Source organism: Budorcas taxicolor, chromosome 25, assembly GCF_023091745.1.
Source record: "Budorcas taxicolor isolate Tak-1 chromosome 25, Takin1.1, whole genome shotgun sequence".
Taxonomy (NCBI): domain Eukaryota; kingdom Metazoa; phylum Chordata; class Mammalia; order Artiodactyla; family Bovidae; genus Budorcas; species Budorcas taxicolor.
Genome location: NC_068934.1, coordinates 45,472,596 through 45,727,877, shown reverse-complemented (window position 1 = coordinate 45,727,877; position 255,282 = coordinate 45,472,596). Strand labels below are relative to the sequence as shown.

The 255,282-nt window shown below is 47.7% G+C and overlaps 5 protein-coding genes across 11 annotated transcripts; 1 reads left to right on the top strand and 4 right to left on the bottom strand.

Annotated features, from left to right (window-relative positions):
* Positions 1–33,766: 33,766 nt before the first annotated feature.
* On the bottom strand, positions 33,767–34,693 carry C25H11orf86 (chromosome 25 C11orf86 homolog). The gene is made up of 2 exons (XM_052662535.1): positions 34,424–34,693; positions 33,767–33,865 (listed from the first exon to the last, which is right to left on the bottom strand). The coding sequence occupies exons 1-2, from the start codon at positions 34,691–34,693 to the stop codon at positions 33,767–33,769; spliced, it is 369 nt and encodes a 122-aa protein (XP_052518495.1).
* A 16,095-nt stretch (positions 34,694–50,788) lies between these two features.
* PC (pyruvate carboxylase) lies at positions 50,789–150,472 on the top strand. 6 transcript variants are annotated; one of them, XM_052661586.1, is made up of 23 exons: positions 50,791–50,836; positions 55,446–55,483; positions 117,959–118,143; positions 129,219–129,354; positions 129,459–129,643; positions 130,032–130,197; positions 130,284–130,429; positions 130,543–130,660; positions 130,937–131,088; positions 132,541–132,659; positions 134,765–134,927; positions 136,851–137,033; positions 145,739–145,883; positions 146,246–146,335; positions 146,423–146,644; positions 147,096–147,252; positions 147,763–148,003; positions 148,128–148,377; positions 148,544–148,788; positions 148,870–149,049; positions 149,136–149,384; positions 149,657–149,797; positions 149,875–150,472. In XM_052661586.1, the coding sequence occupies exons 4-23, from the start codon at positions 129,219–129,221 to the stop codon at positions 150,121–150,123; spliced, it is 3,537 nt and encodes a 1,178-aa protein (XP_052517546.1). In that variant the 5' UTR covers positions 50,791–50,836; positions 55,446–55,483; positions 117,959–118,143; the 3' UTR covers positions 150,124–150,472. The 6 variants fall into 6 exon arrangements, with proteins under 6 accessions (XP_052517545.1, XP_052517546.1, XP_052517549.1 ...); XM_052661585.1 differs by lacking the exon at positions 117,959–118,143 and having other exon boundaries at positions 50,789–50,836; XM_052661584.1 differs by lacking the exons at positions 50,791–50,836; positions 117,959–118,143 and adding an exon at positions 51,230–51,367.
* On the bottom strand, positions 139,180–142,000 carry LRFN4 (leucine rich repeat and fibronectin type III domain containing 4). Its single transcript, XM_052661590.1, is given in 3 exon segments — positions 139,180–139,741; positions 140,317–141,752; positions 141,755–142,000. Coding segments are annotated over 3 exon segments (2,244 nt in total).
* Positions 150,473–152,121: 1,649 nt separating the features above from the next.
* On the bottom strand, positions 152,122–155,468 carry RCE1 (Ras converting CAAX endopeptidase 1). Of its 2 annotated transcripts, XM_052662054.1 has the most exons (8): positions 155,284–155,468; positions 155,046–155,148; positions 154,870–154,953; positions 154,535–154,613; positions 153,880–154,047; positions 153,680–153,751; positions 153,359–153,421; positions 152,122–153,062 (listed from the first exon to the last, which is right to left on the bottom strand). In XM_052662054.1, exons 1-8 carry the CDS (start codon positions 155,466–155,468, stop codon positions 152,827–152,829), a joined length of 990 nt encoding a protein of 329 aa, XP_052518014.1. In that variant the 3' UTR covers positions 152,122–152,826. The 2 variants fall into 2 exon arrangements, with proteins under 2 accessions (XP_052518014.1, XP_052518015.1); XM_052662055.1 differs by lacking the exon at positions 153,359–153,421.
* A 192-nt stretch (positions 155,469–155,660) lies between these two features.
* On the bottom strand, positions 155,661–244,201 carry C25H11orf80 (chromosome 25 C11orf80 homolog). Its single transcript, XM_052662331.1, has 16 exons — positions 244,114–244,201; positions 241,497–241,638; positions 233,014–233,067; positions 203,785–203,894; positions 191,430–191,513; positions 187,054–187,109; positions 186,103–186,174; positions 184,395–184,590; positions 181,527–181,677; positions 176,795–176,941; positions 171,934–172,055; positions 170,165–170,275; positions 168,294–168,392; positions 159,578–159,653; positions 155,850–156,031; positions 155,661–155,764 (listed from the first exon to the last, which is right to left on the bottom strand). The coding sequence occupies exons 1-16, from the start codon at positions 244,141–244,143 to the stop codon at positions 155,699–155,701; spliced, it is 1,698 nt and encodes a 565-aa protein (XP_052518291.1). The 5' UTR covers positions 244,144–244,201; the 3' UTR covers positions 155,661–155,698.
* Positions 244,202–255,282: the final 11,081 nt, after the last annotated feature.

Here is a 255,282-nt window from a genome sequence, read left to right as displayed (position 1 = left end):
CCTCTTCTCCATTTCAGGGCTGCCAGACGCAAAAATGCAAGATGCCCAGGGACACGTGAATTTCTGATTCATTGTTGGTAAAAGTATGTCTAAATATTGCATGGGACATGTTTATACTAAAAAACATATTCACTGTTTATCTGAAACTCAAAAGTCACCGGCATCCCATATTTGTATTTGCTAAATCTGGCAACCCTATTTCATTTCCATCCTACCAACAATAGGCTGACCATCAGCGACTTGGTTACTCATTAGCGGCTCCCTCAGGTGTTCCCCAGGACTGAGTTCAAATGCTTTTGTTTAAATTGAACCGGAAATGCTACATTTCTGCAATATTCTGTTCTCAGTCCTTTCTATGCTTGGGACAGTTTCCTCCTTATCCTCCACTCCCAAGTTTTATGAACCACTGAAGGTTTGACTAAGTTGTTCTAGAAAGGTCTAGAAGCTTATACAACCCATTACCTGAAGCCAGGCGACTGCTCGTGATTTTATTACTGTGTTTACTAACAAGTAAGCTCGCTCGCAGACAGGTTCTAAATGGGGTGGGGGTTTGGTAGAGGAAGGCTGGGGTGAGCTGTGAGGATCTCAACTCAAGGGACCCCGAGGATAGGATAGTTTCCACCCTCTGTGTTCCTTTGGGGTTCCGAGAGGTGGTTACAAGCAGGTGAGCTGGGGTGCCCACAGGTCGGGGGGTGCAGATGAGGTGGGTGGTCAGACCCTCAGAGTGTCTGTCTACCCAAGGGCAGCTGCTTTTCTGTTCCCGCAGGAATGCCAGTCTAGCCTGCTGGTATTTGTTTAACGTGCGGTTTCTTGATTTTTAAATGTTGCAAACAATACACAAAAAATCTAAACACCATTCTGTAGAAAGTAAAAGCCCCTGGGTGGTAACCCATTTACAACTCCTCAAAGGATGCTATGGGCTCCCTTTAGGACTGGGGTCCACTCAGGGAGTAAGCATTTTCTAGAATCCTAGGATTCTCCCCAATTTGTAGCTTTGAAGTCAAGAAGCGGCGTGCCTTGATCCAGACAGGGTATTCCAGCACATGTGGAAGGGCCATGGGTCCCAGGGCAGGAGGCCTCGAGAAGTCGGGGAGGATAGGGCCCTGGGGCGAAGCCTGCCCAGGTCCACAGACAGCTCCTTGCTCCCTCCCAATTCCCTGACGATGCCCCTACTCCCACGGTGAGATGTGAGTTGTCATGGTGATGGGAGGGCCGAACTAACCAGGAAGGGCTTCACCCATGCCAGTTCGAGTAGAAGCTCATTTCTGGAACCTGGGCTGGAGATGGTGATAAGGACCTTGCCAAGTACTTCTTATACTCAAGCTGTAAGCACTTTGCATATACATTACCTCATTTAATCCTCTAACAACCCTTGAGGTAAGTACTATTATTATCTCTGGTTTGCAGAAGAGAGCCCTGAGGCAGGGCAGTGACGTCATTTGCCTAGGCAACACAGCTAGGAAACTGTTCAGTGCAGGCCATTCTGTTCCACACTTGCTCCCTAACCCCTGTGCCTTACTGCAGGAGGGCATATGGTTTCAAAAGGTGTCTGAGAACCTGCCGGCCAAATCAGGCACTGTGTACATGCCCAGGGTGGCCCTAATTCCTGGCAGAAGGGGTTCTAGATATGTTGAAACGCACATGTTAATATGAACACTCATGTCCCGGCCTGCCTCTGACTTGCTGGGAATCTGATCATACTATCAGCTTTATTTCCTGCTTACCTGGCCCAAGCTGACTTCCTGCACTGGGGCAGCCCATGCCAGCAGCATATTAGAGTGGGCTGAGGACATCCTAGTAGCAAGTTCCTATAGTTGGGGACAGAACCCTGTTTCTGCCATATTGGGCGTCTGGCTGTCAAGAAGCCCCCGTCTTTCCAAGTCTCCCACATGGCCCACCCTTCCCCCTCCCCTCATCACAACACCCCGGGAGCTGTGCGTTCACTGAAGGCACCAATGACTCTAGGCTCAGCCAGGCCAGAAGGTCCCACAGAGAACCCCTGTGAAGGGGGCGGAGGCCAAAGCACCTCTGCCTGAGAGGAGGGAGGAGAGGAAACAAAGAGGCTGAGGTTCTTGGGAGGAGGGCAGCCTGAGCAAGCTTTGAACCCCAGATTTTCCCCCTCACTAGCTCTGAGCCTCAGTTGCCCCATCTGTAAAATGGGGTTTATGACTGCCTTTTCAGGGTGTCAAGAGGGGGGAAGGAGAAGGAAGTGAGGTGGGGTTTGGCAAATCTTAGCTGCTGTAACTATTTGCCTGTAAATGGTCCAGTGAAAGTGAAAGTGTTAGTTGCTCAGTTGCGTCCGACTCTTTGAGACCCCATGGACTGTAGCCCACCAGGCTCCTCTGTCCACGGCATTCTCCAGGTAAGAATACTAGACTGGGTAGCCTTTCCCTTCTCCAGGGGATCTTCCCAACCAGGGATCGAACCCGTGTCTCCTGCACTGCAGACAGATTCTTTACCGTCTGAGCCACCAGGGTCCAAAAGGCCCCCAGGCCCCCTACTTTGAGCAGCAGAATTGTGTGGACAGCACTGCCAGCCTGCAGATGGGGTATGTTTGTCCCAAAGTGAGTTGCCAGCATTCAAAAACTGGAGAGATTTCCCATGGGAAAATGGGTTTGTTTACAAGAATATAGATTTTCAGCTTCCCTTTAAGTTAGATTTAGGAATAATGGGTCTCAGCCTCCCCCACCCCAGAGCCAGAGATGGAGCTGAGTAGGCTGCACCCTTCAGATGGGGCATCTGCCCTTTGGACCTGGCATCTTCTACCCTTGCATTCTCTTTCAGAACCTGCTGGCCCCTGGAAGTATCTCGGTTCATGAGCGTGGTAAGCAGGCTTTTGAATGAGTTAGGGAAGGTTCAGAAAGGTTAAGTGACTTGCCCAAAGCTGCACAGCCAGGAGGGTGGAGCTGTGCCTGCCACGCCATCCCCACCTTGTCTATTAGTAGCCACAGCCCCATGTGGACTTCAAAGATGCCCTCCCCATCGCCTTGCTCAAGACCCCTAGGGAGCAGAGCCTGTCCTCATTCCCGCTCCACAGAGGATGAAAGTGAGGCTCAGAGAAGGTCAGTGACTGTCCAAGGTCACCGGCCAGTAAGCAGAGAGCTGAGACTGAGTCAAAGCTCGCTCTGCAGCCAGCGCCCTCCTTAATGGCTTTACTTACCACTCCCGAGACCCCTGACCCCATCCCACCCACAACGACAGCCTCCACAGACTCCTGCTGGCAGCCTGGAGGTTTGCTGGGCAGAGGGGCTGCGGCTCCAGCTTGGAACAAGATGCTGACACGGCACACCCAAGGCCAGGGCAGCCCATGGCCAGAATTGCCCTGAGTTCTGACACGCAGGAAATGGGGCTCAGCGGGGGTGGGCCAGAGCCGTCCCAAATCCTCATCTGAACCTCGTCCTGACACCCTTCCTCACTCCATCCATTCATTCTGGCCCCAACCCTCCAAAACCTAAACTGCAGGGAGCTTGTTCATTGAAAACCCCTCCAGGTTCAAATGCAGTCTTAATCATACCTACCCAGCAACACCTACCTTTTGCCATAAGAATCAGACATAGTCCATGCTAACTGCCTCCCGTGGTGCCTGGCTCGTCGTACGCATGTGATGTAACCCTGACCACTGAATGGGTAAACGGATCTCCCTTTGACAGATGAGGAAGCCAGGGCTGGAGTCACTCAGCCTATGAGTAGCAACACTGGGACTGACTCCAAGGTGCGATGGATCTGGGCCTGGGCTCCTGGCCACCACGCCACCTCCTGAGCAGGCCTTTCGGGGGTGGAGATGGGTGGGAAGACCTACCACGAGACTATCACGGGTCGAGGACCCCTCCTGGGCTTACCAAGACGTGGCTTTCCAGGAATTTGGTGACTCTGGCAGGGCAGGGGCTCCCCCTCACCCCATGTCCTAGCTCAGTGCCCCTAGCTAGCAAGCTTTTGGCTCCCTTCACCCAGAAGCCAGCAGGCAATGGGAAGGATCAGGGGCTGGGGACAAGGGAGCCCTCAATCTCGAAGACTGGGAGCCTCTCTAGGAGCTTCAGGTTTGAGATTCTTTTCAAGGGCTCCCTCCCGCTTTCTGGAATAACCATATCCTGCCACCGTCCCCTCCCTAAAGCCCACAAAACCACAGTACAAACCAGAGAGGGTGGTGGGACCTGGCATTTCCTGGGCACATATTGTGTGCTGAGCTCTATACCAAGGGCTCACCAGGCGTTATTTCAGCACACCCTCCCTGCTGCCCTCTGAGAGGGCTGCTCCTCTGCCCACAGCACTGTTAAAGGCACTACTTGCCCGTAGTCACCAGCACTGACGAGAAGCAGGGTCCAAGCTGGAACCCCAGGCTGGGAGACCCCACTCTCCCAAGTTGCTTGGGGAAGGCTTCAGATTTCAGGACAGGGAGGCTGGGGGCTTGGGTCTTGACCCTTCTCCAGACTGGCTGTGTCCCTTGTGGTGAGTCTCATGCCCTCTCCGAGCCTCAGTTTCCCTATTTCTTAGTAGGAGGCATAGCTGCTGCTGCGGCTGTCCAACCTGTCACCCACTCCCTAGCTTCGGGAAGAGGTGGACATTCCAGGGTGCAGACTTGCCAGGTGCTTTGTGGGGAGGGTGGCCTCATTGGCTGGTGGGGGGGGGGGCATTGAGTCTGTCTGCAGCCCATGGAAGAGGGGTCACTAGGATGGCTGGCTCAGGGATCCTCCACCCACAGGCCTGGCTCCAGGTCCCCCTGTTCGGCTCCAGCTCCCCCCAACTTCAGCCCAAATCTACAGCCCTAGGACCTCGAGACTGGCAGGCTTCCTCTCCCAAAATGCAATGGCATCAAAGGTTGGCAGAGAGACCTTGGACAGCTCCCCACCCAGGCTGGTGGTAGCAGAGGCCGATGATCCTCTTGGTTCCCCGGGGGCCCCCTGGCAATGGGGTGCGACATGGGGCATTTCCTGAAAACCCAGCACCTATGCTGCGGGGACCCCCAGGATATTTGGGGACCGAAGTGTTGGGGGGGAGGCTGACCCTGGAGCTGGGGAAGGAGGTGCGAGGCGGGGCCGGGGTAGCGGAGGCAGGCAGGGCGCTTTGAGCGTGATAGGTGTGCGTGCAGCGCGGGCGCCGGGAAGGCGTGTAAATGGCCGAGAGAGCCGCGTGTGTGCACACGCGGGGCGGGCGTGCGGGGCGCGAGGCGATGCGCAGTGCGCGGAGTGGCCGGGCAGGGGAAGGGCGCCTGGCGTGCGCTGTGCCGGCCGTTTGTGTGTGCAAGCGCGGCGCGGGTGTGTGATCCGCGCGGGTGTGCAGATGAGCGGGGCGCGCGGAGCCCGGGGGTCCCCGGCGCTGAGAGGGGGCACTGCGTTCATCCGCGCTCGGGGCGCGTACTCACCCGGGCTCCACGGAGGGGCCGCCGCTCCGGTTCGGGTTCAGGCTCGGGCTCCGGGCTCCCGGCTCCCGGCTCCCGGCTCCCGGCTCCCGCCGGCCTCCCGCAGCGCGCACGCACAGGCGCCAAGCCCGGCAGGCGCCGGAGGAGCCACCCCTGCAGTGTCGCCCCGCGCCCGCCTGGGAGGAGCGCGGCGCGGGCCGGGGGCTCGGCCCGGCCGGGGCGGCAGTCGGGAGCTGCGCCGCAGTCCGGGCACGCTCCCAGGAGCCCGTCGCGCGCTCCCTGGCGCTCGCCCGCCCGCTCTCTCTTTAATTTAAAGTGACAACCCCGAGCGCTCTCTCCGCTCCGGGAGCTGCGCGGCGCTTCCGGGGTCTGAGCAGAAGATCCCCAAGCGCGCCCCGGATCCCAGGGGTCGTCCGAGGCCGAGACCAGCCCTGCGCTCCCAGGCCCAGGATGAGTCGGAGTGGGGGCTGGGGATGTGCTGACCGTGAGCTCCGGGAGCACTGGGCTCCGAGTCCGCAGGCCCCGGTTCTAGCCCGAGCGGCCGCACCCCCAGTTATCCTGTTCCCTTTCTAGGGCCTCAGTTTCTTTTTCTGTAAATCAGACTTGATTCTGTGCACCTCCAAAGTACCGGTCAGAAAACAGGAAGCGACAGGCGGCCCCTTCTCTGAATGGTGAAACGTCATCTCACTCCTCACAATGACCTAATGGGGTCGTGGTCATTCCTCTCTCTCTCTCTCTCTTTCTCCGCGCTTTTTTAGCAGAAAGAAACAGCCTCAGAGAGGTGAGATGACCTTCCCAAGGTCACAGAGCCAAGTGTCAGCTAAGACTTGAACCTAGGTGGATGTGACTTCAAAGTCCATACTCTTAACCACTTAGGGGTCTGTGCTTTCTTTCCAAAGGAATGAATGAATCATTCAGGAGATATTTAGGACGCCCCCGCTGGATGCTAGGCACAGTGCCAGGTGTGGGCGGTCTTCCATCTTCTGGGAACAGGGGGACAGGTCCCTCCCTGGCGGCGCAGTCTGGCAGGGGGGCGCACACGCATTAGGAAGGGCTGGAATGTGCGCTGGAAGGTGCCACGTGCTGTAACCCTGAGAGCAGGCTGGGTGCGTCCCTGGTGGGGCTTCTCAGGGGATCTGTAGGAACTGGGGTGGGATGGGGTGGGGAGGGGCAAGGTTCTCAGGTATCGAGCCAGAATGCTAAGGCAGGAGTGGTTTCTGGATCATCTACCCTCTGGGACTTAGAGACTGAGAGGAACCTGTGGGGTCTAGGAGCTGGGTCTGTGCTGGTCTTGGGGCAGGGAGGGGGCACCCTTGATCTAGAAGGCAGGAGGACCCCAGGAAGCCAGGGAGGCTGTTTCACTCTCACTCTCAGGAGCACCCCTTTTTCAGTTCATTTTATGGATTCTGAAGAAAAAGGAGACAAAGGGCATTAATTATGCTCCTTGGAAGGAGGAAGGGCCATGGGCTCTCACTGACATTTCTCATTTAACTTAATCTTCATAGCCAGCCACTTGCAGTTCGGGATGACTGACCCATTTTCCACATGAAGACACTGAGCCACTAAAAACAACAAAATCCTACTGTATAGCACTGGGAACTATATCTAATCTCCTGCGATAAACCATAGCAGCAAAGAATGTTAAAAAAAGAATATATTCATGTGTATATCTGAGTCACTTTGCTGTATAGCAGAAATTAGCACAACATTGTAAATCAACTATACTTCAATAAAAATAATCTTTTTAAAAAAGATGAAGGGGCTTCCCTGGTGGTTGAGTGGTTAAGAATTCACCTTGCAATGCCTGGGACACCAGCTCAATCCCTGGTGCAGGAAGATCCCACATGCTTCCAGGCAACTGAACTCACGCATCACAACTACTGAAGTCCGAGTGCCCTAGAGCCCGTGCTCCAAAACAAGGGAAGCCACCGCAACGAGAAGCCCGCACACCACACCTAGAGAGTAGCCTCCACTCACCAAAAGTATGCACGCAGTAGTGAAGACCCAGCACAGCCAAAGATTTAAAAAATAACAAAAGGTGAGGTTGAAGCTGGTCTGCTTCTGGAGTCAGTGTGGCGGGCTGATGTGGGAATTGGAGTCTGGAGTGAAGTTGAAAGGAGATCTTGTCAATTTCATGTTAAAAAACCCTTCAGTGACCAGAAAAAAAACAGAAGTACAGACACAAAAGTCAGGGGTTACAGGTGCCTGCCCACAGGCGAGCATCTAAGTGTGCGGTGGGACAGCCACGGTGATGCACTGCCCAGCAAAGAGAGCTACCACCATTTGCAATGGGTGGGTGAATGTTACTTGCAATGTTGAGCGAAAGAAACCAGTCACAGATCACATGGTGTGTGGTTCCACTCACAGAGAGCTCAAAAAGCGGGGAGAACTACCCTCTGCTGTTGAAAATCAGCGTGGAGGTTACCCCGGGGGTGATGGTGCCTGGAAGGGGGATTCCAGGGTGCTGCTTGTGTTCTTCTTTTGATCTCAGATCTGGTTCCACACCCCGATCCCCCACTTCTGCTCTGTCGTGTGTGTGTGTGTGTATGTGTGTGTGAAAATCTGTGGCACTGCATACTTCTGATTAATATGCATTTCTTTCTTTTTAAAAATATTTATCTGGCTTTGCCAGGTCTTAGTTGTGGCCTGCAGGATCTTCTCTGGGGCATGAGGTGTCTTTAGTTGCAGCATGTGGGACCTAGTTCCTTGACCAGGGATCGAACCCAAATCCCCTGGATTGGGAGCACGGAGTCTTTGACACTGGACCACCAGGGAAGGCCCTGATCCATGTACTTTTCTGCACGTGTGATACACTCCAGTACGACTTACAGAAACACCCGAAAACCTGGTGTGGCTGCCGACTGCACTGGGATAAAAGCCAAACTCCTTTCTGTGGTTTACAAGGACCTGCCGCGCTCTCCTCACCCCCCAATCGCCTGCCTCTCCACCTTCTGCTGCTCCCAACACCTGCCAAGCTGTTGCCACCGCAGGGATTCTCACTTGCTGGTCTCTCTGCCTGGAAAGCACTTGCCTTGCTCTTGCCAAGACTGTTTCCTCCTCCGTTGGCACCCCAAAGAAATCACCTCTTCAGAGAGACCCTCTTGACCACCCCACCTACCCCTCCACCCACAGCACACCGTTTATTCCCTGCAGAATACCAGCCATAATTGCCAATTATTTTCTTTGTTTACAGTTTACTTTATGCATCTACCATGAGACTAATAACCACAAACACTCGGCACACTTACATTGAGCCAAGTGCTCTTCGAACGTTGTATTAAGGCATCAAATCTTCACCCCAACTCCATGGGGAGATACTATTCTTAGCCCTATTTTACAGTTGAAGCAATTGGAGTTTGTAATACTTGTTCATGGTCACACAGCTGGAAAGTAGCAGAGCCAGGGCTTGAACCCCCTGGCTCCAGAGTCCTTTCTTTTAACTTTACACTTTGACAGATCTGTTTTTTACCCCTGTAGTATATCTGATACAGTACGTGGCACACAGTAGGTACTTAATAAATGTGTGGAGTGGTCCAGTGGTCAATGATCCGCCTTCCAATGCAGGGGACATGGGTTCGATCCCTGGTAGGGGAAGATTCTACATGCCTTGGAGCAACAAGCCTGTGCTTGTTGGAGCGCACATATGCTGAAACAGGAGAAGCCTACGTGCCACAATGAACACCCGGTGCAGCCAAAAAAAGATGTTCTGTGAGTGAATGAGTGAATGGAGTGCTAGGGAGAGGCGGTGGCGGAGGGACGGGTGGATCCCAGCGTGGGTGTTGAGGGGAGGGGTCGTGTCACAGAATCCGGAGTCCCAGTATCAAGATAACCGAGGAACTGACAGCAAGTGGAGGTTCCCAGACAGCTGGAATTAACTGCAAGCTGCAGTCAGGGCCCACGTCTTACCTGGGTCTGGACACATATCCTGCTCAAGGGCAGCCCACCTTCAGCCCCCGCTATAAACCTTATGAGACACATAGTCATTCATGGAGTGGGGTCTGCCTTGAGGGCATACACCCTATCTGGGGCCCCTTGCAAGATGTAAGCCCCACAGTGGGTGATGACCAGGTGTCCGGGCTGCGGTGGCCCTGGGGAGAGGGACACGGCTCACATAAATCACCTGCCTCTGGCCGGAAACTGTCTGGACCTTAGAACCTCCCCAGGAACGAGAAGGTCCTGTGTAACTCGGAGTCTAAGGTATGGCTACGGGGCCAGTTGGTGAAGGCCACATCCTGCTTTATCCTCCCTTTGCACATCTCCCTTTGCACACCTCCCTTGAGCCTGTCATGAAGTCCCTGCACCCTAGTAACTGGAGCCAGCTGCATCACTGTTCCCCACCACCTTCTCCACCACCCGGTCCTGAAGGAACTGTCATGGCTGTGGGCTTGCTCACCCTGTCTCCCAGCAGGGACCCTCCACATTCTTCATCAGCCCCTGGAACAACTGTGACCAGTTCCAGAAGATCCAAGGGCACCTTAGTTGAGGAATCACCCTGAGGTTGGTCTGGCCCAAAGGATGCTCCACCTCTGGGATGTTGTGTGTGGAGTCAGCCCGTCTACAGATCAAAGAGCTAAGACCCAGAGAAAGGGAGGACTGGCCCAGGCTGCTCGGTGGGGGAGCTTCAGAGACAAGTTGGGCCCAGAGAAACCTGGGCCCCGAGGCCAGTGCTCCAGCGGCAACTCTACATTCTCCAGGCCCTGGCCAGGAGCTTGTCTGCTCTGCGTCTTGAGGCTTGTTCCACCTGCAGGCCCAACTCTTCTGTGTTTGGAGAGGCTCAGCCTAAGTCTCGTAGGCATGAGCTCTGAGGTCAGGCAGAATTGAACCTGAATTTCCATCCCTGACAAGTGGTTTCACATCTCTGAGCAAAATGTCCTGGTCAGTGAAATGGGAATGAAGCTGCTCTCAGCTCACAAGCCTTGTTGTTGTTCAGTTGTTCAGTCATATCTGACACTTTGTGACTCCATGGACTGCAGCACACCAGGCTTCCCTGTCCTTCACCATCTCCTGGAGCTCACTCAAACTCAGGTCCATTTAGGCGATGATACCATCCAACCATCTCATCCTCTGTCGCCCCCTTCTCTTCCTGCCTTCAATCTTTCCCAGCATCAGGGAAAGATTTTTTTTTTTCAGTGAGTCAGCTCTTTGCATCAGGTGGCCAAAGTACTGGAGCTCCAGCTTCAGCACCAGTCCTTCCAGTGAACATTCAGGGTTGACTTCCTTTAGGATGGACTGGTTTGTTCTCCTTGCTCTCCAAGGGACTCTCAAGAGTCTTCTCCAACACCACTATTTGAAAGCATCAATTCTTCAGCGCTCAGCCTTCTTTATAGTCCAACTCTCACATCCATATATGACAACTCACAAGCTTGGAGGAGTATTAAAGGAGCTGGTGGCCGGTGCACAGCAAGTCAGCAAACGGGAGCTGCCGCTACGACCCGCTCTTTCTCGAGCTCTCTGTTCGGGCTTTCCCTCTTCTGCCTTCACACTTGTTCTCCAGCCATGAGCTCTCTGGCCTCCCTCTGGTCTCTCCCCACCCAGCTCCCTTCTCCTCCCACCCTCTAGAGGTCCAGAGCCCTTCTTGCCAGCAAAGGAGGCCGGGACCACTGGACATTTCTGTGTTCACAGTTGTTTTTTTTTTTTTTCTGGTGACGTACAGGAAGGGACTTTTTAAAGATCAGAACATTAGACACAAAGGGATTCTAGCAGCAAAGCTGCACAGCTGAGATCTGTCAGGCGTGTTCCAAAACCTCTTTATATTCATTATCCCCTTTGATCCTGCCAGGCTGCTGCTGCTATTCTTTTGCTGGTGAGGAATTCAAGTCCAGGAGAGCTGAAATCATGGGCCATGTCAAGCCCACGAGTCCTGGCCCCAAATCCCGAGCTCTTTCTCTCTCTCCAAGGAGCTCTTTAACTTCTCTTCGCTCCCAGTTGGGACTCCCATCACCCCATCACCTGAGGGCACCCACCTTGCCTGATCCTACCTGCCTCCCTGATCTATGACAGCTAAGGAAGTGGCCCCTTGAGCAATTGCTACCAAAACAGTTCCTTGGAGAGTTGCCAACTGAGATGCAGAGAGCAAGAGGCAAGAGGCTGGGACTCAGGCAAGAGGCTGGGCAAGTGTTGACGAGGGCAGTCTTGCGGGGTGCCTCGTTGTTGTTCAGCCACTAAGTCATGTTCAAGTCTTTGTGACCCCATGGACTGTAGCATGTCAGGCTCTCCTGTCCTTCACCATCTCCCAGAGTTTGCTCAGATTCATGTCCATTGATCAGTGATGCTATCTAACCATCTCATCCTCTGTCGTCCCCTTCTCCTCCTGCCTTCAATCTTTCCCAGCATCAGAGTCTTTTCCAAGGAGTCAGTTCTTCGAATCCGATGGCAGAAGTATTGGAGCTTCAGCTTCAGCATCAGTCCTTCCAGTGAATATTCAAGGTTGATTCCCTTTAGGATTGACTGGTTTGATCTCCTTGCTGTCCAGGGGACTCGTAAGAGTTTTCTCTAGCACCACAATTTGAAAGCATCAATTCCTCGGGGCTCATCCTTCTCTATGGTCCAGTTGGGCTGCCTCCTTCACCTGCAACTAAGAGCTCCTTGCTTGGGGAGGAAGCTGCCACTGGCATTAGGGCAGAGGAAACCTCAGAAGGAGCTGCAGCTCTGGATGGAGGGGCCCCCACCCAGCACGTGCTCAGGGCGACCTGTCTGCCAGCCCCTTCTCTGCTTCTGGGTCTCAACCTGTCCACCTGCCCCTGAGGCTCAGAGGCCCAGGGGTGCTGGGACTGTCCCCACCTCACTCCCAGGCCCATCAGCTCTCTGGGTCCACATTCAAGGGCTGAGACGGTCCCTCCATTGCTCCCATCACTGCTTTTGGCAGTCCCAGCCTCCAGGGAATGCCGGGAGGCCACGAGGGTCCCAGCTGCCCGTGCGGGCCGGGAGAGGACACTACGCCCATGCGTGTTCTTAGAATCACAGGTCAAAAGCCTTGTTGCTGCCGCACCCCCCCCCCCCCCCCCATCCTCTCTCCTCTCCCGCCCCTTGCTGTACTCGCTCAGCCCTTTATTCTCCAGCCTGGGTGTTGCCCACAAGGCTCCTCATTCTTACCAGGTCCCAGTTGCTGGCAACCAGGCTGTGCTCACAGCCCAGACTCAGTGCCTAGACAGAGGGCAGCCAGGCCTTTCCTCAGTCTTCTACAGAGAAGCTGATGCTGCGGGAGGCAGGGATGCTGGCCTGCAGTATCTCTGGTCCCCCTTTTCATCCACTCCATCCCCTGAGCCCCCCAGGCATCTGTTCTGGGCATGTTGTTTGGATCCCCAGTCACTGAGTCCTGCAACCAACACCTTTTCTGTTCCAATGAGTATTTTCTCTGGAGATGTGTAGGTGAGCTTGACACCATCGCTGACCCTTGATGGGATGATGTGGTGAGATGAATTGTGCCCCCTCCAAAGAATACCCGAAATATATCCAAGTCCTTATTCTGGTACCTGTGATGGTAACCTTATTTGGAAAAATAAGGAAATATATTTTCGGAGGTAATTAAGGACCTCAAGATGAGACCACATTGGATATAGTTACTGTTGTTCAGTGGCTCAGTCCTGTCCAACTCTTTGCGACCCGATGGACTGCAACACACCAGGCTTCCCTGTCCTTCACCGTCTCCCAGAGTTTGCTCAAACTCATATCCACTGAATCAGTGATGCCATCCAACTCTCTCATCCTCTACCACCTGCTTCTCCTCCTGCCCTCAATCTTTCCCAGCATCAGGGTCTTTTCCAATGAGTCGGCTCTTCTCATCAGGTGGCCAAAATATTGGAGCTTCAGCGTCAGTCCTTCCAATGACTATTCAGGGTTGATTTCCTTGAGGAAATCACAGTCTGGTAGAGGAGGCCAACTTATGACCAACCTACAAGATGATGTGGTGAAGGGGGTAGAGAGCACTGTAGGAGCTGAAAAGAAGAGTGGCTCATCCAGTCTGAGTGGGGAGGGCTTCCTGGAGGAGGTGACCTTTTAAGCCAACACCTGAAAGATGATCAGGTAGAGGCTAGGCAAAGGGGGCTAGAGAAGGCATCCCAAGTGGGAGAAGCCAAAGATACCAAGGAACTGCAGCTTGGTAGGTGGTAAACTCTGGAAGAGCAGGGAGGGCGTCTGACCTGACCAATCTTGCATGTCCAGCACCTGGGAGGTGCCCATAAATACTTGTTGAAGGAATGAAATTCACTTGGGGAGGGAAAGGAGCCAGATGGGTTTGCGGAGGAGGGGAAGGGCCAAGCAGGATCTTGTGGGTCCCAGAGTTCGGACTTTATCTCGAGGGCTTAAATGCAAGTCAGAAGTGTCCCTTCTGCTGGGGTGAGACGGTGGAAGCAGAGGGGTGTGGGAAGGAGATCTGGGGGCTTTGCCACCCGCATGGGTCCCTGGGCCCCAGGTCCAAGTCCCTAGCCTGCTGACCTGTCCAGCCCGAGGTCCTCCTTGCCAGGGCCCAGGCTTCCCCTCAGCCGATCCTGTACCTGAAACTCTGCGCCCTTCCAGGTGCTGTGCCCATCTCTCAGCAAGACCCCAGACCCTGAGCCTTTGGCCCTACTGTCAGTCTTGCTGCTGAGGCAGTGCGGGCTCCCTCTGTCTTTTGCAATAGGTTTCTTTCTTCTTATTATTCTTAATATTTTTTGTTTGTTTGTTTTTGCTGTTGTCACCCTCTGAAAATCCATGAAAGTGTTTATAAACAATTAGTTATTTATGTATCTTTGTGCTGGGTCTTCGTTGCTTCACACGGGCTTTCACTAGTTGTGACGAGTGGGGGCTACTCTTCACTGCGGTGCACCGGCTTTTCATCGTGGTGGCTTCTCTTGTAGTGAAACACAGGCTCCAGGCGTGTGGACTCTGGTGGTTGTAACTCTCGGGTTCTAGAACTCCAGCAGCGGTTGCAGCCCACGGGCTTTATTTACTCAGAGGCATGTGGGATCTTCCCGGACCAGGGATTGAACCCGTGTCCTCTGCATTGGCAGGCAGATTCTTATCCACTGTACCACCAGGAAAGTCCTGTAATAAATTTCTTGTCACTAGGGATCTGACCTAAGAACCTCAGTGCTCCCATCTGTACAATGGGTGTTCCTCGTCCTGTCTCTCTCATAGGCTTGCCACGAGGAGCAGTGAGATGGCGCATCTGAAATGGAATGAAAGCACACTAATTACACACGGTTTTCATTCCCCCCACCACCACCATTAGAGCAGTCAGACATGTTCATGAGAGAGAAATTGTAAAATGCTAGTAAACATGAAAAGAAAACCAAACATGATTCCCTGAAGTCCTGTTACCCAAGGGGAACATCTTGGTTTCTGCCTCGAGTGTGTGTTGTGACCATTCTGAAGGAGGATCCAGCCCCAGGGAAGCATGGGGCAGGTCAGGCCAGCCCTCCCAGCTCAGGGTCAGGTATTCCCCATCTCTAGACCTTCTTCCAGGAGGAAAGGGTACAGGGAAACCAGGCAAAGTACATTTATTAAGCACCCACTGTGTGCTGGATTAGACTGGGAGATAAGTCCCTCATTTTTAGTGAGAATGTTGATTTCCCAAGTTGGTCACTAAGGGTGGGATTGTGCCAGGGGACACTGGGAAGCTCAGAGGGGGAGGCTCCAGAAGGCTGAGGGGTTGGGAGCTTCTTTGAAAGGCTCTTCAAAAACAGCCTGGGTTGGTGCTTCCCTGGAGGTGCAGTGGTTAAGACTCTGTGCTTCCACTGCAGGAGGCACAAGTTCAATCCCTGGTCAGGGGACTAAGATCTGGCATGCTGCACAGAGAAACCAAAAAGATAGGGGAAAAAAAACCCCAAACCTATTGCCTCCAACCTAGTTTGGAAAGGGCCTTACAACATCTGACACCTGGGAAAATTACTCCCTTCAAAATAAGGAAAGAAAATCGAAGCTAATATTTGATCTCACAGAAATATTTTGTCAACTAGTAAACTGCAGGTCAATATAACATGATAAAGAATTCTGTTTACTGTCAAGAGTGGACCCATTTTGTATGATGTGTTGGTATGTGGCCTTCAGGAGAACCAGGTCCTGGGGCCTAGGAGAGTCTTAAATGGGCCTGGTCCTCAAACTCCTTCCCACTTTCCCAGGCCTGGAATTGTCTTGGCTCAGCCTCTTCTGAGGCTTCCCTCATAGCTTCCCTCATAGCTCAGTTGGTAAAGAATCCGCCTGCAATGCAGGAGACCTGGGTTCAATCCCTGGGTTAGGAAGACCCCCTGGAGAAGGGAAAGGCTACCCACTCTAGTATTCTGGCCTGGAGAATTCCATGCAGTCCATGGGGTCGCAAAGAGTCAGACACGACTGAGCGACTTTCACTTTTGCTTTCACAGCCTCTTTTGGGGATTGAGACCAGAAAAGTATGGGCCCATCGCCAAGAGGCCCCTGCTAATGCAGGGCAAAAGAGGGAATTCTCTGGCGGTCCAATGGTTAGGGCTCTGCACTTTCAGTGCAGGGGGCATGGGTTTGATCCCAAGTCCTGGAATGCAGATCCCACAAGCATAGCCAAAAAAGAAAAGAAAAGAAAAAATAGGGCAGAAGAACCACAGGAATGCATCTCTTGATCACTGCTCCTCCCCACCCCCAGGACCCTGCGGTGCGGCCAAGGCTGCCTTCCCCGAGGAACACCCAGCGAGGGGCATCGGGGCCTTATGAGAGTGAGCAGGGTGTGAGGCAGCTGCGGAAAGCCTTTGGAGGTGGTGGCAAGTGTCACCAGGGGGATACCGGGCAGAAGCTAACAGAGAACTGGAACCGCCCTGGTGAGACAAAAGGGGATGAGCTCAGGGCTGGGCACGGAGCCCAGGAAGGCGTCAGGTGGGGCTGGACACTCACTGTCTACCTCCAGCTCCATCACGAAACCTCCTGTCTGGACACTGGCTCCCACTCCCCACCTTGCTATAACCTGTCCTGCCCACCCCTCAGAGACCAGCACATCAGAGCTCCAAAACTATGCCATGCCCTCCCCCTCAAGGCAGCCTGGCAGAGAGCTGGCATGGATGCTTCCATGGGGGAGGAATGAATGACTGAAGATTCTTCTTCAGGGTAATTCTTAAGATTTTTCTTTTTTTAGCCTGGGAGGTGGCAGAGTATTTTCTCTAAGTGTCTCAGTAAGGCAGAAATCAGGTCAGATATTTTCATTGTATTTTCTCACCCATCTCTTCAGCCTCTTGTCTAGTCCTCATTGTCCCCTCAGGCCACACACTTTAAGCTTCATCCATGATGTCCTACTATTTCCCAAACACACCAAGCCCTTTCTTGAGTCCAAGCTTTTGCTCAATCCAATTCCTTTTCCCTGAAATGCCCTCTATTTGCTTTGCTCCATGTGAACTCCTCTTCATCCTTCAAAACCCTGTCCTGTGAAGCCTTCTATGATTGTGCCAGCAGGTCAGTCAGTCTCCTTGCCCATAGTGCCTGGACCCTCCCTCTAGAACATCACATAGACTGTCTTTCCTGGAAGTATTTCTTTCCATGCCTGTCCCTACTGGATGAAGGCCACTATAAGAGTAGAAGCCAAAAAAAAAAAAAAGAATAGAAGCCATTTCTTAGTCATTTCTCAATCCTTCAGGCCCAGCCTATAACCCTAACCCTAAATCTTGCCAATATTTAAAAATCAAGAACTCATATATTTTCTAAAACATGTCTTGATGTGGACCATTTTAAAAGTCTTTATTGATTTTGTTACAATATTGCTTTTTATTTATTTATTTATTTATTTATTTATTTATTTTTTTGCTGCAAGGCATGTGGAATCTTAGCTCCCCCAACAGGGATCTAACTCACACTCCTTGCATTAGAAGGTGAAGCCTTATGACCCAGCAATCCCACTGCTGGGCATACACACCGAGGTAACCAGAATTGAAAGAGACACATGTACCCCAATGTTCATCGCAGCACTGTTTATAATAGCCAGGACATGGAAACAACCTAGATGTCCATCAGCAGACGAATGGATAAGAAAGCTGTGGTACATATACACAATGGAGTATTACTCAGCCGTTAAAAAGAATACATTTGAATCAGTTCTGATGAGATGGATGAAACTGGAGCCAATTATACAGAGTGAAGTAAGCCAGAAAGAAAAACACCAATACAGTATACTAACACATATATATGGAATTTAGAAAGATGGCAATGACGACCCTGTATGGAAGACAGCAAAAAAGACACAGATGTGTATAACGGATTTTTGGACTCAGAGGGAGAGGGAGAGGGTGGGATGATTTGGGAGAATGGCATTGTAACATGTATACTATAATGTAAGAATCGAATCACCAGTCTATGTCTGACGCAGGATACAGCATGCTTGGGGCTGGTGCACGGTGATGACCCAGAGAGATGTTATGGGGAGGGAGGTGGGAGGGGGGTTCATGTTTGGGAACGCATGTACACCCGTGGTGGATTCATGTCAATGTATGGCAAAACCAATTTTAAAAATAAATAAATAAATAAATAAGGTCTTCAGCGCCAGGCACCAGGCACAGATTTTGGAGCATTACATGTGTCTACTCATTTAAGCTTCCAGCACCTCTACAGGGAGCTTCCCGGGTGGTGTTAGTGGTAAAGAATCCACGTGCCAATACAGGAGGTGCAAGAGACATGGGTTCTATCCTTGGGCCTAGAAGATGCCTTGGGAGTAGGCATACGGAGTGGGAGCAACCACTCTAGTATTTCTGCCTGGAAAATTCCATGGACAGAACATCCTGGTGGGCTACAGTCCATGGGATCACAAAGAGGTGGACACAACTGAGTGACTGAGCACAGAACTCCCCTACAGTGAGGACTACTTTAGCAGTCCCAACTCAGTGTATTCAGAAACATAGGCATAGAGAGGTTAAGAAATGTGGCCAGCAAGATACGGAAATAAGCTAAGCGTTTGCCAAGGAATAAATGAATAGAAATGTGATACCTATACACAATGGAATGTTATTCAACCATGAAAAGGAAGGAAATCCTGCCATTTGTGACAACACGTATGAAACCCAAGGGCATTATGCTAAGTGAAATGAGTCAGACAGAGAAAGACAACTACTTTATGGTATCACCATGTGTGGAATTAAAATAGTCAAACTCATAGAAGCAGAGAATACAGTGCTGATTACCAGGGCCTGGGGGAAGGTGGGGATGAGCAGGAGATGTTGGTCAAAGGGTACACACTTTTGGTTACAGATGAGTAAGTTCTGGGGAGTCTAACGCACAACATGGTGAATATAGGTAATACTACTGTATTCTATACTTGAAAGCTGCTATGAAAATAAATCTTCAACATTCTCACCACAAAAAGAAATGGTAATTACCTGATGCAAAGGAGTTGTCAGCCAGCTTTGTGGATCACTGGCAATACATGAGTGTATTAAATCAACACCTTAAATTTACACAATGTTATATGTCAATTATACTTCAGTAAAGCTGGGGAAAAGCTATTTTTAAAGAAACAGAATGGTTTCTGACGAGACCTGATGAAGGCATTCATGTAACTGATGCTCCTGTAATTAGATTCTACTTTTATCTGGTGGGGGGGCTAATACAATAATTTTCCTACCAAAAGAAAGAAAGGAAGGAAGGAAGGAAGAAAGAAGAAATGTGACCAAGAACAAACACTAGCAAGAGGCAGAGGTGGGATTCCAAAGAATAACAAGTTGCAATAATATTACAATAAGTCATGAGTTGATGAATGAACACACCGAGTGAAACGACCGAAAGGAGGAAAAAATCAAATAAGAGGATGTCCTCAGGATCCGGGCGAAGTAGTCCCCTTCAGACATGCAGAGAAACCTTTTGATCCAAATCTTTTAATAAAGAAATATATTCTTCCTTCTCTGACTCCCTCCTATTATTGCCTCCCACTCCGGAACTGAGAACTCTCGTGTAAAAATAGCAAACCTGAAGGAGTGTGAAGGAACTGCTCAGCAGAACACCCCACCAGGAACTCCACTCTCCTATCATGTCATCCACTCCCTACTTCTTGCTCAACCTTCAGGGCTGAGCTGAATACTTCCCCCTCCTCTGTGAAGCCTTTCCCAGCAAGCAACAGAAACTCAAGAAAATTACTGGAAGCAAGAGAGGGGAATTTAAGAAAAAGATCCAGTGTTTCAAGGCATCTCAGGGCATCAATGGTGCCAGAAGTCCATAAAGAACAAGAATCAGAGACTGAAACACTTCTCACGAGTCCTAATGGCTCGCCCCTGTGGCTCAGCATCTGTCTTCCTCTTCTTCCTTTTCTCAGCCCATTTATGGGGAAGAAGACCCACCCACACCTACCCGGTTAACTGAATCTTTAGAATTTCTATCTGGGCCACAGTCTCAGGGAAGAGCTCTGATTGGCTGCTGTGGATCAGGTGATCAGCCCTACTCCAATCCCTTTGGCCAGGAGTGCCGTCACATGGTACAAATATGGCGGCTGGAGGCCTGCCCCCAGAGAATGAGGGGAGGAGCCAAGGGTGTTGGGCAAGCAGCAGAGGTGTCTCTGCTGCGTGCTCACTCATCACTCTCACGCTTCCTGAGGAATTAATCTCTCTCTGACTGTGCTTCCTGCACTTCCTCTGTAATTCCATTTAAGCTCCGATCACGTTTTTCTGCTTGCTGAGTTGGTACGTGTGTAGCTGTCTCTGTGTAAAAACCCACAGGAAGGCGCCAGCATGCAGTGTAGGCTGACCCTCCACCCCTGTGTTACTTTAAGGCCTCCATGCTGGTCCTCTCTTCAGGCCCAACTTCATGGGTGTATAACTTGTGCCTGGTAGAATGCCCAGCTTTTGCCCTCTTGAAATGCTCAATAACTTTTTTTTTTTTTTTTTTCACGATAGTGTTTGAATTGAGTCCAGGGTTTTCGTGTTGCATAAGGCCTTGCAAATTAAGTTGCTGGGACTGTGTCTCTCCTTGCCCCACCTTGAGCTCTTCCTCCCAACCCATCTACGTCTTCTTGGGCTGCAATAATAAAATGCAACAGACTGCGTGACTTAAACAACGGAAACTGACTTTGTCATATGTCTGGAGATGTTAAGTTCAAACAGAAGAGTTGGCAGGGTTGGTTTCTGGTGAAACTCCTCTTTCTGGCATGTTTAGAGCTGCCTTCTAGCTATGTCCTTAGTGGCCTTGTGCCTATGGAGAGACCGTATGTGCTAGTGTCTTATAAAGGTGCCAGAGACTTTCCTGGCAGTCAAGTGGCTAAGGCTTCACACTCCCAATTCAAGGGTCCACGGTTGACCCCACATCAGGGAACTAGATTCCACATGCTACAAGTAAAGATCCTGTATGCTGCCAATAAGACCTAGCACAGCCAAATAAATAAATAGATGTTAAATATTAGCTACTATAGTGTAGGTTTCCAGCCTCTTGGATTAGGGTCCACCCTAGTGACCTCATTTAACCTTAGTTACCTCTGAATACAGTCACACTGGGCGGTTAGAGCTTCCACATATGACTTGTTGGGAGACCCAGTTTTCTAACAGAGCCTTCTGACACGTCTAACACTGAGCTTCTTGCGTCCTGGCCCCTTGGCCTGAGCACAGCCTCATGCCTGTTCCTTGGACCTGCTTGGTGACACTGTCCCTTGGAGTTGGCTCTGGCTTTCCTCTTTAGTGATGGCCCACCTTCTCTTGGATTCCTCACCCTGGGACAGCACTGGGCTCTACCCAGTCTACTCCTTTTTTGGCCCTACCAAGTGGGCTCTTAGTTCCCCAACCAGGGATGGCACCCATGCCCCCTGCATTAGAAGTGTGGAGTCTTACTCACTGGATCTCCAGGAAAGTCCCTTTATTTTCAGCCTACTCCTGATCTTGTCTGTTACCACCCTTTAGGGCCAGGGGACTCCCCAGGCCTGGAGGAAGGTGGAGTCAGTCTCCTCTACCAGGTGGGGGGCACACACACCCTTCAGGGACTTAGTCAACTGCCTGGACGGTGCTCTCCTACTTGCCTAACTCATGCTCAACCTTCAGAATGTGCCGAGAGCCCTCCTCTCCTTGCATGCTATTTCTGCCCACCTCCCTTGGTCCCCATGGCTGGCATCTGATTGGAGTTCAGACCCCATTGTAGTTCCTACCATCTCGCGTCACAGTGGTCAATACTTTCAGTCCCTATCAGGTACCTATCAGTCCCTATCAGGTGTCTTTGCAATGACAGGGAGTCTTGTCATCATCTTCACCCTGGTGCCTTGCACAGGTTGTCACAGAGCAGGTGCAATAAATGATAAGCTCCACTGAATGCAAGGCTTAGGCCTGTCACCTTGGATGGTTTTCCCCCAGATCCTTTCTGACTGTACCCAGGAGGTATGTAAGAAGGATCACGTGCTGGAACGGAGAGGGAGTTGGCCACTTCTAGGTCAGATGAGAGACTGATCTTTTGCCTTCTCAATCATGTGTCTTTTAAAAAACTCAATCAGTCAAAACCCCAGATAATCTATAGACTTTGGTCCTTTTTTCTTTTTATTTCCAGTCATGATAGCCTTTAAGAAATAGATGCATTATTTTTTTTTTTACTTAAGGAAGACATAAAATCAAATCCTCCCTGTACAAAAATCAAACAAATGGCTGTAGTTTAAGATTTGAAGGGACTTCAGTGGCTAGGACTTCACAATGCAGATCCCAATGCAGGGGCCCCAGGTTTGATCCCTGGTCAGGGAACTAGATCCTGCATGCTGCAACTAAGAGTTTGCCAGCTGCAATTGAAAATCCTACATGCTGCAATGAAGCTTGAAGATCTCACCTGCCTCAACTAAGACCCCTGGTAGGGTTAAATAAATAAATATATATTTTAAAAAATATTTGAAAATTGGAATTTGGAAAATTCGTACCAGTTGAAAATTGGTACCAAAAACCCTGCAATAACTGAACTCAGACAATAGCAGCAAAATCCCCAATAGTGTCAAGTTTACCACTGGGCACTTTCCATGTATACTTAGATTTTGTCATCTTTGAGAAAGTTTCTCTACTATCTTTGACCTTGGTCAACAGTAGGAAACTCATTGCACTTTGGAACCCAGTGCAACGTTGGATCAATAATCAAGAGCAAAAGTTTCATAAGATAAAACCTGATTTGATACTCTCTGATACTTTCTATCCTGTTTCTATTTTCTATTCTATTCTGTGTTGTTTTATTTGTTTCTAGTCTTGTGTGACTCACTGAATTTTAAGAACCACTGACGGGTAATAAGCCAGTTTCTCCCCCTGCCTTTTTCCTCTTCTTCTAGTGTTTCCTGAAAACCGAGTTTGCCTCTTGGCGGGGATTGAGTAAAAAGACACAGTCAAGTCAAAGATCAGGAGAAGGAAGGATTTATCACTTGCACCAAATGAGGGGAACGCGAGAAATCTTTTCCAAAGCAGTATCTCCCTGAACAGCAAAATTAGGGAAGTTGTAAACTAAGCATATATGCATATTCATGAAGAGGGCTTGAAAGGCATATGCATATTCATGAATGCATTTGAATAGAGGAGAATTCAATACAGAATTAAGGCAAAGGTTGACAGAGTCCAAGCCTTAGGTGACTGTTGGAAGGTCAATGTCATCATTCTTTAGGTTCCCACCAGTCTGGTGTCTGGGGTATTAGCGTGTAGTTCACAACTCGAAGATGTGTATCAGAGAGTTGCTTTTCTTTCTTTTTTGTTTTGATTAAAGTATGATTGATCTACAATATTGTGTTAATTTCTGCTGTACAGCAAAGTGATTCAGTTTTACAAAATAAACATATAGTCTTTTATATACTCCTTTCCAGTGTGGTTTATCACAGGATATTGTATATAGTTCCCTGTGCCATACAGTAGTATATATTGAGGAAGGAGACAGATGCCCCCCCATCCCCCATGTAAAGGGATTGGAGGTTCATTCCCTGTGGATTGAAACTCCAAGATGAGAATAGCAGAATTAAGACAGGAGGCTATCCCCTGCCCAGACCACATATTTTTCATTCCTGAAGTCAGGAGAACTCCCCGACCACACATGCACGGAAAGGCTCCTTGGGGGTCAAAGGGCAGTGATGTTAACTAATGCCAGGCTACCCACAGGCCTCTTCGGTAGAATCCATCTTGGCTAAGAGATGCCTGTGCACCATGGGAGGATCCTGAGTTATACCAAGTATGGACTGTGAACCAGGCAAATCAAAATTATTGGCCAAAGGAAACCGGGAAGAAATATCGCATAAAAGAAGTTCAAACTGCCATGAAGGTGCGACTCAGCAACTCTCTCTCCCTGAGTCTGCGTGTGTCTATACACACGTACTGTACTTTTTTCCTTATAACAAATACTTCACTTGTTTCACTACTTTCCATCTTTGAGGGGATTCTTTTCTGCAAAGCCGCAGAGCCAGGATCTTTGTCACTGACCACTGGCCTAGAGGCTAGGATCTGGCGTTCACACCGCCACCACCTAGCCCCAGTCTCTGGCTGGAAACCCAAGTCCCTCTCCAAGCCGCTGCAGGCCCAGGGCGCCTGAGGTCAGCGTCAGATTGTTCTGTGTAGCCCTTAGGAAGGAACTGGGACCCTTTTATTGCTGAGCTGTTGTTTCTTGACTGCTTTCTGCATTCCTTGGTTCCCGCAAGAGCAGTAATTACTGAGAGCTGCTCAAGGGCAAGCACTGTGGCCAGGTTTACATTGCAAAATGGCTTAGGCCAAAATTGACTTCTCTTATGTCGAGAAAGCCATGACTGGTTCTCTTTCCCTGGGGACCCTCTACCCTATCTGCTTACTCCAGGGCAGAGCGAAGCTCTGGGTTTGGGTACGGCTCCAGAGCCAGGGAAAGTAGGCCAGGTCCCCTCTTGCACTCTTCTCTCTCCACTTGAGGGAGGCTTGCCCCTCAGCTGCTGGACCTCGGCCTCTATCTCGGCCTGCCTCTGACCAGGGCCTGACCAGGCCCCTGTCAAGGGGTCCAGGGGCTCAGGCCAACCTCCTTGCTGGTCTTATGCCTGTGTGCATGCTAAATGGCTTCAGTCATGTCTGATTCTTTGAGACCCTATGGACCACAGCCCACCAGACTCCTCTGTCCATGGAATTCTCCAGGCAAGAATACTAGAGTGGGTTGCCAGGCCCTCCCTCAGGGGATCTTCCTGACCCAAGGGTCCAACCTGAGTTTCTTACGTCTTCTGCATTGGCAGGTGTGTTCTTTACCACTTGCACCACCTGGGAAGCCCCCTGGTTTCACCTGAGGCCTCACAGCTCTCCTGGGGGGCGGGGATGGGGGGCAGGTGCTGGGGAGGTGGGCAGCGATGGAGGTGTGTGTGGGGTTGGGGCCTGTCTCAGGCCCCTAGGTCTGCTCTTCCTACCTTCTGGGCACGTGGAACACCCCCATGCCCCTCTTTCCCACTGCAGAAAACTTTACTGTGAGTCCTCCAAGGCCTGAAGCCCTTCTTTTCTCAACAAACCTCTTCTCCCACAGAAAGCTCCACAATAGAAAGCCCCTTTGGGGAGATGCTTGTATTATTTCTGTTGTGAGTTTTGAAAAGTCTAATTTGAAACCCAAAGCTGATCAAGGATTTCTTTGTTCCTCTGCACCAGCCTCCCTCCCCCAACCCCCCCAGGAATTGGTGCCAAGGAGCCAATTCCAGAGGTCAGTGCGGAGGTGGTGGGGGAGGGGGGAGGGAAGAGCTTTATGAAAAGGGAAACAAAAACAACTGCAGGATCAAAATACACTCTACTACACAGATGGAGTGGATCCCTCCCTCGCCCCATCCCCCGTGCTGCTGTCTGAAGGTAAGCCTCTCCATCAAGTGTTTGTTTATGCGTTTGCATATACATATATGCACAGGCTTCCCACGTGGCTCTAGTGCCTGCCAGTGCAGAAGACATAAGAGGCGCGGCTTCCATCCCTGGAGGAGGGTGTGGCAGCCCACTCCAGGATTCTTGCCTGGAGAATCCCGCAGACAGAGGAGCCTGGCAGGCTACAGTCCACGGGGTTGCAAAGAGTCAGACATGACTGAAATGAGTTAGCATGCACACATGCTCTTATGCCCAAAGATTTGTGACTGTACATATATATTTTGCTGTTATATTTGTCATTTAGAGCCAGCTTGCTTGGATGCAAATCCTCATTCTGCTATTTCCTCAAGTGTTACCTTGAGGAAGTTACTTAATCTCTCTGTGACTCAATTTTCTCATCTGTAGAATGGGAATAACATAGTAATTAACCCAGAGTTGTGAAGATGACATATAAGAGAGTCAAATATGCGATGAACTATACAGTGTTGGTATAGTGACTGTTTACACTCAATGTGCAATTGGTCTACTTCATGCTTTTTCTTAAAACAAACAAACATTTATTTATTTGTCTGGCTGCGCTGGGTTCTTAGTTGCGGCATGTGGGATCTTAGTTCTCTGACCAGGGATCCAACCCAAGCCCCCTGCACTAGAAGTGAAGAGTCTTAACCATTGGACCACCAGGGAAATTCCCACACTTTTTCTTTATTGCAGAATATTCCATTGTATGGGTGCACCATAGTCTCCTATTAAAGGGTCAAATTTATTCTTAAGTTTCGTTATTACAAATAATGTTACAGTGAACCCACTGGACACTGGCATTTTTATTTTAAAAGTTACAGCCCGAGGGACTTCCCTGGTGGTCCAGCGGTTGAGACTGTGCTTCCAGTGAAGGGGGCCCAGGTTCAATCCCTGGTCAGAAATCTAAGATCCCACATGTCTCAAGTAAATGTATGTGCTGCAAGTAGAGAGCATGTGTACTGCAGAGAAGAGTCCTCACTCTGCAGTGAAGATCCAGTGCAGCCAAATAAATAAATAAAAAGTTACAGCCCAATTGCCTGCTCCAAAGCTTGTACCAATTTATACTCCTGCCAGCACCACGTGTACCCCTACACTCTCATCAACACTGGGCACCATCTGTGCGACAGGTGAGAGGGTGACGAGGCACTGGGCAGGCTTCTCCACTGTCGAGTTACTTTTTATTTCCACATCTCTTGTGGCATCTCTTGTAGCCCTAGAGGTAAAGAATCCACCTGCCAATGCAGGAGATGTAAGATCCCTGGGCTGGGAGGATCCCCTGGAGTAGAAAATGGCAACCCACTCCTGCATTCTCACCTGGAGAGTCCCATGGACAGAGGACCCTGGTGGGTTACAGTCCATGAAGTCTCAGCCAGACACGACTGAGAGACTGAACACACTCTTGTTTGTGAACTGTGTTTATGGTGCCTATAGTTATGTAGCAAGCATTCCTGGAGCACTGAGCCCATCCTAAGAGCTTCTGCAGGTCACCTCCCCAATTTCTGAGGACAAACTGTCATGCTGGCCCCCTTATTGTCTCCATCTCATGGATGAGAAAACAGAATCATCCCTGCAATGAGCCCCACTGGATTGCCATGCCCTCCTCCAAGGGATCTTCCCAACCCAGGGATCGAACCCTTGTCTTAGGTGACTCATGCCTTGGTGAGTGGGTTCTTTGCCACTAGTGCCACCTGGGAAGATCACACCAGAGCGAGCAAGCGGCAAAACCAGGATTCCTACCTGGTCTGTCTGACCCTGAACAGAACTGCTTAGATGTAGAAGCTGAGGTCCCGAGGAGGGACGTTTATCTGAGTCCACACAGCAAGTCGGTGGCGCTGCCTAGGCCTTCCCACACTGCCTGAGCCATTTCCGACCCCACTGAGTCTGCGACTGTTTCTCACCCACCACGACCTGCCCTGGCCTCAGTCCCCCCGACGCTGCCAACTCCAGACCCACCTCCAGTTTGTATTCTTTGGCTCCTGTGGCTTCTAGCACCCCCAGCGGAAGGGACCGAGACTTCCCAGCAAATAAACACCACCCACAGATTTCCAAAAATACAGAGATAAGTGGTCCCTCCTGCCTTGGCCAGGACAGTCTCGAGCTCCACACATCCAGCCCTTCTCTACTGCTCCTCCTGGTGTCAGGGTCAGGGTCTCAGTCCTAGTGGAAAGTAGCATGTGTCTTCCACCATGTGGGGGAGGGGAAGCCTGTACCCAGCCTGTACCGTGGGCATCACCATCATCATCAACAATAGCAGAGTAGCTAACGGTCACATCCTGCTTTGGACACATTTTTCAACGTTTGCATTTGATGAAACACTTGGGAACAGAGTCTCCCCAAACATCTTGGACAACAGCGTCTTTGTCACCAGCATAGCCCTTTTGAGAGTCATCTACCAGGTTGTCACTAGCACCGTGCCCCCAGCCTCACATCCAGGTGGGTGAATTGGGGTCCAGAGCTGTTCAGGTACGTTAACCATCTCCATGTGGTCACCACTTACACAGAGGACTGCTTTTCAAAAACTTGACTATGAAGACTCTTGAAATATACAGAATTAAGCAGAACGCCCACCCTCACCCAGTCCCTATCACCCCGATTCACAATTAGCAGCTGAGGGCTGATCTTGCTTCATCTTCATCTTCTTCATTCCTGTTCACTTCCCTCACCTTTAAAGTAAGTAATGTATCACTTTATCCACAAAAGGTAAGAGTAATCTTAAAGATGGAAAGTGTTTTATCAGTATAACTATAGTATCATTTTCACTGCCAAAAAAGGAATTGTTCTCTAATGTCGTTAAACATTTGGTCAATATTCAAAGTTCCAGATGCTTCATAAATCTTTTCTTTCTGTATAGTTTGAATTAGTATCCAAATAAAGTGAATATGGGACTTCCCACATGGCTCAGTGGTAAAGAATCTGGTTGAAAAGGGCTTATGAAAAATAACAATAGATGCTCCTAACACCTCTATCACTCAGGAAATTCCTAGGGTTTTAGGAGCTCTGTGCCAGGAAATAGGGACAGAGACCAAATATATATTTCTAATGCCACACAATTAAATTCAGGGAATGTTACAAAGATGGCATTCTATTATCTAGTATCTTGACCATACTCCAAATTTGCCAATTGTCGTGTGTTACTTTTTAAAGTGATTTTAGGGAATTCCCTGGCAGTCCAGTAGTTAGGACTCTGAGCTTTCACTGCTGAGGGCTCAGGTTCAATCTGTGGTCAAAAGAAAAATCTACATTAAATGTATTTTTTCATTTATTTCATTTTTTTTTATTATTGAAGCAATAAATGTACTTAGTTCAAAAAATAGAAGTCTATATTTATGAAGAGAGTTGGACCATAAAGAAGGCTGAGCGCTGAAGAATTGATGCTTTTGAACTGTGGTGCTGGAGAAGACTCTTGAGAGTCCCTCGGAGAGCAAGGAGTTCAAACCACTTAATCCTAAAGGAAATCAACCCTGAATATTCATTGGAAGGACTGATGCTGAAGTTGAAGCTCCAATCCTTTGGTCATCTGATGCAGAGTCAACTCATTGGAAAAGACCCTGATGCTGGGAAAGATTGAGGAGAAGAGGGCAGCAGAGGATGAGATGGTTAGATAGCATCACTGACTCAATGGACATGAGTTTGAGCAAACTCTGGGAGATGGTGAAGCACAGGGAAGCCTGACATTCCGCAGTCCTTGGGGTCACAGAGAGTTGGACACGACTGAGTGACCGAACAACACGCCTATGAGGACACGAGCATTCCTTTGCTTTCTCCCACTCCACCCTCCACCCCTCCACATACACACACACAGCTTCAGCTCGAGTAGGTGTTTCCTCTGGGATTGCTTTCCAGGCAGTTTCTTGGTTTTTCAAGTATAGACATCATCCATGGGCTTTCTACAGTGGAGGAGGAGCCCTTCTTGATCCCTTCTCAACCACCCTCCCAATAGAGTTAGAGCGGGAACTGTGGTTAGATATGCGTTGATTGCACTGTTTTTATTTTGTAACATTTCTTTCTTTATTTGGCTGTGCTGCGGGGTCTTTGGTTGCAGCACGTGGAACCTTGATCTTCGTTGCAGCCTGCAGAATCTTTAGTTTCGGCAGGCAAACTCTTAGTTATGGCTTGTAGGATCTAATTCCCTAAAACCCAGGCCCCCTGCGTTGGGAGCGCAGAGCCGTTGCCACTGGACTCCCGGGTAAGTCCTGGTTACAGTGTGTTGACTATGTCAATACTGTCCACATCTGGGCCACCTCCCTCCCTCCCGTACCCCTGAGATTCTAAGCTGTAATGTGGGAATATTTGGTCTGTTCCCTTCCCCATCCTCCCAGGACTGCAGGGGAATGTCTCTATGTTATCTCCTCTCCTCTCCTGAGGAGCCTGTCACGACTCCCTGGGGCTCCTCAGGTGAAGTGCCATCCCAGGTCCTTTGAGCCCTCCCCCTTGTCTGTCTCTTCTCACCTCCCCGACTCCCCTTTTTCTCCCCAGCAAAACTGAGTCATGCCTTGATCTCCAAAGGCTCCATCTGGCCCAGGTCTCCATGCCTCACACGCGCTGTTCCCTCTTCCTGGCACGCCCTGTCCAACCCTCCACGGGGGTGAACCACACTCAGCTCTTCTGTCCCCTACTCAGGAAGCCGACTCTGATGCCCACTTTCCAACAGCTAACCTCGCCCTTCTCTGGGCACTTCTGCTCCCTAGCTGGCTCTGGAGTGCTGGATCACTGCCGGACTGTTACCCTGGGGGGCGTGGAGGGCGATGCATGTCATCCTCTCTGAAGTCCTTGTGGGAGCAGGGCTCCGAGTGAGCCTTGCTGAGTGTTGGTTGAATGGATTGCTTATCCCTGGTGCTCAGAGCTGGAAGCCACAGCCTGGCGGTGGGTGGGGGCAGGAAGGGTTCAGCAACAGCCACAGTAGTGGGTGTGGTGCAGTGTGTAAGGAGACAGGGCCTCCTCCCACGCCCATCTCAGCCCTGGCGCTAAAGGAGAGCCCACCTCCTGGGAGGCCCCAGGGCGGCCGTCTGGTCTGCGGTCGGGCCCACGTTCCTGGATCCTGACGCCGGCAGGCCTGCCCAGGTCCATCTCAGCCAAGGTGAGCTGAGGACATGCCAGGCTTTGTGGACTCTCCTGGAGAGGGTGCTTCCATGCCTGGCCCTGGGCTCAGGGTGTGTGTGCTCTGACCCATCTCATCCCCAAGACACCTTGAGCCAGGTGCTATTATTAGCATCCTCATTTCCCAGAGACTGCTGAGGCTCAGAAAAGGGACCTGCCAAGGGTCACACTGGAAGAATGTCCTGGAACTTGCTACTAAGAACCGAGGGCTACCTGCCCCAAGTGCTTTACCTGCAGTAACTTGGGTGAGGCGGGACCGTTATTATTTCTGTGGAACAGACGAAGAAACCAAAGCACAGAGAGGTTAAGCCACTTGCCCAAGGTCACACTGCTAGCAAGTGGCAGAACTCGGGTATTTAGCCACAGAGCGTTTACATGCTTTGCTCTCAGCCTGACGATGAGGGTGCTGAGGAGGAGGGTGACGCTGGCATTCCCTCTCAGGACACTACACACTCCAGTTTGCAAAGATTTTGCACACTTGCCACCTCGCCTGCCATTCAGACCAAGGAAATGCACAGAAATCATCATCCCCATTTTGCAGAGGAGAAAATCAAGGCCAGAGGAATACTGGAGTAAGGTCACAGAGGAAGTTAGTTGCTGGATAGGGGCTTGGGTCCCAGGTTTGACACCAAGGCCTGGGCCTTCCCTGGCCCCCTGACTGGCTGGACACACTGAGTTTGGAGACCCTGATGAAGGGGGTTTGGAGCACAAAGGGCAGGTGGGTGCAGAATTCCTGCCTGGGAGTTCTAGAGGGGAGCCTAAGTCTGGCCTCCAGCTTGCTGTGAGGGGCCCTCAGTTTCCTCATCTGTAAAGTAAACAGCCTGATGTCTGTGCACCCGAGGGCCTTTCCAGCCTGAATTCGCTGCCCTCGCTCTGAGAGGTGCCTGGGGATACAGTGTCCCCTGCTTTCCCCGTTAGTGCAGCGGCCGCCCCATTTTCACTGAAAGATGATTTTTCCCGCCTGCTTGCAGCCTCCTCCCATCTGGTGTGGCTGCAGGCCTCAGGAAGCGGAGGGAGAGACGTCCGGCCAAGCCCAGAGTGCTTCACACTGGTTCAGGAATCAGGGCCTCCTGCTCAATCTGCCTCACCACCCAGCCCAGGGAGCACTTACTCAGCCGGTCGTCTGTCTGTTTCCCTCTGCCGCAGGACTGTGAGCCCCTTGAGGGCAGAGGTCACGTGGAGAGAGCAGAGCTTGACAAGCAGTGAGACTTCCAGTTCTGGGAGCAGGCACAGAGAGGCTGAGTGTGGCAGGGATGTCGAACAGGAAAGGGAATGGGGCTGGGCATAGAGGTGAAGGAAATCAGACCCCTCCCGTTCCGGGCTCAGGCTCTGAGACCCCTGTGAGCATGGGAGAGGCCTGGAGGCTCTGCCCTCTGGGGGCAGTGGGAACAGAACAAAGAAGCATGAAATTGACTCAACAAGGATGTCTTTTATTTTTTTCCCATGTAAAATTTCCATATTGTATATTTTTTTTAATTTTTATTTAAAAAAAAAATTATTTGACTGCCTCCAGTCTTCGTTGCATTGTGCAAGATCTTTTGTTAGGGCGTGTGGGCTTAGCTGCTCCAAGGCTTGTGGGATCTTAGTTCCCAGACAAGGGACTGGACCCACATCAGCTTGCAATGCACTGGGCCACCAGGAAAGTCCCTCGGTGAGGACGACTTTCTGTGATCTTTGGGCAGATGCTGGCCTGAGGGTGGATAGACTCGGAGCCCCTGGGGCTTCTGCCCTTCTGGAGTCCCCTCTCTGCTTGGGCCACATTGACTGCCCATGTCGGGAGGGCTCCGTGAGGAGCCACATCACGCCATGAATAACCATGATGTGGGCAACATCCTCTGGGGTCTGCTTGCCAATGGCCTGCCCAGCCCATGATAGTGAAGCCTTCTGTGCTGATGAAACCAGGATGGGCAAGGCCTGGTACATCAGGGGAAGCAGGGAGATGGGGAGATGGGAGTGGGTGGCTCAATCGTGGCTGACCCCATGGACCACAGCCTGCCAGGCTCTTCTGTCTGGGGAATTTTCCTGGCAAGAATACTGGAATGGGTTGCCATGGAGGGGGACCACGTGCTGTAAACACGTGTAGAGCCAAAGCCAGGGGCACCTGCTGTGCCCTGGCCTGTTCCCATGGTTGGCACCTCCAGATGCCCTGCGTTCCCGCTGACCGTGAGGCCTTCGCCCAGCCCCCTTCCTCCACGGAAACACTCATGCCCTCTCTTGGCCGGGCTAACTCCTACCCATCCTCCAGGTCTCCGTTTCATAATCCGACAACTGCTTCATGAGACCTGCAGTACGGTGTAGCCGTTGGCGGTGAGTGAATAGTCCTGCCTCCTCCGAGTTTCCAGGGGATGCTAATAGGCATGACTGTAGCAAGTGGCCAAATCAGTGGCTTAACCCAATGAAGGTTTATTTTGCTTTCATATCATGGTCCAAATGAGTGGTAAGGGGGGCTCTACTTCAGTGCCACCTGCCACCCTGAGCCTTGGCTGGGGTCCCATTGGATGCTCTGCATCAGGCCCGCCTGTGAGGAAGGACGGAGAGCTTGGAGGCTTGGTCTGGAAGGGCGGGACTCTCTGGGACAAAATTTTGCCAGGAGCGGTCTTGTTCCTGAATGGCCCTGCAGGGTTCCAGGCTCTCGGGAACAACGAAGCCTCCCCCCTGTCTCTTGGGCCCTCAGGACCCCCCTCCACCCCGGAACACACCCAGGCTGCTTACAGCTGCTCCCTCACCTTGGATCTGCTTGACCTGGGAGAGCCCCAGGGACCCCACAGGAAGTGCCAGTGTCTCTCAAGGAGCTCAGGCCCTTTGGGGTCAGACCCTCCCCTCGGTGTGGCCTGGAGTGGGCCCCTTGCCCTCTCTGATCCTCAAGGTGAGCCCTGCCTCGGGGGTGAGCAGGAAGACAGCGAGCTGGCTAGATCTAGGCCCTCCGAAGCTGGCCTGAGGTCAGCACAGGGGGAATCAGGTTAAGACAAGCGGCAGGTAAAGCCCAGCCTCCTGGAGACCCACCCCTCCCCGCCTCCCCCCCCCCCCCCCACCCCCAGGGCTTCTGCTCCATTAGCTGGGAAGCTCTGGACACCACCTGGCCCCAGGGGGTTGGGAGAGCACTGGGGGCCAGTTCGTCAGCAGGAAAATCATTTACTTCAGCTCAGCAACCTTTATTCCTGTGTTCAACGCAGTGTTGGGCATTGGGTGTGGGTGCGGCCAGAGATGCCAACGGCAGCAATCCCTTCCCCCTCTGGGCCTTAGTTCTCCCCTCTGTCGAGCAGGGAGGGACTTCCTTCATTGGGAGACTGTGAGGAGAGCGACAACACGCGACAAGACACAGGCCAGACGTGGTCCTTGCCCTGGGGATGGGCTCACCGTCCGCTGGCAGCCGCTGAGAAGGGTGGGTTGGGCGTGGCCGAGTGGCCAGGCGATGTGCCAGAGCCGCTCAGCCGTGGGTCTGGCTTCACTGAGCTCTGTCCTGGTGGCGGAGACCTGGGCGCGCCACTAGGGAAGGCGGGAACAGTCCACAGAGAGGCGGTCACCCCATTCACAGTCCAGAGGGCCACGGAGAGGCGCAGCAGGCGTGCCGTCTCATCCGGGTGCAGCGAGGTCCCCACCGCTCATGGCCTCCTTAGCTGGTGGTGCCCAGCGGGGGCTGTGGGGAGGCTGACCGGCTCAGGGTCACGTTGGGGAAGCTGGTGACAAAGCTCTCCCACCTTCTCCTGATCTTCTGGAAGAAAGAGGAGGGGTTGCGGTCAGAGCCCAGGTCCCTCCGCTGAGGGGGTGGGCTTCAGGTGCTGTTCCACCTACAGCCAGGAGGGGGTGGTAGACCCCAGAGACAGAAGCCCCTTCGCTAGGCACCCTTTCTCCCGGAAGGCAGGAGCCCAGCGGGCAGCACCCACCCAGGGGGGCCTGATCCTCTCTTTTCTTGGGGGAGAAGGGACCATGAGATGTAACCCTGGGGAAGCTGTACTGACTTATCTCTTGCCTCCAGCAAAATCCACCGTCCAACACACTGACAGACTGGTCATCTCAGAACAGCTTTGACTATATCACCCATCAGCTCCAAAACCTTCCCTGACTCCCCAGTGCCCGCAGGATAAATCCCAAATACCTTCAGGCCCCTCTGGAATACCTCTCTCTGCAGCCCCTGCCCCAACAGCTCTCTGTCTTCTTGGTCTATAGCCCCATCCATTTCTGCGTCTGAGCCTTTGCTCCCCTGGGTCCCTCTGCTTGGGATCTTGACCCTCCCTGTCGCACCCCTCCACCCACCAGCCCTCAGCCAAACCTGCTGATACTGCCGCAGCCACCTCTGGCTGCCTTCTTGCTCCGCTTGGATCAGCTGCTCCGTGTCCCCCAGGCTCCCGGGCAGCCGCTCCTGACCAGGGGTATCCAGCCGTTCTGGGCCTCCATCTGAGGACCGGGATTTCTCACGGCCCTGCTTGAGGCTCAGCGCCCGGCGCAGTCGGCCTTCCGTGGGCCTCCCCCAGGACTCCTGGAGCTTGCCGTAAGAGGGCCGTGGTCCTCGCAAGGACTGACTGCGTAGCCCTGTCCCCATGGTTCTGGAGGCTGCAGGAGCGGGACTGCTTCACCCTTCAGCGAGCCACTGGCCTTCTGAGATGGCCTGGTGCCCCCACCCACCTGACAGGAGCTCCCTTGGGGACAAAGGTTGGTGCTGCTGAGGTGGCTGTCGTAAACCAAAGGGCAGGCCACCAGGGTCAAGCATCCCTGAGTCACCCACGCAGCACACCACTGCCTCTCCACCGCCCACGGAAGTGGGTACAGGCTTCCTCTCCTCCTCCTCCCTCTTCCTCCTCCAGGCAGCCTTCCCTGACTAACCCATCCCAAAGATCTTATCCTCCCCTGAACTCTTGTAGCTCTGGCTGTCCAAACATTTTGTTGACAGTGAGAACAGGTGGCCCAACAGCAAAACAGAGACAGGCTTTTAAGAAACAGGACAGCTCAAACCTAGAATGGTCAAATTCACAGGGACAGAAAGTAGCACGGTGGTTGCCAGGGCCTGGTGGGGTGGGGAGGTGGGAGAATTGAGGGGATAGGGGGCAGTGGTAAGTTGTTTAATGGCTACAAGGCTTCAGTTTTACAAGGTGAGAAACTTCTGGAGTTTGGTTGTACAACAATGTGAATGTATATAACACTCCCGAATTGTACATATAAAAATCGCTAAGATGGTACATTTTTTGTTTCTGTATATTTTTACTACAATCAGAAATTTTAAAAAAGAAAGAAAGAAAAAAAAAGAGGCTAGTTCTGGGGCTGAAAGTTCGGAGTGTGAGGTGTTTTCCAGGTCTAACTCTGCCCATAATTTTCTACGATCGGATAGGGTTACGAGCTCAGGCTCTGAGGACCAGCTGCTCCTAGGTACACTGCGGTTCCATCACCCATAGCTGTGCAACGCCGGGTGCCTTCTCCCCCTGGTTTCCTTGTCTGTAACAGGGACGGATAACTCATGTGTTGTCAGGAGGACTAAATGCGATGACGCTGTGCCAAGCCCAGGGCTTGGCCTGCAGCAAGAGCTCAATAAAAGTGAGCCGGTGTTAATCAGTACTTGAGGCAAATCCTTCCCCCTCTTTGTCAGTCTTCTCATCTATAAAGTGGGTTGTTGTGAACAGTAAATGAAATCATGAATGCAGGTCCCTCCAAGGGCAAGACTACCAGGAGCAGCTCTTTCTCCTAAGACTGCGGGGAGGAGAAAGGGACTTGGGCTGGGCCAGCCAATCCTTCGAATCCTAGAATTTCAAGATTATAAGGGACCTCACACATCTGGTCCGTGCTCCTTTTTGCTTTTACCACTATTTTTTGAGCATTTTTACTGGTTCTGGAGCTAATTCCTCCCTATATTTCCTTTAAACCTTATGATAGTCCTACAAAATGGGAATTATTATCTTCATTTGATAGCTCCCCATTTTGTAGATTGGCAAACTGAGGCTCAGATTAAGCACACCCTGTACTCAGCAGAGCTGGGACTCCTGCTCTGGCCAGCCTGGCTTTAGAGCCTGTGCTCCAACCGCTCTGCCCTCCTGTCCTGGTGTTGGTAGCAGAGGCAGAAGTCCTGCGTCCTCTGTGTCTGGGGTGATGCACGGGGTGCCCTGTCTGGGGTCAGGGAAGTGCTGGCTGCAAGACCTCTTGTTGGCTCATCCCATACCCCTGATCTTGCTCCTTCTTTCTCCTTTCTCAGAATTTCTAGGCCTTCCTTGCATTCAGGATCTCTTGCTATCTGCCAGGTTCACTCCCCCTTTTCCCCCCACTGCCCGCCAGAGGAGCCAAGGGAGGGCCAATGTGAAGAAGGGAATTCATAAAACGGACCCTGACCCGCTGCCCCAGCCTGTCTTAGAGGTGGACTGTGACCATCCCTCCAACTCTAACCACACCTCTAGCACCTGAGCCACAGACCAACCCTGACCCTGGTTAAAAAGCAACAGAACCATTACACAATCATCAACGCCTTCCCTGCAGTGCAGTTAGGTCAGATCCTCCCGCTCATCCCAGTCTGGGCTGGGAAGAGCTTGCTGATGACTCACAGGCTTCTGAGACGTGTCAGGGTGAATCACTTGCTCTTGCGTCACGCCTCTAGCTGCCAAATACCTTCTTGCCAAGTGTGTAATCTTACAACAATTTCCCAAATCCACAAATCCGTGGAGGACCAGGAGAAAATATGTTCTTTTCCTTCCCTCCCCACTGCCTCCCTGCCTTTGTCACCAGGTGGGTAAGCTCTCACCTTTCCAGAACCTGCTGAGCTGCAGCTTCCTGGAAGTGGGCCTGACCCTTCAGCTGGGTTAGGGAGGCAGCCCCCTTTCTGGCCCTCCCAATACACATGGTAGCAGCAGTCACACCAGAATATTACACCCTGGTACACTTGATATCCCTTGACAGCTAGAACAACATCTCTTTTACCTGTGTCCCCAAGACATGATAGAGTCAATGCTTGGCCTTCAGTATTGGACATTATTATGCGTCTATTGCTCTGTAACTATTTACCCCCAAAATTGGTGGCTTAAAGCAGCACTCAGGTATGACCTCACTTCCTATAGGTCTGGGATCCAGGCACGGCTTAGCAGGGGCCTCTGACCCAGGGTCCTTCACAGGCTTCAGTCAGGAGGCTACAGTCACGTCCAGGTTTGACTGAGGGTGGATCTACTTCTTTGTGAGTTGTTGTACTGAGGGTCTTAGTTTCTTGCTGATTGTTTTCAGTTACCGAGGACAACTCATATCATGGCAGCTGGCTTCAGTGGGAGCCAGCAAGTGAGAGGGCTAGAGATGGCAGGTGGGCAGAGGTCAGATTCTTTGCAGAATTTAAATCTTGGAAATAACCTCCCATCACTTTTGCCGTATTCTGCTCCTTCAAGGCAAGTCACCAAGTCCAGTCGGTACTCAAGGGAGGGGACCCACAAGGGCATAAACACAAGGAGGCTGGGTCATTGGGGGTCATCACAGTGGCTGTGACAGCTATGTGCTTTTTTAAAAAACCGTTTATTTATTTGGCTGCGTTGGGTCTTAGTTGCGATACATAGACTCTTCCTTGAGGCACAGGGGTTTCGCCGCCCTTGTCATGTTGGATCTGACTTCCCCGACTAGGAGTCAAACTCATGTCCCTTGCATTGGAAGGCAGATTCTCAACCACTGGACGACCAGGAAAGTCCTGCTAGGTGCTTTGAGTGAGCAGCTTAACCTCATGCCCCTAGACTTACTCAGCTATTAAAAGGAATGCTATTTTATCTCATCAAATCTAAGAAGGTGTTGATGGAAAGGTAGCATTATTTTATACATCAGTAAGAAAGGATATCCACTGCCCATTCATTGAAGATATAGCCCCGTTTCAGAGGTTGAAGTGTGTGTGTGCTGGGGTGGTGGTGCAGAATGTATGCCTTAACATGAATGAAACACAGTCTTCCCTAAGGTGGTCCGAGACTTAAACGTCTGGTGTCATTTAAGGTTGCTTAGGCGGAAGGCTGCCAACTGGGGCAGGCTGCCCAGTTCTTTCTTACTCCTGATCCAGTGAAATTGCTCCAAACCTACACACTGTGAGCAAGATCTTGTTTTGATGATATCTAGGCCGAGGGGAGCAGGGTAGAACCTCCACCCGCAGAAAAGGAGGAATTCTTCTGTACATCAAAGAAGGTACCTTAAAACAGACACCCAGTGCTGAGGGAGCACAGAAGAGAATGGGAGACCCTATCTGGTTTGGGAGAATCCCGGCAGGCTCCCTGGAGGAGGTGGCATTGGAGCCCAGCCTCAAGGGCGTGGAGGACTGTTGCAGTAGAGATGGGGGCAGGCTCCTGTGGGTGACCAAAGCCTGGGAACAGAAGAAAGAGTTACACTTTGAGTGGGAAAAGACTGGAAAGGCAGACTGGCTGTCGCTCTTCCTTCCAGGGCCAGGAAGAAGAATCTGACTGATCCTGAAGACAACGGGGATGGAGTGGGCCCTCCTCTGGGAGCCTTACCTCTGTGATCACGTTTTCAGATGAAATAACAAGGCTCAGAGAGGTGAAGAAACTTACCCAGTGAGACACAGTCAGTAGTGGGCCTTGAGTGCAGTCCCGCAGAGTCAGGTCAGCAAACAGAGTCCTCAGCAAATGTGCGTTCCACCCCCATCCGCCCCCATTTTTCACCCCAGTCTTCAGGCACCCTTCAGGGTGATCAGACAGAACCGTGAGCCTAGTGGTTAGTGCCACTAGAATTTTCCTTGAAAAGATGATGCCCACAAGAAACAGGGCAGGGGTTGTGGAGATATACACTTGTTGTTTGCTTGTTGTTTTAGTCACTAAGCCATATCCGACTCTTTTGCGACCCCATGGATTACAGCCTGCCAGGCTCCTCTGTCCCTGGGATTTCCCAGACAAGAAGAATTAGAAGGAATACATTCCTTCTCCAAGGGCATCTTCTTGACCCAGGGACCGAACTGTGACGCCTGCACTGGCAGGCAAATTCTTTACCACTGAGCCACCTGGGAAGCCCACAGATATACATATTTAATTTTAAGTGTTTGCATGTATTTCAACTGATAATATAAATTATTTCTTTGCCCAAGCAGGTCTTGTAATACAGTACATTTGAGGGGGAACTAGTTCTTTTACTTCAGAACAATGGTCTATTGTTTTGGTCTTTATTTCTCCAGAGGAAGCTGAAATGCCAGGGTGTCAGTTTCAACAAGAGATTCTGGTCAACTTAGCACTTGGAGAAATCAGAGAAAGGGAAGGATAAATGTTAGGTTGGCCAAAAAGTTCATTTGGGATTCTCCGTACCATTTTACCTAACAGTAAAAACGCTTACAAAAGCTCCCACGCTCTGAGCCAGGCATCGCCCTTAGGGCTTCGTGTATGTGGTCCTGGCAGCACTCTGAGGAATCAGGGGAGGATTAATCTCAGTTTACAGTTTTATTTATTTATTTTGTCTGTGCTGGGTCTTCATTGCTGGGTAAGCTTTTCCCTAGTTGCGGCGAGCAGGGGCTACTCTCTAGCTGCAGGGCATTTGCTCACTGCGGTGGCTTCTCTTGGTGCAGGCTCTGGAATACGTGGGCTCAGTAGCTGCGGATCCCGGGCGCTGAGCGCAGGCTGAGTGGTGGCGCACAGCCTTAGTTGCTCTGCAGTGAGGGGTCTTCCCGGATCAGGGATGGTACCTGTGTCTCCTGAATTGCCAGGTGGATTCTTTACCACTGAGCCACCAGGGAAGCTCAGTTTAGACAAAGCATCTATCAATAATTTTGCAGGGTCCCAGCGCTGGTCACACGGGTGCTCTTGCATTTTTTTTCTCCAAATAGGTAGGACATGATGACTGTCAGTGGTGGATCTGCCCCTTTTCCTGTCTGAGCCTGTCTCCTGGTCTGTAAAATGGAGCTGGGAGGGTCTAGCTAGGGTACCCCAAACTTCCTTTGTTAAAAAAACACCAGTTGCTGAGCCCCATCACAAGCCCCTGGCATAGACAGGTCTGGGCGGTGGCCTGAAAAGCTGTCTGTACAATCACGTTCCAGGAGATCTGTTTCTCCTGGGAAGTCTTGGAAACATTATTGCTCAAGGCCCTCCCACCTCTGAGGACTGTGATCTTAGGAGTCAAATTTCAAACCAAAGTTCTTCCTCTGAAATCTGAAGTCTAAACATTCCTGTCTTCTGTTTTATACCGAGGTGGCCAGTGGAGCAGAAAGAGCACAATCTTGGGGTCAGTGAACTGGAGGTTCAGTCCCAGCTCTGCCCCTGAATAACTCTGTGATCCAGAGAGGCATCAGTTTGTTTCTCTGAGCCTCAGTATCCACACCTGAAAAATGGGTACAGTGTACCTGTTCAGGGATGGTGGGAGGTCCAGGGGAGCTATGGCTCAGAGCTAGGAGGAGGACCTTACCCTTCTCTGTCTCAACCTATGGGCAGAGCCCTTGATATGGACCTGGAGAGTTGCTAGACCTGGATCTACCTTGGCAGGTGGAAGGTCTGCCCAACTTGTAGAGACCCTATGATGGGATGGACTTCTGTCTGGGGGATTCATCACAAAAGCGTGGGTGGAGTGGCCTGGACCCCTCGAGGATGTGGGGGTGGGGAGGGGAGGGAAACTTACAAAGAAGAACAGAAGAGCTACTCCTGAACCGTCCCCAGCCCATTGAGGGTTCCCTGATGCTTAGAAAGAAGACACGATCCAGCCTGCAGAGAAGGGTGTTCTTCAGGCAGTGAGGGGGCATGTTCACCACAGCCTAGCGCCTTACCCTGTCTTTCCATCAGTAAGAGTTTATCCTGAGATCTCACCAGCTGTGAGGCTGGGTTTCAGCTCAAACTGCTAGAATTTTATTAATTTAAAAAAAAAAGTGATTTTCTTGTGTCATCTCAGGACAGGAGATCTGGGACATCTAGGTTGTCCTTGTGAGCTCTCAGGGCAACTCTGGCTTTCTGAATAGAGAACACAGAGGGGTGGGCTGTCTCTGGGTTTACAGTGACTGCTACAAGGGTTCATGGCTTTATCTGGGAGCCCCCACTGACCTGGATGCTTCTGCTTACCCAAGCCTTCTCAGTCCTTCTCTTGGCCTTCCCCACAGCCCCTCTCAGGTTGCACTTGCTGGCGAGCTGTCCTCGCTGACGCTCTCCATGCCTTGACCGCAACATGCTGTCCCTCACCTTTGCTTGGGCCATGTGTGGGGTCCTTTTTATCAATATCTTCATCTGATAAATGCTTGGTTTATGTGTGTATGTATCTGTCTAGCTATCAACTTTGCCTCCCCCGGGAAGTCCTCCAAGCCCCCTCTCATGGAGTAAGGAGTTCTTTGGACGGGCACTCTGACCATTATCTCTAGCATAGCACCACTCTGTTCTGAAATGGAGTGCTTTGAGTTTTGTGTATCTTCACTGGTCTGGGAGCAGCCAGGGAATGGGAAAATACCTTGTTCTCACTGTATGTCTCTTGGTGCAGCTAAAATGACTGTGGAGTGAAGGAATCGCGCTGTCCCCATCACCTCATTTTCCTTCCTGGCCCTGCTGACACCTCCGTCCTCCCTGTCAGCCCGTGCCTCCCTCTCTTTAACTTTCCTCTTCCCCTTAAAGTGTGGTGCTGTCTGGACTCCCCTCTCTACCGGACCCTACTCAGCCTCTGGAGATGGTCCCATTCACTCTGTAGTTTCAAACACTACGTGTGGGCTGATGATTTCCATTCCTTCATTTGCAAGCTATATATTAAGCATCTACAGTGCGCCAAACTCATCTTTTGTAGAAGTGATGTTCAAGTGTGAGGAGGGGATGGGAGTACAGAAGATAAAAACCAAGAACTTTCCCCAAAGTAACAGTTACTTAGCAACACTAAAGCAAGCAATTTCCTGGTGGTTTGCTGGTTAAGAATCTGCCTGCCAATGCCAGGGACATGGGTTCGATCCTTGATCCAGGAAGATCCCACATGAAGGGAGCAACTAAGCCTGTGCCCTTAGAGTCCATGCAACAAGAGAAAGCACTGCAATGAGAAACCCATGCACTGCAACTAGAGAAAGCCCCTGCGGCAATGAAGACCCAGCGCAGCCATAAATTAATAAAAAGATAAATTTTAAATTAAAAACAAACAAACGCCGAAGCAGACATACTCCCAGACTAATAGAAGCCTTGAGCTGCTCTGCAGTTGCCCCGGGACCACTCCCTCCAGAGGCCTGTGCACCTCCTGGCCAGCACTCCACAGGCTGGTCTCAGCCTGTCTCTCCCACATCATCTTCCCCTGCATTTCCCAGGAACTCAGCCAAGTTCCCCAAGCTTCCTGGGCCTCAAGAATCAATTTCACAGGTTGAGGTTTGTTTAAAAAAATAGATTTTGGGTCCCACCCTGTGACTCAGAATCCAGAGAGGCCTGGGGTCCAGGAATCCCTTTTATTTTTAAAGAGCCCCAGGGGATTCTTATCACCAGGGGAGTCTGGGTAATAACTTCTCTAGGTCTCTCTGCGAGTCTCAACACTGACCCACATTAGAGCCATTTGGAGAGCTTCTAATACTAGCAATGCAATATAGAGGATTCCATTCCCTAGAGAGGGACTTAAGTGGTGTCAACTACAGACTGGTGCTTGCCAAGGGCATTTGCCATCTGCCTCGGAGGAGACTGAATCCCATGTGGCTGCAGCTGTTGACCATCGACATGCCCTGAAAGGAGTTCAGTGTGGAGAATAAGGCACTTTGTGCTCCAGGGAAACTGGTGTAACAGGTCTTTCAGTTCAGTTCAGTTCAGTTCAGTCGCTCAGTTGTGTCTGACAATTTGTGACCCTATGGACTGCAGCATGCCAGGCTTCCCAGTCCATCACCAATTCCCGGAGCTTACTCAAACTCATGTCCATTGAGTCGGTGATGCCATCCAGCCATCTCATCCTCTGTCGTCCCCCTCTCCTCCTGCCTTCAATCTTTCCCAGCATCAGTTCAGTTCAGTTCAGTTCAATTCAGTTGCTCAGTCATGTCCGACTCATTGCAACCCCATGAATCGCAGCACGCCAGGCCTCCCTGTCCATCACCAACTCCTGGAGTTCACTCAGAGTCACGTCCATTGAGTCAGTGATGCCATCCAGCCGTCTCATCTTCTGTCGTCCCCTTCTCCTCCTGCCCCTAATCCCTTCCAGCATCAGAATCTTTTCCAATGAGTCAACTCTTTGCATGAGGTGGCCAAAGTACTGGAGTTTCAGCTTTAGCATCATTCCTTCCAAAGAAATCCCAGGGCTGATCTCCTTCAGAATGGACTGGTTGGATCTCCTTGCAGTCCAAGGAACTCTCAAGAGTCTTCTCCAACACCACATTTCAAAAGCATCAATTCTTTGGCGCTCAGCCTTCTTCACAGTCCAACTCTCACATCCATACATGACCACAGGAAAAACCATAGCCTTGACTAGACAGACCTTAGTCAGCAAAGTAATGTCTCTGCTTTTGAATATGCTATCTAGGTTGGTCATAACTTTTCTCCCAAGGAGTAAGCGTCTTTTAATTTCATGGCTGCAATCACCATCTGCAGTGATTTTGGAGCCCAGAAAAATAAAGTTTGACACTGTTTCCACTGTTTCCCCATCTATTTCCCATGAAGTGATGGGACCAGATGCCATGATCTTCGTTTCTGAATGTTGAGCTTTAAGCCAACTTTTTCACTCTCCACTTTCACTTTCATCAAGAGGCTTTTTAGTTCCTCTTCACTTTCTGCCATAAGGGTGGTGTCATCTGCATATCTGAGGTTATTGATATTTCTCCTGGCAATTTTGATTCCAGCTTGTGTTTCTTCCATTCCAGTGTTTCTCATGATGTACTCTGCATATAGGTTAAATAAGCAGGGTGACAATCTACAGCCTTGATGTACTCCTTTTTCGATTTGGAACCAGTCTGTTGTTCCATGTCCAGTTCTAACTGTTGCTTCCTGACCTGCATACAGATTTCTCAAGAGGCAGGTCAGGTGGTCTGGTATTCCCATCTCTCTCAGAATTTTCCACAGTTTATTGTGATCCACACAGTCAAAGGCTTTGGCATAGACAATAAAGCAGAAGTAGATGTTTTTCTGGAACTCTCTTGCTTTTTCCATGATCCAGTGGATGTTGGCAATTTGATCTCTGGTTCCTCTGCCTTTTCTAAAACCAGCTTGAACATCAGGAAGTTCACGGTTCATGTATTGCTGAAGTCCGGCTTGGAGAATTTTGAGCATTACTTTACTAGCATGTGAGATGAGTGCAATTGTGCGGAAGTTTGAGCATTCTTTGGCATTCAGAGTTTTTTTCAAATGAGTCAGTTCTTCGAATCAGGTGGCCAAAGTACTGGAGTTTCAGCTTCAGCATCAGTACTTCCAATGAATATTCAGAATTGAGTTCCTTTATGATGGACTGGTTTGATCTTCTTGTTGTCCAAGGGACTATCAAGAGTTTTCTTCAACACTGCACTTCAAAAGCATCAATTCTTCGGCACTCAACTTTCTTTATAGTCCAACTCTCACATCCATACATGACTACTGGCAAAATCATACCTTTGACTAGATGGACCTTTGTTGGCAAAGTAATGTCTCTGCTTTTTAATATGCTGTCTAGGTTGGTCATAACTTTTCTTCCAAGGAGCAAGCATCTTAATTTCATGGCTGCAGTCACCATCTGCAGTGATTTTGGAGCCCCCCAAAATATAGTCTGTCACTGTTTCCATTGTTTCCCCATCTATTTGCCATGAAGTGATGGGACCAGATGTCATGATCTTCGTTTTCTGAATGTTAAGTTTTATGCCAACTTTTTCACTCTCCTCTTTCACTTTCATCAAGATACTCTTTAGTTCTTCTTCGGTTTCTGCCATAAGAGTGGTGTCATCTGCATATCTGAGGTTATTGATTTCTCCCGGCAGTCTTGATTCCAGTTTGTGCTTCATCCAGTCCAGTATTTCTCATGATGTACTCTGCATATAAGTTAAATAAGCATAAAGTAAAGTCACTCAGTCGTGTCCAACTCTTTGTGGGTCCCATGGACTGTAGCCTATCAGGCTCCTCCATCCATGGGATTTTCCAGGCAAGAGTGCTGGAGTGGATTGCCATTTCCTTCTCCAGGATCTTCCCAACCCAGGAATTGAACCCGGGTCTCCTGCATTGCGGGCAGACTCTTTACCATCTGAGCCACCAGGGAAGCCCAAATAAGCAGGGTGACAATATACAGCCTTGACGTACTCCTCTCTGATTTGGAATCAGTCTGTTGTTCCATGTCAAGTTCTCTAACTGTTGCTTCTTGACCTCCATACAGATTTCTCAGGAGGCATGTCAGGTGGTCTGGTATTCCCATCTCTTGAAGAATTTTCCACAGTTTATTGTGATCCACACAGTCAAAGGCTTTGGCATAGACAATAAAGCAGAAGTAGATGTATTTCTGGTATTCTCTTGCTTTTTCGATGGTCAAGTGGATGTTGGCAATTTGATCTCTGGTTCCTCTGCCTTTTCTAAAACCAGCTTGAACATCAGGAAGTTCACGGTTCATGTATTGCTGAAGTCCGGCTTGGAGAATTTTGAGCATTACTTTACTAGCATGTGAGATGAGTGCAATTGTGCGGAAGTTTGAGCATTCTTTGGCATTCAGAGTTTTTTTCAAATGAGTCAGTTCTTCGAATCAGGTGGCCAAAGTACTGGAGTTTCAGCTTCAGCATCAGTACTTCCAATGAATATTCAGAATTGAGTTCCTTTATGATGGACTGGTTTGATCTTCTTGTTGTCCAAGGGACTATCAAGAGTTTTCTTCAACACTGCACTTCAAAAGCATCAATTCTTCGGCACTCAACTTTCTTTATAGTCCAACTCTCACATCCATACATGACTACTGGCAAAATCATACCTTTGACTAGATGGACCTTTGTTGGCAAAGTAATGTCTCTGCTTTTTAATATGCTGTCTAGGTTGGTCATAACTTTTCTTCCAAGGAGCAAGCATCTTAATTTCATGGCTGCAGTCACCATCTGCAGTGATTTTGGAGCCCCCCAAAATATAGTCTGTCACTGTTTCCATTGTTTCCCCATCTATTTGCCATGAAGTGATGGGACCAGATGTCATGATCTTCGTTTTCTGAATGTTAAGTTTTATGCCAACTTTTTCACTCTCCTCTTTCACTTTCATCAAGATACTCTTTAGTTCTTCTTCGGTTTCTGCCATAAGAGTGGTGTCATCTGCATATCTGAGGTTATTGATTTCTCCCGGCAGTCTTGATTCCAGTTTGTGCTTCATCCAGTCCAGTATTTCTCATGATGTACTCTGCATATAAGTTAAATAAGCATAAAGTAAAGTCACTCAGTCGTGTCCAACTCTTTGTGGGTCCCATGGACTGTAGCCTATCAGGCTCCTCCATCCATGGGATTTTCCAGGCAAGAGTGCTGGAGTGGATTGCCATTTCCTTCTCCAGGATCTTCCCAACCCAGGAATTGAACCCGGGTCTCCTGCATTGCGGGCAGACTCTTTACCATCTGAGCCACCAGGGAAGCCCAAATAAGCAGGGTGACAATATACAGCCTTGACGTACTCCTCTCTGATTTGGAATCAGTTTGTTGTTCCATGTCAAGTTCTCTAACTGTTGCTTCTTGACCTCCATACAGATTTCTCAGGAGGCATGTCAGGTGGTCTGGTATTCCCATCTCTTGAAGAATTTTCCACAGTTTATTGTGATCCACACAGTCAAAGGCTTTGGCATAGACAATAAAGCAGAAGTAGATGTATTTCTGGTATTCTCTTGCTTTTTCGATGGTCAAGTGGATGTTGGCAATTTGATCTCTGGTTCCTCTGCCTTTTCTAAATCTAGCTTGAACATCTCGAAGTTCACGGTTCATGTACTGTTGCAACCTGGCTTGGAGAATTTTGAGCATTACTTTACTAGCATGTGAGATGAGTGCAATTGTGTGGTAGTTTGAGCATTCTTTGGCATTGCCTTTCTTAGCGATTGGAATGAAAACTGACTTTTTCCAGTCCTTTAGCCACTGCTGAGTTTTTCAAATTTGCTGGCATATTGAGTGCAGCACCTTCACAGCATCATCTTTTAAGATTTGAAATAGCTCAACTGGAATTCCAGCACCTCCAACTAGTTTTTTTTGTAGTGATGCTTCCTAAGGCCCACTTGACTTCACATTCCAGGATGTCTGGCTCTAGGTGACTGATCACACCATCGTGATTATCTGGGTTGTGAAGATCTTTTTTTGTATAGTTCTTCTGCGTATTCTTGCCACCTCTTCTTAGTATCTTCTTTCTGTTAGGTCCATGCCATTTCTGTCCTTTATTGAGCCCATCTTTGCATGAAATGTTCCCTTGGTATCTCTGATTTTCTTGAAGAGATCTCTAGTCTTTCCCATTCTATTATTTTCCTCTATTACTTTGCATTGATCACTGAGGAAGGCTTTCTTATCTCTCCTTGCTATTCTTTGGAACTCTGCATTCAAATGGGTATATCTTTCCTTTTCTCCTTTGCCTTTTGCTTCTCTTCTTTTCACAGTTATTTGTAAGGCCTCCTCAGACGACCATTTTGCTTTTTTGCATTTCTTTTTCTTGGGGATGGTCTTGATCCCTGCCTCCTTGTACAATGTCACAAACCTCTGTCCATAGTTCATCAGGCACTCTATCAGATCTAATAAATAGGTCTTTAGATAGATACTTTCAGGAAGTGATTTCATGATCCCAATCCTTGCATCTCCTCATATCTGTGTGTGTTGGTCACTCAGCTGTGTCTGACTTTTTGCAACCCCATGGACTATCGCCCACCAGAATCTTCTGTCCATGGAATTCTCCAGGCAAGAATACGGGATGGGTAGTCATTCCCCTCTCCAGGGGATCTTCCCAACCCAGGGATCAAACCAAGGTCTCCTGCATTGCAGGCAGATTCTTTACTGTCTGAGCCTGCAGGGGAGCTTATCATATCTAGAAAAGCACTAAATCCCTTCATGATGACATCAGCTCTTCATGACAAGCAGAAAACTTTTTGTAAGTGCTTGATTGCATTGAACTCCCCATTCACCAAAATCTTAAGTTGACTAAAAAAAAAGATGTATAACTTGAGAGTTGTGAGTTAAGTTTTATTTGGGGCAAAATGAGGACTGGAGCCCAGGAGGCAGTGTCTCAGATAGCTCTGAGAGACTGCTCCAAAGCGGCAGTGGGGGAAAGTCAACATATAAGGTTTTGGTGAAGACACCATGAAGCACTCAATTTACAAAAGGTTTTTTGTTAGTCCTGAGGATCTGATGTCCTCATGAAGGGATTTAGTGCTTCTCTAGATATGAAGAGATGCAAGGATTGAGGTCATAAAATCTGTTTCTAAAAACATCCAACTATCTAAAGACCTGTCCACCAGATTCCCTGGAGCACAGAGTGCCTCACTCCACCCTGAACTCCCTCAGGGGTTATTGAAGGTCAACAGCTAGAGCAGAGTGGGGTTCAATCTCCGTAGAGGCAGATGGCAAAGGCCTTTGTTGTTCGGTCCTTGGCAGTGCTCTTGGTAAGTGCCAGTTTGTAGTTGATACTTATATATTGACCTTCCCCTACTAATTCTTTGGAGCAGTTTCTCAGAGCTGTGTGGGGTGCTGTCTTCTGGGCTGCAGTCCTCATTTTGCTCCAAATAAAACTTCACACGCAACTCTCAGTCTGTGCATCTTTTTTCGGTTGACAGTAATATTGTGCTGGTGGTTCTAAGACCTCTGAGTTGGTGGTTAATACACGTAAGAACAGTCTGGGGTGGGAGGGGAGGTGGGGGTTCAGCAATCTGTGTTCCCACCAGAACCTTGTCCCAGTTAGACTCTGTCTCTAGTATTACAGACGCCTGCACAGAGGAATGCGTTTTCTAGCCACTTTGGACTTCCCACCCAGGCTTTTGGCTGGGCAGTATTCTCTATCTAGGGTAGAATATCCCTTCGGCCTCCAGGGGAACTCAGCCTGGAGGTAGGAGAGAGCCTGGATGGAGGAATGTCTTGCTTCCTAATCAGACTTCAACTAATTTATATGTCTGAGTTAACTGTCCAAAATCCATACTACTTTTGTTCACAGCAGTCCATTTTCTGAAAATAGTGCTTTCCTGGGGGCTCAGATGGTAAAGAATCTAGCCTACAAGGCAGGAACCTGGGTTCAATCCCTGGGTCGGGAAGATCCCCCTGGAGAAGGGAATGGCAACCCACTCCAGTATTCTTGCTTGGAGAATTCCAGAGGAGCCTGGCAGGTCCATGGGGTTGCAAAGAGTCAGACACGACTGAGCAATTAACACTTTCACTTTGTTCACAGCGGTCCATATCTAGTTCTCAATTAGTTTCTTTGTTCAGACCTCCACCTGGTGGTATTGACATGAGATTCACCTGAACCTGAGTGAAGCCACCAGACTCAATTTCACAGGGACTAGCCAGCACTGAGCCCATGTTCCTGAAAACGGGGTCCATCTCTTGGTTCAGCCAAAAAATCAGGAGAAGGAAGAATTTATTCCTTGCAGCAAGTAACGAGAACACTGGGGATTTTTCTCAGAGTGGTGTATCCCTGAACAGCAAAATTGGGGAAGCTTTAAGCCAAGGGTACATACATATTCATGAACTGGCTTGGGTCGTATATGCATGTTCATGAAGGGGCTTGAATGGAGGGGAATTCAGCATAGAATTGGGGCAGAGGTTGACAGCTTTCAGTTGATCTATTGGTTGAGCACCTGGGGTGGGGTGGGGGGAGGCGGTGAGGTGTTAAATCCTGCAAAATAGCTCAGGAAAGTGCTTTATGCTAATCTTTATCACTGAAACAAAAGTGGAAGTTTACAACTGATTTATTATCTTTGCTGTTTTTAATTCTCTTACCTGATAACAGTGTTTGCACCCTTAAGAGCATCATTGCTGAGACCTGTTCAGGGCCGCATTGTTTTTTTTTGTTTTAATCATCTATCTTCTTTCACTGGGAGGCAGTAATTTTGGTTTGTTTTGGTCACTTCTGCACTCTCTGGTTGGCACAGAGCCCCATTTTGGAAACTTTCCGTTCAACCAAGCCTTCTAAACTCTCTAGGTCCTGAGTGGCCTCGATTTGCAGACTAGGAAACTGAGGCTCAGAGAAGGGAAGTCTCTTGTCCAAGGTCACACCAAGATTCCTCCCCATCACCATCACTCCCCACCCCGCCCACCGCAGCTGCTAAAAGACACAATCACATCAAGTCGTGCGGCACAAGCGCCATTTCCTTCCTCCTGCCCTTAGCAAACCCTTTTTCTCCGACTTCTCCACCCACTAGCGCATATCTGAGTGTACCCGAACCCAGAGCCAGGTTGCTATCTGTTATGCTTGCGGCTTTGGGAGACACGTGCTACTCGAGTGAATGAATCGCATGGCCCCACCCCCGCCGACAGCCAATCACAGCCTGTCAAAGCACGGCCACTTCCGCCTATTGCGGGACAAGGCGGGGGCCTTGCGGCCCACGTGGGGCTCTGGAGACAAGGGAGTAGGCGGTGGTGTACCAGGGGCGGACTTCCCCAGCCTTGTCACCAATCAAGTGGCCCGCCGGGGACGAGGGGGGCGGGGCTATCGTGGGGCGCCAAGGCTTAAACGTGACGGGCGGGCGGGCGTAGGGAGGAGTCCTGGGCAGGGAGCGGTGAGTGACGGAGGGAGCTGCCCAATAACAGGAGGGGTTGGGCTGCCTGAGCCAATAGGAAGTCCGTAAGGCGGGACTGGGACTGCAGCAAGTTCGGTTGCGCGGAGACCGCAGCTGTTCCCTGTCAGTGGAGACAGCGGCCGTAGAGGCGGTGGCGACGACTTGCGGCGGCAGCGAGGAGGTGAGTGCCGCCGGCGCTGTGCATCTCCCGCTTCTCGCAGCGGGTCGGAGAGGGTGGGCGTGCGCCGGCGCTGCCGCGGGGGACGCTTATGTAAGGGTCGCGCGCGCCAAGGCGGCGCGGGCTCCGCGAGTGACGGCTGTAGGAGACGGCGGCGGGCGGCGCGCGACGCGGCGCGACGTGCGCCGCCCCTCCCCTCCCCCTCTGGCGGGGGACTGCCTGCGCCAGCCCTCCGCCCCGCCCTGCGACCCCTCCTCGCGGATCCCTCGCCCCACTCCTCCCGGCCCGCCCGCCGGCGAGCATCCTCCCCGCGCGGGCACCGCCCGGCCTCATCCGCCCCGCGCCCAGGGGGGCTGCTGGCGGCCTTATTCCTGCTCTCGGGCCCATTTTGCAGATGGAGAAGCTGAGGGCACGGAGCCCTCAGATGCCTCGCGCGAGGTCCCTGAGGGTTCGAACCCAGGTCTGTCAGAGTCCGGAGCCCAAGTGTCCCCCATCATACTGGAAGTTGCTCAGCTCCGAAGAAAGCCGCGGCGTGTAAGGAGAGGGTTTTCCGTGTTCCGAGTGCCTGCACTCTGCTTCCCGTAGGATCCTCCTAGTAACCCCTGGGGGGCATTCTTATAATTCCACTTAGTTGCAGAGGTGAAAGCCTGGGGCGCCCAGGAGCAGTGATTAGGAGGAGGTGGATCTGGGCTCAGTCCGTTATTTCTACAGCTTTGAGCAGTTTACGAAGTGCAGTGAGTAGCAGCTGGGCCTGGGGAAATGTCCTCCTGGGCATGCAGGCTTAAGCCCAGTCCGGGAGGACCTGCCACACAGGTTTCTCCCAGCTTGTCTTCAATTGTGTACTCTGAGTGAGTTCTTTTCACTTCTGGGGATTCCTTTCCTCATTTCACAAGTGCTGGGGCCAGGTCAGGTCCCTCGGCCCCTGGCACCTTTGAAATTCTTAAAAATCTGATTTTTAAGAGAGAAAGAGTAGGCCAGGGATCCCCATTCTTTAGCTGAGAAAACTGAGGCTCACAGAGGTGCCAATATTTGCCAGATCATAACCAGAGCCTCCCCAGTCTTTACCAAGAGGTCAGCCTTCCCCTTGCTCCCTTACCCCCTGCACCTGCAGCCTTGGCTTCCCCTCACTCTTCCCCTGCCTGTGTTGCAAACACTTGCGCTGGGATGGATGTGCTCAGCATTTCTATCTGCTCGCAGCTACGGCTTTTCTGCTTTCCCGCTCTTCATCTAAACTCGTGAACCCTTGCTCGCATTCTCTGAACACTTGTCATGTTCAGAGCCCTAGACTGGGTGCTGCATGAACCAAGACCTGGGAGATGAGGTGCCCCAGACTGCCAACAAACTGGTTGGGGGAGAGGAAAAGAAACAGAACGTAAGCAGCCAGTCAGCATGCCGTAGATGTTTGTGTAGAGCGGGTGTGGGCGAGGTATGGCCCAAGGAGGACGTGGAGGAGGAAGTTTTGTAGAGGCTGGCACATCAGGGTGAGAGATAGCAAGGCCAGGGAGAGGAGAACTGGACTGGCTGGGGGCTGGATGGGCATGGATTGGGGAAAGCTCCATGGAAGAGATGAATTGCGAGCCTTTTGATTTCGCTGGGGCCAGCAGTGAAGAAGCAGTGATGGATTCGAGTGGCCAGGGTTTTACGATGAAGTAGAGGTGAGTTTTAAGTAACTAGAGCCTACCGGAGGAAGGCTGAGGAAGGTGGAAGGAGAATGTGGAGGAAACAGGTAGGGGTTCCAAGTAGAGTGAGACGTTCGGTTGGTCCCCAAGCAGAGACCTCTGCAGGAGACGGAACAAGGCGAGGGCGCTCGCTAAGTCAGAAGTGAGGTTGGGTCCAGAGGCGCCAGGGGGCTTGGCTGGGCTCTGAGGGCCCAGAAGCAGCGGGCCTGAGCTACAGTTGGCTGTGTTTGTATCCTAATAAGCAACCTGTGAGCAGGTGTCCTTGTGAGAAGTTTCTTAGTGGCTGCTCTGCCTGTCCTGAAGGAAAGGGCTTTGTTCACTGTAGTTGCTCAATATCTGTTGTTTAAATTAGGCGGCCATTCATACTTCCCCAGTTTACCCCAAGTCCCCTCTGTGCCTTATCTCTCTCTCACTCTACTGAAGCCTGCTCCACCGCCGGCATCGCCCCTCAGAGGGGTCTGCCATGGGGCTGTGAGCCCGGTGGCTCCCTCCTGCCTTTGATGCGCCTGTACAGGCGGCTTGCCTTTTCCCTTCTTTGTGGTCCGCTGCCTTGTTTTCTTCTGTCTCACTTCCAGAGCCCTGGGTGCTGTGCTAGGTGTCTGTCCTGACACTGCTCCCCGGGGCGTGGGGACTAGGGCTCTGCGGGACTGCAGACCGAGGTCTCTTTCCAAGTTGCAGCCCGATCCGGTGCTGCAAGGATGATTGTCGCAAATCAGAGGATCTGGGCGGAGAGCCCGGGCAGCCCCGGGCCATCCACATCCCTCTCCAGCACTCTTCTGTGTGAGCGGGACACCTCATGCACCTCGGCATTGCCCTTGAGGACTAGTATGGGCCGTCTCTCTGGCTGCCTCTCAGGAGCATCTTACTCTTCTGAGTGAGGCCTCTTCCCCCCATCTGGAAAGTGTGCCTGTTCGAGGGCTAGTTTCTCTTCCGGAGACGTCCTTCACGGAAGTGGGGCGTTTTGCCTGCTCTCTTTGAAGCTTCACCTGGGCCCGCTTGACCCTGTCTTCCCTTCTGTCCTAACTGCCTCTAGTCTCAGCGCTGGAAACTTTGCCAAACTGTCAAAGGAGTGGGGCCTGATAGTGGAGGATGGGAAGATGACGAAAAGAGAAAACCATGTCCTCTTACTGAAGGGAAAGGTGGGACCCCACCTCCTGGGCTTTTTCTTCCACTTGGCCCCGCAGGTACCCTCTTCTGCCTCAGCTTCATCTGAGACGACTCGCTGTTGCCCCCTCCTTTGCTCTTATTCCTCGTGACCTTGTTCTCGGCAGGCCTTTTCCTCTTATCTTGTCCTGGCGAAGTTACTCTTCAGACTTTTCTGCATTAAGCCTTGCTGAATCTATTGAGTTGGACCTGGGTTCTCTCTTTTAATCATAGTGATTATAAATAATGATTCCTTGTTATAATAAAAGCCAGCCTTTGTTGAGCTCTTACTGTGAGGCTGGGAGAGATTGGGGGCAGGAGGAGAAGGGGACGACCCAGGATGAGATGGCTGGATGGCATCACAGACTCGATGAATGTGAGTCTGAGTGAACTCCGAGAGATGGTGATGGACAGGGAGGCCTGGCGTGCTGCGATTCATGGGGTCGCAAAGAGTCGGACACGACTGAGCGACTGAACTGAACTGAACTACTATGAGGTGACAGGGACCTTGCTAAGCCCCTTTTATGTATTATTTATCACAACAACCCTACAACAAAAGTACTGTTAGCTCCTTGTTTACAGATGAGGAACTGTGGGTGCATAACTCCCCCAGAGTCACACAGCTGGCAGAGGGCGCAGCTGGGGTCTGCCGCACACTGTCAGGCTCAGGGTACCTGCTTGGGTCCCTCTCGTGTGTTATCCTGTTGTTAACCTCTCTTAGCTTGCCCCCAACAACCTGCTTTTTGGCACTTGGGGAGCAGAGCCTGTGCCTTCTGGCATGGTGCCTATGCAGGGTATGTGCTCAAGAAGTATTTTAATGAATTGAATGCCCCAAACATTCATTTTCAGTCTTGACCTAATCTACCAAGCAATTGCTTTTCTCAGAATACGGACTTAGTTCATCTGATGGTGCGTTGTCCTGTGTGGGCATATTGCTCTTTCCTGACCAGTGGTTAAAGCTGACGGGCAGGTGTGGTCATTCAAAATCAAGCGGTCAGTCTGTAAACTCCAGAAAGTGGTCAGGAGCCACTGTCTGGGCTCCCATGGGCTCAAACACAGGGTATGCTCTTCGTGTGTGGAGTGGGCGGGGGAGGGGTGCTGCTGTCTGCAGGAAAGGATCTGAGGACGTAGTCAGTGAAATAGGAGACGGGATAGCTTCTTCGTTTGTGGGTCAGGTTTCAGAGAGAGACAGGAACCAGGCTCAGAGAACCGGACAGGAGGCAGCACCTAAGGATTAGAGAAGGCTCTGCAGAGAAGATAGGCCTGGGGCTAGATGGAGTGGGCAGGAGGACCAGGCACTTCAGATCAAAGAAGAGAAGTTTCCAGAACTTCTTGTTCTTGTGTAGGGGGTGCTAGAAAAGAGCTTTACTTAAATGCTTCTTACTGGGCCCATCGGCTAAGGTCTGAGCATGTCCTCTGTACCAGGCGGGGTGCCAGCTCTTGGAGCATGTATGGCCTCCTCAGCAACCCTCCGACCTGGTGGAGGTGTCACTCCCATTTCACGGAGGAGGAGACAAGCCTTGAGTGGTCCTGGGAGTGGGTGGACAAGCAGTGGAGCCCAGGCAGTTGGACGGCAGAGTGCGGGTGCTCTCAGCCCTGTGTGGCCTGGTGTTCCCCCCAACCCCACCCGCCCCGAGGTACCTCTCCCTGAGATCAGGGGGCGGGCCTGGGGAGGTGCGGAGCCACAGCAGGTCTGCTCTGGGTTCTAAGTGTGTGCTCCTGTCTCTCCTGGGTTCTCTGGGGAGCAGTTGGAGAGAAATGGGGTAACACTGTCTTCTTCTTTTATTTAGATAGTGCCTACCTCCCGAGAGCCGACAAAACACTGAGGGTAAGTCCTGTGCCTGGATCCAGGTCAGTGGGATATGCGTGGGTCGTCTCCAGGAGCAGCCGCTGTAGATTTTAGCAGCCCTGGCGTGTCAGTGATCAAGCTCAATCAATAAAAAAGGCCAAGCAGTCCGATTTTTGGAAACTATAAGCAGTCTTTGTCTGTTCCCAGCGCTCTTGGTTTTCTTAGTTTTCACAAGACCGTGGTGTCGCTCCCTGCTGGCCCCAGTTGGCAGCTAGCCCGCCTCAGCAGGAGGCCCAACTGTGGAAGGGTGTGGCTTGGGAGGCCTGTCAGGGGGAAAGGGGTGTGGCTCCTCAGGACCTCAGGAAGGCCCCCTATAGGGCCAGGCAGCCTCTGAGGAGACCCCTTGAGTCCATGTGGAGGGCAGGCAGCTGAGCGGAGGGACCTGGGGAGGCTGCAACCTAGTGCAGGGCGTGGCTGTCGGTTGGCTGAAACAGCACCGGATGCGTGTCCCCAAAACGATGCAGGCAGGGGCGGTGGACTTGCCCCTCTTCCCCCGGTGGCCCTCCATGTGGCAGCATGGCCCTGGACAGCCTCCTGCTCTTGAGGTTGCCCCTCCCGCAGGAAACGCCACTGATTGCACCGACCCTGGCTCCTCTCCTCAGCCTGAATTCCGCGGGGGCGCCCCTGATGGTCTGAGAGGGCGCCCTGGCCGGGCATGGTCCTGGCTCCATGCAGCCGCCCACCTGCATTCAGACGCTGATATGCCTCCCCGCTCCACCCAGAGGCTGGCCAGCCGCTGCCCCTGTTTCACAGCCAGGTTCCTGGCTCAGGGACCGCATTGCCCAGAGCTCAGGCCAGCGCTCAGCACGGGGATTCCTTAGCCCGGGGATTCCTTAGCCCGGGGATTTTTCTCAGATGACCCTTCAAGACCCATGAGCTGTTCTCCATCCTGAGATTTTCCCATGTCCTCACATGTCCTAGGTCTTGGGCCAGCACCGTGGCTGTTTTTCACCCTGAGATGGCATTTGCTTGGGAAAGCGGGCCGAGCGTACAGGCAGACGGTATGAGTAGAAATGCCCCTGGGCCTTTGACAGACTCCACCCTCCACAAACTTCCACTGGCCTGTCCTCTCTGCTCTCAGCCTCCCGTCTTGGCTGACAGAGTTGAATGTTGTCACTCTTACTGGCATCCCTGTGAGGAGAAGAGGGGCAGTTGGGTGACGGTCCCAAACCACCTCCCTTCTGAAACTGAGAAACTGGGGCCCCGAGGAAGCTAATGAGCAAAATCCAAGATTCTGACCCCTTTCCTCCCCTTCCCAACCCCTACCAGAGTGTCATGTTTTATCGTGTGTCTTCCCCAAATCCATCCGTTGCAGAGGAAAGTTAGTCGCCAGGAAGGGCCTTCTTCTCCCTGATCATCTGATTTGTTCAAGCTTGCTTGGCTTCTCAGTTCCTGCATCCTTCCTGAGTCCCCAGAGCTTTGCTTAGTTACCGTAACTAAGACTCTGCCACTGAAGCTTCCTGCCCTCCCCTGTCCTCCTCTCCATCTCCTTGGTGATCCTGGAGGAAGGTGGATGTAGCTTTTTTTTTTTTTTAATGCCAGAAGGCATAATTCCTGGTCATCTCAACTTGCCACATTGCTGCCATTCCTCACCCACTCATCCTGATTTGCCGGCAGGCCAGGGGGAGGATGGGGCTGCTTCAAGTACATTTCCACCAGCTGTGTGTTGCAGTGGGGCCAGATGCCACATGCTGCAGCTCCTCTCCTTATTGACATCCTGGCTGAAAATTCCTGACAGCCTGGGGAAAATTCCACGGTCTGGCTGTGCTGAGTCATGCTTTGTCTCTGAGGATGTGTACGTCACCTTTGCAACGCCTGTCACTGGTCAGCCCAGGGTCTGGCTGCAGTTACTATAGACTGCGATCTGTGTTGCTAATCTTTTCGATTTGCCCATCACTGTATGCTTCTCTGAGTGCTTTTTCTAACGTGCTGTTTTACCAATACAAAATTTATTCATCTCAAATCATTCATAATAAGTAGATTCTTTATCCTGGAAAACATTCCTCTCATGAATGAGGAAACTGAGGTTTGGAGAGACTAAGTGACTTGATGAGTTTTGGGGTGAGATTTTTTTATCCCCTTACCCTGGATTTCTGTGTAATGCAAAGACTTTTCAGAAGTAACTTTGGTTGAAAAAGTGAGTTTCAGTTTGTTTAAGTCACAGACTCAAAAATCTCATTCTTCCTTTAAGGGCCAGTCTTTTACATCTAACTTTTAAGTGTAGCCTACAAATCTTTCTGTTCTATTTGTGATTCTAGAAAATGTTCACGATCATTTTAAGGGGCCTTTGGATTAACACTTAATCCATTTGCAATCTTAACTCATGAAGATTTTAAATTGAGTTTATGAATTATATTCAGCTTCCTTCATTTACTGCAGTTTTCTGATTAACAAAATCTTCCATAGTCCTGTAAATCTAATAAACCGACTCTTAAATTTTCTTATACATTCCTATACTGTTTTATCTTCTCTTTTTTACACAGCTTGATTGAGGTATTTTTAACATAAAACTTGCACGTATTTGAAGTGTACGATTTATATTTAGACATATGCATACTCTTGTGAAATCATGAGCACAGTTAAGATAGTGATTGTCCCAAAGTGTCCCTTGGTTATCCCTCCCACTCACTCCTCTCTGCTTCCCCCATCTCCAAGTAATCACTAACTGCTTTCTGTTATTATAAGTTAGTTGGCACTTTCTGGAATATTATGTAAGTGAACTCGTATTGTATGTATTCCTTTTTTGTCTGGCTTCATTCACTCAGCAGAATTATTTTGAGGTTTGCCTGTGTTGCATGTATCAACAGTTCTTTCAATGGCTGAGTAATATTCCGTTAGTGGATAGCCCATGATTTGTCTGTCCACCTGTTGTTGGTCATTTTAGTTGTTTCCAGTTTTTGGCAATTTTAAATAAAGCTGCTCTGACCCTCTGTGTACAAGTCTTTGTATGGTCATATACTTCCTTTCTCTTGGGCACAGGCATAGGAGTGAAGTGGCTGTATGGTAAGTGTGTGTTTAACTTAAACTGCTGAGCCATTTTCCAAAGTGCTTGTGTCATTTTACATTCCTACCTGCAGCAAGTGAGCTGGTCCCTCCATCCTCACCAACTCTGGAGATGGTCAGTGTTTTTCATTTTAGCCATTTTGAAAGGTATGTAGTAGTATCTCATGGTGGTTTCAATTTGAATTTCTCTGGTGACTAATGATGTTGAGCATCTTTTCATATGCTTACTTGTCATCTGCTAATACTGATTTTAAACAGTAAAATTCCAACTTAAGAGAGGAAAATGTGCTACGCTACAGGGCAGGGCATTAAGTGGCAGAGGATAGTTGAATCCTAAGCCTTAAAAACAGACATTTGACATGGCAGTTTCAGCTCTAAAAATGTCGGCTAAGGTATAATGGGACACGTACACAAACATACTTGGCTGTTCGGACCAGCATTTTTATGGCAAAAAGAAATGTGAAACCGGTACTTCCCTGGTGGTCCAGTGGTTAAGATACTACACTTCCAATGCAGGGGTTGGAGGTTCAAACCCTGGTTGGGGAATGAAGATCCAACCTGCCATGCAGCCAAAAAAAAAAAAAAAAAATTCTTTAAGGGCTTCCCTGGTGGCTCAGAGATCAAGAATCTGCCTGCAGGTGACAAGGGACACCAGTTCAATCCCTGGTCTGGGAAGACTCCACATGCTATGGAGCAGTTAAGCCTGTGTGCCACAGCCACGGAGCCCGCCCCAGTGAGAAGCCCACCCACTGCAACTAGGGAGCAGCCCTTGCCCCGCACAACTAGAGAAAGCCCGGGCACAGCAGTGGAGACCCAGCGCAGCCCATGGATGAAGGAAATAAGTAACTCTTTAAAAAAAAGTGAAGCCACTAAAATGTACATGAGAAAAGGATTGCAACATATGTAATCTTTTATTGCCTCATACAGTGCAGCTTTAAAAATAGCCCACATACCTTATCAAACTGTGGCTCTGATCTGTTCCCACAGAGCCATGACGCTTTTACTCGAGAAAGGTAAAACAAGGTGTAAAGCACCTTCATTTTGGTTATCTGGGAATGCTAACACCTCATTTGTTCTTTGGAAATGTTATTCCAGTTTTTTTTTTCTGGATGCTGGGATTATAAAATTGTGTGTTTAAAAAAATTTGCTGTGTCTTTTAAATCAGAGTTTTGAAAAATTTAGAGCAGTGTGGCATTTATAACACTATTTGGAGGTTAAGGTCAAGTACAGAGTATTTAAGTATCAGCATTCTTTTACCCATATATATTTCACAAAATTGTTTAGGGGGATGAAAACCTCTTTTTAAATGCCATGTGAGATTTAGATTCCTGCAGAATGGTGTAATAAGGACTTCTGAAGGATACTCCTCTGTATAAGAAAAGAAAACTGGCAAAAACAACTTGTTCAGAAGTCTGTAAATTAACCAAAGGCTTGCAGCAACCCTAGGTGCATTTATTCAAGAAAAATGGCTGAATCTTGTTTTCAACAAAAAATTATGAGGCATGTAAAAACAAGAAAGAATGGCATGTACAACAGGAAAACATGCAGTCGGTAGAAACCATCGCCTGAGGAAACTCAGACGTTGGACTTTAAGCAGAAGATTTTGAATCATCTGCTGAAAAATATGTTTAAAGAACTAAAAAAAGTATGAGAACAGTGCCTCACCAAACATGATCAGTAAGTGATAGAAATTATAAAAAAAATTCTGAAGTTGAAAATTATGATAACTAATGTGAAAAAAATCACTAGAGAAGCTCAACAGCAGAGTTGGGCAAGTAGAAGAAATGGCAAACTTTGTTTTGCCCCGCCCCTCCCCCCAACTTTTTTTTTCTTTTTTAAAGGCCTTGCCATGAGGCTTGTGGGACCTTGGTTCCCTGACCAGGGACTGAACCCACACCCTTAGCAGTGAAATTTTCAGCGTGGAGTCCTAACCACTGGACCGCCAGGGAACTCTTAGGATCAGCAAACTTGAGGATAGGTGTATTGAGATTAAACACTGGGGAACAAAAGGAAAAGAGTGAAGGAAAACAGAGCCTCGGACATCTACAACATACACGTGATGGGAGTCCTAGAAAGAGGGTAGAGAAAAAGGAGCAGAACGAAGTTTGAAGAAATAACAGCCCCAAACTTCTCAAATTTGATGAAAAATAATAATTTAGATACCCAAGAAGTTCAGTGAACTCCAAGTAGGATAAAATTAAAGAGATTCACACATAGACATGCCATGATCAAAGAATCTTGAAAGCAGAAAGAGATAAGCAGTTCATCAGAAGGGCTTTTTTTTTTAATGATACAACCACTTTAATTAAAAACCATTTTGTCGTCATTCCACAGCATGTGGGACCTTAGTTTCCTGACCATGGGGCATGTCTGTATAGTCCCTGGTGTGAAGGTGTGAAGTTGCTCTGTCTGACTCTTTGTGACCCCATGGACTGTAGCCTACCAGGCTCCTCCCTCCATGGGATTCTCCAGGCAAGAGTACTGGAGTGGGTTGCCATTTCCTTCTCCAGGGGATCTTCCCGACCCAGGGATCGAACCCTGGTCTCCCGCATTCCAGGCAGTTGCTTTAACCTCTGAGCCACTAAATGACAATTATTCAAGCTACTTTCATACTTAACCTGTAGGAATTCTTTTACCAAGATCCCTCTGCAAGTACTTTTAGAAATACCTAAGGAGTGCTTGTTGTGTATTCCACCAAACCTGGGACATAGTTGGGGCTCAAAAAATATTTGTTGAATGAAATCTACCTGGATTGCTTATTTTCGTGGCCAGCTGTCTATTTACTCTTCATGTAACCTAGTTTACTTCATGTAACCGAGTTCTGCGTGTCTCAGAGCTGTGGCCTCTTTCCTCATACTGTTGATATTTTGCCTTCAGGTCTACGCAAACAGATCTATCGCATAACTTCTCAAAGTACATCTTTTGAAAATACTGTCAGATATTTCACAAAGTTTTACTGAATGCTTGGGAATAGCAGAATAGAATTACAACACAGGAAAGAAAACGAAAGTTTGTTGTTTTTTTTTGTCCCATAAAGGTGAATTCAACCTTCACCTCTAGAAAAATGGAACAGCTACTATCATCTGCTAATAGCAGCCTCACTCCTACCTGTTGGCCATCAGGTTTCAACAAATACTGGGGTCTGATCTCAACTAGCATACCCCAGGATGCTATGGAACCAACTACTGATGTTCCATTGCTTTTGTTAATAATATTCCTTATAGTTTTATTCTTTATTGGACATTTCTCCCCGGGACGGGTTAAGGTCATGATTTCATTGTCAGGGATGATGGATCAGAGGTTTGGGCGAGTGGGGGGTCCAGAGACTTCTGTAAGAGGCAGAGCCATGTTTGGGAAGCAGCAATTCTGATTCCTGGCCTTGAGTTCTTCCTGCTGTCCCAACAGAATATCAGAGCGTGATGTCTCAGTGTCCCTGTGCACAGGTCTGAAAAGACCAACCTGAAACCCTCTGACTTCCTATTTGATCTCCTGATCGCTGTTGGCTGCTTTGGCCCCAACGCCGTTTGTTGTCACTTGGGCTTGTGGGAGTCTTCACTCAGGGCAGGGCTCTCCCCGCTGCCATGTTGCCTAAGACTTTAGGCTTTCCTCAGCCCTTCTGGATTTTGACTATTTTATTCTAGTCAGTTGCTAAACAGCTGTTTTTGTTTTTGCTGATCCGAACCATTTTTCCATCCCTTTTACTTCCGGTATTCTTAAATGGCAATTTCAGTACTTGGCAGAATAAATCTCCCGTGATCTAATCCTGACTTTTTCCAACTGACTGAATGGTTTAAGAAAGGCGAAAGTTGCTACTGTGCATTCTTCCAAGGAGCTGCTTGTTCCCTCCTCAAGCCTTTGCTGAGCATCTGTGGCAGGCACAGCTGCTGGATGCTGTAAGGCCACAGAGCATCTGGCGACGTGGCCCTGGCCGAGGTGGCTTGTCCTGTGGTTGAGGAAACAAGGATGTGTGTGCCGGAACAGAACTCACGCTCACTCTCGTGGTGACTGGTTGAGGAGAACAGTCGCGGTTGCTGTTTACTGCGCACGGCTTCTGTGGCCAGTGAGATGCTAAGTGCAAAAATGAGTGTAGAAAATTACCAGGGAAGTGGTATAGCCATGGCTGAGTCAGGGAGCTTGGGCTTAGCCTTTTACCACTTAGCCTGTCACTCCTGGCAAGTTCCTTAGGCTCTGTGAGCCTTGGTTTTCTCATCTAGAAAATAGGGGCAGTAAGACCTTCCTTGTGGGCTGTTGGTGGGAATGTGAATTGGTACAACCACTATGGAAAACAGTATGGAGATTCCTTAGAAAACTAAAAATAGAGCTACGATATGACCTTGCAGTCCCACTCCTGGGCATATATATCTGGAGAAAATCATGATCCAAAAGGATACATGCACCCCACTGTTCACTGCAGCACGGTTTACAATAGCCAAGAAATGGAAGCAACCTAAAATGTCACTGACAGAGGAATGGATAAAGAGGATGTGACGCATAAACGTACAATAGAACATTAGCCCTTAAAAATGATGAAATAATGCCATTTGCAGCAACTCGGATGGACCTAGAGAGTGTCATACTGAGTCCAGGAAGTGAGAAAGAGAAGGAGAAACATATGACATCCCTTATATGTGGAATCTAAAAAAAAGATGCAAATAAACTTACGAAACAGAAAGAAACTCACAGACTTAGAAAACGAACTTATGGTTGCCAAGAGAAGGGATAGTTAGGAGGTTTGGGAAGGTCATATACACACTGTATTCAAAATGGATAACCAACAAGGACCTAGCGTATAGCACAGAAAACTCTGCTCAATGTTATGTACCAGCCTGGATGGGAGGGGGATTTCGGGGAGAATGGATACGTGTGTATGTATGGATGAGTCCCTTCGCTGTTCACCTGAAAGTACCACAGCATTGTTAATCAGCTATTTCCCAAAACAAAATGAAAAGTTTAAAACTTGAGAAAAAAAAAAAAAGACCTTCCTCAGGGGGCTTAATGGAGGGATATAGTGAAATAACGTGAACTGGCACTTAGTGGACACGTCCTAGTGGTAACTGTGGATGGGGCCCGTGGAGGACAGTTCCGGGAGGATTCACCGTGGAGAGCAGAACAGGTGAGGCCAGGGGCCTGCAGGTTGGGGGGACTGGGTGGGAGGAGGACTGGTCAGGAAGGATGTCTTGGGAGAACTGGTGCAGAGTCACATCTGGGTTGGTAGAGAGGAGGACACGGCACTCAGGCAGTGGCACATGGAGCAAAGTCATGTGCTGAGAAAAGCCAGGCTTTGAAGGGATGATGCCCCCAGCCTCACTGGCAGGAGGCAGGTGATGGATGATCTGTGAGGATGGAGATTTGTGTCTGCTTTGTTTTTCGCTCAACCCGCAGGACCCTGGCACTTAGTTGACAGAACGGATGCTGTTGGGGAGTAGTGAGCATCAGGGCTGGGGGATCTGTGTGTGTCTAGCTGCCTGTTGGCCTTTTAGGTGAGAAGCCTTGGAGATGCTTGAGCTGGCGACCCCTGCCCGCCTCCACTCCACCCCCACCCCCCGCCAAAGGTGAATGGGGTTTTGAGAAAACTCTGGCGGCAGTGGGCCGGTTGACTTGGCATGGGAGAGGCAAGAGGTCGGGGGGGAACCAGCTCTGAGAGGCCATTGCTGCAATTCAGACCTGCTGTTGCTACGTGCGTGGACCAGGGAAGGGGTGGCGATGGGAAGGAGGAAGCGAACACAGAAGAATGGTTGTCGTGGGGCAGAGTGGAGAGAGGACTTGGAGAGCTCTAATTTGCAACTCTGCCTCCATCCTGAAATGCTGAGCAGGAAAAGCAACCCATTCATACAGTCAAAGGACTGACGTCAGGGGAAGTGGTTGGTTCAGTCACTCAGTCATGTTCAGTTCTTTGCGACCCCATGGATTGCAGCACACCAGGCTTCCCTCCTTTACTGTCTCCCAGAGTTTGCTCAAACTCATGTCCACGGAGTTGGTGATGCCCTCCCAACATCTCATCCTCTGCAAGGGAAGTGGAAAGGTGTAGAAATAGGGAGGTGGAATGGGGTGCCATCTTTGGAGATGGGCTGTTAAGCCCAACTCAGAATTCCCTGAGCAGACTGAGTTTTCTTGAGACCAGAGTGGTTAATCTTGAGAAAACTTACCTGGAGAAAACACTAGAATAGATCAGGGTGGGGAGTGGTGTGCCTGCTGATGAGAGGGAAGTACGTGGAGCCTGAAGTCACAAGTTAGGGGATGGTCTGCTCTACCCTCTAGAAAATGCCTGGGTCTAGTCCTGTGGTTGGCCTGTCTCTGAAGTTTTTACAACCCCAGTCAGTTTTCTTTCCCTTCATGGCTCGCTTCTCCAGCTGGAGAGCGCACACAGCTTAAAGAGGCTTTCTCTCCGGTGGGCGGATGAAGGACGTTTCTGGGGCAGAGGGTTTTGGATTTGGAATGTAGCCGTTCCTAGCAGCCCCATGGCCCCAGAGGGACGATTCAGTCACTTCCTTTTTGAGATTTTTGTCCCAGATCAGCCAGCCCCACAGAGTAAACCCAAGTGGCTGATGGGATCGCAGTCAGGGGTCTTTGATGGTGTTTTTAACCTACAACATTTCAGACACCAAATGTGTGCTGTTTTTTCCAATGCCAACAAACTCTCTGACATCAACTGGGTGATCTACACTTGAGTTTGGTTCTGATACTAACCACCTGGAGTTAGTGCAGGTACCAGAGGTTAAGGGTTCAGTCCCGCAAGGCTGTCCCTACTTCAGCCGCCTGTATAGTTACTACTACCTGTACTTCTGACCAACCGGTTATAAATAGGGGATTCCCACCTAGGTTTGATAATTTGCTATAATGGCTCATCAGTTCAGTTCAGTCACTCAGTCGTGTCCGACTCTTTGCAACCGCATGGACTGCAGCATGCCAGGCTTCCTGTCCATCACCAACTCCCCGAGCTTGCTCGGAGTTCCGGGGAACAAACTTGCTCAGAAGGACAATGCAGACAGTGGAGTGCAGTTTATTACACCGGCGGGCGCAAGACAGAGTCTCCTCTTAGCCAAGGATCCCGACCAGTTTTTGTGAAAACTTTATATATCCTAAGTGTACTTGCTCAAACCCACCTCCCCAAATTGAAACTAGTCTGGACAAGGTAAAAGAGAGATACGATCAAAGTTAACCCATGATTCATGTGTCACAAGACTAGATAAACAGTGGATATTTATCAATAGGCCTGTGCTCATATCCTGATAAACATAATGGAATTTATGACTTTGTTCTGTTACAGAGATAATTAGCATATCCTTTTAGGCAACGGAGAGTTCAAGTACAAGTCCTGAAGGCTCTTTTATCTGGGGTTCTGGTTTTCTATTGGTGTGCCATTTCTATAGACACTGGGCACAAAGTTCAGAGTCCACTGGGAGGGTGACCATGCGTGTAGCCTGATGCTCGCAGCCTGGCCTACGATGGGCTCCAGCTCTGCCTGTTTCCTCCTTCAGTGCCATTCAACCGTCTCATCCTCTGTTGTCCCCTTCTCCTCTGTAATGGCTCATAGAACTCAGAAAAGCACCTTACTTATATTTACTGATTTAATTTAAATTTTAAATTTTATTTACAAATAAACTGCCAGATAAAGGGGTACTTTAGGTGAGGTCTGGAAGGATCCAGGCATAGGGTTTTCTGTCCCCACGGAGCTGGGGTGCCTCACCGTTCTGGCAGTCGCCAACCAGGAAGTTCCCAGAACCCTGTTGTTTTAGGGTATTTATGGAGATTCCATTGTGTGGGCATCATCAGCTGTTGGCGCTTAACTCAATCTCCAGTTCCTCTCCCTTTCGTAGAAGTCTGGAGGTAGGGCGGAAAATTCCAATCCTCTAATCACATGGTTGCTTCCTCTGGCAACCTGCCTCCATCCTGAAGCTGTATCTAGGGGCTCACCTAGAGTCAGTGTGTTAGCATAAATACAGGTGGATGGAAAGAAGTTTTGTGAATAACAAAAGATGCTCCTCTCACCTCATCATGCAGGAAATTCCAAGGGTTTTAGAAACTCTTGCGCCAGGAACCTAGGACAAAGACCAAATATGTATTTCTTATTATATCACAACATCACAGGGTCTTTGTAGGATTCTGAGCTTGGATGGGCTGGAGTTGTATCCTTGCCATGAGATCTTGTGAAATGACAGAGGACCTTCCACTCTGAAACCTGAGATTTGGTGAAACAGTTACTGATAAGGGGAAGGAAGCCGAGGTATGAGCCAGGTAACAGCCTTAGAGGTACCACACTCGAACCTGGTGGAGTTTTTAACAGGTCACCAAGCAGCAACCCAAAGGATTAGGACTTCACTTTAAAGAGTTATATATTTTAGCTCAGTACTACTTACGCCTGGTACAAATGTCTAAATGTACGAAAATCTCCTTTTGCTTTCTCTTCCTTATAACCCGGTTCAGCTCCTTAGAGCTGGGTAAAGTGTCTTATCCTTTTAGAGATGATGTGGCCATTTAAAATAGAGTATATTTCCGTTCTTTTTTCCTCCTATGTCCTCTCTTTGCCTGTGTGCTTTTCATTAATCAGTGTATCTTGGAGATCTTCCCATATCAGATCAGATGTCTGCTTCATTCTTTAACAGCTGTGTAGCATTCCATAGTTGGTTTTTTTTTTTCTTTTTGCCATATGTTTATTGCAAAATATATCACAGAAGATTTTTTTTTTGTTTTTTTGGCTGCACCACTGGGCATGTGGGATCTTGGTTCCCCAAATAGGGATGGAACCCACATCCCCTGCATTGGAAATACAGTCTTAAGCACCAGACCACTAGGGAAGTCCCCAGAAGACATATGTTAAACAAGTCACACACACACACAACAAAATAATAAAATGAACATATATGTTCCCTTCCTCCAAGTTAAGGAATAAAAGGTTATGACCATAGACGTCCCCTAAGTGCCCTTATGCCCACAACTGTTCTGCTTTTGTAGTAATCATTCTTTTGATCTTCTCGCTAGTTCTGCCACTCACGAACAATTTCTAGATAATGTATTATTTAGCTGTGCCTGGCTTGGAACATCATAGACCTGGAGTTGTACTGTGGTTTTCTGTGGCTCACTTCGCGTTTCATTTGGATCCACGTCCAGGAGCACGTGTGTGACTCCTTCAGTTTTCACTGCCATGCAGCTTTCCTGAATGAATGCGCTACAGTGTGCCTACCCTTTCTGCTGCCAGGAAGCCTGTCGACCGTTCCCGTGTGTTTGCTCTTAGGAATAACCCTGGTGTGCACATTTTTATGCGTTTCTCCAAGTTGTAAACTAGAAGTGGAATTTCTGCCATGTCTAAGTCTTCCTGGTTATGCAAAACTCTATTTGAATGTGGTTGTACTAATTTATCCTTCTTCCCACCAACAGTATAGAGCATTGTTTTCTGACCACCCGTGTGATGGGAATTTGAACCACAAATCTGTGATGGTTGCCTTGTGATTGCAACTTCTTAGGGTGAGCTTTTTGTTTCTCCAACTGCTCAGTGCCCAAGAGAGAGACACTTGATTTTTCGTGCAGGTAGCTTTTGGGGGTGAGGAGAAGTGGATCAGATTTATTTCTGCTTGACTCATTTTCTGAGGCAGCATCCTTGGAAGTCCCAACTTCACTGGAGGTAAAGTCTTCTTTGACCTTCCACCTTGGGTGGGCTCTGGGCTCTGCCCATGTGCCCTTTGAAGCTTTGAAAGCTGAGTCACAGGTTTGCCTTGATTCTGCCGGTGCCCTCAGGGCAAAATATCAGTGTTTACTTGCCTGTCTGGGTTTCTGTCTCTGTTCAGATTTTGGTCCAAGTGGTGTTCCTTAGGTTCTTGCTAATTTGTCTATGCTTTTAAGAAATAAAAATTAAATTTATATACAGAAAGGTATTTTAGATAACTTTAGATAAAAGGTATTTTATTTAGCATTTTTAGTTGTTTTTAGCAGGAGAGATGAATGGTCATCTAGCCCATGTAGAAAATCTCTTGTTTAAAGTAGTGGTTCTGAGATGGAGTCCCTAGGGATATGGCTTCCATTCTCGTGGGTCTTCGGGTTTCACATTTGAGAATAAGACCACCAGCATCACAGTGATATTTTGGAGGCGGTTTGGGCTGTTTCATCAGAATTGCAGTACATTGATGCTGGGGTCTGGCCAGGTAATCTGACTCACTCATTTCAAACTCACATGACACTGATTTGTCCAAGAGGCCACTTTGTGAGTTTATAATGGACGATGGAATCTCTGGGGTCTGCCCCTCCTGCTTTTGTAGACATTTGAACCAGAGATCAAATTGTCAACATCCGTTGGATCATAGAAAAAGCAAGAGGATTCCAGAAAAAACATCTACTTCTGCTTCATTGACTACACTAAAGCCTTTAACTGTGGATCACAACAATCTGTGGAGAATTCTTAAAGAGATGGGAATACCAGACCACCTTACCTGCCTGCTGAGAAACCTGGATGCAGGTCAAGAAGCAAAAGTTAGAACTGGACATGGAACCGTAAAGAAGGCTGAGCGCTGAAGAATTGATGCTTTTGAATTGTGGTGTTGAAGACTCTGGAGAATCCCTTGGACTGCAAGGAGATCAAAACAGTCAATCTGAAAAGGAAATCAACCCTGAATATTCATTGGAAGGACTGATGCTGAAGCTCCAATACTTTGGCCACCTGATGCCAGGAGTCGACTCACTGGAAAAGACCTTGATGCTGGGAAAGATTGAAAGCAGGAGAAGAAGGGGACAACAGAGGATGAGATGGTTGGATGGCATCACCGATTCCATGGGTATGAGTTTGAGCAAGCTCTGGGAGTTGGTGATGGACAGGGAACCCTGGCGTGCTGCAGTCCATGGTGTTGCAAAGAGTCGGATACGACTGAGCAACTGGACAGCAACATCTGTACCAGGTGGGTCTTGCCAGGGGCTGGGTCCACTCTAGCATTCACTGTGTAGACAGAGCTGCTTTTGAGAGCAGAACAGCACAGTTATTAATAGCACATTGTGTTCAGTGATTTTCAAAATGAAATTATCCTATTTCAGTCCTTGGTCCCCTTTGACTCTGGCTGCAGATTCCTACTTTCACATAGACCTCTTTCTAAATATTTTGGCCTTTCGATTTCTGAAATTGCCCATAGTTCACACATTTTTTGCATTCCTGGGGAGACTGAATATCCTGCTGTCATTCTGCAACTGCCAAACTGATCTTTCAGGCTGACCTGATTCTTGTTTGTTTTTGTATTTCTTAAGAACCTTTTAATATTGTCCTTTTGTTGCCTGGGCTTTCCCTGATGGCTCAGATAGTAAAGAATTTGCTTGCAGTGCGGGATACCTGGATTTGACCTCTGGGTCAGGAAGATCCCATGGAGAAGGAAATGGCAACCCACTCTAGTATTCTTACCTGGAGAATTCCATGGACAGCCAGGCTGCAGTCCATGGGGTCGCAAAGTCAGACGTGACTGAGGGACTAACACACACTATGTTGTCTGAATAAGGCTACTTATTTATTTTTCCTTTTTTTTTATTGTGGTAAAATACACACAAACTTTACCCTCCCACCCATTTTTAAGTATAAAGTTCAGTGGTATTAAGTTCATTTCACATTGTTGTGCAACCGACCTCACAATCTCTCCCCATTAACTCTTTTCATCTTGTAAAACAGAAACTCTCTCCATTAAACAATAACTTTCATTTTCCCCTCCCTGCCAGGCCCCGACAACTATCATTATACTTTCTGTCTTTTCATGTGCTCATTGGCCATTTATTCATCTACTTTGAATAGATGTCTATCCAAGTCCTTTACCCATTTTTGAATTGACTTGTTTGTTTTTTTGTCGTTGAGTTTTAGGAGTTTCTCTCTGTATTCTGGTTGCATGGGGCAGAGTGCCCAGTCGTGTCTCTTTGAGACCCCATGGATTGCAGCTTGCAGGCTCCTCGGTCCAATTTTCCTGGCAAAAATACTGGAGTGAGTTGCCTACTCCAGGAGATCTTCCTGACCCAGGGATCTAACCCACGTCTTCTGTGTCTCCTGCATTGACAGGTGGATTCTTTACCACCGAACCACCTGATTATTAACCCTTTATCAGATATATGATTTGCAAATATTGTCTACCTTTCTGTGGGTTGCCTTTTTATTCTGTGAATAATGTCTCCTGATACACAAAATTTTAAAATTTTCATGAAGTTGAATTTGTTTTTTCTTTTGTTATTTGTGAGTTTGATGTCATATCAGAGAACCCAATGTCCAAAGTTATGAAGCTTTTGTCCTGTTTTCTTCTAAGAGTTGTGTTGTTTTGGGTTTTAATTTAGGTCCTTGATCCATATATGGTATGGGTAAGGGTCTAACTTCATCCCTTGGGATGTGGATATCCAGTTTTCCTCACACTATTAGTTGAAAAGACTGTCCTTTCCCTGATTAACACTCTTGGGACAGCCTTGTCAAAAATCATTTGACCATACATGTGAGAATTTATTTCTGAGCTCTCTATTCCCTTCCATTGGTCTATATGTCTATCTTTATGCCAGTACCACACTGTAATTGGTTACTATAGCTTTTGTGATAGGCCAGTTTTATTCTTATTTTTCAAGATTGTGTTGGCTATTTGTGGTCACTTGAGATACCATTAGGATGGGTTTTTCTATTTTTACCAAAAAAATATGCCATTAGGACTTTGTTACGGATTGCTTTGAATATGTAGATTGCTTTGGGTAGTATTGACATTTTAACAATATGAAGTCTTGAGAATGAGATGGCTTGGTGCCATCACCGACTCAGTGGACATAAGTCCCTTCACCAGGAGATGGTGAAGGACAGAGAAGCCTGGTGTGTTGCTGTCCTTGGAGTCACAGAGTCGGACACAACTGAGCAACTGAACAACAACAACCGAAGTGTTTCAACCCACGAACATGGGATGAGCTTCCATTGATTTCTGTCTTCTTTAATTTCTTTCAGCAATGTTTTATAGTTTCCATTGTACCAGTCTTTCACCTCCTTGGTTAATTCCTAAGTGTGTAATTCTTCTGGATGCTATTGTAAATGGAATTGGTTTTGTAATTTTCTTTTTAGACTATTAATTGTTCATGTATACAAATACAACTGTCTTTTGTGTGCTGACTTTGTAACCTGATACTTTGCGGAATTCGTTTATTAGCTCTAACAGTTTTTTGGTAGAATCTTTTGAATTTTTGTATGTAAGATCATATCTGCAAACAGATCTTCTTCCTTTCCAATTTGGAGGCCTTTAATTTTTCTTTCTTTCCTAAATGCTGTGGCTAGAACTCCTAGTAACTATGTTGAATAGGATGGAGAAAGTGGCATCCTTCTTGATTTTAGGAAAAGCTTTAAGTCTTTCACCATTCTGTATTGTATTTGCTGTGGTTTTGTCATGAATAGATTTTATTATGTGGTGGTATTTTACTTCTATTACTATTTTGTTGAGTGTTTTTTACTCTGAAAGGGTATTGAATTTTAGTAAATGCTTTTTTGCATCAACTGAGATGATTATGTGGCTTTTCTTCCTTTTTGTTAATGTGGCATATTACATTGATATATATTTATATATGCTGAACCATCCTTACATTCCAGGAGTAAATCCTACTGTGTTCGGGTGTATAATCCTTTTAATATGCCTCTGAATTCTGTTTGCTAATGTTTTTTGAGGATTTTCACATCAGTGTTCATAAGGGATATTGATCTGTAGTTTTCTTGTAGGGTCTTTTTCTGACTTTGTTTTTAGGATTGTGCTAGCCTCATAGAATGACTTAGGAAGTGTCCCCTCCTCTTCAATTTTTTGGAAAGTTTTAGGAGGATTGGTATTCCTTCTTTAAATGTTTGGTAGAATTCATCAGTGAAGCCATCCGATCCAGAATTTTTTTGTTGGAGATTTTGGAATACTGAGTCAATCTCCTTACTAGTTATAGGTCAATGCAGATTTTCTATTTCTTTGTGATTTAATCTTGATGACTTTATGTTTCTAGGAATTTATCCATGTCATCTAGGTGATTCAGTTTGTTGGTGAACTTTTTATTAACATATAATGTCCTTCTTTGTCTCTCTTAACTTGTTTTTAAAATTTAGAGTCTGTTTTGTCTGATATTAGAATAGCTCCTTCTGTTCTGTTTTGGTTACTATGCATGAAATATCTTGTTCCTATCCTGTCACTTTGAACACGTTTGTGTCTTTGGATCTCAAGTGACTCTCTTATAGGCCTCATACAGTTGGATCATGTGTTTTTAATCCATTCTGCCAATTCCAGTCTTTTGAAGAGTTTAATCCATGTACCTTTGAAGAAATTACTCATAAGGAGGGACTTAAATTTCTGTCATTGTGCTGTCTGTTCTCTATATGACTTATACCTTTTTTGCCCCTCATTTTCTGTGTTACTGTTTTGTTTAGTAGCTTTTTGAAGTGAAATGTTGAAATTCCTAACATTTGCTTTTGTGTATATTCTGTATCTATTTTGTTTATGGTTACCATGGAGATTACATTTAAAATCCTAAAGTTGTAACATTAATTTGAATTTATACCAGTTTAACTTCAATACCATACAAAAACTGCTCCTTTATAGCTCCCTTCCTACCACTTTTAGTTGGTTTGTCATAAGATTACATTTTTATATGTTGTGTGCCCCTCAACTTAAACTAATAATTTTGTAATTGAATTTGTCTACTAAATTGTGTAGAAAACAAGATTTGAAGTTACAAAGTTACAGTAATACTAGCTTTTTTTCACTAATAATTTTCTTTCTTAAAATGTATTACTGTTGACCCTTGAACAGTATGGAGATTTAACCCATGTGTAACTTAAAGCTGGCCCTTTGAATCTCTGGTTCCTTTGTATCCATGATTCAGCCAACCATGGACTGTGTAATATTGTAGTTTTTACTACTGAAAAATATTTTTATATAACTGGACGCATGCAGTTCAAACCCATGTTGTTCAGGGTCCATTGTAGTCTCTTAAATTATGTGGAAAAAGAAAAGTATAGTCACAAACTGTTGTTACAATAGTACTAGATTTATAATTGCCAGTGTTCTTAACTTTATTGAGATCTTGATTTCTTCATATGACTTTGAGTTACTGTCTAGTATACTTTTATTTCATCTTGTAGGATTTCCTTGAGCATTTCTTGCAAGGCAGCTCCAGTGGTCACAGACTTTTTCAGCTTTCATTTATCTGGGAATATCTTAATTTCCCCCTCATTTTTTAAAGGACAGTTTTGCTGGATATAGAATTAATGGTTGATAGGTTTGTTTTGTTTTTTTAGCTCTTTGAATGTATTGAACCACTGCTTTTTGGCATCCAAAGTTTCTGTATGCGAAATCTTCAGTTAATCTTATTGATAATACTTTGTATGCGACAGTTTGCTTCTCTCTTGCTGCTTTCAGAGTTCTCTTTGCTTTTTGAAAGTTTGATTATAATGTGTCTTGGTATAGGTCTCTTTGACTTCTTCATCTTATTTGGAGCTTGTTGAGCTTCTTGAATGTTATGTTTTTCATCAAGTTTAGGACATTTACAGATATTATTTCTTCAGATATTCTCTCTGTCCTTTTCTCTCTTTTCCTTCTGAGATGCCTACAGTGTGTATTTTGGTATGCTTGATGAGGTCCCACAGGTTCCTTAGCCTCTGTTCACCTTTATTTATTCTTCCTGTTCATCAGGCTTGATAATTTCCTTTGTTTTACCTTCAATTTCAGATTCTGTCCTCTGTCTGCTGAAATCTACTTTGGATTCCTCTAGTGAATTTTTCATTTCAGTTATGGTGCTCCAGACTCTTTTTGTTTGTTTCTTTTAAGGTTTTCTGCCTTTCTTGATATGGTATTTTCATTTATTTTTTGGCTTTCTCCACATATTCTATTAGTTCTTTGAGCATCTTTAAGACACTTGTTTTAAAGTCTTTCTCTAGTTTGTATGTACATGTTTACATCTTTTTCAGGGACAGGTTTTTATTAGTTTTTTCCCCATTGACTGGGTCATACTTTCTTGTTTCTCTGTATGCCTTGTGATTTTTTTGTTGAACACCAGACAGTTGATTCTAATAATGTAGTAACTCTGGAAATCTTTGTCCCCTTTTCCCAGAGTTTTCTGTTTTTATTTGTTTGATTGTTGTGGGCTGTCTCTGTGCCAAACATCAGCCTTAGGTGTAAACCAAAGGTCGTTCCAGATGTTTTCCCTGGAAAAGCCCTTTCCCTGGGCATGCACAATCACTTTCTATTTTTTCTGTACATGCAGTTTTAAAAATTTCCTAGTCTTCAATGTCTGGCTCCCAAAAGAAGAAAGAACCAAAAATGAAGTAGGAGAAAAGATGGTGCGGACTCTTTAAAATTCCCTGGCAGTCATTTCAGCTGGAAGAGTAGGGGCTTGTAGCAGTGGGGCAGGGTTGGGGGGAGTGGGAGGGGGGATGCAACGGCAATGGCTGTCTGCTTCTTAGCCTGCACCTCTGTGATAAGAAGCAGCAGTCGTAATTGTCCTGTCCTCAGTATTTGGAGGACAGAGTGCTTTCTACCCATCTTGACTCCATGAGCTCTGTGCAAGGTACTGCAAGAACAATGGCACAGTTGCCTGCTGTTGGGGTGGGTAGATGCTACTGTGCTAGGAGCTGAAATTCACCACAATTGGGCTTTCCCGATGGCTCAGCAAAGACCAACATCTATCGGATTATAGAAAAGCTAGAGAATTCCAGAAAAACATCTGCTTCATTGACTACGCTTTAGCCTTTGTGGATCACAACAAACTGAAAAATTCTTAAAGAGTTGGGAATACCAGACCACCTTACCTGCCTCTTGCAAATCCTCTATGCAGGTCAAGAAGCAACAGTTAGAACTGGACATATAACACGGACTGGTTCCAAATTGGGAAAGGAGTACGTCAAGGCTCTATGTTGTCACCCTGCTTATTTGACTTACATGCAGAGAACATCATGAGAAACACTGGGCTGGACGAAGCACAAGCTGGAATCAACATTGCCGGGAGAAATATCAATAACCTCAGATATGCAGATGACACCACCCTTATGGCAGAAAGTGAAGAGGAACTAAAGAGCCTCTTGATGAAGGTGAAAGAGGAGAGTGAAAAAGCTGGCTTAAAACTCAACATTCAGAAAACTTAAGATCATGGCATCCAGTCCCATCACTTCATGGCAAATAGATGGGGTAAAAATAGAAACAGTGATAGACTTTTATTTTCTTGGGCTCCAAAATCACTGTGGACAGTAGATGCAGCCATGAAATTAAAGGATGCTTGTTCCTTAGAAGAAAAGCAATGACAAACGTAGACATTATATTAAAAAGCAGGGACATTACTTTGCTGACAATTGTCTATAGTCAAAGCTGTGGTTTTTTTCAGTAGTTACATACAGATATGAGAGCTGGACAACAAAAAAGGCTGAGTGCCGAAGAATTGATGCCTTCAAACTGTGGTGCTGGAGAAGACTCTTAAGAGTCCCTTGGACAGCAAGGAGATCCAGCCAGTCAATCCTAAAGAAAATCAACCTTGAATATTCATTGGATACTGAAGCTGAAGCTCCAGTACTTTGGCCACCTGATGCAAAAAGCTGTCTCATTGGAAAAGACCCTGATGCTGGGGAAAATTGAGTGCAAGAGAAGGGGGCAACAGAAAATGAGATGGCTGAATGGAATCACCAATTCAATGGACATGAGTTTGAGAAAACTCTGGGAGATAGTGAACGACAGGGAAGCCTGGCATGCTGCAGTCCGTGGAGTCACAATGGGCTGGACACGATGAGCAACCGAACAACAGGAGATTCGGTTCAACCCCTGGGTCAGGAAGATCCCCTGGAGGAGGAAATGGCTACCCACTCCAATATTTTTGCCTGGGAAAAAATCCATGGACAGCCTGGTAGACTATAGTCCATGGGAGTCTCAGAGAGTCAGACATGACTGAGCAGCTAAGCACACATGCCGCACGCATATGATCAAGAGTCTGACCAAATCTAACCACAGTTTACCCTGTTCCTGGGAAGGTTCCCATCTCATACTGGTGTGTTCATAGGTATACAGGTATTATCTCCCACGTTTATATTGATTTCTGTAGAACTCCGCTTTATAATTACATTAAAAAATTAAAAGACAACTTTCCCCTGAGATACCTGTTTCTTTTTCATATTCTCCTTTATTCATGCTCCTTTATCCGCCTCCCACTTTCTTCACATGAATTTTGCATTTTTCATTGCCTCAGTTCTATAAATTGCCTTCCGAGTTGCGCAGTTGTGGCATCACGTTTCTGGCATGTTCCGTGCTGTGGAGCGTCGGCTTTTTCAGCGTCATCAGTTCCCTCTCCCTTGTCCTGCCTGCAGAGCGTCTCATTCCCCCGCTGGGTCTCAGCTCTCCAGCTCGCTCCCCTTGGCGGGGAGAGGCCCCGGAAGCTCGCTCAGCGGTTCTGTCCCTTCTGCAGGGATCCTCTTTGGTGCCTTTGGTGTCTGCTGTGCTGGCCGCTGTGCTCACCACATGCCATCCGGCTGTTCTCTGGGCCATGTGGACATAGATCCTTGCGTTTGTTGTCATTCTCTCAGGCTTTCCGCTTCCTGTTTCTTCATGTAACTTTCTTCTGTTCTTTCTCTGAGTCCTAATTCTACAAACATTTCTATTTTTCCATGCTCTGGTTTCCTGCCTTCCTCACCACTCTTTCATCTTAAGTAGGTTTGACATCATCCAACTCTTTCAAGTGGGCAGAGCAGAACCCAAAGTTAGCACCCTAAATTCTATACTTTATTATATGAACAGATGAACCTTTACTGACAGCCTGTTGTGTGCTGGAGGTTGAGTAGGCACTTGCCCACCTGTCAGTCCTTGTTTCATTTAGCCTCACAGCAGCATGAATGCACAGAACAGCAACACTGTTTTATCAGAGGACCTAAAAGGTCAGCCCGTGGAGTTTACCATTGATTATCTGTAAACTCCATTCTGCTGGGTCGTGGGGATAGGAAGGAGTACAATCAAGTGCTTTTCTAGCCATGCTGTGGTTCGTCATGTTTGTAGATCGTTGACAATGGCTTTTAAATTTCCGAGGCTTTCCTCTGCCAGCTAGCCGATTTCTGGATTGCTGTTACCTTCCACGTCAGAGAATGAAAATAAAGGAGTACAGTGGTGTGATTGGGAGCCAAACTCTGGAGTGACTATAGGGTTCAATTTCTTGACTAATTAAAGCAGAACTAGGGAGGCAGTACTCTTGCCTGGAAAATCCCATGGACGGAGGAGACTGGTGGACTGCAGTCCATGGGGTCGCGAAGAGTCGGACACGACTGAGTGACTTCACTTTCACTTTTCACTTTCATGCATTGGAGAAGGAAATGGTGACCCACTCCAGTGTTCTTGCCTGGAGAATCCCAGGGACGGTGGAGCCTGGTGGGCTGCCATCTATGGGGTCGCACAGAGTCGGATACGACTGAAGTGACTTAGCAGCAGCAGCAGCAGGGAGGCCAGCCTGGATGGTTAAAATGTCTTTAGAATGTATTTTAAAATGTCACATATGCACGAGCGTTCATAGTAGCATTATTCATAGTAGCCCCAAAGTGGAAACAGCTTGGATGTTTATCAGGTGATGAGTGGATAAATAAATGTGGTCTGTCCAGAACTGATGGAATGGTATTCAGCCAGAGAAGGGAATGATACTTGTTACAACCATGGATGAACATGTAAACATTATGCTACATTAAAGAGGTCAGACACAAAAGACTACATACTGTATGAAATGTATATGAAATGTCCAGAATAGGCAAATGAGACAGCAAGTAGATTGGTGGTTGCTAGGAGGTGGGGATTTGGGGAGAATGGGGTAAATGGTACCAGATTTCTTTGTGGGTGATGAATATGTTCTGGTTGCACAACCTTTTGAAAATACTAAAAACCACCGAGGTGTATACTTTAAAGTAGTTACAATAGGGACAGAAAACTAAGAAACAGTTCTAAAGTAGCAAACTGAAAGTTTATTCCCATCACATTAGACTGATCTCTGCTGTTTGTCGGTGTGCCGTTACGCTTTATACATGCTCGTACTCAGTTGTTAGGTACATTTTCAGGCCCACGTGCTAAACAGTTCTCTTTGGTCATATACTGTCTCTGATCATTTCAGTTTACCATGATTCAATACAATTTTTTAAAAATAATTCTACTTCCCCTTCCTTGCCAGGCATTTAAGAAGTATGCTATAAATATTTGTTGAATTACCTATGCTTGCTATTCCTACTTCATTAGTGTGGGCATTTGCAGGTTAGCTATAATTACCTATTGTTCCAGATTGTTTCACAATATAATATTCCCTAAAGTATGAGCCTTTCAGTAAGAGCTCTACACGTTACATTTGTAAGCTGTGTATATTTTTCTTTCCTGGCTTGCCTTTTCTGATCACAAAGGTAGTATCTAATAATAAGAAATTCATATCATGGTCTTGCCCGGACTGTGGTCTTTAGCTTTTAGAAGCCTCCAAACAATTCCATATATCTGCAAAGGAGCTGCTGCTTTTTAAAAACATGTTATTTGTTTCCTTATTTATGGCTGTGCTGGGTCTTCATTGGTGTGCGGGCTTTTCTCTAGCTGCGGTGAGCCTGGCCTGCTCTCGCTGAGGTCCACGGGCTTCTCTTTGCTTCTCCTGTTGTGGAGCACGGGCTCTAGGAGCATCGGCTTCAGTAGTTGAAGCACCCGGGCTCAGTAGCTGCGGCTCCTGGGCCCTAGAGCATGGACTCAGTAGTTGTAGCGCATGGGCAAAGTTGTTCCAGAGCATGTGGGATCTTTCTGGACCAGAGATCAAACCTGGCCCTCCTGCATCTGCAGGAGGATTCTTTACCACTGAGCCACCGAGGAAGCCTTGGAGCTTCGTTTTCGAAGTCTCTTTGCCCTGTCGTTTTCATCATCTTCCCCGCATCTGGAGTTTGCTTGCTTTCATCATTTCCTGCCAGAACTTCTCGGTCACCTTCTCCAAGGCAGGAGCCTAGGATGCATCTTGTCCAAATAGCTCGTCTATCTTGTTTGCAAATAAGAAGGGAGAAGAGTGTTAGCCGTTTGTCCTGCTAAGTCAACACCCCTTTAATTCCTAACTTTTTTCTTTCTGTCTCTCTCTCACTTTTTTTTTTGGCCTCGTCATTTTCTGAATTCCAAAACTGTGTGCTTTTCTGTGACCCATGTAAAACCTATGACATAGCTCTTGCGGAAAGGAACGGTAGGCGTCTAAGACACCTCCTTTTCCCTCTGTGCACGGCAGAGATGCTCACTGGTCTGCCTTCCCAGTGGCAGCCGGTCCCCTTGCCCCGTTGCACTCGTAGCCCAGCAGCCTCGAGCTGAGACCTGGTAGCAGTGACCGGCCATTCTGTCTGTGAAGCTAATGCCGTTGACCTGTGCCTTGCTTTTCTCTTGGGAGTTACTTTCCAGGAGTGAGGATGCTGTCATACACTCTGCATCCTTGTCTGAAACGCCCTTTGTAGATAACAGCAAACTTGGGCAGGACAGTTCCTCAGCGTGAGGGGAGAGCCCAGGACCTGGAGTGAAACTAACAGGTCTCAGGGATGGAGAGGCCAGCGGCTCTTGGCTTCCTAGGGACAGTAAATGACTCATGCCCATGTCACCTGCAGCCAGGTGGGAATGTGGGCCAGAGACAGGAGGTGAGAGGGCAGAGCAGAGAAGACCAGGCATTTCCCCCTGGAGGTGTAGATGCAAGGCCACCAGAGCTGATGACCACTGCTCTTCCTACCTGAGCTGGTGAGCAAGAGGACGTTTTAATCGTAGGATGAAGCAGTTGTTTTTTGAATGAAAATACATCTCTCTATAGCCGCCTCTTTGTCCTTCTTGTCATTATTTTGTTTATTTAGATTTCAAGCCCCAAAGCCTATTTCTGTCCTCTCCCCTCTGAGTTAAATTAATACTGTCTGAGGTCCTTTTTCTTTAGAAAATCTATTCTGGGATTGTAGATGCTGGGTGGGCTTTATGCAGACAAAAGGACCCCCAACCTCATTCACAAGCACAGAGAAATTATAATTAAGGAGATGGTGGGTCTCTTTTTTTCCTGTTTAACTGAGCTGGGGGTTAGGGAACAACCCCTTTTGTGAGTGATGTAGGGGGAGGTAACTTTCTCTTTGTGGAGCCTTGTCAGGCTAAAACTCTCAGGGAGAGTTCCTAAGTGTGGGCAAAATGAGGTCAGAATTCTCGGGTGATTTGTATCTGCGGGTTGATTGTTTTTTCCCCATTTAGAACTAAATTTATATAAAAGAATACAACAGTGAAGTAGTAATGGCAGCTCCGTTCATTCTGCTCTGCTCTCTTCTGGAGGTAGAAGGTGTTACGTTCAGGAAACTAGGGCTCCAGGGGGTGAACCACTTGCCCAAAGTTGTCCAGCCACGAAGCGGCGGAGCCCAGGTTCAGCCTCGCCTCTCTGCCCGTTACCCAAGCCGTGCGCTGGTGCTGGGCACTGCCAGCAGGACGCAGCACCCCCTGGCGTGGCGTGCTGCGCGTGGTATGTGTCCCTGGATCCTTGCTGTGCTTCGAGTCCTTCACAAAGCCTGTGGCTTTCTCTTATTTTCCCTCCCCGGATGCCCCAGCCTCTGAGTGATGCCTGGGGTCCTAAAGCAGGGTTCTCTGCTCAAACATCTTGGTTCTCATCTCTTTTACAAGATGATCCTTGACCTCTGTTCTCTTTTGCTTTTGTTTCCTTTCTGGAATGCTTCTTTAAGGCCAAGATAAAGATAATCCTGCCCGAGGGCTTGAAGAAACGGAGGGGAGAAATTTTCTTAGCAAGCAGCTGAGGTCTCCAGCTAGGTTCATGGTGGCCACAGTCCTCGATGCCCTGGGGGTCGTCTTCCTCAGAAGCAGAGAAGTCAGGTGTATAAGTGGATGCAGGTGGGGGGCAGTGCCGAAGACTCAGTACGAGGCATCCTGCCCACATTTCCTCTGTCTCATTTCTCTGCTCTGAGCACAGTAAATGTGAGCCTGAGGCCATCCCTGAGGAGGTCGGAATTCTGACCCAGCTGGGCGAGGCTGCCTGCAGGTGGGATGAAGACAGGAGGGGCTCTGAGAGGCCGGGATTGACAGGAAGCCGTTGCTTAGAGCAGCCTTGTGCCTTCTCTGAAGCTGGGAGACAGGCCTTCTGGTGACTGCCACTTTTATCACGTGGTTTTAGGTCCATGCCATTTCTGCCAGTCCCTCGTACTTGTCCCAGCCCCATATTCCCAGAGCTGGGGCTGACGGCCCTGCTGGTGTGCAGCCGGGCACCTCTCTTCAGGGCGTCTCCTGAGCCAGCTGGGGTTCACCTTGTTGGCAGGTAGAGCCCAAGAGCACCTCTCCCTTGCGTTTCCCCCTCCTCCTCCCCTTCACTCTGTGCCCTAGCTGTGGGCCTAGGGGCGTGGGGGTCCTGGCTCCATGGTAAAATAAGCTTAGTTGCCCCTGATAATTCTGCATACACACCTTCTTTCTGCCTCTGCTGCTCTGATGATTCCAGACAGAACCACCCTCCATCCGAATTCATTCCCCACATAGTATTATTCATTCAACTAGCGCCAGGCACTGTGGTAACCTATGTTCTCACTGCTGTATCTGATGTGATCAATTCAGTATCACATGTGGAAGTTTGGGTCACCGATTGGTCTTTGACCTAATGCCTGTTTTATAAACTCATTTTCCTCATGAGTGACACAGTCCTTCTTCTCCAAAGGGCTGAGGCCTAGATTTCAATTTTGACCTCAACTCCAGGGGGAGCAGGGACCAGGCCCCCCGCTGCCGTCTCGTTGTTTTCTCCATGGTGGGAGTTAGGGCCTCCCTCCGCCTTCACCTGTCCCCTTTTCCTAGCAGTGGTCCTCAGGATCGGCCAGTCCACTGCCTCTGGCCAGGAGCCCGTTGGGCTATTGTCGTTACCGTGTCCCCCGCCCCTCGCTCCTCCCCCCAGGCAATGGCTCCTCCTTCCTTCCCACCTTGTCCAGCTCTTGGAGGTCTCTGGAGAGTCCCTGACTTATCCAGGGTTCTGCAAAGATGCTCTTGAAGGGTGTGAGTGAAGGGGGAGTCTGAAAATAGGAAAAGAGTCTCCATGTATTTATCTGTTGAAGGGTTAGCAGTTCTGTTTTTGTTTTGGCTGCGCCCCGTGTTAGCTGGGGCACACAGGATATTCATTGCGCATGTGGGATCTAGTGTGCCAACCAGGAACAGAACCCAGGCCCCTGCATTGGGAGCTCAGAGTCTTAACCACGGGACCACCGGGGAAGTCCTGCCATTCATTTATTTTACCTGGTGGCTTGAAACAGTCCACTTGGACCCATGATGCCAGCATTGTCTGAGTCTTTCCCAGGGACTCTTCTGAAGTTCTCTGGTTTCTGTGGGCGCTGGAGGCCCATGTGGGTGCTGGAGGCTTGCGGAGCTCGGCCTCGCTCCTCTCTGAACTTAGAGGCACTTCTGGACCGGAGAGCTTCAGGAAGAAGACCCGAGTGTTGCTCTCCTCTTGTCCTGGGCGCTCTCCACGTGGCGGGGGCTCTGCTCTGAGGCCAGGGTGAGCAGAACACGTGGAGGTTTAGGAGGCCGGGAGGGCTTTTATTCAGACTCTTACTTTCTTGTTATTTTGCCTCTCATCTTCTCACCCATCACATCTCTCCATCCCCTAAAGAGACTTAGAAGTATTAACAGCAGAGCAGGCTTTTGTAGACTCAGGCCTGGTTTATTTACCTCCTTTCTGCAGGAGCTGCAGGTGGAGACAGGAGTTCTGATTGCCTTCATGAGAATTTTCCTTTAATGGAGAAGTACTCAGGAGGAGGAAAGAAGATTTTACTTGCTGTTTTCCTTACGACCTAGAGAGCTCATAGGCTTTAGAGACTGGGACATTTTGACTCAAGATTTTTCAGAGGAGGCTGGGCACTCAAAGGTGGACAGGAACACGTGCTAACTTAGGGGAGAGATGCCAGGATTCCAGTTTCTCCTCTCCCTGTGACAGGAGGTCCTCAGATAGTCCCAGGCTCTAGGCAGCCCTTCCACCGACCTTCCCCACTGCCCACCCTGGGCTGTGAGTACTGCTGTTGCCTGGAAGGCTGAGGCGGGGGTGGGGGTGGGGGCTGAGGTGCCCCAGGTCACCCAAGTTCCGGCCAAAAAATCATCTTTCCCTGGTTATACAGAATGCCAACAGCTTTCCGGACCCTTTCCCTTTGTCAGCAACTTCCTTATTTCAGAGCAGTTGACATGCATTAATGTACGTGTTAGATTACTCTGAAGCTTAGGTCTAGCTTAGGCAAAACACAGACATACCAGACAAAGCCCGAGAACAATGTACAAAGCGACAGACACAGCAACCACTAGAAAATGGGATCAGCCCCTGCAGGCCTGGTTCCTGTTTTCCTTGGAGCTTACTTCTGGAATTTCAGACCTGACCGCTTTTCTTGGCTTATCAATTTTCCACATCCTGGAACTCCTTATCCCAGGTAGGAAAAAGGGAGGGGCCTTCTCTGGAAATCTACACTGGTTTGAGTTGGCCTTTACTGTAAGCAGGGGACATTACACTCCTCAGGGGGTCAGGGAGCTCATCTTGCAGACGGGTTGCCCGAGGTCACAAAGAGCTGGGCCTGGGGCCCTGGTGCTCTGCCACCCTGTGGAGTGCTGTGCTTCTCTTCCTCCAGGGTTTATTTGTTCTCTAAACATTTAGCCAGTGCCTGCCCGGGTTTCTGCCCTGCTGGGCTTGGGATGTCCTTTTCATTATAGGGGACTGGAATGCAAAAGTAGGAAGTCAAGAAACACCTGGAGTAATAGGCAAATTTGGCCTTGGAATACGGAATGAAGCAGGGCAAAGACTAATAGAGTTTTGCCAAGATAATGCACTGGTCATGGCAAACACCCTCTTCCAACAACACAAGAGAAGACTCTACACATGGACATCACCAGACGGTCAACACCGAAATCAGATTGATTATATTCTCTGCAGCAAAAGATGGAGAAGCTCTATACAGTCAACAAAAACAAGATCAGGAGCTGACTGTGGCTCGGACCGTGAACTCCTTATTACCAAATTTAGACTTAAATTGAAGAAAGCAGGGAAAATCACTAGACCATTCAGGTATGACCTAAATCAAATCCCTTATGATTATACAGTGGAAGTGAGAAATAGATTTAAGGGCCTAGATCTGATAGATAGAGTGCCTGATGAACTATGGAATGTGGTTCGTGACATTGTACAGGAGACAGGGATCAAGACCATCCCCATGGAAAAGAAATGCAAAAAAGCAAAATGGCTGTCTGGGGAAGCCTTACAAATAGCTGTGAAAAGAAGAGAAGTGAAAAGCCAAGCAGAAAAGGAAAGATATAAGCATCTTAATGCAGAGTTCCAAAGAATAGCAAGAAGAGATAAGAAAACCTTCCTCAGTGATCAATGCAAAGAAATAGAGGAAAACAACAGAATGGGAAAGACTAGAGATCTCGTCAAGAAAATTAGAGATACCAAGGGAACATTTCATGCAAAGATGGGCTCGACAAGGGACAGAAATGGTATGGACCTAACAGAAGCAGAAGATATTATTAAGAAGAGGTGGCAAGAATACACAGAAGAACTGTACAAAAAAGATCTTCAGGACCTGGATAATCATGATGATGTGATCACTAATCTAGAGCCAGACATCTTGGAATGTGAAGTCAAGTGGACCTTAGAAAGCATCACTACGAACAAAGCTAGTGGAGGTGATAGAATTCCAGTTGAGCTATTTCAAATCCTGAAAGATGATGCTGTGAAAGTGCTGCACTCAATATGCCAGCAAATTTGGAAAACTCAGCAGTGGCCACAGGACTGGAAAAGGTCAGTTTTCATTCCAATCCCGAAGAAAGGCAATGCCAAAGAATGCTCAAACTACCGCAAAATTGCACTCATCTCACATGCTAGTAAAGTAATGCTCAAAATTCTCCAAGCCAGACTTCAGCAATACATGAACCGTGAACTTCCTGATGTTCAAACTGGTTTTAGAAAAGGCAGAGGAACCAGAGATCAAATTGCCAACATCCACTGGATCATGGAAAAAGCAAGAGAGTTCCAGAAAAACATCTATTTCTGCTTTATTGACTATGCCAAATCCTTTGACTGTGTGGATCACAATAAACTGTGGAAAATTCTGAGAGAGATGGAAATACCAGACCACCTGACCTGCCTCTTGAGAAATCTGTATGCAGGTCAGGAAGCAACAGTTAGAACTGGACATGGAACGACAGACTGGTTCCAAATCGGAAAAGGAGTACGTCAAGGCTGTATATGGTCACCCTGCTTATTTAACTTAAATGCAGAGTACATCATAAGAAACGCTTCGCTGGATGAAGCGCAAGCTGGAATCAAGATTGCCGGGAGAAATATCAATCACCTCAGATATGCAGATGACACCACCCTTATGGCAGAAAGTGAAGAGGAACTAAAAAGACTCTTGATGAAAGTGAAAGAGGAGAGTGAAAAAGTTGGCTTAAAGCTCAACATTCAGAAACGAAGATCATGGCATCCGGTCCCATCACTCCATGGGAAATAGATGGGGAAACAGTGGAAACAGTGTCAGACTTTATTTTTTGGGGCTCCAGAATCACTGCAGATGGTGATTGCAGCCATGAAATTAAAAGACACTTACTCCTTGGAAGGAAAGTTATGACCAACCTAGATAGCATATTCAAAAGCAGAGACATTACTTTGCGACTAAGGTCCGTCTAGTCAAGGCTATGGTTTTTCCAGTGGTCATGTATGGATGTGAGAGTTGGACTGTGAAGAAGGCTGAGCGCCGAAGAATTGATGCTTTTGAACTGTGGTGTTGGAGAAGACTCTTGAGAGTCCCTTGGACTACAAGGAGATCCAACCAATCCATTCTGAAGATCAGCCCTGGGATTTCTTTGGAAGGAATGATGCTAAAGCTGAAACTCCAGTACTTTGGCCACCTCATGCAAAGAGTTGACTCATTGGAAAAGACTTTGATGCTGGAAGGGATTGGGGGCAGGAGAAGAAGGGGACGACCCAGGATGAGATGGCTGGATGGCATCACTGACTCGATGAACGCGAGTCTGAGTGAACTCCGGCAGTTGGTGATGGACAGGGAGGCCTGGCGTGCTGCGATTCATGGGGTCGCAAAGAGTCGGACACGACTGAGCGACTGAACTGAACTGGGCTTGTGATGCCAAGATTAGTAAGCCAGGGTCTCAGGCCTGGCTGTGTAGGGAGCTACTTGTTGCCCCTGAACAGCCACATCAGTTGGGGTGTCAGGCTCCACTTAACTGTCTTTGGAGCACAGAGTGCATGAATAAATGTGCTTGGCAACCAGCAGAACGAGTGTTCCATCTATAGCCGTGAGCCTGGCCTGCCCATCGCCAGGGAAAGACAGTGGTCTGGGTGGGATGGTGGGGGCACTCAGGAAGGATTCAGTGAATGAGATCTGGGTGCCTTCCCTGGAAATCTGGGGCCTATGCACAGAAAGCCTGGGGGCTGCCGGGAGAGCAAAGGAGGCGGTCTGGGCCCCTCAGAAAGCTCATTGGTTTTAGCCTGTCCCATCGGCAGTAGAGGGAGTTCTAGCAGAATCTATTGGTGGCTAAAAGCAGTGCTGGTTGCTGTGTTAGTTTAGGGGATGAGGAGCAGGAGCGACTGGAGCAGAGGTGGACGGCTGCTGGTATGAGAGCATCTGGGAATGGCTGAGCTGCTATGGGGAGGAAGGGTAGTTAGCACTTAGCTTGAAATGCTGAAAGATGAAGCAATAGCTGGTGCCTAGGCGAGGGCTGAGAAAGGAGAGTGAGCTGAATCTGGGGTCTCGGTGGACTGGAACCATCCTTCCCCCTCCCCCTGTGCTCGCTCCTCAAGGTCAGGAAATCCCACCTGATCACCCACTCTACTGCTTTAGCGCGAGACTCTGTCAGTGTATTTGTCACAGAAAGCCTCAGAACCTAGCCGGTGCCTCTCAAAGAACTGTTCCCCACGAGGCCAGCTGAGGCCTACTGCCCCTTTCCCACCAGCCCCCATGGAGGGGAGGACCCCTGCGCTGGGCCCTGAGTTGTCAGCAGCTAGCGCCAGCTGCAGGGGCCACTGTATAGCTGAGAGACACTTGAACTTGCTACCCAACCATTGCTCACCCTCTTCTTGGCCCCTTGGTACTTGCTGGAGTCACAGCAGGGAACCAGAAAGACGACCCTGATCTCCTGTCCTCAGGGAGACAGAAGGCCAGCTGCTGTGTAACTGCAGCCTGGATGTAAGGAGAGCACCTTCACCCAAGAGAGCCAGGAGAAGCCTCCCCTGCTGTGCTGTTATCTGCTTCCCAGCAGGCAGCGGCTGCCTGTGGATCTTCGCAGAACGCAGGAAACTATGAGGAGGTTTCATGGCTCAAACTCTCAGTGAACCGGAGTGGGGGTGGGAGGAGCTATGGAGCCACGCCCCTTCTCTGTCTGGCCTGATTTCGGATCTGTCTTCCAGGTGAGCCCCTTACCTTCCCGCGCACCCTAGGATCCCGGGTGGTACTGCTCCTAACCAGCTCACAGTATCACTGCCATGGTATCGTGTGAAGGTCCTCTCCTTACATCAAGGCTGCAGTTACACAGGAGCTCGCCTTCTGTCTGTCTCCCTGAGGACAGGAGATCAGGGTGTCTTTCTGGTTCCCTGCTGTGACTCTAGCGAGGAGCAAGGGGCCATTCCACCTGATGGCCTTCTCTGGTCCTTTAGCAGAGACTTTGGGATATTTGTCATGGAAGCCTTAGTACTTGGCTCAGTGCCTCTCGAGGAATTGTTCTCCATGAGGTAACATTCCGAACCCAGGCTGGGATCCACATCAGTCCCTTTGGGGTGCTCTCAACCCTCTGCCCTGTTCAGGGACAACCAGATGTCCTGTGGGGTTGTCCCTGGGCCCGAAGTCCAGTCTCCATTCTAGGAGGGCAGCTTCCACTGCTGACCACAGTATTTCGTGTGTAGGATTGTGTTAGGTTGTGTGGCCAAAATGGTGTTGACATACTCCTTTTGAGTGACTGAAGTTTTTTCTTAGGTGTGGGGATTTCCCCTGCCCCCCTCCAAGTATTTGCCTGGGGCTGCACATATCCTAGGGCAGCTCTGTCCAGGGGCTTCCCCTCAGGGCTTCCAGCTCTGCCTAGCTGCCCTCGGCCTGGACTGGAAAATAGGATAAAGGCCTATTGTTTGTCCCTCAGGCCTGAATGGCGCTCTGTTTCTTCTTTCAGCTCCCAGGCCAGCTGCAGTTGTAACAGTCTAGTCACAAATGAGAAATCCGTTCCCACCCTGACTTCACATTGTTTTACTGGGATCCTGGGAGGATAAGGCTTTGAGCCAACATGGAGTCTTGTGTTGGTCGCTGCTGGGTGGGAGCTGATAGCTAAGGTGCTGAGAGGGGGCCCTTTCCTACCAAGAGACCTTAGTTTGCAGAAAGGAACAGGGAGAAAACCCTTCTGTTCACATTGACCTAAGGGGCTGGTTGGTAGGAATCTAGGCTAGCTGTGACTGGAGGAAGGGGCTGGGTGGGAATGCAGAGAACTGGTAGAAAGGCCCCCTGCCAGGTGAACTGGGACTGAGGGCAGCTGGGCAGTCATGGTGATGCACTTGCTGCCCTCTTGGCTTTCTTCTTTGCCTCCTGCCATCCTTCCCCAGCCGCACGCATCCTGCTTCACCCAGTCTAGTGCTGAGCTGGAGAACAATCTTGAGACTGAAGGGGCCTCTTTTGTGTCAAGGGCAAAGGAATGGAAAAGTGGTGTGGGGCCGAGAGAAAACAAGCAGAGAGTTTGTCTATAAGACTGGAACCACAGGAAGTGATCTGCTCAGCTGAAACGCTTTGGCCCTTTAAGCCTGTTCAATATAGGGTGCTGAGGTCAGCCCACCTGCCCTGACCCAGTGCAGGAATCACAGCACTGCGCTCACCTCCGCTGCCTCCCCTGTCACAAAGTGAAGAATCCTGTTTGCTTGATTTTAAAGTTGTTTTTCCTTCTCTCAGTGCACAGGGAGTGGCCTCCTAAACGTAGTTCCTCAGGTGGGGTCCCTGGGTCCCTGCAGGTCCTCAGAGGGGCCCCTAAGTCAGATTTTCATATAATACTAGGAAATTACTTGCCTTTTTCACTGTGTTCATGTTTGCACCAATGGTGTATAAGAAATGGCGGGCGGCTTGAGAGGAATTGGGGTGGATCTCTTCACCTCCACACACTTGCAGTTCAAAAGAGCCAGCTTACGGAACTTCCCTGGCAATCCAGTGGTTAAGGCTTTGCATTTTCAATGCAGAGGTGCGGGTTTGATCACTGGTCAGAGAACTAAGATCCCACATGCAAGGTGGCATGGCCAAAAAAAAAAAGCCAGCTTCAGTTAAGGCTGGTCGTGATGAAGCAGTAAAATGAACACATTTTATTAACTCTGTATGCTTGTGTGCAGGTCTTTGACATTGTGTGTGTTGAGATGGGAAGTAAATGGACTGTATTGGCTGGCTCAAGGGGAAGCACTTTTGGGGTTTTTGAGTTACAAGCTGAACTCAAAAAACCCTTTTTCCAGGAGATGCTATTTTTACTTGCAAATAACTAGTAGCCATGGTTATTCAGACTTGGGTACCTGACAAACTTTCTCTTGAAAATGAATGTAGTGAGTCTGTTGCTTCAAAGAAAACAACCACCAGTATTTGTTGCTAATGGTAAAATTAGAGCTTTCAAGCCAAAATTAGAACTTTGGAAAGCTTATATCCATCCTCTTGAGCTTGACAGCTTCTCAATACTTAAAAGTTTTCTGATGAGATTGGTGATATGACACCTATGACATCTTGACATTTTATTATAAAGTGTGTCAACATCTTGAAGATCAGCATAATTCAGTAAACTGATATTTTCCAAATGACCAGGATATGAAGTTACAAAATTATGTTGGGAAGAGGCCCACTTGGAATTTAAGAAAGGCCAATGGATTTTAACATAACAGTAAAGTTCATAGGGTTTCATATTTCACACTAGAATTTAGTATTTGGCAAGTTTTGATACAGTACCAAACAGTGGTATCCACAGTTGTCTGAAAAAGCTATGAAAATATTGCTGCTGTTGTTTAGTTGCTCAGTAATGTCCGACTCTTTGCGGCCCATGGACTGCAGCACGCCAGGCTTCCCTGTCCTTCACCATCTCCCAGAGCTCGCTCAAACTCACGTCCATTGAGTCGGTGAAGCCATCCAACCATCTCATCCTCTGTCCTCCCTTTCTCCTGACTTCAATCGTTTCCAGCATCAGGGTCATTTCTAATGAGTTGGCTCATTAGCATAGTCAGTGAAGCAGAAGTAGATGTTTTTTGGAATTCTCTTGCTTTTTCTATGATCCAGCGGATGTTGGCAATTTGATCTCTGGTTCCTCTGCCTTTTCTAAATCCAGCTTGAAAACCTGGGAGTTCTCAGTTCATTTTCTGTTGAAGCCTAGCTTGGAGAATTTTGAGCATTACCTTGCTAGTATGTGAAATGAGTGCAGTTGTACCATAGTTTGAGCATTCTTTGGCATTGCTTTTCTTTGGGATTGGAATGAAAACTGACCTTTTCCAGTCCCGTGGCCACTGCTGAGTTTTCCAAATTTGCTGGCTTGTTGAGTGCAGCACCTTCACAGCATCATCTTTTACAATTTGACATAACTCAGCTGGAATTCCGTCACCTCAACTAGCTTTGTTTGTAGTGATGCTTCCTGAAGCCCACTTGACTTTGTACTCCAAGATGTCTGGCTCTAGGTGAGTAATCACACCATCGTGGTTATCTGGGTCATGAAGATCTTTTCTGTATAGTTCTTCTGTGAGTTCTTGCCACTTTTTCTTAATCTCTTCTGCATCTGTTAGGTCCATACCGTTTCTGTCCTTTATTGTGCCCATCTTTGCATTAAATGTTCCATGGTATCTCTAATTTTCATGAAGAGATGTCTAGTCTTTCCTGTTCTATTGTTTTCCTCTATTTCTTTGGATTGTTCACTTAGGAAGGCTTTTTTACCTATCTTTGTTATTCTTTGAACTCTGTATTCAGATGGATATGTCTTCCCTTTTCTCCTTTGCCTTTTGCTTCTCTTCTTTTCTCAGCTATTTGTAAGGCCTCCTCAGACAACCATTTTGCCTTTTTGCATTTGTTTTTCTTTGGAATGGTTTTGATCACCACCTCCTGTATAATGTTACGAACCTCTGTCCATAGTTCTTCAGGCACTCTATCTAATCCCTTGAATCTATTTCTCACTTCCACTGTATAATCGTAAGGGATTTGATTGAGGTCATACCTGAATGGGCTAGTGGTTTTCCCTACTTTCTTCAATTTAAGTCTGAATTTTGCAATAACGAGTTCATGATCTGAGCCACAGTCAGCTCCCAATCTTGTTTTTGCTGACTGTATTGCAAAGAATATAATCAGTATGATTTCAGTCTGATTTCACCAGTATTGACTATCTGGTGATATCCATGTGTAGAGTCATCTTTTGTGTTGTTGGAAGAGGGTGTTTGCTACAACTAGTGTGTTCTCTTGGCAGAAATTCTGTTAGCCTTTGCCCTGCTTCATTTTGTACTCCAGGGCCAAACTTGCCTGTTACTCCAGGTATGTCTGGCCTTCCTGCTTCTGCATTCCAGTTCCCTTTTTATAAAAAGGACATCTTTTTTTGATGTTAGTTCTAGAATATGAAAATATTACTTCCTAAAAAAGGAAATTACTCCCATTTGCATTTTCTTAAGAGTAATTATATTAAGCATCTTTTCTTATGCCTACCGCCCATTTGTATGTCTTCTTTGGAGAAATGTATATTCAAATCTGTTGCCCGTTTTTAGTTGTGTTGTTTTTGTTTTGAGTTATGAGAGTTCTTTATATATCCTGGATATTAGACCCTCATCAGATTATGTGATTTATAAAGCTATTCTCCCATTCTGTGGTTTGTCTTTTTCACTTTCTTGCTGGGGTCGTTGAAAGCACAAAAGTTTCATTTTGACAAAGCCAATTTATCTTTTTTTTTTTTTTTTGATTGCTTGTGCTTTTGCTGTCATAGCTAAGAAACCATTGCTTAATCCAAAGCCACAAGGATTTATATTTTTTTCTAAGATTTTTACAGTTTTAGACCTTAAATTTAAGTCTTTGATTCATTTTGTGTGAGTTTCTGCAGATGGTGTCAGATAGGGGTGCAGCTTCACTCTTTCGCATCTGTATATCTAGGTGTTTTCCAGCGCCATTTGCTGAATTGTCTTGATGCCCTGTTGAAGATCAGTTGACTACAGATGTGAGAGCTTTCTGGATCCTCATTTCCGTTCCACTGAGCTCTGTCTGTCCATATCCCAGTTCCACACTGTTTTCGATTACTGTAACCTTGTAGTGGGTTTTGAAATTGGCAAGTATGAGTCCTTCAATTGTTTGCTTTTTCATTAGTATTATTTTTGCTGTTCTAGTTCCTTTGCATTTAAATGTGGATTTTATTTTTTTAAAGAGTTTTTTTATGTGGACCGTTTGAGCTATTTAAAATCTTAAAAGATGATGCCGTGAAAGTGCTACACACAATATGCCAGCAAATTTGGAAAACTCAGTAATGGCCACAGGACTAGGAAAGGTCCATTTTCATCCCAATCGCAAAGAAAGGCAATGCCAAAGAATGTTCAAACTACCATACAGTTGCGCTCATTTCACATGATAGGAAGGTAATACTCAAAATCCTTCAAGTTAGGCATCAACAGTACATGAACTGAGAACTACAAGATGTTCAAGCTGAATTTAGGAAGAGCAGAGGAGCCAGAGATCAAATTGCCAACATCTGCTGGATCATAGAAAAAGCAAGGGAATCACAGAAAAACGTCTACTTCTATTTCATTGACTATGCTAAAGCATTCAACAGTGTGGATCACAACAAACTGTGGAAAATTCTTAAAGAGATGGGGATACTAGACCTCCTTATCTGTCTCCTGAGAAACCTGTATGCAGGTCAAGAAGCAACAGTTAGAACCAGACATGGAACAATGGGCTGGTTCCAAATTGGGAACAGAGTACATCCAATCTCTATATTGTCTCCCTGCTTAGTTAACTTCTATACAGAATATATCATGCAAAATGCCGGGCTGGATGAATCACAAGCTGGAATCAAGGTTGCTGGGAGAAATATTAACCTCAGAAATGCAGATGATACCTCTCTAATGGCAACAAGCAAAGGAGGAGCTAAAGAGACTCTTGATGAAGGTGAAAGGAGAGTGAAAAAGCTGGCTTAAAACTCAACATTCAAAAAACTAAGATCATGGCAACCAGTCCCATCACTTCATGGCAAAAAGATGGGGGAAAAGTGGAAACAGTGGCAAATTTTATTTTCTTGGGCTCCAAAATCACTGCAGGTGGTGACTTCATCCGTGAAATTAAAAGACACTTACTTGCTCCTTGGAAGAAAAGCTATGACAAACCCAGACAATGTATTAAAAAGTAGAGACGTTACTTTGCTGATGAAGGTCTGTATAGTCCTTTGGTTTTTCCAGTAGTCATGTATGGATGTGAGAGGTGGACAATAAAGAAGGCTGAGCACCAAAGAATTGATGCTTTTGAACTGTGGTGTTGGAGAAGACTCTTGAGAGTTCCTTGGACTGCAAGGAGAACAAACCAGTCAATCCTAAAGGAAATCAACTCTAAATATTCATTGGAAGGACTAATGCTGAAGCTGAAGCTCCAGTATTTTGGCCACCTGATGTGAGGAGCTGACTCACTGGAAAAGACCCTGATGTTGGGAAAAATCGAGGGCAGGAGAAGGGGGCAACAGAGGATGAGATGGTTGGATGGCATCACTGACTCGATGGACATGAGTTTGAGCAAACTCAGGGAGATAGTGAAGGATAGGGAAGCCTGGCATGCTGCAGTCTGTGGGGTCACAAAGAGTCAGACATGACTTAGAAACTGAACAATGACAATTTTTTTAAAGACTTGATTTGAATTTGTTACAATATTGTTTTCGTTTTTTATTTTTTGGCCAAGCAGCATGTGGGATCCTAGCTTCCCAAGCAGGGGTCAGACTCTTGCACTCCCTGTGTCGGAAGGCGCAGTCTTAACCACTGGGCCACCAGGGAAGTCCCCTCATGTAGATTTTCCAATCATCTTGTCAGTTTCCAGTAAAGTCAGCTGCTGTTTTTGATAGAGATGGCAGGCATTGAAACTGTAGATCAACTGGGGGAGTATTGCCATTTTAACACTCAAGTCTCTGATCCATGAACGTGAGGAGTTTTTCCTTTTGATTAGGTCTCTACAGCCATTCAATGATACTTTTTTAGTTTCCAGCTAACCAGCCGGCATTTCTTTCATTAAATTTGTTCCTCTGAACTTTATTCTTCTGATACTTGTCTTACTGTGTACTGATTTGCCTTTATCTTGTTTACCCCTCACCCCCACGCTCTCCTCTCAACTCGGCTGAGTCTCCATAGAGCCTGGCACTTGGGTAGCACAGTGCACTGCAGTAAAGGTTCTATGGTTTATTATTTTTTAAAATCCACACTGCCTTTGTGAAGGAGGCATGGTTATTACTATCCCTGGCCTAATTGGTTGAAGAAACTGAAGCCTGGTATGCAAAGTGACTCTCAGCCCAACACTGTTAAAGGTAGCAGAGGGAGGACCAGGGTGTTTCTCACTCACGGCTCCTTCCAGTCATCATCCTGTGTGAGATTGATGCTCTGTTCTTGGCTCCCAGGCTTGTTTCCATGTCACTGCTTCTTTTATCTTGAGCCCCAGGACGTGATGAGAGGAGAGAAGGATTAACTCTGATATTACAAGGACTGACCCTTGGGATCACTTTTCTGGGCATCTCTAATGTGCCAGGCTCTCTAGGGATTTCAAAAACCCATGACCTCATTAAGCTCTCAGAGCAGCTTTATAAGATGACTCAGAACATTCTGCGTTTTATAGATGAGGAAACTAAGGTTCGAAGGGTCATGTCAACTTTTAAGTCAAAGAGGGAATTACGTGCTGGAGCTGCAGCTCAGCACAGTTCCCTGAGCTCAGGGTGTGGCGCTGGATGGCGTGCGCAGTGGAGGAGGAGGAGGAGAATGTGGGTTTCGTGGAAATTGTGAGGCTCTAGTGTTGGGTTAGGTCAATCCAGAAACATTTGCTCATTGGCCTAGAACTGACATCTCAAAATGGTGGGTTTGTCTAATCCTTCCGACGGTGATGGAGAGCTTACAGAGGCCTGGAAACAGCCCCTGGGATCTTTTGCCCTGTGGTGTAATCCTGTGGTGATTAACTCTAATGGTGGAAGCTCGTTTGCCACGTGTAGGTCTTGCCTCTACCTTCCGCATGGTGAATTCTTAAAGTGCAAGGGTCATCACCTTCTATCTTGGTTTCTCCATAGCGCGTAGCACTGTTTCTGTTTCCTTATAAGTTCTCTCTTTTTTTTTCTTCCAAACTTTAAACTTTCTGTTTTGTGTTGGGGTATAGCCAATTAACTATATTGTGGTAGTTTTAGGTGAACAGCAAAGGGACTCACATGTATCCATTCTCCCCCAAACTTCCCTTCCATCCAAGCTGCCATATAACAGTAAGCAGAGTTCCCTGCGCTATCCAGTAGGTCCTTGTTGTTACCCATTTTGAAAATAGCAGTGTGTACATGACCCGACCGTCCTCTTTGAATAAATGGAAGACAGTCTGTCTGTTTGCTTTTGCTCCGTTGAAGTTGCAGACTTGCAACGCCTCTGTGGCTGGATTTGGTAGAGAACAGGGGACTGAGGCCATTAGCCATAGACGGGCCCAGCTGCTCTGGTGGTACAGGACAAGAGGCTTGGGACGGAAGCAGGATCTGCCTCTCGTTGCCCACCTTTCCCCATCCAGAGAGCCGAGTGCAGACCAATGTTTTTCCTCTGCAGAGTCCCTGATGGGAAGTCTGTCTGTCACACCTGTGGGCAACAGCGTTGTTTCCATATCCGAGCAACCCTTATGAACCAGAGCAGCAGTGAGTAACTTTGCCATCAGTTTACCTGAGGCAGATCCTTCCTCCCCTCCTCCACTTGTTTCCTAAGTTAAAGAAAACAGCCGTGAAGAAGCAGTAATTGGTGGCCTTGGTGGTGTTTCACAACTGCATAGGAAGTTAGTTGCAGCAGTTTCCAGTGCTGGAAGTTCTGTTCTGCTTAGACTGAAAACAGCAGGAAGGATGATTTTGTGTCTCTGTGATGCAGGTGAGGGGTGGGGAGCCTGCCTTTCTCTCCAGCCTTGTTGTGGCAACTGGTGTCCCAGCCACACCAAGCCATGCGTGGCTTGTGAACTCGTAAAGCCAGGCGGCCTCCCCGTCACAACGCTCCCTCTTCCTGGAACACTTCTTCCTGCTTCCCTGCCAGGCCACCTGTCAGCCTCTTCCTTAGCCTCCAGGGTTATCTCTGGATCCCTTTCCCGCTGCTGTTGAATAGAACGTGGCTATTCATAATAACCAGATCCTTTGAGCCCCAACAAACAACTGTGCAACGTATGTGTTGTTAATCCCCGCTTTACAGATGACAAACCATTTTTCTGTTCCCAGACAGAGCCTTTCACTGGAATGTCATTCTGGCCTCATCTCCCAGGATCTCCAGCTGCCTATAATTTGCAGGGTCTAGGAGTGGTTCTCACCCTGCCTTGGTGGGCCGGAGGGGAGTCACGAGGCTACCTGTTGTCAGCTCTGGAGAAAGATGGAGAAGAGGTGGAAACAGAAGTACCTGTGTGGGTCAGGATCTGGATCCTAGAGGAGTGAGCAAGCTCCCCGCACCACTGTGCTTTCACTTAATTTGTGGGCTCCCGGAGGCTCCTGTGATGTGGACCTCTGCCTGACTTAGGGGCCAGGCGCGCCCCCATTTCATTAGCAGGCTCAGCACACCAACTTAACTGGGCACCACTTGCCATGTCAGTTGGACACGTGGAGCCAGAGAAAGCCCTCTCTGACTAATTAACCTTGGGTTCTGGACACTAAGCAAAGTGTTAGGACAGTGAGTTATTGACTCTGCTTCCTCCAAGAACGCGTCAGGGCTGAGGTCGGTTTGTCTTTTGTTTTGGTGGTAGCGGGTGGCACCCAGTGGGTGGGCGCTCTGTTCCTGTTCTTGATTGGCCCAGTCTTTGGGAGAACAGTACCTTAAATGAACTGGTCTGGGTGGGCTCAGTAGTGTGGGCAAGCATTTTAAAACCTTGCTAAGGGGGTTCCCTGGTGGTCTAGTGGTTAGGATTCGGCGCTTTCACTGTCGTTGCCCAGGTTCAATCCCTGGTCGGGGGCAAGCTGCACAGTGTGGCCAAAAATTAAATTAAAAAAATAAAACCCTTGCTCACACCAGGTCAACAGCCCGTAAGAGCCACGAGGTGACGTGTGCCCTGGCGAGGAATCCAGTCTCCTCGCCCATGATGTCACCTGTTCCCAGGGGACAGCCTGAGACATCCTGAGGACTCAGCAGGAGGAGAAGGACATTAGATGCCTCAGTTTTTCTGCTCCTGTGGGATCCTCTGCTCCTTTTCTTAGGCCAGGAGGTCCCTCTCCTGCCCAGCTCTCCATCCCTGGCCTGCTCCTCCACCCCCTGTAAAACCCAAACACACTGCCCTTTAATCCTTCCGCCAGAACCCTCGGGCAGCGGCTTTTCACCGCCTCCTCCCAACTCACCCCTGACCTGATTTTGTGTTTTTTGCCTTTTCTCAAACAGTCTGTTCAAGGTCTAGTCGTGAGTTGGAGATTGGCTCACAAGCAGCCTCTCTCTCCCCTGAGCCGTAAGGGAGGGGGCAATTCTGGAAAGTCATTGACAGAGGCTTAACCCAGAACGTCACTTATAAACAGGCAGCCGGCAGAGGGCCCAGACTTGGGTGTTTGCTCCGGCACCGAGGACAGCGTGGCCTCCCTGGGCCCTGCGGACCAGCTGCCGCGGTAAGGGGACCACCCTCAGTGCCTCCAGGTTGCTCTCCTGGGGGGGCGTGCACGCACTGTGGCCGCCGTTTCTCTCCTCTCTGGAAGTTGGCAGCCTTCTCATACTTGGGAAAGGAGACGGCAGGGGGATTCTGGGGCAGGAACCTGGGAGGGCTGGGCTGGACCATTGCTCACGGGCCAGTGGGGACACTGGTCAGGGGTGGGCAAAACTGAGGAGCCCAAGGAAGACAAACCCTACCTGACGGTCAGAAGGGGTTCTGCCCAAGACCTGGGGACAGAGGAAGATGGGCCGTGGGTCCTGGAGCTCTGGGCCAGAATGACTTTGTGTGGTGGCAGCATCTAGGGGAAAGGCCACCTGGTTCCTTTGCCTGGGGTCCCTTGCGGAGATGGTGCAGCTGGCGGCAGTCAGGGGGAGCGTCTGCTCTGAGCACAGCACCAGGCCAGGGGCCTGAAGTGGACACGTGCTGAGATGCACGTCCTTGGCTCACTCGGGTCTGGATGAAGTGCACTGGAGCCCCGAGCCGGAAGGCCTGGCTCTCCCTTAGGAGCCTGGGAAAGATCAGCTCTCCTCCGGACATGAGTCTGTGATTGTATCCTAGACAGCAGTGAATGGAAAGCAGGTGGCACCGCCTCCTGGGAGGCCAGCTTTCTGGCGTTTGAGCAGACTCACAGTTCAGGTGTAAGCAGGGAGGACTTCTCCCATTTGCTTAGAAGAAAACCTTTCCCTCAGTTTACGGGGAGGAAAAACAGAAACGGGCCCCAGATGGCTTCTGGTTCTTATCTTCAACGGCAAACAGGCCAAACTCTCCTCCAGGTCATGGGATAAAGATTCAAGGAGAAGGGAGAGACTGGCTGTGTGTGCTGTGTTTGTGTTTCAAGGAAAAGATGAAAGGGACGGACATGCAGTTCCCTTTGTTTTGTCCCAAACTTTCCAGGAGCAGAAGTTGATAAGGAATGTGCCTTTTCTCCCTAGTGTCCTGGACCAGGGATGAAGGGATGTGGTACCTCTGACTTTATTCGCGGTCAGGCAACTCGAAGAGACGCCTGTCAGGAGGAGGAAGTCAGAGATGAGGCTGTCAGTACTTACTAATCTGGATGGATCTGGGACAATCTTATTTGTGTATTTGGTCTCCTTCTGACTGGAATGAAGTGTCCGTTTCATGAGGGCAGGGACCTCTTCTCTCTGTCCAAGTGCCTGGTGTGTTACAAACGCTCAATCAATAGCAAATGAATGGATGGATGAATGAGTGCCTTTTCTTTGCTTCTCATTTCACTGAACGTCTCCAACTTCATTTTCTGTTGATTCCATACCAGACTTTTCACTTGATCAGCATCTACTTGGTGACGCCTGACCCTGACCCTAAACTAGTCAGGCTTGCAGGAAGAGGAGGCCCCTGCCTCTCGCTGCCCATCCGCCCACCAACACCCCATGTGCCAGGTGTTGCAACCTGCTAGGACCTCTCAAGTGGATCCTTCCTCTGAGTACGAGTCAAATCCCCTCCCCTGTGACACCATACCCAGCTCTCCTCAGCTGCCTTCCGCCAACTCCTTTGCGTACACCAGCTGTTAAACAGTTCTTATATTTCAAATGTACTGGTCTTGTCTCCTCGCCAGACGGAAAGTTTCTTGAAGACACAGGTCATGTTCTATATTATCCTCTGTTCATCAAGTATGTGTTACGGCAATCAGTGCTTGGTAAACACTTGATGGCTCTGATTGTATGAAATCTAATCATTGAGGACGTTTTGCAGTTTACAGTTGATGAAACCGCAGGGATGGTCTGCAGTTTCCAATACAACACGTCACTCACTCATCAGCCCTCTGTGTCGGGCAGATTGCTGTTGTTCAGTCGCTCAGTCGTGTCTGACTCTTTGCGACCCCATGGACTGCAGCATGCCAGGCTTCCCTGTCCTTCACCATCTCCCAGAGCTTGCTCAAGCTCATGTCCATGGAGTCGATGATGCCATCCAACCATCTCACCCTCTGTCATCCCCTTCTCCTGCCTTCAATCTTTCCCGGCATCAGGGTCTTTTCTATGTGAGTGTGCTCTTCGTTGGGCAGGTAAGCCTGCTTTATAGGTGGGCTGACGGGTGTGAACTGCTTTTCACTCATAACACTTCTGACATTGACTATGTGGGTTTTCCCCCGCACTAACCAGTTCTCCAGTTCTCTGCAGACATCAGCTAGGTATCCTCCCATTCAGTTCAGTTCTGACGCTGAATCAGTTCTGACACGGAGAGTTGGTGCAGTGCCACAGGTGAAGCGCTCAGTTCCACATGCAGCCCCTGCTTCAGACTCTAACTCTAAGGCTGGCCTCCTGGACTTCCCGCCAGCCAGCTGTGCATCAGAGCCCCCTGACTCCTCCTCAGGTTCCTGGTCACAGAATTGAGAAACGTACTTTGCTATTAGCAGCTTTACTATAAAGGATACTGTGAACAGTCAGATAAAGAGGTAGATAGGACATACATAGGGCAAGATCTGGAAGGATCCGGGGTGCAGGGGCTTCCGTCCCCACGGATGGGGGTTGTACCACCCCTTGGCACATGGGTGGATTCACCAACCTGGAAGTTCTCTGAAGTCCATCGCTTGGAGTCTTTATGGAGGTTCCCTTACACAGGTCTGGTGGCCAGTCCCTCCCCTCCATGTAGGGGAGTGGGGCTGAAAGTTCCAAACTTCTCATCACAGGGTTGATTCCTCTGGCAACCAGCCCCCATCCTGACACTGTCTAGGGGCTCCCCAGGAGTCACCGCGTTATCATAATCCCAGGTGTGATTGAGCAGAGCTAATTATGAATGAGAAAAGTTGCTCCTGTCTCCCCTGCCACTCAGGAAATTCCAGGGGCTTTAGGAGCTCTGCCCTCTGGAACCTGGAAAAAACAAAGAAAACCACCAAGGTTATATGATTCTTATGGATCACAGTATCACACAGGTGCTGAGAGGTAAATTGATCCTCCAGGTTATATGGTGGCGAAGCTGGAAATTGAACCTGAGTTTTCTGACTGTCAGACCTTGCCCTTCCCGTGGAATCACGTGGTGTAGGGGCCACAGCTGGTGGTATGAGGGTGTGTGGCCCCCGCCTTCACTTCGTCAGGACTCTGCCCTCAATGCGGGGAGGCTTCTGCCTAACTTCACCCAACTGTCACCCACTCCCCCTTGCCCCCATACCCTGGCTGTTTTTCCCCTTTATCCTGCCAAAGCTCCAGCTCCCGGGATGCTGGTGCAGTGAGTAAAAATGGTAAGGGCTGCAGGACAGAACACCGAGGCGGCAGGGAGGTCAGGAGGCGGTGCTGGGGTAGGAGCAGATGGGGCCAGAAAGGCCATTCTCCTTGTCTCAAAAATGAAACTGCGAAGATGCTGCTGGCCGTTCGCCTAGTCAAGGTTCCTGTTAGTAGCAAATGAGAGTGTCTGAAAGTGAAAGTTACTTAGTCATGTCCAACTCTTTGCGATCCCATGGACTATACAGTCCATGGACTTCTTCAGGCCAGAATACGGGAGTGGGTAGCCTTTCCCTTCTCCAGGGGATCTTCCCAACCCAGGGATCAAACCCAGGTTTCCCACATTGCAGGCAGATTCTTTACCAGATGAGCCACCAGGGAAGCCCAATGAGAGTGTCCATTAAAGTACTTTAGGAACTTGCCTGGCGGTCCAGTGGTTAAGACTTCACCTTCCAAGAGATCCCATGTGCTTCACAGCCAAAACCATAAAACAAACAATATTATAACAAACTCAATAAAGGCCTAAAATATCATCCACATCAAAAAAGAATCCTAAAAAAAAGATAAAGTACTTTATAAACTGGAGAGAGCTATAAGAATATTGTTAAATATGATTATAGTATGCAAGTTGCTGAACAACAGCAACAAAGTTGCCACTCAATACAGTTTCAAATGGGATAATACCTGCCTCCTAAGTGTTCGGAATGACCTGGCTGGTGCTTCGTCCAGACCTGGCGCTGGTGCGTGCTTAGTCGTGTCCAACTCTTTGCAACCCCATGGACTGTAGCCCGCCAGGCTCCTCTGTCCATGGGATTTTTCAGGCAAGAATACTGGAGTGGGTTGCCATTTCCTTCTCCAGGGGAATCTTCCTGACCCAGGGGTCAAAACGTGTCTCCTGCGTCTCTAGCATTAATCCATGGGCAGGTGGATTCCTTACCCCTTTGCCATGTGGGAAGCCCAGCAGACACTTGTAGCTATTATTATTGTTTTTGTAATTATCATAAGACATGACCTCTTCCCTCAGAGAGGGATGAGGGGCACTGTGAGGGCCTCCAGGAGAAGGACCTTTAGGCTGCGACTGAGAAGGTGGGAAAGGCAGTCTGTCGCCCGGGTTTTCGTAATTCATTTACTACCTTAGGTCTCCAAACTGTTTTCCCGTGAAGTCTAAAGTCCTCAGCTGGAATGCTCCTTCCTCCCTGGAGGATTTTCAGCAATCTAACATGTTGAAGGAGACGCTGTTATCTTCAAGGGATCACGCCCATTGCTGTTGGAGGGCAGAGAGGGAGTCTTGGTTCCTCAGAACCTGCCCAGTAGGCGAAAGGGCCTGCGGTTGTAGATGCTGGACTGGCTGGCGGCTGCCCTGCCCCTCCCCTCCCCGGGCGTGCCCTGGTGGGTAAAGGCCGGTGTGTGGCTGTGAGCCTCTGGCCATCGCTGCAAAACTTCAAAACAACCCGGGGGAGGTTTGTTGCTCCACGGATGGGCACAGGACCAGTGGGCACAGTTCACCTATGCTGGAGGGACAGGATGAGAAGCTGTGCTGGAGGGACGAGGCGTGGGTGTGACGCTGGGCCAGCTGGTGGGGGAAGCAGCCCCACCTGCCCGCAGTGAGGCAAGCGTGATGGTCAGGGAGGAACAGTTGGGGGGTGGCAGGCAGGGGCGAGAGAGGGTGGTGATGGATAATCTAGGGAGGATGGTAGATCTTTTTACAAAATATTTTATTTTCATTATTTTTTATTTGGCTGTGCTGGGTCTCAGTTGAGGCATACAGGATCTTTAGGTGCGGCATGTGGGATCTGGTTCCCTGACCAGGGATTGAATCCTGGTCCCCTGCGCTGGGAGTGCAGAGCCTTAGCCACTGGACCACCAGGGAAGTCCCAGGATGGTAGACCTTAAATCTGTCCATAGCAGACTCTTGGGGAGCAGGGCCACGACCGGGACACAGCTTAGGATGATGGACAGAGTGGAAGGCGAGCACCTTTGAGCTTGGAGACCATGGCCAACCTACTTAATCTTGAGTTTCTGTTCCCTTACTTACATAGCTGGGGCTCTGCTACTCGCCCTCCAAGGTTCTCAGTGGTTAAATGAGGTAACCTGAAGCTCTTAATGCCATGGCTGGCACTCGGCAGCAAGCCCACACAGACGGTATCTGTGCTCCTGACGCTTTGCCAGGTGACTGTGGTCATTAGCATTAAACCAGCAGTAGCGGACGCCTAGGACTTGGTCCCTGGAAAGCCTCTGGACAGTTTTTGTGCTCAAACTCCAAAGCAGAGTGAAAGGTCAGATCAAGGGGCCACCAAGGAACATCTTTTCTAGGGAATCAAGAAAAAGGAGGGAAAGCAGCAGCAGCGATAGTCAAGGTCATGTCCTGTCTGGGTTGCTGTTTTCTTTCTTCCTTCCAGGAATGGAAGCTTTTTGCCACCGAATTCCCTCACTATCTCCTCAGTTCATGGACCCTGCATGTTGGTGATCAGTTTACCAGGGAACCAGGTTTTAACACTGAGCGAGGTTCTGGGCCTTCCTCTGTAGGGATGTTTGGGGTGTGGGTGTTTAGCAGAATAGCAGTAAAAGCTGCCGGGAATGGTTGATGGTCATGCATTGATTCTGATAAACTGAATTAATCAGCCAAGACAATCAGGAACCCAACAAGGGAGGTTGGGACACCCAGGGACGAGCCATAGTGGGAAGTCATTGCAACCTCTAGGCCCGGTGGGGTTGGAGAGGAAATTGTGAATGTTTCCTCCAGCCTCCAGGGTGGGTTGAGAGTGTGGAGGCAAGAGCGCCCAGCTGGGACTGTCAGAGCAGCCGGATGGATCCCAAGTCAGGACTGTGGCATCAAGCGCAGTAAAGACTGGGGAAGATCAGAACCCACGTTTCTCCGCTCCCAGCCTCCTGTCTCCTTCAGGCCTCCCATTGGCTGAACCTGCAGGATGCCAGCCAGTGGGGGGACCCAGGTGCCTCTGTCCACAGGCCTCAGCTTCCCTGGCTTGGAGCAGAGATGGGGGATGCAGGGAGGTGAGAGGAGAGGAACCAACCGGAAACCTCCCAAAGGCTCGTTCCTGGTGGAAACAAATCAACAGGTGTGACAAGCCGAGTGTGACCCCCCTAAGGGTCATGGCAGCTGTGCTCTTTGGGCAGAGGCTGTCTCCAAATCAAAATTAGTCACCAGTTCAGCTTTGATCATTAAGGGCAATTAGGAAAGATAATGAAATGAAAGGCATACAGGTTGGAAAGGAAGCAGTGAAAGTATCTTTACAGCTGACGCAGTCTTATATAGGAGAATCTACGGAAGTCACTAAAATCTTTTAAAGCTAATACAGGAGTTCAGCAAGGTTGCAGGAACAAGGTCCATACACAAAAGTCAATTGTATTTCTATACAGAGGCAGTCAATGGAAAGGAAGAAAATTCCATTTATAGTATCATCAAAAAGAATAAAATATTCAGGAATAAATTTAACAGAAGTGAAAAACTTCTAAGCATATAAAACATTGTTGAAAAATGAAAGAAAACATGAATAAATAAATGGACTCCCTATGTTCATGATGAGAAGGCTTAATATTGTTAAGATGGCAACATTCCTTAAATTGATCTACAGATTCAACGTCATATCTTTCTCAGTTCCAGCTGCCTTTACTTGCAGATGACAGAATGTGCCTAAAATTCACATGGAAATGCAAGGGAACCAGACAGCCAAAAGAATCTTGAAAAAGAACGTAGAGAACTCACATAAAGCTTACCACAAAGCTACAGTAATCAAGATACCGGGGCAGTAACATAACGACTGACATAGATCGATGGACTAGAGTTGAGAGCTGAGAAACAAACCCTTACATTTGTAGTCAGTTGAGCTCAACAAGAGCTCAATTAATGCCAAGATAATTTAAAATAGGGAAAGAATAGTCTTTTCAACAAATGGTGCTGAAACAACTGGACATCCAGATGCAAAGGAATGAAGCTGAACCCCATCCTCATACCACACAGGAAATTCAAAGTGGATCAAAGACATAAATGTAAGAGCTAAAGGTATAAAACTCTCAGAAGAAAACAGTCATAAATCTTTGTGATACTGGGTTAGGCAGTGGTTTCTTAGATACGACAGCAAAAACACACACAATAAGATTTTAAAAATAGATAAATGAGGCTTCATCAATATTAAAAACCTTTGTGCAGCAAAGGATGGTATCAAAGTGGAAAGGCAGTTCAAAGAATGGGAGAAGGTTTTTGCGAACCATGTATCTGATCGGCACTCGTGTCTAGAATATATAATTTTTCAAACTCTTACAGCTCAACAAGAGATATAAATAATCCAAAGGCAGGGACTCGGAGCAGACATTTTGCCAAAGGAGATGTCCGCATGGCCAGTATGCTCAACGTCTGTGGTCGTCAGGGGAATGTAAATCAAAACCGCACAGATATCCCTTCATACCCCCTAGAATGGCTGGTCACAAAGGCAGATGATAACAAGCTTTGGCGAGGATGTAGAAAATTGGAGCCCTTACATGTTGCTGGTGAAATAGAAAATGGAGCCCAGCTGTGGAGAACCATCTGCCTATTCCTCAGGTTGTTAACCGTAGAGTTGCCATACCGTCCGGCAATATGTACCCAAGAGAGAGGAAACACACGTGCGCCTGAAGCTTGTACACCAGTGTTCACCACAGCGCATTCATAATAGCCCAAAAGCAGGAACAACCGAAATGTCCATTGAGTGGGTTGACAAAACGTGGTGTGTCTGTACAGTGGGATATTCTTGGGCAGTTAAATGGAGTCCTGTTACCTGTAACAACACGGATGGACCTTGGGAACATTGGAAGAAGCAGTCACAGAGGAGCAATCAATTTAGCATCCCCGTGTCGGTCAGGCTGCCTGCCTTCATCACAGGTTCACCCAGAGGCCGCGTCCCATCAGTGGCCCGCTGGCTCCGTTCTCCTTCAGGGCCCCTGGCTGAAGCGGCCCGGGAGCGGCTCTGAGCCGTCCATGCCTCACTTGATGCCCCTCTCTGTGCTGCGCTGTGGGCACCTCTGCCTTCCTCTTCTCGCGGCTCCTGCTCCCTTCTGGCCTGTTCGCCCCTCGTTTGGGGTGGGGCTCATCCACAGTAGCTCCTTGAGAAGCATCACCTGGAGGTCAGTCGTAGCAGCCCTCTTCTTTCTTTTTATTTCACCTTCACACATAATTGATGGTTCCGCTGGATGGAGAGTTTCAGGCTGGAAATCATTTTCCCTTTGCAGTTTTGAAGACTGCTTTGTACCTTTCTATCTTCCCAAGTTGCTGTTGAGAAATCCAAAACCTTGCTGATTTGGGGTTCTTTGTGCCCCCTTTCAGAAAGCTTACCGCATCTGACATGTCACGCCATGCGTGGTGTGGGTCTGCACGCGTCCCTCCTGTTGGCTCAATGCATACTTCCGTGTGGAAACGTGACCTCCTGTCCTGGGGGTGTCTTGAATTATTTCTTCCCCTGTGTTTTCCCTGTCCTCTCTTTCTGAGACTGTTATTTAATTTTTGGATCTCTTGAATGGCCTCACATTTTTTCCCCTTTCTTTTCTACTTTCCATTTCTTTGTCCTTTGGTTTCAGTCTCTAGGAGATTCCCTTAACCTAATCTTCCAACCCTTCTATTGATTTTTTTTTTTTTTTTGTCTTTCCCATCATATTTTTAATTTCCAAGAGCTTTTCTTGCTCTCTGATTAGGTCTTTAAAAATACGTGCAAGCATCCTGTTGTCTCACCTGTGTAATCTCTTGCTTCTTTGAGGATATTAGTGCCGTGTTTAAGTTTTTCCTCCTTGCATTAACTGTTTCTTCCAAATGGCTTTTTTTCTGCTGTTTTTCTTTGGTCTCTGTCTTTGAAGGAATCTGTTCTCAGCTGCCCAGGGATCTTTGGTTGCCTGCTCACAATTAGTAGTAGGGGCTAAAAACTGCCCGGGAGTCCAGCTTCCCACTTGCACAGTTGATGAGGCATGCTGTTTGTTGGGGAACCTCAGTATCAATATCCTGAGGCCTTCACTCTTGGGCTGGGTCAGGTATTGGAGGAAGGGAAGGGCTGGCTGCTTGCTCTCCAGGGGCTGAGTGGGCGAGGGGACAGGATGAATAGGCTCACTTAACCTTCCCCTCACGTTTCTGACCGAGTACCCCGGCCCTCAGCTGTGCCTCGCACCCCCAGTGCAGACCCTGAGCTTCGCCCTCTCCAGAGAGCAGACCTCTGTTCTTAAGGAGAGGGCAGGGGAGGCTGGTCTCCAGCAGCATGAGGATCTAGGGATTAACTGCTTCTCAGAAGCTCTCACCAGCTTCCATTGTACGTATCAGCTGGTTCATCCCAGGACCTGCTCACAGTTCCCTGCCCTTCTTGGATTCTGTGGTGGACACTGGTAGATGATCAGCCTTCCCACCACCAGGTAGGGCCGTGATGTTCTTGTGGTCTCCCCTCCTGGTCGCCCTGTTCTTGGGGATTGACAGCTTAAAAACAAAAACCTCTTGGGACTTCCCTGGTTGGCCGTTGGTTAAGACTTTGCCTCCTGATGTAGGGAGTGTGTGGGTTCAACCCCTGGTTGGGGAGCCAAGACCCAAAATACCTCACAGCCAATAAACCGAAACGTAAAACAGAAGCAATATTGTAACAAATTCACTAAAGAGTTGGAAAAACAAATGGTCCAATTAAAAAAAAAATGTAAAAACAAAAATCTCTTTTACTCAGTCCATCCTAAAGGAAATCAACCCTGAATATTCATTGGAAGGACTGATGCTGAAGCTGAGGCTCCAATACTTTGGCCACCTGATGCGAAGAACAGACTCATTGGAAAAGACCCTGATGCTGGGAAAGATTGAGGGCAAAACGAGAAGAGGGCGGCAGAGGATGAGATGGACATGAATGTGAACACACTCTGGGAGATAGTGAAGGATGGAGAAACCTGGTGGGCTACAGTCCATGGGGTTGCAAAGAGTCAGAAACGACTTAGCAACTGAATAACAACAGTTTTGGTGGGATTTGGGGTGGGAGAGAAAAAAAATTACCCAGACAGGAGCAGGCTTTGCGCAGAGAAAAGGGCATCCAGGTGGGGAGCGTCTCAGTGGAGGGAGTGCTCTGATTGGAGACAGGAGTGTGCTTGGACTACTTGGGAACGAGGAGGAGGCAGTTTGGCTGATGTTAGGACCCTGGAGGCTGAGGGGTGGTGGGAAGTGAGGCTTGACAGGCAGGTGGGACTAATGATGGGAGGCAAGATTCTTACCTGTGGGCAATAAAGGTCATAGCAGGTTTTTTTTAAAAAAGAGAGTGAAAGGAATCCTGCATTTAGGGTGTTCTCCCTGGTATACAGCATGAATTGCTAGCTAAAGCCAGCCAGTGGCAATGGGTGGTCATGGATGGGGGGCTTTTACAGTAGTTCAGGTAGTAAAAAGGGTGCCATCAGGGGTGGGTTAGTGGAAATGAAAGGAAGGAGGATGTGAGTGACTTCAGAGGAAGAGCTGATGGGCCTTCTTGACTATATGTGGGAAAGGGAAGGGCAAAAATGACCCCCAAACTGAAGCCCTAGTTCTCTGGGGACAGAGGACAAGAGGTATTGGGTTTTGGGGAGTGTGTGTCATCTGGAATGGGGGAGGGACAGGGTAAGTTCTGTTACAGAATAGACATTTGACATGTATATCCAACAGCTATTGTTCTAAATCCTCACATTTCAACCTGCAAATACCTCTGTTGCTTAAGAAAGAGAGGAAGGGGGGGTGGGGGTGGGGAGAGAAAAGATATCAAGGTTATATGAACAAGGAAATCAGTTCCCTAAAAAGCAAGGACTAATTTTCACATTGTTAAATGAGTTTCATTAGTGTTGCAGAATGGTTTCTGAACTGCCTTGAGTGTAGGAAGAGTTTCTGATTCATTTCTTCCTTAGCTCATCCTCATGTTTTGCCCGAATTAAGCACTCTACAAGAGACTTTTAACAAAAGACACAAAGGCCTCTTTATATATATATATATAGGAGTATAGTTGATTTGGGCTTCCCAGGAGACTCAGTGGTAAAGAATCAGCCTTTTCTCCATACCCTCTCTAACTCTTGTTTATAGATTTTTTGACGATGGCCATTTTGACCAATGTTAGGTGGCGTCTCGTTGTAGTTTTGATTTGCATTTCTCTGATAATTAGCAGGATGGACAGGGAAGCCTGGTGTTGCTGCAGTCCATGGGGTCTCAAAGAGTTGGATACGACTGGGTGACTGAACTGAACTGATGATTAGTGATGTTGAGTATCTTTTCATGTGCTTTTTGGTCACCTGTATGTCTTATTTGAAGAAATATTTAGATCTTCTGGCTTCCCTGTGGCTCAGATGGTGAAGAATCTGCCTGCAATGTGGGAGACCAGGGTTCGATCCCAGGGTTGGGGGATCCCCTGGAGGAGCATGGTGACCCATGCCAGTATTCTTACCTGGAGAATCCCCATGGACAGAGGAGGGTGGCGGGCTCCCGTCCATGGGGTCGCAGAGTCAGACACGACTGAGCGACTAAGCCCTGCACATCACGCAGCCAATTTTATGATTGGACTTTTTTATATTGAGCTGCGTGAACTGTCTGTGTATTTTGGAGATTAATCCTTTATTGGTAGCTTCGTTTGCAAATACTTTCTCCCATTCTGGGGGCTGTCTTTTTAGTTTGTATGATTTCCTTTGCTGTGCAAAAGCTTTTAAGTTTAACTGGATCCCATTTGTTGTTATTTTCATTATTCTAGGAGCTGGATCTGAAGAGATATTGCTGTGATTTATGTCTAAGAGTGTTCTGCCTATGTTTTCCTCTAAGAGTTTTACAGTATCTGATCTTATATTTGGGTCTTTAATACATCTTGAGTTTTTTTGTGTGTGTATGGTACTGGAGAATGTTCTAATTTATTCTTTTACAGGTAATTGTCCAGTTTTCCCAGCACCACTTATTGAAGAGACTTTCTTTTCTCCACTGGATACTCTTGTCTCCTTTGTTGTAGATTAATTGACCATAGGTGGTGGTGGTTGTTCAGTTGCTGAGTGGTGTCTGACACTTTGCAAACCCGTGGACTACAGCACGCTAGGCTCCTCTGTTCCCCATTGTCTCCCAGAGTTTGCTCAAATTCGTGTCTATCAAGTCAGTGATCCTATCTATTCATCTCATCCACTGCTGCTGTCTTCTCCTTTTGCCTTCGATCTTTGCTAGCATCAGGGTCTTTTGCAATCAGTAGGCTCTTTGCATCAGGTGGCCAAAGTATTGGAGCCTCAGCTTCAGCATCAGTCCTTCCAATGAATATTCAGAGTTGATTTCAACTCTTCTCTAAATATTTGATAGAATTCACCTGTGAAGCCATCTGGTACTGGACTTCCGTTTGTTGGAAGTTTAAAATTCAGTTTCAGTTACAGTACTTGTGACTGGTCTGTTCATATTTTATATTTCTTCTCGGTTCAGACTTGGAAGATTATCCTTTTCTAAGACTTTGTCCATTTCTTCTAGGCTGTCCGTGTTATTGGCATACCGTTGCCTGCAGTGTTCTCTTACGATCCTCTGTATTCTGCGGTGTCACCTGTAACTTCTCCTTTTTCATTGCTAATTTTATTGATTTGAGCCCTCCCCCCTTTTTATGGCTAAAGGCTTATCAATTTTGCTTATCTTTTCAAAGAACTAGCTTTTCATCAACCTTTTCTATTGTTACCTTTTCTATGACTTTTTGTCTCTATTTCATTTAATTTTACTCTGATCTTTATAATTTCTTTCCTTCTACTAACTTTGAGTTTTGTTTGTTCTTCTTTCTCTAATTGCTTTTGGTGTAAGTTAGACTGTTTATCTGAGAGTTTGTTTGTTTCTTGAAGACTGTATCGCTATCAACTTCCCCCAGAAGCCTCTTTATTTGAGTTCTGTAGCCATAGGGAAAGTGGAGAAGGGTGCCCCTCACCCAGGCCACGCTTAACGCCTTTCTTTAGGTCACTGCGGGATGCTCAGCCCGTCTGGGTGTTCTTTGAACTGTGGGTCCCAGGGAGGTGAGGAAAGGGCCCTAGTTGTAGCATTTGCCGATTTGTGTCGTGTACAGACGCCCACTGGGGTCGGTTTCACGTTGCCAGCTCACTGTCACCAAGCCCAGCGTTGGAAAGGGCAGCGCCAGGGAGCCGGTAGAGCCAGCGGCACCTGGTGTGGGCAGCTCACAGGTCCTCGCTCAGAGGATGTGCCTGAGTGGGATGACCTCATTTCTTAGGTGGTCCAGCTTGCTTTGACTGAGGAGGCTATGAGGGTCCGGTTGTACTTCAAAGCGTCGTCTTCACAAACAAGGTGCTTCTTGCATAGCCTGGCCTGACCCGGCTGCCTCTGGTTCCCCTTCACGGCCCCAGCCCCACCTACCTCTGCCCATCAGAAGCAGGGCTGGTCCCCACTTCAGCCTCTGTACTGCTGATACTGAAAATTGACATTTATAATAAAGGCCAGTTTATGTGCCAGACACTCTTCTGAGCACGCTGCACACATTAACTCGTTTGATCTTTGTACACAGCCTGTGCACATTATGTCATTAGTGCTGATTTTACAGATGAAGAAATCAAGGCCTGGAGGTTGTGCAGCCTGCCCAGAGCTAGGTGGGCTTGGTGGAGCCCTGATCGGAACCCAGGCCGTTGGACCCCTGAGGTCTTCCCGCTGTGTTCTCCCTGCCCTGTTAGGTCACATCTGGGAATTCTCTTCACATGTGTTTTTCTCAGATCCAGTCAGGGCCTCAGCACTGCTGGTGGACTGGGGTTGCCAGATAAAATACAGGCTAGCTAGTTTAGTTCAGATTTCAGATAAACCAGTAACTTAGTACTGTAAGTATGCACCATATATTGCATGGGATATACTTGTACATTTTTCTAAGAATGCAGTTTAGTTGAAATGCAAATTCTCACTGGACAGTTTGCATTTCAGTTGGCTGAATCTGGAGGCCCTTAGCTCAGTGGCTTTATCTTGGTTGAGAAGAGAGTCAGGTGCCCAGGAGGAGATTGAAGTAATCGGTCTTGCCACTCACAGTTCTCTGCCCAGGTTGTGCTAAGAACTACCAGTCTCTGGCCCATGTACACTTTATTTAAATTATTAGTAGTATTATTTTTAATTTCTTGGCAATACACATGGGATCTTGGTTACCCAATGAGGGATCGAACCCATGCCCCCTGCACTGGAAGGATGGAGGGAAGTCTGTCATGGCACAGCTTAAACTGAAATACATTCGTGCTTCAGGTGTGTCCAGCTCTGTGTGACCCCAGGAACAATAGCCCACCAAGCTCCTCTGTTCATAGGACTTCCCAGGCATGAATACTGGAGTGGGTTGCCATTCTCTTTTCTGGGGGATCTTCCCTACCCAGGGATTGAACCTGTGTCTCCTGCATTGGCAGGCAGATTCTTTTCCACCGCAGCACCAGGGAAGCCCACAGTAAAATATACTTAATATCTAAATTCCAAATATATCTAACTTTTGCTTTGCTTCTTTAAAGAAAGAATATTAACACAACCTGTTATAGGAACATGCCAAGATACAGCTAAATCACAAGAGAGACTTAAGACATCTAGTGTGTGTGTGCTCAGACGCTCAGTTGTATCCAACTCTGTGGACATCTCTTAAGCTTCCTGCATTAGCAGGCAGATTCTTTACCACTGGTGTCACCTGGAAAGCCCAAGAAATCTCATAAATTAGTCTAGAAAGTAAAGTAAATGTTGCTCAGTCGTGTCCAACTTGCAACCCCATGGACTGTATGTAGCCTACCAGGTTCCTCTGTCCATGGGATTTTCCAGGCAAGCATACTGGAGTGGGTTGCCATTTCCTTCTCCAGGAGATCTTCCCAACCCAGGGATCGAACCTAGGTTTCCTGTATTGTAGCAGACGCTTTACCGTCTGAGCCACCGGGGAAGTCAGTCGCCCATAAATCAGCCTAATGTTTCGTTATTCCAGAAGACTCACTTGACCTAAATCAACTCATTCAGAAAAAAAGTTTTAAACCTCTTCAGAGGGAAATGTCATTGCTTTTTCTAATCAATCTCTTTTGCTGACCTGACCAGCCAGATATTTTTCTTAAAGCTTATCTCATCCTGTCTTTATTAAAAAGACTTTTCTTAAAGTCTCTTCCTGCCTCTCGGAGCAGCCGTGGCTAACCAGGAGTTCAGGTGTGAACAAGGAGCCCACTGCAGTCCACCGTCCTTGGGCTGCTCCTTCCCTGGCTGTACCTCTCAGAATGTGATGTCTCAGCCTAGAGAGCCAGGACACAGAGGCCACTGGTCATTTCAGCCCTTGGCGGGGTCAGTGCCTCAGCTGGTCCCCCGGGTCCCAACCAGCCACACCCTCCTGGCTGCCCATGGCTGGCACCGGGGTGTTCTACACTGGGACTCAGAGCAGGGGGTGCTCTTCATCCAACTTAAGGCCCGTCTTTCACCTGAGCCGAACCCCTGGGGGTGCTCCGTCCTTTAACTCCTCGCAGCCCACCCTCTTGACTCCATACAGCATTGGCTCTATTTCCTGAGCTCCTCCTCTGCAAGGTATAGCTCGATTTTACTCCCACCCCCATGGCCCACTTTCCCTGCCCCGCTCCTTCCTGCATGGTCATGTAACCATTTTAAAGTACACTGTCAGTTTTAACCTTATTAAAATGAAGTTAATTTTGACCCTTGAGAACACCAAGTGTAATACATGATAACACTTCCCTGTAAAACTTCTGTTTCCGTGAGTTACTTTTTACCTCATTCCTTCTTCCCCAGACCAGCTGTAACTTGCCATCTCCTCCATGTTCTTTCAGAGATATCAGGCGATCCAGCCTTTTGGTCTGTGTGTAGAGCCCCCATTCCCCTCGGAGCCCCACTCCTCGGAGCTTCCTGGCCTGTGCTGTTGTGTGGAGCAGTGGTTCTCACAGCTACCAGGGCCTCCGTCATCCCCTGAGGATCCCCGTCATCCCCTGAGGATCCCCGGCTTCCTTCTGTGCCGGCCCCTAGGCCTCTCGTCTTGGTTTGTTAACTGGCTTGTTTCATCAGCACGCGTCCCCCAGGAGCTTCCTGGACAGATGCACACGCAGGTGGGAAGATTTCCCTGGCCAAGTCCTGTCTGAACATACCTTTGTTTTGCCCCCACACTTGATTGACAGTCTAACTGGGTAGAGGATTCTAGGTTGGAGAGTGTGTCAACTTTAAAAAGACGCATAATGTGGGAACTGTGAGTTAAATTTTCTTTGGAGCAAAATGAGGACTGCAGTCCTGGAGACAGCACCTCAGATGGCCCTGAGACTGCCATGAAGAGTTGGGGGGAAAGTGTGATTTTGGTGAAGGGGGATTACATGCAACGAAGCACATACTTTTCCAGAAGGTTTCTGCTGTCTCATAAAGCTTTGCTAGTCACGAGGAACGGTCGTCACCATGAAGGATGTTAGCCCTTTTCCAGATTGGGGAGATGCAAGAACTGGGCTCATAAAATCAGCTCCTGAAAATATCTAACTGTCTGAAGACCTGTCCTGCCAGTTTCTCCTGGAGCACAGAATGCCTCATTCCTGCTCTCCACTCTGAACCCCTTTCAGGATGTGTTGAAGGTCACCAGCTGAAGCAGCATATGATTTAATCCTTGTAGAGGTAGATGACAAACATGGCAAGTGCCAGTTTGTAGCTGATAAAGAGTTTCCCTCAGAAGCGGCTCCGCATCACCGTGACCGCCTTCTTGTCTTCGGGAGTCTAGTGGGCTGCATAATGGCCCCTAGAGATGTCCAGGTATTCATCCGAGGCACCCATAAGTGTCACATTATCAAGGAGAAGGGTCTTTGCAGAAATGACGAAGTGAAGGATCCTGACATGGGGAGGTGACCCTGGCTTATCCAGGGACCCTAAATGCCATCTCAGTTGTCCCCAGAGGATGTTCTAGAAGTGATGACAGAGGCAGAGACAGAAGTGATGCGTCCACAATCAGAGGTTCCCTGGAAGCTAGAGGAGGCGAGGAAAGATACTGGGGGGGTGCGTCTGCCTGCGCCTCGATCTGGGCCCAGCGGAGCAGATGCAGAACTTCCGGCCTCCAGAAGTGAACATCTTGGTTGTTTTAAGCCACCGAGAATGAATACAGGAAGCTAACGGGATGCCCCGATCTCACTTGCAGGCAGGACTTTTCACATCGGCTGGGGCTCAGAGGGTCTGCACCACCCAAGGGTGCGTCCCTCAGCTCCAGGAGGCACTGCTGGGTGACTCTGCCCTGCACCCCCTACCAGGGGCTCCCCGAGAGTGGGCTCCCTGGACTCAGTCTCCCATTTTCTCACCTCTTCTCCGATTTGCCACATGTCAGTCTTTTTGTAATGCTTTCTGGGTGATGTCCTCGACTGTCTCCTGATTCTTCTATTTATTATGTTTAAAAATGTCTGCGATGCTATTTTTAATCCCCTAGAGCTCTTTCTCGTTGCCTTTTTTAAAATAGCTGCCGCCTCTTAATGCAATAACTTCTCTTACTTCTCTGAGATTAATTATAGTTGTGTTTTTTCCCCCTCTCTAAGTATCTGCTCTCTCTATTACTTTCTCCTCAGAGTTCTGTGTTTTTATTCCCAATTTGTTTTGGAGGGTTTTTTGGCTCTGTCCTCAGACATCTGGTAGCTTGGGCTGTCCCTTCATGCTAAAGCCGATTGGAAAGTCTGGACATGGTGGGGCTTTTGGACCAGTGGTCCTGACCCCGAGAGAATGCTGCAGGCCACCCTTTCTTCGGGCACCCAGTACGTGTCAGTAGCCATGGATGTCCACCCTGGGCTGGCAGGCTCCTGGAGAGGAGCACTCCGGGTGCTCCCTGGCCATCCGTGTGAGAACTGCTTTGTAGAGTGAGGGCTCTGGTCTCCCCTGCTATCCTCGGCCCTGTGGGGTACCCTTCTGGGTTGCATGCTGTGGGGGTGCCTTTCCAGGGGCCCTGTCTCTTCTTCTGAAAGGCGCTGGTGCCTGGTGGGTCAGGAGTGGGGCTCTGGATGCCTGTGACCACTGCACCCAGCTCTGAACTTCCTAGCAGCATGTCCTGGGCATGAGACTCCATCTGTCCTGCCTGAGTCCCAGTGTCCACAACTCTAGACCGGGGAACGCAGGTGGACAGTCACAGGGGTCGTTGTGAGGATCCAGGGAGTGACTGTACCAGACTCAGCAGGGCTGAGGCCGTTTGCTGTTCCTGTGGCTCTGCTGGCATGTGGTGGGGAGGGGGGTTCGGGCCCCTCAGCCCCTTAGACAGTAACTGCACATGAAAGTGAAAGTCACTCAGTCGTGTCCGACTCTGCGACCCCATGGACTATACAGTCCACGGAATTCTCCAGGCCAGAATACTGGAGTGGGTAGCCTTTCCCTTGCCCAGGGCATCTTCCCAACCCAGGGAATGAACCCAGGTCTCCCGCATTACAGGCAGATTCTTCACCAGCTGAGCCATAAGGGAAGCCCAAGAATACTGGAGTGGGTAGCCTATCCCTTCTCCAGGGGATCTTCCCAACCCAGGAATCGAGCCAGGGTCTCCTGCACTGCAGGTGGATCTTCACCAATGGAGCCACCAGGGAAGCCCTTCGACCCAGTGCATCCTGAGTCTCCCAGGAGGCTGCAGCTCACATTCACTCGTGCTGTGACTGCCTCTGCTCCCCACCCCCTTGCTCATTGTCACTTGCCCACAGGCTGTGCATCGTCCAGTTTCACGGCCTCTCTTATCTGGGCTTTCCCATTCTTTATCCTTGAGGGTTTGTACTGTTTAAAGAAAGATCCTTTGGGGACTTCCCTGGTGGTCCAGTGGTTAGGACTCCACGCTTTCACTGCCGAGGGCCCAGGTTTGATCCCTAGCCTAGGAGCTTAATTTTCCACAAGCCATGCAGTGCAGCCAACAAACAACAACAAAAAAGATCCTCTCGATGATGGGCTCCCTGGGGGCTCGGCTGGTAAAGAATCCGCCTGCCCTGTGGGAGACCTGGGTTCGATCCCTGGGTTAGGAAGATCCCTGGAGAAGGGATAGGCTACCCACTCCAGTATTCTTGAGCTTCCCTTCTGGCTCGGCTGGTAAAGAATCCACCTGCCCTGCGGGAGACCTGGGTTTGATCCCTGGGTTGGGACTATCCCCTGGAGAAGGGAAAGGCTACCCACTCCAGTATTCTTGCCTGGAAAATTCCATGGACAGATGAGCCTGGTGGGCTATAGTCCATGGGCTCGCAAAGAATCGGACGTGACTTAGCAACTAACACGCGTGTTAGAACATCTTCCTTGTTCCTCCTCCACCTCTAGTCTTTCCTCCTCAAATTCAGGCTCCTCCGAGCAGCCAGAGGGGCCCCCCTAAATTGCAAATCGCTCCTCCCCCGCCTGGGCTCCTGGGTCGTATTTCCTGACGTTGAGGGTGAGTCTGCACCCCTTGCTAGACATGCAGGCTGGTAACCTGGAGTCCAGGTGTCGGTCCTTCATCTCCCCCTGGGCAGCTCACTGCCTGCCTCTGGCCTCAGTGGGCGCTTTCCAGGCTGTTTGCTCCTTTGCCTTTGCTCCTGCTGTCCCCATGCCTGACCTGCCTCCTTCCTTCTCCTTTGGTTTATCCCTTTGGTGTCTTTCTTCAGGAGGTCTTCCTGCCGAGCCTGCCCACTCTCCACGCAGCCATATGTTGGCATCGGCACTGTTCAGCACAGACTCGTTTTTGCTGCCACCCACTCGGCCTTCCCCGTCCCAGAGGGTGTGCTGATCACAGTCCTAAATAGCTCCACGCTCTGAAGGCCCCTGCTGTGACCTGCTTGAGGCTGAGCAGGTGAGAGAAGGGTTGTTTTTTATTTTTTGGCTGTGTGCCTCTCAGCTTGTGGGATCTTAATTCCCCGACAGGGATGGAGCCTGTGCCCACTGCGCTGGAAGCGCAGAGTCCTCACCGCTGGACCTCTGGGGAAGCCCAAGGGGATATTTTCAACACAGCGTGCTCCCCAGCCCCTGGCTTTAGGGTCTCTGCAGGTTCCAGGCTTTTGTGGGCAACATGGGTCTGTTTGTTTCCCTGGGCTGCCTTAGCAAAGTACCAAACCTGGAATGGCTTCCGCCAACAGAGATGTGTGCTCTCAGTCTGGAGACCAGAAGTCCAAAGTCAAGGTGTCTGCAGCACCACGCTCCCTCTGACAGTTCTAGGGGAGGATCTTTCCTTATCTCTTCCAGCTTCCTGTGTTTGCAGAAGCCCTTGGCGTTCTCTCTAGGCACGTGGCTGTCTTCTCTCTGGGTCTCCACGTCCTCGCCTGTGTCTCTCTGTGTTCACATTTCCTCTTTTTATAAGGACACCAAGCAGATTGGATGAGGCCCACCCTAATGACCTCATTGTTACGGATTACATTTCCAAGGACAGTCACATTCTGAAGTCCTGGGGTTGGCACTATCACATATTTTGGGGGGGACAAAAATTCAACTCAAACGCTGGTGTCCATTTTCCTCCACCTTGAAACTGGGGTGACCTGGGTGAGCGAGGGGGGACGAGGTCCTCTGTGACTCTCCAGCTGGGGTGAGTGTGCCGTGGAGGTGTTGGGGAGCTTTCTGGACCACCTGTATGCCTGTGTTTAGGTGTCTGTCTCCCTGCAGAGCACTGTCCAGCCATCTTCAGAATCTAGGCTTTAGCGCCTGTCACCCCACTCGGCCCTGAAACACTGTCCTGGTTTCCACCGTCTGTCTGGGAGGTATTTTGTTTGCTGACCTTGTCCCTTTGACCTTCCTTGTCAACGCTTTGGGCTCTTATCTCTGTGTCAGGGACAGTCCCAGTGGCTTGCGTGTGCTGCTCCCAGGAGGGGCCATGCTTTATTTATCTTTGTCTAGGTGCTCACAGTACTTTGCAAGCTCGTGTGGCCTGGAGTACTCATTCATTCATTCATTCACTCATTCATTTCCCAGACAGCTCATTTTGGTGTTGGGCACTGGACAGAGTGCTAGGGAGACAGTCAGGGGCAAGATAGACAGAGAATCCCATCCAGGGAGTCCTCACGGCATCTGGTGAGATGGTCAGTGAATTGTTGCAGCATCAAGTTCACAGACACAACCTCACCGAGAGCCCGCACAAGCCAGAGGACAGTAGATTGTGGCAGGGAGTGATAGAGCTTTGCTCAAGACGAATGGCAGCCTGAAGGAGGGTATCTGAGCAGCTTGGGGAGCTGGGGTGTGCAGGAAGGCCTTCCTGTGTGGGCTTGAAGGACGTGGAGCATTCCAGGGGCTGCCGTCCCTCCGTGAGCGAGCCGGCATTCAGGTGCTGCGTAGGGCGGCAGTAGCGCTCCTTTTGCACCAGGGGGCAGTGTTTTCCCTGCAAGTCTGCACGTGTGCGTGCCAAGTCTCTTCAGTTGTGTCTGACTTTGTGACCCTGTGGACTGTTGCCCACCAGGCTCCTCTGTCCCTGGGATTCTCCAGGCAAGAATACTGGGGCGGGTTGCCATGCCCTCCTCTGAGGGATCGTCCTGACTTGGGGGTTGAACCCGCGTCTCTAGCCTCCTGCACTGGCAGGCAGGTTCTTTACCACTAGCACCCACAGATGATGCTGGGATGGGCCGCAGCTGCTGTGCCCACAAGCCCTCTCCTCGCCCTCGCCCGCCTGCCAGGATCCTCACAGCCTCTTTCCCTGAACCTCCCTGCTTCCCCGTCCACAGGTCCCCTTGGCTCAGACAGGGCCCATGGTTTCAGTTGCCGCTGTGCCGCCCTCTCCCCTCTGCCTGCCGCCTGACTTGAAGATTGTCCTGGGCGATACAGAGACACGGTGGCAGGCAGCTTGGAACGGCCTCTCGGGGTGGGCACCGGGCCGTGCTGCCCGGGGCCCCGTGCGTTTCCGCTCCACGTCTGCTCCCGCCTTTGGTATCCCCACGCCCCTTTCTTCTTCCATCACCTTCCCTGTTTCTCGTATCCTCCCTTCAACTGCCCTACTCCGAAATCGCAGCCTCGGTCTGTCCTCTCGCGGGTGCTTTGATGTCAGCTTCTGCAGCCTGGCAACTCAGGTGGTCTTCCCCTTGCATCTGTCCCGCTGGCCGCCAGCCCGGGGCCTCCATCGGACACTGTTAGGACAGCACGGAGCTGCTTGGAAGGAAGGCTCCCCGAGAGCGGGCCCCATCCGGCAGCAGCTCACTTCTGCCACAGCGTGGAGCCCTCTGCCAAGAACTTTCTCTTTCCGGTTCTGACTTGCTTTTTTGCTGGCAGCCAGCCACTGGGGGCCTCTGGGGGCCGGCCGGGGACAGAGCCCAGTGGGGGTGCTGGTGTAGGGGGCAGGGGGTAGGAAGTCACTGCGTGGGAAGGCGCCTCCTTAGCTAATTTGGAGATTCCAGGGTCTGTTTCTGACCTGCTCTCCCCTCTGCCCCCTCCTCACCCCCGCTGTGGCGGCTCCAGCCCCCGTCTGAGGTGGATATGCCAAACGACTTGGGGCCTGGGGGTGGGCAGTTGCAGGCTGTGGGCTTCCAAAGCTGACACACCAGCTAGTCACTCCCGAAGCAGGACTGTGGCTCTCCCTTCCTCTGTGTCTGCTGCCCACAGTTGCCCACTGCGTCTGCAGGAGATGCTGTGTGAAGAACAGGGGTATTTAGGGCGGAAGTAATACAACCCCTCCAAGGAGCATTCCCGGGCGCGCCGCTTGGCCACAGTGGTCATTCAGGTGGCCGCCGACCCTGACCCCAGCACGGCCGCCCTGGCCCCGCAGCCATATTGTCTGGACCACCATTTGGGTGGTGATGGCTCAACAGCAGAATTTTGTGCTGCTCCTGGTTGCAAGAGGCAGCCTGGGAGATGTAGTTTAGGTCACAACGTAGTGGGACTTCTAGAGACATCTTGATGATTTATTGGACAAATTGAAACTGCCCTAGCTCAGCGGGGACCTGCAGTCGCCAGTGCCGTTAGCCTGCTGCCTAGTGGGAAGTGCCACCGGGCTCCCTGCCCAAGTTGAGGCAGCGATACCTTCTCATCAGGAGCGGGGTTTTGGCTTTTGGTTTTCAAGCGCCCACAGGCTGCGCTGCTGATGAAAGCCGCGACTGCCTCCCATAGCGAGGTGAGGACTCCCTCTGCCCTGCGGTCCCCAGCGTTTCTGGCACCAGGGACCTGTTTCACGGAAGACAGTTTTTCCATGGACGGGGGTGTCGGGGGCTGGTTTCAGGGTGATTCAAGCCCATGACATTTATCGTGCACCTTATTTCTATTATTATTAAGTCCGCTTTACCTCAGATCATCAGGTGTCTGATCCCGGAAGCTGGGGACCCCTGCCCTAAAGAGTCAGCACTCTTGCTCTGGAGGGAGGTGTACAGATCGGGGTCAGAACTGGCCTTGCTGGGTGACCTGGAGCGTGACTTGACCTCACGATGTCTGGTTCCTTCTGTTAAAGCTGTGAGGACGACCTGAGTGAGTACGTGCAGATCCCGGGGCCTGGGAAAGAGTAGAGACCCTTCCAGCTGTGCTGGTCCCTGCGCCGCTCGGCACAGACAGAGGTGGAGCTTGGGCAGCGTTGGAGGCGGTAGAAGCCGCAGGGGCAGGTCAGCGCAGGGCAGGTCAGCAGGCCGGCCCACGAGGTCGAGACCTCCCCCGCCCCGAGCCGCAGGTTGTTGTCAGCACGCTCCTGACCAGACCGTCGGATGGATTGTCACCGTTGTTCCGTTCTGGAAGGAGAACACTGAGCTGATCCTCCCAGTGCCGGGGAGCTGGAACACTGAGCTGGAAGCGAAGTCGACTCTCTGGGGAGTCACGCTGAGAGGCAGCAGGGGAGAGACAGGTGTTCCCAGCTCCCCGCTCACTCTTGCTGGCGAGGCGTTGTTTATGCGTCCCAAGTGAGAGTCAAAGCCGCCTCATTCCCTGTCTCTAACACACAACCCGGGGCCAAGGAAAGGGATCTGTCAGCTGGCATTTGCAAAAATAGCAGACGGGCCGCTCTGGGCCTGTCAACTCTCTGGAGCGGCAGCCAGGTAAGGGATCTTGGGGCCGTGGCTGTGGCCTTCTCTTGCTTGTCACTCTCCCACCTCTGAGATCAGAAAGGGAGATTTTTCATTCACGTGTATCCCCAGCACTGACCGAGGCCACATGGTGTCCCTGAGGCAGGTGACCTGAGGCTGGCTGGTTCCTGGCCGCCTCCGAGGGTCCTCTCCCCCTGGGAGACCCAGCCCGTGAGGGAGTCCCGTCTGCAGCAGCCACCCTGTGGCTCCCCCGGGGAGGGTCTGCCGACGTGATGGAACACGAGGGCTTCCCGAGGCGTCAAGTTTGGTTCATGGAGGCCTCAGAGTTTTTTAAGGACAATTTTCCACTAAACTGTCAATGACCTTGAGGACTTCTGGGTTCCCATCCCGCAACCAAAACCCCAAAGCAAGGTGCCATGTGGCCCCGCAGTGAGCGCCTGGCCCTGCCCACACCGCTTTCCTGTGACGGGGGCCATCACCGGGTCCCTACCCTTTAGTGAGGTGACGAGGATGTGCTCGGAGTGGTGCTCGAGGGGAGGCCGATGCACTGAGAAAGGGGCGCTGTGAGGAGAGCCTGGTACCAGGTCCCTCCAGGGTGCCAGAGCCTGATCTCAGGCTGGGGGCTCCTCTGAACACCAGAGGCAGCTCCCGCCTCTAGAACTGGGGGAAGGGAGTCGGTGCCCTGAGTCCTTCCCCACCGTTCCCCCCGCAGGCCGTCTGCCTCCATGCGGGTCTTGCCAGGTGTCAGGTCTCAGCAGGTGCCTGGCTTCCTGCCTTGCCACCCTGAGTTCTGCCTACCCTGCTCCTCCCGTAAGCCCAGCCTACACCCCCAGACTCAGCACACCCCAAGTGAACCATCACACGCTCGACCCATGAGGGCCCTGCTTCCTGGAAGGGAGTCCTCTTGTCCTGAGGTTTTCTCCCAACTAGAGCTGGTTCAGGAGAGGCCTTCAGAGCCACCAGGCAGCCGGACCTCCTGGGCCTCAGGTCTGGGAGGCGAGGGGGATTTGATGCAAGAGAAGGCTGGGCACTGGGTTGACCAAGTTCTGAGGTGTCCTGGGAACGCAGTGGCGCTTTTGGTCACCATTGTGTCCTCAAGACCCAGGCCTGGCTTTGCCGGTGTGGGGTGGGGTGGCATGTGGCTGAGCCAAGAACCGAGCTGCGGGGCTGCATCCAGGCTGCATGGGGCTGTAACCCATGCTCTCTGTCGTCCATGAGAGCCCCGTCTGGCCAGCCACCCAGACCTGCTCCGCCTGCAGGCTAACCCCCGCCGCTGGCCTCCGGATGCCTCCTCCTCGGTCTGTCCGGGTCCCTGGGGATAGAGGAGCTGGGCTCCAGGCTGCAAAGCTCTTGCCGCCCGCGTGACCCAGCCTCTCTGCCTCCCCTGTTCTCCCAGGCGTCTGACGCCCCTGCTCTGGGCGCCCCTTCCCCCAGTTTCAGCCTTGGCAGCCGCCCCAGCCTCTGGCAGCCTGGGCGGGAATTTGTATCCTGGGCCAGTGACCACCTCAGGCAGAGCAGAAGCAGCACCGGGAGCCTGGCTGGTGAGGGGTGAGTGCCCCGGGCCCCCTTGTCGGCTGGCGGTCTTCCGTCTGCTGCCTGCGTGCGCTCGTGCCTGCCCTTGTCCAGCAAGACCCCCTGGGCTGGCGCTGCCTTGCTGATCTGGACGGGAATGAGCACCCTGTAGGGTGGGCAACAGAGGGGGTTCCTTCATGCACCCCACACTCATCTTGGAGGAAGGACCAGTGGGGAGATGGTGATGGCAGCCCCTGTCAGTGACCCCAGGATGACATGCCCAGGTTGGGGGTGGTGTTGCCCTCTTTCACAGAGGACGAATTGGGGTGCCTAGGTCTCCCAAGGTCAGGTGGCGCGGGGGCAGGCCCAGCCCGCTGACCCCGGGTTCATGCCGGGCCACCGCCAGTGGACATGGCTGCCCTCTGCCCACTCTCTGCCCGCTCTGACTTCAGCGAACGATTGTGAACTTTCCCCTTCTGCAAACATCTGCCTGCTTGCCCTCGAACCCCAGGTCAAGTCCAGGCCTGTGCTTGCTCTCCTCTGCACGGGACGTGGGGCTCCAGGGCATTCAGAGACCACCACCTCCAGTGCCCAGAGCCCAGGTTCTTGATTTGTAAAGCAGGACGCCAATAAATCCTTGCTGTCTAGAGCACGGGTGAGGTCAAATGCAAAAAAGTAGGAGAATCTTGGGCTGGGTGATTCAGACTTCCTTGCTTCCTGACTGAGCTGGGGAGGCTCTTGGTCCTCCCTCACCACCCCCGCCCTCTGAGCAGAGCCTCCAGGGATCTCTCTTCTCATTAGAAAAGGGATCGGGGAGTGTGTGTGGTGGGGGTGGGGACAGATATGACCTATTTACCCAGAAGACAATGCGTAAGTGCCTGAGGGTCCGAAGGGGTAAACCCACCCACACGGAAGAAAAGAGCAGGCCTCCCTGCCCAGGATGACATGTCCCTGGGGGTGGAGAGTCTCCGTGCCAGTGGAACCTGCTGTGAGGCTGCTCACCTGCAGAAGGGAGTCCTGAGGAAGACCTGTAGCAGGCTTCCCTGGCCAACCGGTGAGGAAGATGCAGTGGGCGGTGGGATGAGCCTTCTGGGAGGCCGGCCCCCCTAGGAGGGGTTATTTCACAGGATGGAAGCCAAGGCCAGTCACCTCACTGAGAAGGACCCTTTAGGAACTCCTCTTGGCTTTTGTCTGTAAAGGTCTTCCTGTTCCCCCTGTATATTTCTTTATTTTCTTTTCTGATTATAAATAATAATCCCCACTGGAGAAAAGGAGAACATAGCAGTTCGGTTCAGTTGTTAAGTCGTGTCCAACCCCATGGACTACAGCACGCCAGGCTTCCCTGTCCACTATCTCCCGGAGCTTGCTCAAACTCATGTCCATTGAATCAGTGACGCCATCCAACCATCTCATCCTCTGCCGTCCCCTTCTCCTCCTGCTTTCAGTCTTTCCCAGCATCAGGGTCTTTTCCAGTGAGTCAGCTCTTCGCATCAGATGACCAAAGTATTTGAGTTTAGCTTTAGCATTAGTCCTTTCAATGAATGTTCAGGACTGATTTCCTTTAGGATTGACTGGTTTGATCTCCTTACAGTCTAAGGGACTCTCAAGAGTCTTCTCCAACACCACAGTTTGAAAGCATTGATTCTTTAGCACTCAGCCTTCTTTATGGTCCAATTCTTGCATCCGTACATGACTACTGGAAAAACCGTTGCATAGAACATGTAGAGAAAGAGAAGAAATAAGGGGAAAATCAGCACCTTGCCAATTCTGGAACATAGGAGTAAGTGAATGCTGAGTTCTTGCTAGTTATTTTTCTTGCTCTAAATAAAGCTTCATGAGATCATATTATTTGTCTTTTTTTAAAAGCATCATATTATATCATAAGCATTTCCCATGTCATCAAAACTCTGCCACCATTTTTCATGGTTATATAGTGTCCGTTTGTATTGATGCCCTAATATTGGCTCTTTAAGTGGCTTCTAGTCATTTGCTATTGTAAATAATGCTGATCTGAACATCTTTCTGCATCCATCTTGGTTCCCATTTTAGAGTATCTTGGGGTTGGATTCCTGGATTGGTGATGGCCTGACCAAGGGGCATAAATATTTTAAAGGCTCTTGATAGGTTTTGTGAACTGCTTTCAGAGAGCTGCCCTAATCTCTAGACCTCGCCTGTGGGCCTGCTTCCCAGAGGGCTTCTTGTTGTTCAGCCGCTAAGTTGTGTCTGACTCTGCTACCCCATGGACGGCAGCACACCAGACTCCTCTGTCTTCCGCTGTCTCCCAGAGTTTGCTCAGATTCATGTCCATTGAGTCAGTGATGCTATCTAACCATCTCATCCTCTGTCATCCCCTTCTCTTCCTGCCTTCAATCTTTCCCAGCATCAGGGTCTTTTCCAGTGAGTCAGCTCTTCAAATCAGGTGGCCAAAGTATTGGAGCTTCAACTTCAACATCAGTCCTTCCAACGAATATTCAGGGTTGATTTCCTTTAGGATTGACTGGTTTGATCTCCTTGCAGTCCAAGGGACTCCAAGAATCTTCTCCAGCACCACAGTTTGAAAGCATTGTTTCTTCAGCACTCAGCCTTCTTTATGGCCCAACTCTCACATCCGTACATGACTATTGGAAAAACCATAGTTTTGACTAGACGGACCTTTGTTGGCGAAGTAATGTCTCTGTTTTTAATACACTGTCTAGGTTTGTCATAGCTTTCCTTCCAAGAAGCAGGCATCTTTTAATTTCATGGCTATGTCATTGTCCACAGTGATTTCTTGAAGCCCAAGAAAATAAGGCCCAGAGGCCTTAGCGGCGCTAAATCTGATTGTTCACAACTCTGTTGCTAGTTTCATAGGCACAAGCAACACCCCCTGTTCCCCTTTGATTGTGGTGATTTCTGGTGAGGTGGGACTGTCAGCAGTTCGTTAGCCACTTGTATCTACTGTTCATGCTTGTCCCGGAGAACACTTTGCCTTTCTTCACTTGATCCTTGTGGCCATTTGGGCTCTTTCTACTCTGCCTTGTCCCACAGATTCCCGCCTGCAGCCCTGAGCAGAGCAGGCATCTGGTGCCCAGGATGGGGGCAACATCCATCCCCACACTGGCTCCCCGGGTGTGCGCCACTGACCACCAGGGCCTGCCTACTCCAGGCTGCTCTGCCAGGAAAGCACTTCCCTCCAGCTGGGTGGGCGGCTGAAGCCGGAAGCCAGTGTAGCCGGTGCTGCTGGTAGACCTGTGAGGGGAGGGTGACAGGAGAGCATTGGAAGCTCAGTGGTTTTCAGGAAGGTGTGGCAGTCACATGGCCAAGGCCCAGCTGGTACTTTGGCACTGACTGTGAGCAGGTCCTGGGGGCTCCCGCTGTGATCCCCTCCACTGGTGTCAGCTGGACCATGGCTTATTTCCCTCGGACCCACAGACAGGTTGCAGAGGCAGCCCTCGAGTCCTTGGCCGGAGCTGTTCCTCTCCTGAGGTGCGTGCCCTGCAGCTCAGATCTGGACGTGGCTGCTGCTTCCCCCATTCAGGTTCCTGCCCAGTAATTCGCCAAAAAATTACCTGTTTTCTTGCCCATGAGGCACTGATCGTGATCTGAAAGGACCTATTTCTGTCTGTTTTTCCCCTTTTCTTTTCTCCTTCCCGGGTCGGCCTCCTATGAGAGCTGAGACGTTCCTGCCCTGGCCTGGTGCTGTGCCTGGCGCGGTTGATGCTTGAAGGGCTGCCTTCTCTCCCCCTGGTTGAAGGGCTTCCCTCTTTTTCTTTTTATTCTATTTATCTTCTTATTTCTTTCTCCTCTTTGCTTTCTACTTGGTCTTTATTTCCCCTTCTCCGTCTTGTGGGCCACAATATGACACTGTGAGGTTTTAGCAGTACTGATTTATTGAATATATTTTTATGTCCCTTGGTGGTGGTTTAGTCGCTCGGTTGTGTCTGACTCTTTTGTGACCCTGAGGACCGTAGCCCGCCAGGCTCTGTCCATGGGAGTTCTCCTGGCAAGAATACTGCAGTGGGTTGCCATTTCCTTCTCCAGAGGTCTTCCCAACCCAGGCATCAAACCCGCGTCTCTTATGTCTCCTGCATTGCATTACAGGTGGATTCTTTACTACCTGAGCTAGCAGAGTTGCCTATAACGTTTCTTAAAGTGGATGAGTCAGGCGTTTAAACTTTGTGGAGAAATAGATGACAGGCTTAGCTGGGTGGAGGCCCTGCATCAGGCGTAAAGGACTGAATGCCAGTTTGGGCTCTGCTATAACAGCTGTGTGACTCTGATCACATCTTTTAAAGCTTTTCAGGGCCTTGGTTTTCTTCATTTGTGAAATGAGGGGGGATGGTCGATCTCTGAAGATGTTTTGCATTCTGGGAGGGAAATTGCCCTGTTGGCTTTTTAAAAATTCCTTTCATTCTGAAAAAATGTGTGTGACGTAATTTGCTCTCCTAACTGTTTTTAAGTGTATAGTTGGGCCAGTGGCATGACATCCACTGACGTCATGGTGCAACCATCACCTCTGGCCGTTTCCAGAACTTCTAAATCTCACAGAATGGAAACTCCGTCCCCTTTATTATTTTTAATGAATGAATGAATTTGTGGCTACGCTAGGTCTTCTTCGCTGCGCGTGGGCCCTTTCCAGTTGAGGTGAGCCGGGGCTCTGCGTTGCAGTGCGCAGGCTTCTCACTGTGGCGGCTTCTCTTGTTGCCGAGCACGGGCTATAGCACGCGTGGACTTCAGGAGCGGCAGCTCACGGGCTCCCGAGCGCGGGCTCAGCGGGTGTGGCGCTCGGGCTTAGCTGTCCTGCGGCGCGGAAGCTCTGAACCCTTTAAACACTAACTCCCCCACCGCCCGCCCCGGGCCCCCACCCTCCCGCTGTCTGCCTCTGTGAATGTGGTGACTCTGGGAACCTCATCTAAGTGGAATCATGCAGTATCTGTCGTTTTGTGACTGGCCGGTTTCACTGGCCCTCAGCTGGCTTTCCTGACTAATTTACTGAGTAGCCCTTGTAGAAAGGACCGTTCTTGCAGTTTGAAGAAATCTGCATTTTATCTGAGCAGAGGCTGCGCTTCCGGAGGGCACATTGTTGCAGATTCTTTCCTGGGGAGCTCCATTGTCACCCTCCCTGCCCAGCCAGACAGAACCCCGAGGGAGGGCCGAAGGGGTCAGTGTGGGGCCGGCGGTTCTAAAGCCCCGGGGCAGCCTGGACTGACACTGACCTTACACACCGCGGTCATGCCGGGCTGCTCGCTGGCCTCTGAAATTGTTGTAAAAGCTTGAAGTGTGGTGCTTTAGAATTCAGAGTATGAGAGTATTAGGGTAAGCTTGGGATGCCAGTTGGGGATGACTTTCTTCCCTTCGCTACAGCTGGTCAGCCTGCAGGGAATGCTGGGCCTGGCCAGGAACTGAGGCAGCGGTGTTGCTGGCCGCCGTGCTCTAAGCGGGCTCTGACCTCCCTCCCTAGATGCTGAAGTTTCAGACTGTCCGGGGGAGCCTGAGGCTCCTGGCTATCCGCTGGACCTCCACCGCCACTGCTGCCTCTCCCAACGTCCGGCGCCTGGAGTACAAGCCCATCAAGAAGGTCATGGTGGCCAACAGAGGTGAGCACGGTGGGAGCCTGCCCTAGCTTCCTGCCCCTGTTTCTGTGTCTCTTGGGACCCCAGGATCTAACTTCTTGTCCTGTTACCCTGTCCCCACCCACTAGGCGAGATCGCCATCCGTGTGTTCCGGGCCTGCACGGAGCTGGGCATCCGCACAGTGGCTGTCTACTCGGAGCAGGACACAGGCCAGATGCACCGACAGAAAGCTGACGAAGCCTACCTCATCGGCCGGGGTCTCGCCCCGGTGCAGGCCTATCTGCACATTCCAGACATCATTAAGGTCGCCAAGGTGAGGGGCCAGGTGGGGATGGGGGCCTCCTGAGAGCTGGGACTGGGTCCTGAGCCTGCCCCGCTCTCCCTCCCGTCTCCAATGCTGCCTGGCCGAAAGTCCCTGTGAAAAGGTGAATGAATGAGTGGCTGAATGCGTGTGTGACAGAATGCCTGAATGAGTGACTAAGTGAATGAATGAGTGACTGCGTGCATGGGTGACTAAGCAAATGAATGAGCAAATGAGTGACTGAATGAATGAGTGACTAAGAAATGAATAAGTGAGTGAGTAAATGAGTGATTGAATGGAGCAATGAGCTGAGGCAGGTGGGAGGGCCACAGGGTTGGGGGGCTCTGTGAGGGCTTTGAGGGGTGCTCATCCCTTCTGACAACCCCCGCCTGCCCACCAGGAAAACAACGTGGACGCTGTGCACCCAGGCTACGGGTTCCTGTCGGAGCGGGCCGACTTTGCCCAGGCCTGCCAGGATGCTGGGGTCCGTTTCATTGGGCCAAGCCCCGAGGTGGTCCGCAAGATGGGCGACAAGGTGGAGGCCCGGGCCATCGCCATCGCCGCAGGTGAGGGTGGGGGTCACCTAGCCCCCGTGAGGGGCCGTCTGGGTGGGGCTGGCGGGCTGTGGCCTGACTTGCCTGTCTGCCAACAGGAGTCCCCGTGGTGCCCGGCACGGATGCCCCCATCACTTCCCTGCATGAGGCCCACGAGTTCTCCAACACCTACGGCTTCCCCATTATCTTCAAGGCCGCCTATGGGGGTGGGGGCCGCGGCATGAGGGTCGTGCACAGCTACGAGGTGAGCAGAAGCTGAGGCCGGGCGGCCACCTGCAGAGGGACTAGGGAGAGGGGTGCTGGGGGAAGGCAGAGCTCAGGCCCCACAGTCTCCTGGGCTCCTGCCTGCCCTCCCAGGAGCTGGAGGAAAACTACACCCGGGCCTACTCGGAGGCTCTGGCCGCCTTTGGGAATGGAGCGCTGTTCGTGGAAAAGTTCATCGAGAAGCCGCGCCACATTGAGGTGCAGATCCTGGGTGAGTGGGGCGTTCCGGGGGTGGCAGCACGAGGCAGTGGGGGCCCCTGGGCTTCCTGGGCTTTGGGAAAGCTGCCGGAGCTCCCCCTCTGCAGGGACCTTCCCCAGGAAGGTGGGCTGCGGGTGCCGGGCTGGTCAGACCTGAGGCCTCGGTGTGCTGTTTTGAGCCACCACTAAGCCACCCCTGGAAGCAGCGCTGAGCAGCCACGGTGCTCGTCCACGGATTCGGGGGTGTCTGGACCCCTGGGGGGCTGACCCTGGCTTACGTACACCCCAGGGGACCAGTACGGGAACATCCTTCACCTCTACGAGCGGGACTGCTCCATCCAGCGGCGGCACCAGAAGGTTGTGGAGATCGCCCCAGCTGCCCACTTGGACCCCCAGCTGCGCACCCGGCTCACCAGTGACTCTGTCAAGCTTGCAAAGCAGGTGAGGGGCAAGGGCTCCCGGAAACAGAGCTGAGAGCCATAGTGCAGTGGCCTCCTCCCCACGTGGAGACAAGGAGCCCGCTCCAGGCTCACTTTGAGCTCCCGCGGACACAGCCTCACACCCGGCGGTCACGGGGGCCCAGGGTGGCCAGCTGCTGCGGGGCAGGGAGGCCCAGGGTGACCAACTCCGGGAGGGCAGGAGGTGGAGGGCCAATGCCAGGCCCTTGGGATCTGTGCTGTGCGGTCGCAGAGGTGCTGGGCCCAGAGGCCAGGCCTGGAGACCGGAAGAGCCGTGAGGAGGAGGGAGAGAGAGAGCCGCTGGCCTCGCCTCAGCGCCCCTCAGCACAGACAGAGCTTCCGGGAGCGGGCAGCAGGGGCTTCCGTCAGGATTAAGGAACGGTGTTCAGGCATTTCTTCCTCACTCATGCCTTACCATCCCCAGGATCCGTCTCCTGCACCCCGTTCACGCCCCAGGGCCGCGCCTCCTGTCTGCACTCTGGGGGGTGCAGAGTGAGCGCCCGTGGGCCGGGCAGGCTGGAACAGAGGCCCCGCTCTCTCTTCTTCTGGTGCCCCCAACCCCAGCCCCACTCAGAGGCCAGTCACCCTGCCCTGGCCTCGGCCTTGCCCTCCCAGAGCCCCGAGGGGGCGTATTTTCAGGTCTGCCGTCCCCTCCGCCCGGCGGGCCCCTGGGCCTCTCTCCTCCAGGGCTGAGCCCCCTCAGGCTCACAGGCAGCCCAGGCCCCAGACCACAGATGCTGCTGGGAACTTCTCCAAACAGAAAGCCAGTGAGGCTCCAGCCATGGCTAATGTGAGGCGTTGATTAGGGTCTGATTATAGTTGAGGTTTTGCTTCCTTCATAGGAGATTTCCTGCCTTGAGTTTGGTCTTATTTATTGGCTTATGAAGTGTCTCATTCCAGAACAGATTTGAGGGAGTGAAGTCTAGGGTGTGGTTTTGGTGGGACTGGAAGTGAAGCTAGAATGAGGTGTGCGTTTTGTGGTACAGCCTCATCTGTCGATGAGGTCCCTCTCAGATGGCGTCTCTTTGGGTAGTAACCGGAAGCGATGGCAGAGTAAAGCAGAGGGGAGCTTTCTGAAGACCCTGTAAGCGTCAGGAGGATCCAGGAGAGGCCAGGGTACACATGGGTGGGGCCCATGTCCCAAAGCTGGGGGCGAAGGCGGTGTCTGGGCCGGTGGGAGCTCTGCTCAGGCCTCATCTGGACAAGCTGGGCCCGGCCTTCACAGGCTCCCGTAAGGCCTGGGGAGATGCCCAGGCCGGGGCCCAGCTGTGGGGCCTGGGCACTCACCTCCCGGGGGCAGGCCTGGCCCTCTGCCTGCCGTCGGGTGGGGTGGGGTTGGCCAGTCTGTTTTACTATGGAAGCAACCCAGTGAATGAGCCTGCGCCCCCCACTGGGCGCTCACCACAGACCCCTGCTTAATGAGGCCGCCCCACAGGTGGGCTACGAGAACGCGGGCACCGTGGAGTTCCTGGTGGACAAGCACGGCAAGCACTACTTCATCGAGGTCAACTCGCGCCTGCAGGTGGAGCACACTGTCACCGAGGAGATTACCGAGTGAGCACGGGGTCGGCCCCGCGATGGGGGGCGGGGTGCGGCCTCCGGGGCCAGCCGCAGGGCGTCTCCGCATCTTGTGTAAAACCCACGTCGGGGGGGTTCCTAGGGAGCTCACTGTCCACTGATAGAGAATAGTTAGGGATCCATGTACTTAGTTTTTTATGAAAAGTATTATTATACATCATTACGTGTCATTGTGAGAGTTTGTACAGAGGAGCAATAAACATGCCTCCGGCCCCGCTGCTCAGGACCAGGATGCTGGGAGGTTCCCAGCCGGTGGCTCTGTGTGCTGCGCATCCCCAAGGCATCAATCAACCCCTTTTTTCGGTTGACAAAACCAGGGCTCAGAGAGGTTAAGAGAGTTGCCCGAGATCGCACAGCTGGTCCTCTCAAGCCCTGTGCTGTATCTCCTAAGCCCATGCTGAATCGTTTGGTTTCTTTCCATCTTTATTTACTTAACTGTATAAGTAGTTTGACACAATTGAGATGTTTTGTATATGACTTTTATTCTACGTTTCAAACGTCATATTTGTCTAAGGCATTCCCATTACTCTTTCTGAATTCTTAGAAGTGGCCGCACACTGTTCCATCTTCTGGTTAGTTTATAACTGATCCCCATAGTCCTCTATTTTTAAACAATTAGGTTGTTTTCTACTTTTGTGGCTTTTAAGGGTGTGTCACTCAACATCTTTGGGCCTAAATCTTTGCCCACCTCTTTGAAGAGTTCTGAGGACGCGCATCTTTAGTAGGATTACCTGAGCAATGAATAAGCAATATCTCACCTAAAGAGAGAGTGACGGAGAGGGAAGCCTGGCATGCTGCAGTTCATGGGGTCACAGAGAGTGACCGGCTAGTGGGCACTACTTAGCAACTGGACACCACCACCACCACCTAAAGAGCTTTCTAGATCACCTGTACCGATTGGTTCTCCCACAAGCATTGCGTAGAGACATTTCCCAAAAAAACCTGCCCAATTTATAAATAATTAATATGGCCTCTCTTCGTTTCAAAAAACATATTTTGAGCCGTCGAAGTGTTATGTCCTGGCCTTGGGCCAGTCCATCCCACCATGGAACTTTCCTGACAGTTCCTTCTTCAACCTCTGACCCAACCGGAGACTGAGGACACTGCTGGGGCGCCTGCCTTCACCTGGCAGGTGTGAGAGCCCCCAGAGTCCTCCCTGTCTCCAGGTAAAGGCTGAGTGGACCACGTGCTCCAGCCTCACCCTCTGGCCCCGTGAGACTTTCCCCTTCACGATGCTGGAAATTTTTCGTCAATCTTGAGCCTGCCCTAAGCCAGTTCTGCTAAGGGTCGGGCTCTTGGCTTGCTCCCGAGCAGAGGTTCTTCTGTGTCAGAGAGACACAGACTCGGGCGCAGGTTCCTCCCAGGTCACGAGCCGCGTAGAGCTTGGTTGGGCTGCAACCTCTCTGACCCTCGGGCTCATCCTCTGATGGGAATGTTGGCGGCTCTCAGAGCATTACTGTGGAGGTAAAGCTTGGGAAGGGCACAGCCACAGTCCACGGTGTGGATGCATGGCAATGCCCAGTGATCATCATCGCTACTGAAATACAGAACACTGAGGAAGGTCTGCCAATGATGTTTCCCGGCTGTCCTTACCACAAGCCTCAGTGACAATAAATTGAAAACCTGGAGTTTTTAAACAGCTGTTCCACTTGAATTTGTTGCTGTCCTTAAGAGCTTGGCAGTCAGGGAGGGTGTGCTTAGAAAACCAGGCTCATGTGGAGATTGTACTCTGAGATCTTCTCTGGCAAACCGACCCCCACCCCACCCACCACACACAGAGTAGCATGTACCGCTGTGAGAGGGAGGGTCTGATGTCAGGAGCGTCTGCGGGAGGCAGGGGGACAGGGAGGGCGCAGGGCAGAGTTGGGGGTGGAGGTGGGGGGCAAGCCCAGGGTGCTGCTAACATCTCAGCTGCTCCTCCAGCCGCCGTGTCCTCCTCAGGCGGACCCTGCAGGGCTCCCAGCCCGGGCGTGGTCAGGACAAGGCTGGTGAGGGTCAGCAGGCAGGGCCGGGGGCCAGGGCTGCCCGCGGCCATCCCCTGCCTCATGCCGCCCCCTCCCCATCCCTCCCCCAACCTGCAGTGTGGACCTGGTCCATGCCCAGATCCACGTGGCTGAGGGCCGGAGCCTGCCTGACCTGGGCCTCCGGCAGGAGAACATCCGCATCAACGGCTGCGCCATCCAGTGCCGGGTCACCACCGAGGACCCCGCGCGCAGCTTCCAGCCCGACACCGGCCGCATCGAGGTAGGCCACCTCCACCAGAGCCCGCCGCCCAGCTCGGTCTGCGTGAAGGCCATTCTCCGGGGGGCACGAGGGAGCCTGTGGGCCCAGCAGTGAAGGGGTCGCCTCACTGGAGCTTAGAGTACGTGGGAGCCAGGCGCTGTCCAGCACTAAAGGGGAGAGCATTCCTGGGAGAGGCTGCCATGGAGGCCGGGAAGGCCGCCAGCGGGGAGAGGGAGGTCAGCTGGGTGGAGCCAAGTGCGGAATCCCCAGGAACAGAGCCCAGGTCCTTGACTCGTCTCACAAGGACCCAAAGCTTCGCTGCCCACTGAGCGGTCCCACTGGCTTTGGTCCTGCCTTCAGCCTGGGGGAGGAGCCGGGCGCACGAGGGATGAGGTCCCAGAGGTCTCAGTGGAGGGGCTGGGCTGGGCCAGGGGACCCGTCAGAATGCATGCGGGAGTCCGGGAGATGGTGGGGACAGGGAGGAGGCCGAGCAGTGGCGTAGGGGGCCTGGGTGCCTCTGGGCCGGCTGGGGCCCCAGCTAAGAATACCTCTGGCTCCAAGTCAGCACTCTGCGGCCCTCCCACTGCCCCCTCTGGCCCAGGAGTCTGGGGAAGCGGACCTGAGGGAGGACAGGAGGGTGATTCTCCGTTACTGAGCCCGAGAGGACAGACTGGGGTGGCCGGGCGGGGTGGGGTGGGGAGCAGTCTGGTTCTGAGAGTCGCATCGGCTGCTTGGCTTGAGGCAGAGCTACCACCAGGACTGTTTCTGGAAGGATCCAGGTCCACAGGTGGGGGCCAGCTCCCAGGCTGGAGCGCTGTCCAGCGGGCGCCCCCATCGAGTCTGCCCTCGGCGGGCAGGGGCAGCCCCGCTACAGCTCCATCTCCGAGGCCTGGCTCCTCCGAGCCTGGTTTACCACAGAATATTTTTAGCTGACGGTTCCTGCTCACAGCTGAGCGTTCACGCTTAAATATTTTATTAAGCTCCTTTTTATCGTGCACAGGCTGTGTCCCTTAGACGCGGAAGTGCAGTGCAGTGTGTGTCCCCAGGCCCCCGCTTGTCCCTCCCGCTCCCCGTCTCCCTGGCCAGTGCTGCTCACGAGGCCCCCACCCCGGGCATTCACACCCAAAGCCCCTCCCCCCGCCCTGAGTCTCCACCGGTGACTCCTGGGAGCCCTGGCTGTGCCCCTGAGCCACCTCTCTGACCCTTGCCCTCTCCTTCCCTGTCTGGGCCTGTGGGCTCACGTGCATCTCGTTGCATCTGGTCCCAGCGTTTCTCATCAGCTCACTGCTCCTTCCTCTCCCACTTGACAGGGAGGGAGGGCGGGGCACCCCGAGGCCTTCCCTGTTGCTGGGTGTTAGGGACCCCCTCGGCCTGCCTCCCCTGCCTGGCTCCGTCCTGCAGCGCCCTTGCCGCTCGTCTGTGTGTTTCCTCCTCAGTCTGTCCCCTCGCCCCGCAGGCTGGGGCCCCTGCTTGAGCGGGGCCTCTGTTGTAGCTGCTCTGTCCCCAGTGCCTGGTGTGAGGTGGGCACACACGCTGCGGACTGAACGAGTGAACAAATGAATCTGAAAGGCAAGGGGGCTGGTCAAGCAGGCGGGCGGCAGGTCTGGCCCCTCCGTGCCCTGCTGACTCCGCGTCGGCCCTGAGAGTGGGGCCCCGAGCCTGGGGCTGGCGGGGCCCATGCTCCCCACCCTTCGTCCTGCCCTCTTCCCCTGCCAGCTCCTCTCTGGGAGGAGGAAACCGTGACTGTGGCCCTTAGAGCCGGTGGGGTGCCCCTCGGTTTGCTGGCAGAAATGAAGCAGAACTTCTCAAACCAGAGTTGGGGGTCACCTGTGCGTGACTCTTGGAGCCCTGCCGGCCCATGCTGGTCCAGCCTGGGGCCACGGGGGTGCCATGTCTCGACTCCAGCTTCAGACCTTGGCCTGACTGGGCCACCTCTGCCCGCAGGTGTTCCGGAGCGGGGAGGGCATGGGCATCCGCCTGGACAACGCCTCTGCCTTCCAAGGCGCCGTCATCTCCCCCCACTACGACTCCCTGCTGGTCAAGGTCATCGCCCACGGCAAGGACCACCCCACGGCCGCCACCAAGATGAGCAGAGCCCTGGCCGAGTTCCGAGTCCGAGGCGTGAAGGTGAGAGGCTGCAGCCCCGAGATGCCCCTGGCCTCTGGGTCATCTCTGTCACCTGTGTCCATAGGCAGAGGTGAAGTCATTGCCGCAGGCTGTCTTGTGTCTGAGGCCAGTGCTTCTGCGTACCCGTGGGCCTGCCCTGGGCACATGCCACTTTAGACCTGCTGCAGGGCCAGGGGCAGGGGACCACACTAGTGGCCCAGCCCACGGTGGGGGAGCTGCCCCCGAGTCCTTACACCGCACACGGCACTCCGCAGCCCCCGCCTTCTCAGTGGCTCCCGCCCTGCTGGGTCCAGGCTGGGCGCCGGGTCTGGGCCACGTGGGCAGCGCTGTCCTCGCTCAGCCCTGCTCCATCCCCATCACCTTTTCAAAAAGCAGGCGGGACGGAGGAGCCCGCGGGGCAGTGGCCACTCTCCGCTCTCAGCCCACCTCACAGGACAGGGCTGTCCCCCGTGCTGGGGGTATCTGCGCTTCCGTGAAGAGCCTCAGGGCACCCGGTCAGGGGCCGTTTCCTGCACACATGGCCGGGATGTGGCATGGTGGCAGGCCATGTCCGGGGCTGCTCCGGGCTGGGTGACTGGTGAGCAGGGGGCCCGGTCACCCCACCCCTCGCCTGCCCACCCCTGTGCTCTTGTCCTGCTGGTGACCCTGGGCCATAGTACTGTCCACCCGTCCGACAGGCTGGGGGCTCCCAAGCTCCCACTGCCTTCGTGCCAGAAGGTGGAGGAGGGAGCCAGGGCCACAGGTGGGAGGCCGGCAGCAAGCTGGGCCCCAGTGCCCCCCGGTGCGTGCCCAGACCGGGCATCGGCCCCGCCGCCTCCGCGCTGCCCTGGCACGGCTCACACTCTCCTGCTCCTCTTGGCTGAACCCCTTGTTTTACTTTATTTAAACCAGGATCTCTCTTGGGCCACATCCAGGTATGTGTTCCAGGGCTGGGTGGGCAGGCACATGTGTGTGTCAACGCCATGCACACGTGTGTGAGCTCAGCCTGCACACGCGTACACGCGCACCTTACCACACCAGCTCTCACCAGGCTGCCATCAGAGGCACAGCAGGGCTTAGGCAGAAGGGCGCACCACCCCTCAGCACAGGTATAGCCCCACGGGCAGGGGTGCCACACCCGCCACCACAGCGGGGCCCGGGTACCTCCTGGCACCACCAGAGAACCACGCGTGCCTGGGGTGTGTTTGCAGCTTCCTCCCAGCTGACACTTGGGAGCAGTGGTTGTTTGAAGGCTGGAGGAGGCCGTCTGGGCCACGGGCTGGTGGGGACGTGAGCTGGAGGGGGTGGGACAGGCCAGGGCATGCCGCCCCAAGCCTGGTTCTCGAGGTGGGAACCAGAGCCGTGGCCATGGGGGCCTGGTGCCCCCTGGTGTTTGCCCCAGGATGTCCAGCAAGAGCAAAGCCTTGAGGGGCGTTGGGAGCAGCTGAGAGCCAAGACCCCACCTGGGGCCCGCACTCCCGACGGGAGCCCTCCGGGGGTCCCAGACCAAGAGCAGGGCGGTGCGGTTCTAGGCCCTTTGGTTTGACGTTACAAATCCTGAAGGCACCTTGGCCAACGGGGAAAGACGCTGTCACCAGCAGGGATCAGTGGGGACTTTCTGAGTTACCAGCCCAGGTCCCGTTGCCCAGAAGACCCAGGCCATCCCCCACCGACTCCCGCTGCTGCCCTGTGCGCTCTGATGTCTGTGCCAGGCGAGCGTCCTGGCCGCACACTCCAGGCAGGGGCGTCCTCTGCATATAGATGTGGGCACAGAGCCGCTTGCTCTCCAGGGCACCCAGGCTGCTGGGGCCGCCGCCACAGGGCTGGGAACCCCAGCCTGACCCCGGTTGTCTGTGCTTCCACAGGCCCCTCAGGGAGCCGGGCAGGACCAGGCCAGAGACTAGCACTGAGGTGGCCCCAATAATTTTATTATAAACACAGACAAGACTTCCACTTGGCAGCTGCAGCCCCCGCTCGGAGGCCGTGAGCACCTATCACAGGGGCCTGTCCCGTTTTGCCCGACTGGAGGCCAGAACCAGGGCAAGGGCCCCTGTCCTGCCAGAGGCACCGAGGGGAGGGCCGGGGGGGTGCTCTCCAGCCGCGTTGACCCACCAGGCCAGGAGGCTGCCCGCCTGCACCCTCCGCCTCCCGGGCGGTCTCCCAGCCCTCAGACCACGCTCTCCTCCAGCCGCTCGGCACTGCCCCCCGCCCCCCGGCCCCCAGCCCCGAGCAGCCCCCCGTGCACAGAGTGGCTCCGTCGGGCCCAGGCCCCTCCGAGGCGCCTGGCGTAACCGTAGCACCCGCCGCTGTCCCCCAGGTCCAGGGAGCAGCTGCGCTGGGGGCGAGGCGGCGGGCTGCGTGGGGGGTGCGCCTTGGGCGTGGGGCTGGGGCCTCCGTTGGTCTGCGACTGCACGTGGCTGAGCTTGAGCGGGAGACGGCCGTTCCCGGCCCCCCGGCCCCGAACCAGCAAGGCCACAGTGAAGACCAGTAAGGCAGCCACCAGCACGCCCCCTACGGCCACAGTCAAGGTCCCGCCCAGCACGTGGGCCTGCAGGGCGTGGCACAGGGGCGTGGCTGGCAGCGTGGAGAAGTGGGCGCAGCCCAGCAGCCGGGTGGCAGTGAGGTCAGAGGGCCCAGCGGCGGGTGACAGCGCCAGCAGGCAGAGGTCGTAGTCGGCGCCCGGGACCAGGTGCTTCAGCAGGAAGCGATGGCTGGAGGCCGGGACGATCCTGCGGGCAAGGGCAGGGGTCAGAGCGCAGGCCTGGGGTCCAGGCCCCCGCCCCCTGCCCAGGGCCACAAGGCCTTGAAGCTCCCCTCACAGCCCACCCCACACACACACGCCCTCAGGTCCCAGCTCTGAGAAGCCCCTTCCCCAGGCCCACAGGAGCCTGTGTGTTCACTTCAGAAGGCAGAGGGAACAAGCAGGCACGTGTGGCCCTGGAGATGGTGCAGGGCAGACAGGTGTGCCCATCGACACCCAGGCCCGCCCCAGGCCTCAGAGGCTGCGGAGACTCACACAGCAGTGCCCGTGAGGCTAAGCCCGTGCCTGAACACAGACGCCAGCACCCCGGGCCCCGCCTGCCAGCCTCGCCTGGGACCTCGCGGGGCAAAGACTCCTACCCTCCCCTCCCCCTGCAGCCCCCACAACCCCCCAGGCAGCTCGGAAGCTGAGAAGGGGTGCATGGAAGCCCCAGGAGAGAGCAGGGGCAGCAGAGGTGGCCAGCCCTCCCCAGAGGGGGCAGAGCCGGCTCAGAGGAGGGCGGTTCCCAAGCTGGGGGCTCCGGACTGCAGATCGCCCCCTCACCGGTAGATGAGGGTCTCGTCCTCGCTGCTGTTGTACTGGAGCTGGAACATCCACACGGGGTCTGCTGGCCGCCCTGGCCCCCAGCTCACCAGCCCTGAGGTGGCTGTCACCTCCGTCACCTGCACGGCCGGCTCCAACTCAGGCGTGCCCTCGCCCTCCGCAGCCGTGCGGGCTGAAGCCGCGATGTCTGAGGGCCCCGGGCGGCCCCCCTCGGTGCTGCCGTTCCCCCCGTGGGGCAGAGCCAGCACCCGCAGTTCAACGCGGGCCGTGGCCTCGCCGGCCGGGTTGGTGGCAATACAGGTGTAGGCCCCCGCGTCCCCGGAGCCCGTCACCCCGATCTCCAGGGTCCCATTGGGAAAAGCCCGAGCCCGGGAGGAGTTGCCCACCAGCCGGTCATCGGGGCCGACCCAGTGCATGGTGGGCGCGGGGTCGCCGAGGGCCCGGCACCGCAGCGTGGCCCGCTGGCCCTCCAGCACCCAGAGGCGCTGTGTGTGGCGGGCGATGAGGGGCGGCTCACAGGAGAACTCGCCCTCGGGCACTGTCCAGAAGTAGCGGCCGGCTAGGCCGGGCGGGGAGGCGCAGGTCTCCAGGTCGTCGGGCCGTGCCAGCCGCCGCAGCCAGAGCAGCTCGCAGTTGCAGTGCAGGGGGTTCCCGCTGAAGCTCAGCACCAGTGGCGCGGGCGAGGCCTCGGCGTGGCGGCCCCGGGAGAAGAGCGGGTCGGGCGCCAGCGTGGCCAGGCGGTTGGAAGTGAGGTCAAGGCGGGAGAGCTGGCTGAGCTGGGCGAAGGCGCCCGGGGGCAGCGCGTCGATGAGGTTGTGGTCCAGGTTGAGGGTGTGCAGGGCGGGCATGGCGCCGATGCCGGCCCAGGGCACCTGCCGCAGATTGTTGTAGGACAGGTCCAGGTCCTCCAAGCTGCCCAGGAAGTCGTCGAAGGCGCCTGGCGCGATGCGGCCCAGCTGGTTGCCGCTGAGGATGAGGTGCTGCAGGTTGGCAGGGCCCCGCAGGCTGCCTGCGCCCAGCTCCGCCAGCCTGTTGCCGTCCAGGTGCAGGGAGCGCAGGCTCTCCAGGTCCCCGAAGGCGCGGGCCCCGATGCGGGTGATGGCGTTGCGGGACAGCGTCAGGTCCACCAGCCCGGTCATGTTGCGGAAGTCCGGTGGCCCCAGGGCCTGGATGAAGTTGTCAGCCAGCCGCAGCTCCACCGTGCGCCGGTCCACGTTGGGCGGCACGAACAGCAGGCCTCGGTGGGCACACAGGGTGCTGAGCGACTCCGACAGGTTCTGGCAGATGCAGGGCAGTGGGCAGGCGGCCGCTCCACTGGCCAGCAGCAGCAGCAGGAGCGGCGGGGCCATGGCGAGCGCCCTGTAGGAAGGGCCACAGCCCAGGCACAGGTGGGGCTGGCACCGCTGCCCACTTGCCCTGGGGCCGATCTTGGGGGGGGGGCAGCTTCCAGAGCCTGGCCTGGGGGTGGGGTCAGGGTCAAAGGCCCAAGGGGTCCCCCAAAGCTGAGATAAGGCTGGGGCCTGCAGAGCCAGGCCCCCCGAATAAAGGTCACATTTCCCAAGCCGTGAGAGGGAGCCCAGGCTCTGGGGACAAGGTGAGGCGTGAGCAGGAAGCGGAGGTGGCCGGGAGCGCAGGGAGGGTCCCGGAACTTCCTTCCCCTGGCGTCCCCTGGACTCGCCAGCATCCCTTCGGCGCCACCCCCTCCCCCGCCGGCTAAGGTGCCTCCCCAAGCCCTCCTGGGGCCCCCGCCCCTCCCTGGCCGCTCCCCACACTGCCCCCCACGGCCCCCTCACCTGGTGTCCGTAGCTCAGGGGGCGCGGGCCGGCCTCCCCGTGGGCCCGGCCGGCCCTTGCCGACTCCAGGCGGCTCTCCCGCGGGGATGAGGCCCGGGGCTGACCAGCCGCGCTCCGCGCGCCTTCCGGCCCATGGCGCTCGGGCCCGCGGCCCCGGCTCACTCGGTTCCCGGCACCTTTTCCCGGAGCGATTCGCGGCGGCGGCGGCGGCGGCGGCGGCGGCGGCAGCAGCAGCAGCAGCAGCAGCGACAGGCAGGCGGGTGCGCGCCAACGAGCACGCGCACCGCGGACACGCACGTGGAGAGCGGACGGGGAGGGGCGCGCGGGGATCCACCCGGGCCCAGGCCGGCTCCCGAGGTCACCCGGACACGCGGCCACTGCAGCGCCCACGGGTGGCTCCCGGTCACGCCCGAGGCCCGGGCCGGCGCGGACCCGCCGCGCAGCCCCCTGGCGCTGCCGCAGCGCACTCACCCGGGCACAGGCGCGCGCGCCCCCGGCCACCCTGGCGCCCCGGCATCCTGCACCGCACGGGCGCCTGCTGCCGCTGCGCGAACCGTCACTCTGCAGACAGGCAGACAAAGCGCCAGCTCGCGGGCCCCTTCACCATCTCCCAGAGACGAGAGTCTTTGTCACATGTCGTTGGGCACCCTCCCCAACACACCCACACATGCCCACACTCCCACACGTCCCCGCACCCACCGGCAGGGCCGGGTGCAAACCCGCACTGTTGCTGGGACCCTCGCGTTCACAGACACACGGTGAAGGTCATAACCGTTCTGCATCACCAAGTCACGTGGAGGGTCCCCAACAGGCACGGGCCCTGCGGGGGGAGGGGAGGGCTGGGGCGATGCCCCCCGGCCGGGCTCCAACGGGGTGGGGCCGAGAGGGCTCGGCCTCGGGCTGGCGCCGCGCCCCGCCCCCGCTGCCGGCCCCTCCCTCCTCGTCCCAGGCTCCCCGCCCCGCCGGGCGCGCACGGGAACCAACCGGTCTCCGCCTCCGGCCCGATTGGTCTGCGCTGCGCGCTTTCCCGGCAGGCTGGCAGTGGCACGCCGTTTGAAGCTGTGCGTCGGGGGTCCTGGCCCGGCCGGTGGCCCCTCCCTCCCCCTTCTGTTCCTACCGGGCATTTCCCTGGAAGAGTGGCCCGGAGCGAGTCGGCCCGGCTGAGTCGGGGGTCCCGCGAAGTGTCGGGGCGGGGTTGAGTTCCCGGCTTTTGCCTCTGAGATCCGGGCTCGGCTGGGAGCGCTGAGCGCTCTGAAGCTGAACGCGCACCCTGGTCTTTCGTCTGGGCCCAGCAGGGAAACAAGGGAAGTTACCACCTCCCCCAAGTATTTCCTAGCCCTCAGGCTCCTCAAGGAAACGGTGGTGGTTTAGTCGCTAAGTCGTGTGCGACTCTTGAGACCCCATGGATGGTACCCCGCCAGGCTTCCCTGTCCATGGGATTTCCCAGGCAAGAATACTGGAGTGGGTTGCCGTTTCCTTGGATTTCTAATCCTGCCTGGTACACCCGGTAATCTTGGGCAAGTTCTTAACCACTGAGACAGTTTTCTTATTCAGACTAAGGAGTGTTGATTGTTGGTGCTTCATGGGTTGAGAGGAGAAGAGAGGAGGTGACTTGTGAGGGGCTCAGGCAGCTGGAAAGCATTCTTTTTGTTGCCATTCCTCGGGCCTCCGCGGCTGTTGAATTTGTAAAATGAAGGCGCTGGATCCTTGCCCAGGTCACCTCTTGCTCTGGCATCGGATACTCCCTCTTCTCCCTATCAAGAACGTTTTCATTCACTCTCAACGTACAAGTTACTGGCATCTGCCACGTGCTGCTCCGCGGGGAGCTAGGATAGATCGGGAACCAGAGGGGCCTGCCTGCCCGCATGGAGCTTACTCCCCCATGGAGGATGGATTGGGTGACATCCTCCAGAAATTACAGAGGAGGAAGGGTCTGCCCAAGGGAAGCACAGGGTGGGACGTGGAGGCCTCTTAGTATCCTTGCCACCCCTAGGATGCACTAGGTTCTTTAGCTGGTTGAACTGGTTTTCTTGTCTCAGATTCCGTGCCTTGGCCCAGCTGAAATGTCCCCATTTTAGAAGGAGCACAGACTAGTCTCAGGGACAGACAGGCAGGCTGGTTACACCCGGCAGGCATGAGGCAATGTTGGCCGGCCCCACTCTGCGGTGGCCGCCGTGGGTGCTGGTGGGGGAGGTGACGAGAGCCCTGGGGACAGGAAGAATCTTTCAGAGCAGCCTCAGGGCCCAGGGCCTGCTGGGCCTGGGTTTCCTATCGAAGGTGCGAGAGGATCGCGCATGTGCAACCCACAAAGTTGCCTTCTCTGAAGTGACAGCCAGGCCGTAGCCACACAGCCACAGGCGCACGCACACTGGAGTCGCGTCCACTAGGCCTTGCAGCGTGTCCTGGGGCAGCTCCTGTAGCGCGGGCTCCCAGGCACTCCCACCCGACCCCTCCTTGGCCCCCAGGGTGGACTCAGCCCTGCTGCGGCTTCATGCTGTCACCCAGCTATTTAATAAGCAGAACAGAGGGCCCTTGTGCACAGAGCACGTGGGCACCAGCTCCTCAGACAGCACCCCTGCCTCTAAAGTGCCCCCGGGTCTGAGAAGATTGCAGACAAGATGATGAGGCTGAGCAAGGCTTTCCCACGGCTGGTCCCATGGAGTCCTAGAAAGGGACGGCTCTGCCGTGAGGGCGGGAGATGAGGACCGGGAAGGTCTTTGAGTTCAGGCCTCCAGGAGGAGCTCAGCCAGCAGGCGTGGCGGTGTGAGCGCACAGGGCAAGTCTGGAGTGACCAGAGGTGGCCGTGACGGGGAAGCCCGGCCTGAGGCTGAGGAGACACGGAGTCCAGAGATGGCTGTGGTAGAGTCGTCCGGTGTGCCTATTGGCACAGGAGTGAGTGGTGAAGGTGATGAGCTCAGGTTTTGGGAACCAGGTGGGTGGTGAGGCATGCCACGGAAGGTAGGGGAGGCCTGGGGGAGACAGGCCGACTTGGGATTGGATGAGCTTGTGTGAGGGGCGCTCGGGAAGAGGTGCCCAGGAGGCACTTCCACGTGGGGTCTGGAGCTAGTGGCCAGGACAGGCCACCCTGGGAGAGAGTGCTGGGCGAGAAGGAGAGGCTGGGTGACAGCCTCCTTCCTGCAGGGGTGGGAGGAACCCCCGTGGAACGTGGAACGAGGGAGGAGGCAGAGGGGAGCGAAAAGTCTTGGAAGCCCAAGGAGAGGGCATCCCAGCGGGAGTTGCTGGCAGGAGGAGGGTGGATTTAACTGGAAGGAGGGACCTCAGACTGTCAGAGCGCATGCTGCGTGCAGTGGTGGGGTCCCTGGAGGTTGAGGCCCCTTTGAGGAAGCGTGGCGGGGAGGGGCGGTGCTGCAGGAAAGGCCAAATCCGTCCAGTCTGGCTGGAAGGAGTGGGGAGGTGGGACTCAGGCTCCAGGGCGAGCAGGGTAGGGGGGTGGGCTCAGGCCCCTGACAGCCTGGGGGCTCAGCCAGGACCAGGGTGGGGGTGGTGAAGCGGGCGGGACCGCCATTTCACGGGGAGGCTTGCATCACAGTCCCCGGCAGCACGTCCAGCCCCTCCTGTCCCTGGCCAGACTGCACAGTGACACCCTCCTACCTGCCTCTGTCCTGCAGACCAACATCCCCTTCCTGCAGAACGTGCTCAACAACCAGCAGTTCCTGGCAGGCACCGTGGACACGCAGTTCATCGACGAGAACCCAGAGCTGTTCCAGCTGCGGCCCGCACAGAACCGGGCCCAGAAGCTGCTGCACTACCTTGGTTCGCCCGAGTCTCCCTTCTCTTCCCCCCCGGATGCCTTGCTTCTGCCCCCACCCAGAGAGCCGCCTGGCCGCCCTGCCCCGTCCTCGGCCTGGCCACGCACCTCTTCTTTTGCTTCACCCCCCGCCCCCGACCCCCCACCCCCGCTCCTGATCTCAGAGGCTGCTTCTCCATCCGTGTGGCCGTCACCAGGTCCCCACTGCCTTGACCCAGGAGGCCCTGGCTCTGGAGAGGACAGGGGCCAGCTGGAAGACCCGGGGTCCTGGAGGAGTACCCCCAGCCCCCGGCCCAGCCACTCTCACTTCTGCCCTCGACTCAGGCTTGGCCCAGCCTGCCCTGACCCTCGCCCACTCTCTCCCCAGGACACGTCATGGTGAATGGCCCAACCACCCCGATCCCCGTCAAGGCCAACCCCAGCCCCACAGACCCCATCGTCCCTGTGGTGCCCATAGGTAGGTGAGATCCCTTCTGCCACCTCACAGCGGTGACATGGAGGCTGCCACTTGCAGGGTGGGTGCTAATGCCCCGCTCTGCCCTAGGCCCACCCCCAACGGGTTTCAGAGACATCCTGCTGCGGGAGGGGCCTGAGGGCTTTGCTCGAGCAGTGCGGAACCATGAGGGGCTGCTGCTGATGGACACGACCTTCAGGGATGCCCACCAGTCACTGCTGGCCACGCGCGTGCGCACCCATGATCTCAAAAAGATCTCCCCCTACGTTGCCCACAGCTTCAACAAACTCTTCAGCATAGAGAACTGGGGAGGTAGGCTGGGAGAGGGAGGGAGCTTGGGCCCCACAGTGCAGGCGGGTCGCTCTCTGGGACAAGCTGGAGGTGGGAACCCCGGGGGAACCCGTGAGAACTGAACATGGCAAGGCGTTCACGGGTTTAGCAAATAGTGACCGGTGTCCCTTCTCCCGGACCTGAGGTCGTGGAGCTGAGACCCTGGCAGCTCAGGGTGAGAGAGGAGATGCCAACCTGTTAGCGTGCTGTGGCACAGAGAAGGGGGGTGAGGGCTGTGAGGGGGGCGCAGAGAGGACACCGTGAGCCCGAGTGGTCCCGAGGGGCCAGCAAAGGAAAGTGTGCAGGGGTCGGGGCCAGGACGCGATGGACCCTGATGAGTGGGGCGCTGTTGGGACCAGAGGCGCAGGCTGCGGGGAGTGGCAGGGCCCCCGGGACGCGAGGGGCTGACCTGGGCCCCTTGGTCCCGGTACAGGAGCCACCTTTGACGTCGCCATGCGCTTCCTGTACGAGTGCCCCTGGCGACGGCTGCAGGAGCTCCGGGAGCTCGTCCCCAACATCCCATTCCAGATGCTGCTGCGGGGGGCCAACGCCGTGGGCTACACCAACTACCCCGACAACGTGGTCTTCAAGTGAGCCTGGGTGGGGTGCGCCATTTGGGCCCAGGTGCGAGGCCTGCGTGCCCCACAGTGGGCCGGAAACCAACCCTCTCAGTAGCTGTGCCCAGCCAGGGCGGCAAATGAGAGAACTGGGAGGGCTTCCAGGGGAGGCCCCCGGAGGGCAGATGAGCCCCAGCGCACGTGTGCAGAGCTGCAGCTGGAAGCCAGGCCTCCGTCTCCTCAGCCTGCCACGCCTTGGCAAAGCAAATGATCCCCAGCGGTCCTTCTGACTCGGGCAGACGGAGCCGCACTGCACACGACTGGCGTCGGGCAGCTCTGCTGCTCGTCAGATGCCCCTGGGGTGACCCCACCCGGACTAGGCTGCCCCAGAGAGGCTTATCCACGCCATGGACATGCCGTGGTGCGCCCTCCAGACCCGGCCCTCAGATCTCACTCCCCAGGGGTTGCAAGAGGGCCAGGAGCCAGCAAAGGATGTGCTGAGAGGGTGGGCTGGAGCTAACCCTGAGCGCTCCTTCCACTCAGGTTCTGCGAGGTGGCCAAGGAGAATGGCATGGACATCTTCCGGGTCTTTGACTCCCTCAACTACCTGCCCAACCTGCTGCTGGGCATGGAGGCGGCCGGCAGTGCCGGTGGTGTGGTGGAGGCCGCCATCTCCTACACGGGGGACGTGTCCGACCCCAGCCGCACCAAGTACTCACTACAGTACTACCTGGGCTTGGCCGAGGAGCTGGTGCGAGCTGGCACCCACATCCTGTGCATCAAGGTGCCCGCCCAGCCCACCCCCGGGAGCCTGCCCCCCACCCCGCCTCCCCACTGTGACGCGCCTCACCCCCGCTGGGCACACCGCGTGCCCACCCCTCACCGTCCCTCCTCCCCGCTTCTCTCAGGACATGGCCGGGCTGCTGAAGCCCATGGCCTGCACCATGCTGGTCAGCTCCCTCCGGGACCGCTTCCCTGACCTCCCGCTGCACATCCACACCCACGACACGTCAGGAGCGGGTGTGGCAGCCATGCTGGCCTGTGCCCACGCGGGGGCTGACGTGGTGGACGTGGCAGCTGACTCCATGTCTGGAATGACGTCACAACCCAGCATGGGGGCCCTGGTGGCCTGTACCCGAGGGACGGCCCTGGACACAGGTAGGCACAGCCACAGCCCTGCCCGTCCTGGCAGTTGGGGTGGCCTCTCCAGGCCGGGCCTTCCACCACCCACGTCTGCGGTGGTGCCTGATTGGACCTGGGGTCCTGGGAGGGGCCTCTGGGACTCAGCACATTTCCAAGCCTCCCGCCTCTGGTGTCCCTGCAGGTGTACCCCTGGAGCGTGTGTTCGACTACAGTGAGTACTGGGAGGGGGCCCGGGGGCTGTATGCGGCCTTTGACTGCACGGCCACCATGAAGTCTGGCAACTCGGACGTGTACGAGAACGAGATCCCAGGGGGCCAGTACACCAACCTACACTTCCAGGCGCACAGCATGGGGCTTGGCTCCAAGTTCAAGGAGGTCAAGAAGGCCTATGTGGAGGCCAACCAGATGCTGGGCGATCTCATCAAGGTGAGCCAGGCGCTCCCACCCTTGCCTCGGGGCCTCTGTAAGGTGCCTGGCACCCTAAACCCAGGGGTCCCCTCTCCTCAGGTGACGCCCTCCTCCAAGATCGTGGGGGACCTGGCCCAGTTCATGGTGCAGAACGGGCTGACCCGAGCCGAGGCCGAAGCGCAGGCAGAGGAGCTGTCCTTCCCCCGCTCGGTGGTGGAGTTCCTGCAGGGCTACATTGGCATCCCCCATGGGGGCTTCCCAGAGCCTCTTCGCTCCAAGGTCAGGAAGGCCCGGTGCCATGGTGGGTGGGGGGCCAGTGCAAGGGTGTCTGGGAACCAGGCCTGACCGTCCGCTCTGCATCCCAGGTGCTGAAAGACCTGCCGAGGGTGGAGGGCCGGCCGGGAGCCTCCCTCCCACCCCTGGACCTGCAGGCGCTGGAGAAGGAGCTGACGGAACGGCACGGGGAGGAGGTGACCCCAGAGGACGTGCTCTCAGCCGCCATGTACCCCGATGTCTTTGCCCACTTCAAGGACTTCACCGCCACCTTCGGCCCCCTGGACAGCCTCAATACGCGCCTCTTCCTGCAGGGACCCAAGATTGCAGAGGAGTTTGAGGTCAGTGCCTCTGGCAGCTACCTGCGCTGCACAGCGGCCACCCCTAGGGACCCCAGCGCTTCCAGGGTGCCAGAGCTCTGATGTGCCTGTCCCCCAGCCTCGTGAGCTGGGGGTTCACACAGTACCCTTAAGAGACCCGGGAGCTAGGTCTTTACAAGTGTGGAGCTGAGCCCCGGGGAGGTAGGGTGCCCTGCCCGGGACTGGCAGGGGCTGCTCTCCCCGCTTGGCCCTCGCCCCGCCTGGCTCTGAGCCTCCCGGTGGCCTCCCTGCAGGTGGAGCTGGAGCGAGGCAAGACGCTGCACATCAAAGCCTTGGCCATAAGTGACCTCAACCGGGCGGGCCAGAGGCAGGTCTTCTTCGAGCTCAACGGACAGCTGCGGTCCATCCTGGTCAAGGACACCCAGGCCATGAAGGTACAGCTGCCCTGGGCCAGCCAGGCGGTGGGGATGGGCAGGGCTGGGGCCTCACGTGCTGTCCGCCCTGCCTGCAGGAGATGCACTTCCACCCCAAGGCCCTGAAGGACGTCAAGGGCCAGATCGGGGCACCCATGCCCGGGAAGGTGATAGACATCAAGGTGGCGGCAGGGGCCAGGGTGACCAAGGGCCAACCCCTGTGCGTGCTCAGCGCCATGAAGATGGAGACTGTAGTGACCTCCCCCGTGGAGGGCACTGTCCGCAAGGTCCACGTGACTAAGGACATGACGCTGGAGGGTGACGACCTCATCCTGGAGATCGAGTGACCGTGCCCGAGACCGGCAGCCTGACCATCCCCGCCCTTGCCTTCAGGACACTGCGCTGCCAGGGCAGGCCCAGGCTGGCCAGTGCCTGAGGCCAGGAAGGCCTGGCCCTGGAGCTCCTGTCCACGGCTCTTCATGGCAGGAGAGACTGCCTGTGGCAGTCCATTCCCGTCTCCCACTGTCTGTCCTTTCCCTGCAGCCGACAGTCACTCACATATTCATCTCCTGCCAGATAAGGGTCCCCTCCTTGCTGGAGACTGCAGGTGGGCGTGCAGGTGGGCCTGGGGCCCGTGGGAGCAGACTTAGGGGTGCTACCTCCTGCAGGGGAGACCTGAGGCCCAGGTCGCAGAACTTCGCTCAATAAAAACTGGCTTTCCCCTGCCCTCCACTCTGGGTCCTAGTGCCACTCAGCACAGGCAGCAGGGCTGCCCCAGACACCCCCGGCAGGAGTTGGGGGGGGGGGGCTGTCCCCTCCTTCTACGAAGGCACCGAGGACACTGGTGGTGACTGTCAGCCGCTCAGTCATGTCCGCCTCTCTGACCCACAGACCGTAGCCCACCGGGCTCCTCTGTCCATGGGATTCTCCAGGCAAGAATGGAGTAGGTTGCCAGTCCCTCCTCCAGGGGATCTTCCCGACCTAGGGATCTAACCCTAGTCTCGATTGAATCAGGTCTCCTGCATTGCAGGGGGATTCTTAAGTGTCTGTTGTATACACATCCCAAATAGGGTTAGCTAGTTACTAAGAGCCTGGGCTGGGCAAGGGGTTGTTCTACATACTTAACACCTATTAACTCAAGGAATCAACCTTTGCCCATTTTATAGACGCAGAAATGGAATCACAGGCAGGTTAAATAACTTGTCTAGGACACAGAGCTGGTAAGAGGCAGCATTCAGGCTGTTGGTAGACTTGCTTCTCAACTACATACTGCTTTATTCCCCTGGGAAGCAGGGACGCCCTTCCCACCCAATTCAGAATTAGATGCAGATACCACCTTCTAGAGACAGACAAGACCCTTGGGTGTGGGAAGCTCAGGAGCACTGGATGGAGCTCCAGGGTCTAGCCCTGTCTACACCTGCCACAACCAGGCCTCAGGAGACCCCCCAAGCCCGCCCCGCAGTGCCCTCACCTGTGGGGGGACAGCAGCCCCGCCTGCCTGGGTCACTGATGTGCCCCCTGCAGGGAGGTCAGGATGCGAGGAAGGGGTGGGGTGGGGCCCAGGTGGTTCCTGAGCAGGCATGGAAGGACGTGGAGGGATAGCCCCAGCCCGACCTTGGGGCCTAGCACCTGCCGGCCTAGTGCTGAGGGCCACCCCGAGGCTCTGGGGTGGGCCTGGACTACCTCTTCTGACTCTCAGATCCCAAACATACCCTCTGAAACCCGCCTGTGCACAATTCCTTGGCTTCCTCAACAGTGGTTACACAGGCTTGGGGAGAGAAAAATTCACCAGCAAGGTCAGTACACACTTGTCACAAGGCCCGTTCATGAGCCAGTATAGTTTAGTCGTAGCCAACCTGGGGGCACCCTGGGGAGTGAATCCTTTTCTTCAACCACCAGCCTCAGGGAAGGGGATTCATGACAACCTCAAGTCTAGAATGGGACCTAAAGGGATAATACCCTTTGATTAATGTTTTTAGAAAGTGTGTGTGGCAGGGAGAGGTGTCCTAGGGGCAGAGGAATGAGAACATAAGGACCATTCTAAAAACAAGAGGAAGAGCAAATAGAATACTGCCAGGTTCTAGAAAGAACCCTAAGTTACAGTGTTGCTGGGCCGGGCTGCGCATGCTCTCTGGGCCTTTGGTCTGGGTTCCTCTAGGGGCCAAATGAGCGCAGCGCGTGGCAGAGGTGGTGAGCGCCAGAACAGCTGCCCCTCCCCAGTGCCTGGGCTGACTCCTCTCCGTGTTAAACTTGCTTCCTCTGTGGCGTGAGGCTGGCAGACGCCGGGAGGTCCTGGTGGAAGGCCTGAAGTGGACTATCCACCCTCTCAGAGGCTGGAGGCTCCATCACTGCGGGCAGGGCACGGGCCGACTCCAACCCGGGTAGAAGGCAGGGGGCCCAGATGAGCTGAGCCTGCACGTGCCACCTAGTCCCGCCTGGTGAGGACCTGGGGCCCGGCTCAGGAAGCACACTGCAGACTTAGGGCAGCCAGAGGCCCCATCCTGTCCAGTGCTCCAGGGACCTGGCCACAGGCAGACCTGCCTAGAGGTTAGTGTTCAGGGCAGGTTGGGGGCACGGAGCATATTCCCAAGACCCCAGACTAATCCCCAAAGGTCCAAGGCCATTTTACCCAAGTTAAATCTCTTTAATATCCCAATACAAAGTCCTGATGCAAAAAGACAATGAGAAAACCCTGGGAAGTTTGGGGGGGTTCTGTAAATTCCACCCCCGAGCAGCTTTTCAGAGGCAGGGGGCACAGAGCAGCTCAGGGAAGCAGCAGGGCCCAGCGAGGCAGGAGTGCTCGGCTCCGGGGCCCCGCGTCCCCGCGTCCCCCACTCCCGGCTGCTCCTCGACCCTTTCAGGAGGGGCCACGTCCTGGGATGTCTGCTCCTTTCTCTTGGTCCCTGGGATTCAACTAGCTCTGGCTTCAATCCCCTACAAAAATTCCTGAGTTCTCGGGGCCTCCCATCAGCTCCTCCCCTGAAGTACTCCTTGACGGGGAGGGGCTGGGAAGCCCATGAGAGTTCATAGGAGTGTGTACGGAGCGTGGGTCAGGAGCACAGGGGAGCCTCTGAGTCCCCTGCCCGCTCCAAAAGGACACAAAGGGGAAGGCTGCCGTAGAGCTTAGGGTCCGTGAGGGGCTGGAGCAGAAGCAGGAAGAGTCCCACACCCAAGGCATAGCCTGCCAGCAGGGGCCGCCTCTGCGGATGCTCCAGGGCTGCACACACGGCAGGAAAGCCCATGTAATTGCAGAAGGAGTGGCAGAGAACCGGCCCAATCAGGTGACCTGGGGAGGGAGACAGAGGAGTCCATGGAGCAGCCCCGCTACCTCTCCAGGCCCTTCCAGGGCTAAGACTCTCATCCCCCGAAACGAGATCAACGGCCACCCATCCACCCTCACACACGGCCTCTGCTTCCTTCCACCTCTCAAACCGCACCAGGCAGAGGACCCTGGCTCAGCCTGTCTCAAGGACTGTGGGAGAAGAAACTTGTTGCTCCTAGAACAAACACAGATTCCCATTTTCCCACCCACTCCTGTGGGCCCTTGAGCCCCAGGGGACCCGTGAGAGACTGAGGACCAACCTGTGCGGATGAAGAGGAAAGCAGTGTAGGCACCGAAGACAGCTGTGTAGGAGAACTGGAACGCTGGAGACGGGGAGGCCTCGAGTGACCACACCTGCATGCCCTTCCTGCCCCAGCACTGCACACCCATCAGCCAGAGACACCCCCTTCCCCTGGCTGCCTGCCCCAACACCTAGGCTGTTCTCTACACCCCAAGCCCGTGGTCAGCAGCCCCTCCGATACTAGAGCCCTCAGTTCCCAACTCTTCCTCCAGAGTGACTATCAGGGACACCCTCACGCACCCAACCCAGGACTGCCCCAGGCCAGCTCTCTAGGACTCACCTGCAGACAGAAAGATGCTCCCCATACTGCTCTGGCGGAAACGAAGCTGCTCAAAAATGTGGTGAAAATGGGCTGAGAGGAAGATGAGAAGCAGGTCACACTCCTCCCAGCCTGCTGGACAGGCCCTCCCCTGGCCCCCATTTCCCATTCTTGGTTCCCTGCCAGGACCATCTCAACAGGACCAGGCATGACAAACTCACCAACTCCAAAGAAGAGTGGGCAGGTGAACACAGCAGGGCCCAGGCCCGTGCACGGCGCTAACATGGGCAGCATGCAGGCCCGGAACACCAGCTCCTCTGTCAGGGGGGCGATCACTTGGTTTCGCAGCCAACGCATGTCTGTGAGGCAACGGGCCCAGGAGCGAGGGGCTAGGGAGGGGATTCAAGACAAGCCATGAGAGACTAGCTGTTGAACAAAGTGACCCAGAGGCCTCAAGGGCCCCTCTCCCACAACCTCCCCTGGCCATAAACACTTGGGAGAACAGATCAAGATTCAAACTTTATCAGACCTAGTATAAAACAATATCCCAAGGGGACTAAAAGGGAAAAGCAATAGTAGCTGAGGCAAAGTATCCTGACAGTAAATTCTGGAAACATCAAAATTTGCCCAGGACCAGTTCTCTTCTAGGAAAGCAAGGTCAAGGGAAGCAACGGACAAGCTCTCTTGTCCACCCCAAATACTGCTAGGGGTTCCTACAGGCTTCACTGGACATTAGGAATGAACTCCTAGAGGCCACCCGATATGTGTTCCCATTTTACTGCTGAGAAACAGAACATCTCAGGTCCTACCATAGCGCACTGATCCCTTCTCATTATCCCGGACTGCCTACTTTTTCCCTTGGCCCTGAGGACTCACCTAGGACAACCTTCAGGCCATCTGCCAGGTCACAGGGGCAATCCATGGAAAGCTGCATCAGTGGGCCCAAGAAAAGGATCTGAGGACAGAAAAACAGGAGCGATCAAAGGAAAGGCTCACAATCCTCTGCTCTTGCCCTGACACGGCCTCAGGAGATTTCAGGCTTCCCGTTTTCTGCCAGGATTTCCCACCTATGCATACCCGAGGGCCCTGGGCCATCTCACAATTCTTGTCTCTCATCAGTCAACAGCTGGGCACAACCAGGATTAGGAAAAAAAGGAGGGTCTCACTAACGACGAAGAGCAGAGAAGGAAAGACACAGCAGGAGCACTCACCATGGTCAGCAGCAGGGGCAGCAGCGCTGCTGGGAAAATGCCCTCCAGCCTGAATCCCATCAGGGTGAGCAGGGATGTGCCTGGCTGAGCCACAGGAAAGGGGGCATCAGTCTCGCTCCCTCCCCTGGAGTCCTGAGATCGCTCGCCCGCCGCCCTCTGCCCCGCCTCCTTCGCACCTGGATGCCTGTAAGTTCCCTCCAGAGTAGCACGCAGAGGGGCGAGAGACTTGACACCACCAGGACACTGGTGAAGCGCCTTTTTATGACTGCAGGATGGTCCCTAAGGAGGAGGCAGTAAGTTCAGGGGGCCCACGGCCACCCTTGAGGGCGCGGGCCCGCCCTCTCTTCTCCAAGTCCCGCCCACAGCCCCGCCCCGTGGAGGCGCGGGTTCCGGCCGCGCGCGCAGCCCCCGCACCTGGGCAGCTCGCTCTTCCAGACGTAGAGGCTGCCCACGTAGGAGCAGGCGAGGCTGAGACAAGAGAACACAGACACCCAGCAGCACAGCCCGGGGCCTGGACCGCCCAGAGCCGCCGCCTCGGGCTGCCGCTCTGGCCGCGACACCGACAGCAGGCGAAGCCCATCCCCGCCCAGCGCCGCCATCGCGCCCGGACCCGCGGCGCGCCGCAGTGACGCGATCCCGCTGCCGCCCGGCCCGCGCCTGCCGGAAGCGTGGCTGACGTCATCCGACGGCGCGGTCCTCGTCCCCGCCCCCGTCCCCGTCCCGACACTGAGGCAGAAGCTGCGCGAGCGGAGCAGGTTTATTGAAAAACGGAACAGGCGACCCCGGAGGCGGCTGGGTGGGTGTGGAAGCGCCGGGAAGGGGGCCAGGTTCAGGGCCCAGGCCCAGAACTCAGCCACTCGGACAGATTGTAAATTTCCTGCAGCCATACCGCGTCCTGCGGGAGGAAAGGGGACCTGGGGTGAGGACCCCTCGGCCGTGGCCGGGTCCCCGCCCTGCCGACTCGTCCTTAGCTCGGTTACCTCCAGGCCGCTCCCGGGGCCCGTCCTGCTTCTGCTAAAGGTCAGCGGGGCCGCGGTGGGCTCGGCGCGGCGCGAGGCGGCCTCTGACGGGCTCAGGGCCCCAGCAGAGCGGGAGGCCCGCGTCTCCTCCACGCCTAGGCTGCCTCTCTTGAGCCTCTTGTTTTCTGTTTGCTCGCCGGTCCCTAGGAGAAAACAAGCCCGCTCATGTCACTCCCCTGTCCTGTGCTGGAAAGACCCTTGGGGAAAGCCTGGGAGAAAGGAAGGAGTTAGAGTCAGACTCTCTTAGCCCTCCCACCTCAGAAGCCTTTCAGCTGGTCCTGTCCGCATTAAAACTCGGCAGCACCGGGTCTACAGGATCAGGCTGAGGCTGCACATGGGCTTCGGGGTCTCCCTGTCCCCACAGAGCTGGGCCCGGGAAGACACCTGGGATTGAACCAAGCCCTTACTTGGGTCTCGCGCCAAGTCGCTCACTTGACACGTTCCTCGTGGAGTCTGCACCATCCAGCTCCTCCCTACCTGCCGGAAAGCCAGGCCTCACCTCTCTCCCCCTTTGTTGCTGAGGCTTCATTTGGCAGTGCAAACTTTAAGTTTGGGTCTATAGCTTTTTCCTGAGCAGGTCCTGGGAACGTAGATCAACAAGCTGTTCCCTAGGTGCAGCTCACAGATACTAGGAAGGGTGCAGTAGTGTGTACAAAGTCCAGGGGGTAAAACAGAAAGAAGCTGTTAACCATCTCTGTAAGTGAAGAATGGTTTCCTTGAGGAGATGTCTGAGCTGGGTTTTGAAGGATGAACAGAAATACACTGGACTCACAAGGTAGAAGATGGGAATTCCAGGCTGAAAGAGTTAGGCAAACACTCAAAGGCATTAAGCAGTATCCTACATAAAATGCAAGATGGGGATTCAAGGAGATGAATCTGAATGGGTTAGTGGGAATCAGGGCAGGCTAAGAAATGGATTTTTATTTATAGGAAACTGGAAGGCAGTGAATAAACATGAGGTAGATAGTTAATTTTGTATTTCAGAATGATCATTCGTCAAACATGTGGTTTAGAGTCAAGTTAGAGGAGGGAAGCCCTCAAGAGCCCAGAAGTGAAGGCAGTGAGGATGGAGGAGTCAGAAGTATTCATAAGACTGAATTGACAGGCCTCGGTGGTAGACTGGATGTGAATCATTAGAATGAGGGCCATCTCACATGAATCTCAGGATTCTGATGTGAAAAACTAGATATGTCGACTGTGGTGCTGCTAACCCTGACACAGACTAAAGAAAGAAGAGCTGATCTTGGGTGTGTGTGCAGAGGGCAAGATACCAGGAGAGAGGAAGTTGACCATATGGGCCCAGCCAAGTGAGCAGACAGGTCTCCATCTAAGGCTCAGAAGAGACCTGGACTCGTCATACCAACTGAGGAGTCTCATTCCCAGAGGCAGGGGTCAGCGCCTGGGATGGAAGAGAGCAGTGAGGAAGGGGGTGCGGTGTGAGCACTGTTTGGGGGTGGCCAGAGGAAGCTAGTCGAAGAGAGAAGGTAAGAGATGAGGAGAACCTGGTGCATCACAGCCTCACAGTGCCAAGTGCTGCAGACAGACCAGCGATGATACAGATAAATGCACAATCAATTTGGTAATTAAGAGGCCCTCCCACACAAGAGCCGTGCAGTTCAGAGGCACAGGAAAAGCAGTGCCCTGGATTAGAGAGGGAACGAAAGAGAGACAAACGGAGTGCAGCTTGCTGCTTTGAGAATCCTAATCTCGGTGTGAGGGAGATGATGGGAGGAGTTCAAGATCATGGCGCTGTCCTTCTGAAGATGGACCTCCTGACGGGAAGAACTCAGAAAAAGAGTTGAAGGTGCAGAAGGAATAACTGATGGCACCGAGAAAATGGACGGAGTAATGCCCCCTGGAGGGGTGGGTCCTGTGCTGATAAGGGTCTGGCAGTGGGCGGAGTACAAGTTGGGTGAGTTTATGGAAAAAAAGAGATTAGTAAGTGAAGTAGGAGGCTAAATCAGGAGGTTGGGTAGAGGTTGGGTAGATTTTTAACAGAATGGAGTAGCCACTGAGGAGAAAGCCAGGAAGACTGGGAGGAACTGGCAAACCGAAGGCTCTTCAGGGAATGGACCTGAGGCGTCACACACTGTTGATTTTCTTCAGCATGGCTGCCAACGTGGGACACAGGACTGATGACAACTCGAGGTGCAGCTTTGTAAGGCAGAGCGGCTCAAACACTCTTCTGGGGGGGGGGGGGTCCACCAGATCATAAATATTCAGTAGAGAGAAAGCATGGGCTTTAAGGGCAGTAGGCTGAAATTCAGATCTTCCTCCTGCTAAGTACATCAGTGTTCCCCACCCCAAAGCGTCACTGTGAAAGACTGGTCACTAAAAGCTTAGCATCTCCCTAGGTCCACAGAAGGTGCTGAATAAAATGTTAATTTCTTTCTTCTAAAGAAAGTGAAAGTGTCGCTCAGTCGTGTCCCACTGTGCGACCCCATGGACTGTAGCCCGCCAGGCTCTGTCCGTGGGATTCTCCAGGCAAGAGTACTGGAGTGAGTTGCCATTTCCTCCTCCAGGGGATCTTCCTGACCCAGGGATTGAACCCGGGTCTCCGGAATTGCAGGCAGATTCTTTACCATCTGAGCCACCAGGGAAGCCCTCTTTCTTCTAAGGAAAGTACTTACTCTTTTGTCTTTTCACTGCACAAATACTGAATTGTGTGTGGTAAATACTGAATTGTGTGTGGTGAATACTGAATTGTGTTTGGTGATACACTTCCATTCTTTTAAATCTCCAAATCTAAATTTATACAAGCCTTCACTGCAGGGTTCTTTTCAGGAGGAACAGCCCCCACATTTAAAATATAATTCAGTAGAATGACTCAGAAACACATCTTAGACCTTAGCATAGACACCATGCAGCACATAGCTGTTAGCCTGGAAAGAGTTTCACCAACAAAGCATGATGCTGAAATCAGTTCCCCAGTTCCCTCAAGCCTGGGCACTGTTTTGTCTGACAGTACATCCCCACTGGTCTGGCCTGTTAGCCAGACTAGGCTCCCTGGGTTCGAGTTCTGGCTCTGTCATTTACGAGCTGTGCGAACTCAGGTAGGTTTACTGACATCTCTGGGCCTCAGTTTCCTCATCTGTAAAACGATAATACTAGTACCATAGTATCGTTTTGAGAATTATGAGCATTACTATATATAATACTTTTGGAATTCAGACTAGTGCCTGGCTGTTGCACCATACAGGTTCAGGCACCAGTGGCGATGATTCTTTTCACGCACACACCTGCTGCTTCAGGCCCTGAAGGTGGTTCAAGTGTTGGAGGGAGGGGGTAAAGACAGTAGAATCGCTGCTACGTCACACACTCTCACCTCCCCTATAACGTTCATGGAGGTTGAGGGGGTGTCTGCACGCAGGAGCAGATTCCATAGCCCTAAACAGAGCAGTAACCCAACCAGGGAGAGCCACAGTGTCAATACGAATGACTGAGAAAAGACACAAAACTGAGGGCCTCACCCCATCGTGTGCAGCTATCTGTAACTACACAAACAGAAATTTCTAGAGCTATTGTACCAGCTTTTGGTACAATAGCCGCTGCCCCAGAATACCCTACTTGGAGCCAGCCAGATCCTGGAAGGACACTGCTGTGGTGTAAGGCGCAGTCTGAAATTCTGAAGTCACGGTTTTTACTTCCCAGCTTTGATCCGGGGCTCCCCTGAAAAGCTGAAATCCTACCTGCAAGGAGCTCCAGGCTGCCGTTCTCATGTGCCTTGTCCGTGTTCTGCTCTGCCTCATTTCTCTCTGGGAGCAGCTGCTTAAAAAATGAGAAGTCCTAGGTGAGTTCTGCAGAAGCATGAACAAGCCCCAGTGAGGCCACATGCCCGGTGGCTTTGTGGACCCCCCGGGGCCTTCCTCCCTCACCTGGACCCTCTCTGCCTCCTGGCTCATGAGCCCCCTCCCCAGCTCCCACCCTCAAGGCTTCCTTCTTCCTTCCGAGCTCTTGCAGCTGACTCCAGGCAGTTCCTTCCTCTCTGAGGTCCAGTCACTCATCTACTATCTGCTCTGCTCCTTGGGCTCTGAGATAGGCACTGCATGCCCCTTTCATCATTTTACGTATTTATGTCCATTTTCTACATCTTAAATTCCTTGAAGAGTAAGGAAATGGCACCTCACTCCAGTATTCTTGCCTGGAAAATCCCATGGACGGAGGAGCCTGGTAGGCTACAGTCCATGGGGTTGCAAAGAGTCGGACACGACTGAGCGACCTCACTTTCATCATGTCTGTATCTCTTTTAAAGCTAGCATAGTGCCTTGCACAGGGTAAGTGCTAAACAAATGACTGACTGAGGTCAAACATGGGAAGCCACAGGGCACATTTTATAGTCTCGTATATCCTGCAATCCAGGAGACCTGGGCTCGATTCCTGGGTTGGGAAGATCCCCTGGAGAAGGAACTGGCAACCCACACCAGTATTCTTCCCTAGAGAATCCCCATGGACAGAGGAGGCTGACAGGCTACAGTCCACAGGGTCGCAAGAGTCGGACACGACTGAGCAGCTATACCACCACCACCACCATAGCCTTTCAGAGCCCTGCTGTTTGGTTCAATTTGGACAGAGAAACAAAGGTCAGAACCCAATCCTCTGAGCTATTTGTTTTTCAATACAAGTATATAAAAACAGGTATCCTCTGCATCAAAATTAAAAACTTTTGTGCTTCAAGGGACACTTAAAGGGAAGTGAAAAGTCAGCACACAAGAATGGGAAAAAATATTTGAAGATCATATCTGATAAAGGACTTGTATCCAGAATAAAGAACTCGTAGTTCAACTGTAAAATAACAACCTAATTTAAAAATGGGTTTGACAAAATTTGAATAGACATTTCTCCAGAGAGGTAAATGGCCAATAAGCACATGAAAAGATGCTCAACATCATTGTTCTTTAGGGATATGCAGATCAAAGCCACTATGAGGTACTACTTCATACCCAGTGTGATGGTAGTAGTGGTAATAATAGATAATAACTGTTGATAAGGATGGGGAAAAATTGGAACCGTTATACAGTGCTGGTGGGAAAGTAAAATATGCAGCCAGTTTGGAAAACAGTTTTGAGTTATCATGAAAAAGTGAAAAAAGTGTTAGTCGTTCAGTCGTGTCTTGACTCTTTGCAACTGCATGAACTGTGGCCTGCCAGGCTCCATGGTCCATGGAATTATCTAGGCAAGAATACTGGAGTGGGTAGCCATTTCCTTCTCCAGGGGATCTTCCTGAGCCAGGGATCAAACCCACATCTCCTGCACTGCAGGCAGATTCTTTATTGTCTGAGCCACCAGATTATATCATATGACCCAGCAATTCTCCTCCCAGCTATCTGCTAAACGATTATAAACATATGTCTACACACAAAAAATGTTTACAGCAGCATTAGTCATAATAGCCAAAAGTGGAAATTACATGTTCATCAGCTGATGAATGGATTTTAAAATGTGGTATGGACTATTACTAAAATGAGCAATGGACTATTACTCAACTGTAAAAAGGAATGAAGTACTATTATCTGTTATAACGTGGATGATAAGCCTTGAAAGCATTACACTAAGTGAAAAAAGCCAGACACAAAAATCCACTCATTGTACAATCCCATTTGTACGAAATACCCAGTATAGGCAAACCCATTGAGAGAAAAGTAAATTAGTGGTTGCCAGGGGATAGGAGATAGGAGAACTGAGGCTGACTGCAAATTAGGTACAGTTTGTTTTGTTTTTTTTGGTATGATGGAGATGTGGAATTTAGTGGTGATGGTTGGAAAACACAGTGAATATACTTAAAACCACTGAACCACTGAATTTGTATAAATGGTAAATTTAATAGTATGTGAACTATAATTCAATAAAAATGCAGTCCATCATATATTGTTTACTAAAGCAAGTTTTGATTTTTAAGTAATTATACTCCAAGGAACATAGAAGAGTTAAAGATGCCCTTAAAGCTGTGAAAAAAGAAATAGTATTAGGAAAATTTCCAAACATTTTTTTCCTTCTTTGAAAGAAAGCTTATTCTACTTCACTCCAGCCTAGAAAATCTCATGTAATAGACAAACCTTTACCTTATCTTGAAACTGGTCACACCAAAGAAATATCTAAATTCAGATATAAATCTCAGAGTTCCAGGGGGATCTTGCAAACCCCCATTCATCATCAGTTCCCCAGGTGAGGCAGCCCTCTCCACAGGGTAGACCTCCTTGAATTTAATACTCTATCAGACATTATTCTGACCTACCACCAGGAAATGATACCTTTCCTTAGAAAGTTCTTCCTGCTACTGCTCCTACTTATTCTGGATTTAAGTTTTTAGTCCCCACACTCAAATGTGACAGTTAGCCCAAGATTACTGTCTTGTCTCATGGCCCACTGTCCTCTGTTACAACACTGAGGCTTAAAATCTCCACTCCTGGAGTGACCTTTCCACAAATATCTTCTATAAAACTCTAAATATTCTTTCATTTCTTCCATTTCTCTATAAACTATACAATAGCTGTAGATGGTTTTATTCTATATTACTCAAGAGGTCAGCTATTCTACTTCGCCCGCTTAGAAGTGGAAACTGAGGGACTGGTCCAGAGGTAAAAGAATTGGACCTAGCATCATTGTTCTTGTAGTTTTTAGCTATAGCCACTAGGTGCCACTCGTGTGCCAGTAACAAGCTATCACTAAATGGCCATTATCAGAGGGAGCTCGTAATGATCTTGAGTAAAGAAGTATGGATTCTACTTGATGCCTTTGGTCACTGTTCATCTTCCCAGGCTTGTGACCCAGTCCTATATGGTAAAAATGTTACTAGGCTTCAGATCTAGGAGCCCTCATTATAAATCCTAGACTTGCCATTTACTGACTGTGTGATTCTGGGCAAATTAGAAAAGTTGTCTAACCAGTTTCTTTATCTATAAAACGGGAAAACTACAACCTACCTCATAGGATTTTTGTGGAGACTAAAGTGGAAATCTTGGCACAGATTAGGGATTCAATAAATGATCCCTCCTTCCAAGACCTATCACTACTGTGTAAGACTAGCCATCTGCCAAGTTTATTGGGCTATAAATGGCCCTGAGGCTATGAGCCATCACTACAGCAACACAAAGGGGCAAAGGAGGTCAGATCATCTCCTTTTCAGATCTCGCTGGGTTATCAGAGAGGCCCAAGCAAGAGGACTTCCCAGGCTGGAACACTTTTAGATCCTGCCCATTTCCCAGGCGCCATGATAATGCTACACGCCTTACCCTCGACCTATGCCTAGAAACTTGAAGCTGTGGATGGCTGTAGTGAATTGAGCAGTGGCTCCCCCAAAGATATGTTCAGGTCTTGACCACCAGTACTTGTGAATGTGACTTTATTTGGGAAAAGGGTCTTTGACATAATTAAGGATCTCAAGACAAGATCATTGTGGATTTACAGAGGGCCCCAAGTCCAATGACAGGTGTCCTTATCAGAGAGAAGCAGAGGGATATTTGAGAGACAAAGAGGAACAGCCATATGGAGTTGTGTGACCACAAGTCAAGGAACAGCTGGGGCCACCAGGACTGGAAGGGGTAAGGAAGGATTCTCCCCGTGAGCCAGTGGAGGGAGCGTGGTCCTGCCAACACCTTGTTTCAGACTTCTGGACTCCAGAACTGAGAGATAATAAATTCCTTTTGTTTTTAAGTTCCCAGATTTATGGTAATTTGTTACAATATCCATGGGAAACTGATATAATGGGTAATGGCCTTTATTTGCTCAAGCTGTGGGCAGCAGTTTCCCAAGTTGCAGGGAAAGCAGGAAGAGTGTTTGCAGTGAGCCAGCTGATGCTTTCTCAGGAAGGTGCTTCCTAGCCGGGATGCACAGTGTGGTGAAGGCGGCACTTAAAGGGGCCTCCCTGTTACAAAGCAGAGGAGGACGGGCAAATCCACGAAACACTGTAATTTTTTTACAGCAGCTTTACTGAGATATAACTTGCATACAAATAATAAATTGCATCTTTATAAAATACAATTTGATAAGTTCTGGTGTATGTATTAATACATGTGAAACATCACTATATCAAGATAATGAGCATATCCATCACCCTGAAAAGTTTCTTCTGCCCTTCATAACTCCTCACTCCAACTCCTATACCTCCCATCTGTAAACAACCACTGGTCTGTAACTGGCATTTTATAGAATTGTATATAAATTCAGTGAAGCACTATGTACTCTTGTATTTTCAGGTTTTCTCATTCAGCATGGCTGTTTAGAGATTCATCCAACCTATTGTGTATCACAAGTTCATTCCTTTCATTGCTGAGTAGTATTCCATTGAATGGATATGCCACAGTTTGTATATTCATTTACCTGTTGACACTGGGTTGTTCCCAGTTTGGGGATTACAGATATGGTAGATGTGCCATGAACACTGGTGCAGACATTTCTGTGTGGACATATGCTTTCATTTCTCTTGGGTAAACACCTAGAAGTAGAATGGCTAGGTTGTGTGGTAAGTGTTTATATACCTTTTTAAGAAACTGCCAAACTGTTCTTCAAAGTGGTGGTATCATTTTTCATTCCTACAGTTAGGCTGTAACAGTTCCAGTTCCTGTTCCTGCACATCCTTGCCAGCACCTGGTATGGTTAGTCTTCTTATTCTAAGTACATGTGAAATGTTACTTGATTGTGGATTTCATTTGTACGTCCCTAATGACTAATAATGTTGAGCATATTTCTGTATGTTTATTTGCTGTTGTATATCTTCTTTTGTAAAATGTGTGTTCAAATATTTTGCCAAGTAAACAAATTGGGTTGTTTATTTTCTTACCAGTGAGCTTTGAGAGTTTTAAAATAATCTGAATATGATGGTAAAATTTTTAACTAAAAATTCAACTTCTTTAATAGTATAAAGCTACCAGGTATAGAAGCTATTTCTTCTTGCGTGAACTTTGGTAATATATGTCTTTCAAGGAAATTTCCATTTAATCTAAATTGTCAAATTTAGTGCAATATTCATAATATTCCCTGATAATTCTTTTAATATTTGATGCCACTTCTCTAATTTCTGATATTAGTGGCAATTTGTGTCTTCTCTCTTACTAATCATCTTTCTCAATGAATCACCTTTATGTTTCATTGATTTTTTTCTCTATTGTTTTTCTGTTTTACTGACTTCCACTCTAATCTTTATTATTTCATATTTCTCTTTATGTTTAATTTGCTCTTCTTACTCTAGTTGAAGTTGGAAGCTTCACTGTATGTCATTGTTTTTTATTTGTTTTTAAGGACACTTTTTTTTTCATATTTGATTTTTGGGACACTTTTGTTGGATAAAGAATCCTAGGTTGACAGGTTATTTTTTTTCAGTATTATAACTCCATTTTCTTCTAGCTTATACAGCTTATGATGAGAAACTTGCTGTAAACCTTATCTTTGTAACAAAAGAAGGGTTTTGGTGTTTTGTTCTTGTTGGGGCTTTTCTGGTCTCTGTTTTTAAGATTTTCTTTCTACCACCACTGGTTTTAACCAATTTAATTATGATGTACCTTGGTGTGTTTTTCCTTGTTTCTTGGGCTGGTTTAAGATTCTTGGATCTGTATAATTTATACATTCCATTGAATTTGGAAACATTTCTGCCATTATTTCTTCAAACATGTTTTCTGCCTCTGCTGCTTCTTCAGATTCTCTAACTATACATGGGTTAGGCTTTTCAAAGTTATCCTACACCTCACAGAGGCTTAATGCTCTATTATGCTTATTTTAACCCCTGTGTTCAGTTTCAGTTTCTACTGCCTTATGTTTTTCCCTAAGCAATGTGCCACTGATGCTAGTGGTGGAGTCAGTATAATTTTCACCTTGGAGACATTTGCTTTCACCTTAGAATTTGTTTGGGGCCTTTTTTATACCATTCATGTCTCTAACTAATATGTCCAACCTTTTATCTAGCTTCCTGAACATATGGAATACAATTATAAGAATAACTGGTTTTTTACTAATTTCATCTTGCATGTCAGTTCTGGATCAGTTTTGACTGATCAATCAGCTGAGTTTTCTCTTCATTGTGGGCTGTATTTTCCAGCTTCATAGCATGCTTGTGAATTTTTTTATTAGATTCAAGGCGGTATGAACATTATCTTGCTAGGTGCTGTATATTTTTGTATTCTTATATTCTTTCTTTGAAAATATATTCACTTGGCTGCGTGGGGTCTGCGTGGCGGGACGTGGGGTCTTCCTGCGGCACATGGGCTCTCTCAGCGGTTGTGGCGCGTGGGCTCCGGAGCACATGGGCCTCAGCAGTGGTGGCGCTTGTGCTCTCTAGTGTGGCACAAGCTCTGGAGCACACATGGGCTTGACAGGTGCACCAGGGGGTTATTTGCTCTGTGGCATGAGGGTTCTGAGCTCCCTGACCAGGGATTGAACCCATGTCCCCTGCATGACAAGGCAGATTCTTAACCACTGGACCATCAGGGAAGTCCCCCTTATAAATATTTTTGAACTTTTCTCTGAAATGCCACTGAATTAGTTGGAAATCACTTGATCCTTTTAGGTCTTGCTTCTGCTTTTGAGCTTTGTTAAGCAGAACCAAGGAGTGTTTATTGTAGATGTATTCTTTCCATTTCTGAGGCAAGACTATTGGCATTTTCAGTTTAGTTCAGTTCAGTCGCTCAGTCGTGTCCAACTCTTTGCGACCCCATGAATTGCAGCACACCAGGCCTCCCTGTCCATCACCATCTCCTGGAGTTCACTCAGACTCACGTCCATCAAGTCCGTGATGCCATCCAGCCATCTCATCCTCGGTCGTCCCCTTCTCCTCCTGCCCCCAATCCCTCCCAGCATCAGAGTCTTTTCCAATGAGTCAACTCTTCGCATGAGGTGGCCAAAGTACTGGAGTTTCAGCTTCAGCATCATTCCTTCCAAAGAAATCCCAGGGTTGATCTCCTTCAGAATGGACTGGTTGGATCTCCTTGCAGTCCAAGGGACTCTCAAGAGTCTTGCTTCAGTTGTGTCCAACTCTTTGTGACCCATGGATTGTAGCCTGCTAGGCTCCTCTGTCCATAGGATTTCCCAGACAAGAATACTGGAGTGGGTTGCCACGCCCTTCTCCAGGGGACTTTCCCGCCCAGCAATCTCCTGGGAGAGAACCCACATCTTCTGTGTCTCCTGTGCTGCAGGCAGTTTTCTTTACCACTGAGCCACCAGGGAAGCCCACGATCTTACCTGGTGCTCCATAAATTATAAGACTTTCCTCTCTGGTTCATGGGAATAAGCACTATTCCTAGCCCTGTGTAAGCTTTGCTTATTGTTCCCTTTCATCCTTCTGAGTGGTTCTTTACCTGGACAGTTTTTTCACATGAATGAACTGATCAGTATTCAACTGAATACTAAAGACAGGAACCTCAGTGAGCTCTCTCTTCTCTGCTATTCTGCCCTGAAAACTTGAGCTGCATTGGCATCCCTGGATTCCCAGCTTCATATACTCAATTCAGGGAGACCACTGGGCTCTGCCTGGATTCCCTCTCCCTGTTCCACGGCCTCTGTACTTTCTCTAGGTGGTGTGTGAGGGCAATCATAAAGCTCAATTCATTTGCTTTCCGTCTCTCAAGAATGACTATCCCATCCATTTTCTGAGGTCCAATGTCTTCAGAACCATTGTTTCATATGTTTTACTTTTTGTTATTGTCCAGATTTTTGGTTGTTTCAGGCAAGAGGGTAAATCTGGTCCCTGTTACTCTATCTTGGCCAAACGCCACAGCATAATAACTTCCCCCTGAATCTCTTTTATTTACTCATCTTATACTTCAATTCCAAAAAAGTCAATACTGCTGATTATTGCCAAGAAAGTCAGAAAGGTATGCTTCAGCTTGAACACTATTACTACCTACACCGAGAATCAGGAAACATATAAAATATCCCAAATATGATTTCTCTTCACTCATTAGAGGAGCCGGTAACTATCTGACCCCCATGAGGGCAGAGACGCTAACTAATATAATTCTATATCTCTGGTATCCAAAAAGGTGAACAGATAAAAGTATGTTTTTTATTTGGCAAAACTAAACATAAGAATTCCATCATATCATCATCATCATCAAAGTAGCTATGTGCTAGCAGTTCACATAATTCTCTTATTCAGACCTTACAGCAGTCATTCTGGGTATGCATCCTTTTCATTTTACTGCTACAGAAGCTGAGAGTTGGAATAAATAGCTTCTATAATAATACCATGCAACTAGGCAGTGGCAGAAATGGAATTCAAGTGACATTGCTAATCATGCTCTTTACCTCTATGTAATACTACATTCTATGAAGTTTTTCTAAACCACAGACTACCCTGCTGAACGGCTACCCTCAGACTGTGCAGTCTAAAGCAGTATACCTAACCCCTGTGTATTCAGGTTTCTCATATATCAATATGGGAGATTTTCACCAAAGTACTGGTTATTACTTTACACTTACCTGCTTCACCTCATGTGAGCAGTGGTAAAGAAATCGGTGCTGGGTGACCTCCTGAAATGATTTATGCAGCTTGGTCCCAAATTCCTGTGTGTCAGCTGCCTAAAAAGGGCCAGAGATAGAACATGCTGAGTTCCAGGACTGGCAACCAAAGGGTGAGTACCCACAGGAAGTTTATATGGGGAGAGGATGAGACAGATAGAAAGGCAAACCAATGATATCCTTCATGTTTGTATTAGAAGTTTCCCTAGTTCCAATGGACACAGGGTAAGCAGAAGGAAGGTCGGGGATACTTGACATGAGACAGGCAGTTATGGGTCCTATATATCTTCTAGATTCTGTTACCTAAGTGAGATCGATCACACAAGGTCTTTGTTCTTCTATCTCTATAGGAGATTATATATCCCAGAGAGCCATCTGTCTGTGAAGAGGTTACATAAACTGCTTTCCTCTAAAACAAGTTCCAAGAGAGCAAAGGTGTCTACTGAACAACTAAGGCTGTTACAGGAACTTTTTCCCCCCAGATAAATCTTTCAGGGAGGAAAGAACAGTAATATAGTTTGCATCTATAAGGAATGCGTAACAGCCTCAACTTTAGTATAGAATTGTAGGATATCAGAGGGGACCTGAGTAGGACCTGAGTAGTCTCCTAATACAACACACTGTTACAGATGAGAAAACTAAAATTCAAACAGGAGAGGTGACCTACCTAAGATCTCACAGCCAGTTAGTATGAAAGTCAGGGCTAACTTTAGGATCGCCAGTATAGTGTCCTTCTCAATACCTTGTGCTACCCACATGACCCAGAAAGGTGAAGCTGTGAGAAGATGCACTAGATTATTAAGGTGTTATACATTTTGACCCATTAACTCCATTTATAGAATTTTTTTCTAGGAAATGATTCAAAAGAAGCAAGATATCACATACAGGTATTAACTGAACTACTTATTGGCAGAAAGAATGTAAACAGCTTAAATATCTGTCAGTAGGGGAATGGTTTATTAAATTATATTAAACCAACACAGTGGAATATTGGTTAACCAGTATTTTAAGACTGTTGAAACAAGGGAAAAGGTCAAATTATATATTAATATAGAATACTTTGGCTATAATTAGATAATATATATGAGATAAATATGCAAAAATTAAGTGATGAAGTTTATTAATTATTTAAAATTTTGTGTATATTACACTATTTCCTCAAGAGAAAAGTACATCAAATGAAGCAACTGACATGGAATGAATGTGTTACCCCACTGATACCAGTTGGTCAACACACATTGGAAGGGAGGAAGGGAGGGAAGAAACCAACATTTATTAAAGGATCTACCATGTGTTACACATTCACATTTAGCCCTCAACTTCATAATGGCCCTGTGACATACTACTGTTTTTTCTAATTTGTAGATGAACCACAGAAAAGCTCAGTACAGGCCTAAGTCCACATAGCTAATAAGTAAATGAGTCAAGATCTGAACTCAGGCCTCTGATTCCAGACCTTATTACACTATTCCAAACTGCCAAACATATGTATGCTTATGGCTGCTCAGTTATTTCCAGTGTAGTCTGTCACCATGATGTAACAGAACACTCTTCAGTAAGAAACTGGGACTCGTGACCTAATCCTAGCTCTGCTTGTAACTATCTGTATGACCTAAAGGAAACAGAAAGCCTAAATAACTTGTTTTCTCATTTATAAAATAGTACATACATCACTGTCTATCCAATGAACACATCATAAAACACTTACTTAGGTAGAATCATAGTAGGATCAAATTAAATAATGTTTCTAAGAGCACTGCACGTATTACTAAGAGAGGCAGCAGAATGTCATTAAAACGCCACACCTTTAAGCATCTCCAATCCTTACCAACCTGAAGCGTCTGAAGGCAGGTCTTTCGGAAGCTGCTGTTTGTGCTTCCAGTCATAACACTCACGATGGACTCCACAGCCACTGACAGTGAGGCTTGTAGTTTCTGATGAGCCTAGGTAACGAAACAAGGCAGAGGGAGACCATATAGTTTGTAACAATCCCAAACTGCTGGTTCAGCGAATCCTAAAGGGACCAAATATCTGAGTCAGAGCAGGATTTCAACAATGCCTCCCCTTCCACCAACAATACTTACTGAGATCATGACATATAAAGGACATTTAAGGAATTTAAATACATTAAAAATGTTTTCTCCTTTCACAGAGGTGACTTACTGACACAGATGCATTCAGAAAAGACAAGCAGTAAGACACTGGGCAATGAAGCAGATATACTTACCATTAAAAACAGAACGCTTCAAGCTTTACTCTTTTAGTGTGGTTATTTTTTGCTTGAAAAGGAGGCCATATTAAGTAATAAATGTGTTACCAAAAGTATACAAGATGGAGGAATTCAGAAAGCCAGATATGAAGACAAAGTGCTGCTATAAAGGATTAGCAAATGGAGGGAGAATTTAAGATGCACTGAACAGTAGCTCTAGAAGCATGTGTGAGAAGGGGAAATACATAGATAAGAGAGAGGTGCATTGATAGAAACTTCTATGTATAGAATAGATAAATAAAGAGGTCCTACTATATAATCTAGAGAACTATATTTAATATCCTGTGATAAACAATAATGGAATAGAATTTTTCTTTAAAAAAGCATGTATATGTATGTATAACTGAATCATTCTGCTGTACAGCAGTAATTAATACAACCTTATAAATTAACTATACTTCAATTAAGAAAATTCAGGCTAAGTGCATGCATGTGCTATCAATTTGTCTAGAACTTATGGTCAGAATAATAAAGCACTTTGGTATGTGAAAGAGAGGAGGCATTGATGGCACTATAAATTAATATACAATGATAGTTCCATGTGTAGAACTACCTAGAATAAATATTCTGGGGCTTCCCTGGTAGTTCAGACAGTAATGCATGAGACTTGGGTTCAGTCCCTGAGTTGAGAGGATCCCCTGGAGAAGGAAATGGCAACTCACTCCAGTATTCTTGCCTGGAGAATTCCATGGACAGAGGAGCCTGGCAGGCAATAGTCCCAGGGGTCACAAAGAGTTAGACATGACTGAGTGACTTTCACTTCACTATGGTTAGAATAATAAAGCACTTCAGTGTGTGAGAGAAAGAAGACATTAATGGCACTGTAAGTTAATATACAAAGATAGTTCATTGTGTAAATCTCCCTAGAATTAATATAGAGTCCTGAGTTCAGTGTGTACTGTTCCTCTTTTATAAATGTTTTCCTGTCCCCTGGTATATAGGAGTGGTAAAACCAACTGACGGGCAAGCAGAACCAAGCCCATTCTGCTTGTGAAAAAACACAATGACAGTCAGTCACATGTTCCAAAAAGAAAATGAAACTTGCTCTCAAAAAAAAAGAAAGGTTTATTATCAGTTATTTTCCCCATCTATTATTTTGCCCTTCTTTACTCAAACTCACCTACAAGGAGGTAAGACTAAGCAAGTGGTTACAGTGATCCGTCTAAGCTAAAGCCTGAGTTCCAAGGCTAGAGGCAGTTTATAAGATCCGCCCAGGTGATGAAAGAGAAGAGGAAGAAGCATTAAGCGAGGAAGGGCTCTCAGCCCCCACCTGCCAGATACCCTGTCTTTCTCTGAGAGAGAGGAGGGGAAAGGGAGCTGTGAATCTCTTACCTTGACAGCCTGGCGATGCTGCTCCAAGGCCCGGGCCACAGCGGCCTGGATGCACCCTTGCACCACGCTGTGGCTCTCCCTGAGGATGGCCCGGAGATGAGCTGAGAACAAAGTGTGGACTCCTGAGGAGAGGGAGAATGTTGGTAACCTTGAGTGAGAATGACCACTTCAAGACTGCTGTTCATGTGCTCTGAGTCAGGGCTGAGGATGGGAAAGAGGCCTCTTGACAAAAGAGGCCACTTCCACCCATCCACAAATAATTGCTTTTTTAGACAAAAAAAAACCCCCACAACTTACAAACCTACCCAGTTTCCACTTACAAAGGACAGAAAGCTCACTAAAAGTGCAGAATATTATGTTTGAAGAATCAGATGAAGGATCCTCTTTAATTCACATCAGAAACAGAAATATACACAACAGTACTCTAAACAGTGATACCAGTGACTCCAAAAGGAAAGGAAACGCCTCCTGGAGAGTATGTCTAACTCTATTTAGAGTGTCACTGCTGGTGAGCACGACTGTTACTGTCAGGGTATCAAAGATGCCTTAGAACTGCTGGTATAGTCTTTTTACTTATTTATTTTTATCTGTTTGGAGCTGCACTGGGTCATCACTGATGCGCTGGTTTTTCTCTAGTTGTGGTGCGTGGGGACTACTCTTCGGTGCGGTGCACCGGCTCTAGGCACAGGCTTCAGCGGTTGCAGCACGTGGGCTCAGCAGTTGTGGCTCCCAGGCTCCTTGGCACAGGCTCAGTAGTCGTGGTGCACGGGCTCAGAGGCTCCACAGCAAGTGGGATCCTCCCCAACCAGGGATCAAACCTGTGTCCCCTGCATTGGCAGGCAATTTTTAACCACTGGACCACCAGGGAAGTTCTGGTATAGTCTTTTCAAATGGGGGATTATCTCTGATAAAGTAACCACAGGCACCACTGCTCAGCATCCTTCAGAAAAGCTAACACGTGAGATTGATGGGAAAACACATCATTAAACAATACGTTAGCACTGATGATCCTAATACAACCAATAGAGGAAGACAAATTTACTTTTCAGGGTACCTGGAGAAAATGCTTCTTAATCTTTCTTTTTTGGTGCTTTTCTACTCTCTGGATGGTCTGTTCAAAGGTAAGGCTGGCATGCTTTTCTCAGGGCTGTATTTAAAATGGAAGTCAGAAGAGACATTTTCTACCACAAGGCATCATGATGCTTTCCTGGAGGGGAAGGTAATATGTGCTCTGCTCAAAAGGGGTCCGGAACTGGAGTCAACATAGATTCCACGGTCGATTCTACTACCAACTAATAGTGACCACGTCACTTCAAACGTTTCTCATTTTATTGCAGAAAGTGGCTTTTACCACTTGCTATCATGGGTATTCTGTGCAGATAAACTGGGATAATACATAGGAAGTGTTTTGGGATGTACATTGCAATACTCAGAAAATATCACTATTGCTATGACAATATCATTTGGATTACTATTTTCTATAGTTTGGTCCTAAGAATAGCCTTAAAAGAAATCAGTTAGATCTCCTTTGAAAGCAGTCATTTAATTGAAAAGCTATAGTTTCATTCCTAAAACTGCTTATACCACCAGATGCTTTTAAAACTGTGGCAAAATAATGAGTTAATCATAGAAAAGTTACCATGACAAGGTAGGCAGAAGGCCAATTCAGTGATTTTTTTTTAAGACACATGGAAACAGACTGTAGTTCTGCACAATCTGTTTCCTAAAAGGAGCTCTGGAGAAAGCTTTCAAGGATATGAAAAAGAAGAGGGGAAAAAGAAAATAAAATCACTACATAATCTATAAAATTACTACATGTGTCTATATCTACCTACCCTTATAGTGCATCTTCTTCAAAAGCTAGTCCTAAACTCTCAGGTGTCTAAGGAAATTTTATTTATTTTAAAAAATTTATTTATCTTTTGCTGCACCTCACGGCATGCAGAACTTCCCTGGCCAGGGACTAAACCCCAACCTGCTGCAGTGGAAGCACAGAATCTGAACCACTGGACCACCAGGGAAGCCCCAGAAATTTTAAGATAATAACTCTCTGCTTACTGATGCAGTGATGAATTTCAATTTAATCTAATAGTACAACTACCTGAAATGCTGCAGGCCTTCAGAGTCAAACTAAACAGGTGTGCAAACTAGTACAGTTCTAGAAGAATGATAAGTAACCCTGGTTTCTGAGGAAGTATGTGTAATAGGATTCAGAATGGGGTACCAGACTTTATGTCATCCTAGGGAAGACTGACGGAGAAGGCAATGGCACCCCACTCCAGTACTCCTGCCTGGAGAATCCCATGGACGGAGGAGCCTGGTGGGCTGCAGTCCATGGGGTCGCTGAGGGTTGGACACGACTGAGTGACTTCACTTTCACTTTTCACTTTCATGCACTGGAGAAGGAAATGGCACCCAACTCCAGTACTCCTGCCTGGAGAATCCCAGGGACGGGGGAGCCTGGTGGGCTGCCGTCTATGGGGTCACACAGAGTCAGACACGACTGAAGTGACTTAGCAGCAGCAGCAGGGAAGACTGAACATAGCAGACCTAAAAAAAAAAAAGCCTAAAAATACTAGATCTTACACCTGAAGAGGGTCTTTAGACTTGGAAGGGCTTTGATAGCATCTCATCCAACAATCTCATGTTAAATATATGAAAAGGAAGGATCAGATAATTCATGTGACTTGCTTCCCAAATGTCACTAAGGAATTTGATAGCAGAACTAAAAATTAACCCCAGGTCTCTTGATTGTATCCTGAAGTCCTTTCCACCATACTAAGCTACTTCTTTTAAGAGCCTCTGTCCAGGTGAGCAGAAGCAGGTAACAAAGAGCCCTAGGCATTTTCACGTTTGACCTCCTAGTTGGAAGCCTCACAGATTGTCTCTCTTCTACGTTCCCATTCCAGCATCTTAATGAATGGAACAGTGGGGCACCAGGGAACACCAGCTCTTCAAAGAGCTGCAAGCCAGAGCCCAGGAAAGCAGTGCTTCTCTCCTAAAGAATATCACATGGTGGGGAAAAGTAGGAGAGGCATGGAAGCTTGGCAGCAGGAAGAATCCCACAAGTTCAACAAATAACTGGCACAGTCGATGTCAGCTCTTTTGATCTGAGGTTGTAAGCTGTCTCATTTCTCTTATGACTCAGTGGGAACAGGGCCACACCAAACAGCACTGGAATGCCTAGAGAGTAAAGTCTCAAGAAAAAACATTGGCCCACAAAGGAAGAATAACACAGAAACATGTCAGGAGCCCCAAAAGGGAGGTTTGTGAACATTTCCCCAGACATTTAGAAGTTCCACTTCTTGGTACTTCCTTCAGAGTTTCAGAGGGCACTGAGAAACACTTAAATTTATATCTCAGACTTTATTGGATTAAAATGCATAAGCCACTCTTATTTGCTCAGTCACTAAGTCATGTCCGACTTTGCAACCCCATGGACTACAGCATGCCAGGTTTCTGTCCTTCACTATCTCCCAGAGTTTGCTCAAACTCATGTCCACTGAGTTACTGATGCCATCCAATCATCTCACACTCTGTCGTCCCCTTCGCCTCCTGCCGTCAATCTTTCCCAGCATCAGGGTCTTTTCCAATGAGCTGGCTCTTCACATCAGGTGGCCAAAGTATTGGAGCTTCAGCTTCAGCATCAGTCGTTCCAATGAGTATTCAGGGTTGATTTCCTTTAGGATTGACTGGTTTGATTTCCTTGCAGCCCAAGGGACTCTCAAGAGCCTTCTCCAGCATCACAATTCAAAAGCATCAACTCTTACATTCAGTGGTTTTCAAATTGTACCATGTTTAGGAATCACCTGAGAATTTTGTTAAAAAAGCATATTCCTGAGCCATACAGATGTTTACATTAGCAAAACTGAGTAAACCCTTGCCCAGGAAGCTGCACATTTTCAAATACTCCAGGTGATTCTGATGATGCACGTGTTTCATGGAGCACAAAACAGGATGTAAATCACAGCTTTAATAGAGAGAACCTTCTGATAGCAGGTTATTACCTATCTGTTAGATAAATGCCAAAGGCAACTGTATGCCTGAACAAGGACTCTTTGTCCTGTTCCAGAAGTTGATGTGGCAATCCCACAAAGCCATTCATACCAATGCACTCCCATACCTCCTTGTGCTGAATTTGAGATGTTGCCTTAACGCCAAGTAAGACTGATAGCTTTTCTTGATTGTACTTGGAAAAGCAGGAGGATGGTGAATAGTACTCCAACCTGAGAAGCTTTAAAAACATACTGATACCTGAGGCCCACTTCAGTCCAAGGAAATCCAATCTCTAGGGATGAGGTGTTGGCATTTTTTAGAAGCTCCTCAGGTAATACATTGTGCAGCTGAGGTTGAGCACTACCCATCTAAGGTAATATACTCTGTAGGGACCAACAGGAAGTGTCTGCTGATTTCTGGTCAACCAAATCTGGGACTGTCACCATCTAAGTGACACTTCAAGATGCAGATCTTCCTCACAGAGCATATCATTTATTTAAGCAAGGTTTGCACTGAGATGTGTTATTCTACAGAATCACATCTATTCAGATTTATGCTTCATGTAAAGTCTCCTTTCTTTTAAAAATACTTCTTTAAATTTATTTGGCTGCACCAGGTCTTAGCTGCAGCACATGGGATCTTTGATCTTTGCTGTGGGATCTTTAGTCATAGCATGTGAACTCTTAATTGACACATGTGGGATCTAGTTCCCCAACCAGGGATTGAAACTCGGTGATTTCATTGGAGAGTTTAGGAGCATCGAGTCTTAGCCACCGGACCACCAGGGAAGTCCCCAAGTCTCTTTTCTTTATTCTCTTAACATTTAAGCACATCCAAGCTGGCAGCCCCATTCTTCTATACCTACCCCAAAGTTCCGTTTTCTGGCCTGGAAATCCTCTGTGGAAATCCACAAAGAGAAAAAGCAGCACAGTTTGTCCCTGGGGGCCCATATTCTGAGACTGATCTCCCTCACCGGATTCCACCTGATAACTCACATCTGGAAGCACCGAACCTAGAGGATGAGATATTACAGAATATCCTAAGATAGGTAAAGCCCTCAAAAAGCTAAGTGAATAAACAACCTATGCTTCAAAGAGGGACCTGAGATAGATCTAAATTTGAACACTCCCTTCTCCTCCTCAATCTGTTTCTCTACCCACATGATGGAAGCAAATAATAGTGACTCACAGGAAGAACATCAAAATAACAACTGGGTGTGTAAAATGCAAATCAAACAGCATTCCTTAGAATTTACTGAGAAGCATTAAACAATAAATTCATTCATTCCTCAAGTTACTTTCTAAGGTAGATATCAGCAGTAAGAGGCTAGTAAGATGTGGGTATCACTAGTAAAAGAGTAATGGTCACAATAAGAGCTAAATTGTATTGAATGCTGACTACATGCCATGTACCACATGAAATTGAACTATCTCAACATTTAGATTTCACCACACAATGGTATGGGACCTAGTCTTAGGTTCTTTTACGGACAAGAAAAGAGGCACAGATAGGTTAAATACATTGCCCGATATGAGACAGTAGGTGATGGAACTGTTTAGATTAATCCCAAAATCTGTGCTCTTAACCACAATGCTTTGTTCATAGTGATGCTTTCTAAGACCCACTTGACTTCACATTCCAGGATGTCTGGCTCTAGATGAGTGATCACACCATCATGATTATCCAGGTCCTGAAGATCTTTTTTGTACAGTTCTTCTGTGTATTCTTGCCACCTCTTCTTAATATCTTCTGCTTCTGTTAGGTCCATACCATTTCTGTCCTTTATCGAGCCCATCTTTGCATGAAATGTTCCCTTGGTATCTCTAATTTTCTTGCAGAGATCCCTAGTCATTCCCATTCTGTTGTTTTCCTCTATTTCATTGCATTGATCGCTGAAGAAGGCTTTCTTATCTCTTCTTGCTATTCTTTGGAACTCTGCATTTAGATGCCTATATCTTTCCTTTTCTCCTTTGTTTTTCGCCTCTCTTCTTTCCACAGCTATTTGTAAGGCCTCCCCAGACAGCCATTTTGCTTTTTTGCATTTCTTTTCCATGAGGATGGTCTTGATCCCTGTCTCCTGTACAATGTCACAAACCTCATTCCATAGTTCATCAGGCACTCTATCGATCAGATCTAGGCCCTTAAATCTATTTCTCACTTCCACTGTATAATCATAAGGGATTTGATTTAGGTCATACCTGGTCTAGCGGTTTTCCCTACTTTTCTTCAATTTAAGTCTGAATTTGGTAATAAGGAGTTCATGATCTAAGCCACAGTCAGCGCCCGGTCTTCTTTGTTGACTGTATAGAGCTTCTCCATCTTTGGCTGCAAAGAATACAATCAATCTGATTTCGGTGTTGACCATCTGGTGATGTCCATGTGTAGAGTCTTCTCTTGTGTTGTTGGAAGAGAGTGTTTGCTATGACCAGTGCATTTTCTTGGCAAAACTCTATTAGTCTTTGCCCTGCTTCATTCCACATTCCAAGGCCAAATTTGCCTTGTGTTTCTTGACTTCCTACTTTTGCATTCCAGTCCTCTATAATGAAAAGGACATCTTTTTTGGGTGTTAGTTCTAAAAGGTCTTGTAGGTCTTCACAGAACTGTTCAAATTCAGCTTCTTCAGCATTACTGGTTGGGGCATAGACTTGGATTACTGTGATATTGAATGGTTTGCCTTGGAAACGAACATCTTTCAAATCCTGAAAGATGATGCTGTGAAAGTGCTGCACTCAATATGCCAGCAAATTTGGAAAACTCAGCAGTGGCCACAGGACTGGAAAAGGTCAGTTTTCTTTCCAATCCCAAAGAAAGGCAATGCCAAAGAATGCTCAAACTACCACACAGTTGTACTCATCTCACATGCTAGTAAAGTAATGCTGAAAATTCTCCAAGGCAGGCTTCACCAATATGTGAACTGTGAACTTCCTGATATTCAGGCTGGATTTAGAAAAGGCAGAGGAACCAGAGGTCAAATTGCCAACATCCACTGGATCATGGAAAAAGCAAGAGAGTTCCAGAAAAACATCTATTTCTGCTTTATTGACTATGCCAAAGCCTTTGACTGTGTGGATCACAATAAACTGGAAAATTCTGAAAGAGATGGGAGTACCAGACCATCTGACCTGCCTCTTGAGAAATCTGTATGCAGGTCAGGAAGCAACAGTTAGAACTGGACATGGAACAACAGACTAGTTCCAAATAGGAAAAGGAGTACATCAAGGCTGTATATCATCCCCCTGCTTATTTAACTTATATGCAGAGTACATCATGAGAAACGCTGGACTGGAAGAAACACAAGCTGGAATCAAGATTGCCGGGAGAAATGTCAATAACCTCAGATATGCAGATGACACCACCCTTATCGCAGAAAGTGAAGAGGAACTAAAAAGCCTCTTGATGAAAGTGAAAGTGGAGAGTGAAAAAGTTGGCTTAAAGCTCAACATTCAGAAAACGAAGATCATGGCATCTGGTCCCATCACTTCATGGCAAATAGATGAGGAAACAGTGGAAACAGTGTCAGACTTTATTTTTCTGGGCTCCAAAATCACTGCAGATGGTGACTGCAGCCATGAAATTAAAAGATGCTTACTCCTTGGAAGGAAAGTTATGACCAACCTAGATAGCATATTCAGAAGCAGAGACATTACTTTGCTGACTAAGGTCCATCTAGTCAAGGTTATGGTTTTTCCAGTGGTCACGTATGGATGTGAGAGTTGGACTGTGAAGAAGGCTGAGCGCCGAAGAATTGATGCTTTTGAACTGTGGTGTTGGAGAAGACTCTTGAGAGTCCCTTGGACTGCAAGGAGATCCAATCAGTCCATTCTGAAGGAGATCAACCCTGGGATTTCTTTGGAGGGAATGATGCTAAAGCTGAAACTCCAGTACTTTGGCCACCTCATGAGAAGAGTTGACTCATTGGAAAAGACTCTGATGCTGGGAGGGATTGGGGGCAGGAGGAGAAGGGGACGACCGAGGATGAGATGGCTGGATGGCATCACTGACTCGATGGATGTGAGTCTGAGTGAACTCCGGGAGTTGGTGATGGACAGGGAGGCCTGGCGTGCTGCGATTCATGGGGTCGCAAAGAGTCGGACACGACTGAGCGACTGAACTGAACTGAACTGAACTGAACCACAATGCTATCTGATATTTGTATTCCCATGTAATCTGATCCCTACAGTCACTTTCTAGCACCTTAATCTTTTTAAGTACAATCCATGTGGTCCAATTCAGTTTAAACCAGAACATTAATAGACAATATTACATGTCATTCATTCACTTGGCTCACTTTCAGAGGAACATGAATCACCATTCAAGTTACTAAGACCCCCTAACAAGGGTCAAAGCCAGGAAGAGAAAATGGAATTTGGACTCAGGTACCAAGACAGCGGGGAAAACCCTTCGCCCCCACTGATGGTGTTATGTAAGTGCTGCCAGAGGTGTGAGTGGCTAGTGACAAAGGCCATCACTGACATTTCTTGGCCAGTTAAACATAATGTCTTCCTCAACGCCTGGGCACCTAATCTTCACCTCCACTGTTAGCTCAGTGTCTGTGGCCTTTCTTAATATAAAAAACAAGAGGCAGCCCACAGTTGTGGCCACAGCCTTATTAAGACCAAACATTCTTTCCTCACGAAACCACTTACCTACAGGAGTCCAAGGATACCTCCTTCCATTCCACCCTCTGGAAAAACTACCTACTCAAGAAAAAAAAGCCTCAGCATGAGGCCTTCTTCCTAGATGAAGATTCTCTCAGAGATACATCCCTGTATCAGGAGACTTCAATCTTCTCATACCAGTTATAACTCCAGAATACCTCCTCCCTGAATACCTCCTCCCTACTGGTGAACTTCCTCAGGATCCAATTGAACAGACTATCTTTTAAATATCAAAGGATTCTGGCTAACAACAGTCAAGGTCAAGAATATAAAGCTCCTAGACATCAGCTTATGGTTGCATATTCCTATCTCTCAGTTTCATTTGTTGGTTGAATTATTAAGCATCCAATTTTCAGCATAATTCACCCAAAGCCAATGTGGTTAGGCTCTATACGAACAGCACAGTCAGTTTCCCAGGTTTATTACTATATGGTTGATACTTCTGCCTTGCTTTTATGTAGTATTATATTTTTTCTAAGTAATTTTATATGGATTTTTCTCATTTCATTGGGAAATGTTTCTCTTCCACAATAGAGTCAAAGATGTGACTGCAACTTTAATAATCTTTTTAAAACTCCAGGTACAACAGAAACCTTCTGAACACATCCCTAGAAAATAAAGGCCCACTGACTACTTCAAAGAGACCAGGAATAGAGGAGGCAGTAGAAATGAGAGGGGAGCCAGCATTAACACATAATACCAAAACAGTTAGGCTCTGGTGGGGCTTTGCCTGTTGACACCTGTATGACTCACTTCACGTGGACTCTCAGACTTAGCCAGACTCTTACCTATACCCTCAACCTAAGCCATCAGATCACTAGGTCCTATTCTTATATATATTTGCTATTTATATTTTCTTGCATTTCTCTAATATTTTACAGAGTTCTTTATTCCTATGCAAACAGAGAGAGAGAAAGAGAGAGAGAGAGAGAGATTTACCGCTGTCTAAACTGAGATCCAAATTGGGCACCATACTCAAGCGGTATTTCTTCCAGTCAATGAAATAAGAGGCGTCTTTGAAGACAGCAGTAGTTGGCTGCTCTGAATTTGGAAATATCAGAGGCAGACCTGAAGGTCCATACAGAAATATGTATAGTGGCTAAAGAAAACTCCAAAATGTTAGTTTTTTGAGATTATGTATTCATTTGCAAAAAACAAATGCAACAATGACCTGGTTCACACTCTCAGAAATAAACTAGCATGCTAGGCAATTACATATTAAGCCCTTTCCACATTAAGGATAGGTGTGAGTCACCAAAGACTGAACCACTAGAATCTTCAGAAATCTATTCCACATTTAATGAGTGTGAGCTACAAGTATAGTGTTGGGACAATTTGTTTATTTATTGATCCTATTCATTAAATCATAGGTTTGAATGGTATTAATAACATGGGCTAAACACTGTACTGTACTAAATTCTGGGGATACAAACATGAATATACAGATTTAATACCTATCTTCAAGTCAGATTTACAGTATGGGAGATACACATAAAAACCAATAAACTGTAATACTAAGTGATGCATGCTAGATTAAAAACATATACCAAAAAAAAGAAAAAAGCATATACCAAAGAATATTTTCCAGTGAGTATGAGTACGTTCAGATTGAGAAGGAAATGCTTCACCTTCTCCAACCTACTCTCTAACCAGGACTAAGAAAGACAGGCCCCTAAAATGGTTTCCTCCCCTTGACTTTCCAGTCCCACCCACACCCTCCCTATAACCCAGTGTTTCTCGATCTTGGCACACTGACAGTCTGGGCCAGACACTTCTTTACTGTGGGGCTGTCCTGTGCACTATAGGATGCTAAAGCAGCATCCCTGGCTTCTACCCACTCCCACTAGATGCCAGTATCACCTCTGCCTCCAGTCATAAGGATCAAAATGTCTCCAGACATTGCCAGATGTCCTCTGAGGGCAAAAGTACCCAGTTAAGAACCACTGCGTAAGCTGTTTTAGTCCCCCTGGACCAAAGCTAATAAGCCCAGAATATATATTTTCCTTCATCTTTCTGTTTTAATCCTCTTTTTCATAAGGTAAACAGGAGGCAGTAAGTGTGAAGATTAAAATCCAGGGGGCATGGGGACATTACTGAAAGTCACAACAGAGCAAAGGGAGGCAGTGTCTATAAGTGAAGTCTCCGTCACAAACTCAAGAAGGCGTTAACACATGAGCTGAGGCCAACACATTCGCTGTTTAGAGCCAGGGAGCTTTGAAGTGCTGCAAACTCAGAATAAGAGTGGTGTATCTGAAGAGTCAGGGTGTGTGAATGTCTTTTAATTAACTGGGTTGTCTGAACTATTCACGTCTAATAATGAGTTCTTGTTATGGTTGCATTTAGATCCATCATCTTGTTATGCATTTTGTTTGTTCCTTGTATTTTATTTCCTTTTTCTTCTTTTCTATTTTTGGATTCTATTTTGGATTGGGTATTTTTAATAATTCCATTTTTATCCCCCTTTTTGAATCACTAGTTATAACTCTTTGTGGTATTGACTTAGGGATTGCTTTAGGTTTTATAGCATACAACTATACCTTATCCAGTCTGCCTTCAAGGAAAAGAAAACAAAATACAAGGAACAAGCAGAGAACGGGTAAGAAGGAGATAGATTTAAACTCAACCGTAACAGTATTCATAGTAAATGTAAATATCACTTAAAGTTCACACACATATAGTGTGAGAATCCTTCAAACAATATACTTGTTTGCTCCTGTGTCATATTCTAGCCATAGCATATACTATACCAGACTCACTCACCTACGGAAAGACACTGAGGCTCTATATCTCTAAAATCTGACCACTTCCAAATTCCAGACCAAAATTTCTATCTGGCTATTTTTAAAACATGTTCTGTGGGCAACATAAATGCAACATATGTAAAGCTAAACTAATCTTCTTCACTCCTCAGATCTGCTATTTATAATTTTCATCTTGTTGCCAGCATCATTATTCTGTCAGCCATCCATGGAAATCTTTTCCAACAGATTTACTGAGATTTAATTTACATATCATACAATCACCCATTTAAAGTGTACAATTAAATTGGTTTCAGTATATTCAAAAAGTTGTGCAACCATCACCACCATCAGTTTTAGGATATTTTTTATCACCCCAAAAGAATCCTTCCCCATCTATTTTCTGTTTCCATATATCTATATCTCCATATATCTATATCCACCCTGTATCTTCTGCATATAGGGCTGTTGACAGCAACTTTAGCTACTTCTTGCCCCTAATCTCTCCCTCGCCAAACAGTGAACTGGTTACCTCGTTTTGTTGATTCCTTCCAGTGATAACTCTCCTTTCCATGCTCATCACACCTTTAATTCATGCACTTAATATCTCTCACCCAGTTCACTTACTTATGTACTTAGCGATTACTGACTTTTCTCTCCCACCCACCCTGTACAAGGCTGCTGGCGAGTCCTAAAACATTAACCAGTTTCCCATTATACACACAATAAAATTCACATTCCTTAGTGTGGCACTCAAGATCCAAAATATTCAACTCCAAACTACTTTTCCAGCCTCACTGCTCCTATTTGCATCATTCACTCCTGCTCCAGTCACACTGGACCATATGAAAACCCGGTGGCACCGTGGGTCATATTTTATAGTTTTCAGTTTCTTGAACAAATTTGCAAGCTTAGCTTTCATGTTGGGTTTCTGTTTTTATACAAATTATACCAGCTTCTACATACAGAGTTTATATGCTAGCGACTTTCCTAGGATTAAAATATAAAAATCCATTTTCAAAGACAAGGAATTTGAAAATTTTGATGGACTCTGTCATCAAAAGGATATGGAAATGGAAGAGATCCTGTTCAGCTGGTTGGAAAAGACCTTTGGGCAAGGACACAGAGCCACGGCTGGAGTCAGCGTCAGCTCCCCCAACAAGCCCATTCCCACCACATCATCAGGGATGAAGAGCATTACTGGATGTCCCAGCACAGGATGGATTCTGCTGCAGGGTAATTCAGTTGTGTCAAATTTTGGTGTACTGCCAAAAAAAAAGCAGGTAAGACAAATTTAGCCTTTTTCCTTCTTAAGAAATTATTTTAAAGGGCATTCAAGATTCTTTTTATAACCTCTAGCATATGCATAACCATATAATCCACCACATAAATTTTGCTGGAATAAGTAACTTGTGTCCCACTCAGTGAATCACAGGCAATGGAAAAAGTAGACAAATTGGCATTTCAGGAGTTGCAGCATGGCTCCTGCTTTTGCTCCCGTTAATGGCAGTTTTATATTCTCAAAAGTCTATTTCCTCTACTAAAACTACTCTGTGGTTCTGAGCAGAAGTTTCCAAGATAATTCAAAGACCAGCATGGTGGAGGTGGGGTATGGGTCAGTCAAATGGCCTAAAACTGGCCTAGTGATTCTTAGATGTCTGCTTTTACATATGCTGTGCTTTCCCCTGAAGAAGTCTGAGGTTACTATTTGGTAGGAGTGATGAGAAAAAATTGAAACATCTTCCACTCCTAGAAAGAATCTTGTGAAATCTGGTATTTGTTTACTTTCTGAGAGCTCTTTTATAAGCAGAAAAGAAATATTAATAAACCTTTCCCCCTTTCTGTAAACTAATCAGGTCACCCGGGGAAATATGTCCATAAACACTGGCTTAGAGGCTTAAACTCTTTCGGTAAATCTGTGATAGCAAGCTGTCTACCTGCAGGGATTGTATGATGCTAGAAGATTACTAAAGAAAGATATGGGATGAGGGTTTTATTTCCTGCAAATATTAAAGAATAAACATATTCTAACTGGAGAGGTAATTTTGAGCAAGAGTAAGAAAACAGATTGAGAAACCACAGGCAGCCTCTTCAAGTCTTAAGGCCCTATGGCTGCCAGTATTGATTCAGGGCATATAAGCAGAGGCAGAAACTACTAAAGAAAGAATAAATTAGTTGGACTTAAACATAAGTTAGGCTTTGTCTTGCTATAATTCATGTTCACTTTGGATTCTGCAGTAATTGGATAGCACAGGAAGGCAAAGCACAGGGTTCTATTCCATTTATTTTCCACCTCCTCCATGGATTTTTTTTTTTTTTTTTTTTTGTAGTCTGAAAAAGGTGGAGGCGGGAACAAAGATGATTTCTAAGCCTATGTAAAATGCTAATACACAAACAATAATATACAAAGAATTCCTTTGTATTCATAGTATCTCTCTACCCAAGAGTGCAAGTAACCTTTTAAAGTCATTTCTCTCTTCTCATGCCTAAATGGAATCAGAATTAGCAGAGTTTGTTTTGATTCATTCACAGAAGAAATTAAGGCATGGAGAGATGAAGGAACATGCCTGCCCTCAGGTAAATAAGAATACATCCCGGAGCCAGGAATAATAATAGTTTTCAATACAGATAGCTTAAATTTTTTTACTTTCACTTTTCTTACAGAGAATCTGACACTTGGCACTAAGAATTGACAACTGAGACCATTTTCAATTTCTGCCCACATTCATACTCATAATAAGAGTAAAACATGGAGCGTGACAAGGCTTCCCCTTCACCTCAGGTAATGTTGACAGTTTACGACAAGAGCAAGTCCATTCGACAGGGTCAAAGCAGGTTCACTCTCTGCCCTGCAAAGTAAAGAAAAGCTAAGCCATATCTTAAAGACTCTAAGACCAATTTCTGCCTGATACAAATTTTGGCCCATTAGCACCAATTCCAGAGATGACTGAAATTTGGTAACCAATTAACCAAGGGGAACAGGCTTCCCTGATAGCTCAGTTGGTAAACAATCTGCCTGCAATGCAGGAGACCATGGTTTGATTCCCGGGTCAGGAAGATCCCCTGGAGAAGGGATAGGCTACCCACTCCAGTATTCCTGGGCTTCCCTTATGGCTCAACTGGTAAAGAATCCACCTGCACTGCGAGAGACCTGGGTTCAATCCCTGGGTTGGGAAGATCCCCTGGAGAAGGGAAAGGCTGCCCATTCCAGTATTCTGGCCTAGAGAATTCCATGGACTGCATAGTCCATGGGGTTGCAAAGAGTTGGACACAACTGAGTGACTTTCACTTCACTAACCAAGGGGAATGGCACAGTGGTCTGCCAATGTAGGAGACTCAAGAGATACAAGTTTGATCCCTGGGTCAGGAAGATCCCCTGGAATAGGAAACGGCAACCCACTACAGTATTCTCGCCTGGGAAATTCCATGTACAAAGAAGTCTGGCTGGCTACAGTCCATGAGGTCACAAAGAGCTGGATACAACTGAGTGACTGAGCACACACAACCAAGAGGAAAATGGTCCAGTGAAAGGGAAAGGCATGAAAGGGTTAATCTACTTATTTATTAAAAACTAATCTAGAATAAGAAAATGTGGGGGTCTTGGAAAATAAGTTTCAAAGTGACTTTGAGTCAAGAAATCAAACTGTAAACCCGCTGGAAATAGGACAATAATAACAGAAAAACTGTAGAACCATTGCATAAACTTAAGTCAGGGATTAAGGACTTACCCAAAGATCTCCACAGAGAGGATTCCATTTACCTTTACACTGAAATTAAATCTAATCTGAAAAATAAATGGGCAGAACAAGGATTAAAACTTCCATACTCAATTCCTAAAGAAGATACTCTTTATATCATCTTCCCCTCCTCCACTGCAATTTCCCTAAACATAGTTAACATCTGTCTGTGTTCAAATTCTGAATCCTAAATACACTGAGTTCTACCTTAGAATTGTAATTAGTCACAGATTATGTACATCATGCAAAACGCTGGGCTGGATGAAGCACAAGTTGGAATCAAGACTGCTGGAGAAATATCAATAACCTCAGATATGCAGATGAAACCACCCTTAAGGCAGAAAGTGAGGAAGAACTAAAGAGCCTCTTGATGAAAGTGAAAGAGGAGAGTGAAAAGTTGGCTTAAAACTCAACATTCAGAAAACTAAGATCATGGCATCCAGCCCCATCACTTTATGACAAAGAGATGGGGAAACATTGGAAACAGTGAGAAACTTTATTTTGGGGGGCTCCAAAATCACTGCAGATGATGACTGCAGCCATGAAATTAAAAGATGCTTTCTCCTTGGAAGAAAAGCTATGACCAATCTAGTTCAGTTCAGTCACTCAGTCGTGTCCAACTCTTTGCGACCCCATGAATGACACCACACCAGGCCTCCCTGTCCATCACCAACTCCCAGAGTTCACTCAGACTCACATCTATCAAATCAGTGATGCCATCCAGCCATCTCATCCTCGGTCGTCCCCTTCTCCTCCTGCCCCCAATCCCTCCCAGCATCAGAGTCTTTTCCAATGAGTCAACTCTTTGCATGAGGTGGCCAAAGTACTGGAGTTTCAGCTTTAGCATCATGACCAACCTACACAACATATTAAAAAGCAGAGACAATACTTTGCCAACAAAGGTCCATCTAGTCAAAGCTATGGTTTATCCAGTAGTCATGTATGGATGTGAGAGTTGGACTATAAAGAAAGCTGAGCGCAGAAGAATTGATGCTTTTGAACTGTGGGGTTGGAGCAGTCTCTTGAGAGTCCCTTTAACTGCAAGAAAATCCAACCAGTCCATCCTAAAGGAAATCAATCCTGAATATTCATTGGAGGGACTGATGCTGAAGCTAAAACTCCAAACTTTGGCCACCTGGCCACTTGATGCAAAGAGCTGACTCATTTAAAAAGACCCTGATGCTGGGAAAGACTTAAGGCGGGAGGAGAAGGGGATGATAGAGGATGAGATGATTGTATGGCATCACCAACTCGATGGATATGAGTTTGATTAAGCTTCAGGAGTTGGTGATAGACAGGGAAGTCTGGCATGCTGCCGTCCTTGGGGTTGCAGAGTCGAACCCTATTCAACAATTTATGATTATACAGTGGAAGTGAGAAATAGATTTAAGGGCCTAGATCTGATAGATAGAGTGCCTGATGAACTATGGAATGAGGTTCGTGACACTGTACAAGAGACAGGGATCAAGACCATCCCCATGGAAAAGAAATGCAAAAAAGCAAAATGGCTGTCTGGGGAGGCCTTACAAATAGCTGTGAAAAGAAGAGAGGCGAAAAACAAAGGAGAAAAGGAAAGATATAAGCCTCCAAATGCAGAGTTCCAAAGAATAGCAAGAAGAGATAAGAAAGCCTTCTTCAGCGATCAATGCAAAGAAGTAGAGGAAAAGAACACAATGGGAAAGACTAGAGATCTTTTCAAGAAAATCAGAGATACCAAGGGAACATTTCATGCAAAGATGGGCTCAATAAAGGAGAGAAATGGTATGGACCTAACAGAAGCAGAAGATATTATTGAGAAGAGGTAGCAAGAATACACAGAAGAACTGTACAAAAAATGTCTTCATAACCCAGATAATCATGATGATGTGATCACTCATCTAGAGCCAGACATCCTGGAATGTGAAGTCAAGTGGGCCTTAGAAAGCATCACTACGAACAAAGCTAGTGGAGGTGATGAAATTCCAGTAGAGCTATTTCAAATCTGAAAGATGATGCTGTGAAAGTGCTGCACTCAATATGCCAGCAAATTTGGAAAACTCAGCAGTGGCCACAGGACTGGAAAAGGTCAGTTTTCATTCCAATCCCAAAGAAAGGCAATGCCAAAGAATGCTCAAACTACCGCACAATTGCACTCATCTCACATGCTAGTAAAGTAATGCTGAAAGTTCTCCAAGCCAGGCTTCAGCAATACGTGAACCGTGAACTCCCTGATGTTCAAGCTGGTTTTAGAAAAGGCAGAGGAACCAGAGATCAAATTGCCAACATCCTCTGGATCATGGAAAAAGCAAGAGAGTTCCAGAAAAACATCTATTTCTGCTTTATTGACTATGCCAAAGTCTTTGATTGTGTGGATCACAATAAACTGTGGAAAATTCTGAAAGAGATGGGAATACCAGGCCACCTGACCTGCCTCTTGAGAAATCTGTATGCAGGTCAGGAAGCAACAGTTAGAACTGGACATGGAACAACAAACTGGTTTCAAATAGGAAAAGGAGTACGTCAAAGCTGTATATTGTCCCCCTGCTTATTTAACTTATATGCAGAGTACATCATGAGAAACGCTGGACTGGAAGAAACACAAGCTGGAATCAAGACTGCTGGGAGAAATATCAATAACCTCAGATATGTAGATGACACCACCCTTATGGCAGAAAGTGAAGAGGAGCTAAAAAGCCTCTTGATGAAAGTGAAAGTGGAGAGCGAAAAAGTTGGCCTAAAGCTCAACATTCAGAAAACGAAGATCATGGCATCTGGTCCCATCACTTCATGGCAAATAGATGGGGAAACAGTGGAAACAGTGTCAGACTTTATTTTTTGGGGCTCCAAAATCACTGCAGATGATGACTGCAGCCATGAAATTAAAAGATGCTTACTCCTTGGAAGGAAATTTATGACCAACCTAGATAGCATATTCAAAAGCAGAGACATTACTTTGCCGACTAAGGTCCGACTAGTCAAGGCTATGGTTTTTCCAGTGGTCACGTATGGATGTGAGAGTTGGACTGTGAAGAAGGCTGAGCGCCGAAGAATTGATGCTTTTGAACTGTGGTGTTGGAGCAGTCTCTTGAGAGTCCCTTGGACTGCAAGGAGATCCAACCAGTCCATTCTGAAAGAGATCAACCCTGGGATTTCTTTGGAGGGAATGATGCTAAAGCTGAAACTCCAGTACTTTGGCCACCTCATGCGAAGAGTTGACTCATTGGAAAAAACTCTGATGCTGGGAGGGATTGGGGGCAGGAGGAGAAGGGGACGACCAAGGATGAGATGGCTGGATGGCATCACTGACTTGATGGACACGAGTCTGAGTGAACTCTGGGAGTTGGTGATGGACAGGGAGGCCTGGCGTGCTGTGATTCATGGGGTCGCAAAGAGTCGGACTCGACTGAGCGACTGAAATGAACTGAACTGATGGGGAAATATTACCCTTTGTCCTCTACTGTTCTCCTAATGTATCTCTTCTCCCCTTCTTAAAGAACTGTTTCTTTCTCTATTGCTTCCATTGTTTTCATATATGGAAACTCCATGCTTTTTTCTTTGTTTTTTCTTCTCCTATCCCCATCAGACTCTTATGTTCTCCCTCCAGTTTACTGTTTTAATTATTTTCTACCTTCAACCTATATTTTTTCTTTCTACATAATATCATGGGTAATAAGAGACTCTAGAGCCAGACTGTCTCCTTTCAAATTGTGGCTCTGCAAGTTATTTAACATCTGTGCCACAGTTTCCTGGGCTGTAAAATGGGAATGATGATGATAAAACCTACTTCACAAGGGGTACTGGGAGAGCTGAATGAATGAATATGTGGTGAACACTTGGACTAGAGATTGGCTAAAAATAAATACTGAATCTTGCTTAAGACAGAAATAGGAGGAAACCTGCAAGAAAAACAGGGGAAGTTACACAGCACACTTTATTGCTGTGACTTTATAAGCGTTTCTAACTACAGGTAATAACAAAAACTTTAGCTCTCCTGAGTTTAAAGTCAGAATTTCCTTATTTACTCTTATAGTCACTTTAGAAAAGAAGGAGATAACCAGCAGTTTATTATCCAGGTTTAAAAGAAAAAAGAAGCACAGAGGAGGGAAACGAGGTATTCAAAGTGATACAATAAAACAGTAAGGCAGTGAAAATATGAATCTAAAACTAAGTTCTCTCTATATCCACAGGCTCTCAAAGATGTCACATGGCCAATACCAAGCCTGCCTTAGAGATACAGGAACCAAACCAATTCAATATTAAAACTTTTAATCACTGTCATAAAAAGAAAGAGAACCAATCAGATGCTCCCATGCCCTACAGAGTAGAGGTCTTTTAAAAACACATGACTTAAACAAGAGAGTCATTATTGTGCAAAAAGAACCGCTTACCTTGGGGAGCACAGTGATGATTTTGCGTAAAAAATTCTTTATAACCAGACTATCTGTCATCAAAGTCCTGGGCTTTACATCAGCCTATAACAAAAACATCCACCATATAAGCACAAACTCAAGGGCACAAATGAATTAAATTATGATATTTCTTCTTATAAAACTAACTACACCTCAGAAAGCTTTTCAGACATCCAGGGGGAAAAAAGTAATTTAGATTGGAGCTGAGAAGAGTAATCCTAGCTTAAGTCTACTATCCTAATAAGGGTCAATCTGTATTAAGAATTTCAGTGGGGCTTTCCTGGAGGCTCAGTGGTAAAGAATCCACCTGCCAATGCAGAAGAAATGGGTTCAATCCCTGATCCGGGAATATCCCACAGGCCATGGAGCAAATAAGCCCGAGCACCACGACTGCTGAGCCTGTGCTCTAGAGCCCAGGCACTGCCACTCCTGAAGCTCATGTGCTTTAGAGCCTGCACTCCACTCCAAGAGAAGTCACCGCAATTAGCCCACGCATCACAACTAGAGAGCAGCCCCTGCTTGCCACTACTAGAGAGAAGCCCATATCAGCAATGAAGACTCAGCACAGCCAAAAATAAATAAATAAAATTTTAAAAACCAAAGAATCTCAATGGAGTCAAAGGAGCAGACATTAAAGAGAACCTATTTTTAAACCTTAATCTGTTCATCCAAACATTTATTTTTAAGGAAAAGCTGTAAAGCAGAAGCTCAAAAGTGAGAAGGTCTGTGTTCTGTGAAAGTGAATGAAAGTGAGATTGAACCCAGGTCTCCCATGCATAGAAGATGGATTGAGCCACAAGGGAAGCCCTCCATTAAAAAAAAAAAAAGGGTTCAAAGAGATTAAACAACCTTGCCAAGTTCTTGCTGATCTGGCTCCAAAGCTTTAGCTTTAACCACTTTCCTATACTACAACCCAGTGATCGAATTCGGATCTCCCACATTGCAGGATTCTTTACCAGCTGAGCCACAAGGGAAGCCCAAGAACACTGGAAAGGATATCCTATCCCTTCTCCAGAAGATCTTCCTGACCCAGGAATTGAACTGGGGTCTCCTGCATTGCAGGCAGATTCTTTACCAACTGAGCTATCAGGGAAGCTCTTTACATTTAATATAATGTCCTTAAAACCATAGTTAGAAGGTGTCTCCTAAAAACTAGATAAGTTAAAGAAGAGGAAATAGAGTCAGAAATCAGTAAGTTTTTATTAGTGGCTCAGATAATACAGACTCATATACTAGGTACATATTAAAGGAGAAAAAAGGTCCCAGATCTCAAAATCTCAACACAATAAAGAAAAAACCATGCAAATAGCTAATAAAGAAGAATAAACTACTATAATGCTTTGTTATAAGTTCACTGAAAAAAAGATCAATAACTGTGCAATGGGTGGGGATGATTAGAATAACTATTATAAAAATATTTGAAAATATTAGAAAAATGGATGGGGATTATTAGAAAATCTGTAAACAAATCTAGGATTATTAACATGTGTAAGTAGCAGTAGTTAAACACTAACTGTAGCATACATACCACAGTCATATCCTTATTTTTAAAATGTTTATTATAAAGTGTTCAAATGCAGAAAAGCAATGGTCTCTTTAAAGCATTTTCCATACTTAACACTTCAAAAACAACTTCTTGGAACAGTTTCAAACTTCTGTAACCTTAGTGATTATAGCGTGTATCATATAAAGGGCTTAATTATATCTAGCAGTAAGGCAACCAAACAAGTGAAAGTTCCTTGAAAAGCTACCAGGGAGGGTCTACAATTAATAATGATGGGAACTATCATTTACTGAACACCTGCTACATCCCAAGCAGTTTACATACAAGTAGAAGATATCCCCATTTCATGGGTGAGGATAATGAGACTAAAGAAGCTAATTAATTTGTCCAAGGTCACACATAGTTAATTAACTGGCAGAATTGGGAGTCAAACCTAGATCTGAGAACTCCAAAGCCCACCTTTCACTATACAATGCTACCTCTCCAAGAAAGCTCATTTTCTGTACATAGCTATCTGAATCAGATATTATGTAATCTAGCATTATTTCTTATGGAACCTTATAGGCAATGCTTACATATGATTACTGAATATGTATATGTATGTATTCATTGATAAAATACTTAATGTTTATTATGTGCCTAGGTTTATAGAGATAAGTAAAACCATCTCTAAATTTGAAGAGGTTACACTTAAGTAGAAGAGAAAGATGAAATAAATAATTTATGTGATAACGTGAAGAAGCTTTATGATTTAAACATATAAGACAAGCTAAAAAAATACACAGGAATGATTGGCACCTAATCCAGACTGAGAATATAAAGTGAAATAATGTCAAGTCAGCAGAGGATAGTTAACACAAAACTAATAGCTCCTTTTAAGACCTACTCATAAATTATTGAGAGAAAGAGAGATGGGGGGAGGGAGGAAGAGACACTACACAGTCTTTTACAGCCAGTACCCCAGGCCTAATGTGCCTCAGAAACAGTGAACTTATATGTTATCAGGAAAAAACATATGCTGCCAGTCCTGGGCAGCAGAAATTACCACTGAGTCATGTTTCAGTCATTACCCTTAAATACAAGTCTAATCATATGATAGATTATGGGAGGTATTTTATATTTTTAAATATACACTTATCACAATAAACTGTGGAAAATTCTGAATGAGATGGGAATGCCAGGCCACCTGACCTGCCTCTTGAGAAACTTAAATGCAGGTCAGGAAGCAACAGTTAGAACTGGACATGGAACAACAGACTGGTTCCAAACAGGAAAAGGAGTACATCAAGGCTGTACATTGTCACCTTCCTTATTTAACTTCTATGCAGAGTACATCATGAGAAACGCTGGGCTGGAAGAAGCACAAGCTGGAATCAAGATTGCCAGGAGAAATATCAATAACCTCAGATATGCAGATGACACCACCCTTATCGCAGAAAGTGAAGAGGAACTAAAAAGCCTCTTGATGAAAGTGAAAATGGAGAGTGAAAAAGTTGGCTTAAAGCTCAACATTCAGAAAACGAAGATCATGGCATCTGGTCCCATCACTTCATGGCAAATAGATGGGGAAACAGTAGAAACAGTGTCAGACTTTATATTGGGGGGCTCCAAAATCACTGCAGATGGTGACTGCAGCCATGAAATTAAAAGACACTTACTCCTTGGAAGGAAAGTTATGACCAACCTAGATAGCATACTGAAAAGCCGAGATACTACTTTACCAACAAAGGTCCTTCTAGTCAAGGCTATGGTTTTTCCAGTGGTCATGTATGGATGTGAGATTTGGACTGTGAAGAAAGCTGAGTGCTGAAGAATTGATGTTTTTGAACTGTGGTGTTGGAGAAGACTCTTTAGAGTCCCTTGGACTGCAAGGAGATCCAACCAGTCCATCTTAAAGGAGACCAGTCCTGGGTGTTCATTGGAAGGACTGATGCTGAAGCTGAAACTCCAGTACTTTGGCCACCTCATGCGAAGAGTTGACTCATTGGAAAAGACCCTGATGCTGGGAGGGATTGGGGGCAGGAGGAGAAGGGGACGACAGAGGATGAGATGGTTGGATGGCATCACCGACTCGATGGACATGAGTTTGAGTGAACTCCGGGAGTTGGTGATGGACAGGGAGGCCTGGCGTGCTGTGATTCATGGGGTTGCAAAGAGTCGGACACGACTGAGTGACTGAACTGAACTGATGCAGTTATGGGCTCTGTATGACTTTATAAGAGAATGTCAGTGTCTCTTTCTTTGCTTAAATAGGTAAGTACTCAGATGATGGATAATAAGAGAAACAGAGATAGATATGTTTTTATGTCTATATATATATATATATCTCTAGTCATTGTATCATTTACTATTATAACAAAAATGAATACAAAAATGGATAAATCTGTCAAGATCGTGCAAAATCAAATTGTTTTTGGAAGGACATATTACCCAGCCTAATGGACTCCAAGGTGCAGGACTGAACACAAACACAAAACCCAGCAACCTTTTTTTGACCACCTGGCATTGCTCAGTTTCCAGACCAGGGATTCAATGCACGGCCCCTGCAGTGGGAGCACTGGAAGTGCAGCGTTTTCACCACTGGACCACCAGGGAAGTCCAGCATCTTTCTTAAATGAAGTTTTCCCTCAGTCTTCCCTGGAATTAGCTTTCCCCACATGCCCAAAGCAGTGGATCACTTGTTGCCGCCTTTTCACAGATGTCTCCATTCACCAGCCTTTGCTGTAAACCTTGCTACCTGACCCTTCTCCCCACCTGAAGTATACACGTATGATGAAATCTTTTCACGACCTCCCCTTTTCCTCTCCCCATTCTCTTCATTCTAGTATCTGTCTAAAAGCTGCACAGTATCAAAGACGATGAGATAGAACAGAACAAATGCTTTCAGGAATCCTTGGTCCTCTGAGGTTATACTACTCTTACTTCTCCCCACCGACTGATTAACTGGCACTAAGCGCAACTGTCCTCTGTACTCTAAGTCCTGTCATCATCTTGGTTGACTTCCACATCCAAGCAGATGACCAGTCTAAGTGAGAACTTAGTTCCAAAATTCTCTGACCTCCTCAACTCCAATGACCTTGACCTCTACTTATTTCCAATCACCAATTTCCACAGCCAGACTGGAGGTGTACCATTCTGGAAACCTTAAACAGAAACGTCCCACTCTTATGTGGAAAGATATGAACCCAGACATGCACCTTGATTAAGTCAAATTATCTGTGCTCTCAATGTACACTTTGACTTTCTTGAGAGAAACACTGCTTTTGCAATAGGGAAAAAGAAAGAAAGAAATTTTATCACTCTGATGATAATTTTTTATTCTTTCATCTCTGAACTCCTTATACCCAGAAAAAATCTCTATTACACTGTATTGTAATTATTTGTTTACTTATCTATCATTTCCTTGATATTCCTAGATTGCGAGTTCCTTGGGATCAAGTAACACCTTGCGACTCTTTCTAGGACAGTGAAGCTATAGTGAACAAACAGAGGTATCTAACGGAATGAATAAATATTGAAATAGCACTGATCAATATGAGTCAGACTTTGATTCAGATTCTGTCACTTAACTGTGGAATGACCTTGGGAAAGACAGTCAAATTCTCTGACATTCTTGTCCTAGCCACTTCATAGAGTTGTCAGGAGGCTTGAATAATACATATGCTAGGTATAAGAATTATCACTTTTTGTTCAGACTGAGTAAAACACATGATTTCCTTTTCTAGCACTGTTTTCCTTGGTTCACTGGAATCAAGTGGCTTTTGGGGGGTTGTTTTTTTTTTCGCTACCTGACAGGTCAGGTCAGGGGCGGCTGAGAGGAGACACCCTGCTTCCGAGGTCAGGGCGGCAGCCAGGAGGAGCTATCCCACGTCCGAGGCCAGTGGCAGCCGGGAGGAGACACCCTGTGTCCGAGGTCAGGGGTGGCCGGGAGGAGACACCCCGCATCTGAGGTCAGGGGCGGTGACCCTGAGGAGCCACCCCGAGCCCAAGGCCAGGGGTGGTGACCCTGAGGAGCCACCCCGAGCTCAAGGCCAGGGGCGGCAGCTGGGAGGAGCCACCTCGTGCCCGAGGCCAGGGCCCGCAGCCGGGAGGAGCAACCCTAGGAGTGGTGGCTGCGCAGGCGCAGGAGGGCCTAGAGGAGCTATCCCACGTTGAAGGTCAGGAACGGTGGTGGTAAGGAGATACCCCTCATCCAAGGTAAGGAGCAGCGGCTGTGCTTTGCTGGAGCAGCCATGAAGAGATACCCCAAAGTCCAAGGTAAGAGAAACCCAAGTAAGATGGTAGGTGTTGCAAAAGGGCATCAGAGGGCAGACACACTGAAACCATACTCACAGAAAACTAGTCAATCTAATCACACTAGGACCACAGCCTTGTCTAACTCAATGAAACCAAGCCATGCCTGTGGGGCAACCCAAGACGGGCAGGTCATGGTGGAAAGGTCTGACAGAAAGTGGTCCACTGGAGAAGGGAATGGCAAGCCACTTCAGTATTCTTGCCTTGAGAACCCCATGAACAGTATGAAAAGGCAATATGATAGGATACCAAAAGAGGGACTGCCCAGGTCATTAGGTGCCCAATATACTACTGGAGATCAGAGGAGAAATAACTACAGAAAGAACGAAGGGATGGAGCCAAAGCAAAAACAATACCCGGTTGTGGATGTGACTAGTGATAGAAGCAAGATCCGATGCTATAAAGAGCAATATTGCATAGGAACCTGGAATGTCAGGTCCATGAATCAAGGCAAATTGGCAGTGGTCAAACAAGAGATGGCAAGGGTGAACGTCGACATTCTAGGAATCAGCGAACTAAAATGTACTGGAATGGGTGAGTTTAACTCAGATGACCATTATATCTACTACTGTGGGCAGGAATCCCTCAGACGAAATGTAGTAGCCATCATGGTCAGCAAAAGAGTCCGAAATGCAGTACTTGGATGCAATCTCAAAAATGACAGAATGATCTCTGTTCATCTCCAAGGTAAACCATTTAATATCACAGTTATCCAAGTCTATGCCCCAACCAGTAATGCTGAAGAAGCTGAAGTTGAACGGTTTTATGAAGACCTACAAGACCTTTTAGAACTAACACCCAAAAAAGATGTCCTTTTCATTATAGGGGACTGGAATGCAAAAGTAAGAAGTCAAGAAACACCTGGAGTAACAGGCAAATTTGGCCTTGGAATGTGGAATGAAGCAGGGCAAAGACTAATAGAGTTTTGCCAAGAAAATTCACTGGTCATAGCAAACACTCTCTTCCAACAACACAAGAGAAGACTCTACACGTGGACATCACCAGACGGTCAACACCGAAATCAGACTGATTATATTCTATGCAGCCAAAGATGGAGAAGCTCTATACAGTCAACAAAAACAAGACCAGGAGCTGACTGTGGCTCAGATCATGAACTCCTTATTGCCAAATTTAGACTTAAATTGAAGAAAGTAGGGAAAACCACTAGACCATTCAGGTATGACCTAAATCAAATCCCTTATGATTATACAGTGGAAGTGAGAAATAGATTTAAGGGCCTAGATCTGATAGACAGAGTGCCTAATGAACTATGGAATGAAGTTCATGACATTGTGCAGGAGACAGGGATCAAGACCATCCCCATGGAAAAGAAATGCAAAAAAGCAAAATGGCTGTCCGGGGAGGGCTTACAAATAGCTGTGAAGAGAAGAGAGGCTAAAAGCAAAGGAGGAAAGGAAAGATATAGGCATCTAAATGCAGAGTTCCAAAGAATAGCAAGAAGAGATAAGAAAGCCTTCTTCAGTGATCAATGCAAAAAAAATAGAGGAAAACAACAGATTGGGAAAGACTAGAGATCTCTTCAAGAAAATCAGAGATACCAAGGGAACATTTCATGCAAAGATGGGCTCGACAAGGGACAGAAATGGTATGGACCTAACAGAAGCAGAAGATAGTAAGAAAAGGTGGCAAGAATACACAGAAGAACTGTACAAAAAAGATCTTCATGACTCAGATAATCACGATGATGTGATCACTAATCTAGACATCTTGGAATGTGAAGTCAAGTGGGCCTTAGAAAGCATCACTATGAACAAAGCTAGTGGAGGTGAGGGAATTCCAATTGAGCTGTTTCAAATCCTGAAAGATGATGCTGTGAAAGTACTGCACTCAATATGCCAGCAAATTTGGAAAACTCAGCAGTGGCCACAGGACTGGAAAAAGGTCAGTTTTCATTCCAATCCCAAAGAAAGGCAATGCCAAAGAATGCTCAAACTACCACACAGTTGTACTCATCTCACATGCTAGTAAAGTAATGCTGAAAATTCTCCAAGCCAGGCTTCAGCAATACATGAACTGTGAACTCCCTGATGTTCAAGCTGGTTTTAGAAAAGGCAGAGGAACCAGAGATCAAATTGCCAACATCCTCTGGATCATGGAAAAAGCAAGAGAGTTCCAGAAAAACATCTATTTCTGCTTTATGACTATGCCAAAGCCTTTGACTGTGTGGATCACAATAAACTGTGGAAAATTCTGAAAGAGATGGGAATACCAGGCCACCTGACCTGCCTCTTGAGAAATCTATATGCAGGTCAGGAAGCAACAGTTAGAACTGGACATGGAACAACAGACTAGTTCCAAATAGGAAAAGGAGTACGTCAAGGCTGTATATTGTCCCCCTGCTTATTTAACTTACATGCAGAGTACATCATGAGAAACGCTGGACTGGAAGAAACACAAGCTGGAATCAAGATTGCCGGGAGAAATATCAATAACCTCAGATATGCAGATGACACCACCCTTATGGCAGAAAGTGAAGAGGAGCTAAAAAGCCTCTTGATGAAAGTGAAAGTGGAGAGCGAAAAAGTTGGCCTAAAGCTCAACATTCAGAGAACGAAGATCATGGCATCTGGTCCCATCACTTCATGGCAAATAGATGGGGAAACAGTGGAAACAGTGTCAGACTTTATTTTTTGGGGCTCCAGAATCACTGCAGATGGTGATTGTAGCCATGAAATTAAAAGACGCTTACTCCTTGGGAGAAAAGTTATGACCAACCTAAATAGCATATTCAAAAGCAGAGACATTACTTTGCTGACTAAGGTCCGACTAGTCAAGGCTATGGTTTTTCCAGTGGTCATGTATGGATGTGAGAGTTGGACTGTGAAGAAGGCTGAGCGCCGAAGAATTGATGCTTTTGAACTGTGGTGTTGGAGCAGTCTCTTGAGAGTCCCTTGGACTGCAAGGAGATCCAGCCAGTCCATTCTGAAAGAGATCAACCCTGGGATTTCTTTGGAGGGAATGATGCTAAAGCTGAAACTCCAGTACTTTGGCCACCTCATGCAAAGAGTTGACTCATTGGAAAAAACTCTGATGCTGGGAGGGATTGGGGGCAGGAGGAGAAGGGGACGACCGAGGATGAGATGGCTGGATGGCATCACGGACTCGATGGACGTGAGTCTGGGTCAACTCTGGGAGATGGTGATGGAGAGGGAGGCCTGGCGTGCTGCGATTCATGGGGTCGCAAAGAGTCGGACACGACTGAGCGACTGAACTGAACTGAACTGACAATAATAGTTTTATAACTGTTGTTGTCCTTCTTCAGTCGCTAAGTCCTCTCTGATTCTTTGCAACCCCATGGACTACATCATGCCAGGTTCCGCTGTCCTCCACTATCTCCCAGAATTTGCTCAGATTCAAGAAATGCAATAAGGCAAAGTAGTTTTCTGAGGGGGCCTTACAAATAGCCGAGAAAGGAAGAGAATCAAAATGCAAAGGAGAAACAGAAAGATATACTCATCTGAATGCAGAGTTCCAAAGAATAGCAAGGAGAGATAAAAAGCCTTCTTAAGTGAACAGTGCAAAGAAATACAGGAAAACAATAGAATGGGAAAGACGAGAGATCTCTTAAAGAAAATTGCAGATACCAAGGGAATATTTCATGCAAATATGGGCACAAAAAAGGATAGAAACATCAAGGACTTAACAGAAGCAGAAGATATTAACAGGTGGCAAGAAAACACAGAAGAACGGTACAAAAAAGGTCTTAATGACCTGGATGACTACGATGGTGTGGTCATTCATCTGCAGTGTGAGGTCAAGCAGGCCTTAGGAAGCACTACTACAAACAAAGCTAGTGGAGGTGATGGAATTCCAGCTGAGATATTTCAAATCCTAAAAGATGACACTGCTAAAGTGCTACACTCAATATGCTAGCAAGTTTGGAAAACTAAGCAGTGGCCACTGCACTGAAAAGGTCAGTTTTCATTCCACTCCCAAAGAAGGACAATGCCAAAGAATGTTCAAGCAAAAGTGACAGTCAAAGTCCCTGACTCTGCCACCTCATGGACTATACAGTCCATGGAATTCTCCAAGTCAGAATACTGGAGCGGTAGCCTTTACCTTCTCCAGGGGATCGTCCCAACCCAGGGATCGAACCCAGGTCTCCCGCATTGCAGGCAGATTCTTCACCACCTGAGTCACAAGGGAAACCCAAGAATGTTTGAACTACCATACAGTTGTGCTCATTTCACATGCTAGCAAGGTAATGCTCAAAATCCTTCAAGCTAGGCTTCAACAATACATGAACTGAGAACTTCTAGATGTACAAGCTGGATTTAGAAAAGGCAGAGGAATCAGAGATCAAACTGCCAACATCCTTTGGAACATGGAGAAAGCAACGGAATTCCAGAAAAACATCTACTTCTGCTTCATTGACTATGCTAAAGACTATGCTAAATCACAACAAACTGTGGAAAATTCTTAAAGAGATGGGAATACCAGACCACCTTACCTGTCTCCTGAGAAACCTGTATTTGGGTCAAGAAGCAACAGTTAGAATCAGACATGGAACAATGGACTGGTTCAAACTGGGAAAGGAGTTATGTCAAGACTGTCTGTTGTCATCCTGCTTATTTAACTTACATGCAGAGGATATCACATGAAATGCGGGGCTGGATGAATCACAAACTGGAATCAAGACTGCCAGGAGAAATACCAACAACCTCAGACATGCAGATACCACCACCCTAATGGCAGAAAGTGAAAAGGGACTAAAGAGCCTCTTGATGAAAGTGAAAGGGAGTGAAAAAGGTGACCTGAAACTCAATATTCAAAAAAACAAAGATCATGGCATCCAGTCCCATCACTTCATGGCAAATAGTGGGGAAACATAGACTTTATTTTCTTGGGCTCCAAAATCACTGCAGATGGTGACTGCAGCCATGAAATTAAGAGAAATTAAAAGCTCCTTGGAAGAAGAGCTATGACAAATCTATACAGTGTGCTAAAATGCAGAGACATCACTTTGCCAACAAAGGTCCATATAGGCAAAGCAATGGTTTTTCCAGTAGTCATGTACGTATGTGAGAGTTGGACCATAAAAAAGGCTGAGCTGATGCTTTTGAACTGTGGTGCTAGAGAAGACTCTTGAGAGTCTCTTGGACAGCAAGGAGATCAACCCAGTCAATCCTAGAGGAAATCAAGCCTGAATATGCATTGGAAGGACTGATGCTGAAGCTCCAATACTTTGGTCACCTGATGGGAAGAACTGACTCACTGAAAAAGACCCTGATGCTGGGAAAGACTGGAAGCAGGAGAAGAAGGGGGCGACAGAGGATGAGATGGTTGGATGGCATCACTGACTCAATGGACATGAGTTTGAGCAAACTCCAGGAGGAAGTGAAGGAAAGAGAAACCTGGAATGCTGCAGTCCATGGGACTGCAAAGAGTTGGACACGACTGAGGGACTGGACAACAACATGTCCATTGAGTCAGTGATGCTAGTCAATCATCTCATCTTCTGCTGCCCCATTCTCCTTTTGCCTCTGTTTGACTAACCATTAACTGCTCCAAATTGTTTACCCTTCATTCCCCTAAACACGATATGGCACATCCAGGGATATCTATTGTCCTGATACCATGTTCATTTCCTTTTAGAAGAAGGATATAATTGTTCCAACATGGAGAACAGCCTCCCACGTGCTTTTGGGGAGAGTGTTTAACGTATTCTTTGTCTCCACCAGTTCAAAGAAAGGGAAGATCAGAGAATTGATAATGGGAATGGAGGACTCAATTGTCACTCTCACAAATCTGGGCTACAAATAAATCAATAAAAATCTTCAAACCAACCTAATAAAAATATTTAAATAGGATCCGCACTGGGCATCCATTCTTGCTTTCTTCTTCAGGAAGTCCAAAATCAAACAATGTTTTATTTCAGTGGTTCTCAAATTCACCTGCACATTAGGAATTATCCGGGATTCTAAAAATATTCCAAAGCCCAGGCCACACCTCTTACGGACCGGATTGTATTCCCCCAAATTCATCTATTGCAGCCTTAGCCACCATTTTGACTTATTTGGAGACAGGGCCTTAGGGATGTCATAAGGTTAAATGAGGTCATAAGTGTGGACCTCTAATCTGGTAGGACTGTCCATGTAAGAAGAGGAAGAGACACCAGAAAGCTCTCGCTCCACATATGTACAGAGGAAAGATCATGTGAGCAAATGGTGACACGATACCTTGAACTTGGACTTCTAACTTCATGAAGAAGCATGATAAAATAAGTTTCTGTTGTTTAAGCCACCCAATACGTGGTATTTTTTTTTTTTATGGCAGCCCAAGCAGACTAATCCAACACCCAAGACCAATTACATCACAACCTCTTAGAGCAGAACACAAACATCACTATTTTCAAAGCTTCCAAGTCATTTAAAATCTGTTCAGGGAAGTCTGGGAACCAATGCCTTATTTCAACTTTGTTCTATAAAGGACCTAAGCTTTTCTTTCCTGTTATTACATTTGTAGAAAAATAAGAATCAAAACACCATTAATTTATAGAACCACAGCAAAACTTGCCTCAAAAATCATCTGGAAGGGTCTTAGCCCTGATGTGTCCTGAGAATGGCCGGCCTCCTCTGAAGTCCAATTCAAGTTCGCAAAGAATCCAGGCAGTACAGATTGCATATCTGTATGAGAAGAAATGGCAACAACAGAGAACAAGCAGTTTGGATAAGCACCAGAGATACTGGAGTTGTCCGTTAAACTGATGAGCCAAGTAGGCTTTTCCCTGATGACAAGATTATCTGCAGAATTTTAAATACAACTGGAAATGGCTATGAATCAGCAAACTGAGGAACATTTAGAATTACTTTATGGGGTTAAGACATTTAATCTCATGTTTTCAATTTTACACAAACTGAAAATTCACTAAATCAATTTGTATTTTCAGTTCATTTCCACAAGGTCATATCCAATGCCAGAAATCTTCTGAGCTGCTAGTTCTAACTGATGGTCTTATACTTTTTAATAAATCAGTTCAGTTCAGTTGCCCAGTCATGTCCAACTCTTTGCGACCCCATGAATCACAGCACCCCAGGCCTCCCTGTCCATCACCAACTCCAGGAGTTCACCCAAACTCATGCCCATCAAGTCGCTGATGCCATCCAGCCATCTCATCCTTTGTTGTCCCCTTCTCCTCCTGCCCCCAATCCCTCCCAGCATCAGGTCTTTTCCAATGAGTCAACTCTACGCATGAGGTGGCCAGAGTATTGGAGTTTCGGCTTCAGCATCAGTCCTTCCACAGGGACTGGTTGGATCTCCTTGCAGTTCAAGGGACTCTCAAGTCTTCTCCAACACCACGGTTCAAAAGCATCAATTCTTTGGTGCTCAGCTTTCTTCACAGTCCAACTCTCACATCCATACATGACCAATGGAAAAACCATAGCCTTGACTAGATGAACCTTTGTTGGCAAAGTAACATCTCGGTTTTTGAATATGCTATCTAGGTTGGTCATAACTTTCCTTCCAAGGAGTAAGCGTCTTTTAATTTCTGCAATCACCATCTGCAGTGATTTTGGAGCACCAAAAAATAAAGTCTGACACTGTTTCCACTGTTTCCCCATCTAGTTCCCATGAAGTGATGGGACCAGATGCCATGATGTTCGTTTTCTGAATGTTGAGCTTTAAGCCAACTTTTTCACTCTCCACTTTCACTTTCATCAAGAGGCTCTTTAGTTCTTCCTCACTTTCTGCCAAAAGGGTAGTGTCATCTGCATATCTGAGGTTATTGATATTTCTCCCGGCAATCTTGATTCCAGCTTGTGTTTCTTCCAGCCCAGTGTTTCTCATGATGTACTCTGTGTATAAGTTAAATAAGGAAGGTGACAATATACAGCCTTGATGTACTCCTTTTCCTGTTTGGAACCAGTCTGTTGTTCCATGTCCAGTTCTAACTGTTGCTTCCTGACCTGCATTTAGGTTTCTCAAGAGGCAGGTCAGATGGTCTGGTATTCCCATCTCTTTACGAATTTTCCACAGTTTATTGTGGTCCACACAGTCAGAGGCTTTGGCATAGTCAATAAAGCAGAAATAGATGTTTTTCTGGAACTCTCTTGCTTTTTCCATGATCCAGTGGATGTTGGCAATTTGATCTCTGGTTCCTCTGCCTTTTCTAAATCCAGCTTGAACATCTATCTGGAAGTTCACAGTTCACGTATTGCTGAAGCCTGGCTTGGAGAATTTTGAGCATTACTTTACTAGCGTGTGAGATGAGTGCAATTGTATGGTAGTTTGAGCATTCTTTGGCATTGCCTTTCTTTGGGATTGGAATGAAAACTGACCTTTTCCAGTCCTGTGGCCATTGCTGAGTTTTCCAAATTTGCTGGCATATTGAGTGCAGCATTCACAGCATCATCTTTCAGGATTTGAAATAGCTCAACTGGAATTCCATCACCCCCACTAGCTTTGTTCATAGTGATGCTTTCTAAGGCCCACTTGACTTCACATTCCAGGATGTCTGGCTCTAGGTGAGTGATCACACCATCATAATTATTTGGGTCATGAAGATCTTTTTTGTACAGTTCTTCTGTGTATTCCTGCCACCTCTTCTTAATATCTTCTGCTTCTGTTAGGTCCATACCATTTCTGTCCCTTATCGAGCCCATCTTTGCATGAAATGTTCCCTTGGTATCTCTAATTTTCTTGACGAGATCTCTAGTCTTTCCCATTCTGTTGTTTCCCTCTATTTCTTTGCATTGATCACTGAGGAAGGTTTTCTTATCTCTTCTTGCTATTCTTTGGAACTCTGCATTCAGATGCTTATACCTCTCCTTTTCTCCTTTGTTTTTCGCCTCTCTTCTTTTCACAGCTATTTGTAAGGCCTCCCCAGACAGCCATTTTGATTTCTTGCATTTCTTTTCCATGGGGATGGTCTTGATCCCTGTCTCCTGTACAATGTCACGAACCTCCATCCATAGTTCATCAGGCACTCTGTCTATCAGATCTAGGCCCTTAAATCTATTTCTCACTTCACTGTTTAATAATACAAATCCAGTAAGTGAGCTAACTTAGAACTTAAAGCAGAAAAATTCAAGAATGGCCCTCTCAGGCATTGATCTAATACTGTATGGTCTGTCCTTTAAGAGGTAGTCTTTAATAAAGAAAAGCAAACTCTCGCTAATTTAATTGTCAATTAACTACTTGGTATATTTATATACATCAATTTAGAACTCTTTACACAAAGCATCAGCGTGTCCTGGATCACAGTCAACAAACAGAACCTCAAAGTATGACCTATCTTTCCTACTTTCTGTACTCTGGCAGTAATATTATAAGGGGAAAATGAAATTTCTCATTTTATAAAATGCCTTCCCTTAGTCCCCCTCTACAATAGTGTTAAATGGAAAATTAAATGTGAATAAAGATATATCAGTCTCTAAAAGTTCTACTTTATAAATGAGGCTGACAATGTTGATACTACACAAGAATTCAACTTTAAAATTTTAATAATAAAATATATCCTATAATAATGGCACAACTTTTCTCTAAAGCATTCATACTATGTATCTAATAAAGTTTTAACCATCTCAGAAAGTATGAACTTTACCAAGATCAAGTTCTAGCTACCGATCTTGAAGGTGAAGTCTCTCAGTTGTGTCCGACTCTTTGCGACCCTGTGGATTGTAGCCTACCAGGCTCCGAATACTGGAGTGGGTTGCCATTTCTTTCTCCAGGGGATCTTCCCGACCCAGGGATCGAACCCAGGTCTCCCGCATTGAAGGCAGACGCTTTAACCTCTGAGCCACCAGGGAAGCTACTGATCTTATTGGGTACTATTTTTCTTGCCATTAGTTTGTTTTTCAAGGACAATTCAGTCACAAAACGCAAGATAACATGGCAGCAAGGTTATGATGCATTGAAGTTTAATGAAGTTGGCACTAAACCAGGATGAGTTGCTTCAGTCCTCGGTTTTACCACTGACTGATTTTCTGACCTAGAGCAATGCCCCCCCTTTTTTTTTTCTGTGATTCAATTACCTTTCTGTAAAATAAGAAAAAAATTTCCTGAATCCTATAAAGTAGTAATACAGTACAGAATGGGGAAAACAAATGTAGATACATGAGGAAAAGTTTTGTCAATAAATTGGAATTCTCTAGAAATCTTAACAATTTCCTTAAAGAATGAGTAGCTATTTGGGGGGAAACCAATTTTTATTAATCAAACCAGTCAATCCTCAAGGAAATCAGTCCTGAATTTTCACGGCTGCAGTCACCATCTGCAGTGATTTTGGAGCCCAAGAAAATAAAACCTGTCACTATTTCCATTGTTTACCCATCTATTTGCTATGAAGTGATGGGACTGGATGCCATGATCTTAGTTTTTTGAGTGTTGAGTTTTACGCTACCTTTTTCACTCTCCTCTTTCACTTTCATCAAGAGGCTCTTTAGTTCCTCTTCACTTTCTGCCATTACGGTGGTGTCATCTGCATATTGATATTGTTGATATTTCTCCTGGCAATCTTGATTTCAGCTTGTGATTCATCCAGCCTGGCATTTCACATGATGTACTCTGCATATAAGTTAAATAAGCAGGGTGACAATATACAGCCTTGACATACTGTTTTCCCAATTTGAACCAGCCTGTTGTTCTATCTCCAGTTCTAACTGTTGCTTCTTGACCCAAATACAGGTTTCTCAGGAGACAGGTAAGGTGGTCTGGTATTCTCATCTCTTTAAGAATTTTCCACAGTTTGTTGTGATCCACACAGTCAAAGGCTTTAGCATAGTCAATGAAGCAGGTGTTTTTCTGGAATTCCCTTGCTTTTTCCATGATCCAGCAAATGTTGGCAATTTGATCTCTGGTTCCTCTGCCTTTTCTAAATCCAGCTTGAACATCTGAAAGTTCTCAGTTCATGTACGGTTGAAGCCTGGTTTGGAGAATTTCGAGCATTACTTTGTTAGCGCGTGAAATAAGCTCAACTGTACGGTAGTTTGAACATTCTTTGGCATTGTCCTTCTTTGGAAGTGGGATGAAAACTGACCTTTTCCAGTCCCGTAGCCACTGCTGAGTTTTCCAAACTTGCTGGTATATTGAGTGCAGCACTTTAAGAGCATCATCTTTTAGGATTTGAAATAGCTCAGCTGGAATTCCATCACCTCCACCTGCTTTGTTTGTAGTAATGCTTCCTAAGGCCCACTTGACTTCACGCTCCAAGATGTCTGGCTCTAGGTGAATGATCACATCATTGTGGTTATCTGGGTCATTAACATCTTTTCTGTATAGTTCTTCTTTGTATCCTTGCCACCTCTTCTTAATCTCTTCTGTTTCTATTAGGTCCATACCATTTCTGTCCTTAATTCTGCCCATCTTTGCATGAAATATTCCCTTGGTATCTTTAATTTTCTTGAAGAGATCTCTAGTCTTTCCTCTATTTCTCTGTATTGTTCATTTAGGAAGGCTTTCTTATCTTTACTTGGTATTGTTTGGAATGCTGCATTCAGATGGGTATATCTTTCCTTTCTCCTTTGCCTTTAGTTTCTCTTCTTTTCTCAGCTATTTGTAAGGCCTCCTCAGACAACCATTTTGCCTTGTTGCATTTCTTTTTCTTGGGGATGGTTTGATCATTGCCTCCTGTGTAATGTTACAAACCTCCATACACAGTTCTTCAGGCACTCTGCCTATCAGATCTAATCCCTTGAATCTATTTGTCATTTCCCCTACATAATCATAAGGGATTTGATTTAGGTCATTCCTGAATGGCCTAGTGGTTTTCCCTACTTTCTTCAATTTATGTCTGAATTTTGCAATAAGGAATTCATGATCTGAGCCACAGTCAGCTCCCAGTCTTGTTTTTGCTGACCATATAGAGCTTCTCCATCTTTGGCTACAAAGAATAGAATCAATCTGGTTTTGATACTGACCATCTGGTGATGTCCATGTGTAGAGTCGTCTCTTGTGTTGTTGGAAGAGGGTGTTTGCTATGACCAGTGTATTCTCTTTGCCTTTGCCCTGCTTCATTTTGTATTCCAAGGTGTACATTTGTACTTCATTTTGTACTCCGTTTTGTATTCTTCCCCAATCTTCAGAAATGAAAAAGAGAGACAGTCCCCAGTGGTAAGTAAGGATAAGAGATGTCCCATGTTTGGGGCATGGACTGGAAAAAAAACATGGGGCCAATGTTGCAACACCAGCAGGTTTAAAAGCAAGAGCCACAGAGGCCACAGATAGAACAAAACATGAACAAAAGCCAAAGATTTGGTACTCGTCTACCTGAGGGTCGGTTACAAGTCAAGTGATGCTAGCAGCAGCATCAGTGATGCAGAATAAGGGCCTTGGAGCCATGGAATGTAAATGCAGATGAGACTCAGAACAGTATATTCTATTAAGATACAAGAGCTTTTTTATCTTGCCACTTAAGCAAAGTTTTAGTCCAAGATATATCCCTTGCCGATAAGGGCTCAGCAATCCAGAGAAACTCCTACTGGAAGGCTGCAATGAAGGATGTGTTCAGGACAAAGGGATCATGAACAATCAGCTCTTAACTAAAAATTACCAACCAACAAAGACCAATAACATGAAAAATATGACACATATCAACCAACAGAGAGAGCGTATACCAGAGGAAACAGAATTAATGAAACAAACTGAAAGGAACTTTAAAATAAGTGCTCTAGGACTTGCCTGGTGGTATAGTGGATAGGAGTTCATCTGCCATTGCAAGGGACATAGGTTTGATCCCTTGTCCAAGAAGATTCCACTTGCCGCAGAGCAACTAAGCCCGTGAGCCACAACAACTGAGTCCTTGTGCCCTAGAGTCCACGACTTTTTGTTAAAAATAGCCCTCGCGTGGGATGATTTGAGAGAACAGCATTGAAACATGTATATTATCATATGTGAAATAGATCACCAGTCCAGGTTCAATGCATGAGACAGGGTAGGGTGCTCGGGCTGGTACACTGGGATGACTCAGAGGGGTGGGATGGGGAGAGAGGTGGGAGAGGGATTCAGGATGGGGAACACATGTACACCCATGGCTGATTCATGTGAATGTATGGCAAAAACCACCACAATACTGTAAAGTAATTAGCCTCCAATTAAAATTTTTAAAAAAGTAGCACTCACTCACTACAATTAGAGAAAGTTCATGCGCAACAACAAAAACCCAGCATGCCAAAAATAAACAAGTAAATATTTTTAAAAAGAAAATAGTTGCCCTATATTTTATATCCTCAAATATAAAAAGAAGTCATGAAATAAGAAAACACTGCCATATTAAACAGAAAGCAATGGCAAAAAACTCTATTAGAAATCTTGGAAATTAAAGATAGTGTTTGAAATGAAAGCCCTATGGATGGCAGATACTCTAAAAGAGCATATTTAAAAGGAGAAGGAAATGGCAACCCACTCCAGTGTTCTTGCCTGGAGAATCCCAGGGACAGCAGAGCCTGGTGGGCTGCCGTCTATGCGGCTGCACAGAGTCGGACATGACTGAAGTGACTTAGCAGCAGTTGAAAGTTCGTAGAAGCATGACTCATAAAAGGAAAAAGTGGAAACAACCCAAATGTCCAACAATGTTGAAGAGATTAACAAAACCTGGAATATTATTCAGCCATAGGAAGAAATGAAGTACTATTACATGCTACATAGTAACATGAATGAATCTTGAAAACATTATGCTTCATTAAGCCAGACACAAAAGGCCACATATTATTTTATTTATATGAAATATCTAAAATAGGCAAATCCATAAAGACAGGAAGTAGATTAGTATTTGCCAAAGGACAGGGGGTAGGGGTAAGAGGAATGACTGCTAATGGGTACAGGATTTCTTTCAGGGATGACGAAAATGTAATGTTATGAATAGCAATGATAGTTGTACAACTTTGTGCATATACTTAAAACCTCTAAATTGTACACTTTAAAATGGTATATTTTATGACATGTGAATTATGTATCAATTAAAAGGAAAAGATAAAAGACATTAAGAATAACTTTAAAAGACAAAAACACTAAAAAAATTAAAATTAAAAAAATTTCAGAATAAATAATGACTGAACCACACACTAAACATATCACAATGAAACCCAGAATAACAAGGATAAAGAGGAAACCCTAAAAGCTACAAAAGAGAATCAACTTAGCCAAAAGAAACATGAGTTAGACTTCTCATCAACAATGCCAGATGCCAGAGGATAACTGAGTACTATTTTCAAACATCTGAAAGAAATTAACTTGGAATCTGGACTTTTAGAGAGCCAAACTACCATTAAAGAATGAGAAACTTAAAATGTTTCTATTCCATCAGTTCAGTTGTCCAACTCTTTGCATAAGCCTTTGCTTAAAGAACTACTAAATAAACCAGCATGTCCTTTAAAAAACTGAGTTTACATTTGCACCACTTTGCTAAGATGGGGAGGACATGGGGGGAACGAATGACATAATCATTAACATCAAACTACCTCTTGATACAGCTGTTCAATTATTAAAGAAAAAGTAGATGGAAATTTTTTCAATCTTGTGGCACTGTGAACATACATCAAAATCATATATTGGGACTTCTTCCAATGATGAAATAACAGTACCAAATAAGTCCTCCCACCAAAAACTACTGTAAACCTGGAGGAAATACACTAGGCACTGGACTATAAATAGCACAGGACTGTGACCCTTGAGAGAAGGGAAACTCATGAGATGAACCTCTGGATGTCTGCCTGGCGAAATTTTCCTCCTCATGGAGGACAGACCTGGAGCTCAGGCAGAGCACAGTGGTTTCATGAAGCTGAGGAGATGGGGAATAGAGTTCAGGGTTATGAGAGTACCTGAAATCTGCAAGGCAGGGCACTGGAGAGGAAGGAGCTACACAGAATTGGGTACCAAAAGCTGGTGTGGAAGTTCCCTGTGTTCTCCATGAGCCCTTGACCAAGGGCTGGGCTATGCATGCACAGGTGACCACAATGGGGTGGTGAGTTACCTTCAGCCAGACATCCTGGAGTGTGACATGGGCCTTAGGAAGCATTACTGCAAACCAAGTTAGTCAAGGTGATGGAATTCCAGATGGGCTATTTCAAGTCCTAAAAGATGATGCTGTGAAAGTGCTGCACTCAATATGCCAGCAAATCTGGAAAACTCAGCAGTGGCCACAGGACTGGAAAAGGTCAGTTTTCACTTCAATCCCAAAGAAGGGCGATGCCAAAGAATGTTCAAACTACCACACAATTGTGCTCATTTCACATGTCAGCAAGGTTATGCTCAAAATCCTTCAACCTAGGCTTCAGCAATATGTGAACTGAGAACCTGCAGATGTACAGGCTGGGTTTAGAAAAGGCAGAGGAACCAGAGATCAAATTGCCAACATTTGCTGGATCATGGAAAAAGCAAGGGAATTCCAGAAAAACACCTGCTTCATTGACTATGCTAAAGCCTTTGACTGTGTGGATCACAACAAACTGTGGAAAATTCTTAAAGAGATGAGAATACCAGACCACCTTACCTGTCTCCTGAGAAACCTGTATTTGGGTCAAGAAACAACAGTTAGAACCAGACATGGAACAACAGGCTGGTTCAAACTGGGGAAAGAGTATGTCAAGGCTGTATATTGTCACCCTGCTTATTTAACTTATATGCAGAGTACATCATGTGAAATGCCAGGCTGGATGAATCACAAGCTGAAATCAAGATTGCCAGGAGAAATATCAACAATATCAATATGCAGATGACACCACCGTAATGGCAGAAAGTGAAGAGGAACTAAAGAGCCTCTTGATGAAAGTGAAAGAGGAGAGTGAAAAAGGTAGCGTAAAACTCAACACTCAAAAAACTAAGATCACGGCATCCAGTCCCATCACTTCACAGCAAATAGACGGGAAAACGGTGGAAATAGTGACAGACTTTATTTTCTTGGGCTTTAAAATCACTGCAGATGGTGACTGCAGCCATGAAATTAAAAGATGCTTACTCCTTGGAAGAAAAGCTGTGACAAACCCAGTTCAGTTCAGTTCAGTTCAGTCGCTCAGTCGTGTCCAACTCTCTGCGACCCCATGAATCGCAGCACGCCAGGTCTCCCTGTCCATCATCATCTACTGGAGTTCACTCAAACTCACGTCCATCGAGTCGGTGATGCCATCCAGCCATCTCATCCTCTGTCGTCCCCTTTTCCTCCTGCCCCCAATCCCTCCCAGCATCAGAGTCTTTTCCAATGAGTCAACTCTTTGCATGAGGTGGCCAAAGTACTGGAGTTTAAGGTTCAGCATCATTCCTTCCAAAGAAATCCCAGGGCTGATCTCCTTTAGAATGGACTGGCTGGATCTCCTTGCAGTCCAAGGGACTCTCAAGAGTCTTCTCCAACACCACAGTTCAGAACCATCAATTCTTTGGTGCTTAGCTTTCTTCACAGTCCAACTCTCACATCCATACATGACAAACCCAGACAGGGTATTAAAAAGCAGAGACATTACTTTGCCAACAAAGGTCCGTATAGTCAAAGCTATGGTTTTTCCAATAGTCGTGTACGGATGTGAGAGCTGGACCATAAAGAAGGTTGAGTGCCAAAGAATTGATGCTTTTGAACTGTAGTGTTAGAGAAGACTCTTGAGAGTCCCTTGCACAGCAAGGAGATCAAACCAGTCACTCCTAAAGGAAATCAACCTTGAATGTGCATTGGAAGGACTGATGCTGAAGCTGAAGCTCTAATACTTTGGCTACCTGATGCAAAGAGCTGACTCATTGGAAAAGTTGGGAAAGATCAAGGGCAGGAGAAGAAGGGGGCAACAAAGTATGAGATGGTTGGATGTATCACCAAATCAATGGACATGAGTTTGAGCAACTTCCAGGAGACAGTGAAGGACAGGGAAGCCTGGTGTGCTGCAGTCCATGGGGTCACAAAGAATCAGACAGGACTGAGCAACTGAACAACAACAACAAAACCATTCTCCCTAAATTGACCTTTGGAGTCAACAAAATCATAATATCAGGAGACTTTTTGTAGATATTAGCAAACTGGTTTAAAAAATTTACATGAACTAATAAGCAGTTATAGCAAGCCTGCAGGACACAATACACAGAAGTCAATTGGTTTCCTGTATGCAAGCAATGAACAAGTGGAATTTTAAATTAGAAACACATTACCATTTACATTAGCACTATAAAAACCAAAATATTAATACTTAGATATAAGGCAAAACAACAACAACAAAAACAACAACCCAAAACCTATGTGTAAGAGCTATATGAGGAAAACTATAAAGCTCTGATGAAAGAGAGTAGAACTGAATGGAGAGATGTTCCATGTCATGGATAGGAAGATTAAATAAATGTTGTCAAGATGTCAGTCCTTCCCAACTTGATCTTTAGATCCAATACAATCTGAATAAAAATTCCAGCAAGTTATTTTGTGAATATCAACAAGCTTACTCTGAAGTTTATGTGGAGCAGCAGAAGAACCAAAGTAGCCAAATCCATATTAAAGGAGAAGAACAAAGTCAGAAGACTGACACTACTTGATGTAAAGATTATAAATCTATAGTAATCAGGACAGTGTGGTGTTGGTGAAAAAATAGAGAAATAGATCAATGGAACAGAATAACATGTTAGCTACAACATCAAAGACATGATCCATAAAAGAAATAATTGATAAACTGGGCCTCATTAAAATTAAAAAGTTCTGCTCTATGGAAGACAATCTCAAGGCAAGTCAGAGTGGAAATATTTGCAAAAGACGTATCTGATAAAGGACTTATCTAAAATATACAATAAGCTCTTAAAATTCAACAATAAGAAAACACCCCAGTTTTTAAAAAATGAGTAGAAGACTTGAACAGGCACCTCACCAAAGAAGATATACAGAGGGCAAGCAAGCATATGAAAAAATGCTTCACATTATAATGTCATTAGAGACATGGAAGTTAAAACAAAGTACCACTGCACATCTATCAGAACAGCCAAAACCCACTGACATTGACAACAAATGCTGACAAAGATGTGGAGCAATAGGAACTCTCATTCACTGCTGCAACCACTATGGAAAACAGTTTTGCATTTTTATATGAAAATATATGATCCAATAATCATGCTTCTTGGTACTTACCCAAATGAATTGAAAACTTAAGTCCAAAAATGGGAATATGGGCTTATGAGAATTTTTTGTACTTCCCCTCAACTTTCCCCTCAAACCACTTTAGAAAATAATGGTTTTTTTTTTTAATAGGAAAATATATGGAAATGAGAAGGAGTCAGAAACAGGTTCACACTTACATGGTCATTTTTTTTTTTAAATAAAAGCAAGAAAACAATCCAATGAGGAAAAGAAAATCTCCAAAAAATGTTCCTAGAATGACCAGATGTCTATAAAGGAAGAAAACGAATCTTGACATCTCTTATAGATCCCACACAAAAATTAGAGATGGAAGATAGACCTAAAAATAAAAGCTAAGAAGATTCTTGAAGAAAGGAGAATATCCTTTAACTTAGGAGCAGGCAAAGATCTTAGGGCATAGAAATAAGTAACTATAAAAGAAAAAATTTTATAAACTTCATCAAAATTAAAAAAAAAAAAAAACTTTTGCTCATCAAAAGATTGTTAAGAAATGAGTAACTTAGCCAGGCTGTAAGAAAATACTTGCAAAATATGTTGGGCAACAGGATTTCATCTTTAATATAAAAACGGCTTCTAAAGCTTAGTAATAAAAACATCCTGATTTAGAAAAAAGACAAGGAGGGCCAAACATTACACACCTACTAGGATGGTGATGATGATGATGGGAGGAGGATGGGAAGTGGGTGGAATAAGTGAAGGGGATTAAGAAATACAAGCCTTACTTATAAGTCACAGGAATGTAATGCACAGTATAGGAAATATAGTTAAAATGTTGTAATAACTTTGTATGGTAACAGAATATTAGTAGATATATTGTGATCAATTTGTAATGTATATAAATTCAAATCACTATGTTGTATGCCTGAAACTAATAACTGTATGTCAACTATCCTTCAATGAAATAATAATGAAAATAGCAAAGGTTGACAAGTATGTGGTGAAACTGGAACCCCTGAACGTTTTTGATAGGAATGTAAAATAATGGAAAAAAATTTGAGTTCTTCAAAAAGCTAAACAAAGAATTGCCATACAACAATTTAACTTCTACGGATATGCCTAAAGGAGTTGAAAGCAGAGATTTAAAATACTTGTACACCAATTTTCACTGCAGCATTATTCATAATAATCCAACAGTGGAAGCAACCCAGTGTCCATCAACTTATGAATAAATAAACTGTGATATGCCTGTTCAGCTGCTTCAGTCATGTCCGACTCTTTGTGACCCCATGGACTGACTGTAGCCTGCCAGGCTCCTGTCCATGCGGTTTTCCCAGCAAGAATACTAGAGTGAGATGCCATGCCCTCCTCCAGGGGAAATTTCTGACCCAGGGATCAAACTTGCATCTCCTGCATTGCAGGTGGACTCTTTATTGATGAGCCACCAGGGAAGCCTGTGATATATATGTGAATATTATTCAGCTATGAAAAGTAATGAAGTTCTGATGTGTTATAACATGGATCAACCTTGAAAACATTATGCTAAGTGAAATATGCCATATAAAGGACAAATATTATATGATTCTACAAATATGAACTATCTAGACTAGGCAAGTTCACAGCAACAGAAAGTAGATTAGAGGTTGCCAGAGAATAGTTGCAGAGTTTCCGTTTGGAATGATGAAGAGTTTTAGAAATAATGGTGTCGGTTGTACAACCTTGTGAGTATAATTAGTGACGCTGAATTGTATACTTTAAGATAGTTAAAGTGGCAAATTTTATGTCAGATGTGTATTTTGTCACAACTTAAAAACTAATAATATACCCCCAAGCCACTGAATTGTGTATTTTAAATGAATAAATTGTATGAAACATGAATTAGATTTCAATAAAGCCATTTTTTTCTTAGTGGGCCAAAGACTTGAATAGATACTTCACAAAAGAAGATATCTGAGTGGCCATTAAGCACATGAAGAAGTGCTTAACATCATCAGTCACCAGAGAATGTAAATTAAATTCACAATCCATCAGAAGAGCTAAAATTAAAAAACACCAGATGTTAGTTAGCAAAGATACAGAACAATCAGAACTCTGATATAATGCTGGTGGGAGTATAAAATGGTACAACTACTTTGGAAAACTGACAGCTTCTTATGAAACTGTCATAAGAAACCCATGACATAGGTCATACCTATGCCATGACCCATCAATTTCATTTCCAGGTATTTACCCAAGAGAAATGAAAGTATGTGTCCAAAACAAGATTTACAACAGCTGTTCATAGCAGCTTTATTAAAAATAGACAAAAACTGGAAAAATCCAAATGCCAACAACAGAATGGATAAGACGAGTGTATACATGTAATGGAATGCTGCTGCTGCTGCTGCTGCTGCTGCCAAGTCACCTCAGTCCTGTCCGACTTTGTGCGACCCCATAGGTGGCAGCCCACCAGATATAAAAAGAAATGAATTACAGGCATACCTTGGATATTTTGCAAGTTTGGTTTCAGAAAATGTCAATTAAAAAAAATCTCAATAAGTGAGTCACACAAATTTTTTGCCTTCCCAGGGCATATAAAAATTCTATGTACACTAACTGTTAGTCACCCAGTTACATCTGACTCTTCACGACCCCATGGACTATGTAGCCTGCCAGGCTCCTGTGTCCATGGACTTCTCCAGGCAAGAATACTGGAGTAGGTAGCCATTCCCTTATCCAGGGGATCTTCCTGATCCAGGGATCGAACCTGGGTCTTCCACACTGCAGGTGGATTCTTTACTATCTGAGCCACCAGTTGTTATTGTTGTTCAGTCACTCAGTTGTGTCCGATTCTTTGTCATCCCATGGACTGCAGCACATTAGGCTTCCCTGCCCTTCACGATCTCCTGGAGTTTGCTCAAACTCATTTCCACTGAGTCGATGATGCCATCCAGCCATCTCATACTCTGTCACCCCTTCTCCTCCTGCCTTTAATCTTTTCCAGCATCAGTTGTTGTTGGTCGCTCAGCTGTGTCTGACTCTTTGTGACCCCGCGGAATGCAGACCAACAGGCTCCTTTGTCCATGGAATTCTCCAGGTAAGAATACTGGAGTGGGCTGCCATTTCCTTCTCCAGGGGATCTTCGGGACCCAGGGATTGAACCCGTGTCTCTTATGTGTCCTGCATTGGCAGGCAGATTATTTACCCACTGAGCCACCTGGGAAGCCCTGCATGAGGGTCTTTTCCAATGAGTTGGCTCTTCACATCAGGTGGCCAAAGTATTGGAGCTTCAGCTTCAACATCAGTCCTTCTAACGCACATTCAAGGTTGATTTCCTTTAGGAGTGACTGGTTTGATCTCCTTGCTGTGCAAGAGACTCTCAAGAGTCTTCTCCAGCACCACAGTTCAAAAGCATGAATTCTTCAGTGCTCAGCCTTCTTTATGGTCCAGCTCTTACATCTATGCATGCTGCTGCTGCTGCTATGTCACTTCAGTCGTGTCCGACTCTGTGCGACCCCACAGACGGCAGTCCACCACGCTCCTCCATCCCTGGGATTCTCCAGGCAAGAATACTGGAGTGGGTTGCCATTTCCTTCTCCAATGCATGAAAGTGAAAAGTGAAAGTGAAGTTGCTCAGTCATGTCTGACTCTTCGCGACCCCAGGGACTGTAGCCTACCAGGCTCCTCAGTCCATGGGATTTTCCAGGCAAGAGTACTGGAGCAGGTTGCCATTTCCTTCTCCACATCTGTGCATGACTACTAGAAAACCCATAGCTTTGAACGGACATTTGTCAGCAAAGTGATTTCTCTGCTTTTTAATACCCTGTCTAGATTTGTCATAATTTGTCTTCCAAGGACCAAGCATCTTTTAATTTCATGGCTGCAGTCACCGTCTGCACTGATTTTGGAGCCCAAGAAAATAAAATCTGTCACTGTTTCCATTTTTTCCCCAAGTCACCGTTTCCATTTTTTCCATTTTCCATGAAGTGATAGGACCAGATGCCATGATTTTCATTTTTTGAATGTTGAGTTTTAAGCCAGTTTTTTCATTCTCCTCTTTCACCTTTATCAAGAAGCTCTTTAATTTCTCTTTGCTTTTCCATAAGGGTGGTGTCATCTGTATATCTGAGGTTATTGATATTTCCCTTGGCAATCTTGATTCCCACTTGTGATTCATCCAGTCTGGCATTATGCATGATGTAGTCTGCATTTAAGTTAAATAAGCAGAGTGACAGTATACAGCCTTGACATACTCTTTCCAGTTTTGAACCAGTCCAGTGTTTCACATCCGTTTCTAACTGTTGCTTCTTGACCCAAATACAGGTTTCTCAGAAGGCAGGTAAGGTGGTCTGGTACTTCCATCTCTAAGAGTTTTCCAGTTTGTTGAGATCCACACAAAGGCTTTAGCATAGTCAATGAAGCAAATGTTTTTCTGGAATTCTCTTGCTTTTTCTATGATCCAACGGATGCTGACAATTTAATTTCTGGTTCCTCTGCCTTTTCTAAATCCAGTTTCTACATCTGGAAGTTCTCAATTCATGTACTGTTGAAGCCTACCCTGAAGGATTTTGGGCAGTATTTTGCTAGCATGTGAAATGAGCACAACAGTATGGTAGTCTGAACATTCTTTGGCACTGCTCTTCTTTGGGATTGAAATGAAAACTGACCTTTTCCAGTCCTGTGGCCACTGCTGAGTTTTCCAAATTCACTAGCATATTGAGAGCAGTTTTAAGAGCATCATCTTTTTGGATCTGAAATGGCTCAGCTGGAATTCCATCACCTTCATTAGCTTTGTTCGTAGTAAGGCCCACTTGACTTCACACTCCAGGATGTCTGGCTCCAGGTAAGCGGCCACATTATTGCAGTTGACCAAGTCATTAAGGCCTTTTTTGTACAGTTTTGTGTATTCTTGCCACCTCTTCTTAATCTCTTCTGGTTCTGTTAGGTCCTTAGTGTTTCTGTCCTTTATTGTGCATATCTTCTCATGAAATGTTCCCTTGGTATCTTTAATTTTCATGAAGAGATCTCTAGTCTTTCCCATTCTATTGTTTTCCTTTATTTCTTCGCATCGTTCACTTACAGCAGAAGGTTTTATCTCTCCTTGCTATTCTTTGGAACTCCATATTCAACTGGGTATATCTTTCCCTTTCTCCTTTGCCTGACATCTTAGCAATATTGAACTTTCCAATCCATAAACATGATATATCTCTCCAAATACTGTTTAATTTCTCTTAGCAATGTTTTACAGTTCTCAGCAGAGATCCTTTATTTTTAATGTTAAATCTATCCCTATGTGTTTCATGTATTTTGATGCTATTACAAACAGAACTATTTTAAATAGTGTGTAAAAGTTGAGATTTAAGAATAGGGCTGGCTGAGTCTAAAGCTTTTGTTTTTAATCACTATATATATGCCTATTTAGAGTGAATTAAATTCTATGAATATTATGTAGAGAGAGACATTCAGTATATATGTATAGACAGTTTTCATTTGGAAAAGAACATCATCAAACAAATAGCTTTGTTTAAAGCAGGGGTCCCCAACCTCGAGGATCTAATGTCTGATGATCTGAGGTGGTGCTGATATAATAATAAGAGAAATAAAGTACATAATAAACGTAATGCATGTGAATCATCCTGAAACCATCTCCTCTCCCCTGGTCCATGGAAAAACTGTCTTTCATGAAACCAGTCCCTGGTGCCAAAAAGGCTGGGGACCGCTGATTTAAAGGACATTTTTAGATAATATTCCGATTCTTCAAGAACATCCACAGTGATATTCATATATCAGTAAAGTATTAGAAGAAAATGAGATTTAGGAAGTCATTACATTAGCTCTATTATTCCATAGCCAACTGTGCAAAATGGCAATATAACAGTGAATCTGAATGATTTGTACAGTATGGTGTCAAGCCTAAAAATACAACTTACACAGTATCTTATTCCATTTGTGCTGCTATAATGAAATACCACAGCCTGAATGGCTTATAAACAACAAAAATTTATTTCTCACAGTTCTGGAGTCTGGAAGTCCAAGATCATAGCGCCAGCATGGCCAGGTTCTGGGCTCTCTTTTTTGGATTGCAGACTTCTCATTGTATTCTTATATGGCAGAAGAACCTAGGGAATTCTATCAAGTCTTTTTTCTAAGTGCACTAATCCCATTTGTGAGGGCTCCACTCTCATGACTTAAGCTACTCCCATAGGTCGCATCTCCTAATACCATCACGTTGGCCATTAGGATTTCAACAAATGAATTTTAGGGGGACACAAACATTCAAACCATAGCACACAGACAATGACTGAATTTATTTTAGACTAGAAGTTTTTCCCTAAAAATATGGGGAAAGTTCAGAAAAAAAGAAAGAATAGATAGTAAACACATAAAAAGTTTCAAAAAATATACAAATTAAAACTATAGGGATTTCTCTGATGGTCCAGTAGCTAAGACTTTGCATTCCCAATGCAGGGGGCCTGTGTTCGATCCCTGGTCAGGGAACTACATCCCACATGCCCCAACTAAAAGATCCTGCATGCCTCAAGTAAGATGCGGCACAGCCAAGTAAATATTTTACAAAAACTATATACTTGTTCATTAACTAGTAAACTGGCTAAAATAGTTTTAAGTCATTGACATTCCTAATGCTAGCAAAGTACAGGAAGTTAATATCTCATATTGCTGCTGTTTAGTTGCTAAGTTGTGTTGGACTCTTTTGTGACCCTATGAACTGCAGCCCACCAAGCTCTTCTGTCCATGGAATTTCCCAGGCAAGAATACTGGAGTGGGTAGTCAGTTCCTTCTCTCGGAAATCTTCCCGAACCAGGGATCAAACCCACGTCTCCTGCATTACAGGCAGATTCTTTACTACTGAGATACTGGGGAAGCCCAGTATCTCATTTACAAACGCTATTACATGATGCAACCCTTTTAAAAGCCATTTCAAGAGCCATAAAAATATAGACTTTGATCAAGTTAAATCTACTTTGGGAAATTAATCCTAAATTTTTCAATTAAGCAAAAAGCTGTATGCATTAAGATGCTTATCCCAGGGACATTAACATTAATTATCACTTTTGAAAACTATGTACTCAGAATAATCACTATGTTACACGCATTATGTATATTATCTCATGTAATCCTCAAAACAGCTTTATGAGGTAGGTACTTTCAAAGATCAAATAACTTGCTCAAGGACATACAGTATCAGTTCTTAATCACGACAATATACAGATATTCATAATAATGGTAAAAAAGAAAGAACAAGCCTAAAAGCTGAAAAGTATAAAATGGTTAATTAATTTATGATTTATCTTCTTATGAACAACTTATCCACTAAAAATAATTACTAGGAGACTGTCATAACATGAAAAATACTTACATGTTAAGTGGAAAAAAGTAGTAGGACAAAATTGTGTATGTATTGTGATGACAGCTGTATTAAAAATGCATGCGATGGAAGTTTATGAGAAGTTTTTACCTTTTCCCTATTTTCCCCTGATTTTCTAAAATGGGCTATGTTGCTCTGTAACAAAAAGTTCCACTTAAAAATAATTTCTCTGATGATGGCAAAAGTTAAGATTTGGTTGTTTATCATTGTTATTTCCCAAGAGACTCAGCAGATGAGTAACTATTTGGTTTTCTTGCCTTTAACCAATGAACAAAGTAGTTAATACCAAACATTTTAAAGAAATGAGGTGAATTAAGCCAAAAGATGAAAAGTTCTTTGGTTGGCTCTGTGGCTTGTCATTAGTTAAATTCGCTAATTATTTCCACATTGGGAAACAATTCCGGACATGCTTTAAAGAAGGAAATAGAAAGCAGAACATTTTAACAGAGAATCAGCAAACTTTCAGAAATAGTGTCAAATCTTCATTAACGCCCTCAAAAAGCAGAGATGAAGAGCTGTTACAGCATAACCTGTTGGCTCACCAACAAGCAAATGAGTCAACAAGGATGTGCTCACTCAAGTCCCTAGCAAAAGAATATGCACCTAAGCCTCACACTACTCCAAACAAAAAGATGCAGATTGAAAACGGGAGGAAAACATGATCATTCTTCCAAGCTTACACGTGCCTCTCACATAACGTTGAAAACTCAATCACCAAATATGACCCAAGCTGTAGATTTCAAGTGGTATGAGAATGAAGTGAGAAGTTGTCAAAGGAAAAGAGAAATTAGTATCCATTCATTTGTTGAGCATAAACAGAGTTGATTATCTGAAAAGCTAATATAGTAGTCAAACTTCTAGCAAAACAGTATACTGTAAAACAGACCAAAATACTACGGAACAGTGCCTAAGACAAAGCCTCTGGACCCAGTCTGTCTAGGCTCATATATCCCACTCAATCACTTACTAGATTTGTGACTTTGAACAGGTCTTGAAATATTTGCTATTAGCGTTATATTCGGAGAAGGCAATGGCACCCCACTCCAGTACTCTTGCCTGGAAAATCCTATGGATGGAGGAGCCTGGTGGGCTGCAGTCCATGGGGTCACTAAGAGTCGGACACGACTGAGCGACTTCACTTTCACTTTTCACTTTCATGCATCGGAGAAGGACATGGAAACCCACTCCAGAGTTCTTGCCTGGAGAATCCCAGAGACGGGGGAGCCTGGTGGGCTGCCGTCTATGGGGTCGCGCAGAGTCGGACACGACTGAAGCGACTTAGCAGCAGCAGCAGCAGTGTTATACTACCACCATCAAGAGAAAGAGAAGGCAAAAAACCCACAAAAACCAAGATAAGAACCCCAAAGAGATGAGTACACATATTTTTAAATAAAAAAGGAATAGTATAAATAATATCAATTAACTTGAAAATTAAGATGAAATACCTAACATATAGCAGTCAGTCAGTCAGTCAGTGTCCGACTCTTTGCGACCCCATGAATCGCAGCACGCCAGGCCTCCCTGTCCATCACCAACTCCCGGAGTTCACTCAGACTCGCGTCCATCAAGTCAGTGATGCCATCCAGCCATCTCATCTTCTGTCGTCCCCTTCTCCTCCTTCCCCTAATCCCTCCCAGCATCAGAGTCTTTTCCAATGAGTCAACTCTTTGCATGAGGTGGCCAAAGTACTGGAGTTTCAGCTTCAGCATCATTCCCTCCAAAGAAATCCCAGGGCTGATCTCCTTCAGAATGGACTGGCTGCATCTCCTTGCAGTCCAAGGGACTCTCAAGAGACTGCTCCAACACCACAGTTCAAAAGCATCAATTCTTCGGCGCTCAGCCTTCTTCACAGTCCAACTCTCACATCCATACATGACCACTGGAAAAACCACAGCCTTGACTAGAAGGACCTTTGTTGGCAAAGTAATGTCTCTGCTTTTGAATATGCTATCTAGGTTAGTCATAACTTTTCTCCCAAGGAGTAAGCGTCTTTTAATTTCATGGCTGCAGTCATCATCTGCAGTGATTTTGGAGCCCCAAAAAATAAAGTCTGACACTGTTTCCACTGTTTCCCCATCTACTTGCCATGAAGTGATGGGACCAGATGCCATGATCTTCGTTTCTAAATGTTGAGATTTAAGCCAACTTTTTCGCTCTCCACTTTCACTTTCATCAAGAGGCTTTTTAGTTCTTCTTCACTTTCTGCCATAAGGGTGGTGTCATCTGCATGTCTGAGGTTATTGATAGTTCTCCCGGCAATCTTGATTCCAGCTTGTGTTTCTTCCATTCCAGTGTTTCTCATGATGTACTCTGCATATAAGTTAAATAAGCAGGGGGACAATATACAGCCTTGACGTACTCCTTTTCCTATTTGGAACCAGTCTGTTGTTCCATGTCCAGTTCTAACTGTTGCTTCCTGACCTGCATATAGGTTTCTCAAGCATAGCAGGTGCTCAATAAATATGTACTGGATGAATGAATGAATAATGAATGAAAAGAATAAAATGTGTGTGTGCAAGCATGCATTTTTAAAAAGAAATATATATACAGTTGATCATTGAACAACATGCATTTGAACTGTGTGGGCCCACTTACACACCTATTTTTTTCAATAACTATAGTATCTGCATTTTCATTTTACAGGTCGTTACTTAAGCGTGGGGAAAAGACTGCATCTGACTAGCAATTGCAATATGTGGAATCAGAAGAACTAGGGTTTGAGTCCTAATTCTATCTAAACTGTTTCAGCTTCCTGTCCTTGAATGAGTCATTTATCCATTCATCTGTTTTTGAAGCAGAGATAATAGTACGAAGATTTTCAACTGTGTGGGGGGTTGGCACCACAACCTCCACGTTGTTCAAGGAACAACTATACCTCCAAAATTGACTCTGGGAGAAAGAGAAAACTTATCCTGAAAACCAGAGAAGGCAATGGCAACCCACTCCAGTACTCTTGCCTGGAAAATCCTATGGACAGAGGAGCCTGGTGGGCTGCAGTCCATGGGGTCACTACGAGTCGGACACGACTGAGTGACTTCACTCTTATTTTTCACTTTCACGCATTGGAGAAGGAAATGGCAACCCACTTCAGTGTTCTTACCTGGAGAATCCCAGGGATGGAGGAGCCTGGTGGGCTGCCATCTATGGGGTCGCACAAAGTCAGACACAACTGAAGTAACTTAGCAGCAACATGAAAACATGTTCGTTATCAAAAGGAATACCTTTTTTGCCTCTTCCCACCCCCAAAATACCAGGTTCAAATTTTTTTTACAGGGTTCAGTTCAGTTCAGTCACTCAGTCATGTCCGACTCTTTGCCACCCCATGAATTGCAGCACGCCAGGCCTCCCTGTCCATTACCAACTCCAGGAGTTCACCCAAACCCATGTCCATCGAGTCGGTGATGCCATCCAGCCATCTCATCCTCTGTCGTCCCCTTCTCCTCCTGCCCCTAATCCCTCCTAGCATCAGAGTCTTTTCCAATGAGTCAACTCTTTGCATGAGGTGGCCAAAGTACTAGAGTTTCAGCTTCGGCATCATTCCTTCCAATGAACACCCCGGACTGATCTCCTTTAGGATGGACTGGTTGGATCTCCTTGTAGTCCAAGGGACTCTCAAGAGACTGCTCCAACACCACAGTTCAAAAACATCAATTCTTCGGCACTCAGCTTTCTTCACAGTCCAACTCTCACATCCATACATGACCACTGGAAAAACCATAGCCTTGACTAGAAGGACCTTTGTTGGCAAAGTAATGTCTCTGCTTTTGAATATGCTATCTAGGTTAGTCATAACTTTTCTTCCAAGGAGTAAGCGTCTTTTAATTTCATGGCTGCAGTCACCATCTGCAGTGATTTTGAAGCCCAAAAAAATAAAGTCTGACACTGTTTCCCCATCTATTTGCCATGAAGTGATGGGACCAGATGCCATGATCTTCGTTTTCTGAATGTTGAGCTTTAAGCCAACTTTTTCACTCTCCACTTTCACTTTCATCAAGAGGCTTTTTAGTTCCTCTTCACTTTCTGCCATAAGGGTGGTGTCATCTGCATATCTGAGGTTATTGATATTTCTCCCTAGGGACAGACATAAACACTAGAACACCCAGAAACAAATCCAAGCATATACAGAGCCCTGGTTTATGACAGAAAAATAACACAAATTATTGGGGAAAAGAAAAGATTTAAATTAGATTCTTAACTTGTATCATAAATTAAAATAAACTCCAGATTAACCATAATAATAAAAAAAATACAATTTTAAAACTTTGGAACTATTTAAACTTTGAATTTTGGAGTATCATGACTTCAGTATAAAAAGCAATTATCTCAAATCAATGATTACAGCTTCCACTGTAAAAAGCTAGTAACAGAAAAGCAAAAGAAATCCAAAACAAGCAGAAGAAAGGAAAGAATAAAAGATCAGAGTGAAAATCAATGAAATAGAGCACAACAGAAAGAATATGGTTCTAGCCAGACTGGCTAAGGAAAGAGAAAGCGAGGAAGAGAGAGAACAAAAATAAAATACCAACGCCAGAAGTAAGAAAGGTGATATTCTACAAGTGTTAAAAGGATAGAAGGATAATAAGGGTATATCATGAACAATTTTATGCCAATAAATATAACAACTTAGATGAAATGAGCAAATTCCTTGAAAGGTAAACACTACCCACACTGACTCAAAATAAATAAATAACCTCCATAGACCTGGAATTATCTAAGAAATTGAATTTGTAGTTAAAATGTTTCCCACAAAGGAAAAATCAAGCTCAGATAGCTTCATTTGATGAATTGCGCCAAATATTTAAAGAAGAAATAATACCTTCCACACAAATTCTTCTAGACAATTGAAGACCAGAGAATAAATCTCAACTGACTCCATGAAGTCATTATTACTCTGATACCAAAATAAGACAAAGTCATTACAAGAAGACTACAAGTATCTCTTATGAACACAGATGGAAAAATTATTTTTAAAATGTCAGCAAATCAAATCCAACAATACATAAAAAGGATACATAATGCATCATGGCCAACTGGGATGTATCCCAGAAATGCAAAGTTGGTTTAACATTTGAAAATCAACGTAATTCAGCATATCAACACTCTAGAAGAAAAATCATATGATCTTCTCAATAAATGCATACAAATATTTGATAAAGGCCCACATCCATTCCTAATAGAAACTCAGCAAGCTAGGACTAAAAGAGAACTTCCTCAAGCCAATTAAAGGGCATATTTAAATATTAAAGAAACAAGGGAAATTCATTTATTCTAACTTCTTTTGATCTTCAATCTTCTCTTTATAAAATCTTGCCATGTGTTATGCAAATTTAGCATCAAGAGACTATTTAGAATGTATCAAAACCTTGAAGATTAAGTGTGGACTCACAGGATAAACAATGACCTAAGTCCACAAACCCTTCCCTGACTTCTAAACTTAATATCAGAGACTGAGGTAAGTCACAGTTTCCTCATCTGAAATAGAAATGGTGACAACTTATGTCTGACCTGTCTCTCGAGAATGAGGTCATGTCTACAGAACACATATGTGGGAGAAAAAGTGTTAGATAACTAGTGATATTTAGAGCTGTTGTAAGATATAAAATTATATATCTTGTAAGATATAAAATTATAATAGACTTTAAATTTTTGAATATGGGAACCTTGGATTTTAAAAATATATATTAAGCCAGACATTTAAGAGTTCACCACTGTGAGTTTCTCACTCAACATTGAGCAAGCCTGGACACATCAGCATCTCTAATGTATGAAAAGCACAACTCCTCACCTCCATTCCCAACAAATTAACAAAAGAAGACAAAACTGAAGTCTTCTCCCTGATGCCCAAATGGTGGAATGCAGGAAAGAGGCAAAAGCTGAACTATCATAACCATATAACCATACATCAACAGCAAAGTCATCTTCCCTGCTTTCAAGAGCTGGTATTCCTATCTAGTCTTTTGAAGGGGGAAAAAAAAAACAGCTGTAAATTTTCTTACTTGGGAAAAATATATGAACTTTTTTAAAAAATAACTGGCCAAACTATATTTTAGCAAAAAGCTAAATTATGTCAATAAACATGAGAGTGATGAAATATTTAAGATTAAAAAACAAGTAAAAATAATATGCTTAGAAGAGACAGTGAAATAAAGAACTTTTTGTATGCCTTTTTTTCATATTCCTCCATCTCATCATTTTCTTCTACCTTTCTTTTCCTTCTTTTCTTCACTAAGGACATGTTAGGAAGTAGTTTCTAGACCTGGGCAAGAATGAGTTAAAACTATCATGTTTCACAAAATAGATATTCATGATAGAATTAATTCTACATACATGGATAAGTATACTCATAAAGGAATATGTAAATGATTTCTACATAAATGGATAACTATGAAGAATAGTAGTACATATATTGATATGAAAGGATATGAATTTTTAAACACATAAGAATTTATCGTAATGAGCATCATCCTTCAAAGTACAGAAGATTATTCTAATTGACAGAGAACCTCAAATAGAGTCTGAGGTATTTTATTTTAATAAGCAATTGGGAGTCATTAAGAGAGGAACACGGGGCTTCCCTGATGGCTCAGCAGTAAAGAATCTACCTACAATGCAGAAGACACAGGAGATGTGGTTTCGATCCCTGGGTCAGGAAGATCCCCTGGAAGAGGAAATGCCTATGTACTCCACTATTCTTTCCCGAAAAATCCCATGGACAGAGGAGCCTGTCAAGCTACAGTCCAAAGGATCCCAAAGACACTGACTGAGCAACTGGGCACAGAACAGCACAAGGGAGGGACATAAAGCTATGTTTAAATTAATATATAATTTAATAAATAATGCTACACTATAAAAGCAGAATTAACCAAAATTCAATTATGTTAGATAATGGACAAAAGAAAAGGAGAAGCCTCACCCTCCCCTCAAAAACAAAAAGGTGAAAATTTTCAGCCTGGAGAATCATGAAAATGTTAGTATCACCGGAGATACTAACATCAATGGAGATTACACAGCAAGTGAAAGAAAATGAACCCTGTTTCAGATATGCTGCATATGATATTTCAGAGGAACCCTCAAACGGAATAATTTAATTGACAATCAAAGTTGGAAACACATTAGAGAGAGAGGAAAAAATAAGCCTCATCAACACAGAAATGACAGTTAAAGCCTTAAAAGTAGAAGATATCTGAAGTAAACGTAGAGTAATGATGAATAATAATGAAGGGAAGAAAGGCATATTGGTGACTGAACTTTAGGGAATACCCTCCGTGTTACCAAAGAAGCACTACATAGTACTTACCACACAGTATTTATTTTCACTTGTCCTTGTGGCAAGGCCGAGATTCAATAAAGGTTTACTGGACAAAAGTACAGATAGATCATTAGGGACAGAGAAGAAAGAAAAATTTTAAAAGAACGTAAACTATTAGAGATGTAGGGAACCAAGGAGAGTATCTTGGTTTATTGCTGTTGCTGTTGTTCAGTCACTAAGCTGTGTCCGACTCTTCGCAACCCCGTGGACTGCAGCACATCAGGCTCCTCTGTCTTCCACTATCTCCTGGAGCTTGCTCAAATTCATGTCCACTGAGTCAGTGATGCTATCTAATCATCTCATCTGTTGTTTATTAATCCAGCATAAAGAAAACACCCAGAAATATGAGCTTGTTTGTATAGGAATTGATCTGAAGTATTCAAGAGCCAGAGGAAAAGTTCCCCTAGAGAGAGGGGAGTCCTTATTTTGGACACGGAAAGAAATCATCTGAGCAATGAAAAGGATTTAACAGCTAACAAATTGAATTCAGAGGCATACTATTAATTTTGTACAGGTATGTGATTCTTTATCACCAGGAAATTTGATGGTTAATCCATCAGCCACCAGAGACATACTGATGAAGTTAATTAATAATGAAAAGATTTGCGAAAGGACCAATTTAAAGCAGTTTGCTAATGTTATAGGAATGCTAAATAACAATAGTAATAAAGGCATAATTAATGGTACATAAACCAGAGAGCTAAGGGATTCAAATCTTAATCTTGGACAGTTTCCTTTGTGAGCTTTATTGAGTTATTTTTGTTACTAATTAGTAAGAATAAATAGCATTATCAAGTGGAAGCTAATATTATGAGGCCTAACAGCTGGAGAGAAGACGGGCTAAAGTTGGTCACTAAATGTGACTGACAATGAGCAAATGACTCAACTTTTATTGTGTACTTGATGTGCAGTACTTCCTCTTTATACAAATGTTAGCCACCTCAACTTTATCACAGGATATGAAAATAGTTTAAATAAATATGCACAAAATTTGTTAAAATAACAAATTAAGTAAAAAAGACACAAACTGCCTAAAGTTTGTATTAGCATAATAAATAGATGGTTATTCCATAAACTATACTCAACACCTTCTCCCTAGTGTTAACCACTTCCTTGTACTTAGATGGCTCTTCACTTTTTTCAAAGCACTTTCACAAATATTAGTCAAAGATTAGTCAAAGACCATACATTATATATGATCTAACCACTCATTGCGCCATACAGGTTTATGTTGCAGGAAATAGTCTTTCTCCTCCCTGGTGTTAATGACATATTCTCTTTTATTTTTATGAATTTTCATTTCTTTCAAAGCACTTTCACACACTTAAATGGAGCAGCAGCATTAAGAATGATCTTTCCACTCTTTGCATCATCTCAATGGCATAATCCAAAAAAGCAGAGAACTAAAAGATTGATAAATGGACTGGATGATTTTGAGGCAGTCAATTCATGATTCTTAAAGTTGAATTCAGATTTCCTAAAAGTCTTAGAATTGCAGCAAACTCTCCAGGAGAGTAAGCCAATTCTCTCTTTCTTCCAGGCATTGGCTTTGGGAGGCAGTATAATTAAATAATTAAGATATCTTAAATGTGGCATTAAGGGGAGAAACCAAATATATCATGTTTACCAGTGTAACCCCTCTATGTCAAGCACAAAGCTAAGTAAACAGTAAATACTCAAGAAATCATCATTTTGATTGTCACCACAGGGAGAAAATTCTACCCAAGCTCCCACAGAATATCTCCTACAGAGTGAAGAACAAGTCTCAATTTATTTTTTGTCTTATTACATGTCCTTAATAATTACTGCTTTTAAATGTGTGTACACCAAGCAGAATATAAACAAATTAAAACCACACAGCAAAAAGCTGAAGGATACAGACGGCTGGAAAATATCAATAGATTCAGAGGGCCAAGAAAATTTCAAAGGCAAATGGGAATACACCTGATGACCCTTAAATTAATAAGCAAACACTTTTAAATCCCCATGGTTAAACTAAAAATTACTTCAAAAAAGAAGTTTCAAAAGGCAGAACTGTTTCCTATATGTTTATGTCTTTAGTCTTTCATACTGTGAGTTGCAAAAAATACATATGGTATTTTTTTTTCTTTGATATGACCAAGATAAAGGCAGGTACTTTGGTTTTAGGCAATTGAATTGCTGGAAATCTAGGTATAAATTAAAATTTTAAATTGATTGTATCTTAAAAAGCATTAAGAAACCATTCCATTTTAAAAAGTCCAATGGTTATACATTTCACAAACATTTATAACATTATATCCTTCTAACGTAGCTTTTGGGTTGTTTCTATATTTAATACACGGCATATCTTCTTAAAGAATGACAACATAAGCTTAAAAAAACACTACAATCTACTTATACTTCAGATTTAACTGGGAAAAGTTTCTTTTAAAAAATTATTTTGTAAAAGTTGTAAATTTAGCACTCATTAGGAAAAGACAGGTCCATTGGATAATAGTTACAAACCACACAGCCATAAAAGATAAAAAGGAAAGCACAGTGGTTCTCAAATCATTCTGGTCTCCTTAAACTAATGCAGGTCCTTTGGTTGTAGATTATTCTCAAGTCAAAGGAAAAAAAACTTCTAAAATCAAGGTCACTGAAAATGCCTAAACCATACCAACTTTGACATGTGTAAAACAGTGTTAAAACTGGCCAAAATGATTTATAGTAAAAGCATTTTCCATATACTATTTCTCTGAGATAGATGGAAACAAATACTTTACTAAAGATTGTATTTCACATCTGGGAAAACTTTGCTTGAGGTTGTATGGAAAGTATTCAGAGAACAGTGACCTAGGTATCTTGCCTTAGGCCTAGACAATTTTTTTCCTATATTTATACAATTTTATAGATCTTTCAGTAGGATTCTAGATAAACTACAGGATAAACTATTGCATAAAACATTTGTATACTAAAAAGGTATTCACTGTTTATCTGAAATTCTAATTTAAGTGGGAGTCATAGTTTTATTTGCTGTATCTGACAACCCTATTTTTCAGTATATATTGTTTGTTTCAGAAAATACCAAATTTATTGACTGGAAGAGATTTAATCTTGTGGAAGCTGGGTATAATTCTTTACCTTTAAGGAGCTTCTTGAGGACCAAACCACCATAAATGCTTCCTGCAGCAGCAACTGCAAGAAACAGAACACAAAGAAGTATCACAAATGAAGCAATTAAATGGATTTTATCTAAAGAATCATATGGGAGCCTGAAATCACTGTTGATAGATACAGAATATTTAAAAGATGGTCACTAATAATGACCATCATAGAGAAAGCAAGGGAATTTCATGGATTACAGAGAAAGCAAGGGAATTCCTGAAAAACATCTACTTCTGCTTCACTGACTACACTAAACCCCTTGACTGTGTGAATCACAACTAAGGGTGGAAAATTCTTAAAAGACACAGGACTATTAGACCACCTTAGCTGTCTCCTGAGAAACTAATATTTGGGCCAAGGAGCAACAGTTAGAACAGGACATGGAACAACTGACCAGTTCAAAATTGAGAAAGGAGTACGTCAAGGCTGTATATTGTCACCCTGCTTATTCAACTTCTTTGCAGAGTACATCATGCAGAATGCTGGCCTGGATGACTCACAAGCTAGAATCAAGCAAGACTGCCGGGAGAAATATCAACAGCCTCAGATATGCAGATGATACCACTCTAATGGCAGGAAGTGAAGAGAAACTAAAGAGCCTCTTGATGAGGGTGAAAGAGGAGTGAAAAGGCTGATTAAAACTGAATATTCAAAAAACTAAGATCCTGGCATCAGGTCCTGTCTTGCTGTATCTCACTGTTTGCTGAGGCATGAGCCGGGAAGCTGCAAGAAAACTCAAGGAGCCGTAGGAACTGCAGCCATGTTTATTCTCTCCTGACTGGCACGGCAGCCATGGCAGCAGCAGACATGCTGTGGTCACTCACAGTTGACCCAGCGGACACACCGTAACTGGGCCACGACACAGCCATAATGTGGACACAATGGCGTTTCAGGTGGGGCTTATATGTTTACAGAACAAAAGTGGCCTGTGGCCAAGCCGGTACATTGTGAGGTGCATGCGCAGAGCTCTTACAAGTGATCTCAGCTATTATGTAACCATGTATTTACAGAACGTGGGGGTGGGGAGCAGGAGAGTCCATGGGGCAGAGGGCTTGACCATCGCTTTCTTGGCTAATTTGCTCTTTCCCTACAGGTCCCACCATTTCATGGCAAATAGAAGGGGGAAAAGTGGAAACCGTGACAGATTTTCTTGGGCTCCAAAGTCATTGCAGACGATGACTGCAGCTGTGAAATTAAAAGACACTTGCTCCTTGCAATAAAAGCTGTAACAAACCTAGACAGTGTATTAAAAAGCAAAGATATCACTTCGTCGACAAAGGTCCGTACAGCCAAAGCTATAGTTTTTCCAGTAGTCAAGTATGGATGTGAGAGTTGGACCAAAAGAAGACTGAATGCTGAAGAACTGATGCTTTCAAATTGTGGTGCTGGAGAAGACTCTTGAGGGTCCCTAGGATTGCAAGGAAATCAAACCAGTCAATCCGAAAGGAAATCAATCCTGAATATTCATTGGAAGGGCTGAAGCTGAAGCTCCAATACTCTAGTTACCTGAGGCAAAGAGCTGACTCATTGGAAAGACCCTGATGCTGGGGAAGATTGAAGGCAAAAGGAGAAGAAGGCAGCAGAGGATAAGATGGTTAGATGGCATCACCAACTCAATAGACATGAATCTGAGCAAACTTTGGGAGATAGTGACGGACAGGGAAGCCTGGCATGCCGCAGTCCATGCGGTCACAAAGAGTTGGCCACGACTTAGTGACTGAACAACTAACAAAAAGCACCAAAGAAGTACTGGAGGCTCCAACTGTTCAGGGGCAGAATAACTTCTTAGACAGGAGAACCAAACAGCAACTCCTTTACCCATATTAAATACCAGGGCTGCCTCTTGGATATTACTATTCCTGATAGAAAAAAAAAAAATCACAGGAAGACTGCGAACTGTGGCTAATAACCAGAGTATCTCATGGCAATAAGTCATATTCCAGTATAAGATTCAATTAACATTTTTGGTCTTTCTTTTAACCAATTCAGTCTTTAGTAAATTTACTCTTTACCAGACTATCAGGTAAGAATTTTCTGTACTCAGAGTTCTGAATCAGAACATTAGAACACCTAGAACAATAATTCTTCAGGGAAAGAGGGTAAGTGAGGAAACAGGTCCCTAAGAGGGTGAGGAAGATCACAACCACCTGGAGGCTTTTTTCCCCAGGGTGATGTGACCCCATAGTTAAGAATCTAAGAATCACTGCCGTAAGAACCAATGGAAATGTATCTATACCTCAAGAAATATGTATTCTTCTGGCAGGTAAAACAGATTGAGAATCTAGATCTAGAGTAAGAGGCAATATCATTCTCCAAATGTGTGCTGTCCAATACAGTAGCTGTGCGTGCATGCATGCTAAGTCACTCAGTTGTGTCCAACTCTTTGCAACCGTATGGACTGTAGCCCGCCAGGCTCCTCTGTCCATGGGATTCTCCAGGCAAGAATCCTGGAGTGGGCTGCTGTGCCCTCCTCCAAAGGATCTTCTCAACCCAGGGATCAAATCCAGCAGCTTAAGTCTCCTGCTAGCTTTTTATCACTAGTGCCACCTGGGAAGCCCAATACAGTAGCTACTAGCTATTACTACATGAGGCTATTTTGATTTAGTTAAATGAGAAATTCCTTTAACAAAAATTTAACAATTTTTTGATTTAACAAAAAGCATTTTTAAACTTAGTGTTCTTCACAGGCTAGTTCTGACCTAAAGGAGTGGGTGACTTGCCACAGGGATAGGGATTGGGAAGCTGCTGGCAGGCTGGCACTAGAGATCAGTGAGGAGCTAGAACATTTACAAGAAACAAACCACAAGCTGCATGCCTCACAGTGTGTCCATGATGCTTCTTCACTGCACACCTCAGTATCCTCTAACATCCTTTCTTAGTTTTAACGAGTACCCTACCAACAAATTGTTGGAAACAGATCACCTGGGGTGAACACGTGCAGAGAGAACAATCATCCTTCCTGCTTCACAGATTTTCAGCTATGCTTCCAATCTTTCTGTACTAAAGTAATAAAGTGCTATCCTTCAAATGCAAAGATGACAGAACAGGTATTTTTAAGTAACAACATTGCCCCAAATTGTCTTTATAGAACACAAGATGACTTAAGGGCTTCCCTGGTGGTTCAGTGGTAAAGAATCCGCCTTCCAATGCAGAACACACAGGTTCAATCCCTGATCTGGGAAAATCCCACCTGGCTCGGAGCAACTAAGCCTATGCACCACACCTATTGAGCCTGTGCTCTAGAGCCTGGCAGCTGCAACCACCGAACTCATTGCTGAAGCCTGCGCACCCTAGAGCCCATGCTCCACAACAAAAGAAGCCACTGCAAGGAGAAGCCCGTGTACTGCAACTGGAGAGCAGCCTCTGCCTTCTGCAACTAGAGAAAAGCCGACGCAGCAATGAAGACCCAGAACATCAAAAAATTAAAGAAAACTTTTTTTAAAAGTCAGGTTATAAAAACAAACAATAAAAGATGATTAAAAAAAACTACAAGGTTACATATGTTTGGGAAATGCTATATACTAGAGCCCATTTTTAAAGATTCACAGTCCATGCTGACATATTAAAAGTTCTGAGATCTAAAATAACAAAATTCATTTGATTTTAACCAGCAACCCCCAAGTTTAGAGAACTGCATAACTTCTTTCTCAAAATTCATATAAACATCCTGTAACACACATTTTGGAAAACACTGGAATTGTTAAAGCCTTCAACAATGATAGGAAAAACTATATATAGTCATTTCTCAGCTTCTCACAGATGGATCATTCCAGCAATGAAACTTCCTGATTTGTTGTGAGTTTCATGATGTGCCTCTGAAAGAGATTTTGAAGACCTAAGGCCCAACACTTGTGAATATGACCTTATTTGGAAATAGAGTCTTCATGCTGCTGCTAAGCCACTTCACTCGTGTCCGACTCTGTGCAACCCCACAGACAGGAGCCCACCAGGCTCCCCTGTCCCTGGGATTCTCCAGGCAAGAACACTGGAGTGGGTTGCCATTTCCTTCTCCAATGCATGAAAGTGAAAAGTGAAAGTGAAGTTGCTCAGTTGTATCTGACTCTTAGCGACCCCATGGACTGCAGCCTACCAGGCTCCTCCGTCCATGGGATTTTCCAGGCAAGAGTACTGGAGTGGGGTGAGGGTCTTCATAGACGTTATCAAGTTAAGATGAAGTCATACTGGATTAAGGTGGCTCTAAATCCAACTGATGTCCTTATAAGAAGGCCATGTGAAGACACAGATATACACAAGGGAGAACATTACATGAAGACAGAGATGGAGGCTGGAGCAATGTATCTGCAAGTCAAGGAACACCAAGGGCTTGCTGGCAACTACCAGAAGATAGGAGGGAGCTAAGCAATCAATTTCTCCCTCAGACCCTCCAGAAGGAACCAACCCTACTGCTATCTTGACTGTGGACTTCTGGCCTTCATAACTGTAAGAGAATAAATTTAAGCCACCCAGTTTGTGGTACTTTGTTACAGCAACACTAGGTAATGAATATGTTATTCTTCATCATCAGAGATTTCAGGCCAATGACATCGCTCACTTTCAGATAAAGATGGCAGATTGAACATACATATCCACTTTCACTCCCTCCTGAAATCTCAGTAAAACAATAGAAAAGGAATATTTTTAGAAGTAATAAACCTACAAAGATACAGAAAAAGAGAGATGACTTTAATAAAATTGTATTAGGTTCGTGCAAAAGCTATTGCAGGTTTGCACTGTTGCCATTTGTCATTTGATATTGGAAAGGAAAAAAAGTGAAAATGTTAGTTGCTTAGTCATATCCAACAACCCTTTGCGACCCCACAGATGTAGCCCACCAGGCTCCTCTGTCCATAGAATTTTCCAGGCAAGAATACTGGATTGGTAGCCATTCCCTTCTCCAGGGAATCTTCTGGACCCAGGAATCAACCTGAGTCTTCTGCATTGCAGGCAGATTCTTTACCATCTGATATTGGGATACAGTTTTAAATAAATGAAGTTATGTTATACATTGTTTTAATGCTCATTTCTTGGTTTGGTTTTTTCCTAATGACGTTACTTGCTGTTTATTTTATATTTATTTGAGACTATGGAAATGATGTTAGACAAAAAGCAAATTCAAGCGATTTTCTTGAGTTCAAAATGGATCGTAAAGCAATGAAGACAACTCACGACATCTACAATGCATGTGGCCCAGGAACTGCAAATGAATGGACAGTGCAGTGGTGGTTCAAGAAGTTCTGCAAAGGAGACAAGAGCCTTGAAGAAAAGGACTATAGTGGCCGGCCATCAGAAGTTGACAACAACCAATTGAGAGTCATCATCAAAGCTGATCCTCTTACAACTACAGAAGTTGCCAAAGAACTCAATGTCATCCATTCTATGATTGCTTGGCATTTGAAGCAAATTGGAACAAAGAAGCAGCTTGATAAACGGGTGTTTCATGAGCTGACCAAAAATTTAAAAAATTGTCATTTTGAAGGGTTGTCTTCTCTTATTCTATGCAACAATGAATCATTTCTCGATCAAATTGTGATGTGCAATGAAAAATGGATTTTATATGACAACCAGCTCAGTGTCTGAACTGAGAAGCTCCAAAGCACTTCCCAAAGCTAAACTTACAACAAAAAAAGGTCACGGTCACCAGTGGTCTGCTGCCAATCTGATCCACGGCAGCTTTCTTGGGGCTTCCCAGGTGGTGCTAGTGGTAAAGAATCCGCCTGCCAATGAAGGAGACATTAAGAGACATTGGTTTGATCCCTGGGTTGGGACAATCCCTTCTGAACCCCAGCAAAAACCCTTACATCTGAGAAGTATGCTCAGCAAACCAATGAGATGCACTGAAAACTGCAACACCTGCAGCCCACATTGGTCAACAAAAAGGGCCCAATTCTTCTCCATAACAATGCCCAACTACACGTCTCACAACAAATGCTTCAAAAGGTGAATGAACTGGACCACCACATTTTGCCTCATCCACCATATTCACCTGCTGCTGCTGCTGCTAAGTTGCTTCAGTCATGTCCGACTCTGTGCAACCCCATGCACTATAGCCCACCAGGTTCCCCCGTCCCTGGGATTCTCCAGGCAAGAGTACTGGAGTGGGGTGCCATTGCCTTCTCCAACCATATTCACCTGACCTCTTGCCAATCAACTACCACCTCTTCAAGCATCTTGACAAGTTTTTGCAGGGAAAACGCCTCCACAACCATCAGGAGGAAGAAAATGCTTTCCAAAAGTTCATCAAAGCCCGAAGCACAGATTTTTACACTATAGGAATAAACAAACTTATCTCTCATTTGGCAGAAATCTATTGATTGTAATGGTTCCGATTTTGATTAATAAAGATGTGTTTGAACCTAGTTGTAAGGATTTAAAATTCATGGTCCAAAACTGCAATTACACTTGCACCAACCTAATAGAAACAGAAAAGCCAGAGAACTAGTGGGAAAGGACTTAGGTCTCAAGAACCAAAAAACTGAGTTATAAGCAAAAAAAGGCGAAGATAAAGAAACAATACCAAATATACAAAAAAATCCCCCCAAACTCAAAACTGGCTGTATCAGGAACCTCTAGAAGTAGAGGTGGGATCCATAATAAGGAGTCAGGTGAAAAAATGAATTTAAGAAGTAGGCAAATCTTTAAATTCCCTTCTCCACTCAGCCTTCTAAGGACTGGTCCCTCCTAAATTTGGTAAGGGGTTGGGGAGAAGTTATTCTGTGAAAAGATAGAAGCGCGGGTCTCTGGGCTGGGAACTTAAGTTGTACTATTAAAAACAAATGGACTGAGTGAACATACACACTAAATGCTAAGACACAACCTCCCATCCCCGATCTCTCAAATTCCAGAATGCTGGCAATCTGGTTTTTATCCACTTGGTGAGAGACTCTGAACATATGCATAGAAAAATCTAGAATAATACATATTGCATGTTAATCATTATCTCATGCAGTGAGATTACTGAAGAGTCTCACTTTCCATAATATGAACTGAAGTGAAGTGAAAGTCATTCATTCACGTCTGACTCTTTCCGATCCCATGGACTATATAGTCCATGGAATTCTCCAGGCCAGAATACTAGAGTGAGTAGCCTTTCCGTTCTCCAGGGAATCTTCCCAACACAGGGATCAAACCCAGGTCTCCCGTACTGCAGGCAGATTCTTTACCAGCTGAACCACAAGGAGAGCCCAAGAATACTGGAGTGGGTAGCCTATCCCTTCTCCAGTGGATCTTCCCAATCCAGGAATCGAACTGGAGTCTCCTGCATTGCAGGTGGATTCTTTACCAACTGAGCTATGAGGGAAGCCCCCATCCATAGTACATGTTTCTATAATGTTATAATGTTTCATGACAAGCACATATCACCTTTCCTCCTGCCAAAAAGAATAAAAATATAAAGATCAGAGACAATAAACAGAAGAGAAATGCTCCTTATACTAGATGGACTGAAGCGGTCCATTAGGCTCAAAATGTCTATGTAATTCAGTTTCTTGCCAAAAGCTGTGTGGCTCAAGTCCTTTGCTTGGAGTGAAATCACCCTGCCACTCTGACCACAGTTTATTGGATCATGATCAGTGCACAAGCTAATACAACCATACGCAGAAAAACATCACTCTCGCCGTGTAGCTAACTACCTCCTTCAGGAATGGTGGGAACTCTGTTCAGTCAGAAGGGAGTTCACGCAGAGTTAACAGCAAACCAAACTATCACACCCCTCTTGAAGATGTTTACTGCTAGGTACACAAAGAGAAGACAGGTCATTCAGTTCAAGTGTGAAATGTCTTGTAGTGCCTAACCTACTATCCAATCTCAACTGGGACTCAGGGTGACTTCTCTAAGGCTAACAGGACAACTTAATTCCAAAATATCCTTCAATAAACTTATACACACACACCAAAAAAGCAAGACAAAAAAGTTTCCACTTCACAAATTCAAGAAAATTAGTTATCAGGGACACTCAACGCATCAGCTTTCCAAGAATACAGGCAAAAAATGACAATAAGAGCCAAATGGAAGAAACATATACTTTCAAATTAACTGCAAGTTAGGATTATCAAAGTATGCACCATTCATCATTTCATTTCCTTTTCATTTTTTGGCTCTTTTCCAACTACCAAAAGCTGGGTATAAAAGAGATAAAATTCAACGTAATGTAATTTAGCTGTGAAAAAGGAAGTTAAAACCAAGAGCAAGAGTCAGATGGTTTCTGAGTAACTGGAATTTAAACCAGTAAAATAAATAATCTTCTGATAAGTCATTCTACTCACCTTTCCTGTATGACAGATTTGTAAATCTATCACCAGATACTTATTTTATAATCATTTAAGTTTAATTATGGAACAATTTGAGTTTAATTATGGAACAATACTGGAGCTGATAAAACAGTAATTGAAAATTTTAAATAAAATATAACATAAAATATGACAAAACAGATTGAAATTAGTATTTTTTCTTCCTCTACTTACTAGTTGTTACACAGTGAAGAGTATTTGCTTGGTGCTTAGAATTTAATGCTTCTATGGAAATCACTAGCTGTCCTTCTAGCAATGCTCCCTTTGATACTCCTGCTGTTTCACACCTCTGGTAAATTATTAAATATTTCAAAATCTGGAAAGGGCACAATTCAAAGAAACCACAATCTTCTTTAAAAATCATGGTAATAATAAACTTGTATGACACAGTTAATAATTCTCATTTCCAAAAAATAATATTCTTGCTTGCAAAATGTCAGATTTACATTTGTTAAGAACAAAGCATTGTGTCTAAACAGAAGAAATAGCTAGGTGAGTGACATAAAAAGGGACAGTGAAATTCAACACAATGTCCAAAACAGGAAATGAAGACAACAAATTGCTTTTTCAAAGGATAAATTCATCTGGAAATAATAAGTTGGAAAAATTAAGTGGGAGTTTGTTTTTCCTGTTTCTTTTTTTCTTTCCAAATATAAGTCAACATGAAGATTATGAATAATAATGGCATCCGCTTGTGAATCTTTACTTTTCATTGTATCAACATTTCCCAGGGTCAGAATACTAGTTAAGAGCACTGACTTTGGAAGCAGATACCTGGGTTTGAAACCCTGATGAGTCAAATACTATCACGTGACCTTGTGCAAGTTGCTTAACTTCTCTGTAGCACTGCTTCCTCACTTATAAAAATGAGGACAAATTACCACATATGACAGCTGCTGAATGTAAGCAAAACAATACATTCAAAATGTTTAACACAGTGCCTGGCAGATAGTAAATGCTTAATAAATATTAGCTATTATTTCTAATAAAGTCATCTGCACACAATATTCTAAGTTGAACAGGTCTCCAAGGTATCTTGGTAAAACATTCAATCTTGATAATTTTAAAATAACATATATTGTATTTAATTTCCATGATTATTTATGAAAGTAGACTCTCACTTCCACACTGAGGTACCTGTAGCAAAAATTATTACCCCCCCCTTTTTTAAAGGCAGAAAGAACTCAGCATGAGAACATGGGAACTAAGATCCGAATTTGTACCAGTTTGTAAGGATGGTTTTCAGGCTTTTCTACAGTCTAACACTTTCCCTCACACATCCTCTGACTTACTGTGCTCCCTCTGTTCAGACTTTCCCGCAGTTTCTTTATCCATAATGAGAGAGCAGTAGGGAAAAGAACACTAGCCTGTGAGTCAGAAGCTCTGAGTTCTATCCTAGGTTCTGTCATCTGTAAAATCTAAACCTCCAACTTTCTTTGACAACAAAGGCAGGAAAATTGGGAAAACTCAAGGTGCCTTTAGGTTAACCTCTTGTAGCCTATGGTTCTATTTGATCTGTTTCTGTGGTAAAGAATCCGCCTGCCAAGGCAGGAGACCTGGGTTCCACCCCTGGGTCAGGAAAATCCCCTAAAGGAAGACATGGCAACCCACTTCAGTATTCTTGCCTGGGAAATTCCATGGACAGAGAAGCCTGGCTGGCCACAGTCCATAGGGTCGCAAGAGAGTCCGAAATGACTCAGTGATTAAACAACAAACAAGTAATTAAGTACTAGCTAGTAGTAGAAGTTTTCCCAATCTTCCTGGCTTCTTTGTTGTCAAAGAGAGTTGGAGGTTTAGATTTTACAGATGACAGAATCTAGGACAGAACCCACAGCTTTTGAGTTCTGCTTCTGTGAATAACTGACTCATTGGAATAAGATCCTGATGCTGGGAAATAGCGAAGGCAGGAGGAAAAGGGGACGACAGAGGATGAGATGGTTGGATGGCATCACCGACTGGATGAACATGAAGTTTCAGCAAGCTCCGGGACTTGGCGATGAACAGGGAGGCCTGGCGTGCTGCAGTCCATGGGTCGCAGAGTCGGACACGACTGAGCGACTGAACTGAATGCCTAGTAATTAATCCGTCTACGGTTTACAGTTAACTACCAGGTCAGTAGTTAAGAATTCAATCAGGTAAGGCTGTGAAAACTGCCACGAATGAACGAAAGCGGCCACTCTGTGCGAGGTGTTCAGTCCCACCCTCTAGAGCATCTCGGGTCCACGGTAATCTGAACTGGGTTACTGAGACGTCCGAACATCAGGTTCTCATCACCTCGCTGCTCCGGGCCCTGACCCAGGAATCCCCTTCACACCTCTGGTGACCCGCGGGCCTGACCCGGCTTTCCCTCGCCCCCACTTTAGCACAAGTTGGCCTCGACTCCCCCTGCCCCCCGCCCAGCGCGCCCATCCCTGTTGTCCGCGCGCTCTCCCGGCGCGGGATGCCATCTGAGCTCGAACCCTAGCGTCCGCTGAGGTGTGGCAAACCCTTGGGCGTCAGACGGGGGCGACACCCGCGCTCAGCGGACGGCCATGCCCCTCCCCACACACACTGACTAAATACTTCTGAGCGCCCCCCAGGTTTGACTGCCCAGGCGCTCCCACGCCTCGCGTCTCATCTGCACCTCACAACCCCGCGAGGGACAGGCTGACTTGAACCGAATCCTACCATTCCCGAACCTTCCTTCTCCCTCAGGCAACGCCAGACCCCTCTGCCCAAACTTCTCGGCCTCCTCGCAAGACCCGTCTCCTCAGAGTGTCCTCCTTTGTTTTCTCTCCCTTCCCGGCATCACCTCGCAAACTGCCACGGCCGGCCCCTCCATTCCGCACCGGGAGCAGCAACCACGCCCAGTGGCCGGGCGCCCGCGGGGGCTACGACCTCCGCCCGCGCCCACGCCCACGCCCACGCCCACGCCCACGCCCACACCCTCGGCTGGCAGCCGGACGCGGTCCCTTCCCCTTCCCCCGCCCCCGCGCGCGCGCGCGCCCCGCCCACCGGCCCGCTGCGCCTGCGCACTCGGCCCCCTTCCCCCAGACACGGAGCGCCGCCGGGACCTGCCTGGCGTGGCCGGGAGGGCTCTGCAGTGGCGGCGGCGGGCCGTGGGCGGATGGCTGGGCGCGCGCCGGCGATGGGGAGAGCCCGCGGGTGGCAGCCGAGGCTGTGGGCGAGCAGGAATGAGGCCAGGCCACGACTCTTCCTTTCTCCCGAAAGAACTTTCCCACGGTCCCGCCGCGAGGTGCAGCCCTCAGCCCTTTGCCTCCGCCTGGAGAGGGGCTGAAGTGCCGGATGCGGGATACCCAAGCGGGTGCCTGACCTCCGAACAGTCTCACCTCCTGGTGGGGCTGCTCCAGGTGCCCCAAGCCAGCCTCTGATTCCCAGACTTTAGCAAATAAAAAAGTTACATGTTAATTTCAGGTTTTGAAAATATTTTAATTATACCTGTATCCTATGCAACATTTGGGACATAAATGTACTAAAAAGGGCTTTCCTGGTGGCTCAGAGGTTAAAGCGTCTGCCTGGAATGCGGGAGACTGGGTTTGATCCCTGGGTCGGGAAGATCCCCTGGAGAAGGAAATGGCAACCCACGCCAGTACTCTTGCCTAGAGAATCCCATGGAGGGAGGAGCCTGGTAGGCTACAGTCCATGGGGTCATTGGTTCACCTGAAATTCAAAACTGGACTTTTGAAATTCAAGACTTGTATTCTGTCTGGCAACCTGTCCCGAGCAGGTCCCCAGCTTAATCCCGGGGTGCCCAGCCAGCGATAGTCAGGATTTGGAAAGGAACAAGCCCCCCATGTTTGTGCATTAAATATGCCAATGACAGGACCAGTGTTTCTTAGTCTCTAGCTCACGGGAGAAGCTCCGGGAGAGCATTCCCAGCTGATGGGAAAGAAGGTAGTCCTCCAGACTCTAGCCAGTGAGCTCAGGGCTGGTCAGGGAGGGGCAGGTAAGAGGGGCTTGAGCCCAAACTGATAATTTGGCAGCTGGTTCCTCAGACATCCAAAAGAAAACTCGTGAGAGAGTCCTGCCTGGCAGAGTTGCCCAAGGAGGAGGGTGGGGCAGGGTGTTGGCTGCTTTCCTTGGAAAATTCTTCCACCCCAGCTCCAAGAAGCCAGGACTGGGCAAAACCGGCAGAGGAGCTGGCAGAGTGCCTGTCCCATACACAGCTTTGGTGTTGCTCCAGAGTATATGTCTACTGAGACCTGGATCATAGCCTTCTCCATCTTTGTTCAGTGCTGTGGACCATGCTCCCCACCTCTATTGCTCACAGGTAGACTTACTGGAGAAAAATGGCTTTTATTATATTTATGGAAAGTTCATCATAATACTGTCTGGGACTTGCTAAGAGAGCTGACATTTGGGAAATCATTGGTGCCTTCCTCTCCCTCACTCTCTTCTCTCTCTGGTGTCCCCTTTAGGAAGGTGATTGCAAGGGGAAGGGAGCTAAGATTGAATGACTGACAGGACAGCCTGTTGTCAGATAGCACTGGCTCTTTACATACATTTTTATTTTACTCTCACAAGTACCTTGTGAGATCGTTGTTATTTTCACTATTTGATGGGTGAGAAACCAAGGTACTGAAGATGGCTATTTAAAATCTTTCCTATGGCAAGATGGCTATTTAAAATATATCCTATGGCAAGCGTTGGCTCAGCAGAAAATGCCCCACCTTGAGAATGATACTGGGATTCTCAGGAAGGGTGGAGAAACAGTGCCAGTGTAGAAGTACTTCAGATGAGTTGGTCTTCAAGCCCTTGTCCTTGGAGTGAACTTCAGGGGTGAACAGGCACTGGAACATCCAGCAGCATCCTAGAGTTAACAAATGCCTAACAGAGGTAGCCAGGGACCAGACACAGGCAGAAGTGGGGAAAGGAGCCTGTGATCTGAGGGCCTGCCATCAGGATTGCCGCCATATAAACCACTGTAGTCAGCAAAGTTTGATGGGGACTTGCTGTGCTAAGTGGCCTTCCCCTTTCATTTATCTTCAGTAGTCCTCCCAACCTTGTAAGGGAGGTATTGTTATAGTTGTTTTACAAATGATGAAACTGAGGTTCCAAGAGGAGGTTGTATGACACTGAGTTTGTAAATGGCAGAGCCAGAATATGAAATAATAAACTATTTATTTATTGGCTGCATTGGGTCTTAGTTGCATCATCCATGGCATGTGGACTCTTAGTTCCTCAACCAGGGGTTGCACGTGCATCCCCTGCATTGCAAAGCAGATTCTTAACCACTGGACCACCGGGGAAACCCCTGAAATAAAAATCTCTTAACCACTCCTTCCACTTCCGTACAGCTATGCAGTGCATCTCTCACATGGATATGACCTGCCTAACTGCTTGTCTCAGGGTTCTGCAGTATAAGGACATCAACATGACCAGGAGAAGCCAACCCCCTCTGTGCAAAAGTTAAGACAACGACCTCAGATACATTCAGCTCCCTACAAACTAAGGCTTGAATAAGCCACAGCTTCCACCCTTATGTCACCCATCAGTGTGTGCCCCCATTCTGTTTGGGGTCTAGAACCTTACATACTATTGGACTGACTCCACATTATTAAAACTGTATTCACTCAGAGCCCATCCTCAAACTAGAGAAGGAAATGGCAACCCACTCCAGTACTCTTGCCTGGAGAATCCCATGGACGGAGGGGCCTGATAGGCTACAGCCCATGGCGTCGCAAAGAGTCGGACATGACTGAGCGACTTCAATTCAAAAATTCAATTCATCCTCAAACTAGTGGAGTTTTAGAGCCAGAAAGGATTGTAGAGGTTATCAGTGATATCCAATAGATGAAAAAATTGAAGCCCAAAGAAATGAAGTTGTCTATGTGAGGTTAAGTTCATTTGAATCAAGCAGGTCAATGAAGGAGCTTTTGGATGCTGCTCTGAACATGCTCAGTCTTATGAGCAGTGTCTCCAGGGGGCCAGTTCTCCCCAGTCCTTAGTCGTTGTTGTCTTTAAGTGGCTAAGTTGTGTCCAACTCTTTGCAACCCCATGGCCTGCAGCACACCAGGCTCCTCTGTCCTTCACTATCTCCTGGAGTTTGCTCAAATTCATGTCCATTGAGTAGGTGATGCCATCCAACCATCTCATCTTCTGCCCACCCCTCTTCTCCTTTCGCCTTCAATCTTTCCCAGCATCAGGGTCTTTTCCAGTGAGTCAGCTCTTTGAATCAGATGACCAATGTATTGGAGCTTCAGCTTCAGCATCAGTCCTTTTAATGAATATTCAGGATTGACTTCCTTTATGATTGACTGATTGGATCTCCTTGCAGTTCAAGGGACTCTTAAGAGTCTTCGTCAGCACTACAATTTGAAAGCATCGATTCTTCAGCACTCAGTCTTCTTTATGATCCAGCAACAACCAGTCCTTAGACTTAGTGGCATATTGACTGCTTGCATTCATCTACTTACCTCAGGATTTGGATCACTGTTGTATGCCCACTTTACCCATGCTGTTTATTCTGAGAAGAAATCCCCAGTCTGGCCAAAGAGACCCCATCTGAAGAGCCCTGGATTGATTCTGACCCAAACCCAAGGATTTGAGTAGAGCCAGAACACCCAAGGAAATGCTACCAGGTGGACAGTGATATTTCAGGAACTGTGGCGCTGCCTTTCCCTTTTGAGTGTGCCCTCTCTGGGTATATCATTCCTGGATACTTAGGAACTAACTTGTTCCCACCCTCTTGGATAGCATCACCAACTCAATGGACATGAGTCTGAGCAAACTCCAGGAGATAGCAAAGGATGGGGAAGGCTCACGTGCTGAAGTCCATGGGGTTGCAAAGAATCAGACATGACTTATGGACTGAACGGCAACCACCTTGTTCCCAGGCTCCCCTAAAGGAATGACCCTGGGCGCTTAAGTGCAAAATGTCCCTGAGGTCCTCCTTCTCAGGCTGTTGCAAAACTAAACCCCCTTGAGCAGTTTCTTTCCCCCAGGGAAACAGTTAAGAAAGCCTATTTCTCATGCAGGCAATAGAGAAGGGTTAACTGCTTCTCTCGGGTCCTGAGTCAAGTCTGTGCCCCACCAGTTCCCATAACCGGGTTTCCTGAAATGGAGCAGGTCCCAGGTGCCTCTCCACTAATCACTTCCTTGGAAATGGGGCCAGGAAGCTCAGATTAGCTCATCCCTTCACCTTCTTGAGGCCTTCTCCACCCGGAGCACAGAATCTGGGGCAGCTTCACGACTCACCTCCCTCTGCTTCCCTCTCAGGGGTCACACAGGGATGTTCTTGCAGAGGCAGGTTAGGTTATGGAGGGCACTGGAGGCCATAGGCATGCTGCCTCTTGTGCCAATTCTTGGACTACAGCAAAGGAAAGATTCTCCCCCCAAGACAGTATCAGTGTTTGTATAACTAGAGTATTTCTTCACCCCCCATCCTTATGTTTTCTTCCTCTCCTTCTTAGAATGACTGACTGTGATACTAGGTAGCTTCCTGCTTTTCCTGGCTGACAATCACCCTTTGCACTGATTTCTCATCTACTAGTAGCAGGTTCTGTGGCCAGCCCAGGAGGTAGCATTCCTTTCCTGTTAGTGTCCAGTTTCTCCACTTCCTAGGTAACCAATGAAATCTATGTCACAAAGTAGTTCTCCTCTAGTAACTGGCTTTTTACTTTCTCTCTAGGCAAGGCTGCCTTTGTCCTGCCAGCTGGTGTCGACTGCAAGGGAAGTAGTCTTTGTAAACAGAAGACTTCGGAATGGAAACAGCCATGTGATCTGGTCATGTATGGCCAAAGTAAACTTATTGGTTCAAAGGCCAGATGATCAGCTTTATTTGAAAGACGTGTAGGTTGACCAGGTCAAAGATTCTTCTTCTAGGCGCTTCATTAAAAGAGGACACTGATTCCATATGTTCAGTCTTGGTTTAGTTGTATGATTACAGTTGTTTTTCAGTCGCTCAGTCATGCTCAACTCTGCAACCCCATGGACTGTACATCTGTACATGACTACTGCAAAAACTACGGCTTTGACTATATGGCCCTTTGTCAGCAAGTGACATCTCTGCTTTTTAATATGCTGTCTAGGTTGGTCATCGGAGAAGGCAATGGCAACCCACTCCAGTGTTCTTGCCTGGAGAATCCCAGGGACAGGGGAGCCTGGTGGCTGCTGTCTATGGGGTCGCACAGAGTCGGATACTACTGAAGCAACTTAGCAGCTAGGTGGGTCATAGCTTTCCTTCCAAGGAGCAAGTGTCTTTTAATTTCATGGCTGCAATCCCCATCTGCAGTGAGTTTGGAGCCCGAGAAAATAAAGTCTGTTGCTGTTTCCATTTTTTCCCCATATGTTGCCATGAAGTGATGGGACCAGATGCCATGATCTTAGTTTTTTGAATGTTGAGTTTTCAGCCAGTTTTTTCACTCTCCTCATTCACCTTGATCAAGAGGCTCTTTAGTTTCTCTTCACTTTCTGCCATAAGGGTGGTATCATCTGCATACCCGAGGTTATTGCTATTTCTCCTGGCAATCTTGGTTCCAGCTTGTGCTTCATCCAGCCCAGCATTCCACATGATGTTCTCTGTATATAAGTTAAATAAACAGGGTGACAATGTACAGCCTTGACGTACTCCTTTCCTGATTTTGAACCAGTCCATTGTTTCATGTCTGGTTCTACCTGTTGCTTCTTGACCTGCATACAGATTTCTCAAGAGGCAGGTAAGATGGTGTAGTATTCCCATCTCTTTAAGAATTTTGACTGTGATCCACACAGTCAAAGGATTTAGCATAGTCAATGAAACAGAAGTAGATGCTTTTCTGAAATTCTCTTGCTTTTTCTATGATCCAACAGATGTTGGCAATTTGATCTCTGGTTCCTCTGCCTTTTCTAAACTCAGCTTGTACATCTGGACACACTCAGTTCACATACTGCTGAAGTCTAGCTTGAAGGATTTTGAGCATTAACTTGCTAGCATGTGAAATGAGTGTGATTATCCAGTAGTTTGAACATTTTTTGCCGTTGCCTTTCTTTGGTATTGGAATGAAAACTGACCTTTTCCAGTCTTGTGACCACAAAGTTTTGCAAATTTATTGACTTATTGAATGCAGCACTTTAACACCATAATCTTTTAGGATTTGAAATAGCTAAGCTGGAATTATATCACCTCTACTAGTTTTGTTCCTAGGTGGCTCAGTTGGTAAAGCATTTGCCTGCCAATGCAAGAGACATGGGTTCAATCCCTGGGTCAGGAAGATATCCTGGAGAAGGAAGTGGCAACCCACTCCAGTATTCTTGCCTGGGAAATCCCATGGATGGAGGAGCCTGGCGGGCTACAGTTCTATGGGGATCACAAAGAGTTGGACACAATTTAGTGACTGAACAACAATAATGCCTAAGGCCCTCTTGACTTCACAGTCCAGGATGTCTGGCTCTAGGTGAGTGATTACACCAACATGTTTATCCAGGTCATGAAGACTGTTTTGTACAGTTCTTCTGTGTATTCTTGCCACTCCTTCTTAATCTCTTCTGCTTCTGTTAGGTGCTTGCCATTTCTGGCCTTTGTTGTGCATATTTTTGCATCAGATATTCTCTTGGTATCTCCAGTTTTCTTGAGGAAATCTCTAGTCTTTACCATTCTATTGTTTTCCTCTATTTCTTTGCATTGTTCACTTAAGAAGGCTGATTACAGTACTCTGAAGTATTTTTCCAGGAATGGTGCTATACCTTTAAAGCTAGTAATATGGAAACTTGATTGAGCTCATTTTTCACTCAGCTCCAAGTTGACTTGATTTTCACCCTTTCTAGCTTTAAGACCACTTTTATCTTCTGTTTACCCAACTCTCATTCTCATAACTGAGAAGAGGCTGTGGGATCAAAAATCAAAAAGATCGGGATATCTTAATTATTTTCCCATTTTACCACTTACTTTAGGTGTTATGTTCTAGTTTTCCACAACTAAAATAGGAAAATTCTCCCAGGAATATGGTTAAAATAGCATCTGTGAGACAATTTGGGGGCTTCCCAGGTGGCACCAGTGGTACAGAATCCACCTGCCAGTGCAGGAAACACAAGAGACTTGGGTTCGATCCCTGGGTCAGGAAGATCCCCTGGAGTAGGAAATGGCAACCTACTCCAGTATTCTTGACTGGAAAATTCCATGGACAAAGAAGCCTGGCAGGTTACAGTCCATAGGGCCACAGAGAATCAGACATGACTGAGTGACTGAACAGTAAACAGCAGTGAAACAATTTGAGAGTTTCAAAATCTTTAAATTAGAAGAAATCTTAGAAGTCATTTAATCTAGTACTTCCAAACCAGAGGAACAATATTTTTTCCAGCTCATTTCCTTTATCTCCACCCCTCCTCCCAAACAGCCTCTCTCTACCTCCTTCCTCAACCTATTCCTGGTATTCAAGGCAGAGTCGATCTATTAATAGTTGCATATTTTGAGTGTTTAGGATTAGGAAACACCTCCCTCATATCATGCAATAGTCATTCCAACTGTCCTGACAAGTTAATATCTAGTTTTTACTTGAAATGTTGAATTTACTTGAACAGATGAATTTACATGAATTGTTGGAAATATGCCACCTCAGAGACAGTCCATTCGGGTTTTGGACAGCGGTGGTTTGGTAGTTTTCCTATATATTGAACTGAAACCTGCCCTGCTGTGTCTTCGACCCATTGTTCCCAGTTTTGCTCTTTGAAATCACTGAGAATTCATCTAATCCTTTTATAAAGGGTAGAGGGAAATACCCATGACTGTTACTGTTAACTTGACATAGTGGTTCAGACCTGTCCTGAGTGATTGTATATTACAGATGTCCTTTGCCTTGTACACTATGTTCCTCAAGTGTATAAATCCTGTTTTGTGTGAATCCAATCATTTTAAACATACTGGGACAGGGTCGGGGGAGGAACTGAGAGAGCTGGACTGATATATACACACTACCATGTGTAAAATGGATCGTTAGTGGGTACCTGCTGTATAGCACAGGGGACTCAGCTCAGTGCTCTGCAATGACCTAGTGAATGGTGTGAGGAGGGGTGGGAGGGAGGCTCAAGAGGGAAAAGATGTGTGTACGTATAGCTGATTCGCTTTGTTGTACAGCAGAAACTAACAAAACATTGTAAAGCAATTATATTCCAATAAAAATAAATAAAAATTATTTTTAAAAGTTAAAAAGATAAACATACTGGGAAATGGACTGCCTGAAAGAAATCCTGTTATCAGTTCTTTCATTAACTGAAGAATCCTTTTGTAATGCAAACAACCGCCATTTAACCTTTTTTGCAAATCTAGATTTTCATACATTATGTTTTACTTAAGGCAAGTTTTGCCTACGTAGAAAACAAGAAAAATAATGATCGCAGCAATAGCTAACATTTATTAAGTCCTTGTCCGGCACCAGCTGTCACAAACCTGACTTGCATTGTTTAATTTCTCACTGCAACTTCACTTGAAGGTATCTCCTATTTTCAGGGGAATCTAGGCTTAGAGAAATTAAATAACTTGTCCAAGGTCACACAATTAGAAAAAGATGGCCTAGAATTTCAACAAGGTCACAAGACTCCAGGACCTTGTGTCCTAATCACCAGAAAGTCTCAGATTGCCAATAATAATTGAAATGACTAGCTCCTAGCTATGTGTCACAGCCCAGGCAAATCAGGCTACAATATAGAAAACTGACCTGAGATCTATAACTTCAAAGATGGATGCAGAATCTACCCTTTTTGAGTTCTGGCACTGTCAGTTTCCCCACACAACTCACATTTTCCAGTGCAATTTGATCAAGGAGCCCCAAAGCTATCCCTTCAGTTATTAGCACTAAGCAGATGCTGCAAATTTTATTTCAGGTATACAGGTAACATCAGACATTTTTTCACGGCATATTCCCAGGGGTTTGTGGCATAAGCTTCTTAGAAGAAAAGGGTAGTTCATTATTGACAAGTAAGTGTTTCCCAGGTGGCTCAGTGATGAAGAATCTGCCTGGCAGTGCAGGAAACACAGGAGTTCGATCCCTGGGTCAGGAAGATTCCCTGGAGGAGGAAGATTCCCTGGAAGAAATCCCTACTCCAGTATTCTTGCCTGGAAGATCCCATGGACAGAGGAGCCTGGCAGGCTACAGTTCGTGGGATTGCAAAGAGTTAGACATGACTGGGCACTCACGCACCATGCATATTGACAGGTAGGATCAAAAATATTGAGAATCATGGTTGATCCCAGCCTGTTCCTAGGTGAGCTGGAATCATTCAAATGTGTTTTTAGGCCCAGTTTTTAATGGTGCTTAGGTTTGCAAGTTAAAAATAGTTTAGGACGGATGGTCCATAAATAAGTACTGTTTTGAATCCAAACTGGACAAAGATAAATGGATGTAATACTTCTATGTCCTCAAATCAGTTCCAGTTTCTCCAGTTTAGTCAGCAACACCATGCACTTAGGGCATTGCTCAGCTCAGAGCACATCCTACGAGGCTCCTAGAACCCCAGACTTTTCCACACTGTAGAAGGGAGCTCCAGGTAGGGCTCCTCCCTCCTCCACACCCCTCCTCTACCCACAGCCATCAGATGCCCTATTTGACTTTATCTTGACTCTTCGGCAGACCTTTGGTTTCAACTACATGATCTTTGCAAATTATGTCTGAGTTGGTGTTACAACTCTGAGTTGGCCTCCAACTCAGTCTCAAGAAATCAGGTCATTCCTTGTAAGTGCTGGAGCTCCCCTCACAAGCCCACCTTTCTGACCTTTCCTTGTACAACAGGCTTGTTTACAACCTCAGGTTACAGACTTAGGTGAGGAAAGACATAATTTTCTTTATTTCTCAACCTGGCTCTTCAGCCTCCATTTCTACTAATGGCAGATAAATAATAAACCGTGCCGACTCAAGACAACGCAGTCATTTCAAGTTTTAAACTCCATCTCCTAGGACTCTCCTGTCAGTCTTCTTCTCACGGTGTTCTGTGTTGAAGTTTATGTATTATTCAGATACCAGGGAAGGGGCTTCAAGGTCAAGTGTCATCTTCTGTCTCTCTTGCCTAACTGCCAACTTGGCTTTAGCCATTGGGCATTGCAGCTACTGCAGTCGCCGTTCTCTGGCGGGTGGAAGCTGTGGTCTTGGTATAAACAGACAGCAGTGATTGCTTCATAGGAAGCTCAGTGGCTCCCAATTCAGCTCTTCCTGGTACACTGAGCTCCCAGTGGGTCCCTGACTTGGGTCACAGATTCCTCAGCCTCTACCGTGGGGTTCTCACCACCCCACCTCCCACCCTATAGCAGTCCCCAAAGGCACCCAGTTCTCAACTCGCTCCCACACTCCTCTCAGGGACTGGGCACCAAGGAACTTTCCCGAGTCCCTCCAAAGGTCAAGGAGTCAGGAAGAGTTGGGCTTAGGGGATGAGAAGGCTGGGGGTGGTGAGGAGATGTTTAGTCAGGCCTACTTTGCCTACCCAGGTGACGGTGCCACTTCTGCTGTGGCAATTGCTCTTGTTAGCACAGGGGGCTTCGATTTTATTTATTCTTGGCCGTGCTAGGTCTTGGTTGCTGTGAAGGGCTTTTCTCTAGTTGCACCGAGCGGGAGCCACTCTCTAGTTGCGATGCTTGGGCTTCTCATTGCAGTGGCTTCTCTTGTTGCAGAGTACGGGCTCTAGGGTGCAAGGGCTTCAGTAATTGCAGCAGGTGGGCTCAATGAGTTGCGGCTCCTAGGCTCTAGAGCACAGGCTCAACTGTTGCAGCAATCGGGCTTAGTTGCCCCAAGGCCTGCGGGATCTTCCCCAATCAGGGATCAAGCCCACGTCTGTTGCATTGGCAGGTAGATTCTTGACCACTGAGCCACCAGGGAAGCCCCAGCACAGGGTGCTTTGAGAGGCTGTGTCTTCTCAGAGTTCCAGTAATGAAGTGGATTATGAGCCTCTTCCATCCCCTGTTGTTTGGTGGTGGGAACAGAAAACGAAGTCCCACAGTTGCATCTGAACTCTCTTGCTCTCCTTTCCCAATCTGTTTCAATTTTGCTCCAAGCTCAAA

Coding starts and splice junctions, on each gene's coding strand:
- C25H11orf86 (XM_052662535.1), bottom strand. CDS start 34,693: ATGGGGACAGGGCTACGCAGTCAGTCCTTGCGAGGACCACGGCCCTCT. Junction 33,866..34,423: donor GGCTGCGGCAGTATCAGCAG/GTTTGGCTGAGG, acceptor TCTTTCTTCCAG/AAGATCAGGAGAAGGTGGGA.
- C25H11orf80 (XM_052662331.1), bottom strand. CDS start 244,143: ATGGAGGGGCCGGCCGTGGCAGTTTGCGAG. Junction 191,514..203,784: donor CCTTCCAGATGATTTTTGAG/GCAAGTTTTGCT, acceptor TTTTTGTTATAG/GCTGATGTAAAGCCCAGGAC. Junction 181,678..184,394: donor ACAGGATCTCTTCCATTTCC/ATATCCTTTTGA, acceptor TAGCCACTATAC/ATATTTCTGTATGGACCTTC.
- PC (XM_052661585.1), top strand. CDS start 129,219: ATGCTGAAGTTTCAGACTGTCCGGGGGAGCCTGAGGCTCCTGGCTATC. Junction 130,430..130,542: donor GGGTCGTGCACAGCTACGAG/GTGAGCAGAAGC, acceptor CTGCCCTCCCAG/GAGCTGGAGGAAAACTACAC. Junction 131,089..132,540: donor CTGTCAAGCTTGCAAAGCAG/GTGAGGGGCAAG, acceptor GCCGCCCCACAG/GTGGGCTACGAGAACGCGGG.
- RCE1 (XM_052662054.1), bottom strand. CDS start 155,468: ATGGCGGCGCTGGGCGGGGATGGGCTTCGCCTGCTGTCGGTGTCGCGG. Junction 154,954..155,045: donor GGGAACTTACAGGCATCCAG/GTGCGAAGGAGG, acceptor CCTGTGGCTCAG/CCAGGCACATCCCTGCTCAC. Junction 153,752..153,879: donor CCCACTCTTCTTTGGAGTTG/GTGAGTTTGTCA, acceptor TCTTCCTCTCAG/CCCATTTTCACCACATTTTT.